The 269,840-nt window shown below is 43.4% G+C and overlaps 3 protein-coding genes, 10 long non-coding RNA genes and 1 pseudogene across 22 annotated transcripts; 9 read left to right on the forward strand and 5 right to left on the reverse strand.

Moving 5' to 3' along the window:
- The first annotated feature begins 13,641 nt into the window (after window positions 1–13,641).
- LOC120812332 (SRSF protein kinase 2-like) lies at window positions 13,642–109,733 on the forward strand. Of its 3 annotated transcripts, XM_078097392.1 has the most exons (16): window positions 13,642–14,116; window positions 58,039–58,190; window positions 59,458–59,566; window positions 64,924–65,011; window positions 65,440–65,527; window positions 65,607–65,713; window positions 78,643–78,808; window positions 80,111–80,151; window positions 81,752–82,100; window positions 85,663–86,583; window positions 88,582–88,682; window positions 95,072–95,179; window positions 100,282–100,351; window positions 103,557–103,745; window positions 104,189–104,383; window positions 104,959–105,593. In XM_078097392.1, the coding sequence occupies exons 1-16, from the start codon at window positions 14,079–14,081 to the stop codon at window positions 105,111–105,113; spliced, it is 2,877 nt and encodes a 958-aa protein (XP_077953518.1). In that variant the 5' UTR covers window positions 13,642–14,078; the 3' UTR covers window positions 105,114–105,593. The 3 variants fall into 3 exon arrangements, with proteins under 3 accessions (XP_077953518.1, XP_040024148.1, XP_040024149.1); XM_040168214.2 differs by lacking the exons at window positions 103,557–103,745; window positions 104,189–104,383; window positions 104,959–105,593 and adding exons at window positions 106,177–106,269; window positions 108,835–109,733; XM_040168215.2 differs by lacking the exons at window positions 103,557–103,745; window positions 104,189–104,383; window positions 104,959–105,593 and adding an exon at window positions 108,835–109,733.
- Window positions 21,506–22,532, forward strand: LOC120812350 (uncharacterized). Its single transcript, XR_005710598.2, has 2 exons — window positions 21,506–21,635; window positions 22,100–22,532. It is a non-coding gene; the product is annotated as an uncharacterized LOC120812350 (long non-coding RNA).
- On the reverse strand, window positions 32,422–35,391 carry LOC120812352 (uncharacterized). The gene is made up of 2 exons (XR_005710600.2): window positions 34,790–35,391; window positions 32,422–34,622 (listed from the first exon to the last, which is right to left on the reverse strand). It is a non-coding gene; the product is annotated as an uncharacterized LOC120812352 (long non-coding RNA).
- On the forward strand, window positions 38,947–50,697 carry LOC144390909 (uncharacterized). The gene is made up of 6 exons (XR_013454725.1): window positions 38,947–39,238; window positions 39,644–39,724; window positions 40,201–40,357; window positions 40,590–40,632; window positions 40,936–41,143; window positions 50,414–50,697. It is a non-coding gene; the product is annotated as an uncharacterized LOC144390909 (long non-coding RNA).
- Window positions 47,156–47,879, reverse strand: LOC144390911 (uncharacterized). Its single transcript, XR_013454728.1, has 2 exons — window positions 47,582–47,879; window positions 47,156–47,482 (listed from the first exon to the last, which is right to left on the reverse strand). It is a non-coding gene; the product is annotated as an uncharacterized LOC144390911 (long non-coding RNA).
- LOC144390910 (uncharacterized) lies at window positions 62,335–63,252 on the forward strand. Its single transcript, XR_013454726.1, has 4 exons — window positions 62,335–62,475; window positions 62,614–62,675; window positions 62,913–63,027; window positions 63,123–63,252. It is a non-coding gene; the product is annotated as an uncharacterized LOC144390910 (long non-coding RNA).
- LOC120812341 (uncharacterized) lies at window positions 66,360–69,557 on the reverse strand. The gene is made up of 2 exons (XR_013454727.1): window positions 69,410–69,557; window positions 66,360–69,138 (listed from the first exon to the last, which is right to left on the reverse strand). It is a non-coding gene; the product is annotated as an uncharacterized LOC120812341 (long non-coding RNA).
- Window positions 109,734–122,925: 13,192 nt separating the features above from the next.
- Window positions 122,926–126,041, reverse strand: LOC144390913 (uncharacterized). Its single transcript, XR_013454734.1, has 3 exons — window positions 125,249–126,041; window positions 124,384–125,172; window positions 122,926–124,118 (listed from the first exon to the last, which is right to left on the reverse strand). It is a non-coding gene; the product is annotated as an uncharacterized LOC144390913 (long non-coding RNA).
- Window positions 126,042–127,701: 1,660 nt separating this feature from the next.
- LOC120812336 (CUGBP Elav-like family member 2) lies at window positions 127,702–188,270 on the forward strand. Of its 7 annotated transcripts, none has more exons than XR_013454729.1 (14): window positions 127,702–128,103; window positions 145,586–145,782; window positions 149,724–149,806; window positions 151,080–151,128; window positions 152,332–152,466; window positions 153,275–153,354; window positions 174,737–174,898; window positions 174,973–175,036; window positions 182,012–182,149; window positions 182,356–182,466; window positions 183,058–183,234; window positions 183,377–183,523; window positions 183,746–183,931; window positions 184,769–188,270. XR_013454729.1 is itself a non-coding variant. In XM_078097393.1 (13 exons), exons 1-13 carry the CDS (start codon window positions 128,027–128,029, stop codon window positions 183,871–183,873), a joined length of 1,545 nt encoding a protein of 514 aa, XP_077953519.1. In that variant the 5' UTR covers window positions 127,702–128,026; the 3' UTR covers window positions 183,874–188,270. The 7 variants fall into 7 exon arrangements, 3 of the variants coding, with proteins under 3 accessions (XP_077953519.1, XP_077953520.1, XP_077953521.1); XR_013454730.1 differs by having other exon boundaries at window positions 183,380–183,523; XR_013454731.1 differs by having other exon boundaries at window positions 182,015–182,149.
- On the forward strand, window positions 130,102–131,967 carry LOC120812349 (uncharacterized). The gene is made up of 2 exons (XR_005710597.2): window positions 130,102–130,997; window positions 131,540–131,967. It is a non-coding gene; the product is annotated as an uncharacterized LOC120812349 (long non-coding RNA).
- Window positions 136,779–137,954, reverse strand: LOC144391333 (general transcription factor II-I repeat domain-containing protein 2A pseudogene; annotated as a pseudogene).
- A 5,744-nt stretch (window positions 188,271–194,014) lies between the features above and the next one.
- LOC144390946 (uncharacterized) lies at window positions 194,015–194,824 on the forward strand. 2 transcript variants are annotated; one of them, XR_013454781.1, is made up of 3 exons: window positions 194,015–194,210; window positions 194,283–194,356; window positions 194,448–194,824. It is a non-coding gene; the product is annotated as an uncharacterized LOC144390946 (long non-coding RNA). The 2 variants fall into 2 exon arrangements; XR_013454780.1 differs by having other exon boundaries at window positions 194,015–194,356.
- Window positions 194,825–211,726: 16,902 nt separating this feature from the next.
- LOC120812331 (Golgi apparatus protein 1-like) lies at window positions 211,727–231,879 on the forward strand. Its single transcript, XM_040168201.2, has 25 exons — window positions 211,727–212,110; window positions 220,655–220,684; window positions 220,878–220,964; window positions 221,166–221,381; window positions 221,899–222,102; window positions 222,205–222,276; window positions 222,380–222,566; window positions 222,743–222,957; window positions 223,186–223,307; window positions 223,734–223,835; window positions 224,191–224,344; window positions 225,101–225,325; window positions 225,657–225,719; window positions 225,853–225,966; window positions 226,041–226,129; window positions 226,459–226,576; window positions 226,725–226,817; window positions 227,094–227,231; window positions 227,317–227,440; window positions 227,528–227,670; window positions 227,941–228,042; window positions 228,596–228,703; window positions 228,970–229,090; window positions 229,276–229,382; window positions 229,706–231,879. The coding sequence occupies exons 1-25, from the start codon at window positions 211,778–211,780 to the stop codon at window positions 229,871–229,873; spliced, it is 3,435 nt and encodes a 1,144-aa protein (XP_040024135.1). The 5' UTR covers window positions 211,727–211,777; the 3' UTR covers window positions 229,874–231,879.
- Window positions 231,880–260,986: 29,107 nt separating this feature from the next.
- LOC144390916 (uncharacterized) lies at window positions 260,987–262,763 on the forward strand. The gene is made up of 2 exons (XR_013454736.1): window positions 260,987–261,399; window positions 261,542–262,763. It is a non-coding gene; the product is annotated as an uncharacterized LOC144390916 (long non-coding RNA).
- Window positions 262,764–269,840: the final 7,077 nt, after the last annotated feature.

The raw sequence follows: 269,840 nt of genomic DNA on the forward strand, positions 1-269,840 counted from the left end.
ATCTGGTGTACATAGAGAGAGCAGAGGACAATCTGAAACAGAAAGGAGTGGTATGCAGACAGTTTCCTGTTAGACTTGCCTTTGCCTGCACGATACACAAGGTTCAGGGTATGACAAGGACATCAGCTGTAGTGTCACTGAAACACATTTTTGAACCTGGCATGGCTTACGTAGCTATCAGTAGAGTGACCTCTCTCAGTGGACTGCACATGCTGGATCTGGATGAGAGTAAAATCTATGCCAACCCAGAAATCACTGGAGCCCTCGAGACCATGAGACAAGTCAACTTGGACGACATGATGCCTCTTCTTCGAAACACACAGACATCCAGCAGACGTGACACTCTGACCATTGTTCACCATAACACGGAAGGTTTGCCATCGCACATCAATGACATCAGGAGCCATCATGAACTGTGTCTTGCAGATGTTTTGTGTCTCACAGAAACTCACCTTCAAGGCTCCTTTGTTGTAGAGGGTCTCCATTTAGAGGGCTACAACATGTTCAAACGCAACAGACACCTGTCCTACACAAATGTTCCACAAATAGCCAACAGAGGTGGTGGTGGAGTTGCTGTTTATGTGAAAAGCCACATTCAGGTGCGTGAGAAACAGTACGTACATAATGTGACCAATCCAAGATGGCGCCGTTGATGGCCGCCTCGGTGCTTCGGTGCGCTTCGTTTTTTGTTGTTTTTGTTGTTAATTACGTTTGCTGCTGCGATTCCCGGAGCTCTTTCACCAGAGATGAGCTCTTGAACATCCGTGGAACTACTCCAACGGAGTTACTTCCAACTTTCCTGCTTTCTTCCGTGGAATTACTGGACATTCTAGTCAAAGGTGCGCTCACCTTTCGTCACGCGGTGAGACGCCGTAGGAGAGGAAAACGGGCCGGCTCGCTGGTGAGACTCCGCAGGCGTGGTTCTCGCACTCCGCTGCCAGGCATCTTTCTCTCCAACGTGCGCTGACTGTGCAACAAACTGGACGAAATTCAGCTGCTGATGAGGAGAGACAGAGACTTCTCTACATCCTCCGTCTTGTGCTTCACGGAGACGTGGCTCTGCGGATCGATACCGGACTCCGCGCTCCAGCTGGCGGGCTTCCAGCTGCTCCGAGCGGACCGCGACACGGAGCTCTCCGGCAAGACGAAGGGTGGAGGAATCTGCTTCTACAACAGCTGGTGCAACGACGTAACGGTGATCCTACAACACTGTTCTCCTGATCTGGAAACTTTTTTCATCCACTGCAAACCCTTTTATTCCCCCCGTGAGTTCGCTTCATTCATCCTGGTCGGTGTTTACATGCCGCCGGCGAGCAACGTGCACGAGGCACAGCGGACACTCGCCGACCAGATACGGCGTGTGGAGCGGACCAACCCGGACTCTTTAGTTATTGTCCTCGGGGACTTTAACAAAGGAAATCTCAGCCATGAACTTCCTAAATACAGACAGTTTATTAAATGCCCCACCAGAGAGGAGAACACGCTGGATCACTGTTACACCACAGTAAGCAGGGCTTATCACGCCGTCCCTCGTGCTGCACTGGGACACTCTGACCACGTCATGGTCCATCTGATTCCTGCATACAGGCAGAAACTAAAGCTCTGCAAACCTGTGGTGAGGGAATTCAAGAAGTGGACCAGTGAGGCGCTGGAGGATCTTCGGGCGTGCTTTGACTGCACAGACTGGGATGTTTTCAGGACTGCTACTGACAGTCTGGATGAGTTCACAGAGGCTGTAACTTCCTACATCGGCTTCTGTGAGGACAGCTGTGTACCATCATGCACCAGGGTGAGTTACAACGACGACAAACCCTGGTTCACAGCGGAACTCAGAACACTACGCCTGCAGAAGGATCAGGCATTTAGGAGTGGGGACAAAGACTTGTACACAGAGGAAAAATACAAGTTTAGCAAGGCGGTGAGAGATGCTAAACGACTGTACTCTGAGAAACTCCAACAACAGTTCTCAGCAAGTGACTCTGCTTCGGTTTGGAGAGGCCTCAAACACCTCACCAACTACAAGCCAAAAAAACCCCACTCCATGAATGACCTCCGCCTGGCAGACGAGCTGAATGAGTTCTACTGCAGATTTGAAAGACAACGTCCTGATCCCATCCCCCACAGCTCCACCAACCTGCTGCAGTCCACCTCCCCTCCCTCCCCCAGCCCATCAGGTGCTCACGCCTCTTCATCTATATCACCTTCCCCTCCCCCACCAGCAACGACCCTCTCTATTCTGGAGAGAGACGTTAACCGGCTCTTTAGAAGACTAAATCCCCGTAAGGCAGCCGGTCCGGACTCTGTCTCCCCTCACTCCCTGAAGCATTGTGCTGACCAGCTGTCTCCGGTGTTCACTGATATCTTCAACACCTCCCTGGAGACATGCCACGTACCAGCCTGCTTCAAGGCCTCCACCATCATCCCTGTCCCCAAGAAGCCCAGGATCACAGGACTCAATGACTACAGGCCCGTCGCCCTGACCTCTGTAGTCATGAAGTCTTTTGAACGGCTAGTCCTGACCCACCTGAAGTCCCTCACCGACCCCCTCCTGGACCCCCTGCAGTTCGCCTACAGAGCCAACAGGTCTGTGGACGACGCTGTCAACATGGCCCTCCACTACATCCTCCAGCATCTGGACTCCCCAGGAACCTACGCCAGGATCCTGTTTGTGGACTTCAGCTCTGCTTTCAACACTATCATCCCGTCTCTGCTGCAGGACAAACTCTCCCAGCTGCACGTGCCCGATTCCACCTGCAAGTGGATCACAGACTTCCTGTCAGACAGGAAGCAGCACGTGAAGCTGGGGAAACATGTCTCAGCCTCTCGGACCATCAGCACCGGTTCCCCCCAAGGCTGCGTTCTTTCCCCTCTGCTCTTCTCCCTGTACACCAACAGCTGCACCTCCAGTCATCAGTCCGTCAAGCTCCTGAAGTTTGCGGATGACACCACCCTCATTGGACTAATCTCTGGTGGGGACGAGTCCGCCTACAGGTGGGAGTCTGACCATCTGGTGTCGTGGTGCAGCCAGAACAACCTGGAGCTTAACGCTCTAAAGACAGTGGAGATGGTTGTGGATTTCCGGCGGAACAGAGCCCCACCCTCCCCCATCACGCTGTGTGACTCCCCCGTCACTCTTGTGGATTCCTTCCGTTTCCTGGGCTCCATCATCACCCAGGACCTCAAGTGGGAGCTGAACATCAGCTCCATCACCAAGAAGGCTCAGCAGAGGTTGTTCTTCCTGAGGCAGCTGAAGAAACTCAACCTTCCAAAGACGATGATGGTCCACTTCTACACGGCCATCATCGAGTTCATCCTCTGCTCCTCCATCACCGTCTGGTACGCTGCAGCCACAGCCAAGGACAAGGGCAGGCTGCAGCGTGTCATCCGCTCTGCGGAGAGGGTGATTGGCTGCAATCTGCCGTCCCTGCAGGACTGGTTCGCTTCCAGGTCTCTGAAGCGAGCTAAAAAGATCGCGGCCGACCCCTCCCACCCCGGACAAAAACTGTTTGTGCCCCTTCCATCTGGCAGGAGGCTGAGGTCCATCAGGACTACGACCTCCCGCCACACGAACAGTTTCTTCCCGTCGGCAGTCGGGCTCATCAACAGAGCCCGGTCCCCCACTGACTGACTATAACACTCCACCGGTCACTCCCCCTCATACTGCACATGCCACTTTAACTGCAATTCATCACTTTGTCACTTGTCACTTTGTCTCTTGTCTGTTACTTGTTCGTTAGTGCACTTTATGCTTAATATTTTTCTTTTTAACTTTTTAATATTTAAATTTTTTTAACTTTATTCCCTTGTTTTATACTAACCCATAGCCTTAGCCTTATTCTACTAACCCATTGCATTAGCATTTCATTCCACTTTATTTTAGTACTTGTGCACTGTTGTCTTGTCTGTCTACTGTCGCGCACTAACCGCCAAGACAAATTCCTTGTATGTTTGACATATTTTGGCTAATAAATGTTTCCTGATTCCTGATTCCTGATCTTGAGTTTGTGGCTCTGAAGGTAGAAGCCCCAGTGAGAGCCCTGATTGCAGCTGTGTACAGACCTCCAGACTACAGTGTGAGATCATTCCTGTCCAACCTGGGGAGCCTGCTGGACTCATTGGAGATCATGGACTGTCAGCCCATCATTGTCTGTGGTGATTTCAACGAGAATCTCTTCTCCAACACTGGTAAGCCAATCCTTGAGCTCTTCCAGTCCAGAGGATTTGCACGAGTCATCACTAATGCAACCACTGACAAGAACACACTGCTGGACCTCATTTTCATCTCTCAACCACAACGCTGTCTCCACTCTGGTGTGATGAGAACTTATTACAGTTATCACAACTCTGTCTACTGTGTCATGTCCTTTAACAGTCCATGAAGGTATCCGGTGAGTTTTAAAAGAACAATATAATGTACTTAACTTTCAATAATATTTTATACATAGTGATTTCATTCCAGTTATCCAGAGGAGGAGGATCATCTGTGCAGCCATTTAAATCTCTCCACCACAGCAGTGCCTTCATTCTGGTACAGTAAATACATTTCCCTTGTCACTATCATGTTTTCTGTCTATGTTCTTCCAACAGGTCTGAAAATAATCATGTAAGACCAGTAGCCACTGAGAATCATGTCTTTTAAAAAAAAAAAAAAATGTTGTGAGTTTGGGATTATGTAACTGTTAATGTAAAGCAGGGGTGCCCAAACCTTTTTGGCTCGCAAGCTACTTTTCAAGTACACTTTTCATTTGCAATATATGTTGCCATACCTTTAAAATTGGAACTATATACTTCTAGGCTGGACTTTCAACCATTGAGAGTCAAGCTTCCAGTGTCTCCGTTTAAGACAATAATTACAAACCTTTTCTACATTATGTAAATTACTACCTCCTTCAACCAGAAACATTTTACCTAGTTCATGACTTCCCGTCACCGGCAGCGCCAACATCTCTTAGCATCATCAGATGATGATCTCTAAATCCTGCTTCTCTGCGTAAGCACGTGATTGTCAGTGAGTGCTGCTCCTGCAGGCGCACTCGTTACCTTATGCTCACTGACATACGCAGCAACGCGCACAGGAACAACGTTTTCAAACTGCTCTAGTGCCTCAAGTTCACACAATTGTTCAAAGTAAAAAATGACTAAAAAACGTATATTGACCCGTGTGTCAGAAAACATGCGATTGCGATGCGATTAACCTGTCGGGCACACCTGATTTAAAGAAAAACCCTAATCATCTGATCAAATTCATTGTTGCACTTTATTGAGTTAGTAGAATGGCAATTTTTTATGTAATTACAAGTGTTCACTGTATTGTATCATGTTGTTTTCCAGGTAACCATGTTTTTTTCTAGCAATATTTCTAACACACTTTGGCCTGTGCATTTATCAGGGTGGGTTTGGTTCAGGGTTGATAAATGCACAGGCCAAAACTCTTTCAGCAGCTGTATACAATGTAAAATGCATTGTACACAGCTTCTGACATTTGGTGTAGCGGACGCACATCAGAAAGTATGTGTTCTAGATGTAACACATACTTTCTGATGTACCTACCAGCTGAAACCCCACACTTCCATTCCTATTAATTTAATTTTAATTATCCTGTGTTCTCTGTAGTGTTAAGTTTCCTTTCTGATGGACAGGAGACACAGTCCTCCCTTGTCCTCTGTAAAGACACCTTCCAGTCTTGGCCTCACCTCCTGCACTGTGAGGATCAGCTCACAGCATCTAAGACATGCCAAAGACTGCAGCACCAAATGAACTGTCAATCAACCGAGGACTCATCACAGTTAGACCTCATAGGGACACATTTGACTTCTGCCTGTCCCCGTCATTCTTCAAAGCAAAGGACGGGAAAACACATGCCTGCCTTACTTCCTGTCTAGCTGTGAGATTCTATATCAGCTCATACCAACCAGGACATCCTGCCACCACTGCAGCAGCATCAGTGGACACATGTTGTCCACTTCACAACAGATAATAAGGTATTGTTTTCTTATTTCATATGTGATTTCTAATATTTTGTTTTAATTTTGTTATCATTCATGTATTCATTTTGTATGAATGCAATATTCTTAATAACACTAATTGTACATCCAATATAACATTCTAATTTTATATCCACTTCTTCCTTCAGGTCTTCCTCCTCTGTGATTCCTCCACTTCACAGTGAAGACACTCAGGAGTGCAGAGAGGGCTGAACACATAAAAGAAGCTCAACATCATGCAGCGTATTCAGTTGCACTGGACGTATATGTTGATCTGCTCTGCAGCACAGTTCAAGGTATTTCATTACTGTGAATTATAAACCTTTTTAGAAAGTTTAGTTTGTCTTTAGTTTCTTCCTGTTTTATTTTTGTCAGGATCAGATGTGTGACTGCAAGGAATAGTCATCAGTCAGTCATCACTGTCCCAGTGACAGCGCCACCTTTATGCAGCTTCAACCTCCTCCCTAAACCAGCTGTAACGGTTATAACAATTGTTATTAGATCTTCTTTTAAATATATCTCTGACCACAACAAAACTATCCCCTGGTGGTCTTACTACTTGCATGTGCTATTTACATTTTTAACAACATGAATACATTTTCTCCTTTTTCTGTCTTTAAGGCCTCTCCTCCTCCATGTTGCTATAGTAACACTATCCTGACGTGATAACTGGAGCCTGCACAGGTCAAAGGTTATAATGTTACAGGTCTTTAAAGCATACACTACTAACTCATGAACAGTATTACTACAGGACACCTGTCTATTTTGTTTGTTTCATCTCTACCGTATTTGATCTAACAATATTGTTTCATTACATTTTTTTGTTATATATATAGTATTTCTTTATGTAATCCATCCGTTTTCAGTCAGTTTTCTAAAGCAGAAAATGTTTGTTTGATTGCCTTGTGTATACGAACAAATTAACCTTGAAGAAACGACATACTTGTGTCACAATGAGTCATTATGGGGTTTCAGCTGGTAGGTATATTCAAGGTTTTTCACATGTGTAAACCGATCCTTAGGATAACCTAAACTCTACTGAGACTGCACAGTGTTAAATTGTAAGACTGTGAAATCCATCAAGTGTGTCATCTTCAGATGGCTAAAACATGACTTGGTGCAAAGAGCCTTGTCCAAAGTTTTAATAGGAAAACAAATCCTACAAAACTTTCGTCCTAACCTTGAGTCGACAAGTGACTCTAACCCAATGTTCCATCAAAGAATGGAGAACCCAGTGTTCTGTGAGCCTCAGTAAACTGAGATTAACGCTGGGATAGTCTAAATGACAATGTTGACAAGACTTATCTGTCTTGAACTGAGTTTTAACCTAGGTCTGGAAACGATGTGAAAAGTCTTTGATTGTAGGAAATGAACCATATAGTTAACTATTGAAACTATAGTATATTTATTCATGAATATCAAACAAAAGAGACCAATGTTCACAAACTGTGTTGATAAATTTCTCACTCTAAGATTTTATCTTGCATGAAATACATTATGATCAATACAACAGTACTTGTGCACTTTACTGTATCATACTTTATTATATTTCAATAGAAGATAATGAGTCAAAAAAGGATGTATAGATAGGCTGTACATGCAATTCTTGAAATATAGCACACACCTCAAACTACTGGTAGTGACAAAATAACATTCTGCTTGGTCTGTGGTATACATCTATTTAAAAGGTTTTGCTTATAGGCACTATGGGTTCATCTTGTAAGATCTTTGTTTGATCTCTGTTTTTAATTCACTTGAGAGCACTTAAATTATGATGAATCAATTTAACTGTAACTTATTTCAGATTAATAAGTCATCCTTACTTGAACAATTAAATATACAAAGAGAAAACCATTTATACTCTGCCAGTTTTCATTTCCCGTGTACAGAGAATCTTTATTGACATTTTTATAATTGCTATTGTTTTTCCTCAATAAAATTGAGTGATTTATATTTTTGCATGAGCAGTATATTAGGCTGTTTTGTATGTTAGTCTTAACATGCTAATACTAATTACTGTTTTAATTATTTTTAAATTGTATTCTAAATGTAAACAAATAAAATGTTTGTATTAATGACATCACTGTCTGCTTTATACTCGATGCCACACTCAGACTACTACTGATTTTTACGACTACACCTGCTGCTGCTACAGTTACTATTGATATGCAAATGCTGCTACTACGACTGCTACTACTACAGTCCTTGATACTAATATTGCTAATATTACTCCTGAATGCTATTTCTGCTGATTCTGATGCTAGATTTCAGTTCAGTTTCACTTCTTCAAGTACTTCTACAGTTCAACACTGCAGCTTTTGGCTTCTTTTGTGTTGTATTTTAGCTCTTAGCTTTGTTAAATGCTGCAGTTCATCTTCCACACTGCCAATTTTGAAATTCAAATATTATGTTTTCCTGCTGTGCTGGTCTTGACTTTTCGGCATTGACACTTTTTCAGCAAAGCCATTGGAAATTTCAATATTTTCAAAAATGTAATTTAATTTCATCTTTGAGCTTGCTGGTACGTTCATGAGCATTTTTTAAATGAATTTCAGGTTTTCAGCTTGCTAGTACATTTTCAGATTTCTGTATTTTCAGCAATTTTCTAAAGTTCATTTCAGCTTTCAGATTTTCTTATGCCTGTATTAAGAGCAATGTTTTAATATTAATTTCTGTATTTTTTTGCAATATTTCACATTTATTTCAGCTGTTTTCATTTCTGCTTTTTCAGCAAATCTATTGAAATTCCATGCAGCCTCTCCCATATCTGTATTTTCAGCAATTTCAAATTAATTTCAGCTTTTCTAATATCTGTCATTTCAGCAAATGTAAACATATTCCCTTCAACTTTCTGTATTTTCAGCTATTTTGAAAAATTCAGTTCAGCTTTCAACTTTTTGCATTCCAATGCATTTTCAGCAGGAAATGCATTTTCTAGTTCGCCTTATTGTCTTCCTTACAAAAGTTTGGCACGCATCTCCTCCAGCACCGTTGGTCGGAATTGGCTCAAAATAGTCTCAAACTGTCGGTACAGATCGGGAATCGTGTGCTATTATCTGAATAACAGAATAGAGTAAGAAAAGTCTTCATAGTGCCTCCTAGAAAGTTGAAAAGTACCACATTAGGACAGTTGTTCCCCCCGATGCCCGATTCACTTGAAATTTGGCACACATGTGCTCTACAAAAAGGTCAATCACGGTATGCAAATGCACCCCAACTAGATTTTCTGCCATTTTTAATTTTTTGAACACGATTTTGGCATTTTTTTTGTTTTTAATGCAAGTTTAGCTGACGTTACACTGGCGACGTAGGGAGGGGGTGGGGGCGCTAGCATGACGCTAGCTAGCATTGCAATAGTAATAGCACGATCAAACTGCTGACAAGTGGCTAAAACAGCCAGAGAATATCGAGTGGGGGAACAATACAGTCAACGGTGGGGGGGGCAAGGCACGGACGTTACGTCGGTGGGGGCGTGACGCCAACATGGCTGTAGCTAACATTGCAGTAGTAACAGGACCCAACTGCTGACACGTGCCTAAAATAGCCCGAGAAAAATGGGTCATGTGCTTAGTTTGCTAGCTAGCCTTTGTGGCTACCCTTCTTTTGCCTGCTTGGCCGTTTCATGAAGAATAGGGGGCGCTGCAATTAATTGTTGATTAAAATGTACTCTCGTGCTCCATTAAAATGAATGGAGTGCAATGCGTGTAGGTGTCATATAAAACCCCCATTTACTCTCCAGGTGTAAGGCTGTGTTGTTAGACCAGTCCTCAGGCATTCCACCCTAACCGTGGGGGACCTGGGATTGATTCCAACATGTCACTATAAGCTTTTTCCCCCATTTTTAATGCACTTTTGAGGTCTTTATCAAATTCAAAAACTCTTGAATTTTGGCGTAGGCTACGAATCAGAAGTGCGCATTTGGGGATACAAAAATGGCTCTGTAAGTGCTCCCTCTCAGGAAATTTTTTCCCACTTTCACCGATTGACTTGAAATTTTGCAAACAGGTGCTCTTGGATATTCTCTACAAAAGTATGCAAATGCACCTTGCAAGATTTCCGCCTTTAGGAATTTTGTGAAAAACACGTTTTTGCGAACTTCTCCCAGACACTAGGTCCGATTTTCACGAAAATTTCAGGAAATCATTATTGGATTAATAAAAGCTTGTTGATATCTCATTGGCTTTCGAAGTTATGGACCAATGAAAGTTGTAAGGGGTGTGCCCTAAAAGTGAAAAACCTTTAACTTCAAAAGTATTTGGCTTGTCCTCACCAAATCTCTAGGATATGTTCACATTGAGTCCCCGAGCATACCCTGTTATTTGCAGAATATTTGACCTTTAGGGGGCACGGCAGTCGTTTTTTTTTTGCTGTTTTTTTTTTACAATTTCCATCGTATTTTGGACTTACAAACGAACAAACTCCTCCGAGAGTTTATACCCGATCAACTTCATGTTCGGTAAAATTGATCCTGACACCTATGAGGTCAAAAGTTATTAAAATCAAGAGTTTTCATGCAACTACCAGGGCGTGGCATGGCGTCCATTTTGGTTTCTGATGTGGAGTTATGGCTCAAAAGTGGTAAATTGCCTTCATAGTGCCCCCTGGCAGTTTTCAACAAAGTAGCCCCAGCGCCCTGTTTGACCTACATGTATGACGATTTTTGGACATATGTCAAACAGTGAGACTTAAAATAAAGTCTCTTGGGACCATGCTCTAAAATCATACAAAGTGAGTTATAATTCTTTAGGGTCAATATTCCCTCTATATCATGCACTTTCTAGACGCTGTACTTTGACGAACTCCTCTCTGGGACTTTTGTCACAGCCACTTCAAATTTTGAGGAAACACTCCCGAGGCCTTTGTGATTGAAGGTTATTTAAAACGTATTGTTTTATGTTACGGTGTCGCCAGGACAACCGTTATTCACAATGCATCTTTCCCCATTCCACCAGACAATCTTGGATGAGACTGACATACATACAATGTTGACAATGTATCATCAGATGTACCCTTGTGTCACTGAGGTTGAATGTTTTGCCACGGCATGTAAACGGGTAACATATATGAATGTAACTTACTCAATCGATAGATGCAGAGGATAAAGGTCAGCATATGTTCATGCTAAGTGGTGTGGAAACACTAACAGTTTTGAGGAACCCGTCCTTGACCCTCTAGCACAGTGGTTCTTAACCTTGTTGGAGGTACTGACCCCCACCAGTTTCATATGCGCATTCACCGAACCCTTCTTAATTGGAAAAATAAAATTCAAAACATAGGTATATATTTTACTGGTGCACAAAATGAACCGTGCATCAACATCAGTGTCAAAGAACAAAACCATTAAAACATGATTTTCACACAAAAACAAAAACATAATAATGAATATTTACTGCAAATCAGTGTGACTTCTGCTGTTGCCTTTCAGAGACCAGTTCAGAAATGCGCGGCTTCACCTTGGCAAGTGGCACTCTCATGTCATTTTCGCAACAAAGTCTGTTCCTTTTCTTCGTTTGTATGTCCAGCATCCTCGAAAAGGATTGCTCGCAAAGATATGTTGTAACAAACGGTATGAAAATCTCCAGAGCTTTCTTAGCAATAACAGGGTACGTTACCATTTGTTGACACCAAAACGTTCTGTCCTGTCTCACCCATGCTGGATATGACTCTCTTGTAGGGAAGTATCCGTCATCTAAGTGCGTGGCAATTGCTTGCTTCAGTTCCGCAGGTACAGAAATGTCTCCGATTCCAGATACATCTTCGATCTTACTTACACAGTCGTCCAGCAGGGGAAAGTTTGCAAAGTTATCGTTCTCTGTTCGTCATTTCCATAACGGTAGCTTTTTTTGAAAAGCCTTCAGGTTTTCTTCCGCTTCGATGATGTTGACTCCACCGCCCTGCATCTGTTGATTGAGATGATTGAGAGCTGCGAAGATATCAGCCATGTACGCTAAAATGAGAATGAACTCTTTTTTTTTTTTAAGCAATTTTTTAAGCAATCTGCATGACGAGGTTGGTGCTAATTCCACACGTACGGCAAGAACACGATTCAGCACCTGTCCCCGGGATAACCACCGAACGTTAGAATGGTACAGAAGTACCTCGAATTCAGAGCCTATTTCTTTACACAGCTCACTGAAGATGCGGTGACTCAGAGCACTATTTCGCACATAGTTCACGCATTCCACTACAATTTTTAATACTTCTGACAGTTTTGGAGGCAAGGTTTTTGTTGCCAACGCATGCCTGTGCAGAATACAATGAGTAACAATGATGTGTAGTGCCTCGGCTTTCACTAGCGCACCAAAACCAGACTTTCTTCCCAGCATGACTGGAGCTCCGTCCTTGTTGTCCCTAACTGCAGAAACCATATCCCACGAAAGATTGTTGTCTTTGAAGAAGTCATCCACAAGTTTCTTCACATCGGCTGCCTTAGTTGTTGTCGTAAGAGGCTTACAAAATAAAAAGTATTCCTTTATCACGTCGTCTTTCACATAGCGCACAAATACAGCAAGCTGGCTTAGATTGTAAACGTCTGTGGTCTCGTCGAGTTGAAGGCTGAATTTTGCCGGACTTGCAATCAGATCTGCAACTACTTGAGCCAAGATGTCTTTGCTCATGTCCTCTATTCTGTCGCTAATGGTGTCATTTGAAGGAGGAATTTGGGATAACTTAACTTCAGCTGCTTTTCCCAGCATGATATTCGCCATCTTCAACACAGCTGGTTTTATGAGTGTTTCACCAATGGTGTGTGGTTTGCCCTGCTTTGCGATCAGGTAAGCAACTACGTACAATGCTGTGAGGATCGGTTTGTTGATGGGTACAAAGCCGAGAACAGGCAGAGTAGCCTTTTCATCGAATCTGGCTCTCTTCACCTTGAATTCAGCGAGCGTTGTGTTCTTGTATTGTCCATCTCCATGCAGCTTAAGGAAGTGTTCTCTTAGTTTTGCCGGTGCTAGACTAGAATTGCTCAACTTGGCATTGCAAATCATGCAGTTAGGACGCTGACTCCCATCACGTTCCGTTATACATGTGAATCCATATTGTACATTTTCGTCTGACCACTTTCTTGGTCTGTGCATTTGTGCACAGAGAATTCCTCCTCTGGAAAACATGAATGTCGGTGGAAAATGGCATAGCTTAGATATTTATAGCCTGACCACTTACACTGAAAGTATTCCCCCTGGACACTCCCTGCATGACTAGTCAGTCGCATTAACCTTAAGATGTCCTTTTAAACCCCACTGTGCATTTTTACACACACATAAATGCATACAGAAGACGTGCGTGCATACATTCACATACCCACACACTAATATTGAGGTCAGATTGGTAGAGAGACAGACCCCCGTCATGGCAAACCCTCCGGCGACCTCTCTGTGAGTTGTTCACTCATTTCCAAGGAGATCTATCTGCGGAAAGAATTGATCAAGACACACACACACACATTTCCCTGAGATACAGGATGTTGTAATAAGGCAATTGTGGGGAGATAGAAGAAGAGAGAGAGAGAACAATAGAGACAGTAGAAGAGAGGGACTTATTCAAAGGGAAAGAAGGGGGAGGTCACTATGCTTCAAGGTGAAAAATACGCATCTTTCTGTTACTCAGCGAAGCCAACACCCCTCTGCCTGTAGAGTGGGGCGTTCCAGCTCGCCTCGTTTTGCAGAGCTGCAGAAGGCCTGATAGAGCCAGCTAGACAGAGAGAGAAGAGAGGGAGGGATACACAGACACACTTTGGATCTAGAGCTTGTGTTATTCCTTTCATCACCCAAGATCAACCGGCAACACCCTGAGAGGAAGGAGACAAAGGGAAAAGTGAAGGACAGGCAAGGGAAGGAAGGAAGGAAGGAAAGGAAGAGAGGAGGCTGGGGCATGAGGAGAGACATTGCTGCTCCCTTTCCTCCATCCTTTATTCTCCCCTGAGCAGAGAAGAAAGGAGGAGGAGGGGTTGGCAGAGGGGAGAGAGTTACCTTCTCCTCTCCTATACCCAGGCACACAGCAGATACAGGTGAGAAGAGAGAAAGCAGCTTTCTGTTCTATTTCACCGTCTCCTGTGGACCCTGGGCCAGCGAGCGGCTAACAGACACTCCGCTCATGTCCGTGAACTCGGGGAAATCCTCGTCCCCCGAAAGGTAACACCTCCTCCTTTCCTCTGTCCTCATCTATCATTTCAGTCCCATGTGTGTGCGGGCTTGTCTCTCTTCCTATCTGTTATTTAGCATTCTTCCGCTTGCCAACCCACCCCCTCAGCGCCTCCATGTTTTGTGTCCTCTCTTTCTGTTTCCGTCCCAGTCTGTGTATCCTGAGCTGCTTTCTTCAATTGTCCGGTTCACAGCAGTCTGATTGAATCAATGAGGGGAGGGAGGGGTGAGTAACGCAGTAGTTCATCGTTGCATGGTGCTGTGATCATCCCTACATACATGTGCAATACGCACGCTGACACGCCGCCTTTAATAGCAAATTGTTTTTTCTCAGATACACACTCGAGCTGTGGCCCCCATGTGCGGCTGCAGGCATCAATATGGCTATGGCATCAATAACAAGAACACAGACACCCTCGCATACTGTCTCTCCATTTGTGTTAAGAAACGTCAACATTAGCCCAGCCGGCAGCAGCATCAGTCGTTAAGCATTTCAGCAGCGATGCAAGACAACAGCTCGCCACATCAGCTGCAATTGTAGATTTACATTGGGAAATATTCAGTAACTGTGGTGAGGATTCATTGTAAAGTCAGAAGCCATCATTGCTCACATGGCATAGTTTGTAGCTAAATGCATACAGAACAAAGACACCCACAATTACACATTAGCATCATTATAAATAGTCTAGACAGTTCATTTCACGGCCCAGAAGCCACCTCTTCGTATGCTACCATATAGATTAATAGCCCCTTAAACCATTTAAACATATACATACAGCATAACATTGGACTTAAACATGCAGACTGACAAGGTCAAAGTGGGAACTATTTTATTTCTTAGACAGTTGTTTATATGATCATCACTTGGAAATGATTTGCTGTTCTGACCTCAAACTGTCAATTAAAGAATTCCAATTAGGAAAGTAATATTGCTGTTAGTTAGTTTCCAACTCTGTTTTGTTCACTGCATCCAAACGGGAATCGGCCAAAGTCGTGATGTGTGTCCAGACCTCTCATCTGCCAGCACTGGAAGCCATATCCATTAAGATTTAATCCGGCCATGGCCACATTCCTCTTTCGGTGTGCAAACGCGGAAAGCACTCGATTTGACAGGTGCTGGAGGGCGAGGAGCAGGCAGACTGGATGACACGGATGCTATGTCAATTACGATCAGGCCGAGCCGCTGCCTTCCACACAACGTTAGCGCCAGGCCCCAGACTGGCACACTCAAATCCAGCACAGTGGGCGCGCGGATAGGCAGAGGCAAACGTTCACTAACAGAATCCGTCATTATTACGTGGGCAGTTGGATGTGACGGGTGAAGCTCCTATCTGAGGAGCAGGCAGGGGATACAGATACAGAGTGAGTGGATAGAGAAAAATATATCTCTATTCATGCGTGCAGTCTTTGTCTTTTGCCGCAAATATGTCCGTATAATGGCACAGAAGGCACTTCAACTGATGCTGCTGTTCCGGGTCCAGACCAGCACTGCTGCGCTCCCATAAATCACGGACGGCTTCCACCGTCTCACTAGAGGAAGAGACAGCTGGTGCAATGGAGGCAGCCAAGGTGACCTGTGGATGTGCAGGATCACTGGCGACAGACGGCACGGGTGGTGGTGCGGCCCTCCCGGACTGGAGCTCCACAATTGCTGTATGCAAGGGTGATGGTTGCTCCTAACACGTTGACACAGGCACCCCAGCGAGTCAGCAGGTCCAAGCCGATGATACATGGGTCCCGAATGTCAGCAAGCCAGAACTTGTGCACCAGCTCCTGGGCCCCAGCCTCGAAGTGCATCGGCCATGGAGGGGGACTGGAGGCCGGAATGGTGCACCCCTCGCTACACCATTCCTCTGTCGTTTCCCGCTGGTGGAGTGGCTCTGGGTTTCGGAGTTGGGGCTGGGAAATTTATGGCTATGTGACCCGGTTCGTCACAACGATAGCAGCGGTCAGTAGGCTGGGGGGGACGCCGCCTGGGTGCTGGAGGCCAGGGCTGCATCCGTTGTGGTGGAGGCCTCACCTGACGGACCTCTTCTGCTTCTTCTTCCTGGTCATAATCGGTAAGCCTGACACATGGCTGTTGGTGGAGAGTTCTTTTCTGGCTGGGCCATGCGGTGAGTACTCCCTCTGCTCGTTCAGCCTCGTGGAGTGCATCACCGAGGGTCTGGGGTCTGACGAGCAACATGCTGACGCAACTGCTCAAGTCCTCTCAGGAAAGCGTGGAGAGCTAGTTCTTCTTGCGCCGCTGCGGGTAACCCAGTCGAGCGTGTAGCTGCACATCTGCTGCGAAGGTGCCCAAACTTTCTTCTCCATGGCGGCGGCTGGTTAGTTCCTCCCTGCTCTGGTCAGCAAGGAGCCGCTGTCCAAATCTCCTGTTTAACGCCATTGTTAGGGCCTGTAGGTTCCCTTGTCCTGCTGGAGCTAGGTCACAAAGCACCTGCACCGCCTTGCCTCCTAATGCTAGGGCTAGATGGGTGGCAGCCTCTTCGCTGTCCCAGCCGCTGTGTTGGGCTGTTAGATGGACTTATGACAAATATGGCTCCAGCTGTGTCGTCCCATCGTATTTGGGTAGTTTGACTGATGTCCTTGGCTTGATTGGATTTTTCCGCATCAGGCCTCTCAAGTGGCCCTGGGTCTGCTCTAGGGCCCTCTCCAGCTCTTCAATCTCCATCTCCATCTGCATTCCAGTAGCTATATCCCACTTCTGACAGCAATGTGGCGAGCTTGGCCAGATGAATGAGACAGAACTTGAATTACTTTCACTGCCTTTCCTGTGTAAGCAATGTAATTGAAATCGCAAAACTCACTTCAGGGAAGAAAATGTTCTTTGCAACTCATCAGGTAAACACAACTGGAATGTCTTTTTTATTTACAAAAAAATCTATGTGATAGAAAGGCTCTGGATTACAGCTAAAAACGCTGAAATTCAGAGCATATCTATTGCCTCCACGCGGCTCGGGGCCGCGTTATCAACTGCAACAGCCATATTAGCGCAGTGCAGAGAAGTGGCTGTTGGCTGGCCGGTGGCTCGCTCACGTGCACTGAAGTCCACGGTGGCTGGGCCAGCTATGAGCAGAAAGCACAAAGAAACTGGGATTAAAACGCTGGGGGACAGCAACACCATTCTCTGCTCAGGCTGGCATTATTCCACTATGGAGAACTTTTAAAAGTTCAAACATTGAGTTTGGTACAAGTGGTTGGAAGCTATTATAACTAATGTTAATGTTTTTTTAATATATATGAGTGACTGAAAGGTTCAAAAACATGGGTGTTAAATTAACAAAGAGGTAAATTCCTAATCTACTTTTTAGGCCAGCAGTGGAGGCTACATTAGGTGCTACTAGCATAACACGTGTATGTGTGGGTAATGTCGGCGTGGAATTAAAAAGAGAATATCTCTGGTTCTGCGGTCAGTCCAACAATGCAAGGCCCAGTGGTTCGCTAGAGAGCCATTTTGTCGAACCCAAATGCGCGACCCCTAAAATATAAAAAAATTTCGCACTTCTGATGCGCATGCAAAATTTCAACAGTTTTGGAATATAATAAAGGCCTCAAAAGTGCAATTGAATCGGTAAAATAATAAGAATAATTCTTCGAAACACAATAACTTTCAGTCAGCTAAGACCCTAATTAGATGAAGATCCACCCTCAGTCTCCACCAGCATGTAGCCTATTGCATCAAGTGTGTATTATTTGGTACAAATTTGTGTGCATTCTGACCTCATGATCATATAGGCCCACAAATTGTAGGTTATTTTGCATGTGTATATTTCTGCTGGACTATTCAGTAACTTATTTGCCGTCTTGCTTCGTCTTGTGTTGCACTTGCTTGATGTTTGACTGTGTTAGGAGTTGTTGTCAAGCTAGCCAACATAGCTACAGGGCTGTCAGCTTGCACGGTTTCCTCGTGTGACACACCCGTTTGCATGTTTTCACGTGCACTCACACCACACATCCAATTTCTTACACTAAAATAAATCCGTGCTGGTTCATCTCCAACCTCGCCGACAGTAAACGGCGCATCTGTAATGCTATTTGCTGCACTTACAACCCCTCGCCGCAGCGTTCACCCAACAACATCACATTCCAAGGTTTAGTGAAAAGTTGGCAGATGTGTAACGATCACAACATTACAAAGAAGCCGACGCAAGAGCACTTAATAATAGCATCAATGTCCATCAAAGCGTTTTATAACAAGCTCACATCGCTAACGAGATGTCTTGCTAGCGACTTTGTTTATGACAAACTAGCAATTCAACAATTTTCCAAACACAGTCAAACATCAAGAAAGCGCAACACATGACAAAGCAGACATCCTCTTTTACCCGGAAATTTCCTTTTTTGAGACATAAAAATGTGTCCGGGTAAAAGAGGACATCTAGTCACCCGAGCTAAACCAGGCTAAAGCTACTCGTGTCAGGCAGTATAGGGTGAGCTTGGGGGTGTTTATCTTTATAATAACATTTGCTAACCTGTCGTTCTTTGAACTCTCTGAAAAGTTTGGGGTGTCTGTCTGATAGGTGCTTGGCCATATTTGAAGTATACCCTCCCTTTGCCCGGGTGGATTTGAAGCAGGTTTTACAGACGGGTCTGTGTGTGTCGATGGGCTTTATATCACATATCTGCTACATGAGGGCGCGTCTCCCCTGATAACTCACTGTGAGTGACGGCTGCTGTTGCAAGCAGCCTGACAGGGAGTGGAACAGTGAGTGCGCTCTGAATGCGTGTTTATTATAAAGTACCGGTACTAAACATTTTCAATAACGTATTGTTTTCAACGTAACGGTACCGCGGTACCTTTCTAGTACTGGTACACCATGCAACACTAATTGGTATTAGTTCCTTCTTCCAATGCAGAGGCGAAGGATGGCAGATAACTATTGATATTTCATTGTTGTTTGACAAAAATAAGGATGTTGGTTGGATTGCTGCTTTGCATATCTGCTCTTTAACAACACAAGCCAAGAGTCGCGTGCACTCCTGCCAACAATTACTCACAATGAACTTGTTCGAGCACAGGGAGAAGACCCTAAGGATGAGACACGAAAAGCAGCAAATCACTCACCAGAAAGCTCTTATATGAGTGGAACAAACTGCACCTGGAAAATGGGCTCCTGTACAGACGGACTGATGAAAGACAGCAGCTCGTCTTGCAGTTAAAATACAAGCATGTGGCATTCAAACATCTTCACAACGAGATGGGGCATGTGGGAACTGGGAGGGTGTTACGCCTGGCTAGGGAACAGTTTTATTGGCCTTATATGAAGAGAGATAGAAGACTACGTCACTCGAAAGTGCCCAAAGAAACCTGGCACCCAGACGCGTGCTGCAATGGGTAGTATACCTACTAGATCCCCATTGGAGCTTGTATGTATTGACTACTTACATCTTGAGACCAGTCGAGGCGGCTACCAATACTTACTAGTGATTGATAATTTCACACGATTCACTCAAGCCTACACACAAAAAACAAATCTGGACAGACGGAGGCAGAGCGCATATATAATGACTTCATACCAAGGTTTGGCTACCCGTCAAAACTACACCACGATCAGGGCTGTGAGTTTGAAAACGAGAAGTTTTGGACACTTCAGAAGTTGTCAGGGGTTGGTCATTCCAGAACATCGCCATACCATCCACAGGGTAACCCAGCCGAGAGGATTAACCACACCTTATTACAAATGTTGCAAACGCTGACAGACAAGGAGAAAGATCGCTGGAAGGACCATCTCCCTCAAATTGTACATGCGTCCAATTGTACTGGGTACTCATCCTACTATTTGCTTTATGGACATCATCCACGCCTGTCAATTGATCTTTTATTTGGCCGGATGGGAGAGACAGACGTAGTCACACCTAAGGGATATGCAAAAAAGTGGGCAAAGAGAATGTCTCCATCCATCCATCCATTGTCAAACCGCTTATCCTGCACTCAGGGTCGCGGGGGGGCTGGAGTCCATCCCAGCCAACTTCGGACGATAGACAGGGTATGTCCTGGACTGGTCGCCAGCCAATCGCATGACTAACACAGAGACATACAACCATTCACACTCACATTCATACACCTATGGGCAATTTAGAGTCCCCAATCAACCTGATCCCCAGAGAATGTCTTTGGACTGTGGGAGGAAGCCGGAGAACCCGGAGAGAACCCACGCAGACACGGGGAGAACATGCAGACTCCACACAGAAAGGCCTCTGGACAGAGTCGAACCCAGGACCTTCTTGCTGTGAGGCGACAGTGCTGACCACCACGCCACCGTGCCGCGAGAGAATGTCTGACTATTATAATTGTAGAAAGAACCTCCATGCTAACAGCTTGGTTACAAATCGTACATTTACCTCACTGTACACATGAATGGAACAAAAAAATAGACTCATTTATATGAATGTTTTAACATAGCACTACCAGTGTTCAGCCTCGATGAATTTTCTTATGTTTGAAACGGGACGGTAAGGGATTCAGAGAGGGATTTGGTTTGTTGTGGTGTGCAACCTCACCACTAGATTCCTCCAATTCCTTCAAATGCACTTTTGAATTTGTTTTGGTTTTGTAGCTAACATCTCCATCGGGTGACTTTCTCCCATCTCCAAGGAGATGTGGAGTCCTCACCTGAAGGGAGTGTTTATGGACGCTGTTCAAATGTGGAAGATCTCAGGCCCCTTTTCCACCAAGGCAGAACTGGTGCTAGTTCGGAGCCAGAGCCTACTTTCAAATCGGTTCTTTGGTTTTCCACCACCAAAGCACCAACTCCGAACCAGTAAAATGGTTCTTAAGTAGCACCATATCATTGCTGGTCTAGAAGAACCGCTTATGTCAGCGGCTGGGGGCGGGGTTACCGTGACCAACAAGATGAGATAAACTTTGTGATCCGCCATTTTTTGATAGCAGCTAATCGAGCTTACAACAACACAATGGACGCTACTAGGCAAAAACAGCACTGGTCAGACGAGGAAACAAGCTGCTTTCTTGCACTCTGGTCCTCTTCAGAAGTCCAGAGTAAGTTAGATGGGGCTTCGCAGACGAAACCGGTTTTGCAGCAGATTCAGAGAGAGATGGCTGTAGCTGGTTTTGACCAGAACCTCGTCCAGATAACAAACAAACTAAAAAAACTAAAGAAAGACTGTGGGACCAAAAAAGGACCTCGCTCGAAGCGGCAATGGGTGCCCACGCCAAAATCCACATTTCAACGTTCTCGACTGTGTTCTCGGCGATAGGCCAGCATGCCAGGTGACCGGGGCGGTGAACTTGGCCACAATAATGCTCGAGTCAATGCTGGATGATTTGCCGCAGCAAAGTTGCACTGATCACGGTAAGTTCAGTTTTTATTTGACTTGCTCTTATCTTTGCATGTTTCTTAGCTGTTAAAGCACTGTTGTCTTGTGTTTATTTTTCTAGATCTGTCTGCCATCAACGGCCGTGAAGACAACGTTGCATTGCCGCCACCGGTGGGCTGCAGCTCTCCCGTGCCGTCGTGTAGCAGCTCTGGAGAAGCATCTTCAGAACAGGGTATGTTCAAATTATCACACTATACACTATGCAAACATTGAGATGTGTCTGTAATATATATATATAATCTTATATATTACATATATACTACACACATTGTATATTACTGTCATGCACTGAAACATTGTTTTATATTTATGTATAACAGCAATACAAAATGCTTTGTCAAAATTCAATTATATTACCTTGAACGCAAAGCAATAACTTATTTTTATAAAAGTTTAGAATAGAATATAAAGTCGATCTGATATTAACTTGCTATATACTATATAATGTTGATATACTGTTTATTACGGGACATGAGCAAAATCTGAAGTGATATTGATGTAGTATGATGCTATACATTTTGTTTTATATAATCAATACAGCAGATACATATGCGTAATTCTCTGCTGAAAACAACTATTTGCGATGCTACACCTTGACGATCTGTATTCATATTTTATTATTATTGTTCTACACAGGAAAAATGAAGAGAGATGGTACCTCGGAAATCCTTCAATATCTGGAAAGAGCAGATGAGAGGTTCCTGCAGCACATCAAGGCAATGGATAATGCCTTGTGTCAGGACATGAGAGCGGACACACAATCCTTGCTTGGACTCATGGGGCGCATGGTGGCCGTATTGGAGGCACAAGTTAAAAAATAATTTTGCCGCTTTTCATGTAATTTTTTTAATTCTTTTACAATTGTTGTTACCTATAGAACTTTATTTTTTTTATAAGATTTTTGGTTTAAATAAACCGGGCCAGTGTGAAAGGGTTGTTATTGAGGATGATTGATAAATGATTCACAAAATGCAAGTTTTAGAGATTACATGGTTCATTTAATGGATGAGAATGTAATACAATTCAAAAGTTTTGATTTCAATAAACACAAACTGCAGTGTTACAAAAATATTGCAACAAATATAGCTTTGGTGTATTCAAAGAATCACTCGTTTCCTCTGTTAAAATGCATCATTAATGCAGCTCTGATGTCAGCCCCTTCTGTGTTTGCCCGCTCAGGTATTGTCTGAGCAGTAGGCTCTATGTTTAGAGTCCTGTCTGGGTGCTCTTCACTGAAATTATCACCATGTTCCTCACAAATGTTATGGAGGACACAGCAGGTCAGTGCCATCCTCTTGCTCAGTTCCAGCTCGCAGTCGTTTCTTTTTAGGAGGCATCACCATTGTCCTTTTAATCTCCCAAAAGACATCTCCACAACCGATCGTGCACTGCTCAGCCTGTAATTGTATGTGTGCTGTTCAGGGGTCAGTCTGCCAGTGTCGCAAAAGGGCTTCATGAGCCTATTCTGCATGGGATATGCCGGATCACCGATCAGGTAATGTCCAACATCACAGCCAGAGAGACACTTTGTTTTGCCTTAGTAATTTCCCGTCACTTAAGGCCTCCCACAAATGTGACTGTCGTAGCACTCTGGCGTCATGCACACTCCCTGGATAGCCAACACAAACATCCCAGAATAGACCTTTGCCATCCACAACTGCTTGCAGAACAATAGAATGCCAGCCTTTATGATTGAAATAGTCTCGTGGATAGTCCTCTGGTGCAATTATTGGAATGTGGCTGCCATCAATTGCACCCACACACTGTGGAATTCTTCAACAATTATTAAAGAAAGTGGCCATTTCTAGCAACTGTTCAGCATCAGGAAATCTTATGTGGATGGGAAGGAACACTATGAGCACTGTGTTGCAGAATTCCTGAACACAATTAAATACAGTGCTGAGGCCTACTCTAAAAAGATAACTGTCCTGTATTCAACACCCGTGGCCAGTTTCCAGATGGCAATAGCCACATGCTTTTGGATTGGGACACACAAAGGGTAGTTTGTGTTTCTTCTCCATATGGCATGATTGACCTGACAGCAGATGTACTCAAATGATCCTGGGGATACGCAGAAATTCAGCATGAATTGTAACGCGGTGAAATCCGGAACAATTGTGTCCCACCAGTGGTCAGATTGGTCAAGAGTGGTCAAGGCAAGGCGGTGACCTCCGCCTTGCCTTGAGCTGCAAGATTGCCTGTAAAGATTTAAAAAAATACATACGTTTCATCTATGGGCAATAGGGTATACGTATATTTTCTATCAAGTGTACAGTGCTGTATAAATACTATATAAATAGTTGAGCTGTAGCTGTGAAGCGTTTATTAATTCAAAGTACCACTTAAAAGACAGGGCTACTTTATTTATAAGGTTTTTTTCTGTCTTTTTAGGTTCATGCATTGTGTTTTTCAGACAACGTACTGGTCAGGTGTTAGCAGATTTTCTAGTTTTAATACTGTGAGTGGTTTTTGCCTATGACTCAGACATACATACAAGTGTACGATGGCGTCGTTATACTTATTCAACCAATGCTTAATAAAAAATGTTTAACCGCAATGCGATCGATTATCAGCTAAGTCGATGTTAGGAGGTTAGCAACATGCTAAGGCTAAATATGAATCTCAGGCTAAAGTCGGCATCTTATTGTTAAAAATAAATGTTGTACATACCGTTACTCTCGCTTGTAATCTCCGTCTGTACAAATAAAGGCGAGCCGCGAGAATATGTTTGATCCGCCGTGTTTGGATGTCGATGTAGGTCCGCAAAGCCATGAACATCAATAGCAAATCAACGTCCGCTATTGTTGATGATGTGTTTGTGTTTGGCGCCGCTGCGCTAACATTGCTGGGAAAGATGAGACCTAACTGTGACGTAGGACTTGGCTCTGCGCTGGCTCTTCAGCCTGTGGAAAAGCAAACCGGTTCTTTGGAGGTTCGTCAGTTGAACCAACTCTGAATTGTTGGTGGTTGGTGGAAAAGGGGTATGAGAGGCATCTGCCTCATAGCCCCAGTCCTCCAGTGTGGGATACTGTCCTCTAGCATGTGCAACATGTGAGTTGGGAGCCCATGCTTCCTGGGGTGGGACACCTCTGCCCCTCCCCTGTCTTCTTTTACTAGGACACTCCTTAACCTGGTGCCCCTCCATACCACAGTGGAAACAAGCTCTTCCCCCTTTGCGGCCCCATCTTCCTCCTCCCCCTGCATATGGACCTCCTTGACACTCTCCTCCCCAGCAGTTACCTCCATAGCCTCCCCTGTAACCACCCCCTTGGTTTAAACCCCACCCTCGGGCTGTCCCATACGACGTCTTCTCCCATGGTGGGAGTGGATACAAATCAGGGGCTTTACCTCCAGCTGGGGCAGCCTGTGCAACCATCTGTCCCTCGTCTTTCCCTTTCTGCTTCTTGTTGCTCACTTCCTGCTTTATTTTAGTGAGCTGCAGCTTCAGCAGTTGAGCTTGCAGCTCCTTTACCTGTTTATCCCCTCCTGTCACTTCCTCTGTTTGTAAATGGTGTAGCAAATGTCTCTCCAACGAAGCAGAGTCACTACCTGGCAAGTCTGGGTTAGTGATCATTTTAGATCATTTACACCCTCCAGTACTGCCTGTCTAATCCATTTCCTTTGCACTCCCGCAGTGCCTGGGTGATGACCTGTGGGTTTCACCCATGTTTCGTCCAAATAAACAAGCAGTTTTTTTCCCCAAAACATAGTTGCTGTGCTGCATTTGTTTTCATGTATATTTATATTTGTTCTAATAATTTTTCATCATATTTTAAATCCTTGATTCAAGTGTTACACTTAAAAAGAAAGTAGTTCAGGGCATTTGTGGTTTGTGGTATGAACAGCTTATTTAGTCTTAGTACTTTACCCAATCTAAAATTTGCAATGTCCTATCAATCTGTTGATAAAATCCGCTCTACAATCCGCTTGTTCATGCAAAAAATTTTGACCGACCTTTGACATCCCAGTAAAGAGTTTATTCTTCTATGCTGAAAAACAAAAGCAAAATTGATCCTCTTCATTCTTTATATATCTTGGTATTCAAGAAAGATGCATAAACTTAATTATATCACTAAGAAATAATTGCACTCAGGATTAACTTTACAAACAATATGTGTGTGTGCTTCTTGAATTTGATTGAGTTACTCAAAGTGAGGAGGTATAAAACCTTTGTCCAGCCTTATTGGCCTCCACCGTTGCTCCCACACATCTTCTCACTGCTGTGACCTTGTTACTCCCATAAAACCCTTCAATGCTTTATAGATTTATTACGCTTATTCTAGCCGTTGTTGCTTTAAAGACTTTAAATCTTCTTTTTCTTTCTTCAATGCATGTCTACAATTCTACTATTTTTAGACTTTTTAAATGTAATTCAGTTCTTAGTAACTTATTGCTGACCTCTTTTAGTTAAATCAAAATTGTAGTAATAGCTCAGAGATCTTAGAAAGTGGCTCTGTCTGAATCTGTCTCTCTCTTTTTTTCACTCTCACATGGAGGTGTTTGTCCTTGTTTTTTTCTGTCCACGGCTTTACTTTTTATCCAACATGAAAACCATACGGACCTCATGTCCTCTATTTTCTCAATTTCTTTGTACAGTTTCTATTTTCCACACACTTCACCGTCTCACATTTTGACTCAAGGACTTGTTTTTGTCTCCCACTATATCTGATTCAGTGACACTCTATCTGCCAAACCAACGGCTTTCTCCTCTAACAACCTTCTCACCGCGTGTCCCGTGTGATCCACAACATCATGTTTCTTTTTCTCAGTGGTATCTCCACTCGATACCCCGGCGCTGAAGGCGCCGTCCTCCGTTTCTCGATCAAATTCACCTTCCATTTAACAGCAGTCAACCAGTTCGTATGTATTTTACCGGAGCAGACAGCTATGTTCTGAAAGTTTATACTAACCTTTCAGAGAATACGTTTGAGTCCGCAAGCTTATGTTAGTCTCGCAGAATTAATTCAAGCCGAAAGTTTATACTAACCCTCCAGAGTTAATGCATCTGTGAGTTTATTTTAACCTCTCACACTCATTTATTATAGCCGTTAAAGTTTATGTTTTAACCTTGCGGTCTGTCTGCGTTCTCAATTCCTTAGAACGTACTTCCAAAACGTATTTCTTAAAGTGCATTTGTTAACATTTTTTTTATTTACTTGATCAATCCTCTCTCTCTCTCTCTCTCTCTCTCTCTCTCTCTCTCTCTCTCCACACTCCCGAAGCATGCTGCTTAATTTACTGTTTCCCAGCACCTCTCCAAGGGCTGCACTATGTCTGAGGAAATCGAACACGGTTTTTAAGGAACTCTAACCTTTGGTCACCGACCCGCAGTATTTCAGGGGTCCTCAAATCCCCAGGGCACCAAACCTAGCAAAATCATCCCTCGTCAGGGTCTGAAGGGATTGCCAAACCAAAGACCAGGATATTGACTCCAAATAAATTCCTTTTATTCATGCCGGATTTGAGATCCCTTGATACTCGCAGGATTCCACTAGACCATAGTTAATTTATTTATTTCCAAACTTCAGCGCTCCTTCGATTCCTTTGATTTATGCCAGACACTCGATCCCTTGGTACTCGCAGGTACCCACTAAACAACAGTAATTCTTTTTTATTTTTTTAGCAGTACTTTTCCCATACTCTGCGGTACACATTCCAATACTCGGCGGTGTTCCATCAGTTTCTCATCAATGTTATTTTAGCGAATTGCTCAAGTATCAATTTATCTCTTACACCACCAATCCACAACGTACTAATTATTTTAGCTTATTCAATATGCAGAATTAGATGTAACAGGTTTCTGCTTACCTTGTTTTGAGGCTGGCCTGGAAGTACGTCGCGTTCAACAGGTGAAAGTGTTTTGGATCGAATTCGCCTATGCAGGAAAACGTCTCATCCCGGACGAGCCCCCAAATTGTCAGGATCTCCAATCACCCTGAGTTGGTTGATGAGAAGGATCGCAACATGTTGATCAATTAAAGTCAAAAAGTTAACATTTATTTAGAAGAGAAAAAGATCACATGACCAATTCTCCGCAGATATATCTGGCTGTAATTATTGCTTGCAAGCAGGAGGTCGAATACACCAGCATGTTTTACAGTGCTCTGTGTAAAGGGCGTCTCCAAGCAGTAAAAACGCTGAGTTTTTATACACCCACAAAGGCCATCCTCAGTGCCAGGTACGAGAAGCTGCAAACCAAGTTGAGATAAGAACCACGGTTAAGATGAGGGTAACACACACAGTTCCTTTGTTCGAGCATCTGTGTGAGAGCAAGTTAACTCCCTTCTTCAGACACAGCTGCATATGGAGGCCTTAATTATTTCTGCTTGTGCACATCACTTCAATACAGACAATAATCACTACTTTAGCACAAGACAATGTTATAACATATTTTACCATTACATGCATCTGACACTAGCAAGACATCTCATTGGCGATGTTAGCAAGCTTGTTATAGCAAGTTCGGACATTGATGCTTGTATTAAGTGCTCTCGCGTCACTGCTTTGTAATGTTGTGATTGCTACACAGCTGCAAACTTTTCACTAAACTTTGGAGTGTGATGTTATTTAGTGTGATGTTATGAACCAGCGCAGATTTATTTTAGCATAAAAAATTGGATGTATGGGGTGAGTGCGTCAAAAAATATGTGTCACACGGGGAAACCGTGAGAGTTGGCAGCCTGTAGCTTTGTTGCCTAGCTTGACAACAACTTTCCTAACACATTCAAACATCAAGCAAGTGCAACACAAGACAAAGCAAGACCGCAAAATAAGATAATGAATAGTCCAGCAGAAATATACACATGCAAAATAACCTACAATTTCTCTCATGTGGGTCTTTGTGACCATCAGGTCAGAATGCACACAAAATTGTACCAAATAATACACACTTGATGTAATAGGCCAGATAGCAGTCAGTTCTGAGCCGACTCTGACTGTCTTCCGCCAATGTCGGCTGACTGACGGACAGATTATCTGTGTATGTGCCAGAATTGGCGTATCATTTCAATACTTTTGTAGTAAACTGTTACTGGACCAAAGGCTGCTGCATAGGTCATGGCCCAAGACTACGCTGCAATTTGCGGTGAAGTATAAATGTCGCTGCTGGACCAGAACCAATAATGCCAACATCAACCAGCATTTCTTTATGCAAGGTGCAACAGGAAGATTACATTGTTTTTAACAACAGACCGTCCCGAATTGCTACTCCGAATTGAATTGTTGCAAATTGTCTTGTCCAAAATAGTCTATTTACCTTGTTTTCATTCCATGAGTTCTTAATAAGTCAATCACAGTCGTAAAAGAAAGTAAAGAATATTGTGTGAAATCATTCGGAGGATACCAACGGGAGACCCTTTTGATTATACCAAGTGCTCCTCAATACCCTCGACGTGGAGTCGGTGCACTTCATCGTTTTTCCGTCCACTATTGGTAAGTACAACTTTCTTAAAAATATATATTTGATTACCGACAATCAAAGGGTTGTCTGTTAGTAGAGCGCGCTGTGTTGAAATTTCATTTTTGATCCATATTCTTCCTCAGCTGAAATTGTATTAGCGGCAGCTACTTTTGCTAGCTAACGTTTTCTTTTATTTTCTTTTTTCAATCTTTATTTAACCAGGTAAAAGTCCCACTGAGATCGAGATCTCATTTTCAAGGGCGACATGGCCAAGAAGGTGGCAGCACACGTCGTTAAAAACAGCCATAAAATACAAATACATGACATGAATGAAACCACAATACAAATTAAGTTAAAAACGAAGTACAAATAAAAAATAGTCAAAAGCAAGAGGCACCGTTCAATAGGTTTTTGTTGTCTGTCCATTTGGAGACGTCGGAAAACATTAAAAGATAGATAGATAGATAGATAGATAGATAGATAGATAGATAGATAGATTTCCACAATTCAGTCCACAGTTGTGGAATGTACAAGGAGTAAATATCACTGGACCTTAAAGCGTACCGGTTTTCTGCTCCATGGAGGAGTGAACCGCAACATTAGTTAGTTTGGCTCTCCAATTAGGAGGAATACGATTATTTTATTATATTTCAACAGTGATCACTTACAGAAAATAAAATGCAGGTAGTGTAAATATGAATGTAAAATAATAGTTTACAGATAGTCAGTATTTCATTTAAAGTTGTACATGTATAGTTAGATATATGTGTAAAAGTCGCTAATTGTGCAACTCTGCAAGCAGGTTAAAAAAATCACAGTACTTCATATAAAAGTGTATTTTTGTCATACATTTTAAACAAATGTGAATGTGTATTGTCTTCACAGATCCCCTTGTCCTTTTCTGCTACTTGCACTACCGTCTTCAAGGTACTATCACGTTTAATAATAATACATTTTATTTATTTACGTTTAGCAATTTCGTAAATTTTAAGTTTTTAGTGACAGCGATTACAACTATAAAAATGGGTAGAAGACAAGTGAGAAAGCGAGCTGTAAAAAAAAATCAAAGCAATGAAGGTTTCTTTTCAGGGTGAAGGAGATGTTGAGGCTGCAGAGGTTATAGGTCAGGTTTATCAATTGGATGCAGAATCATCTTCAGATGGCCAGACCGGTGACGTGAACATAAATGCTGATGATGCTGAAATCTGATGATGGAGAATCAGATGCATATGGCCAATCATATATCTTGGATGGCAATACTGAGAGTTACTTAAATACTACTTTGTGTGACTGGGCTGTGAAATTTCATGTTTCTTTGGTTGCTATGACTGCACTCCTGACTATCTTAAAAAATGTATCATCCTTTGCTCCCCAAGGATGCTAGAACTCTTCTCACAACCAAAACTGTATATAATGTTCAAAGTTTAGGTGGTGGTAAATACTTTTTCTTTGGTGGTGGTAAATACTTTTTCTTTGGAATACTAGAATCACTCAGTAAAATCTTTGAAAGAGTTTGGTCTAAGGTTCCAGATGGACGTGGATGTGTTTAGACTGATGGATTACGACTTTTCAAAAGTTCAAAAATTCAGTTCTGGCCTATTTTGGGTTTACTTCAGGGTCATACAAAAGAATCTGTTGTTATTGCCATCTTTTGTGGGACCTCAAAGCCATCCTCACGAAGTGACTACTTCAGAGATTTATTTGTGATGCTCTGGCTCGAGCTTTTTTTAAGGGGATTAAGTCCCACACTCGATATCAAGGATGCGATTAATGCATTCAAACAGGGGTTTGGATCAACAATAGGATGACCTTCCCAGAGGTCAATTCTCCTTGCAGAACTGATTCATGCTTCATCAGTCCGCTGATGAAGGACACCACACTGCAGTTTCATCCTTGACTGGTTTAAATATTGGGATGATAACATTGTTTCACCATGATTATATGCATCTAGTTTGTCTTGGTGTCATGAGAAAACTTTTAGAGCTGTGGCACATGTCAGGACCTGTTCATTGTCAAATTTCTCCTCGTCAGAGTAAACTGATTTCAAATGCACTAATCTGCTTCCAATTCCAGTTGACTTTGCTCCAAAACCGAGACATTTATCAGAGATTCAAAGGTGGAAGGCAACAGAGCAAAGGCAGTTTTCATTGTACACTGGTCCTGTGGTCCTCCATGTGCTTGCGGTTACATTATATCAGAATGTTATGCAGCTATCTGTGTCCATTTTCATCTTGTCAAGTTCAACATTGTGTCTGGCCTTAAATGATTTTGACCATGGTAAGTGGTAATGGTAAATGGTAAATGGACTGTACTTGCATAGCGCTTTTCTAGTTTTCTAACCACTCAAAGAGCTTTAACACTACACAACATCATTCACCCATTCGCACCCATTCATACACTGATGACAGGAGAATCATACAGCACCCCCGCCTCAGGCAGGGAGGTGAAACGCAACTTACACATGACGATCTGAGTAATAACATAGCAGATAGAGGACTTTACTTAACTTTACTCCAAATGAAAGCTTAAAGATGTTTTAACATAACTTGTCATTCAAAACAAAGCCTACATTTTTGTAAAATTACAGACAGCATGAGATTAAAAAAAAAATTTAAGTCAACTTGCAGGTACCTGAAAAGCTTTAGTTCACATGACAAACATGTTGAGGATGTTACAAAATAATGTCATAAGGAAAATTAAGAATGACCATATTTTGTCAATTAAAACATAAACATAATCAAGACACGTGTTGAATAAGCACTTATATTCAAACTGTTGGAGCCACTGATTGGGACATGGAGTCTGCAAGCTGTTCCTCTACATACATACAAAGGATTTGACTTGGCGGTTGGTGCGTGACAGTAGACAGTGTAACAATAGACAACAAGACAGCAGTGCACAAGTAATAAAATAAAATAAAATGCTAATGCTATGGGTTAGTATAAAATTAGAGAATAGTTCCTCGGATGTTCAAGAGCTCATCTCTGGTGAAAGAGCCCCGGGAATCGCAACAGAAAACATAATTAAAAACAAAAACAACAAAAAATGAAGCGCACTGAAGCAACGTGGCTGCCATCATCGGCGCCATCTTGGAGGCAAGCACCTGGTACCAACTCTACCTCACTGGTCTCCAAAAGCTCGACTATCTTAAACATGCTTTTCTGCCAGAAACATACTGAATATATATAGTGAATAAAGTTTTGTAATGAAAATGACAAAAAAACAATTCAGATTCAAGTGTTTAAGAAGTGTTATATAATATTTCACGCCAATTTTACTATTCACTCCATAATCAACTTCCTTTTATCTACTTGTGTGCAAGAGAGGAATAGCTATGAATTTACCATTGTATGGTAACTTGGCATATTTAACTATTTTGTCATCAAGTTTTTTAGTTTTAACATCTTTTGACAAATTACTGACAACAAAGATCCTAAAATCAGTAGAGTTTATGGGGTAATCAAAGAAAGGGTCATGTTTCTCATATTCTCTGCAAACTACATATGTGCTGTTGTAACAGATGTGTTTAGGGCATGGAAGTAGTCGACTCAGGTACTGATCTTTTCAGCATTTATTTGGTCCTGCAGAAGACAATAAAACACAGACATTGCCTTCTGGTCTCCGCACATCAGCTCCCTACACACAGGGTCTTCAACAGTGTAACGCTACTGTGTAGTAAAAACGTGACTATCGCAAAATCTAAATTATAGCTTGTCAAAGATACAAATTGTGACAAAAAGGGGAGAACAACCCCAAGTGAACAAAATAAATAACAGTGACAACTGCAAGAATTCCAGCATTAAAACAAAGGAAAACACATTCCTGCAGAAGACAATAAAACACAGACATTGCCTTCTGGTCTCCGCACATCAGCTCCCTACACACAGGGTCTATGGAGGGGAACGTATACGTCAAGACGAGCGGATGTAGCGAGTACAAACGGCGCGAAATTAAACAAACGTATACTTTTATCACCACTCCATCGTCTAGAATAATGACGCACCACAGCTGAGAACCGTGGTCATGTTACCCACGCTAATGGTAGCTGATGTTAAGTTATATTTAAGAACATAGCGAAATAGTGCGACGTCGTTTTTCTCTCAACTTACCTTCAACAGTGTAACACTACTGTCAAGGAAAAACGGGACTACGGAAGCCTAGGAGGCGCAGGAGAGATGAATCGCAATTTCCGCAAATTTGACTCATCAAAATAAAATTCACACACACACGTTCAACAAGATTGTTGAATAATAACCAAAAAATAAAATACAATACTTTGAAAATGACAGTGTATTTATAACTCCGTTACACTGTCATCAGACAAAACAATATTCATCACTAAAGCGATGCTGTTGCCTATTTTCACACAGTTTTCTGACTGTTGAAGGCCCTATGACTAGCTTTTGAAATTGTGACACATTTTTTACAGGGTACAGGGCCATCAGTGTGCTCTCTACGTAAAGTCCCCTTTTCCTGCTTTTTGTCAATTCTGACAGTCTTTGAATAACCTGAGACAAACGGTCCCTAAGTAGTTCTCAAATGGAAAACCAGATAGTAAGTTCATGTTTCCATGTAACCATACATGCGCACAATGATGGGTTAGTCCGTGAATACACAAGAAGCGACTGTGGGTGAGTGGGGAGCACGGTTGTCCTCCAATCCGAGGGTTGTCGGTTTGATCCCAGGCCTGGCTAACCCGCATGCAGTGGTGTCAAAAGTAAACACATTTGTCACTCAAGTATAGATACTGGAGTTTAAAAAGACTCCGGTAAAAGTTGAAGTATCAACTTAACCTCTTTACTCAAGTAAAAGTAAAAAACTACAGGCTCTAAAATCTACTTAAAGTATAAAAGTAAAAAGTAACCTTAATAAAATAAAACATTTAAAGCTAGACAAGTTGGGCCTCATATAATTGACACGACTGTAAGAAATAGAAGCTTAATTAAAACCTGATTGGTGTTGCAAGGATCCCAAGACATGGTAAAAAATGTCATGCAAAAATATAATCATGCCGTCCACAAACATGTTTTTCTCAAACTTTATTGGAATTTAAATAGACCTCCAAACTGAGGTAGTAATATTCAAGACATACCCTGGCCTGAAAAACTACCAGGACATTACCAAGGAGTGTGCTTGTCAGTGTGTGTGGAGGAAATAAATAGACTGCGAAGAATATCAGTGTGTGTGAGTAAGAGAGAGAAAGAAAGAAAGGGAGGAGTGAGTGAGAGTGAGAAGTATACGTGTCAAAAATTTCCTTCAAAAACTGGGCAGTAAAACTGGACATAAACTATTACACTACCAACACCATTGGTGTCACAGGAGCTTTTTCGGTCTGGGTGTGAGAGAGAGTGTACGTCAGTATTTTGTGTAGGACAGAAAGAGTACAATGGCATACCCTAAACAATTACCAGAACCTTCTGTTTAGCCTCAAAAGAAGCTGATTTTCAAAGTTCTTGGAACCAATACGTGCCCTCTTTGGTCTGAAGATCAGTCCTGCTGCACTAAACAGTCTCTCGCAGGCTGCTGAGGCTGGGAGGGCGGTGTTAAGCCGCAATGAAAGGTTGCATACTGCCGGGAAAGACTTAAGTATATCTACTGTATCACCTCGGCATCCAAGGTAAGCCTCGAGCTGTTTGGCATTTTCTTGGGAATTGGTCTGTTTGATTGCAGAAAAGAAGTCCTCCTCCTCTGAAGAATGGGAGATATCTCCTTGATTCTCCACAGCTTGGTCTTTCAAGTGACTTTTGATATAGTCAAGGCCTATGGAATAGAAAAACAAAAATAGGACCATTTGAACTTTATATGGCCTACAAATATTGCCATTTGGTTTGCTTTTGATTTTCTCAGTAATTGTATGTTAGAGATACTTTAAATGCAGGAATTTCCTCTATTTGCTACTAGCATAAAGCAAACAGTGGAACACTTACCAAGTTTTAGGACGCATTCGTCACTTGTCCAGCATGTCTTGAATTTGGGGACTAGAATAGCTGCGGCGACCAGCTCTGGATCTGTGAGGATCTGTCCAAATCATTTTTCAAGGCCTCCTGGAAGTGCATCAATCAAAGGCCCACAGAACTTGGAGGAAATGCAGAACTGCTGAAGCTTAACCTTGAGTAGTGTTATTGTAGAGACCAACCACCCCATTTGCACATCTGTCTCTCCCTGAAGAACATCAAGGGCCTTTGCAACTGGTCTCATAGTCTTTGCATATTCTGCCAGAAATGCAAGCCCGACAGGAGTGAACTTGTTAAAACAACAAATAAAAAACTAAAACATTTCATATTTACATCTTCAATTCAATAACATGCTAATGCTAATAATCTGTGCAGAGGGTTAGTAAATATACTGTTTTATAGCTTTTCAATTCAAAGTGAAAAAATATATAGTTCAGCTTTAAGAATGAAAAGGGGCAGGTACATACATGGGTATCTTTAGTGCACTGCAAACAGCTGCAATGGCCCCTTCTCCTTGTTCCCTTGCAATCCTCACAATCCTCTCCACTGCTACAAAGAGTGAGTTCCACCTTGTTGCATTTGGCCTCAAGAGCTGGAGTTTGCAATTCTCTTCTATGATCTCAGCTGCTGTGGATCTTGCGCTTTTGTTCCAAAGACTCCAGCACTTTGAAAACGTTGAGCGTGAGACCCGCTTGTAGACTGTGCTCACATTTGCCTCCTCAGCATCAATTGTTGAAACCAAGTTGAGAAGGTGGCAAGCGCAACGATGGTGTTTTGGAAGCTGATATTCCAGGCAGTCGTCTTCATCCAATACGGCCCCAGCTTCAACAAACTCCACACTCTCAGTGCTATCCTGGTCTTCTTCATCATTCTTATCACCATCATCAACTTCACCACTCTCTTCTGTAGGTGCTGGATTGTTCTTATTTTCGTCGGTCTGACCATACACTCTAAAGCAGTGGTTCTTAACTTGGGTTCGATCGAACCCCAGGGGTTCGGTGAGTCAGTCTCAGGGGTTCGGCGGAGGTCAAGACACACACCCGACTCATATGATTTGTGATTACATGCCCCGCTTGGCCATCATTGGCTGCAGGTGATCACGCAACATCGCTTGGCCTATCTGTGCTGCAGGGAATTTGGCGCGCTCAGTAGTCAAATTGTGACTATCGTGATGGTACGTCGTGTCATTTCTTTCTTAATATATTAATCCCTTCATACTAACTATGTCGAGCAAAAAAAGAAAGTGGTCGGACGAATATGTACAATATGGATTCACATGTATAACGGAACGTGATGGGAGTCAGCGTCCTAACTGCATGATTTGCAATGCCAAGTTGAGCAATTCTAGTCTAGCACCGGCAAAACTAAGAGAACACTTCCTTAAGCTGCATGGAGATGGACAATACAAGAACACAACGCTCGCTGAATTCAAGGTGAAGAGAGCCAGATTCGATGAAAAGGCTACTCTGCCTGTTCTCGGCTTTGTACCCATCAACAAACCGATCCTCACAGCATCGTACGAAGTTGCTTACCTGATCGCAAAGCAGGGCAAACCACACACCATTGGTGAAACACTCATAAAACCAGCTGTGTTGAAGATGGCGAATATCATGCTGGAAAAAGCGGCTGAAGTTCAGTTATCCCAAATTCCTCTTTCAAATGACACCATTAGCGACAGAATAGAGGACATGAGCAAAGACATCTTGGCTCAAGTAGTTGCAGATCTGATTTCAAGCCCGGCAAAATTCAGCCTTCAACTGGACGAGACCACAGACGTTTCCAATCTAAGCCAGCTTGCTGTATTTGTGCGCTATGTGAAAGACAACGTGATAAAGGAAGATTTTTTATTTTGTAAGCCTCTTGCACGGTTCATTTTGTGCACCAGTAAAATATATACCTATGTTTTGAATTGTATTTTTCCAATTAAGAAGGGTTCGGTGAATGCGCATATGAAACTGGTGGGGGTCAGTACCTCCAACAAGGTTAAGAACCACTGCTCTAAAGGCTGTTAAGAAATTAGAGCCATTATCAGTTGTGGTGCGGGTAATCTTTTCACGGATGTTAAACTCAGTGTGGATGTCATTCAGAGCACTGGCAAGGGCAGAAAAAGAATGTGATCCTTAAGCTGTTTGCAGGCTAGGGCAGCACAACATCTCTTCATAGTCAGGGGGTCTATCCAATGTGCTGTGACACCTATGAATCCACGCCTGTACGCTGTCCAGCAGTCAGTTGTAGTGGCAATGAACTCAAGTTCAGCTAGAGCAGTTTTCAGATTGTTTTTCATTTCCAGGGAAACTCTCTCAACTCGGTTTACAACAGTGTTGCGTGACATCACATTAATATTGGGCTGGGGGTGTTGTACAAGGTCTATGAAACCCTGTTGCTCAACCACATTAGGTGGGTGCAGGCCTTGTATGATAAAATGAAAGACTTCTTTATCAACACTGGCCTGGGACACTCTTCTGGTCTCCCATAACTTAGCTCGTTTGGGTGGGTGACCTCCATCTGGTGCTCCTGGCTTTCTTTTCAGGGCGTTTGAAGTAAGGGTCTTATATCTCACCAGATGAGTAGGGTGTTTTCTCTGTGAAAATAGGCATATTTAATCATTAGATCATTTAGAAGACACATTATCAAACCGCTATACAGTTTAGTATATCTGGCTCTATTTATACTATTTATTTATTTTTATCACCTTTTCACAACACCCCCAGTTGAACACCACCTCAACTTCCTCTCCTTCCATCTCCCCCTTCACAAGCCGCCAAAAGCCCCCAAACCGGAACACCTGTGCAACAATAGCTTACACTACTAGCCGTTAGCGATTAGCAATTCCTCTTTGATGCTGCTTTAAAACAAGATGATGAATTGAAAAGAATTGGACATGTCATGAGTATCGCATTCACAACCCTTTACTAACACATTTCCTATGGGAAACACTGATACATTAACTGAATATTAAATAGCCTAATATTAGCTTACTACTGTGTAGTACATTTTAGATCATGGTAGTAAATGAGCCTACAGCTCATTTTTCAAACATCACAGAGCGCTAACTAGGCGAGCGTAACTTGCAACTGCTAGCAAGCAAACCAAGGCACGTTGGCATGTTCCTATGCTAGCCAAGCTGTAGCAAGCATTGTAAATCGACCATTATTATAATAATAATAATACAGAGCTTACCTCTATATGTTTTTTTAAATTAGACGGAGAGTTCTTGAACGCCAAGAGTACATGGTTCTTGGGTTCGCAACGTTTGCACCGCATGCTCCATGAGTCCTTTTTGCTCCCCACGAATTCAAACACTTCTTCAAGGTAGGGCCAGGGATGTGGAAGGTTCTGATGTTCTTCTGTGTCTTCAGAGCCTTCAGCCATCTCACGAGTTACCAACCGAATCTCTTTGATCGCGCTTTGTATCGTTAGTTCGCCTCTTGTTTTGCGTCGTGCACAAATAAGATAGATAGCCAATGAGTGTTATGGGCTTCTATGCTTCATCCAATTACGCTCGAAATCAGTATATCTGGATGGCGCCATTGATCTGTATTGGATAGCGCACATTTGAAAAAAAAACGGAACCGTAAACAAAGAGTAACGTACCTGTTTTAAAAATGTAAGGAGTAGAAAGTACAGATAATTGTATTAAAATGTAAGGAGTAAAAGTAAAAAGTTGGCAGAAAAATAAATACTTGAGTAAAGTAAAGATACCTAAAATTTCTACTTAAGTACAGTAACGAAGTATTTGTACTTCGTTACTTCACACCTCTGCCTGCATGTCGTTGTGTCCTTGGGCAAGACACTTAACCCAACATTGCTCCTCTAGCTTCGACTACAGTGTGTGGATGTTAGTTACTGATATGCAGGTGTCACTCTGGGGCGGACTTACCATAATGCGAAACTAGGCGGTTGCCTAGGGCCCCAAGTTCCTGAGGGGCCCAGTAAAAATCCTCATACACTTATGGTTAATAAAGTTATTACTTATTTGCACATATTAATTATATTTATGATTAAAATTCTCTCGCTAAAATGCCAGCGGAATGCGTATTGTATTATGTGTGTGTCGAGGCCCCCCCTTCAGTGTCCACTACATTGGATCAGTCCATCTTTACTGCGCATGTGCAGAACGGATCCAAGAAACCGGCAAAACGAAAACCAAACGGCTAGTGATGGGACGTTCGGATCTTTTTACCGAATCGGTTCTCTGAATCTCGTTCACTAAAATGATGATATTTTCGAGTCATTCGTTCATGTCGGACGAGTCATTTGTTGACGGGGGGGGGGAGGAAGCGAAGCTACCCCTGCGGTGCTGAAAAGGAGAGGAAGAAACCCAAACATTTACGTCAAAGTTGCAGAAAGTGACACGTTTCTTCACTGCTCCTGCGGCAGCGGCCAGCAGCAGCAACCCACAACCTGGTCAACCGACGTCGAGTGAGTAACAAAACTGTCCAAGGGTGATTTCGTCCTGAATGTGTAAAGTGCATTAAAAACATAAGAATCTATGTAAGCTATTAAAAACTATCCCTCTGCATTAAAAAATGATCCCTCAGTGTTATTACTTCATATTAATATCGTTTTATTGCGTGTTATCATTTACTGCTGTAGATATTTAAGATTGAGCAAATTTTGAATGAATTCATGTACTGAGTTTTTGCTTTAAAAGTCAACCCACAAAGGAAGACTTTCAGTTTATCACAAATATTAGCATTAAATCATAATTTGGAGGCTACATGGTTTTCACGAGGCAGGAAAGGTTTGAAATATGTAACCATCCATGTGCATTTTTTGTTGAGGTTGCTTGTGCGTGTGTGCATCTCCCTTCTATCTAATTGACAGGATTTATCCCCCCCCCCCCCTATTGGCTGAGGACCTCAGGATCGTTAGTGGCTGCACCTGGCTGGAGCTACATCACCCGCAGTGAGTCTCTGTCTAGGAACACTAGCTAGACCTGGGCAGACCACCACCTGTATTTTTGGTTAGCGTGCCAAAGCTACGGCACTATATATATAGGAACTAGCCTGTGTATTTTTGTTTGTTTCATTGCTTTGGTTCTGCCCAGCCCTTCTCCCTGCAATCCGTGTGATTAGAGACTAATAAAATAATCCATACACGGTAAAACTGTTGTGTCCTATTTGCTCCACGACCCCCACATGCCCCCTGTTAGTGATACACTTGGGTCTTGAGCAGCGGCGTGTCAACGGCCCCCTCCCTTCTAGGGAGCTGGTGCGTAACAGTACTGTAGTGGAGTTTAAAGTACAGCGTTTGCCTCTAAGATACAGCAGAGCAGACAAAATTGAAGTTGCATGAATTACACAAATGTCTACATTAGTAAATACACTGTACATTTCACCACTGGGTAAAAGCCTTATACTGTGTTTTGTATTTGTTTTCAGAATGAGACAGGGATGGGCTGTGAGAACTCTCCAGCATCATCCACTGTACTTCTAGAAAATGATCCAGCACTCTGGCCACAGCTGTCGGATAGTGCGCGCTGCTCAATAGTGGAGAGAGGACCACTTCTGTTCTCTCCATTAAGCAAGAAGTCAGGAAGTCAGTGGATATGGATCTCCTCATTGCAAGATTTGCTGAGGCCAACGCTCACAAAATAAGAATTTAAGGACAAAAGGGAGAAAATACAAAGAAAAAGGGACAGGAAGATGTGTAAAAGGGACAGAAGAGAAAAAGGGAGAGAGATGATGTGAAAAAGGGGCAGGAATTGTGTATTAGGTTTAAAATGTATCTGTATAATTGACCTGTATTGTGTGTTGTCTTCTCATGACAGCTTCTACTGGCTTGCTGCTACCCACCTTTTGAGATGTGTCAAGGTAAATCATCTCTCACATACAGTCATGAAATCTAGTGAAATCAGTGGGCAGCAGTGGCTCAGGTGGCTCAAGTGGAGTGGGTCGTCCAATAATCAATGGTTTGGCGGTTCGAATCCTGGTCTCTCCCTTCATAGTGTCTTTGGGCAAAAAAATAATAATTTGATGTATGTGATCTATTCTAAGTATTCTATCTAAGTATTCTATCAGAGAACCTGCTGGTAAAAATAATACATGTGTTTTCTGTTAAAATGTATATATCTGTATAATTGATCTGCTGCTTTGTGTGTTGTCTTCTCATTTCAGAGGGCTCCATGCCTGCCTTTGCCTTGGGCCCCAAATTTCTTAAATCCGCCACTGGGTGCTGTTATATTTTGCCTTGCTCTTTGCCTCTTTTTCTTTGCAGGTGATTGGCCGGTGGTGAATAAGAAGGATCCTGTGGGAGCCAACCGGCCATGCTGCATCGCACAGATCTTTGGGTGGTGGGGGTAGCAAGGGGTCAGCAGTGGTAGAGGTAAGAATCCCTTTTTGTTTGACCATGTTTTCTCCTGTTTCTGGGTAGGGAGATAGGTAAGATACCTGTACTTTTGTTTGTTCCTTTTTGTGGTCTACGGGAAGTAAGGTTACGTGCACCAATTGTTTTCTCTGTTGTTTTGGGCCACGCGCATCCTGAAGAGAGCTTATGACCCCATGCTCACAATAAATAACCGTTGTCGTACGATAACCTGCAGCATTGGTCCTAATTTGGTGGGGTGGGGAGACTCTTTGGTATGTCATGCTCCGGCTCCCCTAGGCCGGGCGTAACATAATTGGGGGCTCGTCCGGTCTTTCCTTTTTCGTCCTGGGTTTCGTCTGTACATTTGTTACATAGTGTGGGTGAAAAATGGATTTCTATCTGGACACGTTTGTAGCTGATCCTACACTTCAGCAGTTAAGCAAATGTGGATTTGGTGCTCATTGCAAACACTTTTGATATACAAATGCCTGTAAACATAAACAAAGAGGAACTGAGACAGCTCGTGACTGAGAAGCTAGGGGAAAGGGGGCTGTTGACTGCAGAGGGGCCAAAGAAAGTAGATATTCAAGCTACGCCGGTGATGTCGACTGAGGAGCTCCAGCTGACACTCCACGTTAACGAGCTGGATTTGAGAAATCGTGAGTTAGAGGTGGAAGCTATGCACCTTAAGGTCATTAGGGTCACCTTAGGGACCTAGAGTGTCTTGCGTGTGCCACTTCATGCAGTTACACTCTCCTCCGCCCTTGTGTCTGGCCCGGTGCGTGTGGCCGTGAGGGATCGGCTGTCCATCACAGGTATCGATCTCATTCTCGGGAATGATTTAGCTGGGATTAAGAATTGTGAGGCGTAATTGTGATATCGTATGTGATTCATCCACGTGGCCTGAGCATCTGGATACCTACGGGGGGTATTCAGTCGCTTGGGCGGTGCCTTGTTGACGTTAAATTTGGCTAAGTGTGAGTTTGGTAAGGCGGTGGTTACCTACATGGGGAAACAAGTAGGGCAGGGGCAGGTGCGCCCTTTATCCGCAAAAATCCAGGCCATTCGGGATTTTTCCTGTGCCTGGGACGCGACGGCAACTTCACTGATTCCTGGGGATGTGCAGTTACTATCGCGGTTTCTTTAAGAACTTCGCCAGTGTGGTGGTGCGTCTCACTAGTTTGTTAAGCCCCTCCTGCCAATTAGTTTGGGCTACTGTGTGTGAGGAGTCATTCGATTCTGTCAAATCTCTGCTTAGCAGCGCACCTGTTCTGTCGGCACCTGATGTCGTGCGCCCTTTTAAAATCCAGGTAGACGCCAGTGCTCATGGGGCAGGTGCTGTTCTTTAGCAGGAAAATGATCGTGGTATTGATCATTTCGTGTATTATTTTTTGAAGAAATTTAACAAACATCAACTGAATTACAGCACTATTGAAAAGAATGCTTTGGCGTTGCTGCTGGCAATGCAACACTTTGAGGTATATGTTGGTTCGAGTCCGACCCCGGTCCGGGTGTATTCCGACCACAATCCCCTTGTGTTCCTGTCTCGTATGCAAAACCACAATCAACGCCATAAGCGCTGGTCTCTACTTCTACAAGACTTTAACATCGAGGTTCATTGTTGGAATGCTTTTAAGCATACCAACAAGTATTGTTCTTCAAATAACTCCTTGTAATCTCCCATACTTATTGAGTGTGGCCAGCGAAGCTGAGCCAAATTCCTTGTAATCTCACATACTTATTGAGTGTGGCCAGCGAAGCTGAGCCAAACCCCTTGTAATCTCACATACTTAATATTATTATTATTGAGTGTGGCCAGCGAAGCTGAGCCAAACTCCTTGTAATCTCACATACTTATTGAGTGTGGCCAGCGATTGACTTGAAATTTGGCACACATGTGCTGTTGGACATGCTCTACAAAGAAGTCATGGTGTGCAAATGCGCCTAACTAGATTTTCCGCTATTTTGAATTTTGTGAAAACACGTTTTTGGCCATTTCTCCTAAACGCTATGTCCGATTCTCACGAAATGTTCTGTGGATCATTATAGGGTCAATGCCCCCCTGTCCCCCATTGGGGTCGTGTTGATATCTCATTGTTTTAAGAAGTTATGCGCTAATGAACTTCGCAAGGGGTGTGGCTTAATCTGGCAAGACTCGTAACTTCCAAATGGTTTGGCCTGCCCTCACCAAACTTGTAACACATGTGAACATTGACCCCCTGAACACACGCAAATTTTTTCAGAATATTTGAAGAATACGCTGCAATTAATTGTTGATTAAAATGTACGCTCATGCTCCATTTACTCAATGTGCCTAAGGCAGATCTGTTGGAGCGGTGGTATGGTCTCTCCTCTCCGATGTTGAGGTTGTGAGATGCATGCAAAACATCAACTGTCTTCAAGTGTATAAAAATCAGCATTTTTACTGCTCGGCGACGCCATTACACAGAAAGCTGGAATACGTGCTGGTGTGTTGGACCTCCTGTTTGCAAGCAATAGTTAGACAGATATCTGCGGGGAATTGCTCATGTAATCTTTTTCTCTTCTAAATAAATGTTAACTTTTTGACTTTAATTGATCAACGTGTGGCGATCCTTCTCATCAACCAACTCGGGGGGATCGGAGATCCTGACAGTCTGGGGGCTCGTCCGGGATAAGAGGTTTTCGTGCACAGGCGAATTCGATCTAAAACGCTTACACCTGCTGAACGCGACGTACTCCCAGGTCTCTGGTTTGGCAACCCCCTCAGACCCTGACGAGGGCTGATTTTGCTAGGTGTGGGCTCCTGGGGATCTGCGGACCCCCGAAGGTCTGCGGGCTGGTCACCCAGGGTTAGAGTTCCTTAAAAACCGTATGTTCGATTCCGAGACATGTGCAGCCCTTGGAGAGGTGCGGAGTGTGGAGGGGGAGAGAGAGGAGTGATTAAATAAATAAATAAAATGTGTTGAGAAATACACTTTAAGAAATACGTTTTGGAAGTATGTTCTAAGGAATTGAGAACGCAGACAGACCGCAAGGTTGAAACATAAACTTGTGGCTTTAATAATTGAGTCTGAGAGGTTAACATAAACTCACAGACGCATTAACTCCGGAAGGTTAGTATAAACTTTTGGCATAAATTAATTCTGCGAGACTAACATAAGCTCGCAGACACAAACATTTTCTCTGAAAGGTTAGTATAAACTTTCAGAACATAGCTGTCTGCTCCGGTAAAATACATACAAACTGGTTGACTGCTGTTAAATGGAAGGTGAATTTGATGGCGAAGCAGAGGACGGCGGCTGGGAGCCAGCGCCGGGGTATCGATGGAAAATAATAAATGACCAACTGAGGCTGTTGTTGGTGGCGGTGAGCGGAGATACCACTGAGAAAAAGAACCATGATGTTGTGTATCACACGGGACACACGGTGAGAAAGTTGTTAGAGGAGAAAGGCGTTAGTTTGGCAGACAGAGTGTCACTGACGCACATATTGTGGGACAAGGCAGAGCAGAGATTATAGACTACTGAGAGTGTCAACTGAAATTAGACTTAAACCCGTAGGAAAGATTGATTTACTGAAATGAGGGGAAACAGTCATTGAAAATTAAAAGATGAGGAATGAAGGTGATGAGAAATAAGGAGAATTGTAGTATATAGTGTCAGTTTTTTCTATTAATGTTTGTAGTTTTTTTTTTGAGTCTTCTCCTAAACTAAAGTTGAGTGCTGCTTATTGAGTGTATGGTGCACGATACACTTGATACAGTGTCTTGATGATGGAAGCAAATGTCTGATAAAAGGAACATTGATAGCACCAGTACACAAAATATGGAAACTTGTTAGACGGTCATCCTGTAATGTTCAACAAGTAATACACGCTTACGTTTGGATACGATGACCATGAGAGGTTGGTGATCTATCAGTGATGAATGAATGGATTGGATCATACTAAGCATGAGCTGAGTTTGTGTTAGCAAGTAACAGACATGTCTCCCACCCTCCGCTTTGCTTTTGGGCTGAAGAGCAGTAAAAGTGCAGATTAACACTGATGTGGGGGTCTGGAACAGATGGGTCTGATGCTAAGTTGATTTATTATCTCCTGGTACTTCTTGGGATCCAGGGACTCACAATATTCATTGTTGTTTTATGACCCACAAGTGTTTGGAGAACTTTTTGTTTATATCACTGGGGTTTGAGGTTCAAATTCTGATACATTGTTTGAAACTGTAGGTTTTAGTGACTGATACTGCGAATGCTGGTCCACTTGTGAAAGTAGTTACGAAGGTCAGCAAATTGACTGTAATGTTGGAGGCCTTCAGTGAGGCCATCGGATGGTTTATTTTGATGGGAAAGGAATAGGGAAGTAAGCAAAGAGAAAGAGAAAAGGAAGTTGAAATGTTATGTTATGAAAGAGAAAAGGAAGTTGAAATGTGGAATACATAGGGGAATACAACACCATGAGGGTGAGACCTACGAGCAAAAACTCAAATAGAACATTGAACGGGGACATGAAGGCAATATTGGTGTTAATTTTTCATGATTTGACTATGGGGGTCAATAATCAGTTATGTCGGAGATTTCAATTTTTATAAATTAATTGCTCATCAAATCGGTTGGAAACAAGGCCGTTTGAGAAAGGAAATTTTTTAAAACAATGGGTAAATACTCTAGGGGCAGATGAAGATGTGCAGAGGCATCTAAATCAATGCATTGCATTTTTCATTCGGCTGAGGCTCTAATCCGAAGTGACTTGCAGTAAGTGAATTTGAAAGGGAGGGAGAGACAGATTCCCAATCAAAAAGCCTGCAGCTGTAGAGCCATTTTTAAACTCTCCAAGCTAGTACTACACTTTTGATTTAAAAATAGTAGAATTGTAGACATGCATTGAAGACAGAAAAAGAAGATTTAATATCTTTAAAGCAACAACGGCTAAAATAAGTGTAATAAATCTCTGTTGAAGCAGTGAGGGTTTTATGGGAGTAAAAAGGTCACAGCAGTGAGAAGATGTGTGGGAGCAACGGTGGAGGCCAATAAGGCTGGACAAAGGTTTTATACCTCCTCACTTTAAGAAGCACACACACACTGTTGAATAAAGTTAATCCTGAGTGCCATCATTTCTTAGTGATATAATTAAGTTTATGAATCTTTCTTGAATACCATGATATCTAAAGAATAAAGAGGATAAGTTTTCCTTTTGCTTTTCAGTTTAAGCTCATCATTACTGGGCTGTCAAAGGTCTGCCAAAAACTTTTACATGAACAAGCGGATTGTGGGGATTTTATGAAATCAACTAACAGGTTGATACAGTTAAAGGAGCTGCAGGCTCAACTGCTGAAGCCACAGCTCACCAAAGTAAGACAGGAAGTGAGCGACAAGAAGCAGAAAGCGAAAGACGAGCGACAGATGGTTGCACAGGCTGCCCCAGCTGGAGGTAACGCCCCTGATTTGTATCCACTCCCACCATGGGAGGAGACGTCGTATGGGACAGCCCAAGCGTGGAGTTTAAACTAACACTGCATGAAAAGTGAGATTTTCGTCCCCGTAAACGCCCGTAAATATCCCTAATTTCCGACAATTTCCGACAATTTGCAACCCGCGCACGTCGCGTTTGTCTGTGCCACAAATTGTCGGAAACTAACCATGACATAGGTGGGGAGCTGGCGGAGGTGCGAATGGCCCGAATTAGCATATGAATGCAGCGAAACCGCGGGTGGCCGCGCCGAGCGGGCTTGAATATCCTTACTCCTTACTGGATGAAACCACAACTTAACAAATAAAATCACTCATGATTGGCAGCAAAACCACACCTGGGCAGACCAGGCTCGAGTTTTCTTGATCATGATTGGATGAAACCACAACTTTCCATCACTCGTGATTGGTTGGCAGATCTGTCGCTATTGGTCACCCGACTCATTTTATTTATATATATTTATATATTCATATTATGCTGTATATTCATTTCATGGTTATCCTATGTATGCTACTACACTATTATTAGGATACCAACCAGGACATCAATGAATTTATAGAGAAAATGAACATTTGCCACATGTTTATGCAAAGAAAGAGCTTTATTAACAACACACAAACAACAACTACATACAAAGTGAGGATCTGCCCACACTTGGGTAAAGGCGGTTTAAAAACTACAGCTCAGTAAACTGTCCGTTTGCCTCCTCGGGGTTGTAGACCGTCACTGGCGCCGTGTTTTCCGAGGCAGGTCTGTTGTGCAGGCGCCTCGTGTGCGGGGCGACCGTACAATCCACCCCGAGACCCCGGCAACAACGCCATCCTCTCCGTCCGACGTGAGCTCTACGGTGGCGGATTTCCAGAGTTCCACCTCGTCATCAGCCAGCACACTTTGTCTCGATTCCAGCAGCTGTAAAAAAAACAATGTATCAGTACTGTGCGATGCGATGCGTACGGACACAACACATCTATCAATGCACCTGAAAAAAGTCAGCAAGTAAACTCTGACCCTCTTTCTTCTCGCTCGACTCCGCGCTGAATCCTTCGCAGCTTCTGCCCGCAATGAGTGTTCCGGCTGGAAAACCTGAAGCTCCTGCGCACCGTCTCAAAATACGTCTCACAGGCGAATGGAAAACAATTAAATGAGTGTGGTATGAATTTAAAAAAATCAAACGCAAGTCACAGTAACATTTAACAAGGAAGAAGAAACAGTAAACAGTGTTACTTACACACAATGACGTCGTCTAAATCTGGACTTTTCCCGGAGCAAATACGAGGTTACCGTCTTATTATGAGGCGAGATTAGTCTGTGAAAACAAAATGTACAGTTTTGATCGGTATCTATACGTATATATTTCCTTATACGGCAGAATTAAAGCATATTCTTTAAATCTTACCCTTGCTCCGGTTCGTGGCGCCTGTAGTTCGTCTCGGAGTTGTGAAGACGGCGCAGCGCTTCCTGTAAACGACACGGCAAAGAAAATACACTTTAATAAAGCTGTTTCTGCTCACTTGTAAGGCTACTAGGCTACTCTTAGCTTTCGTTTGAGGCTACGCGACTTTTAGCTTAGCTTGCAGTCATCGAACGTATTCTTACCGCTATCTTGGGATTGTGCGCCCGTCTCCTCTTCTTTGAGTCAGTTCCTCTCCTCTATGGACAGAAACCCGTAGAGGGGTTGAAGGCGAGTTGAACGCGAGACGTCGTCCCGCCATTATTCACGAAGCAGCAAAAACCAAACAAAGGAACTGGAGATACAGTTCTTCTGAATATATTAACATGCTCGTCTTGCAAGTACTGCTGTATCAGTCATGCCTATGACCAGCCATTATAAAGCAGTTTATAGTTGTTAATGTTGTGTCAAAGGGTACGGCATTTAAACATGTTCTTGCACAAGTTTCCTGGCTTCATCTCTACCCGGACAGACATTTTTATGGAAAGCCAATAGAAGTTTGGGGCTTGCAGGGAACAGACACGTCATACAGCATCATTTCTGCCAGTTGAGCGCATTGCTAGAAGATGTGTGGTTAATACATCCTCTGTGCATTTAAGTAAGACCAAAGAAAGGTCACTGTAGTCCTGCCACTATGCACTGTAGTTGAGCTCTAGGAGACTGTGATCTCTGCAGACCTCTCATTCTGATTCAAATGTTGTTTGCATGGAATGCTCATTTTACCTTGATTAAAACTAATTTTTTTAAGTTATTTTGTGTATCTTTTTTACATAACATTTGCCATTGCTAATGGAGTACACAGTAATCTAGCATATTTGAATTAAATAAATCAATTCAAGCTCAAATGTAAGAGTCTATAATTAGGCTACTGAGCCTGATTTATTTGTACCAGAGATTTTCTTACCTTTTAAAAAAATGTCACCTGGGCTAAAACTGCCTCTGCGACCCTGATTTGCATTTGTATAGCTCACAGCATTTTCATTTACATGTCAAAGCCTCCCCTAGAATTAGGAGGAGGGGGGATATGGGGGGACAACTGCCAAGGGAGGCCCACATCAATTTCTGACAATTTACGGCAGTTTTCGGCGTTGCCCGCAAATTGCCGTGAACAGCCGCAAACCTGAAATTCCACGACAATTTACAGTGCCGCATACTGCCGAAAATCCCACTTTTCATGCAGTGTAAGGGGGTGGTTACATGGGAGGCTATGGAGGTAACTGCTGGGGAGGAGAGTGTCGAGGAGGTCCATATGCAGGGGGAGGAGGAAGAGGCGGACGCAGATGGGGAAGAGGTTGTTTCCACTGTGGTATGGAGGGGCACCAACTCGGGGGGATCGGAGATCCTGACACGGTCCCGGGTTCAAATACCGTACAGGACTTCTTTCTTTATTTTCTATTGTAATAAAGATCTTCCCGCAAAGACGTGATTTCCACGTATTTAATATTTCTCTTAAAACGTCATAAATATGGAACTACAGATTGTGCTGTTAACAAGTTGCTTTTAGGACATAGTAATGCGGGCAGTTTCAAACATTTCTTGTGTAGTATCTTGGATACTGTCATCTTTGATACCGTAATGTTTTGATGATGTCACCAAGGTGCGCGCACTTTAACAAGTAAACCCACAAATACTACAACTTTTAAATACGTCTGCTTACAACTGTAACGTACATGCGCCAGTAGAGACTTGCTAAAGCTGACCGGATGCAGTACGAGGCAAAGTTTGTAACGGAGGAGAGCGATATGAGCGGACTGCTACGAGCAACGCTACCGGCTCCAATACTCTGTAAGCACATGAGCGTTTGAATGAAGCACACCTGGAACTATAACCAACATGTGCTGCCCACTCGATATGGGAAAGACTGTTCTTTTTGGCAGGGTAGTCATTAGCGTCACCGCAGGTAGTTTGCTAGTTAGCATGGTAGCTTGGAGCATGCTAGCGTTCACAACAAGTAGCCTTTAAATAAGTGGGCCAAAACATCACAAGTTACTGGGTGCTTAAAGCAACATTGTAAAGTATGATACTGTTGAATGTATCTGGAAATGTTACTCCAGAAACGCCGTGTGTTGCAGATTAATTGTGATCTTGTTTATTAAAGCAATAAGGTATGAGAGGTGCATCGTGTTGTTAGGCCCGGCCGAGTACTGCCTCAAATTATAAGCTATAATATAACCAACGAAAATATAAATAGCAAGTAAATAGCTGGATTTCATCTACCCATATTATAAAATGTAAAAAGAAAGAAAGATCTATAAATGAGGCTACTAACACACCTGCCGATGTTGTTATTATTAATATTATTATTACTCACTTTACCATTACTGTCATCATAAACCCAAATTACCAACTTTGCCTCTTCCCTCAAGTCTTTGTGCTTTCCCTCCTCACAGGTTTCTGTGGATGGTGCTTACATCTGATGGTGGTTGTCCCTGCAGTGGTCCTGCCTTACCCCTGGCTTAATAATCCACAATATGAGAATCATTTCTGTCGTAGGAATTGAATGTACTGTACGTCTTTAAGTTGCTCATACTGTACACTCCTACTTCTCTGCTGTTTCCCCTCAGGGTTAAGGTTGTTTTTTATATTTTGGGGGTTTTGGATTAGGATGTTGCATGTTTACAGATTGTAAAACTGAACAAAATAACGTGATTTGAATTGAATAAACACGTTGACCAGAGGAATCTGCAACTGAGGGGTGTTCTGCGCATTCTGACTGAGGATGAGGGAGATGCAGCTGATTTCAGGTATACGCTCCCAATTCCAGTGGCTTGGCTACTGATCTTGTTAAAGAATCTGAAAATGACCTTCAATGATTCAGAAGAATGTGCTACAAACAAAGAATTCTAAACCAACTTGTCCATGGTGTTTCTGCACTTTTAATTGTTTGAATGCATTAAGCATTCCAAGTATTGTTCTTCTATTCTTTATTCCGCCATCTACTTCTTCTATTTCTTCCGTTGCACCTTTCAACACCTTCACACTTTCAGCTATTAAAACCGTTTAAATATTAAAATGTTCAGCTCATTCATGACTTTTCAGCTTTCCACCTCTTATGCTTGAATTTATATAAATCAATAATCATCAATATTTTAACATGGTTTTCCAATGGAGATTGTTTTTCAAATCCTCTTCAACTTACAGATTTTTCAGCTTCGCCAATCTTTCAGCTACATACACCATTTAAACTTTCAAATGTTGACACAAGTCTCAACTATTTTATTAAAAAAACTGCTTGTTGATATCTATTCTACTTTTTTCATAATCACTGATTATGTTTCACTAGTTCTTCGCTCCGTTGCGTTTCTTAGAGTGAGACCTGGAGATGCTAGAGTGTGGGGCAGTGTCAGAATCTGGTTAAAAAAATATGAAACTTCAGTCCTCAGAGCCAAAGTATACACTTTTGGGGCTTCATTTTTAGCTTAACGTGATGGCATGGTTGTGCTGCTTGTAGTCATGTGGCTATGGAATTCCAGAGTTCTTTAGTTTTGGCCTATGGAGACCAACAGTCACACAACCTCTGCTAAAAGCCCCATAGGCTCCAATACAAATCTGCCGACATATTTCTCAAAAAATCCAGAAGGTAGCACATTTTGTAAACTGCGACAGGAGCCGTATTTATTACCGGACAGACATAAAAAATGCATCCATGCGTTCGGTAGAGTCTTGGGTCTCGTAAAAACGTTGTATTTTTTAGATAGCTGTTATAGTTTTGCGGTGGTGGACACTTGTTTGAGGTGTGGATTCTGTGTAACTCGCTGTCCTGTGTCTGCCCTTTGCAGAAGCTCGTTAATGAGCACAGGTGCGCCGTTGCCGTGGTTACTCGCACACACGCTGCAGTATCTCTGTCTGTGACTCACAGCTGCTCCTATGACCTGATTAGTGGAGTCACATGACGCAGTTATGCTTTCTGTCAACAGACCAATATGATAAAGACACTCGCCCCCCCCCACCCTCACCTCTTCTCACTGTTAATCACTCAGTCAGTCTGTCTGTCTAATTTTCCTCCTCTCTCCCTCTCTATCTCTTCCTCACCACCCTTATTTTTTAGATAGCGGTTATAGTTTTGCGCTAGAGGACACTTGTTTTAGGTGTGGATTCTATGTAACTCGCTGTCCTGTCTCTGTCCTTGGAGCGGGTGCTCCGTTACCGTGGATACCAGCACACACGCTGCAGTTTGTCAGTTTGTGTTACACAGCTGATCCATAATAGTTGATTAGTGGAGTTCCCCCTCTCCCTTCCTCACTATTCCACCCTTCCTCCTCCTCCTTTTTCCATTCCTCCCCTCTTTCTTTCTCCCTCTCGCTCCCTTCCTCCCCCCCTCTCTTTCCCCCCGCTCCCTTCCTCCCCCTCTCTTTCCATTCCTCCCTCTCTTCCCCCTCCTTCCTCAGCCTCTTTCTTTCTCCCCCTCTTTCTCTTCCTTCCTCCTCCCCTCTTTCTTTCTTCTCTTCTCCTTCCATTCTTCCCCCTCTCCTTTTCTCACCATTCCACCCTTCCTCACCCTCTTTCATTCCTCCTCCTCCCTTCCCCTATCTTTCTTTCTCCCTTCCTTCTCCTCTCTTTCGTTCTCCTCTTCTCTTTTTTTATCCTCCTCTTTTCATTCCTGCCCTCTTTCTTCCTTCCTCCTCCTCTATTTTGTTCTCCTCTTTCCATTCTTCCCCTTCTTCCTCCTCCTCTTTCTTTCTTCTTCTCTCCTGCCATCCCCCCCTCTCCTTTTCCCACCATTCCATCCTTCCTCACCCTCTCTTTCTCACTTCCTCCCTCTATCTCCCTTCCTCCTCTTCTCTTTCCATTCCTGCCCCTCTCCCTTCCCCACTTTCTCTCCCTTTCTCTCTCTTCCTCCCTCCCTCTCTTTCACCTTTGCTCTCTGTAGTGTGCTCTCTCCTTCTACCTTCCCCAATGCCAACATTTTAAAATATAACCCCATGGAAGGAAATTTTACTGTAGTGTTTGTGATGAGGTCTATCGATTAATAGTTTGAAGGACAAACATTCTGCCCCCCCCACCCCCACAACTACTAATATCACTAGTTCAACTAGTAGTGCTACTTCAACTAATACTGCTACTACCATTACTAATACTACTACTAGTATTTCAACTGGTATTAATACTAAATGACTCTTACTACTACTACTACTAATAGTAGTTGTACTAAAAATACTATTTCTACCAGTAGCAGTGACCCAGCAACTGATATTACTACTCTTACCACTATAAGAAAACATACTACCAGTATTTATACTGCTATTAATACCACAACTACTACTCATTTTACTACAAATACTACAATGACTAACAGTTTAGTACTACAGATGATAAAGCTAGTAGTACTACTAACACTATTTTTCTACTGCTATTGATACTAAAACTACTACTTATTCTAATGCTAATATTGTTACTGCCAAAATTACAATTACTACTGATATTACTACAAAACATTTTTTTAATACTCAACTCAGCTTTTGTCATTTCAGAATTTTCAGCGATATTTCAATTTAAAAATGTCTTTATTTTTTATTCTAATATCTTCTTTCCGGCTTTCAGGCTACAACGTTTCAGTTTTCTACCTCTTAAGCTTGAATTTATATAAATCAATAATCATTAATATTTTAACATGGTTTTCCAATGGAGATCGTTTTTCAAATCCTCTTAAACTTCTTCAACTTTCAGATTTTTCAGCTTCGCCAATCTTTCAGCTACAGACACCATTTAAACTTTCAAATGTTGACACAAGTCTCAAATATTTTATGAAAAAAAATGCTTGTTGACTTTTTTCATAATCACTGATTATGTTTCACTAATCCTGCTGTGTGGATTCTGTGTAACTCGCTGTCCTGTGTCTGCCCTATTAAAATTCCCTTCAACTTTCTGTATTTTCAGCAATTTTCTGAAGTTCATTTCAGCTTTTTAGCAGGAAATGCATTTTCTAGTTCGCCTTATTCTCTTCCGTATAAAAGTTTGGCACGCATCTCCTCCCGCAACGTTGGTCGGAATTGGCTCAAAATAGTCTCATACTGTCGATACAGATTGCGAATTGTGTGCTATTATCTGAATAAGCAAAATGACTAAGAAAAGTCTCCATAGCGCCACCTAGAAAGTTGAAAAGTACCACACTAGGCCAATGTTTTCCCCCGATGCCCGATTGACTTGAAGTTTGGCACACATGTGCTCTTGGACATGCTCCACAAAAAAGTAAATCACGGTATGAAAATGCACCTACTAGATTTTCCGCCATTTTGAATTTTGTGAAAAACACGTTTTGCGCCATTTCTCCTAAACGCTATGTCCGATTGCCACAAAATTTTCTGTGGATCATTATTGGGTCAATGTCCCCCCGTCCTCTATCGGGATCGTGTTGGTATCTCATTGTTTTAAGACGATATGGGCTAATGAACTTCGTAAGGGGTGTGGCTTAATCTGGCAAGACTCGTAACTTCCAAATGGTTTGGCCTGCCATCACCAAACTTGTAACACATCTGAACATTGAACCCCTAAGCACACCTTAATCTTTTGAGAATATTTGAAGAATAGGGGGTGCTGCAATTATTCGTTGAAAGTCTGCCTTTTTGGCGTATTTTCATTCTTAGAGTTGAAAAAGACCGAACTCCTCCCAGGGATTAAACCCGATTATTTTCAAATTCGCCAGCATTTTTGAATAACCATCATTCGGCATGAAAATTGGAGTTGTTTTAACTCAACCTTACTTTATCTAATCTGCTCCATATTTCTCATATAGCATGAACTTCTCACCTTGTAGACATCATCTTTTATTATTTTATCATTTTTAACGTTAGTCATAGCGCCACCTGGGGAAAAGAGGGAGTTGAATTCTTTTTTTAATTTTGCACCCTGCTCCTCACAGGTTATGCTCCTGAAAGGTTAATCTGATCGCTCTCAAAATTTCTTAGCAGAAAGTTAAGACCTAATAATGCTTCACTGTGAATATAAGAATCCGATAATCGGTGTAGAGAGGGTCCATCGGCAAAGTTGATCCTTCACCAAGAACAACTTGCCTTGAAGAGATGGAAAGTTGAATCAATTCATAGCGCCACCTAATGCTAACAGGAAGTCAAATTTCTAGTATCTTGTGATTGTGATTGATATTGTGATGTATGACATTCTGAGATGCTTTCATTTTGATATAGTACATCAGAATGTCCTGCTTATCCCTGAGTGACACCCTGGGGATGTGTACTCTCTGCTCGAAGTGGAATTACTGTGTAACTATTGATAGTTTCCTTTTTCAATCTAATCTGAAATTGACCAGATGTAGTCTTGTGTTTGATATGTTGATCCCATCCCCCACAGCTCCATCAACCTGCTGCAGTCCCCCCCCCTCCCTCCCCCAGCCCATCAGGTGCTCACGCCTCTTCATCTATATCACCTTCCCCTCCCCCACCAACAACGACCCTCTCTATTCTGGAGAGAGACGTTAACCGGCTCTTTAGAAGACTAAATCCCCGTAAGGCAGCCGGTCCGGACTCCGTCTCCCCTCACTCCCTGAAGCATTGTGCTGACCAGCTGTCTCCGGTGTTCACTGACATCTTCAACACCTCCCTGGAGACATGCCACGTACCAGCCTGCTTCAAGGCCTCCACCATCATCCCTGTCCCCAAGAAGCCCAGGATCACAGGACTCAATGACTACAGGCCCGTCGCCCTGACCTCTGTAGTCATGAAGTCTTTTGAACGGCTAGTCCTGACCCACCTGAAGTCCCTCACCGACCCCCTCCTGGACCCCCTGGAGTTCGCCTACAGAGCCAACAGGTCTGTGGACGACGCTGTCAACATGGCCCTCCACTACATCCTCCAGCATCTGGACTCCCCAGGAACCTACGCCAGGATCCTGTTTGTGGACTTCAGCTCTGCTTTCAACACTATCATCCCGTCTCTGCTGCAGGACAAACTCTCCCAGCTGCACGTGCCCGACTCCACCTGCAAGTGGATCACAGACTTCCTGTCAGACAGGAAGCAGCACGTGAAGCTGGGGAAACATGTCTCAGCCTCTCTGACCATCAGCACCGGTTCCCCCCAAGGCTGCGTTCTTTCCCCTCTGCTCTTCTCCCTGTACACCAACAGCTGCACCTCCAGTCATCAGTCCGTCAAGCTCCTGAAGTTTGCGGATGACACCACCCTCATTGGACTAATCTCTGGTGGGGACGAGTCCGCCTACAGGTGGGAGTCTGACCATCTGGTGTCGTGGTGCAGCCAGAACAACCTGGAGCTTAACGCTCTAAAGACAGTGGAGATGGTTGTGGATTTCCGGCGGAACAGAGCCCCACCCTCCCCCATCACGCTGTGTGACTCCCCCGTCACTATTGTGGATTCCTTCCGTTTCCTGGGCTCCATCATCACCCAGGACCTCAAGTGGGAGCTGAACATCAGCTCCATCACCAAGAAGGCTCAGCAGAGGTTGTTCTTCCTGAGGCAGCTGAAGAAACTCAACCTGCCAAAGACGATGATGGTCCACTTCTACACGGCCATCATCGAGTCCATCCTCTGCTCCTCCATCACCGTCTGGTACGCTGCAGCCACAGCCAAGGACAAGGGCAGGCTGCAGCGTGTCATCCGCTCTGCGGAGAGGGTGATTGGCTGCAATCTGCCGTCCCTGCAGGACTTGTTCGCTTCCAGGTCTCTGAAGCGAGCTAAAAAGATCGCGGCCGACCCCTCCCACCCCGGACAAAAACTGTTTGTGCCCCTTCCATCTGGCCGAAGGCTGAGGTCCATCAGGACTACGACCTCCCGCCACACGAACAGTTTCTTCCCGTCGGCAGTCGGGCTCATCAACAGAGCCCGGTCCCCCACTGACTGACTATAACACTCCACCGGTCACTCCCCCTCATACTGCACATGCCACTTTAACTGCAATTCATCACTTTGTCACTTGTCACTTTGTCTCTTGTCTGTTACTTGTTCGTTAGTGCACTTTATGCTTAATATTTTTCTTTTTAACTTTTTAATATTTAAATTTTTTTAACTTTATTCCCTTGTTTTATACTAACCCATAGCCTTAGCCTTATTCTACTAACCCATTGCATTAGCATTTCATTCCACTTTATTTTATTACTTGTGCACTGTTGTCTTGTCTGTCTACTGTCGCGCACTAACCGCCAAGACAAATTCCTTGTATGTTTGACATATTTTGGCTAATAAATGTTTCCTGATTCCTGATTCCTGATGTTGGCTCATGTATGGGATTTTGAGAGGCTTTTATTTTGGAATAGTACATCAGAATGTCCTGGTTATCGCTGAGTGACACCTTGGGCATGTGTACTATCTGTGTGAAGTGAAATGATCATGTAACTTTTGATAGGTTCCTTTTAATTGTAACCTGAAATTGACCAAGAGTAGTCTCATGACGGAGAATTTGAAGGAAATTGGCTAATGTATGGTATTTCGAGAGGCTTGCATTTTGGAATAGTAGATCAGAATGTCCTGCTTTGTCGGGATGTGTACTCTCTGCCTTAAGTGGAATTATCAACTATTGATCGTTTCCTCTTTGAATAGAATCTGAAATTGATAAGAAGGCTGGTGAATGAGATTGAAGAGAAGGTTTGTTAATGTATGACATTTTGCGTCCCTCCACACGGTTAACGACGACTGACTCTCGAGCGCTTTGACCGACGGCTGCAGGAGTTCTTGGCCGCGCTTTTAGCCGTCTGGCCGGTGCCCCGACGTGCAGAGTAGCGAAGACCCGTCCAACGCTGCTCGCAGTTTTAATTTTTTTTTGTTGTATTCATTCCAAACACGGCCATTCAAAATGTCACTTCCTGTGCCTTTTCTTTCTCCCCATGAACACGTTGTATTCAAAGCAGCAGATGTAAAAGCTTCCACGACCTTCGCACCGGATGATGCCAGTAGAGCAACAATGTCTTATTTAGATAAAAGTAATCTGGACTCGGAGCTGATGGTCTATAGTCACACTCGCTGTGAGTAACAGTAGGTCAGGGCCGGGAGGTGTGTTTCTTGCAAAAGAGTGACCCGCTAGGCTAACTTTCATCCTGCCGTTGTGTTCACAGGCCTGAGACTCAGCAGAAGGCTCTGGTGAGTGTCCCTCCTCCCCCACCGCCATCTCCTTCTCCACCCGTGCCGGCGGGGCCCCCGGAGCCGGAGGAGGAGATCCTGGGCTCTGACGATGAGGAGCAGGAGGACCCCACGGACTACTGCAAAGGTCAGAGCGTCACGCAGGCAGACAAATCAAGTAATACTAATTTTTGAGTGGAAGGGTGGACAATATAAGGCCTGGAGCTTGGTTAGTAAATGTCGTACACCTGTGCCGGTCAATTAGTGGGCGGGGCACCACCGAGACCACACAACTGGAATTTTTGTTGTTGAATCATTTAATGTGTCCTTTGTACACAAGCAAAATATTAAATGATTGTTGTCTTTTGAGTAACATCACAATCCCGGTCTCTTCTGAGAAGCAACATTTTGTAGTTTTTGTAATAAAAATGTATTGTTTTGATTAATAATACTGAACCAAATTTAGTGATGCACATACACAGATGTACTTTTGTTGTCTTACTCTCAATGCAACACACAGAAAAATCGAGGCTTTGTGGTTTTGAACAATTATTGATTTGTTAAATTTGAAGTTGAGTTGAAACAGATGCCCAATAGATGAAGAAAAGATACACTCTGTGGCGTTCACCGTATAAGCATTCTATGTTCATGAGTGTGACATAGATGAGGGGCAACAGAAAAAAGCAGCGTCTAAAGGTTGCATTTCATTCTTACTTGGGGTGGGGGCTTATATTCCTGGAAGGTCTGACATGCTACAAATGTGCAGTGGTGTATTATTTATGTCTATTGAGGACGATGCATATTTGCTTAATGTTTAATGCAACAGGTCCACAACGTCTGCAACTAACCATTATTATTATTTTTTGTACCTATAAAATGGTTTTTTTTTAAAAGAAGATAGAAAAAAGATCATCATAATTTCCGAGCATTTCCCAGCATTGGCCGATCTTCAAATCTTCAAATGTTTATTCTTTTGGTCAGTCAAACCCCAAAAAATAGATAAAAGTGAAAACATTCAGAAATTCAACAAGATCTTCACATTTGCCAGCAAAGGCATCAATACATTTTAAATAATCAATAATTGGATATTCACAAACAAACATTAAATCATCTTTGTTCACAGCCATTTTTGGTTTAAATGTTCTCATCCCTCAGGTTTAAAATGGGATGTTCTGTTGGGTTATTTTTATTGTAGCGCTACCTATCACCAGACATAATTGTCCTTTTCGTTTTAACTCCTTTTTCTTTCAATTAACACACAACGCTTCTCCCCGTCTCATTTTCAGCATTGTTAGACGTCCCTGCCTCTCTGCTGCTGTTGCTCAACTTCTGACTCTGATGAATTTCATGTCATTGCCTGGTTATTACCAGCAGTTGCCTGTAACCTTCATCCTCTCCCTCTTTATCCCTCCCAGGAGGGTACCATTCAGTGAAGATTGGGGATTTGTTCAACAGGAGGTACCATGTGATTAGGAAGTTGGGGTGGGGCCACTTCTCCACTGTATGGCTGTGCTGGGACATACAGTAAGTCTCACACACACATACACACACATAAACACAGAGTGTATTAGACACTAGGATATATACACAACAAAAACATGTCATAACCCAGATCAGGACCTCAACACACCCTGTCACGCACACGCACACACACACACACACACACACACACACACACACACACACACACACACACACATACAAATACTCTATGTATTTTTTCTGTCCTTCACTTCACCTTCCTGTCTTTCTCACACATTCACACCCGTAACCCATAAGCCACACACGCAGACATCTGTTTAGCTGGCGCTAAATGTTACCGTGACGACGGTTGCAACCAACATCAATTTTGCGCTGGTATTCATTTAAACTGTAATGTTGTTGATGTGTTCTCGTGGCAACCAGGGTGTCTTGATGAAGGTTTCATCAACCCAGTGTTAACTTTCCATGACACACACACTGTCAAGTTGTCTGTCAAGTTGAGTTTTTTACATGATGTATGTTTCCCCAACTTGAAAAAGGGACTGAAATTTATCTACATGGAGATTTTAGATTCACTGGATTCCACTCAAATTGCTGAAACTGACTGACTGAGTCCAAGGCAATAGATACATTTCCACTTCTTTTTCCTTTATTTTCAGGTAAGCAGTATTTGAAGCATTTCAATAGCAATTAGCCAATCAGCAATTAGGTAAATAACCTACAAACAGAAACATAGAACATACATAAGTCCCCAGCAATAGACAACACACCGGCACTACCCGGTGAACATTTTTTGGTTGAAAAGATTCTGAAAAGACATCTATGCCCGACGTTGAAAAGACGTTGCAAAATGGTTTAAAAGTGAGCGTTTTTTCAACGTCTATTCGTAGACGTTGAAAAGAGACGTCTATGTTTAGACCAGATTTTAACGTGCTTTTTTATATGGTAATAGTTCGTCCTCTACTTTGTGCTATATCAGTTTATTAGATGTTTAAAAGGAAAGTATGTCCGCATTTGTAAGTTTACCACCGATATTATAAAACACGTTGAAAACTGGTCTATACGTGAACGTCTTTTCAACGTCTACGAATAGACGTTGAAAAAACTTTCACTTTTGAACCAACTTCATTGTTGGTTGTTGGGTATTCCTGTATTCCCAAGTCACATGACTGATAGATGGACTTACGTAAAGAAACGTGTAGACAAATCTTGATAATCAAAAACATTTCAACCCTGAGTTAGAAGTGAATAAAGACAGGATAATTGTTCATTGGATAAGACGATATGTTAAAGTAAAGTGTTAACGAAAGCTTTTTACTCTAAAAGGGGGTTCGTAGATAGATTTAGATAAATCTCCTCGTATATTGTGACCACGTAGCGATGGTGGCTGAAGCTGGATAATGAATCTTCAAATACTTGCAGTAAAATGATATACAAATAATGTACAAATTGTGATGCTATGCTGTTGGATGACTAAGACCAGCTGAGGAGAAGAGGTGATATCACAACTTATAGCTCCTAAAACTGTAACAGCAAGGATGTTATGAGTAAGCATGTGAGAGAAAGAATGATTGGTCTCAGATACTGAGATGCACATCACTGCATGAAAAGTGGGATTTTCGGCAGTATGCGGCACTGTAAATTGTCGTAGAATTTCAGGTTTGCGGCAATTTGCGGGCAACGCCGAAAACTGCCGTAAATTGTCAGAAATTGATGTGGGCCTCCCCTGGCAGTTGTCCCCCCATGACCCCCCTCCTCCTAATTCCAGGGGAGGCTTTGACATGTAAATGAAAATGCTGTGAGCTATACAAACGCAAATCAGGGTCGCAGAGGGAGTTTTAGCCCAGGTGACATTTTTTTAAAAGGTAAGAAAATCTCTGGTACAAATAAATCTGGTCTTACTTAAATGCACAGAGGATGTATTAACCACACATCTTGTAGCAATGCGCTCAACTAGCAGAAATGATGCTGGGTATGACGTGTCTGTTCCCTGCAAGCCCCAAACTTCTATTGGCTTTCCATAAAAATGTCTGTCCGGGTGGAGATGAAGCCAGGAAACTTGTGCAAGAACATGTTTAAATGCCGTACCCTTTGACACAACATTAACAACTATAAACTGCTTTATAATGGCTGGTCATAGTTCTGCTAGAGGGTCAAGGATGGGTTCCTCAAAACTGTTAGTGTTTCCACACCACTTAGCATGAACATATGCTGACCTTTCTGCTCTGCATCTATCGATTGAGTAAGTTACATTCATATATGTTACCCGTTTACATGTCATGGCAAAACATTCAACCTCAGTGACACAAGGGTACATCTGATGATACATTGTCAACATTGCATGTATGTCAGACTCATCCCAGGATTGTCTGGTGGAATGGAGAAAGAGGCACCACTGTACAGATTTCTAGGGAAAGTCGTTCTGCTGACACCAAAACACTGCTTTACATAAAGCATATCAGCTGTTTCAAAGTCCCAACCATTTGTCTTCCTAAAATACTGGTCCTTCCGTATAACAATAACCTCGTATGTGATTGGAGGATCCTTAGACGCCTCGTCCAATCACGTGTGAGGTCATAGGCATGACTGATACAGCAGTACTTGCAAGACGAGCATACAAACAGACACGTGTGTGTTACTATATTCAGAAGAACTGTATCTCCAGTTCCTTTGTTTGTTTTTTGCTGGTTCGTGAATAATGGCTGGACGACGTCTCGCGCTCAACTCGCCTTCAACTACTCTCCGCGGTCACCAACTTTCGGCCCGTCCGCAGACAGACGAGAAGAAGCTGCTGAATGCTCTCAGTGGATCGTCTCGCCATCTCCAACAACAAACTGCCGATATCAACTAGCGGTTCGCTCCACTGAAGCGTTCGGGACTCTGTGGGTTTCTGTCCATAGAGGAGAGGAACTGACTCAAAGAAGAGACAGGCGCACAATCCCAAGATAGCGGTAAGAATACGTTTGATGACTGCAGGCTAAGCTAAAATTAGCATAGCCTCAAACGAAAGCTAAGAGTAGCCTAGTAGCCTTACAAGTGAGCAGAAACAGCTTTATTAAAGTGTATTTTCTTTGCCGTGTCGTTTACAGGAAGCGGTGCGCCGTCTTCACAACTCCGAGACGAATTACAGGCGCTACGAACCGGAGCAAGGGTAAGATTTAAAGAATATGCTTTCATTCTGCCCTATAAGGGAATATATAAGTATAGATACCATATGATGGATACCGATCATAACTGTACATTTTGTTTTCACAGACTAATCTCGCCTCATAATGAGGCGGTGACCTCGTATCGCCGTTTACTGTTTCTCCTTCCTTGTTAAATGTTACTGTGACTTGCGTTTGATTTTTTTTTGTATTCATACCACACTCATTTAATTGTTTTCAAGCTCCCTGTGAGACGTATTGTGAGACGGTACGCAGGAGCTTCAGGTTCAGCCGGAACACTCATTGCGGGCGGAAGCTGCGAAGGATTCAGCGCGGAGTCGAGTGAGAAGAAAGAGGGTCAGAGTTTATTTGCTGACTTTTTTCAGGTGCATTGATCGTGTGTTGTGTCCCTACGCATCGCATCGCACAGTACTGATAAATAGTTTTTACAGCTGCTGGAATCGAGACAAAGTGTGCTGGCTGATGACGAGGTGGAACTCTGGAAATCCGCCACCGTAGAGCTCACGTCGGACGGAGAGGATGGCGTTGTTGGCGGGGTCTCGGGTGGATTGTACGGTCGCCCCGCACACGAGCCGCCTGCACAACAGACCTGCCTCAGAAAACACGGCGCCAGTGACGGTCTACAACCCCGAGGAGGCAAACGGACAGTTTACTGAGCTGTAGTTTTTAAACCGCCTTTACCCAAGTGTGGGCAGATCTTCACTTTGTATGTAGTTGTTGTTTGTGTGTTGTTAATAAAGCTCTTTCTTTGCATAAACATGTGTCAAATGTTCATTTTCTCTATAAAGTCATTGATGTCCTGGTTGGTATCCCAATAATAGTGTAGTAGCCTACATAGGATAACCATGAAATGAATATACAGCATAATATGAATATATAAATAAAATGAGGCGGGTGACCAATAGCGACAGATCTGCCAACCAATCACGAGTGATTGAAAGTTGTGGTTTCATCCAATCATGAACAAGGAAACTCAAGCCTGGTCTGCCCAGGTGTGGTTTTGCTGCCAATCACGAGTGATTTTATTTGTTAGTAAGTTGTGGTTTCATCCAATAAGGAGTAAGGATATTCAAGCCCGCTCGGCTCGGCCACCCGCGGTTTCGCTGCATTCATATGCTAATAAGGGCCATTCGCACCTCCGCCAGTTCTCCGCATATGTTACGTTTTGGGGGTGTTTGTGTTGGTTTGTGTCCTGTCTCTCCATGTACAGGAAATCTGCAGGCAAGATGGCTACCCTTCACCCAAGGTGCAGCCGATTGGATACGACCGACCTGGACTCCTCCCCTTCATTATTGGATGCAGCTGGTGCAGGTCTATAAAGACCTGTCATTGTAGATCTTTGAGGGGAGGGTTCTGCAGCTCTGATGGCAGAGCGCTTCGGGTGGCTCGCTGGTGTCCTCTCTCCTGGTTCTGTGTTTATTTCCGTCGTTGGGGTTTGTGAGTATCTTATTCAGAGAGAGAGAGAGAGAGTGAGTTTGTTTGTTAAAAGGTAGTCCCAGAGCGTGGGCTCTTTGGGTTAGTGTGTATGTTACATTTGTTTTGTATACTGTTGGTTATTTGAGTTAAACATTTTTCTTCCTGTGTTGCGGGGGGGAAAAGGGGATATTGTTAGGGAAGAGACCCATGGGTATACACCACCCGTAGCTGACTGCCTGTCTAGATACACTAGGCAAGACCTGGGCGGACCACTCCCTGTACTTTTGGTTAGCGGGCCTCATCCGTGCCCGAGGTAGAGTAAAGGGGGGGGGGGGGGGGGGGAATTAGGTCAGTTAGGGAAGTGTTCACCCTTTTTGCTTGTTTCTTTGCTTTGGTCTCGCCCAGTCCCTTTTCCCCTGAACATTTGTTTGGTTTTTCCTTTTAAGGAGAGAATAAACCTCCTATTTTGTTTACACCGTTTACGGCTGTGTCAGTAGTCGTCACTCACACCACGACCCCATACCTCTGGTCGCCGCGTTCATCAGGGCTCATGTTTGCGGGGGTTGCGCTCCCTTACACCTAGACTAAGGGAGACGTAACAGCATACGTCATGGTTCGTTTCCGACAATTTGTGGCACAGACAAACACGACGTGCGCGGGTTGCAAATTGTCGGAAATTGTCGGAAATTAGGGAGATTTCCGGGCGTTTACGGGGACGAAAATCTCACTTTTCATGCAGTGAATTAATGTGCATTACTGGCTTTAACCCTCCTATTGGTGGAAAATGACTATATGTATCTGCGCTTGTCATCACAGAGTGAAAAACTTTGTGGCGATGAAGGTGGTGAAGAGCGCGCAGCACTACACAGAGACGGCCCTGGATGAGATAAAACTGCTGCAATGTGTGAGGATCTGATTAGTTTGAATGGTTTTGTGAATGTTATTATTTGTATTTATTTTTATTTTGGGGTTTTCCTTCTTTCTGACTTTTTCTCATCATTGTTTTCTTCATCTCTTTTCACCCTCCTGATATGTCTCCTCCTGTTCTTCCCTCTTTCCTCCCTTCTCAAACCTTGCATCTCGCCTCTCTTCTTCCTCTGTTAACAAGAAGAGACAGAAATACACTTGTCATTTATCTTGCATGGTGGAGGCAGAGGACAGTCATCTTAGACTCAATCTTTCAGCATCTTTATTCCATCTGCTCTTTCTTTTCTTTTTTGTCTTTCCTGTCTTGGTGTCCTCCTTTCCTTTTTCCTTGTTTCTTGATCCTACTTTGATCTTCTATTCTCTTCAGTCATGTTAGCTTCGTCTTTCTGTCCTCCTGTGCTTTAGGTGAGGGAGAGCGACCCCGCCGACCCCAACAAGGACATGGTGGTTCAGCTGACAGATGATTTCAAGATCTCTGGAGCCAACGGCATACGTATCCCAATCGGAGGAGCGTGTGTGTGTGTGTGATTGACAGTGATGTAATAATGTGAGTCCTTGACTCTCCGTACCAGATGTGTGTATGGTGTTTGAAGTGCTAGGTCACCACCTGCTGAAGTGGATTATCAAATCCAAATACCAAGGTCTGCCTCTGGCATGTGTCAAGAGTATTATCAAACAGGTATGGAAACACACACACTCACACACACAAACCAGATCTATTTATAGAAAATATATTCTGAATTGTGTAATGGGTCAAAATCTGCACTCAGGTCCAACCATTGCACGTACAGTAATCATTTGTCTCATCAACTCATTCTGAAAATAAATATGTCCATGAGTACATGATCAAACATTTGAAAAGATTATGAGCTTTATCAATGTTTTTAATGGTACACAGGCATGTACACAGCAAAAACGTCAGTGTTAATTCAACTCCCATAGAGTCAAATTTAACACTTTCCCTGAGTTTATATAATCCTCACCAGTTCAGAGTTAAATAAACACTTTGGACGGTGTTAATATTTTAACTCCATAATAGTGTTAAAAATGTAACACTTAGAGTGTTGTTTCTTAACACATTTAAGAGTAATTTTTACACTAAACTGGGGTTATTCCTTTTCACTGAGGGTGTTAATTTCTAACATTCACAGTGTTATTTGATGACACTTTAAAGTGTATTTTTACATCTAAATCGTGTTACTCCCTTACTCTTAAAAGTGTTAATTTAAATCATTCAGTGTTATTTTACACTAAAGTGTATTCATGACAGTTGTGTCACATTTGATGTTCTGAACATGCTTTTTCACTACCAGAAAAAACAAACATTCAATGAATTAATCTTTTTTAATTACAAATATCCAAGCACCATACAACTGAACTCTATGCACACTTACAGAGAACATAATGGTACAATATAAAGGCTATCATCTCCACCATAAGCACTTTGTAAGTCAAAAGGCTTATAAATTTGAAGACTGTCTACTTTCATCACATTTTTTTCATCACTTTCAAACACATTGTAGGCATGAAGGTGCTCACTGAAATGGTCAACCATGAGCTTATTCACTATGAAGTAGATCACACTGTTGACTAAAAGTATGTTTTTTATTCTGCAAAACACAGGCATTTCTTGTTCTGTACCACTGAAAATGACTAACCCGGCTCTGTACTCTACCCCGCTGATCTTTACCCAGTTAGTAGAGAAGATGTCTTTTGATACAGCGGGCAGGGCTTGGGCAAACATTTCACCACTTTCCTCATTGTCCACATTAAATGTTTTCAAAGGTCCATACTCAATATGGTTCAAAGAAGAGGTTTCCCAATTGGCCGCTATCGACATTTAATGTTTTTTGGCAAGTGATACAGTGATGTTCTTGAAGTTTTTTAGTGTGCTTTTGAAAACCGTGTGTTTTGCCTCAAATATCCTACTCCACATATGTATTAACGGTCCAATTTTTCGAATACAAGACGGGTAATGTAACATAAAATGATGTTTAGGAATCAGGTTTCTACCTGGATACAAGTGTTTGAACAAGTCATGGTGTTCCATTATTAAATGCTTCAAATGCAGTCATGCCTAGTGTAACAGATGGAGAGAATATGATGTTAATTATCTGCAGTAAAAGCAACAGTAAAGTCCAATTCTGGTTTCCTTCTGGCACAATGTCACCAAAAATCAAAGGAATGTTTCTTACCAGACAAAGAGTCTGAATAGAGTTGAGTCCTATATTATTGCCTATACTGTCCAAGTTGACCCTTGTCGGACGATTTTTGCGCTCCAAGTAGCCATAGTCAAAAGCATAGATTCGTGACAAAGGACCAGGTTTTGACAACACATTTTCCGAGAGATATTCAAACAGTAACTTTATCTCATACTGAGCCACCCCTTCAAGTATGTCATGCATTATGTCCAAAGAAAAGTTGTAGCAAACATGAAAGTACTGTAGGCTGTTAAGAGTTGAATTCTTCTTTAGACCAAAATGTCTTTTCCACGCAAGATTATCTTTGGGTCATCCTCTTTGTAAACATTCTGAGCATCCTCTTTTTCAATCAAACACAAACGACAGAAGTGACGTCCACTGAAAGACTCTGTAAAACCCATTATTCCATGCATCCCCAAGTTGTCCCCAGTTATCTGACATATAGTGCCATAGACCTTTTCAGATGAGAAAGGCAAATCAATGCCATCACTCTCCAATATTTTGATGTCATCAATTAGAGGCTGTAAAATAGGACCAAAGCCATATTTTTTCACATCTTCTGTGTGAAACAATGCCACCAAATGAATGTTCATCAATACAGAGTTTAACTGTGGAGGCAGATTTCAGAGGACAAAATAAAGAGCACCAACTTTGTGAACACCACGTTTTGAAACTAGTGGGTTAGCAGTCTCAAAGTCATCATAGTAAAGCTGAATTAGTAAAGAACTCTGTGTTTTTGAGAACAATAGATGTGACTTAAAATAACAAAAGTCTTCATATCTGTCTTTTGATACACATGGTTTTGCAAGTAGTTCACAAATATAAGAATTGCGACAGATACATTTAATAGTTTCCAAAATTGGAATGTAAACTAAAGTGTCTTTCACTGGGACCTGATCATAAGTACCTGTACTTTTATTTCGTCTTGTATCAAATCTAACTCCTAAATTTTTTCCCAGCAGCTCCACAATTCCCCATTTTTTGTTGAAATACTTCATTCTTTTAGTTTCAGTATTAAAACTCACAAATGGGTTTTCTAAATTGTCAAAACCCTTTTCCAATGTAGATCTTACAGGGTTATCTTTTGGCACGGCAGACAGTATTTCATGCTTAACTTGGGAGTGCAGACCACCAGCAAATTCTTCCAAATCACTAACAATTGACGAAACTACACTATTTGCCATTCCACTACCATGGAGTTTGGCAATAATTGTAGCAGAGATATCTTCTGTGTTTTCTTTTATACTTTGACCTGATCCATTTTTATCAAAATACCCAGTGTCAGGGCTCTGCACGACACTTGTTGCTTCTGTTCCAACTTCTGTACTATTTTGTAAACTGTGAAAATCCGCCTGAAATGACTCTGAGGTTTCTGCATCACCACTTTGACAATCCTTATCGTGCACACTAATTAAATGCTTTTTAAAACCTGAAAATGTTGAAAACTGACGCCTACAATGATCTTGTGCACAAACTAACTTAAACCTAGTGCTTGGATAGAAACTGTGGCAGATTCTCAAATGAGTTATTAGGCACTGACTGGTAGCATGCACTGCTTGACATACAAAACATTTAAACATATTCATATGTCATTCAAAAGTTTTGCCCGCAACTCACAAACTCTTGGAGACTCATCTGTTGTGGTAACATCAATGTTGTAGACCGTTGTCTGCAGAAAAGTGTAGAAATGGACCAGGGACTCATCATAAGACAAGTTGAACACGTAGTGGGATTTAAACAGTTCATCAAAAGCACCCAACGAGCTGGTGGCTTGGCAGAGGATGAGCTGTTTGTCAACGGCGATGTAGAAGGTATCAATCGCCTTCTGGGTTCGGCCAATGGCAAGGATGTATGGTTGTTTACTCTCCCTTTCCTGCAGATATTCATTGATGGAGCAGCATGACTAAAAAGAAAAAAAAATATTATGTGTACACCTTCAGATGAATCTGGTACTTGCTGGTCCATGTAAATGTAATAGACATTTTGTAAACTGCCCCTGTGAATGAGAACATTTGCTTCACTGGAAAAACAGTCCTCAAATAATTGGGACATACTGGGCCTGCAATACCATTTATTTGGAAGGAACACAATTTAAAAGCAACAAATGGCTAGCAAGTGCATATAACAAAAAAAAAAACTGTCTGGAATTTTAACAAATGAGGCATATAATGTACCTTATGAAAGTGCACCATTTTCTCCACTGCAGCACTTGGACTTATTTTGGTCCTCTTCCCTCCCGCTGTGGGTGGCAAGAGATGGAGAAGAAGCAGCATAGAAGCGATGTCACTGTCCCAATCAGGAGGAAAAACAAGGCATTAATGTCTAATAGGAAAAGATGAAAATAGCTAACAAATTCGTAATATGAACAATGCATGCTGTGTAGTTTACCCGTTTCATCGTTCTCTGTAAGTTTCTCAGCAGCTTTTAGTGAGTCAGTTGTTTGGCCTCTTTGATGACCTTGAGCTTGAATGAACTGTCCCACTTCTCAAGCATCTTGGAGGCTGTTTCAGCACCAAACAGCAGGAGGAAATGTCTTGATTCACTTGTTGATCACACACACACAGAAGCATATATTCTGTATGAAACCCAGGACCCAGTGCATTGTTAATGGTGAGCTTAGTGATTTTTGATATCAGTGTGTGGTATATTAAACTAGTGTAAATCAGAATAAAGATTTTGGAAAAAGACAATAATTTATAATAAATAAATAAATAAATGAAGAAGAATGATTAGGTGTTTTCATGGCTAACATCCAGCAAAACACTGGATATTTAAGACTTCGGTTTAAATAAAAGAAATATACAACTCACAAGTCCTTTGACATCTAAAAAGCTTGGAAAGGTTTTGAAGACATCTGTGCTTCTTTGTGGGTCATGCACTAGGTCCTGACGATGTTGAAACGTCATCTTCATCTTCTGAAATACACTTGCTTCATCAGGGGAGTGAACAAGAAATGAAACGGCCTCCCTGCAGGCATCTCCATCAAGCTGCTGAGGCAGTGTGGTTGCTGATCTTTGGCGCTTTGGTCCTTGTGCTTGATGCACTGAGACTTCTTTGACTGGCCGTTTTGCTGAAGTCCTGGAAATGGTTTTGAGGCGCCACGCTTAATATCCAGTTCCTCTTTCCCCATCATAGAAATGCTCCTGTTACATTTAAATGAATAAACACAAATAATCACAAAACAATCTTACATAGAGTGAAAATACAGCATTGTGAAACATAAGAACAATTACTTATTTAACAGATTTTGTTTTTAATAGCCTTATAACCCAAGTAATTTCAAGTCAGAGCACCATCATGATTGTTGAATTCTGAAATATTTTCACTTTTATAAACAACAGTAGTTATTTTAGAATGAAAACTACAACGCCAAAGCCCTTTACTGTAAATCTGCTGCTGTGTTTTCTTAAGGTTGAAAAACTTACATAGCCCTTTGGAGAAAAAGGATCCTTCAGTGAGGGAAAGAGTAATAATTCCCAGGGCATACTTCTCCTTCTGCTGACGGGAAGGAATCCTGCTATGGAGAGAAGAAAGTCCATCTTTAATAATTTCTTTAGTACAAGAAACGTTAGTTATATCATTACATTAGTTATATAATTACAAGATTACAGTCTTATTATATTTCTTTGTAATTCCTTTTTAAATCTTACCCATGTCTCTCAGTCATATCACTCGCCAATATGTTGACAAGCTGTCTCCGAGTGCGGTGCATTAGTGAATTTTCTGACTTGTACTCCTCAAGAATATCTTCTCCTCCAGGCTTCTTAAGCAAGGCATTTTCTACAATCTACTCGCATAACAGGAAAAGGGAAAATAAGTTTCAGTGTTCAATTCAGTCTATTAGAAAAAACATACCACAATATGTCTATATAGACTACGGGTGAAAGTTCAGAGGAATGACAAAATACAGAAGTGTTGTGAAAGGTAAACATCTACGAAGGGAGCAAATTAATAACATTTTCTTTGATAAAAAAGTGAGTTTGGAACCAAATGCTTAAACGTGACACCTTATAATTGATAGTAAATCAAAATAAGACGTTTCCAGCTCTCAATTACCTCCTTTGCCGCCTCTGCCACGGAAGCCTTTGTTGCAGAACTGCTCATGTCTTCTTTGCTGGATCTATTTCTGCCTGTGGTCATACCCAGTTCTCTAAGGTCACTGTCACTTGAAGGAAGTGATATGGTGTCCGTGAGGGAAGATTGTGTTGAATGATCTAGAGGAGAAAAGTCTTTAAAAAGAGAGAATTTTAACTTAATGTGGCTTTATCCATTTAAGTATAAACATTTTAAGTAACCTTAAAGTATTCAGATTATATTTTTAGTAATCTGTAACAAATTTGACCCAACCTTGACCACTGCCATGTTCCTTCCATAAAGAAAGGTCAATGTTAGGTGCACCAAATAGCCCTATCCATTAACATTGGTTTTCTTAATGACACCTACCTTCATTGGAAATGCTGTCACGTACTGTCAGGCACAGGATTGGCCTCCAACAGCTCTAGTAGAATGTCTTCCTCTACTGCTGTGTCAGTATCATCAAAAATGTCAAGTACAGTCGAGCTACATCAGGAAGCCCAAACTTGTTTTTGACTGTAAAAAGGATGGAATGTAAGCAGATTAAGTCACCTGGAGCAAATTTGAAATCACCCTGCTTAACTCTGTTAAACTAAAAAGAATCATGTACAACCATGTTCTAACTAATGTTGATGATTCCACTACATTACATTACATGTCATTTAGCGGACGCTTTTATCCAAAGCGACGTACAATAAGTGCATTCAACCATAGGGTACAAACTCAGGAGAACAAGAAACAAGAAAGTGCAATTTCCTCAAATAAGCCAATTTACAATTTGCTATAGATGAGTGACGTTACAAGTACAATTTAAGTGCTACAATTTGTTAGTCTTTAGTCCAGTGGTTCTTAACCTCGTTGGAGGTACTGACCCCCACCAGTTTCATATGCGCATTCACCGAACCCTTCTTAATTGGAAAAATAAAATTCAAAACATAGGTATATATTTTACTGGTGCACAAAATGAATCGTGCATCAACATCAGTGTTCAAAGAACAAAACCATTAAAACATGATTTTCACACAAAAACATAATAATGAATATTTACTGCAAATCAGTGTGACTTCTGCTGTTGCCTTTCAGAGACCAGTTCAGAAATGCGCGGCTTCACCTTGGCAAGTGCCACTCTCATGTCATTTTCACAACAAAGTCTGTTCCTTTTCTTCGTTTTTATGTCCAGCATCCTCGAAAAGGATTGCTCGCAAAGATATGTTGTAACAAACGGTATGAAAATCTCCAGAGCTTTCTTAGCAATAACAGGGTACGTTACCATTTGTTGACACCAAAACGTTGAGAGCAATGGTGTTCTGAAGAGTTGCTGTTGAACCTGGCTCTGCTGAATTTTAATGATTTCATCGAGGAATTCATCATTGACATCTGTTGTCTCAACACTAAACCTGAACGGCTGTCTCACCCATGCTGGATATGACTCTCTTGTAGGGAAGTATCCGTCGAGAGACTTTGCAAGCTCATCTAAGTGCGTGGTAATTGCTTGCTTCAGTTCCGCGGGTACAGAAATGTCTCCGATTCCAGATACATCTTCGATCTTACTTACACAGTCGTCCAGCAGGGGAAAGTTTGCCAAGTTATCGTTCTCTGTTCGTCGTTTCCATAACGGTAGCTTTTTTTGAAAAGCCTTCAGGTTTTCTTCCGCTTCGATGATGTTGACTCCACCGCCCTGCATCTGTTGATTGAGATGATTGAGAGCTGCGAAGATATCAGCCATGTACGCTAAAATGAGAATGAACTCAGAATTTTTTAAGCAATCTGCATGACGATGTTGGTGCTAATTCCACACGTACGGCAAAAGGACGATTCAGCACCTGTCCCTGGGATAACCACCGAACGTTAGAATGGTACAGAAGTACCTCGAATTCAGAGCTCATTTCTTTACACAGCTCACTGAAGATGCGGTGCCTCAGAGCACTATTTCGCACATAGTTCACGCATTCCACTACAATTTTTAATACTTCTGCCAGTTTTGGAGGCAAGGTTTTTGTTACCAACGCATGCCTGTGCAGAATACAATGAGTAACAATGATGTGTGGTGCATCGGCTTTCACTAGCGCACCAAAACCAGACTTTCTTCCCAGCATGACTGTAGCTCCGTCCGAACAAACTGCAGATACCATATCCCACGAAAGATTGTTGTCTTTGAAGAAGTCATCCACAAGTTTCTTCACATCGGTTTTATGAGTGTTTCACCAATGGTGTGTGGTTTGCCCTGCTTTGCGATCAGGTAAGCAACTTCGTACGATGCTGTGAGGATCGGTTTGTTGATGGGTACAAAGCCGAGAACAGGCAGAGTAGCCTTTTCATCGAATCTGGCTCTCTTCACCTTGAATTCAGCGAGCGTTGTGTTCTTGTATTGTCCATCTCCATGCAGCTTAAGGAAGTGTTCTCTTAGTTTTGCCGGTGCTAGACTAGAATTGTTCAACTTGGCATTGCAAATCATGCAGTTAGGACGCTGACTCCCATCACGTTCCGTTATACATGTGAATCCATATTGTACATATTCGTCCGACCATTTTCTTTTTTTGCTCGACATAGTTAGTATGAAGGGATTAAAATATTAAGAAAGAAATCACACAACGTACCATCACGACAGTCACAAATCGACTACTGAGCGTGCCAAATTCCCTGCAGCACAGATAGGCCAAGCGATGTTGCGTGATCACCTGCAGCCAATGATGGCCAAGCGGGGCGTGTCACCACGAATCATATGAGTCGGTGTGTGTCTTGACCTCCGCCGAACCCCTGCGACTGACTCACCGAACCCCTGGGGTTCGATCGAACCTAGGTTAAGAACCACTGCTTTAGTCGAGGTAGAGTCTGAAGAGGTGTGTCTTTAGTTTGCAGCGGAAGATGTGAAGGCTCTCTGCGGTCCTGGTGTCTTCAGAGAGCTCGTTCCACCATTTTGGCGCAAGGACAGCAAAGAGTCGAGATCTAGTTGAGTGTTTTGCTCTCAGTGAGGGAGGGACGAGTAGTTTTGCAGATGCAGAGCGGAGAGTGCGGGTTGGGATGTAGGGTTTGACCATGTCCTGGATGTAAGCTGGACCCGATCCATTCACAGCATGGTACGTGAGCACCAATGTTTTGAACTGGATGCGGGCGGCCACCGGTAGCCAGTGAAGAGAGCGGAGGAGTGGAGTAGTGTGGGAGAATTTCGGAAGGTTGAAGACCAGTCGAGCTGCTGCATTCTGAATGAGCTGCAGAGGTCGAATGGCGGTGGCAGGGAGACCAGCCAGGAGGGAGTTGCAGTAGTCCAGGCGGGAGATGACAAGCGCCTGAATCAGTACCTGCGCTGCCTTCTGAGCGAGAAGGGGATGTATTCTCCTGATGTTGTAGAGCGTGTATCTACAGGATCGCGTTGTCGCGGTGATGTTGGGAGTCAGGGAGAGTTGGCTGTCGAGTGTGACGCCGAGGTTCTTAGCGGTCAAAGTGGGCGTTAGCACGGAGTTTCCAAAGTTGACTGTCAGGTCCTGGGTAAGCGAATCTTTTCTTGTCGGGGTTGATTTTCAGATGGTGGGCGGACATCCACTGAGAGATGTCAGTTAGACAGGCAGAGATCCGAGCCGCCACCTGGGTGTCCGAGTGAGGGAAGGAGAGAATTAGTTGGGTGTCATCGGCATAGCTGTGGTAAGAGAAGCCATGCGAGCGAATGACAGCGCCAAGAGAGTTGGTGTAAAGCGAGAACAGGAGGGGACCCAGCACGGAAGCCTGAGGAACTCCAGTAGTAAGAGGACAAGGTTCCGACACAGATCCTCACCAGGTTACCCGGTAGGTGCGGCCGTCGAGGTAGGACGAGAGAAGGGAGAGAGCAGAGCCTGTGACACCAAGTTCCTGAAGGGAGGAAATAAGGATCTGGTGGTTGACCGTGTCAAATGCAGCAGAGAGTTCCAGAAGGATGAGGACAGAGGAGAGAGAGGCGGCTCTAGCAGGGTGGAGTTGCTCTGAGACAACAAGGAGAGCAGTCTCTGTGGAGTTGCCTGCCTTGAAACCTGACTGGTTGGGGTCAAGGAGGTTGTTACAGTGGAGATAAGAGGAGAGTTGATTAAAGATAGCACGTTCAAGGTTTTGGACAAAAAGGGAAGAAGAGAGACCGGTCTGTAGTTGTTTTCTTCAGAAGGGTTGAGGTTAGGTTTCTTTAGGAGGGGGTTGACTCTTGCCTCCTTCAGAGAATTGGGAAAACAGCCAGATAACAGAGCGTTGTTGATGAGACAGGTGAGAAACGGAAGAAGGTCAGGCGCGATAGATTGTAGAAGATGTGATGGAATGGGGTCAAGAGGGCAGGTGGTCAGACGGGCAGAGGTTACTAGGGTAAGAATTTGGTTAGGAGAGAGGGCGGTGAAAGAGGAAAGTGAGGGCGAAAGAGGTGAGGTCGGTGGGACGCGAGAAGTAGGAGGTGGGTTTGAGAAGGAGGAGTGTATGTCAGCTATTTTCTTGGTGAAGTAGTTGACAAAGTCTCCCGGAAGAAGGGGGGAGGGGGGAGGAGGGGTAGGGGGTTCGAGGAGATTGGAGAAGATCGAGAAGAGTTTTTTGGGGTTAGAAAATGAAGATTCAATTTTGGATTGGTAGAAAGAGATGGTGGTAGAGGGTAAAGAGAAAAGCTCCATTTGGGTGAAATGAGTAGACCTGTGCCACCACCCCTACCAGTGGGCCTGGGAGTGTGGCTGAAGGAGAAGGTGGAGGAGAGAACGGCTGGGGTGGATGTGTTCTCAGGTGTGATCCAGGTCTCGGTGAGAGCGAGGAAGTCGAGTGACTGCTGGATAGCGAAGCCGGAGATGAAGTCAGCCTTGCGAGTCGCTGACTGGCAGTTCCAGAGACCTCCTGTGACGAGGTGCTGGACATGTGTGGAGCAGGTGGGATAGGCGAGAGAGGAGAGGTTACGATAGAGAGCAGATCTAGCATGAGGCCTGTAGTATCTGCGGGAAAAGATTCGAACAGGTACGGGTAAAGGGGTCAAACACATTATTAAAAATAGCAGAAGAAGGCGCCGCATTCACTACGAACTGTCATTAATGTAATACTCTGTTGAATACAAAAGTATTTAAATAGTTCTGCCACAGATCATATTGTGCTGTGATTTGTTGTTAAATTGGCTACATATTTCATTTTGCCTTCAAATGATTTACCTTCCCTGATGAATTCTGAATAGGTGAAGCCTGAGGGCAATTTGATGTACTTCTTGATAGTATTGCATTTCACCTTCAGCAACATCCTGAAACTGCAGCTAGTGAAAAAAAGGAAAAAACGGTTCAATCTCCTGCAAGGAGATAACATATGTTTCACAAACAACAGTGATGATTGTTCATCATATGCAGGAAAAAGAAAAGAAAGAAAATCAAAATATTCTGTTTGCAACATGATGCCCTGGCAACTTTTTTAGAACTTTATTTAGAAAACAAGCATTATTAAAAGTTGTTTGCTTGTCATTTTGCAGACAGACCTGATACTTTATCTTTTTAATCTGTATCACGATGTTGCTGTTTCGGCTTACTTTAGACCCATTTCACAAGTAAATAACGGCGGAATTAGTTATTTTGGGTTCACACCACTTGTATAAATCCACTATTGCCCTAAACTCTATTTAAGGAACGAACATTTTAAAAAGTTGTTTGGTTGTTGTCTTGTGGAAGGACCTGATTTTGTATGATTTCAAACGTTTAACAAATCTTCATCACAATGTTTGTATTTTAGCTTAGTTTTTATCAGTTTATTGCAATAACTAAACAGTTAAATCTGAACCGCACAGGTAAAGTTACCGTTACTTGAGAAGGCTAGTTCGTTCCACCAGATGAGGTTACTAATCCAGACATGATGCTGTTTAATTTCCCAACATATCTAGGACTTCCACAGCAGAAATAAAGCTGCAGCAGTCGGTATATCTGCTATTTTAATGGCGCAGGCCTTCATTGCTGACGAAAAACAAACGCGGGCGTACACAAATCATCTTAAACCTGACGACGACGCCACAAAGTACTAGCTAGCTAACACCACCGTTTCCCGCAGCACTTTGTAGCCTGCCGCCTTAACTACGGCGTCCCAGTCGGACGACCTAGCGAAACAGCGCCGGTAGCCTCCCCCCGTCGGACGACCTAGCGAAACAGCGCCGGTAGCCTCCCCCCGTCGGACGACCTAGCGAAACAGCGCCGGCTCATTTTACCTTAAGCACATTTTATATTAAAACACACTAACGTAATTTTACCGTTTTACAGGTGCTCGACTAACTTAGTGTTAAAGATTACATTTATACATTTTAAAATGTTTCAAAATGTTCTCTCACAGAACTTAACAATAGAAGCATAGTAAATGCAATGTTAAGCACTTGTATCACATTTAAACACGCAACGTATATTTTTACCTCGAACGTTAAGTGCAGTTGGGGAGGAGCTGGGGAAGGAAAAAATGCTAAATCACTTGTTAGCTAGCTAGCAAGTAAATTCCATTAATCCACATGTTCTTACCTTTTAAAACGAATATCCCAATCCCACACAGCTTTCTTCTGGGCGTTTAGCATAGTTCACTGCCACGGTAAGTGAAGACAAATCCTGCTCGTCAATGAATGAGCGCGAAAAAAACGGATGTGGAAAGTAACTCAAAATAAGTGTATGCTCCGAACTCCTTGGAATGACGCCCCCTTCAGAGCTTTTTCTGCACTGTAAGTGTTAAAATAACACACAAATCAACACCCATTCACTCGGAATAATTTACACTGGGAATTTAACTCCAATCAACACTACAATTTTTGCTGTGTAGGTAGTAGAACCCTGCACTTTTTTTCCCAATTCTGTGAAGCAGAGCTACTTCAAACCTCCAGTGATCCTCAGAGGAGGAGAGGAACACGTCTCATTGACGGACTGTAAAATATTGACTTGAGAGTAAAGAAAGGAAGAAATAAAATGAATGAAGAAGTCTTAATAGATATGGAGCAAAAGACTGACTCAGACTGCGAAATTCTCACCCAATTCTTAGCCCTAATAATAATACTGTGCACGCTGCTGTGCACTTCACTCTTCAGTACCACTGCCATCCAAAGACACAGTGCTGTCAGGCATTTCCACTTCAGCCCCCTATTGAGCGAGGGAAGCTTACGAGCCGTTTCAGCCGCTGCCAAGAAGCCAACCGAAGATGAGTAGAAATGACATGAGACAGTTCCCCAATTCAATCTCAAAAGCCTCCAGAACCTCTCCTCTCTGTCCTTGGAGAATGACGAGCATTAGGAAAGTGGCTGATTTGGCTCCTAGAGAGAGAATGAATCAAAGGAAGGGAGATGAAGACGAAGAGGGAGCGTAGAAATGCACAAAGTTTGAGCATGTGAGTGTGTTTGTAGGTCCTGCAGGGTCTGGACTACCTCCACACTAAATGTAAGATCATCCACACGGACATCAAGCCGGAGAACATCCTGATGTGTGTTGACGACGCCTTTGTTAGGCGTATGGCCATGGAGGCAACCGAATGGCAGAAAGCTGGAGCCTTCCCGCCATCCAGATCAGCAGGTAAGACGCACACCTTCTTCATTTTCAAGAAATGACAGAACAGCATAATTCTCCATAGAGAATGCTGCCTGAAGTAGGATTTAAGTAAATGTAAATTAATAAACTAAAATGCTACACACAGATTTTTGTTTGATCTATTAATGAAAACCTGTCCATCCTCAATATGAAAGTACCCAGTGAAGAAAGAAGGATTGCGGAGGCGCCTTTTGTGCTTCTTGCTTCTCGACATGAACCCCCGTCCTCTTGGTGAACCCCGACTTGAGCTGTTAATTGCTTGCGTCAGCGGACGGAGTCTTTTGAGTCATAGGTTAACCACTTATGCTGCTTATATTTCTACGCAAACAAAGTGAGGCCATGTCAAAACGCAAGGGATGGTGTGGATGGAAGAGGCAAAATAGATCCCATGTTTTATAGCTAGTGTCATTCTACATTTGAGATGTGTTTCAGAAAAGAGTGAAGGTGTGTAGCAGTATTGCACTCTACCCGCAGTACATCGACTACTAAAAGATCCAGTGTCCTAAAAATGAACTTCTGCACCACATTGCCTGCATATTGAGACACATCCTATGTAAAATGTGAAATATTTTCACTTGAAAATTGTGATGGAAATTTAGCCCTTGTGCGAAATCAAAAGTATCTTGAACTCGCTTTGTGATTAAGTATTTATTACTAACTAGAATGTAGAAAAATGATAAAGAATACAGAAATCATCAACACAAGCCGTAAGTACAGACAGAAGTCAAATGATTACAATTCAACTGAAAAGGGGCAGAAGGTTCTTTCTCCCTCAGAGGAGGTAGAAGATCTGAGCAAGTTTCTGGGGGAGAACAGGAGGTTTTATACACTTTAGGGGTGTGTGTGTTGTTTCAGCACAGGTAAGCCCACCTCGAAAGAGGAATGTATGGAAAAGCACCAGACGACATAGGGGAAACACCATGACCCTCCCTTAATGGGACCCAGTCAATGAATAACATTTAGAAAATTGGTCATGGCACATATGGGTTCCATCGCTTGAACCCTTATCTCACCCTGGACTGCCTTAGATCACAGACTCACTTGAAAAGTCACATTCCTGAGAGACACACTATGCATGAATTCTCCTCCAACAAAAATGACTTTGGGAATGACTTCAAAACCGCATATATTTACAGTATATATTAAATCCACCATCCATCACCATACTGCAGCTCCTTTGAATCGCATTATCCAGCTTCGGATTGGTGTCATGAGCTACGTTCTCCAGCATGAGAATAAAACAACATTTTAAAGACTGACTCTTGTTGTTTTCTTTATGTTTGTCAGTTAGCACAGCCCCCCAGCTCAAACCGGTGAGTAGAACAGATGTGAGTATGAAAGAGTATTGCACACACACACACAAACATAAACACACACACAAAATCTAAAGTGATTTATTTTTGCTATCAACACTTGACGTGATGAAGGCACAAGAACGGTCCTGAGTGGTTGACAATATTTGTTTTGAAATGATTGAATTGGGTGGGGTGGGGGGATGTAGATAGAGGGAGGGTGAGAGGGTGAGGAAGGGAGAGGTGGTGAGGAAGAGATAGAGGGAGAGAGAGAGCAGGAGGAATAGACAGACAGACTAACTGTCTATGATTAAGAGTGAGTAGAGGTCAGGGTGGAGGGGGGAGGGGGGGCGAGTGTCTTTATCATGTTGGTCTGTTGACAGAAAGCATAGCTGCGTCATGTGACTCCATTAATCAGGTAATAGGAGCAGCTGTGAGTCACAGACAGAGATACTGCAGCATGTGTGTGTGAGTATCCACGGCAACGGCGCACCTGGGCTCATTAACGAGCTGCTGAAAAGGGCAGACACAGGACAGCGAGTTACACAGAATCCACACCTCAAACAAGTGTCCTTTAGAGCAAAACTATAACAGCAATCTAAAAAATACGACGTTTTTACGAGACCCAGGACTCCACCGAACGCATGGATGCGGCTTTTATGTTTGTCCGGTAATACGGCTCCTGTCGAAGTTTACAAAACGTGTACCTTCTGGATGTTTTGAGAAATATGTCGCCAGATTTGTATTGGAGCCTATGGGGCTTTTGGCAGAGGTTAAGTCACTTTAACACTCCAGAAGCCAAAACTAAAGAACTCTGGGATTCCATGAACACATAATCCAATCAGCACAACCATGCCATCATTAATCAAGAAATGAAGCCTCAAAAGTGTATACTTTGGCTGGAAGGACAGAAGTTCCATATTTTTTTAACCAGATTCTGACGCTGCCCCACACTCTTGAGATCTCCAGGTCTCACTCTATGAAGCGCAATACACACTCATGTAAAACTCAGAAACGGCGCAAAGAACTAGTGAAACACAATCAATGATTATGAAAAAAGTAGAATAGATATCAACAAGCAGTTTTTTCATAATATAGTTGAGACTTGTGTCAACATTTGAAAGTTTAAATGGTGTCTGTAGCTGAAAGATTGGCAAAGCTGAAGAATCTGAAAGTTGAAGAAGTTTAAGAGGATTTGAAAAACGATCTCATTGGAAAACCATGTTAAAATATTAATGATTATTGATTTATATAAATTCAAACTTAAGAGGTAGAAATCTGAAAAGTCATAGCTCTATAGTCATAGAAGAAGAAGAAGATGGCAAAATAAAGAATAGAAGAACAATACTTGGAATGCTTAATGCATTCCAACAATAATAAGTATGGGCGATTACAAGGAGTTTGGCTCAGCTTCGCTGGCCACACTCAATTAATAAATTTAAACAGTTAGAGAATATTTGTTGGACAGTGATCAAAACATTTGTTATTAATGTAGAGTTGAAGGATTTTCGAACTTTACATACAAATCCCAACCCACCTTCCCAATAAATATCCACACTTTTGAATCCTTGAAGACCTTGTTTTGATCGATGTCTTTGCCTCTCTCTCCTCCCTCTCCTGTGTTTCTTTGTCGCAGGTGGGGAAGATCTCCAAGAACAAGAAGAAGAAGCTGAAGAAGAAACAGAAGCGGCAGGCAGAGCTGCTGGAGAGGCGCATGCTGGAGATCGAATCCCTGGAGAGGGAGGCGGAGAAGAAGGAGGAGAGAGCCAAATACGGGGGAGAGAAAGGGGAAAATTACATTGACCGGTCCTCACCCCTGCAGCCACCGCTGCCATCACATCTGGGCCCCAAGATGGCTGTGGGAGAGAGCGACGAGGAGGACGTTGACGACGAGGATGGGGAGGAGGACGAGGAGGAGGGAGGAGATAGAGAGAGAGGGGGGGAGAAGGAAAGGAAGAGGCCCGTCAGGATGACTAATTATACATGTGAGTCATATCAACTTTTCCCATGTTAGTTACTGTTCTTTAGTTACTGATCACTTTACCTGTTAGGTCGTAGTTAGAAACCACGAACCCTGCTGATTACACCAGAGAACAATCACAGCACGAGAAACAATGGCACTCAATCTACTAGTCTACTAAGTTTTACTTGCTGCAAGGGGAGCCCAGTCAAGAATCTTAGAGTACTAGACTCTTCACTCGATCACAGCCAACTCCGACTAGACCAGTGGTTCTTAACCTCGTTGGAGGTACTGACCCCCACCAGTTTCATATGCGCATTCACCGAACCCTTCTTAATTGGAAAAATACAATTCAAAACATAGGTATATATTTTACTGGTGCACAAAATGAACCATGCATCAACATCAGTGTTCAAAGAACAAAACCATTAAAACATGATTTTCACACAAAAACAAAAACATAATAATGAATATTTACTGCAAATCAGTGTGACTTCTGCTGTTGCCTTTCAGAGACCAGTTCAGAAATGCGCGGCTTCACCTTGGCAAGTGCCACTCTCATGTCATTTTCACAACAAAGTCTGTTCCTTTTCTTCGTTTTTATGTCCAGCATCCTCGAAAAGGATTGCTCGCAAAGATATGTTGTAACAAACGGTATGAAAATCTCCAGAGCTTTCTTAGCAATAACAGGGTACGTTACCATTTGTTGACACCAAAACATTGAGAGCAATGGTGTTCTGAAGAGTTGCTATTGAACCTGGCTCTGCTGAATTTTAATGATTTCATCGAGGAATTCATCATTGACATCTGTTGTCTCAACACTAAACCTGAACGGCTGTCTCACCCATGCTGGATATGACTCTCTTGTAGGGAAGTATCCGTCGAGAGACTTTGCAAGCTCATCTAAGTGCGTGGTAATTGCTTGCTTCAGTTCCGCGGGTACAGAAATGTCTCCGATTCCAGATACATCTTCGATCTTACTTACACAGTCGTCCAGCAGGGGAAAGTTTGCCAAGTTATCGTTCTCTGTTCGTCGTTTCCATAACGGTAGCTTTTTTTGAAAAGCCTTCAGGTTTTCTTCCGCTTCGATGATGTTGACTCCACCGCCCTGCATCTGTTGATTGAGATGATTGAGAGCTGCGAAGATATCAGCCATGTACGCTAAAATGAGAATGAACTCAGAATTTTTTAAGCAATCTGCATGACGATGTTGGTGCTAATTCCACACGTACGGCAAAAGGACGATTCAGCACCTGTCCCTGGGATTACCACCGAACGTTAGAATGGTACAGAAGTACCTCGAATTCAGAGCTCATTTCTTTACACAGCTCACTGAAGATGCGGTGCCTCAGAGCACTATTTCGCACATAGTTCACGCATTCCACTACAATTTTTAATACTTCTGCCAGTTTTGGAGGCAAGGTTTTTGTTGCCAACGCATGCCTGTGCAGAATACAATGAGTAACAATGATGTGTGGTGCATCGGCTTTCACTAGCGCACCAAAACCAGACTTTCTTCCCAGCATGACTGTAGCTCCGTCCGAACAAACTGCAGAAACCATATCCCACGAAAGATTGTTGTCTTTGAAGAAGTCATCCACAAGTTTCTTCACATCGGCTGCCTTAGTTGTTGTCGTAAGAGGCTTACAAAATAAAAAATCTTCCTTTATCACGTCGTCTTTCACATAGCGCACAAATACAGCAAGCTGGCTTAGATTGCAAACGTCTGTGGTCTCGTCCAGTTGAAGGCTGAATTTTGCCGGGCTTGAAATCAAATCTGCAACTACTTGAGCCAAGATGTCTTTGCTCATGTCCTCTATTCTGTCGCTAATGGTGTCATTTGAAGGAGGAATTTGGGATAACTTAACTTCAGCCGCTTTTCCCAGCATGATATTCGCCATCTTCAACACAGCTGGTTTTATGAGTGTTTCACCAATGGTGTGTGGTTTGCCCTGCTTTGCGATCAGGTAAGCAACTTCGTACGATACTGTGAGGATTGGTTTGTTGATGGGTACAAAGCCGAGAACAGGCAGAGTAGCCTTTTCATCGAATCTGGCTCTCTTCACCTTGAATTCAGCGAGCGTTGTGTTCTTGTAATGTCCATCTCCATGCAGCTTAAGGAAGTGTTCTCTTAGTTTTGCCGGTGCTAGACTAGAAATGCTCAACTTGGCATTGCAAATCATGCAGTTAGGACGCTGACTCCCATCACGTTCCGTTATACATGTGAATCCATATTGTACATATTCGTCCGACCACTTTCTTTTTTTGCTCGACATAGTTAGTATGACGGGATTAAAATATTAAGAAATAAATCACACGACGTACCATCACGAGAGTCACAATTCGACTACTGAGCGTGCCAAATTCCCTGCAGCACAGATAGGCCAAGCGATGTTGCGTGATCACCTGCAGCCAATGATGGCCAAGCGGGGCGTGTCATCACGAATCATATGAGTCGGGTGTGTGTCTTGACCTCCGCCGAACCCCTGCGACTGACTCACCGAACCCCTGGGGTTCGATCGAACCTAGGTTAAGAACCACTGGACTAGACTTACACCCCATGCAGTTTCCTTTTATTGAGGTAGTGTAAGCATGATGAGTCGACACTTGTTTGTTAAAACGGTCAGTAGTACAACAGTAGTAGCAAAAGGCATTGTACACCAAACTGGGTATGTCGACTCAAGGTTTAAAACAGCTTACACAGGTGAATGTATGTGTCCGTAAGATAACGTATGAGTGTCTGCAAATGTGTGTCTTGGACTTTCCTCCCATATATTGAGTTGCTTTTCAGTTTGGTGGAGAAAATACAGTTCAGTCCACCATTTCCTGTTTTAACGCAATTAAAACAGGACAATGAAACAGTTTATTGCGTAATGATAATAGCACAATAAGCAGTATTCCCTAACATTACCAAAATCTGATACCAGGAACAAATGCCATCCGTCTTTATGGTGATGAATGCAGTAAGATGCATTTGATAACTGATTAACATGTGTTTTATTATTTATGGTGACGTGAGAAGCAGATGCTATTTTTATATCTGTGTTATTTAGCTGAATAAGTGTCACCTTAAACTCAATCAAAAGTGTTCAGAGAAGTTCTTTATGTCAACACAACACAACAATGTCACATACATTATCTGATGAGAATTAAAGAGCTACACTAAATAATGAGATAGAGATGGCTTGACTGGCTATCAAGAAGCTTTTTTTAGCAGGCCAAGAACTAGGATTGTTAGTACGTGTGAGTGTGTGCATGCGTGTAAGTGTGTGTGCGTGTGTGAGTGTGCGCACATTGAGTATGTGCAGTCTACCTGTGAATGAACTGGGGGGAGTGGCTCCAAACGCTAGGCCCACGCTGCTCCTATAGTATGTGTGGCTAATTCACAAAAAAAGGCTTTCCTCGTCTCCCTCCTCCACCTTCTGTCTCTTCGCCATCTGTTTCTTTCATTCTACATTTCTCTCGTTTGCCGCCTCCTCTCTGTTTTACTCGCTGCCTACACTGCCTTTTATTGCGTTTATGTCTCTTATATATCTTCCCACTGGCTTCCTCTCTTAACCGATTCTCTTCCTCTCTCTCCATGTTAGGTGCGGTGCCTCCCCAGGAGAAGAACAAGGCGCCGAATATTTCAGATGACGACCCCGAAGAGGAGGAGGACGAAGAGGAGGAAGAGGAGGAAGAGGAGATGCCCACGCCTACCACAGACAAAGATTGCCCCAGTCATTCCATCACAGAGGAAGGAAATGTAGATCCACTACAAAAAAAGGTAGAGGACAAAGAGGGGGAGGAGAGGGAGGAAGCGAAGGAAGAGGAGGAGGAATTAAAAGGTGTAGAAGATGAGAATGAAGAAGCGGCAGGGGAGAAGGTAGAGGAGGAAGGGAAGGAAGAAGAAGAGGAGGAGGAGGATGGTGAGGACAAGAAGGAGAAAAACACTAAAAAAGAGGACAATAAGAAAGAGGAGCCAATGAGTGAAAGCAAAACAGAGGAGGCCGTGGTAGAGCAGAAGGAGTCAAAGGAGCAGGAAGGGGAAGAGGAGGACGACGAAGACGATGACGACTACACGACAACGGAACTTCTCACATACACCACCTTCCCGGTCAAACTGCAGAACAACAGAAGCAATTCGCCCAAAATCAACGGGCACATTTTTACACGTTCCGAGGGACTCAAAGCAAACCCCGGCAACCCTGCGCCTCCCCTGCCCAACCCCGAGACACTCCTCGGGCCTCTGGTGGAGTCCAAGCTCAGCTACACAGACCGGGACCACACTCTCAGCTCCGGCTATGAGATGTACAATGGCGACCTGGGTGACCCGGGGCTGACCAACGGTGGCAGCGACCGCCACAGGGCCATTCTCCCTCTCTTTACCGAATTGCCCCTAAATCCTTTGCCGGGGAACCCTGTTCCTGTCAGAACGGCAGACATTGGGGCGGGCCCGTCCCCCAACAGCCCCGCCGTTGACCGCAGTCGTACCATGTCCTCCTCGAGCACGGGAGGCACACCCAAAGGTATACCTGCAAGTGTTCCTTCAATGTCATCGGTTGACAATAACGGTCACGGTTCACACAATTTCTAATGTCTGTTCATTGAACATCTGAGGAATGTTCGGAATGTTTAAGTGGATCCAAAATGTTTGATTCTTTGTACATAATGTTTACACCCCAAAAAATGGGAAGAAACTACCGAAGCAAAAAGTCTCAGCATTTAGTCTACACACCTTCAAGTGACATCAGGGCGATCCCTTTTGTATTGATAAGTTCCATCGACGTTACCGGTTTTATTACCACTTTTTTATTTTTTTTCAAGCTGAATTAATTAAATTGGGCTGTATAAAAAAACGAGACCACCATGAATGTAGGCGGACCAGTGTTGCCAGTCTAATTCAGTTATTTGGTCTTTTAAAATACATAAAAGCTTCACTTGTAAGATATTTACAAGTATTTTATATCATTGGACAATATGTGTATTTTAGCTGGTCTTATCCACAGGCTTTAATTCACGCATCTAATCATCAGATCCTGCAGCATTGTACTGACTCCATCAAAAGTCAGTTATTTTAATACAATTTTTTCGGTTACACTTTTATCTAATATCACTTTTTTAAATGTATTCAATTCATTATTTAAATGCTTAACTACTTTTTATTGTCTGCTGTCCACATACAGTATCTTACTGTTTTTATTAATGACCCAACAACACCTTTTCTCATCCACCCACAGCGGTTATTGTTATAAAGTTTGACTCTCACTTTCCCGCTCTCGGGTCACTTGTATGATCCCATCTCTGGAACTCAAAGAGGTTGCTAAACCAAAACGTAACCAGAAAAAAGCCAGTGAAACAGCTTTAAACAGGTCATCAGCAGTTAGGAGTGGATTACTTGTTCTAGCACAGAGGTTCCCAAACTCAAGAATGCCGCGGCCCACTTTGAAATCTGAAAATCTTTTACGGCCCACCCAAAATTTCCCTCTTCGGGATCAATAAAGTATCCATCTATCTATCAAACCTTTAATCACAACTCTGATCAAAACATAAACTAGGGATGATTAAATGACCTTAAGAATTTAACCGACTAAAAATGTATTAACCGACAATGTATGTTTTGTAAACCATTTTCTCCGGAGCTCATGTGCCGTGTTTTCCGCACAATAAGGCGCACCTTCAATGAATTACCTATTTTAGAACACTTTTCATATATAGGGCGCATCGGATTATAATGCGCATAAGATACTGCAGTCAAACGTTTGACGTCGGGGCGGGTCGATGGGGGGGCGGTGGAGACTGCTTTCAGGGTCCGATCGATGCTGCGAGGTGTGTCCGCTCCCGCCGCCCCCCTCGCCATCCACGCCTTGAATCTTCGGCTACTCTCCAGCCACGCCGCCTGCCAAGGGATCCTTTTAGAATAACTTATTTTCCTCGTTAAGATGGTTCAGCTACTGTAAAGAAAAGGGCACCGTCTCTCGCTCTTTAACATCATCAAGTGCTCGGCGAGAACGACAGCTTTCTTTCTCTGACGCGCCAGGAAACAAGTTCCATATCTCACGCTTTGAGCGCCCGCTCAGCATCTCGCTGTCATAGGCCGAGCTTTAGCATGTTTGGCAGAGCGCCTTGAGCGCCGTGTACAATCAGTATGGATCAACCGATTAACCAATTGATCCATATATAAAACGCTCCGGATTATAAGGCGTACTGTTGTTTTTTGAGAAAAGGAAAGGCTTTTATGTGCGCCTTGGAGTGCGGAAAACACGGTATATTTACTTTAATATTACAAGAGGGCGCCCCATTTGACATTGTTTTGTTTGACGGCGTCTTTTGTTGAATAACGACAGGCGGACAAGAGCAGCCGTTTTATTTATATATTGTAAATGACCTCTCGCGGCCCACCTGCAGTACCTCCGCAGCCCACCACTGGGAATCTCTGTTCTAGCACATTATAGTATGTAAACTCCTGGTCCTCTTTACTTATAGAATGTTTTGACCCGGTTCTTTTCCACTTCCTCCCCTTCCAGTCAGAGCCAGAGCAGCTGATCTGCTGCTAAACCCACTCGACCAGCGAAACGCCGAGTCTATCCGGGTTAAGATCGCTGATCTTGGGAATGCCTGCTGGGTGGTAAGACACAGTAGTTGAGTGTGGCCAGCGAAGCTGAGTCAAACTCCTTGTAATCTCTCTGCCTTATTATTGAGTGTGGCCGGCGAAGCTGAGTCAAACTCCTTGTAATCTCTCAGGCTTATTATTGAGTGTGGCCGGCGAAGCTGAGCCAGACTCCTTGTAATCTCACATATTTATTATAATGCGCCTTATTCTCTTCCGTACAAAAGTTTAACACGCATCTCCTCCCGCACCGTTGATCAGAATTGTCTCAAAATAGTTTGTCGGTAGCATGATGCTAACATGGGGCTAGCTAGCATTGCACTAGTAACAACAGGACCTAACTGCTGACAAGTGGCTAAAACATCCAGAGAAAATTGAGGGGGGGACAGTACAGCCGACAGCCGGGGGGCAAGGCGCGGACGTTACGACGGGGGGGGGGAGCGATGATAACAGCTGACAAGTGGCTATAACAACTAGAGAAAATGTGTCATGTCTTTAGTTTTCTAGCTAGCCTTCACTTGCCTGCTTGCTGTTTCGTGCAAAGGCACCTACAGGCAGGCTAGGCTTTTAGAATTTTCTGAATGTGGCCAGCGAAGCTGAGCCAAACTCCTTGTAATCTCACATACTTATTAGGGTCCTTGCTACGACTAGTCGTAGAGAAACCTATTGTATTTCAAGGAATTATTATTAGGGTCCTCGCTACGACTAGTCGTAGAGGAACCTATTATATTTCATGGAAGTATTGTTAGGGTCCTTGCTACGACTAGTCGGAGAGGAACCTATTGTATTTTAAGGAATTATTTGGGGCCTCGCTACGACTAGTACTAGAGGAACCTATTGTATTTCGAAGAATTATTATTATTAGGGCCTGAGCCGACTGAAAGTTGGGCGAAAGCCCTATTGTGTTTCGAAGAATTATTAGGGCTTAAGCCGACTGCAAGCCCTATTGTCTTCCGAAGAGTTATTACACTTATTATTGTTACACTTACACTTGTTATTACGCAGTTTTGAGGCCTTTAACATATTCAAAAAAGTGCGAAAATTTCCCTGATTGAGCATGTCCAAGGTGCTCTTGGAGCTTCCGCGGCATCTTTCAACTCCTTCACACTTTCAGCTATCAAAACCCTTCAAAACTTAAAATATTCAACTCCTTTCCAGCTTTCCTTCTATGACTTTTCATCTTTCTACCTCTTATACTTAAATTTATATAAATCAATAATCAGCAATATTTTAACATGGTTTTCCAATGGAGATTGTTTTCAAATCCTCTTAAACTTCTTCAACTTTCAGACTTTTCAGCTTTGCCAATCTTTCAGCTACAGACACCATTTAAACGTTCAAATGTTGACACAAGTCTCAACTATTTTATGAAAAAAAACTGCTTGTTGATATCTATTATACATTTTTCATAATCACTGATTATAATTCACTCGTTCTTCGCTCAGTTTTACATGAGTGTGTATTGCGTTTCTTAGAGGGAGACCTCGAGGGCTAAAGTGTGGGGCAGCGTCAGAATCTGGTTAAAAAAATATGGAACTTCTGTCCTCAGAGCCAAAGTATACACTTTTGAGGCTTCATTTCTTTGGATTAATGATGGCATGGTTGTGCTGATTGGATTATGTGTTCATAGAATCCCAGAGTTCTTTAATTTTGGCCTACGGAGACCAACAGTCACACAACCTCTGCTAAAAGCCCTATAGGCTCCAATACAAATCTGGCGACATATTTCTCAAAAAATCCAGAAGGTACACCTTTTGTAAACTGCAACAGGAGCCGTATTTATTACCGGACAGACATAAAAAAAACTCCCTGCATTCGGTAGAGTCTTGGGTCTCGCACAAACGTCTTATCTTTTAGATAGGTGTTATAGTTTTGCACTAGAGGACACTTGTTTGAGGTGTGGATTATGTGTAACTCGCTGTCCTGTCTCTGTCCTTTGAGCAGGTGCGCCGTTACCGTGGATACCAGCACACACGCTGCAGTCTGTCAGTTGGTTAGTTTGTTTCCTCCTCTCTTTTCTGTTCCTCCCCTCTTTCTTCCTCCTTCTCTTTCTTTCTCCTCCACTCTTTCCATTCTTCCCCCTCTCCCTTCCTCACTATTCCACTCTTCCTCCTCCTCCTTTCCCCTCTTTCTTTCTCCCCTTTCTCACTTCCTCCTCTTTTTCCATTCCTCCCCCTCTCTCCCTTCCTCCCTCCCTCTCTTCCCCCCCCTCCCTTCCTCCCCCTCTCTTTCCATTCCTCCCTCTCTTCCCCCTCCCTTCCTCAGCCTCTTTCTTTCTCCCCTTCTTTCTCTTCCTTCCTCCTCCCCTCTTTCTTCCTCATCTTTCTTTCTTCTCTTATCCTTCCATTCTTCCCCCTCTCCTTTTCTCACCATTCCACCCTTCCTCACCCTCTCTTTCCATTCCTCCCCCTCCCTTCCCCTATCTTTCTTTCTCCCTTCCTCCTCCTCTCTTTCGTTCTCCTCTTTTCTATTCCTCCCCTATTTCTTCCTCCTCCGCTTTCTTTCTCCCCCTCTTTCTACCTTCCTCCTCCTCTATTTCGTTCTCCTCTTTTCTATTCCTCCCCTCTTTCTTCCTCCGCTTTCTTTCTCCCCCTCTCTCTCTACCTTCCTCCCTCCCTCTTTCCCCCCTCTCCCTTTCTTACCCTCTTTTTTTATCCTCCTCTTTTTCATTCCTGCCCTCTTTCTTCCTTCCTCCTCCTCTCTTTTGTTCTCCTCTTTCCATTCTTCCCCTCTTTCTTCCTCCTCCTCTTTCTTTCTTCTTCTCTCCTGCCACCCCTCTCCTTTTCTCACCATTCCACCCACACAGAAATGCAATGAGTTTGCGTTCTTTTATACTGATAAAATTGAAGGCATCCGACGCGCCATTAATGTCTCAAACAAAAATGTTGGATCACCACCCTATTTAGGCAAAAGTAACACAGCAATGATGACAAGCTTTAATGCCATAGACTCTCAAACTCTAGTGGAAACGGTGACAAATTTAAAACCATCCACCTGCTGTCTTGATGCTCTACCTACCAACTTCTTTAAGAATGTTTTTGACTGCCTAGCAACAGACGTATTGCAAATAGTTAATAACTCTATTCAGATAGGCCATTTCCCAAAAGCTTTCAAAACTGCAGTTATTAAACCTCTCCTAAAAAAGCGGAGCCTAGATGCCTCTATTATCAACAACTGCAGACCAATTTCAATTCTACCTTTCATAAGTAAAATAATTGAGAAAGTTGTCCTACAACAACTTAATCACTTTCTGGCTTTAACTGGCTGCCACGACAATTTCCAGTCAGGATTTCGACCTCTTCATAGCACCGAGACTGCCCTTATTAAAGTTGTAAATGACATCCGTCTTAACACAGACTCTGGCAAAACTTCAATTTTAATGCTATTAGACCTCAGTGCTGCATTTGATACTGTCGACCACTCAATACTTTTGGACAGGTTGGAAAACTGGGTGGGGCTCTCAGGCACAGTCTTAAGCTGGTTCAGGTCATATCTACAAGACAGGAACTATTTTGTTTCCATTGGTGACTTCGTATCAGAAACAACCAAAGTAACGTGTGGAGTCCCCCAAGGTTCGATCTTAGGGACGACTTTATTCAACATCTACATGCTCCCATTAGGACAAATCATGCAAAAAAATCAAATTTACCACCATTGCTACGCTGATGACACTCAAATCTATGTATTAGCTATCACCAAACGACTATCGCCCCATAGATCTTCTGTGCCAGTGCATTGAGCAAATCAAAGACTGGATGTGTCAAAATTTCCTACAACTAAATGAAGACAAAACTGAGATCATTGTATTTGGTGCTTAAAAAGAAAGGTTTAAAGTAACCCAACACCTTCACTCTCTGTCCCTGAAAACATCAAATAAAGCCAGAAATCTGGGGGTAATTATGGATTCAGATTTACACTTGGAGAGTCACATCAAATCAGTAACAAAATCGGCCTTCTACCACCTCAAAAATGTAGCACGACTTAGAGGGCTCATGTCAGCTCAAGACTTAGAAACACTTGTACATGCACTGTACTAGTAGGCTAAACTATTGTAATGGTCTTCCAAAAAAAACTGTCTCCAGCTCCAGCTTGTTCAGAACGCTGCTGCTAGAGTTCTAACAAAGACCAAAAAATGTGAGCACATTACACCAATTCTTAAATCCTTACATTGGCTCCCAGTATGTCAGAGAATTAATTTCAAAATCCTGCTGCTCACATATAAATCACTACATGGTTTAGGGCCAAAGTATATCACTGATATGCTTCCACTACATAAGCCTTCAAGATCACTAAGATCTTCTGACACCAATCTGTTAGTGATTCCCAGAGTAAATACAAATCATGGGAAAGCATCATTTAGTTACTACGCAACAAACAGCTGGAATAAACTTTAAGACTTGCCCCAACTCTGACCACGTTTATAACAAGACTGAAAACTTTTATGTTCAGCTTCGCCTTCTGCAAAAGTTTACCTACATTGCACTTTTAACCTCTGCCTTTAATTAAACAATTTAAATAAGATTTTAATTTATAATTGTATTTGCTGTTTTTAATTGTCTTTTAATTCCTGCATTTTATTTCACTTTATTGTATGAAATGTTATGATGTGAAGCACTTTGAGTCTGCCTTGTGTATGAAAAGCGCTATACAAATAAAATTGCCTTGCCTTGCCTACCAGTATTTATACTGCTATTAATACCACAACTACTACTCATTTTACTACAAATACTACAATGACTAACAGTTTAGTACTCCAGATGATAAAACTAGTAGTACTACTAACACTATTATTTCTAATAATTATAATCTAATTATTTCTACTGCTGTTGATACTAAAACTACTACTTATTCTAATGCTAATATTATTACTGCCAAAATTACAATTACTACTAATATTACTACAAAAAATATTTTTTTAAGACTCAACTCAGCTTTTGTCATTTCTGAATTTTTCAGAAATATTTAAATTTATAAATTTCTTTAGTATTTTTTAGTCCAGTATTTTTTTAGTCCATTTCAGATTCTTCCAGTTCTGTATTTCCACCAATTTCTTGTAATTTATTTAAGCTTTTCTCAAGTGTGTATTTTCAGCAAATCTGTTGAAGTTAATTTCAGCTTTTCTGATGTCTGTATTTCATCAATATTTTGATATTCTTTCTTCTATAGTTGTTTTATTTCTTTATTTTCAGCAAATCTATAGAAATTCCTTTCCGTTTCTTCCATTTCTGTATTTTCAGCAATTTCAAATTAATTTAAGCTTTTCTTATATCTGTAATTCCAGCAAATGTATTAAAATTCCCTTTAACCTTCTGTATTTTCATCAATTTTCTGAAGTTCATTTCAGCTTTCAGCTTTTTGCATTCCAACGCATTTTCAGCAGGAAATGCATTTTCTAGTTCGCCTTATTCCCTTCCGTACAAAGTTTGGCACGCATCTCCTCCCACACCGTTGGTAGGATTTGCCTCAAAATAGTCTTAAACTGTCGGTACAGATCGGGAATCGTGTGCTATTACCTGAATAGGAGAATAGACAAGAAAAGTCTCCACAGCGCCCCTAGAAAGTTGAAAAGTACAACACTAGGCCAGTTTTTTCCCCCGACACCCGATTGACTTGAAATTTGGCACACATGTGCTCTTGGACATGCTCTACAAAAAAGTAAATCATGGTATGCAAATGCGCCTAACTAGATTTTCCACCATTTTCACACTATGTTCGATTGTCACGAAATTTTCTGTGGATCTTTATTGGGTCAATGCCCCCCTGTCCACTATTAGGATCGTGTAGATATCGCAAAGCTTTGAGAAGCTGACATTACAGTGGCGACGGGGGCGGGGGACGGGGGGGACAATAGGCGGGAGGGCGGGGGGAGCAATAGCATGACACTAGCTAGCATTGCAGGAACGAAGGCATTTCGTTTTGGATGTAAAAAATTAGAATACCTCACGTGCCAAACTGCTTTTCTTTTGTGTTAGTTTTTAATGCAAGTCTAGCCGACATTACGACGGCGGCGGTGGGGGTCGGGTGCCACAATACAGCGGGGGTCAAGTAACGGACGGGCCACACTCTTAAAATTTCTGTGGAATTTTCCAATTGGGATTGACATTTGACATGACTTGATTTGACGGCAATATTTTAAGCTTTCAGGCTTTTGGTCAAATGGTCATCAACATAAACATTACGATCTACTACAGGTCTTGCATTGGAAAAAAAATAAACAAATAAATGAGGGCTATAAAATCATTTATTTCATTCATGTTTAATTCTGTATTTAAGTAATAAAGTGGATGCCGTAGGTTAATGAGACACTAGGATGCAATAATTCATTGTAGGCAAGTTATTTTTTCATTAATCTATCATGTTATTCTTTCCTCTGTTCTCTCCTTTCTCCTCTCCTCACATGAATACAGCACAAGCATTTTACAGAGGACATCCAGACTAGACAGTATCGTTCCATTGAAGTCCTGATAGGAGCTGGTTACAGCACCCCTGCAGACATCTGGAGTACTGCCTGCATGGTGAGGACACAACCATAACAGTACTATACACTGTTAGGCCAAACTAGTTGACTTTACTAGAAAATTGCATGGAAATCCATTGCCTCAAACCATTTAAGTTTTTACAAATGGAGGACCTGAACAAGTTAAGTTGTGTTAACATAGATGCTGTAGACATATGTCAATGTCAATTTTATTTATATAGCACTTTTAAAAGCCAATGGCCACCCAAAGTGCTTTACAGGATAAAAATAATCAGCAGCAATAAACAATACGAGCAAAAGTAAAACAACAAACAAGCAAAAACAGTAAAAGGCAAACAAATAAAAGATCCAATACAGGTGACTTAACTCAGCCAAATGCCAAGGTAAACAAGTGGGTCTTGTTTACCTTGGCGAGTTTTAAAAGTAGAAAGGCTAGTCCCAGACCGCACAGAAAACGGCAAAGTGTTCCACAGTGTGGGTATGTACAGTATGTAAGTATGTATGTATGTAAGCCCACATTAGTAATCATTACTCAAAATCATTAGTACATTAAACATTTTTTTCATTAAGTTTAATGAAATAACTATTATCAGTTCAACATACATAAGCATATACAAACAAATTACTAATATAACATTATGTATTGCTACTTAAGATCATTAGTTTTTAAGTAATGTTTACTTAAATTCATTATACTATGCATTGTCTCAAGAAAATTGTATAGAAGGAAACAAATTCAACATTACATTTTAACATTTCAATGTGTTTTATTCTTTCAAAACATTGCAAACACAAGTGGTTGAACAGTCCCATCTCCTCATTCAACATAGCCATAATTTAAAATAAGTAGGAGGAGCTATTAATGCCCACGGCTGAGCAGACCCCACGGTTGAGGTGTCTCTGCATATAAAATCTAAACGTTATGTACAAATATGTAAACAACAGAACTACAATCATAATTACAATAGACTAGCACAATAATGTAAACATTTTCCTCAGACCAGAAGAGGCACAGTGAAAACACTGTTAAATGGCAGCATCTTGTATGTGAAAACCCTGTTAAATGGTAGCACCTTATATATTTTGATTGTGTACGGACCTATATTCACCCCTGGCTGCAGCTGCGCCATGGAAAAGTTGAACGCAGACGTGACTTCTTAGAGTAGACCCGACATACAGTTTTTACATTGTAAGCTGGTTCTTCAAGGTTTATAACCTTGGTTTTAGTTCACTGTGGCCCAACGTGAGAAGAACCTGTGCTAGATGAACTGGAATCTGAGCATCATAGACTTGGGGTAGTTCAGATGCAGCACATATGCAAGTCCAAACAGAAGACACAGAGCTTGGCAGTTCTTGAATGTCCATCAGAACTTCAACGATGATCTTCAATGAGACTGGACTGAGATGTAGGAAGACACACAGCACCTTCTCTTTCAACGAGGAGGATCCCAACTCAATATTGCGGAATGAGTCATCATCATCCGAGTCCTTAACAAATAATAACAATGCAAAACCACAATTATTATATTCCTCATGAAATAACTATCAATGATGTTAATCAATGTAGCATAGTTACAGGAGAATCAGACACCCGAAGGAAGGTGTGAACTTTATTCTATAAAACTATGCTCACAGGGTTCATCAAATAATGGTAACAGTTCTAAATTATTATTATTATTATTATTATTAGAAAGTAAGGGAGCCCCCTTTTAGATTGAAATATGTCGATTAGCCGAAGACTGTGTCAATCAAGGCTTTCGGTAAATTCCTGCTGCTCCAGTATCACCTGTTCAGACTAAGAGGTACATGTTCTTCCTCAGAAGTTCCACTACCAGAGGCTATTTCTGTTTTGAACATGGCCCTGAGGGCAGTAAACTGTATTTGGTCCCTTGCAGACTTTTGCTACCTCCAATTGTTTGTTCTGTGCAGCTTACTTATATGTCTAGTAAAAGCAGAGTACACATTAGTATACAAGTTACATCCTTTATATGAACAGTGGACTCTGTGATGAACTTTTAAATGTGTACTGCGCAAGTGAGTGAAAAAAGCGGAAAATCACACAAGTGGCAGTGAAAAGTGACTTGTGCAGTTTCAGACAGTTGTGCATCCTGTGTTTTCTGGTGGTCTAAGTGAACTTAATTAATTAATATAGTTAAATGTGCACAAACAACAAGGAAACAGTACAGTTCTACTGTAGCTCCCATGTTTTAACAGGTAACCTCTTTTCCCAGTTAGGAACTCACAATATTTACACTTCCACTGCATCTTCACAAACCTGTAAAAACAAGAAGAAAACTATTAGCTCAACTTTCAGTTCAACAACCCAATTACAGTAACATTAGCTCCACTGCAAAATGTTAACCAGCCTCTATTACTAGCTGATAACCAACTAATGACCTTGTGCCTTGAGAATCTAACTAAGTTACTGCTATAAATCAAAAAAATAACTCCTGTGCAACCTAACCAAACACCATTTTGAAAAGCTAACGTAACGTTAGCTTATCGTTAGCTAGCTTAAAACACAGCACATGTACAGACTCACCATTACACTTGGTGTAAAGTTGTTTCCAAAATCCTGCAGCTTCGTCAAAAGCCGTTAACGCAGTCGGACGGCGGAATAGCGGAGCCTTTGGACTCGTCACTGCGCTGCACGCGGCTCTAACGTCAGCGTCAATTAATGACCAGCTTTTAAATTGAGTGAAATTCAAACAGACTCCTCCCCCTTACAGAAAGTTATCAAGTGAAAGTGACGTGTGCAGAATGAAAGAAAGTGACCGGTGGAATGTCAGAGTCAGTCAGTGGGGGACCGGGCTCTGTTGATGAGCCCGACTGCTAACGGGAAGAAACTGTTAGTGTGGCCTGATGGACCTCAGCCTCCTACCAGATGGAAGGGGCACAAACAGTTTTTTTCTGGGGTGAGAGGGGTTGGCTACAATCTTTTTGGCTCGCTTCAGGGTCCTAGAAGCGAACAAGTCCTGCAGTTGACGGCATAATGCAGCCGATCACCCTCTCTGCAGAGCGGATGACACGCTGCAGCCTGCCCTTGTCCTTGGCTGTGGCTGCAGCGTACCAGACGGTGATGGAGGATGGACTCGATGATGGCCTCGATGATGGCCGTGTAAAAGTGCACCATCATCGTCTTTGGCAGGTTGAATTTCTTCCGCTGCCTCAGGAAGAACAACCTCTCCTGGGCCTTCTTGGTGACGGAGCTGATGTCCTAGGTGATGATGGAGCCCATAAAACGGAAGGAATTCACAATAGTGACGGGGGAGTCGCACAGAGTGATGGGGAAAGGTGGGGCTCTCTTTCTCTGGAAATCCACAACCATCTCCACTGTCTTTAGAGCATTGAGCTCCAGGTTGTCCTGGCTACACCACGACACCAGATGGTCAGACTCCCAACTGTAGGCGGACTCATCCCCACCAGAGATCAGTCTGATGAGAGTGGTGTCATCCGCAAACTTCCGGAGCTTGACGGACTGGTGACTGGAGGAGCAGCTGTTGGTGCACAAGGAGAAGAGCAGAGGGGAAAGAACGCAGTCTTGGGGGGAACCGGTGCTGATGGTCCGAGAGGCTGAGACATGTTTCCCCAGCTTCACGTGCTGCTTCCTGTCAGACAGGAAGTCTGTGATCCACTTGCAGGTGGAGTCGGGCACGTGTAGCTGAGAGAGTTTGTCCTGCAGCAGAGACGGGATGATGGTGTTGAAGGCAGAGCTGAAGTCCACAAATAGGATCCTGGGGAGTCCAGATGCTGGAGGATGTAGTGGAGGGCCATGTTGACAGCATCGTCCACAGACCTGTTGGCTCTGTAGCCGAACTGCAGGGGGTCCAGGAGGGGTCAGTGAGGGTCTTCAGGTGGGACAGGACTTGCCGTTCAAAAGACTTCTTAACTACAGAGGTCAGGGCGACGGGCCTGTAGTCATTGAGTCCTGTGATCCTGGGCTTCTTGGGAACAGGGATGATGGTGGAGGCCTTGAAGCAGGCTGGTACGTGGCATGTCTCCGGGGAGGTGTTGAAGATGTCAGTGAAAAACGGAGACAGCTGGTCAGCACAATGCTTCAGGGTGTGAGGGGAAACGGAGTCCGGGCCTTACGGGGGTTTTGTCTTTTAAAGAGCTGGATAACGTCTCTCTCCAGAATAGAGAGGGTCGTTGTTGGTGGGCGAGAGGAAGGTGATATAGATGTAGAGGCGTGAGCCCCTGATGGGCTGGGGGAGGGAGGGGAAGGGGACTGGGGCAGGTTGGTGGAGCTGTGGGGGATGGGATAAGGACATTGTCTATAAAAGCTGCAGTAGAACTCATTCAGCTCGTCTGCCAGGCGGAGCTCATTCATGGAGTGTTTTTTTTTTGGCTTGTAGTTAGTGAGGTGTTTGAGGCCTCTCCAAACCGAAGCAGAGTCACTTGCTGAGAACTGTTGTTGGAGTTTCTCAGAGTACAGTCGTTTAGCCTCTCTCACCGTTTGCTAAACTTGTATTTTGACTCTGTACAAGTCTTTGTCCCTACTCCTAAATGCCTGATCCTTCTGCAGACGTAGTTCTCCGAGTTCCGCTGTAAACCAGGGTTTGTCGTTGTTGTAACTCACCCTGGTGCATGATGGTACACAGCTGTCCTTACAGATGCCGATGTAAGAATTTACAGCCTGTGTGAACCTATCCAGGCTGTCAGTAGCCGTCCTGAAACCATCCCAGTCTGTGCGGTCAAAGCACGCCCGAAGATCCTCCAGCGCCTCACTGGTCCAGTTCTTGAATTCCCTCACCACAGGTTTACAGAGCTTTAGTTTCTGTCTGTATGCAGGAATCAGATGGACCATGACATGGTCAGAGTGTCCCAGTGCAGCACGAGGGACGGCGCGATAAGCCCTGCTTACTGTCGTGTAACAGTGATCCAGCGTGTTCTCCTCTCTGGTGGGGCATTTAATAAACTCTGCTAAACATCATCAGTGCATTCAATACTTCAATAGCTACATTAGTGCAAAGCAACTAAATAGATTTAGTAATGACACAGTTGTTTTGCAAAACATGTAAAATAAGTAATGATCACTCAAAAAAAATTCCGGGTTTAGAGTGTACTTACACTAGTTTACGCACATAAATGTAAACACTATGGCCCTGAGGGCAGTAAACTGTATTTGGTCCTTTGCAGACTTTTGAGCTTGCTACAGGAGATTACTTGTTTGAGCCCCACTCTGGAGAGGACTACTCCCGTGATGAGGGTGAGTATTTAGATCTTTATGTCGCAAAAAAAGGAAAATTCTGAAATAATTCTACAATCTACAATATTTTCTAGATATTGACTTGAAGATAAAAATGAGCTTCTGGTGATGGAAAATGTTCAATGTAGCACAGTAATGAAAATGTAATCAGTTTAATATATTTTTATATCAACATTTGTGTCAGTGCTTTATTTAACCGCATTTGAAACATCTAAATACCTTCGTTGTTCAAATGCATTGATGCTCTCCTACGACTTGTGGTTAAGGTTGTTTCTTTATCATTAACTCAAAGGTAATTATATTAAAGCAATAAGGTACGAGAGGCTGTACTTTATCGTCTGACAATGTAACAGTTCGGGGGCGTTGGCAACCCACGAACCGTTACATTATTAAAGATAAAATACTGCCTCAAGTACCTAATTGCTTTTATAATGCGGTTACCAGCAAAATTATAAATAGTAAGTAAATAGCTGCCTTTAAGTACAAAATAGTTGTAGCCACGAAACATTGTGTATCGCATTTCAGTAGTCTAGAGAAAAAAAATGTAATGCCATACACAATGTTGATTGTACAGTAGGAGGAATTCTAGGTATGTTTAGTGAGCATGTGGTCGGTATCAAAGGGGGCCATTATTTCGATCTAAGCACCTGAGCAATGCACAACAACTGCAATAAATCAGTAACAGTTGTCTTGTAAGTAAGAGATGGCCACACTGAGAGAAGTTTAAACTATTGCCACCCCTCCTCCCAAAACCCCCAATCCACTGTCAGCTGTGAACCCTGTCCTCTCATTCTGCTGGTATGCTTCCTCTCATCTTCAGCCTACTCAAACAACTCCTGGCATCGTGCTTCATGGCTAGACATGTGCAGCATAACAGATCAGTTCAACAGTTAGTAACTAAAGCATGAGCGCATCATCACCCAGCTACTCCATATCCTGTGAGAATATGTGTATCGGCTCACATGTTACTCTATCAAGCCACACAGCTCTTTTAATTGCAACATCATCCTCACCTCTTTGTCTTCCATCTCTCTGTGATCTTTGAGCATCTAATCATGTTGCATGTGACACACAGTTAACCTCATTTAGCATGTTGCGCACAGTGCACAACATGCCATGAGCTAGTGCCACTTTTACCTCGACATGCTGATTTACACCTTTTGAACTCCGATTATTGAGGCCAAATTTAAAATCTATCGTCGGTTTCCGGTTGAGTCAATTCTGATTGTGTATGCATGCAATGGTAACACTTTACATACATATGACATAACATTGTCATAACCATGACATGACAGCTGTCATGAATATCAATGAATACTTATGACAGTTGTCGTTAAGTGTCATTTGGTAAGTTTTGTCACGTTAGATGTAAATGTGACATTGTCTGAGATGTCCTTGTTATGACAACTTGACATAAACCAAGACAACAAAACCTGTCATAAACATGTCATAGCAGACCTGTCAAACTTAAGAAAAACGTTTGGCTTCAAATCTTAGAGCGACATTAAACCGTCATATATGGATGGTTTTGACATTCGCTGTGATAAAACCATTACAATTGTGTCATGAATGTTGTCCTTTTCATTGAGATGTCGTTAAGTGTAACTACACTGTTAAATTACTTTATAACTGTCACATTTCCCTCCTACAGTGATTTAATGATTTTAACTTTTCATTAAGATGTCATTGTGTGTAATTACATAGTAAAACCAGTTTATAACAGTGTCACGACTGGTGTCTTTGAATTCAAGTAAAGTGAAACGATTTGAATGTTTCGTTAAAATGTCATTAAGTGTTATTACACTGTCAGATGATATAAATACCATAACAAAAGCCACAGACAAGTCAAGAGATAGTGTTTCCTTTATGTGTTTCAACACAAAACATTTGGTTGTGATGTTCATCCAAAGTGACAGTTTGTAAAACACAAGCAAGGATCTGCTCAGGAAAACATATAATGAGTTTGACACGACATAGATGCATAAATGCCAGCAGACATTGTAGAGATTTTTTTTTTTTACTTTACTTGTTTTTTCATGGAAAAGTCTGCCCAACACACCTTTGTAATGGCGTACACCCAACCAGTTGTGTCACTCTATCATCTTAAGATGAAGATTGAGTGATTCAGGAGTATGATTCCCTCTGTGACGCCATACTTCCAGCTTGTAGCTTTGCCATGCACGCTCAATATGCTGAGTATGAGCACCAGTCTCTCGGTCCACAAAGTTGTTTTTATGGCAGACAGAATAATGATCATACCCATACCGGGCAGGTTGCCTTTTGTAGGCACGCCATTCCTCACTGAGGATGGATGTTCTGGGTCTGACATGGCGTCTAATATGACCTATAAGTGTATTCCTTCTGAGATCCCTGACGAGTCTCAGAATGGGTCTTCTGGACTTCCTGTCGACCTCCAACATTCAACAAGACCCACTGCTGTTCACAGTGCCAAGTGTTGCCACATCGACCACGATGGTACTAAAAGTAAATAAGAGAACACAAATATTTCATAAGGTTTGGGCTGTATTACATTTTAACATGTGTCCTTCCCACATGCCCTGCCGGATAAAGTATAAAATATTACTCATCATAAAATCTTGATCTAAATATAGTACAGATGCATAGAAATATATATCCCACCTTTCGTCTTTGGGCAAATTTGCTCATCAATAACAACAAATCGATGACAACCACCAATCCTCATCCATCTTTTCCCCAGTCGCTTGACAGCAGCAATGCACACCTTCAAATGTGAAAATAAAATATCTTAAGCTATAACTATGCCTTAGTATGGAATTAGCCCTAAGCTGCTACAAGCTGTGGAAGAGGACCAGGCAAAAGAATTTGAAGAGGTCCCTATTCAGCCAAAGAAAAAAAAGATAATCAAATATTCCCCAAGGAAAACAAGTAAGTCTAGCCTATTTATGCTTTTTTTTTTACTACTTTCACCAGTAGGGCTAGAAATGTATTTATACGTATTTATACATACACATATATACACATATGTCCATTTTTGCCTATCTTATCAATAAACAATATGCACAAAAGTACTGGGAATTTTGTTGGTGTACTGCAGTGCAATGAATTTATGTATGTTAATGAATTAGATTAACATATAAGGACACAGATCAATATATTGCACTCCAGTACAGCTCCACTATTCACTGACCTCAATAATACACTTAAAGTACTTCCTCTGTTGCAGTGTCTCCAACAGGGGCATTGGAGTTTGCCAAACTGAAGGAACAAACCAAGATGGACCGACAGAAGATTGAACACCTTGAGGAGCGCATTAATTACCTGGAGGAGGCCAACAAGGACCTGAAAGCTGACAAGGACGTCCTACTTGCCCAAATTAAGGAAGCCCCCAGCACACTTGCATCTTCTGGGAAAGGTAAAAATGCACTAAAATTAACATCCATGCAGTACCAGTTATTTGAGGAACCAGAAATAGAAATAGGCTGGGCACAGAGTGTAAGGATATATTATTATATACGATTGCATTGTTGTTACAACTGAGATGTCCAATTGAGCTGAAATACTATTTTCCCAAGTTCTACCAAAATGTTTCCGATATGACCTGATAAGTCTCTGGTGATGGCATTGCTGTGTAGAAGAAATGTTATGCACTGAGATAGAGTAGAGCCATCACTCACTGTATGCTACACACACACACACACACACACACACACACACACACACACACACACATCTATAACAAAGCCTCTTCTTGCACACGTGCAGTTGTCTGCTCTCAAAAAAGTGACTCTGCATTAAAAAAAAGTATACTAGTTTTTTGCTTTGTTTACTTAAAAACATCTCTGCTTCTCCACCTAGCCCCCACTTTGCTTCCCCCAGGCAAGACTGCTCTGGAACCTTCTTCATCTTCGACTTCAACATCGACATCTCCCTCCTCAGACTCCAGCCTCTTATCATCCTCAGAAGAAGAGGAGAAGAAAAAGAAAAGGAAGAAGTCCAAGAAAAAGACCAATAAGTCAAAAACACTCCCTGAATCATACAGCCGTTCAAGAAGTAAGCAGAGATATTGATCATCTTTATAATCACCTTTATAACAATCCTAAAGTTGACTGCTGCTTAACCTTTTATGGATTACATTTGTATGAAAAGCAACTACTTCCATGGGCTTTGTTAATAATAATTACATGGGACTAAAGATAATGTTATATCGATGTCTTGCTAATGGTATATTTGAGTAATCATTCTGTATAGCTCTCTTGATCTCCTCAAGTTATTCTATGATCTCCTCCAGTTTTGTTATATATCTAACCTCTGAAAAAAATGTACTTACTGTACCATCCAAGTTCACTGTGCATCCTCTATCCAAGCTGGTTATGTTTTGTACAAGCAGGTAAGAAAGGACATTACCTCCTGGGCATCCTCCTTCTAGGCTGGTGAAGGCAGATATTGCTAGCCACAGAGTCAGATAGGGAAGTCTAATATATCCAGCCTAGAAGAAGGATGCAAAAGTAAGTAGGATCCTTTCTCATCTGCTAGTACTACAAAACCTATAAGGTGCCAAATCAACAATGCCAGTACATGCCTAAAAAACTGACCTATTTTGTTTGTTTTTCTGTTGTGTTCTTAAGTAACCACAACAGATGGAGTGATCCGTCGCTATAAGGATGTCCTTCGTATCTTCAAAAAGTGTGGATCCATGAAGAAAGCCTTTGCGAAAATGAATGTTGATCGAAACACAATTGCACGCACAGCTATAATTGCTGAGCTCGCAATTACTTTTTAGGACGCGTTCCAAGGTCTGCTGACAGGTGATGGAGATCAAATGAAGATTTGTGTGCTTGCAGAGCATTGCCGTGGGGCTATAAACGAGGAGATGGCCGAAACCAACACAGCAAAAAAAAGGAAAGCTCCTCCCAATAATGTATAAATATACTTAAGAATATTAATTTTGTTCACACTTGTTTACATTTTGTCAAACAATTGTTTAAACTTGGTGTTAAACTTTGTTAAAAAGGTTAATCTGTTTATATACACAATTCACAGAAATACATTTTACAAGTTTGTTTTTTCTGCTTCATCTTAAGATGCTAGAGTGGCACAACAACAAAATGTTTTTTGTTGAAACACATAAAGGAAACACTATCTCTTGACTTGTCTGTTGCTTTTGTTACGGTATTTATATTATCTGACAGTGTAATAACACTTAATGACATTTTAACAAAACATTCAAATCGTTTCACTTTACTTGAATTCAAAGAAAACAGTTGTGACAATGTTATAAACTGGTTTGACTATGTAATTACACACAGTGACATCTTAATGAAAAGTTAAAATCATTAAATCACTGTAGGAGAGAAATGTGACAGTTATGAAGTCATTTAACAGTGTAGTTACATTTAACGACATCTCAATGAAAAGGACAACATTCATGACACAATTGTAATGGTTTTATGACAGCGAATGTCAAAACCATCCATATATGACGGTTTAATGTCGCTCTAAGATATGATATCAAGTAAAGTGTTACCGTTGCCACTTTACTCCCACTGAATGTCGTCACCTCTGCTGTGGAGGCACAGCTCACTAACACAGATTTCTCTTCTCCACTGTCGGTGACTGTCTCTTTATATTCCTCACCGATCCTTCTACCTGTCACTTCCTGTTCCTGTTTTATTTTCCTACCAACAAAAAATCCTCTTACATTTTACTTTCATCTCTCCCTCTCTTTCATTTAAATTTGCCCTTCTTTTTCTCTACCCTGTCTCTCTTTTGCATCGCCCTCTTTTTTTCCCCCTCATTCCTTTTCCTTCTTACCGCCCTCCTCCTCCCCCCTTTCTCCTCCATAGACCATATAGCCCATATCATAGAGCTGCTGGGCTGTATTCCGAGGCACTTTGCGCTCTCCGGAAAGTATTCTCGGGAGTTCTTCAACCGAAGAGGTAGCGCTGGCCAGAGCTGGTGGGACTGGCACACACCGATGTCTGAAATGAACATACATGGACACTAGGGGACAGTCGCCCCATGAACTTGGTGATGCTTATGATGCTTTGGATTTAATTTTGGTAATAATTGGATGCATCGATAGAGATTGTGACTGCAAAGAAAAAAGAGAACAATCCTATGCAATCCTCCTCACTTCAGGGTGTCGAAGTAGCAGCGTGTCCATGTGGGGCTCCAAGGCAGCAGTGTGTGTCAGTCCCATGCAGCCAGTTATATTGATGTGTGTGTGCATGCTGTAATGATGAATCGTGCTTATTCCTTCTGTGACGTATGTCGTGGTGGGTAAACCACGTAGCTTTGATCACCTCGTGAAGGTCGCACGCAGTGTTTGCTGCCGGTTAGTAGAGCAAACACTTTTTCCCCAAGAAAGGTAAACAAACTGTTTGTAGTTTATAGCACGGATACAATATGAGGAATAAAAACAGTTCAGATAGTTTAAGCATTGATTAATTGTAGTTAATTGATTTTCATTGGTGATACTGGAATGCAGCAGGATGGTTATTTTTCTAAACATATATATAAATATTCAGAAATCCTATTACCACAAAATACCATGTGATCCATTTCGATTTCTTACTGGCAGTTGAATTTTGTGAAAACAATCAAATTAACCGTGAAGTAATTAATCACGACACACTTTATGATCAAAGGCGTAGTCTACTGTTGCATTCAAATCTCATACGGTAATATTAGAAATAGTTATGATCGTTAAGTCCTACATACAGTGAGGCTGTAGCTCCCTGTATCTCCTGTCTTGTTCTCCTGCTTCTGCTTTGAGCCCGGTGTTTGGATCTGTGTTGGTACTGCTCTCATTTATTTTAATTTTTCTCTTAAAGGACTCATCGTATGCCCATTTTTCCACAAGTTGATATGGTTCCTTGGGGTTTCAATGAAATGTTTGTAACATATTTTGGTCAAAATACCACAAGAATAATTTCAAACAGCACCCTTTTACACTGTCAAAAACACCTCCCCACAGATTGACCTGTTTTGAGTGCCTGTGAGAGCGCAAAGTGCCTACCTACGTAGACGTTGGTGGTGATCCCATTTGACGCACTCAAGCATATCGTTTCTGACACCACAACACAACACCACACCACAACAAGGCGCGTGAGTTGTTTTTTTCCAGCGTTTTTGTGTTGGGAGACATGCCAGATACCCAAATTAACGTATAGAAGCACTAAAAAAGTGGAATTTTCATAATATGGCCCCTAATATGGAACATTTAGATCTCCTTCCCTTTCTGCTCGTATACTCTTCATAATGTACCTTGAGACCTGAATATTCTGCCTTTGATGTTGTTTCTATCTGAGGTCTGAGCCTGCACTTGATGTCTCAATGTTCTCCTTTTCATCCCACGGCGCTCTGTTAATCCAGTCGGACCTGCTCGGCCTCTCCGGTCCGCCACGCAGCCTTTCTGTTTAAAACTCCGGTGTAGAAAGTAGACAAATTGATTGGAAACAAAATGATTGATAAACACAACACTGGTTTCTGACAAGCATTTATACAAAAACATGTGCTTCAACGCTGTGCTAGATCAGTACAATATGAGACAAGTCAGGATCCTTTTCCCCCAGTTCTCCAATCAGTGTACGGGGAAGAGAGGTTCCCACTGAACAACTTTAGGCCATCACTCTAACATCTGTTCTCATGATTTGCTGCCAAGAACTTTTCCCTCCGTCGTTGCAGTACCTCACTGGGTAGCACTAAACTAAGCAGTAACACACAGAGGTGCTGTTATGACATCAGATTAATGAGTTAATTCACCCAAATAACCAAATCAGTCCACTTACCTCCTTGGGAATCAAGCCATGTAAGATTGTTTTGTTTGTGTTTATTAAAATAAATTACATTTGAAAATTCAACAGCAAAATCTTACCTTAAAAATGTGATCTTGGTTCCGAAAGTATAGAGACTACTTAAGCCAAATCATTTTAGAGATGGATCTCATAAGCAAATAGCAAAAAAACTTTCTGCATGGCTTTGATGAGTAATAATAATAATAAGACTGGTGTTATTCAATATTTTTCTTCTTCCAAAGAGTCCACGAGAGAAACAAAGCCAACAAGTCCATAGCGCCTCTGAATGCATTCTGCATTTCCCGAGAGACGAAGAGTCCATTTGTCCCGACTGATGATGTAACAATGAGTTACAAACAAATGAAACAAGTGTTAATTGGATGCCTGTTATACATCTACAACATCAGACACCAAATGTGGAACTGACTTGTAAACAGCCACAGAACCTGTGTTGATCATAATGAAGGGATGTGACAGCCAGTTCCAACAACAGCTCCAACATAGCAAAAACAGAATAAGCATAATCCGACTCTGGCTACTTGCTGGATCAGATCGAAGAAAAAATAAAAAGGTCACCAGTCTTATCATGTTTTTCCCAATTTGGATGAACATACCCTCTAAACCCAGCCACTCTCCTTTCTCACTGCATTACTGCATTATACTGCAATCATTGACTCTGTTCCTTACCCCCCCTCTTCCCTGCAGGTGAACTCCGTCACATCACCAAGCTGAAGCCGTGGTCGCTGTTCGATGTGCTGGTGGAGAAGTACGGCTGGTCGCATGAAGATGCTGGCCACTTCACGGATTTCCTGCTTCCCATGCTGGAGATGGTGCCTGAGAAGAGGGCCTCGGCGGGCGAATGTCTCAACCACCTGTGGCTCAACTCGTAGCCACCATCAAAGGCCTCTTCTCCCGGTGTCCCCACCCCCTCCCTTCCCAACAATTAGCCCAAACATCAGCCCCTGGTGGCAGGCAGCCCACGGAGAAGCTGGAGACAAACAGTCAGAGAAGTTGATTGAGAAGTTATCTCCCCTGCCCAATCCCTCGCGTCCATTACACGCTTACCAAATAACCCCCAAGCCCCTCATCTTGTCCCATAAGGAATATAAAGATGAGCGGAACACGGTAGTCTTTCAAAAACATCTTCACAGAAAAAAAGACCATTTGAAGATGGATGCTGCTCCGCAGCCGTTGAGGTGTCACCCGGTCCCTTTAATCTGACAGCTGCTGATCTTTTAAACAACGTGAAGGAAAAGGCTACGAGGAGCTCCATCTGCCCGTGACCTTTACACAGCCAGGGACTCAAAGACAGAACCCTATTTGTTTATTTTTAGAGAGAGCCAGTCCTCCAGGGAGCATCACACTGACAAAAACAGACAGAAAAAGTACGAGATGAGGGACAAAAAAAACCCCGCCATGTGACTGACCCCTCCCAGAAAGGGGGGTCAGTCACATGGAGGCTGCACTTGTCTTTGTAGATGCCCTTCAGGGATTTGAAACCTTTGTACATAACACTAGGATCATGAGAATTAGAAAAGCGACCGTAGACAAAGGTTGAACATACAAGCATCATTCCAAAAAAAGAATAAAAACCAAAACCCTGAGGTGGTTGTTAGCGTGTGTTCTTGTGATACAGATGGGAGGGGGGGCAGCCATAGCTACGCTGGAGGGATGTTCAGACTGAACTGTGCCACCCGGTGGCCGAGTGAGAGTACTGCACACACTCTCAGTGCCAACGCTCCGAGACGTCCCACTAGTTCTCTCTATTTCTCTTTCTCTAATACACACACACACACACACACACACACAAATACACACTGACACACAAACACGTGCATTATCACAGTCCAGTTGCCTATTTTTTGCAATAAATGAAAAAAGATAACTATAAGTTAGGGGTGTAACGATTCATTTTAACAACTATTCGATTCAAATCGCGATTCATGGTTGCCGATTCGATTCATGGACGATCTGGGTTAATTTAGAACGATTCGATTCGATTCAATCCAGTAACTTTACTGGACAGTGCAGGCAAAGTTTCTGAGATCCCTGTTGTTTCTTGTAAGGAAATCAGGTTTCAATTAATTATGTTATTATATTATAAACAGGCAAACAACAATTAATGGCAAATGTATTAACCTTTTATTGTGCAACCATTTTCAATGTAAACATTACACAATAATTACACAATGTTTGGATCAATTCACAGAACCCCGGATTTTCAACCTCATTGTAAGGTTGCATGTCTTTACAGATAAACTTGGCAATTGTTGCTGTGATGTTGAGTTTGGTGCTGGCGAGGCCTGAGGTGTCTGCAGAGCTGGTGTTACCTGCTGCTGCTGCTGCAGCGGTAATGCTGCTAGAGGCGCCTGACTGTCGGTGTTGTTTAATCCCACGGCGCCTTAGTAGATGGCCGGAAAGATTCATCGTGTTTCCGTGTTTTTTATTTGTCTTTACATATTCCACAAACAGCGACCGACTTATTTAGAACACCTCCGTGTTTGCAAAAGCCAAAATGTTTCCACACGCTGGATCGATAGGTTGGTTTGTAAATGTCTCGCTCGCAGTCGTCTCCTCCACGCTGTGTTTTGTTGTTGTTCAGAGTTTCGCGCAGCTGCCGCTACGTACTGATGACGTCACAGACAGGCAGACTGAATCGAGTAACGTTTAACGTGTCTAAAGTGCTAAAAAACAGACAAACAAACACACATCCATACAGTTTTTGTACCTAAATCCAATGTGCAGTTTCCAAGTATCGATACAATCGATTATGTACCATTTTAATCGATTTGTAATCGATATATGTCGTCCGGAATGACGATTTGCGGAGCACAGATCAATTCAGTTGGATCGCAGGGATATAAATCGATTAATCGATTTAGTGAATGAATCGTTACACCCCTAGTATAAGTACATTTTTTTAAACTATTTAATTCATTAAAAAAAGAAAATAACTTTTCTCTGGTTGTTGTGACAGTGGCAGAATCTCGTCTTATACTGAGGTAATTGTAATTGTGTTTGACTTTTAGAGATGTTTTTATTTCTTTTGTTAAATAATGAGTCATTATTATTATTGAAATATTTTGTTTTTTACACAGTTGACACTTCTCCCCTCCCTTCTTACTTGAACAGTGTTGCTCTGTCTGGGCTCTTGATGGCGATTAAAAAAAATATATCTACAGTTTTGCAATAAAGGGTATGTGATGAGTTGTTTTGCACCCAAGCATCCTGATCTCACTCTTTCAGCCATGCTTACTGTTCTTCCTGACGACATTAACAGAATCGCGTATCTTGTCTGTGTTTTTCATTGAGAGATTTAATAAAATTGTAAATAAATGGTAATTGTTGTGAATTTTCTATTTTGAAGCTGCAACATTCAACCCGTTGTGATAACATTCACAGCCGGTCACTGACAGCATCAAGAGAAATAAATAATTGACACAGACTCTCTTTTGAAAAAATAGGTAGTGTGTTTCCACTATTTTAATGTAAGGTTTAAAGAAACGGGTCAGTTGTAAGTAGCCAAAAACTTCACAATGTTACAGCACATTGTGATTTACACGAAATGTACGGCTTAATATACTTTAAAACCCACTAGAACGCGGTGGATAAAATACATCCTAAGATCAATTAAAATTGAATTAAAAGTAAAACAACTGCTTTGGAGCATCAACTAGCGATTTTCACAGTATTTTTTTATATAGAAATGCCTGGAAGATTTTCCTGCGGTTAAAATGTTAAACCTTTAAGAAAAAAAAGAATCTATAAATAAAAACACTCAAAGGAAGCAGTGGAGAAGGTCACTGATAAAATACAGTGAGTCAGTGATCCGCTGTATTTTGTACCCTTGACAACAATCCATCCCAGCGGTAAAAGGAGAGAATTCACTATGTAAACACTATACAATTGGTATCTGCGTACTTACAGGAACCAGGCAGTTTCGCCCAGATCGAAATGTGGCAGGTTCCTTTTTCAGAATGGCGTCAACTGATCTCAGAACGGCACGTAGTGGCATGCAGCCGCTTCCTCATCCATATGTGAATCCCATGTACATGAGTATCTTTTAATGCACATGACTAATTCAGCTTCTTTCCGGGAGTTTTTTTTGTGCTTTCTCCCCTATCAGGTCTCCGTAGATTGTGGTTCCTTCGGGACCCTGGTCCTGACACCTACCGTGGCCATGCTGACGCCTGCTGCTGCCATCATCATCATCATCATCATTATTTTAGATATTAATCATATTACTTTACTCATAAACCGACATTACCCTCTCCTAAAATCTCTGTGCTCTCCCTCCCCACAGGATTCTGTGGATGGTGGTTCTATCTGATGGTGGTTGTCTCTGCAGTGGTCCTGCTGTGCGCCTGGCTTACTACTCACAATTACTTGAATCATTTCTGTCATAGGAATTGCATGTATTATATATTGTTCATTCTGTACACATGGCATCCATTGTAGTCTGTCCATCCCGGGAGTGGGATCCCTCCTCTGACGTTCTCCCTAAGGTTTCTTCCCTTTTTTCCCTCTTGTAAGGGTTTTTTCATTTTTTGGGGAGTTTTTCCTGTGCCGATGGTGGGTTTCGGGGCAGAGGATGTCGTATGTGTACAGACTGTAAAGCCCTCTGAGGCAAATTTGTAATTTGCGATTCTGGGCTATACAAAATAAAATGACTTGACTTGACTTACGACTGTGCACTTTGCCACTGATGACTCCAGCCACGTTGGAAAATGTAGTAGTATTAGCCGTATTCAAAACACATGTTTTCATCACATAAGGAGGGAAAATACACTTGCTATAAATAATATTTATGTTGGTGGAAAATGGTGAGGCATTGAGTCAAACTGAAGGAAAGAAGGAAATTGCATCCTGATGAGGAGGCAGGTCCATGCCGCTACATGCCGTTCTGAAAAAGGAACCTGCCACCTTTCGATCTCGGCGTCACTCGAGCCGGGTGTGTGTGGTTCACTGAGTTTAAGCTCTCGCTCTGTGTGTTTTATGCATGTGAGTGTCACAGCAGTGAAGCACTCTTCGTTAGCCACAGGGGATTGACCAAATCCAGGATGTCCAGGTTGGGATCCAGCGACCTGCCGAGACCCTCCAGCACCATGATGGCAAACATGAAGGAGGCAAAATTACTCTCCAGCTTTACTTGGAAAAAAAACAAACCTTTAAACATCAAGGGAAAAATAAATTGGAATTCCGCTCTATTAGTTCATTTCTTTTCATGCATACCCCATTGTTTGTTTACTTTTCTTACCCTCTAGCCTCTATGTGCCTTTAATTGATGACAAATCACAATGTAAATCGTAGACCATATGTTGGGGGGTAAGGGGTGTCTGAGTATTTCCACCTGTTTGATCATGAGCTTCTCAAACGTCTACTATCTCACACAGACTGAGCCTCTTCAGTCCGGGCAGGCATTGCAGGAGCCACCTACTCGCTTTCATCAGCAGTATGTCAATTTCCACCTGCCTGCGGATGATTGGATGGACCACACTGCTTGGTGTGTGCCCAGGAGTGCGGGCACACCTTCACGTGAAGCGCTCGAAGAACTCCCGGGAGAAGTTCTCCCGCCTGGTGCTGGCCCAGTGACAATGCTTGATGAAGGTGGGACCGGAAGTCTCGGTCACCCACAGGAGAGCATCCAGCCACCGAGCAGACACCAGAGGGAAGGGTTCCAGGAGGAGCGGGGGGGCGAACATGAGGAGCAGCATCAATGCGCGCAGGCTGAGGCGAAGGAAAAAAATCACTTTGTGCACCTGGACTTTGGCCAGAGACGTTTTATCAGCGGTTTTGCGGGGAAAAGTTGCATTCTGGCACGTGGCTGCATGCAGCGATGTGTACCCACTATACCGATACTAATTGGTGAACCAGGAAGTGGGAGGGGCTTGAACCTACGGTATCACATGAGGGACATTTCCTCACTGGCTACAGATGCATTAGCTCCACCCCAACATAGCAATGTGACCTTGGGTACCTGGGTTAGACTCCGCCCCCTTTTAACAAAGCACGCCCTGGTGCTCTGCACGAGCCTGGTTCGGGTGAAGGAGCCTAATCTCTGGATGGCGCACCTCACGTTGAGGTTATTAGGGCTTAAACCGACTGAAAGTCAAGCGAAAGCCCTATTGTCTTTCGAAGAATTATTAGGGTCCTCGCAACAACTAGTCGTAGAGGAACCTATTGTATTTTAAGGAATTATTATTATTATTATTATTATTTTTTCTCACACCCTAATTTTTTGAGAATATTTGAAGAATAGTAGGTTCTGCAAAAAGAAAATCTGCCTTTTTGGCCTATTTTTGGCCTATTTTCTTAGAGTTGCAAAAGACCGAACTCCTCCTAGCGATTAAACCCGATTCTTTTCAAATTCGCGCAGTGTGATCTTGAGGACCTAGGCTCTAAAAATTGGATTTTGCCGGAAGAAATTCCAAACTATGTGTGTATCAAAAATCTACCATCTGGCATGAAAATTGAAGTCGTTTTAACTTGACCATACTTTATCTAATCTGCTCCATATTTCTCATATAGCATGACCTTCTCATCCCATAGACATCCATGAGATCATTTTTAACCTTAGTCATAGCGCCACCTGGGAAAAACAGGAAGTTGAATGTTTTTTTTATTTTACAGCCTGCTCCTCACAGGTTATGCTCCTCAAAGGTTAATCTAATCCCTCTCATTTCTCAGCAGAGAGGTAAGACCTTGATAATGCTTCACTGTGAATATTATAAGAATCCGATAATCGGTGGCGAGAGGGTGCATCTGCAAAGTTGATCCTTTGCCAAGAACAACAACACCGTTGTAACTCTACTCCACATCATCGGATTCTTTCCAATTTACACATTTTTGATGAGACACTGGGCCTGAAGGGATGTAAAGTTGAATCAAGTCATAGCGCCACCTACTGGTAACAGGTAGTCAAATTTTCTAGTATCCAGTAAAAAACGAAGTTGGCATTTTGAGAGGCTTTAATTTCTAAAATGGTACATCTAAATGTCCTGGTTATCTCCGAACTATTGATAGTTTCCTTTTAATTCTAACCTGAAATTGACAAAAAGTAGTCTCGTGATGGAGAATTTCAATAAATTGGCTCATGTATGATGTTTTGAGATGCTTTTATTTTGGAATAGTACATCAGAATGTCCTGGTTAACACCGAGTGACACCTTGGGGATGTGTACTCTCTGCCTGAAGAGGAAATTCTGTGTAACTATTGATTTTTTCCTTTCAATTCTAACCTGACCTTAAACAAAAGTAGTCTCGTGATGGAGACTCTGATGGAAATTGGCTCATGTATGGTATTTTGAGAGGCTTTAATTTTGGAATAGTAGATCAGAATTTCCTGATTAACCCTACGTGACACCTTGGGGATGTTTACTATCCGCCTGAAGTCAAATCATATTTTTACTATTGATAGTTTCCTTTTTTAATCTAATCCGAAATTTACTAGATGTAGTCTCGTGATGGAGAATTTAAAGGAAATTGGCTCATGTTGGTGCACCAGAATGTCCTGGTTATCGTTGAGTAACACCTTGGGGATGTGTACTATCCATCTGAATTGAATTGAATTAATCTTGTAACTATTGATAGTATCCTTTTAAATCGAATCTGAAATTGACCTGAAGTAGTCTCATGAATTAGATTTTGAAGGTTGGATGTCAAAGATCAAGTTTGCAAAGCGGCATTCCTTGTGTACATCCTTATGGTGAACGACAACTGACTCTTGGAAGCTTTGTCCGACGACCGCAGGAGTTCTTGGCTGCATTGCTAGCTGTCCGGCCGGTGACCCCACTTGTGGAGTAGCGAGGACCCGTCCAACGCTGCTCGCAGCTTTAATTATTATTATATTGCTAATGAGAGAAACAGAGGCTGCTTTATGCAAGAATCCAGATTTTTTCATAACAAATCCATTGAATAGAATCCCCAGAGACCTAATTGAGTTGAAGGAAATATGTGGATGCTGCAGTTGGGAAGGCATTATTATACTGTTCCTCCATTTGAATGAATTCTGATTCTCCAGAAAGGTTAGAACAATCTTTTTATAGTTACCCCTTATTGGTAATGTGTGTTACATAGTGAGCCTGCATGTATGTATTGCAAAATAGGTAGCACGTCACATCATACATACAGACCTCTTTTAGGCACTGTTTAATCGAGCGTGCTCTGCGCTCGTACCGAGTTGCCTGAAATTGCTATGGATACAGGGATTAAATTGGATTTCATAAATGGGGGTTGTTTTTGAACGCTCCCTATGAATAATATCTTGGGATTGTGCAGTTGCTGTAGCACTCAGCGTGGTTACATGGATTCGAATAACTGGCTTAGTCGTACTGAAATCAAATTATCCATTTCATGTAAACACCTTTGACTATGTGCGGTCCGACTACGATCCGATTAACACCCCTGGATAACTCGATCCGATCCAGTTGATAGTTCGACTATTGCGGCATGTAACGGTGAATCGGATAAGGAACTGGACTTTGCGTCTTCGCGCATGCTTGAGATCCCGACATCGTCTTCTCTCCGTTATCAAATCAGCCAATAGCGCCATTCGCATTCACTGTACTCCTATTAACATCATGCAAAAATAGTAGAGGGATGTAACTTCACCTTGCTCTCAGTTCGCCATCTTTCTCGTAATGTTGATGTTGTTGTTGTTGTTGGTAGTAGTGAAGCGGTCAAGCGGAAATGGCTGTATCACAACTAGTTGTAATGAAAACAGCACCACCTATTGTATCGGATATGACATGCTTTCGGCCAATGATTCGATTTATTCACTGCCATGTATATTGGGATAATAGCACTTGCCCCGAAAGATAGCATAGTCCGACTAAGCAAAGATTCCAATTATACCATCATGTAAACACACTGAATGTTGAAAGGTTGGATAATTAGGCTGCACCCCCCACTGCCCCCGCCACCCACAGAGTAGAGGCCTCGCCCTGCAAGTCCAAAACAACAAAAGAAGATAAGCTTTCCCCTCCCCCAGGGAACGAACAGCCCAGCAAAAAGGGAACAATGACTTATGACCCTGGGGGGAAAGCATGGCAGAAGACAACAAGGAAAACTGCATTTCAACAATCTCACTTTCAATTTGGAGAGATGGTCCTATATGCAATTTAAGTCAATTAATAAAGAATGAAAATGTTGAAAAAGCTACATAATAATTATTTTTGACAATAATCCCCTCATTTTTTATGTTTAAACGGCTCTGGATCACCTCTATATAAGGACGGGCACTGAATCCTGGAATGTGCAGTTCCTTCCTGTAAACGCTGCAGAATACCAGTCTTTATGAGAACATAACAGGGATGCTATTTACTTCAACTTATCATGATGAGTTATACATTTACAACTTAATTGTTTTCAGTCCTCCAACTCAGGTTTTTAAGACAGTTAAACAAACTGTAAATTTCAAGAAGTTTAATGAACTCAATACTGTGAGTCAAACAGTCAATGCATACACCCTGCTACAAAAAAAACGGTTTACTTTTAACTGTGTATTGTGTGACTTTTTAATAATTAATTTAAACTTTATTGAGGCTTGAAGTTATGTATAATCGGACTGTACCAGGTCGCAAACTGCGCTGTCTGTCTGCTCAGCTGCATCACAAACCAATGGAAATACCCTACAGCGAACAAACCTAAAGCACGGGGCGGATTAACACTGAACAGCCAGATCACAAATGTCACCTGGCCCTCATCACGCAGTACGTCGGCTCGGCAAACCAAGTGACGAATGAATATCGTTCACCAGCGAGACGATGAACGTTGTTGAACAATAGTATATGAAGTCCTATCATTATGTTTCAGAGGACATTTAGAAACATATAATTTAATCAAGCCAACGTTCATTCCCGTCTGCCCTTTTCCGCTCTCTGTGTGCAGGTGGCTGAGAACAAGACTACCCCTGACAAGCTGCGGTAAAAGTGTAACCCTCAAACACTTGATGGTTGGCAATGGAGGCCAGTTGCACACCTGCTATAGTGTACGCAGGGCGCCTGGCTGGAAACGGGTCTGCCAGGCCGGCCGAACTTCACTAACCTCCACACCGCTGTCAAGGGACATGTACGATTAGCGGTCTTATCAGTGTTTCTCCAACATCAAATGCGTGGTCCCTGCTACAAACACGTTCTCTAGGCAAGCGGACAGCAACATTCACGTTCGTCGATGTGAGCACGACGGACCGTTTCTACTCTCCGTGATCTGAAGCAGTCACGAGGCCAGCTGGACGCAGTCCTGAAGACCTGGTCCCAAGAGCGCCAGAGGTCTACAAAGCTGCAGACACTAAAGACATTTTCAACTGCCTCAAGAAAGATGTATGAGGATGCTCATTATTTGTAAATTGAAGTGTGTTACGGGCGGTCGAACACCACCCTTAACATAAAGGCGAGACACACACAAACCAGCTCGTATCAAAAATAATATAGGGGTATTTTATTTAACAGAATGGATATTAAAGGTATTTTAACAACAAATTAAAACAAAATACAAATGCGGAACATTTTCACTGCCGGGTGGACGGCTGAACGGCGATCTTGACAGCAGCAAGCACGTTGTGCAGAGACTCTCAAGGATCTGTGTGCGGCCCTGAGAATGGTCCAGGAAGCCTTTTATAGCGCCAACACAGGCTCCGCTCAGGTGTGGCTCATCTGTAATAAAGACACACTGCATGCACTCAAACACATGTAGCAACAAACACCGGAGCTGGGGGACATAACACTCCCACCCCAAAATGGTGACTTGTCGCCATACATTGAATATGAAAACTCTTTTTTTCCTGTGTTCAGCCCACGGTTCGAACCAACCCAGGCAATAGAGTTCCAGCTATAAATAATCATTACCTCCGACCGAGGGGTACCTGCATGAAGATAAATTAGAATTACACCGAAATATTTTTTTTAACTATAACCTAGATATAGGCCGCACAGGCCAGGAAATTTTAGAAATTTCCAATCAATAAGGACAAATGCAATTCTTCATAATAAACAAAACCTTTTTTTAAGACATAATCTATCTACACCCTAGTATTAAGCATCCACCCTAGACAACGCATCAGCAATAATGTTGTCTATTTCCCGGACATGCACAATCTGGAGTTTAAACGGTTGAAGCAATAGACTCCAGCGCATTAACCTACGATTTGAGTTGTACATGCGACTGAGGAATTTGAGTGGGTCATGGTCAGTATAAACCTTAACTGGATGTAATGTAGATCCCAAATACACTTCAAAGTGTTGAATGGCTAGGACTAAGGCCATGGTCTCTTGTTCGATAGTCGAGTACTTTCCAGACTCAGCAATATTATTCTTTAACGTGTACTCAACCTCCTGTTGCAGGATAGCTCGCTTCTCTGGATTTACCCTATATGGGTGCTGTTTAATCGGGCCCTTATCACCTACATCTATGTCATGTTCCAGAACTGTAGTTATGGTTGGAACATCTCCGAATAACTCAGGGAAATCATCTATCCCAGACAATATGTCAGCTGTTTGAGTGGGAGTTAAATGTGGCAAATGATTTGCACACATTTAACTGATGATCTTGAGTCGACCTTCAATCACACATTGCGACGGAGGAGTCACCGCGTCATCATCCTCAACCAGTGAAGACAGCAACACGGAGGACTCGACTGGACCGGGTAAGTTAAGATTACACAAGTCAGTTTTAACACATTCACGCTTACAATATGGCTTGAGCATGTTAACATGACAGACGCGAGAATGCCCTCGCATTTTACATTTACTTAAGGTTTTTCTGTCTGAACTGTTTGTGAATATTCTCTTTAACTCCACTGAATATTTTTTTTGAATAGAAGTTGTTAGGTATCTGCATGTTATAATGTATAAACTATTTATTTTAATGTGAGAAATAAATATGATTTTTGCAACAAGACATGGTGTTTCTCATTACTATAAATTGCCATTTGAAACAATGCATACTTTTAAGTAAAATTAACTATGAAAGTAATTGTAACTAAAATAAGCTAGTTGAAATAATTAGTTAAACCTATTTAACACAAAGCATGATAATAAGTTAAGTTTCTTTTAAACTTACGTTTAAACCAACAGTTGCTAAGTTGAATAAACATGTACTATACAGTCATGAACTTACAGAGATCAATCCAGAGCTGAGTTAAACACAACATTTATGAGTTGTGCCAAATTGCAAATCCAATTTGATTCTACTCAATGTATGTTTGTAAGTTGAACCCTCTTGATTTCTTTTTCAGTGATGCAGATGTATTTTCATTCATCCATGTACAAAGCAATACGCTTTAAAATCGGTTCACTGTTTGACGCAATACAGTTGATAATGTACGTAATAATATAGCTGAAAATATAGTTCAATCAAAGTGGTTTATCGTTACACACTCATTGCTCTTGGATCTGATATTGATTTTCCACGTATTGTGTTGCTTGAGTGAGCGCAGATGGTCCAATGAGATGCAGTGTAAACGTCTTTGCATCTCCACCAGTTGGTGGCAGAATGTGTATTTAAAACATTGATTTAATACTATTAACTGTTTTATTTTATTTAGCTAGGTTATTACAGATGTATTTAATGCAGTTTATTTTATGTGATTTTTATGGTTAATTTGCAACCATTGTTTTATACATCTTGTTATATTTATTTCATGGAAGAGGGAACATGTGTTAAGCAATAAGTAATGACAGTTTATGAACATGTTTCTTACTAGACAAGAACAATAAAGAAATGAATTCATTCTGGTTTCTTCATTGCTACCATGTTACCTTTCATGTGACCCTCAGACAGGGTTCTTGCACCATTTCAAAAGTAAAATGTAATGCTTTTTAAGACCTTATTAAGACCTCAACAAATATAATTTAAGACCCCAAAATGTCCCAATTTCTTTGGAATACGCAATTTATTGCCTCCTACAATGGAAATTAAAACTTTTTTTCAAATTAGGAGACAGTATAATAACTGACAATAACCCTTCCAACACTGGTTGGCCAATATAGATGTAAACAATCAAAGTGATTCCTTTGTGATGCAGAACAGAGCCAACATAACATACATAAATTTGGATTACACTAAACACAATGCATTGCGAAAGACCAATGACCAAAGACGCCACGTATGTCATCATTAGATTTAAATGAATTGTGCCTCGTCACAGTATGGAGAAGCCACAGTGACTCTGCCTTTTGGGTGTCTGGTGTTGAAATTAAACTTGTTACAGCCAACTGAGAGGTGGCGTCTGAACTTGTAACGTTGTTAGGTCTTGCTGCAAACAATGCAGGGATTAACCTGGCCCTGCTATGGCTAGCTGATTAGTACCGTAAACAGCTATTAAATTGCGGAGACGAATTTCGCACAATACTAAATTAATCAACTATTAGATGTTTTACGATGCGCCACTGTGCTTTCTCGTCGTCATTAAGCGCACCGGCAAAAAAATTAATACCTACAGCAGCTTAACGTGAAATTTAAGACAATTTAAGACCTTAATTACCCAAATTTTAATTTAAGACATTTTAAGACTTTTTAAGAACCCGCGAAACCCTCCTCAGAGTGATCTCTGGAGCTGTGGATGGATCCCACTGTCAGGCTGGAATTGGGTTGGGAACCATTGCAACAGACTACCTGCTCTTTAGCATGTTGGACACACCAGCATGACACTGTTACAGAAAATGTATTTCCCGCCAAATAACATTGGTCTGCTGAAGCCTGTTGATAACTGACCGTGATCTGAGAGAACAAACATGTCCCTCAATATGTAGATAAGATTTTAGTTCAGTGACACTGGAATGTAATTTAGTAGAAGAAATTAATGCTTGGACAGGTTGTCTCCAGTGACAGAGAGACATCTCTTACTTGAAGTACAATATTGGTATCCTCTTTAGTTGTATATTATATTAATGTCCTCTATCATCACCAAAGTCAAAGGTCATGTTTATCCTGAGTACATTTTGATGTCCTTGATAAAGCAGCTTTATGGCCTCAATGCCAAACGCCATGTGGTGGACACCCCACACTGAGCACAACATGCCAACATGCCAACAGGGAAATGTGGTGTCATGGCATAATTTCACATTCTATATTTGTCCTGTTTACAAGTAGATGAAAGAGATAAATATAATATAATAATAATAAAAATAAAGTGCTGACAATGTCTTCTTATAACACCAATCAAGCATTTGAGTCTATCTTGAAAAATTGTGGCAATTTATTGACGGCACTGTCCAGCAGTACAATAACATCTGTAAAGCATATTCCATCTCTGCAGCTTCCTGATCCCAAGCACTTTGTTGGTGCCAAAGTGTCACACTTGTGTTAGTGAGTCCACTTTTTCACTCTGCAGCTACTGATGCATCCGACTTCGCTGTCCCGCTAACTGCGGATACTCTTCCTTATAATAACAATTGAATGTTTAACAATACTTTTCTCTTGGAAATAAAATGTCTCTGTGCAATTGAGAAGCTGCCTTAGAATCTGGCTTTGAGGGGGAACAAACATGGACACAATCAGTGATAACTTAAGGCTTATCTTTTTCAAAATAGTAACAAATCTGACGGCAATAAAACTGAAGTAATTTTATTTGGAACAGACCAACATTAGATACTCTCATCCTTTGACCTCTTTGGTTTACATTGAGGATTGAAGTATGACAGATAATGATTATATATAAAGAAACCAAAAGTCCAGCATTAAATACATTTGTAATAACCTTCATAAATAACAGTTAAATAGAACTAGAAAATGTATTTCCTGCTGAAAATACGTTGGAATGCAAAAAGCTGAAATCAACTTCAGAAAATTGCTGAAAATACAGAAAGTTGAAGGGAATTTTAATACATTTGCTTAAATTACAGATATTATAAAAGCTGAAAATAATTTGAAATTGCTGAAAATACAGAAATGGGAGAAGCTGAAATGAATTTCAATAGATTTGCTGAAAACAGCTGAAACAAATTTGAGAAAATGCAAAAAAATACAGAAATTAATATTAAAACATTGCTGTTAATACAGGAATAAGAAAAGCTGAAATTATTTGAAAGAACTGCTGAAAATACAGAAATGTGAAGCTAAATTTCAATAGAATTTATAAAAAATACAGAAGTTGCAGGAGCTTAAATTAATTTTAAAAAGTACAGAAATAACAAAACCTAAGATGAATAAAAAGAGGTTTTAAATTGTTTGTAGTAATATTAGTAGTAGTATCAGTTACAGTTTTAATTGTGGTATTCGTAGTACTAGCAGTAGAAGAAGTAATAGTAGGTTTAGTATCAATAGCAGTAGAAACAGCTGTAATACTATCACTATTAGCCATAGTAGTATTTGTAATAACATTAGAAGTAGTTGTAGTATTAATAGCAGTAGAAATACTACTAGTATGGTAGTAGAAGTATCAGTTGTAGTAGTACTATTAGAAGTACTAGTAATATTCGTGGTGGTTGTAGTAGTATTTGAAAGAGCAATACGTATTTCAACGAAACCGCTTCATTCTGAGCTTCATGGTTAAGGTACAGATAATCTTTGAGGCTTTTATTTTGTATTGATGGAATTGGGTGAGGGAGGGTTGGGAGACAGAATGTTTTTTATTCAAACTAAGAAGTTTTTAATTAATAGGCCTCATCACAAACATTACAGTAAGAATTCCCTCCATGGGGCTTTTATTTTGAAATTATTGGATTGGGTGGAGTGGGGGGTGTAGATACAGAGAGGGAGGGTGAGAGGGTGAGGAAGGGAGGGGTGGTGAGGAAGAGATAGAGGGAGAGAGAGGAGGAGAAATAGACAGACATACTGACTGACTGAGAGTGATTAACAGTGAGTAGAGGTCAGGGTGGAGGGGGGAGGGGGGGCGAGTGTCTTTATCATATTGGTCTGTTGACAGAAAGCATAGCTGCGTCATGTGACTCCACTAATCAGGTCATAGGAGCAGCTGTGAGTCACAGACAGAGATCCTGCAGCGTGTGAGCGAGTAACCACGACAACGACGCACCTGTGCTCATTAACGAGCTGCTGCAAAGAGCAGAGACAGGACAGCAAGTTACACAGAATCCACACCTCAAACAAATGACATTCAGCGCAAAACTATAACAGCTATCTAAAAAATACGACGTTTTTACGAGACCCAAGACTCTACCGAGTTTGCTTGGGATTCCCCAGCGGGGAATGATCTCTGAAATCAAGGCTTTAGCCACTGTGGAGGCTGTCTGCTTACTGGAGAGAAACACCTCAACCCATTTGGACCACAGGTCTACCATTACAAGACAGTGTTTCTTACCTTCCGATGGGGAGAGTTCCACAAAATCCATCATTACATGTTCAAACGGTCTTGCAGGCGGTGGATGTGCTGCATGATGTGACATCTGTACTGAACGACCTACATTGTGAGTTGCACATGTTATGCACGCTTGGCAGAACCTTTGTGCGTAAGCTGCAAAGCCTTTTGTGAACAATGTTGCATCAATGATACTTAACATTCCCCCTTTTGACACATGGTCTAACCCATGAGTCAATTTCGCATAGTGAGGGAAGAAATGTTTAGGTAAGCATGGATTACCATTCGGACCACACCAGATGCCGTCTATGAATTTGGAGTCGGAGGAGAACCAAAAACGTCTCTCATCTGAAGTAGAGAGGGACTGCACGGCTGCAAGAGAGGAGAGAAGAGAACACATGGCAGGAACTGGGCGTGATGGTTTGGGAAGAGGACGTCTAGCCGCCGCTTTTGCAGCTAAGTCTGCTCGCTCATTCCCCTTTGCGATGTCGCCTGTGCCGGATGTGTGCGCTGCACATTTACAAACGGCAATAGCTGTGGGCAACAAAATGGCATCCAATAGTTCTGCTATCAGAGTGTGGTGTAACACTGGTTTGCCATCTGATTTGAGAAAATTTCTGTGTTTCCACAGCGCGCCAAAATCATGAACCACGCCAAAAGCGTATCTGGAATCAGTGTGAATGGTTGTTGTTTTATCTTTAGCTAGTTTACAAGCTTCTGTTAGCGCGATTAATTCTGCTGCTTGGGCTGAGAGGTGACATGGAAGAGGGCCGGAGCACAGAACAGCTGAGTCTGAAACAACAGAGAAACCCACAAGATTAGAACCAGTCAGGGGATCCCGTGTAGCAGATCCGTCAACATACATTACCATGTCACTGTTGAGCAGAGGTGTGTCTGCGAGGTCTGGTCGAGGTGTGCACTGAGCTTCCAGCTCAGCCAAACAATTATGCTCCTCTCCATCCTCCGGAGTGGGGAGAAGAGATGCAGGATTGAGGACATTGCAGCGTTTTACTGTAACATTCGGCATGTCTAGGAGACATGTGTGATATCGAAGGTAACGCGCTGCAGATAAATGAGACGACTTCTGTTCGAGAAGAATTAGTGAAACCGAATGTGGAACCAATAATGTTAGCGTAGCATAGCCTACAATGTCACGAAAGGCTGTAAGAACCTTTTCAGCAGCTGCCACAGCTCGAAGGCACTGTGGTAAGCCTGCTGCTACCGAATCGAGTTTTGCGGAGAAATAGCTACTGGTCGTAGTTTATCGCCATGGGATTGTAGGAGCACTGATGTCATACATCCAGAACGTTCATCAACGGTTTGTGTGAACGGTTTGTGAGGATCAGGAAGACCCAAAGGGAGCCACTGAATTTTATCATGCGCGCTGAGATTTTTTCCATGTATCAATGCGGACAGAGGTTGCTCGAGTTGGGAGTAATTTGGAATAAATGACCTACAGTAGGAACACATGCCCAAAAATGACATCATCTGTTTCTTGGTTTGTGGTTTGGGAAGTGTTACAATTGAGGCAATGCGTTTTGGTGATAGTGTCTTCCCTTCACCGGAAATGTTATGGCCTAGGAAATGAACGTTCTGTGAAACAAACTGTAGTTTGGATAGGCTGGCCTTGTGTCCTTCCGCTGCTAAGTGTTGAAGCAATTTGAGTGTGTCCTGTTCACACTGCTTTTGTGTTGGAGCTGCAATTAAACAGTCATCAACATACTGCAAAAGAGCTGTTCCTGGAGACAAAGTGAGGCTCTCCAAACGTTCCCTGAGTGCCTCGTTGTAGATCGTAGGTGATTCTGTGTAGCCCTGACACAAGCGTGTGAAAGTGTAAGGCTTGCCATTGAAATTAAACGCAAACCAAAACTGACTGTCAATGTCCACAGGGACACTGAAAAAAGCATTTGAGAGGTCAACCACGGAAAACCATCGAGCATCAGGTGGAACCTGTGCCATAATGGAACATTTGGGGCTCGTGCGTGGACGGCTGCATTAACTGCTTTTAGGTCCTGCACGAAGCGCCACTCAGTTGGTTTGCCTGCATCTCTGATCTTTTTAACTGGAAAAATAGGTGTTCTTACCGGCGAGTCAGGACATGGAACAATGACTCCGGCCTTTAAGAGGGAGTTGAACACCGGTGTTATACCGTCAATGGCCTCTTGGCGCAGTGGGTATTGATGTTTGTGGGGACGGAAGTCTGATCGAGGAGTGATGACCACAGGTTGACATTTTTTGATGAGTCCCACGTCATATTTATGCGCTGCCCACAAGGTGTCTGGAACAGAACTGAGGGCAGGAGAAATAGAGGAGACATTAGTCAACAATGTATCAGTGTGTGTGTCAGAAAATATGTTATTTTCATCCATGACATAAACAGATCTGAGAGCAGGTGTGCAAACTGCGAATGGCTGTTTAAAGAAGCCTGTCGACGGAGAGCGCATCACAAGTGGATCTGGTGTAGCCTCCCAATCTGCCAATGCCTCGGCAACAGCGCACCTGGGCTCTTTAACGAGCTGCTGCAAAGGGCAGACACAGGACAGCGAGTTATACAGAATCCACACCTCAAACAAAAGAACTCTGGGATTCCATAGCCACATGACTACAAGCAGCACAACCATGCCATCACGTTGAGCTAAAAATGAAGCCTCAAAAGTGTATACTTTGGCTCTGAGGACCGAAGTTTTCATATATGAACAAGCAGTCTTTTCATAAAACAGTTGAGACTTCATGTCAACATTTGAAAGTTGAAATGGTGTCTGGCTGAAAGATTGGTGAAGCTGAAAAATCTGAAAGTTGAAGAAGTTTAAGAGGATTTGAACACGATCTGCATTGGAAAACCATTAGAAGTAATATTCATGATTACTGATTCATATAAATTCAAGCTTAAGAGGTAGAAAGCTGAAAAGTCATAGCTGGAAAGCCAGAAAGGAGTTGAATATTTTAATATTGGAACGGTTTTAATAGCTGAAAGTGTGAAGGAGTTGAAAGGTGCGACGGAAGAAATAGAAGAAGAAGAAGAAGAAGAAGAAGAACAAGGCGGAATAAAGATTCGAAGAACAATACTTGGAATGCTTAATGCATTCCAACAATAAAATCTATGGTTTAAATGCATGTATTCACACGTTTACTCTGCGTCTCCTTGAACTGTCTCTGCTCTGCCTTCACTGACACAATGCGCGGAGAATAAATATCTGATCCATCTGATCTGATATTTTTATCCAATAATTAACTTTTAACCGCTGGCATCGCAGACGGATTTCTAGCAGAAACGTTCCATTGCGATGACTCTTACTGTGAAAATCGACGTACTTCCAGTTTAGCGGCTCCGCTTCGTATTTTAGTTTTATGGCCAAAACTCCAAAAGGGATTAACGGAGTAAAAAGTTTTCAGTCTGTCTCGTTTTTTGGTTCTAAAGGAAAAACGAGAAAACGGCCGCGAACTTCCGTTTTACCGCTTTTTATTTAAAAAGAAAAACGAGTGTTTTCGTTTTCTGTTTTTTACGGTAAAGGGACTATCAAAACGTACACGGACCCCTACACGCACACCCTCTTCCCTCCCTGCACCTGTTCGGCTTCGTCTCGCAGGAGTTGATCCTCTTGCGGAGAGAGCGGACGTCGCTTCTCATTGTTAGATAGACGGCGTTATGAGCATGACTTCGGCGTTCAACCTGGATTACCACCCTCTAACCGAAAGTCGGTTAATGACCGCTAGCGACACGATGTAAGTGATCAAAGTATCGACTCGATACTGTGTTCCAATTTATCTGCGTTTTATTTATTTATTTGTTGTTGTTGAGAAAGACAACACGGTTCCGCGGGAGCTGGTAGTTAGCTGCCGCTAGCTTAACTGGCATGCTAACGTTGCTAATCATACGAACGGTGACGGTGCGCTCACGTGAAGTTTAAGTAGTTTGTCTAACTACGACAACTGCAGAAGCAATTTCAATGGAAGTCGCCCGAGTACATTTCATTCGACTAATGACCGCAGTACACAAGTGTTTGGGCTAACACCGTGTTACCCAAACTAAATGCAGTTTGTTAGCTCTGTGTCGGATAACAGGCGCGCGACAATAGTCCACTGACATGTGCTTCCGGAGACTACACGTTTCGGTATCAGCCGGGAGATAACGGCATATATTGGCTTTTAACAACAACGGTACAGAGAGTACGTCTGTTGGACTTTACTTGTACAAACAAAGCGCCACGTTTCGGTTGGTTTAGCTAACCTAACGTTAGTTGATGAAGTTAACGTTGACGTGCTCTCGGCCGTAAAGGTAGGTGTGAAAAATGCAATCAAAAAACGGGTTTAAAGGGACGTGTGTCGGGTAGAGTTACCGTGTTAAAGTTGGTCTAAAGTTAGCTGTCGTCAGCCAACATTAATGCGTTTTGTTGCCGACGTGATGTGTATTTGGCCGCAGCGTAAACCCGCCGGAGTGGAGCTTGTTTGTAGGCAGCACACAGGCTATTAGCAAAGCTTGCTCGGCGCACTGCCAGTCCCTCCCTGCTGGCTGTCGAGCTAACGACGTTAGCTGCTCCCCACAATCTGCCCCCTCCCCCGTCCATGTTGTAAGTAACGGCGGACAGCACGTGGTTAGCTACATTATTGAGCCATTAATGTGAATCGTGTGACAGGGCATGTACACAAGGGAGGGGAGGCTTTCGCTAACAGGTCCATAGTGGAGCCCGTCCTCTCCACATAACGCCAGCCAACCATACTCCAAAAAACACAGCATGCTCTTGCAACGCAAATGTAAGACACTTTGAGCAGCGCTGAAATTGTCTTTATTTCTTGCTCTTAAGGAAGCATCGTGATGGAACTGTTCGTTCTTTGAAACAATAGTTCCTCAAACTATCTGACGTTATCTCTGTTTGAGAAGTTCGATCATTGTCAGGGTGGTACTGCGGTCAACTCAGCCGACGCTTGAATTGTAATGCACGTCTATGCTGAGATTTACGGTATTGAACAAGTAACCGGAATAAAAGCTGTTTAATCAAATATTCTGGACAATGACTGAAGTATGTGTGTTCAGGACCATTCTGACTACTATTGTACAAAAAAAGGAATACTTCCACTGTACAAAGTTAGATTATTATCCTATATTTCAAATTCAAAAGGACCATTTTTGAAGTTGGAACTGCAATAAAAATACTTTTCTCAATTGTTCCAGTCAAAGACTAACATACATGTGTTAAGGACATATCTGACTACTATTGTAAAAAAAGTGAAATATTTTTACTGTACAGATATCAAGTATTTTTACTGTATAGATTTGGAGATTTCTCCAAAGTAAAAGCCCCATAATTGCACGTCCAAAAAGACCATATCTCCATTTTTGAAATGCAATAAAAACAGATGTATCAATAGTTCCAAGGCAAGACCAATGTACCTGTGTAAGGACCTCTCTGACTACTACCATGCTGAAGTTGAAACATTTTTACTGTACAGATTTGGAGATTTCTGCAAAGTAAAACCCCTTTTTGATATATTTTGATTTTGTAATATTCAAGATAAAAAATGTGTGTTTGTATATGAGTGTTTGACCCAGAATCAAACTGTGCGATGTGCGCTGCCAAAAAAACATCCGGTCCGGGGGCTGCGCTCACAAACTGGGTGATTCATTATTTTACTCTGGTCATTGTCTGTGTTCATTCATAATATCACGTGTTGATTACTCAACCATCATTACATAAATGTGCTTCATTTTTTCTCTTTTTTTAGATCTAGTGTGACAGCTGTTTGCGCTGGTTCCCCCCCGACTGGCACTGTCCCAGACTTCCTTCCAGAATGTTGAAGAGGCGTTTTAAATTACATTACAGGTCATTTATCCAAAGCGACTTCATTACACTTTAAACCCATGGCTTTTACATTTGGCCCAGGGAGCAATTAGGGGTTAGGTGTCTTGCTCAGGTACATTTCGACTTGAGACATGGGGCAGCCGGGACTCGAACCTCCAACCGTGCGCTTCCCAGCACACCCACTCTACCCCCTGCGCCACGACGACCCCCTTATCCAAGATAGCCCCCCAACACCCATTGCTTTTAGCATCTCTGGACGGATCTCATCAACCCTTGGGGCTTTGCCACTGCAGAGTTGTTTAACTACCTCAGTGACCTCCACCAGGCAAATTGACAATGATCCCTCCTTCGCCTCCAGCTCCGCCTCTACCAAAGAGGCCCTAGTAGTTGGATTCAGGAGTTCCTCAAATGGCGTGTTTTCCAAGCGGTACGGGTCGGGTCTGTTACCCATGATTTGGCGAGCGTTTCCACCGCCAACAGTACCCGTACTTGATAGGCGTGGTGTATTCCAGAAAGTAGTGATAACATCACTTGATAGGCGTGGTATATGACGGAAAGTAGATTGACGTCATTCGATCGCGCGAAAACTGAAAGCTAACCGCAAATAACAATGGAGGACATACAGCCGATCCTGTTCTTGCTTCTCGATATGTGGCTGTTTGTCACAAGGAGACGACAATATTTGTTTGAGCAAAGGCTACATACTGCAAGGAAAAACACAGCGGATAAATACAGGCGAATTCGGGAAGTAGGAGCTGGGACGAGATAGACAACCGCGTGAGTCAAGACAAGGCAAGACAAACACAACGGCGCAAGAGGGTAAGCTTGAGCTAAGCTATCTTTTTCATGTAATGTATTAATGTATTTCGTCTTATGTGCTAACTATATTCTTATAAATTAAATAATCCTAAACTAAAAAAATAAGTACAATAAGCCCTGTCTGTGAAACCAGATTTTAACTGTGCTAACTGTAAACTACAGTCTGTTCATTATTTACGCACTATGAAGGTTACTTATTAAGATTAGTAAACTCTCACATGAATATGTTGATTCCTATATTATTTCAAGTGCAATACTGGTTGTGGTTCATGATTGATTATTTTGAGAAAATAGTTATATCTTTAAGCTAGTTTTTCTTTGTGCTTTAATGACACCAGAGTTCCCTCTCTAGTGCAGTATATTAGATATTTTAACACATTTATATATTCTTTCGTGTCCAAGGGTAACACTTACAATGTTTATAATACTTTATGTATTTTTTCATCTGCCGTATGATAGTTGCCCTAATAATTAAATGACTTGAACACACCCACCGTCACTGTGACATTGTTTAAACCTTAACATTGCTTTGTGTTTTCTAGATAATAAATCTGTTATTGGCTCCTAAAACCATTCCCTGACAATGGCCGGCTGACAGCAGAACAACTGACCTACAACAAAAAAGTGTGCAGGGCTCGGGTGGTGGTGGAAAATGCTTTTGGGAGACTCAAAGGAAGGTGGCGGTGCCTTATGAAGAGGAACGACAGCGACATCGAATTGGTGAAGTCCATGGTGTTGACTTGTTGTGCTCTGCACAATCTTTGTGAAAGGCATGGAGAGGATTACCAGCACGAATGGAATACACCTGTTGCCGCGGAGCCTGTGGTTCCACAGGCACAGGGCGCAGAGGAGGAGGGCAGGGATGTACGCGAGGGTCCAATGCGTTATTTGAACAGTTAAATCTGTTGTACACCTGTATAAATGTTATGTTTTGATTTTATTGAAAATGAATAAATCCTTTTTACTTTTACCCTGCCTCTTCATATTTTGTAAAATACTTTTGCCGCTGCATCTTATGTAGATGGTGTTTAAACATGAGGTATAATTTATTTTGGGTAGCTATATCAAATGGACAATCTGGTAACGCTTTACATAATACTGTGCAAGTACACAATTTACAGCATACCCTTTGGTAATTTTATTGTACTTATAAATTATGTACGTTTAATTAGGAGAACAATTTATAATATGTAAACTGTAAAGAATTAAATTCAGATTTTTGTTTGCAATAGGTTACTTTAAAAATCATATGATTAGGGTAAAACCTTGGAAGATTAGCTATTGTAAATGTAAAGTAACATTACTAACTTTTGTATTTAAGGCAAGCATAATCTCCCAAATGGCCACGGTAGCAAACAATTGACAGATGACAGAAACATAAATAAAATGCCCTTATTCATAGAATGGATGAGGGAGGAATTTTGTGAGATGGCCATTGAACACAGGACACACGAGGTAATAAAAAATTACTTTAATTTGAAAAGTCAAACAAATTGCAAACAAAGTAAACAAGTGCAAACAAAGTAAACAAGTGTAAACCCGTCCAAAAAAGAAACTAGTCTAAAGTGCTGTGTGCAAAAGAGGACTAGTGGCTGGATCATGGTACAGAGTTGGGGCGATTAAACGCCTGCACCAGCTAAGAGAGCGTGCCGAGGAAGGCCTGATTAAAGTTCACAGACTGCTCCATATGTAGGCGAGTTATATCAGCCTCATGCCGCCTTGCCTCACGGGAATCCTCCATCATAAGTTAGAAGCGCCGGTCACGGCGGTCCTCCATCTTTTCCAGCCACTCCTGCTGCTTCTCATCAGCTGCCTGCATCTCAGCCAGGGCCGCAACAACAACAATATATAATAATATAATAAATATTTATTATATTTCTTTTCACTCTGGTGTTCATGTCTTACCAATTGTAATACGCCGAGGTTCACTCGCAGTTGATGGAGCAGATTCTGGTGGTGGTGGTGTCGGTGTTGAAGTCTTGGCAGGCGAACTTGCGCTTTCAAGGGTGGGAATTTCACCAAGTACCTCGGGTTCCATTTCCTCCCGACAGCTAGGATGCTCAACTGAAAAGTTACACAAGTCACGTTAATTACACAAACTGCAACAATGCGGTTGAGATAAATACAGAACATACAACGTAGTAGGTCTAGCCAAACTAGTCAAGTGCATAGCCAAACAAAGCATTTTTACTTTGTATAATGTACATAAGTATTTTTTTCAAGTATCTATGAAAAAGAAAGAACTTTTATTGCACTACATTCCAAAGCATAATATTGTACGTTTTACCCCACAACATTACTGTACTGTTTAAGCCTATTGAATGTGGACATTTTCACATATTTCATAATTATTTTCAAACTGAGTTCTTACTCTTACCTTAAGCTCTACAATTAGACACATCTCTCTAATATATATTTAGTAGAATATCTTTAGTAGTAAAATAATTGTATTTTATCAGGGTATCTGTACAAGTAACGTTACTGGACATGCACTCCGTCCACAACGTGCTAATAAACTAGCGTTTTGCTAGCTTGCAAATTATTGGTTGATAGCACGCTGGCTGACAGACAAACAACAGACTTGCACAAAAGTTGTGCATTGAAAGTACGCTTTCTCGTGATCTTACTATATTTCACAATTAAAAACTTACCGGGAGGCTCCATCGTCGACTCCAGCAACGAGGTGGCCGTATCGATGCCTCCTTCTCGTCCCAAACTCGGCGGTCTATGTCCGTAGATTGCGTCCATCATATCGTCCAACATGCTGAAAAACCTTTTCGTTTCTCACCATGCCATCGAGTTCCCTTTGCACCCTTTCTTCACCGATGATACCCAAGAAGGTCTTCACCTCTGGGGTTGACCACGGTAAAGTAATTCTGAGTCCGCGGCCTGATCCACAGCCATGGCCGCGTAGTCAAGGCCCAAGTGGACGGATCCAGTGACGGCTCGGGAGAGGCAATCGGCGACGAAATTGTCTTTGCCGGCCACGTGCTGAATGTCAGTGGTGTACTCTGAGATAGCAGAAAGCTGGCGCTGCTGTCGACCAGACCATGGCTCCGAAGACTTGGCCATGGCGAACGTCAACGGCTTGTGGTCAACGAAAGCCGTGAACCGCCGGCCCTCCAACAGGAAACGGAAATGACGGGTGGCGAGGAAAAGACCCAGGAGCTCCCTGTCGAAGGCGCTGTATTTCCTCTCGTTGTCACGGAGCTTCCTGCTGAAAAAGGCCAACGGCTGCCAGGCTCCGCCTACCCACTGTTCACACACAGCCCCCACCGCGTAATCCGAGGCGTGTGTAGTAAGAGCAACTGGGGCGGTAGGAGACGGATGTGCCAGCAGAGCAGCGTTGGCCAGCGCGGTTTTGTCAGCGTCAAAAGCAGCAGCCATCCCTGCGGACCAATCCAACACGTCCGCCGGCCTCCGACCCCGCAAGGCGTCATACAAGGGTCGCATGGGGAAGGAAACGGTTGTAGAAATTCACCATGCCCAGGAACTCCTGCAGGGACTTCATAGTGTGCGGGCGTGGGAAACCGGCGACGGCCTCCACCTTGGCCGGGAGGGGTATGGCTCCCTGCGGGGTGACGTGGTGGCCGAGAAAAGTGATGGACGACTGGCCAAACTCGCACTTGGCCGGATTGATGATGAGACCATGCTCACTTAGCCGGCCGAACAGCTGCCGGAGATGCGTCAGGTGGTCGTCTGCGGACGCGCTGGCCACAAGAATGTCGTCCAAGTACACAAACAGGAACGGCATGTCCCGTAGCACAGACTCCATGAGGCGCTGAAACGTCTGCGCCGCACCCTTGAGGCCGAAAGGCATACGCAGGAATTCGAAAAGGCCAAAGGGCGTGATGACTGCCGTCTTGGGAACATCCTGCGGGCGGACGGGCACCTGGTGGTAACCGCGCACCAGGTCCACCTTCGAAAAGATTGTGGCACCAGCTAGGTGGGCGGAGAAATCTTGTATGTGCGGCACTGGGTAACGGTCGGGGGTGGTGGCGTTGTTCAGGCGACGGAAATCACCGCAGGGACGCCAACCACCATCAGCCTTGGTCACCATGTGCAGGGGGGACGCCCACGGGCTGTTGGAGCGGCGCACGATGCCGAGGTGCTCCATGGTGGCGAATTCCTCCTTGGCAATCGCGAGCTTGGCCGAGTCGAGGCGTCGGGCCCGTGCATAGACTGGGGGGCCAATCGTGGTGATGTAGTGCTCCACGCCATGCTTAGCCACCGCTGATGAAAACGTGGGCGTGGTGATATCCGGGAATTCAGCCAGCAGGCGGTGATACAGGTCCCCTGTGGCAAACGTGTTCAACAGACAAAGCGCAAGGCTGGCGACACTGCTTGGCCTTGGCCCCAAACCTGGAATGGTAATAACACCACCCGTCCTCCCGCTGTTGGCGGGCCGTTACAGCCGCTGCAGTGTCCGGGCCGTCCTCCAGGGGTGGAAGCGAAACAGACGTGTGCTGGGCGGGTAGCAGCGCGTGGACAAACTGCTGCCGGGTTGGCGAGGAAAATCCTGTCTGCCTCCAACGCCAGCGCCCGATAGTCCATGGAGGAAGTGAGGGCGGAGCAGGCCAGCGCGGTGCGCACGGGCGCTGGAAGCTGCCGCAGGAAGATGTGGGCGAAGAGGAACGAGGGATCCGCCGCGCCGAGCACAGCCAGCATCCTCTCCATCAACTCGGACGGCTTGCCGTCACCAAGTCCATTCAGGGACAGCAGACGGTCCGCTTTCTCCAGCTCCGACAGTTGTGAAAGTACGACGACTTGAGTGCGTCGTACTTTCCGTTAGCTGGAGGAGCCTCCAACAGCGCCATACCCCTGGCCGTCGTCGAGGCATCCAAGGCCGAAACAACGTGGAAATACTTAGTAACATCCTGCGTAATTCCTCTCAGCTGGAACTGAGCCTCGATGTGCTGAAACCACGGCCGCGGGTTGCGCTGCCAAAAGTCCGGTAGCTTGATGGTGGCTGCGTAGATAGCGCCGACATTAGCCGCACCGCTAACAACGGCCAGCACCGCAGCAGCAGCATTCTCACCACCGTCGTTGTTCGACATGATCAGCCGTGTTCAAGCGTCGGGGTCACCAAAATGTGGAGGTTGTAAAGTGACGAGACAGGAGACGGAGATGCGTGTCAGCGAGTCAGCTTTACTCTCCACTTCAACACTACAGAACAACACGTGAGAACTACTGCAGACAGCACGTTAACCTCACATCAAAACACTTTCCCTTAAAGGTACAGTCCCCTGGTGAATGTCTCTCCAGCGTTACTTGTCGGTCACCACAATATGGCATTTACATACTATTTCGCAGATACTGGGAGGAGTTTTAGGATTTATCAAGATTGTGTCTGTTTTTAATAAGTTTCAATCGAAGGTGCAAAGTTAAAGAAATCAACATTTATTGAAAAATGGAATCACTTTCAACATCCAAAACATATTATTACACAACGAAATACTCAAGCTCAATAATGTCTACTTGTGTTAAACTCCGCAAAATCATGGATGGATTGTCCTGACCGCGCGCTTTAAAAACTCGCCACGGACGCCCTCGCCTTCACGCGCAAACAGTACACGTGTATCGTTGCCAAAAGCACACAGACATGGGCTGTATTAAATATACTACCTGCAGCTGAAAATTTAAATTAAGAGCGATGTGCGGCGTGTTAATTAAGCTACTGTACCGCTGCTGTGCGTAAATGCGCATTGCTCTTAATTAAAAGACGCACTTCCAAACTTTGCATATGCATTTTTTCATAACACAGCAGAAAAACTCACCATTTCAGTGGGAACAGTGTTGTTGGTCTCCCTTTTTTGCCAGTGCATCAAAGTCTGGAGTTAGTTTTGTTGTGGCAATTCTCAGGACAGATCTGAGGTGTTGGTCAGTTAACTTGGATCTGTGATGGGCTTTGTTGATTTTCATGACGCTAAATGTCTGCTCACACACGTAGGTCGAGCCAAACAACACCAGCATCTTCTGCGCCGTCCTCCGGAGGTTTGGAAACGCGGTCTCGTTAAGTGAAGCGTAAAAGTCATTCAGTTTAAGAGACTTGAACTTCTCCTTTGAGACGGAGTCAGACTGAAGATCGATCAGTTCCAATTGCAGCTCCTGCGGTGCTGATTCGGGGTCTTGTGACAGGGGACAGGACACCAGTTGAAGTGACTTGTCAATTTTTTCAAAATCACAGAACCGACGGCAAAATTCTCTGTGCAGATCGTCCAGTGATTTGCAGTATTTCTTTGCATTTCGGGCGGCCTCTTTCTGCACGGCTAGTGTGGGGAAATGTGCGAAAGATTTGTTTGACATTTGCCTGGAGAATAAAACCAGCTTGGATTTGAAGGCTCTCACATTTGTGTACATGTCGTGCGCAAACTGATCTTTCCCCTGTAGCTTCACGTTCAGCTCATTCATGTGTGAAAATATGTCCACAGCAAACGCAAAGTCACAAAGCCAGTTTGTGTCGCTCAGCTCGGGGAATTCTTCGGATTTCCCCATTAAATAAAAAAATGAGCGAATCTCGTCTTTGAGCTCCCAGACTCGTTGAAACACTTTCCCCAAACTTAACCAGCGGACGCGAGAGTGGTAAAGTAGGTCCTGGTGATCCGCATTAGTTTCTTCCAGGAACGTAATGAACTGACGATGATTAAGTCCCCTTGCTCGTATGAAGTTAACAAGTTTTACAACTGGATCCACGACGTGATTAAGCTGCAATACAGACTTACACAGAGACTCCTGATGAATGATGCAGTGAAGTAAAATAACATCCTGGTCAGGGTTTTCTTCTTTCACTTTATCCTGGATTCTTTTCAGCAGCCCGATGTTTTTTCCAGTTAAATTTGGCGATCCATCCGTGGTGACATTGGCAAGTTTACTCCAAGGTAGCTTCATTCTCTCGATGACAGCAGACACCTGTTCATATAAGTCCTCTCCTCGCGTTTTCCCTTTCAGTGATTCCATTCTCAAAAGCTACTCCGTTATCGCAAAACTGTCGTTAATCCCTCGGATAAAAATTAGGAGCTGAGCAGTGTCTTTTATGTCGTTACTTTCATCCAGTGCTAGTGAATATAACTTGAAGGACTCCGCCTTTTTGTTTAACTCGCTGACTATATCTTTGTCAATCAGTTCCACGCGGCGAGTCACTGTCCTGCGTGCTAAACTGATTTTTTCAAACTTGGCTTTGCTCTCCGGACACAAGAGACCTGCTGTCTCTACCATGCACTCTTTCAAAAACTCGCCTTCGGAGAAAGGCTTGCTAGCCATTGCTAATTTGAATGCCAGTAAATAACTTGCCTTGGTACTTGACTCTTGAATTGCAGTTTGTCGGTGAAAAAAGTTCTGTTGACTCTGTAAATTAGCTACCAACCTCTGAGCAGTAGCCGCCCGTTCTTGTGTTGACTGCTTGCTAGCATAGTTTGCATGCTTCGTGGCAAAGTGACGGCTGATATTGTACTCTTTGAAAACCGCAACAGCTTCTTGGCATATGAGACATACAGCCGTTGATCGGACTTCAGTGAAGAAGTATTTTGTTGTCCACTCCTTATTAAACACTCGGCATTCGCTGTCCACTTTCCTTCTCTTTGGTCCGCTCATTTTCACAGAAGGGCTTAATGGTGACGTGAAACGAAGTGAAAATTAAAGTGAAATAAAGAGAAATACGCGCCACTCCAACAACGGTCAATGTGTTTTGAGTGCGCCATCTATTGGGGAAACGTGGGCATTGCAGGGAAAGGGGAAAAAAGGAGGTTTTTACTATAATTTGGACAAGTTCGGCGGGCCGGATTAAAAAGCCTAACGGGCTGTATGTGGCCCGCGGGCCGTAGTTTGCCCATGTCTGGTCTAGCTCCACCCTTTAGTACCAAACAAATGTGCCAGCTACCCCAACGGAAGGGTACCCAAAAAGTGGTATGGTACGGTTCGGATTTTTGGTACTATTCTCAACTTTTGGCAGTGGAGACACAAATAAAAGGGTACCGACCCGTACCGTACCACTCGGTGGAAACGAGCCATTAGTACCAAACAACTGTGCCAGGTACCCCAACGGAAGGGTACCCAAAAAGTGGTACGGTACGGATTTTTGGTACTATTCTCAACTTTTGGCAGTGGAGACACAAATAGAAGAGTACCGACCCGTACCGCTTTGGTCCGATAACCTCACTTTGGTGCCGATCGAAAGTCCTTCTCCATAGTTACTTCGAACTCCTCCCATACTCACTGCTTTGCCTCCATCACGGCAGAGGCTGCTGCCCTCCGAGCCTGTCGGTACACTGCCTCCGTAGTCCCACCAAAAATCATAACCCGGAAGGTCTCCTCCTTTAGTCGGACGGCTTCCCTGACCACCGGTGTCCACCGGGTTACCGCCCCTTGATGCACCTAAGATCAGTGTCCCCTGTGTGTGACCCTGCTGGAGGTCTTGAGTTGAAAATCTTTTGGCCTGGGGCCTCCTCCAGACGTTCCCAGTTCACCCTCACTACACGCTTGGGTTTACCGGGTCTGTCCCGAGTCTTCCCCCATCCTCTGACCTAGCCCCTCTCTTTACCCAAGTGTCCAGAACATGCGGCTTCGGATCACGATACAATTACATTACAGGTCATTTAGCTGACGCTAATGTTTACTTTTGAGAGTCTTCAACTTGTAAATACAAAATATTCAGTAAATGTATTGTCATGAAAGTGTCGTACGGATAAATGTACGTCAAACTTTGAGAAATGGTGTTTTTGAACTTGCAAAAATAGGGCTTTAACTTTGGTGAAATCTCCAAATCTGTGCAGTAAAATTGTTTTAAATTCAGTATGGTCATAGAGGTCCTCAATACAGGTGCATTGGTCTTGGTCTGGAAGTATTGAAAGATCTGTTTTTATTGCATTTCAAAAATGGAGATACGGTCTTTTTGAACGTGGAATTAGAGGGCTTTTTCTTTATTTTACTTTACTAAATCTGTACAGTAAAAATTTTGATGTTCATCATGGTAGTAGTCAGAGAGGTCCTTAACACAGGTATATTGGTCTTGGCCTGGAACTATTGATGAATTTCTTTTTATGGCAGTTCAAACTTTGAGAAATTGTGTTTTTGAACTTGGAGAAATAGTGCTTTTACTTTGGAGAAATCTCCAAATCTGTACAGTAAAAATGTTTCAGATTCAGCATGGTAGTAGTCAGAGAGGTCCTTAACACAGGTATATTGGTCTTGGCCTGGAACTATTGATAAATCTGTTTTTATTGCAGTTCAAACTTTGAGAAATGGTGTTTTTGAACTTCCAATTACAGGGCTTTTACTTTGGAGAGATGTCCACATTTTTACTGTACAAATATTTATTTTATTATACACCAGTAGTCCTGTACACACATAGTTCTATCATTGTCTGGAATTTGCTATTTAAATAGCCTTTTTTCAGGTTACTTGTTCAATACCGTAAATGTCAACTAGGGCTGCAACTAACGATTATTTTCATAATCGATTAATCGGTCGATTATTTCTTCGATGAATCGATTTTTTAAAAAACGGCATTAAAAAGCTTTAATTCCAACCTTTTATTCTTAAACAGAACCTCAAATTCATCAGAACTAGTTCTCTATACTACACTCACAAACACACCCTCATGTTCACTTGAAGCATATTCATTAAATTATTACCATCATTGTAGTGCAAGTTAAGTAAATGCATACAACTAAAAAACAACCAAGTGCTATGAGATGAATTTAAAATGGCATTTGTAAATAAATGCATTAGAGGCTTCTTAGTTGATTTAATGGATCACCATGTGTCTCCCTTTACAGGCATAACATCAACTACCGTATAACCCACAGTATATGTGCAAGCGCACTAGACTACCATATATGACAGCATTAAAAAGTACAACACACACAAATATATTTGTCAACAATAACCGATATGGGACAAAGCACAAAATATCAGACACATTGAAAAATGAATGGTCCAAAAGAGGCGAGTAAATAAAAATGTGTCTTAGTCTTGCTAACTGCTTTACTGCTGTTATTAGCGAGCTAACTCTAGCTTGATCAGCTGGATGACGAGTAAACAGGAGGCTTGTCGTCCCTCACGTCAAAACGGGACAACGTGGACCGGGACCCCCCACGCTCGCACACCTTAGACGACTAGTCGAATAGATGTCTCTAGCGTCACAGTGATCCCTTTTGACATGGTCAGGAAGCTTTTGATCAGGTCAAAGTGAGGGTTCTTGGCACTTGGTGGAGGGGGGGGTTCCTTGGCCCAGCTGGTTGGCTCGCCACCAGGAGGGTGGTAGCAGTGGGGTGAGAGTGCCATGGGGCCAGATGTTGAAGGCTGAGAGCAGGGGTTCTCTGGTGTAGTCTGTCACCTGTTTCTCTGCTACTGCAATGCAATAATTACATGGCTGGCTGTCCTGGAGCTGTAGAGCCCTGGAACGCTCCTAGTCACGTACCCTATGTGGGGCGGCGCCATTGAAGGTTGAGCAAATTCCTCTGGAAGCTTTGCAAACAACAGATATTGTTGGACACGGTTACATAAGACCAGATGCAACCATCATGCAGGTGAAATTGTCACTGCGGTACGTTTATTTAGTTATGGACAAAGTCTACACTAGCGGCATGTCTAGTCAGAAAAATAAATAAGCTATTTGGTGTGAGTGTAAAATAAAATTAGCTTATCGTAAGGTTTACGCTTACATGTTGGAAAACGGAACCTCTCATGGAGGATGCTTGCTAACGCGACTTCAGTTATGTTACGTGCAATGTAGTGAATTATCAGAGTTGCCTGTCTTTTCGTTCGTTCTGAATAGTTAACCTCCTCCACTTAGCATTCTTCAAACTAAGTATTGTGGAAAAATAGTAATTTCATATCAACACAATTACGAGAGATCTACTCGAGCATTATACAAAACTATGATACTATAGCCTACAACGTGATAATTAAAGCTTTGTGGGAGGTTTTCTCTTTCTCTTTTAGTACTAAGAAAAGGTGTGTGGACCAGTTTGTCCTGAAGAGAGACTCATGCACCCCTCAGATGGCAGAGTCTTGACGGAGAGCATCCTCAACATGCTTGTCAATGACATGAGACCTCTATCAATGGTTAAGGATGAGGGCTTTATGCAGATGGTCAACACATTTCATCCAGGTTACACCTTACCTTCCAGAACTCATTTTACAATATGCTATATAATTTCAATATGCTCACGTTTTTACATTGCAATTTGAAATGTGTATGAATTGTGTGTTCCCCTGAAGTCATTTTGATTTACTTTTAAACCCTTACGTGCACTTTAATTGTTAATTTAATTGTTTTAGTTTTGGACTTTGAATGTTAGAGTTATTTTGCACTTGCAGAGGCTTGATAGTCATTTTGAGTTACTTTTAAAACTTTATTTGCTCTTTTATTTGTATTACTATTTTGTTTATTTATAATGATGATGTTTACACAACTTGTTACTCAAATACATTTGAATTCAAATTTCAACATTGAGTCAATATTTTTGGGGGGGAAATAATCATTAGATTAGTCGATTAATCGAAAAAATAGTTGATAGGTTAGTAGATTACTAAAATAATTGTTAGTTGCAGCCCTAACCATGAGATACATTTCCTCAGGTTCTGAGATACAATGTCAGTCCTGAAATTTCTGGTTTCAGCCCAGTGCCAAAGAGGAGAAGGAGAATGACATTCCAATTGTGATGCTTAAACCTTTTGATAAGCACTCATTGTGAACCATCGTCATTGAATCTGATTTCTGCCAAAGTAAAAACTGTCGGAAGTGTTGTTAAGCATGTCATGGCAGCTTTGTATGGGCGAAATGCCACGGCATTGACCTATCATTATACAGCCTTAACAGCTTTACGCTTCTTCTACTGTGAGATGCTACATAATGTCCGCAGGTGTCACTTGAAACTGATACCTAATTGAAGACACTGATACTTGCAGACAGCTGTTGCCTTCTGGTAGCTAATCTAGCAGATAATTGCTTGCTCAGACTGCAACTGGAAAAGCGGGATAAATACTGTCAACCACTAGCGACGTGGCCTTAGCAGACATAGCCTTCGACGTGTTCCAAAGCGACCCTCTGACTTGGCCCATTGTGCTGCAGGGGAGCGGGGAATAGTGTTCTCCAGCATGGGCAAACAATATGTGATTGTTCCCCTGCTGTGGGGAAGAAGCTGTAGGTTACTCTCTGTACCATCTTCCCTTTTGCTGTCGGAGGTAGTGGGAGGGGGGCACTCGCCCGTTTTTGGTGGAGAGGGGCTGTTGCTTAACTGGAGTGATTTTCTACTATTTTATTTATTTACGACTATATTGACGTCTCCGGAGGTGGAAAAAAAAGCAAACATTCATATGGAGGTGTGAAGTTGGATATCAGAAGAGCTGAAGTGTGATTTGTCAGCATGACATTTAGGTCCCTCAAGGAGTTTGGGGTTTCTGCGGAATGACTGGGCTCAATTTGTAAGAGACGGATGGCTCGCGTCCAAAGGTCTGTGTGTTATATTGGTTTTTAGTGTATCCTTTTTTTTGACAGTTTCCCTTTCAACAATATAAGACATTTTTGTTGTGTGCGTGTTGTACTTGTGGCCCTTCTTGATCAATTGTGGGATTACATTGGTTATTGTGAGGGATACTTTGTTCTTAACGTGATTCCTTCGCCTAGACACCGGTGGCCGATGTGGCTCCGGTCTCATTCCTGGTTTCCAGCACTTGTCAGGAAACGTTTGTGCCCTTGATTTTTGAATTTGGGGGGAGTAACCAACACGGCTCGGTCCGATTTTTTTTTTGAGTGATGAGAAATGAGTAATTTATTTAAGTTTAAACATATTTATACCTACACAAAAATAAGTAGATTAACTAATGGCCAAGGTCTTGGCCTCTCACTCGCCCGCGCACAAACATATATTCTCTCTCCCGCACCGCCATGCTGTCTGCGCGTAGTAGTTTAAATCAGTGGTCCCCAACCTTTTTTACCTCACGGACGGGTTTCATGTCAAACACTATTTCACGGACCAGTCGAGAAGGTCCGACGGGGAGGGTGTCTAGTAGTTGTTGCGGGCGGAACGACCGCCGGGGGGGTAGAATAGATATCAACAAGCAGTTTTTCCATAAAACAGTTGAGACTTGTGACAACATTTGAAAGTTGAAATGGTGTCTGTAGCTGAAAGATTGGCGAAGCTGAAAAATCTGAAAGTTGAAGAAGTTTAAGAGTATTTGAACATGATCTCAATTGGAAAACACTATTAGAAGAAATACTAATAATAATACTACTAAATACTAATTCATATAAATTCAAGCTTAAGAGGTATAAAGCTGAAAAGTCATAGCTGGAAAGCCAGAAAGGAGCTGAATATTTTAATATTTGAACGTTTTTAATAGCTGAAAGTGTGAAGGAGTTGAAAGGTGCCACGAAAGAAATAGAAGAATAAGTTAAAGATTCAAAGAACAATAGTTGGAATGCTTAATGCATGGCGGGGGGGGGGAGTTGTAGTAGTCGCGCGCTCTGTGTTCGCTGGTGGGCGAAACTGCCGTGCACAGTAAGAGGACAACGTGAAGAAAAATGCCTGGTGACGCGTGGGGATATGTCAGAGAGACGAGCGCACATAATTAGGAGAAAATCTGCTCAATTTTCAAAATAAAACATTTTTCAGAGAAAAAAAATATATAAGCTTTCTGTGGTGCGGCCTGGTACCAAACGGCCCACGGTCCGGTAACAGTCCGCGGCCCGGTGGTTGGGGACCACTGGTTTAAATGACAATAAACAAATGCTGAGTGGTGATCCAGAGTTATATACAAGCAATTTAAGGTCGCGATTCTTGTCCCAAATATGGCAGGCTTCATTCAGTGTTTGAAACAAATATTATTAACATTAATTGTTAAATGTTTTACAGTACCGACATTGAACGCTCCTAGCCAGCTGTGCTGGTAAACATGGAACTTCTCCTGGGGCATGAAACGGCAAATAATCAAACCAGTGCATGAAAGTGTTGCTTATCTATTTTATTCATGCAATATATAGTCAGTACAGTCAGGCGCGCGCCCACTCGCAAAGCGTTGCTGTTGCCCCTGTTGAGTTTTTTTTTTTAGATTCAAATATAAATTTTCACATTGGAATAGTTGTTTTTATCAACATAGTAAACAATACATTGTTTCAACATCTGCTTCAGCGTACATGTGTTAAATGATCACAATAATAATGATTCGTTCATCTATAAACCATCTGACTCCGTGATAGTAACTTTGACATTCCATAAAACTTTTTAAGAATATTAAAGGTAGTTATGAAACCCCAAAGATATTAATTCTAGTTTATCTAGTACATCACAACTGATGTTCAATTTTTGGTTTCAGTCTTCCAACACCATGACAAAGCCCAGCTATTTGGGAGTTTTAAAAAATACATTTGGTTAAGCTGATATTGTTCATTATGCTCAGATCTAAACGAGATGTCAAACTGCCTCTCTGAACAATTATGTTGATTGTTGATTTGATTAAGTTATTTCAGGAGAGCGCTACATTGTAAGCATTACTCACCAAGTTGTTAACAGTGTGCTTCTCAATAACGCTTCTCAATAACACCAACAATTCAATTAATTTGACCCTTTTCCTTCTTTCTTTCTTAGAAACGGGAATGGCAGCCAGATGAACGGTTCGCTGGAGCAGTTGGACCAGCCGGACCCCGACTCTATCAAGATGTTCGTGGGGCAGATCCCGCGGGCCTGGGCAGAAACGGAACTCAAAGAGCTTTTTGAGCCTTTCGGCGCCGTGCACCAGATCAACATCCTCCGTGATCGCACCCAGAATCCCCCTCAGAGCAAAGGTTCGCTCGGCCACTCAATCTTCTGATTGCCATTTTATAAAACAAATATTATATATTTCATGTTGAGTGATCAGTTTATTGGTTGGGTTGAAGGAACGAGCGAGCATGAGCTAGCTTTTCAAAGTACCCAACCGCCGAGAGAGGCTTTGCGGAACTACGCATTTTTATAACTACCTAATTTATTAGAACTATATTGGACCCTTTGAGTCTAATTTTCAAGGAACTCCCGAACCAGCAATTACAAAGTTAATGGAAAACAGGAAAGCCGCAATTACATAACACAACAATGACGGTACAATTTTAGATGGGAGACAATAAAAAAGAACAATTGTTACATATAGTGCAAATCTGCTTAGTCTCTTATGTGAAACATTGAGGTGACGGAGATTAGTTTTCATTAAGTGTTTTAGTCAAGGTATAGACTGAAGAGGTGTGGCTTTAGTTTGCGGCAGAAGATGTGAAGACTCTCTAGGATCCTGATGTCATCAAAGAGCTCATTCCATCATTTAGGAGCCCGGACAGCAAAGGGTTGTGATCTTGTTGAGTGTTTTGCCCTCAGTGGGGGAGGAACAAGCCATTTGGCAGATGCAGAGCGGAGTTTGCAGGTTAGGATGTAGGGTTTGACCATGTCCTGGATGTAGACTGGTACCGATCCATTCACAGCATGGTACGTGAGCACCAATGTTTTGAAGTGGATGCGGGCAACCACTGGTAGCGAGTGAAGAGAGTAGTGTGGGAGAATTTAGGCAGGTTAAAGACCAGTCGAGCTGCTGCATTCTGGATGAGCTGCAGAGGTTGTAGAGCTGTAGGAGGGAGACCTGCCAGGAGGGAGTTTATGAATAAGTGTAGGGGGCACTGTCAAGTCAAAAAGCTGTTTGGATGCATTGAAATTATATGAAGTAACTACATCTTTAACTGTAAATGTGTTTTCCAAGTTTAGTACAGAATGGGGAATATTTAGTCCCTCAAAAGCACTTCTTCTTTGACCTTGAAGATCAGGTTCCCACAGCAACAGCGTAACACAAACAGTTTTTAATACCTTGTAATCACCAAGGTCTTAGGATTGTTTTGTCAAAATTTGAAGTGGCTGTGACAAAGTCACAGAGTGGAGGTCGTCAAAGTATAGCTTCTAGAAAATGCGAAAAATAGAGGAAATATTCACGCAAAAAAAATTATAACTGACTTCCTGTTCATTTTAGAGCTTGGTCCCAAGAGACTTTTTTTTTACGTCCAAAAATTGTCTTTCATATAGGTCGAACAGGGCGCTGGGGCTACTTCATTGAAAACTGCCAGAGGGCACTATGGAGGCGATTGAGTCAAAACTCCACATCAGCTCTTTAATGTCATCACATACGACACTGACAGAAGTTCCCAAGAGTTTTTGAGTTTGCCAAGGCACCGGAGTATCTGCTTGAACTTTCATGCGAAGACAGTGTCGTCACGGCAACAAGGTTTTTCAAAAACTCCCAATATTCACTGTGAACTATTATCAAAGCCTTAAGGCTTATATTCAAGGATTTGAGGTTGATCGGATTAAATGGCTAGGAGATACACATTAAAGTGTAAAACCTTTGCATTTAGCTAAGCCAATAGGCGGCGCTATAATTTGAAGTGAGTAATCTGAAATGAAGTGGATCGGAGAAACGAAGAAACTCTTGGAGGAGTTTCTTCGTTTGTAAATCCAAAATACGATGGAAATTGCAAAAAAAAAGCAACATTTGGTGAGGACAAGCCAAATACCTTTGAAGTTATAGGTCTTTCACTTTTAGGCCACACCTCCTACAACATTCATTGGTCCATAACTTCGAAACCCAATGCGATATCAACAAGGCCCAATAATGATTTCCTAAAATTTTTGTGAAAATTGGAGCAAGCGTCTAGGAGGAGTTCGCAAAAACGTGTTTTTCAAAAAATTAAAAATGGCGGAAAATTTTGTTAGGCGCATTTGCATACCATGGTTGACTTTTTTGTAGGGCATATCCAAGAGCACCTGTGTGACAAATTTCAAGTCAATCGGGCATCGGGGGGAAAAACTGGCCTAGTGTGGTACTTTTCAACTTTCTAGGGGGCTCTATGGAGACTTTTCTTGGTCTATTCTCTTATTCAGATAATAGCACACGATTCCCGATCTGTACCGACAGTTTGAGACTATTTTCAGGCAATTCCGACCAACGGTGCGGGAGGAGATGCGTTCCAAACCTTTGTACGGAAGAGAATAAGGCGAACTAGAAAATGCATTTCCTGCTGAAAATGCGTTGGAATGCAAAAAGCTGAAATTAATATTTAAAAATAGCTGAAAATACAGAAAGTTGAAGGGAATTTGAATACATTTGCTGAAATTACAGATATTAGAAAAGCTGAAATTAATTTGAAATTGCTGAAAATACAGAAATCGGAGAAGCTGAAAGGAATTTCAGTAGATTTGCTGAAAAAGCAGAAATGAAAACAGCTGAAATAAATGTGAAATATTGCAAAAAAAATACAGAAATGACTATTAAAACATTGCTGTTAATACAGGCATAAGAAAATCTGAAATTATTTGAAAGAACTGCTGAAAATACAGGAAGAATAGATTTTCCCAAAAATACAGAAGTTGCAGGAGCTTAAATGAATACAAAAAATAAGAAATAACAAAAGCTGAGATGAATAAAAAGAGGTTTTGAGGGTGGTGAGGAAGCGATAGAGAGGAGAGGGGGGGAGAATTAGACACAGAGTGACTGAGTGAGTGATTAAGAGTGAGTAGAGGTTAGAGTGGAGGGGGGAGGAGTGGCGAGTGTCTTCATCATGTTGTCAGAGGGGGGGGTAGTAGTCACGCGCTCTGTGTTCGCTGGTGGGCGAAACTGCCGTGCACAGTGGACAACGTGAAGAAAAACCCCTGGTGACGCTTGGAGAATATGTCAGAGGGACGAGCGCATATAATTACGAGAAAATTCTAGATTATATAGAAAAAAAATATATAGGCTTTCTGTGGTGCGACCCGGTACCAAATGGCCCACGGACCGGTACCAGTCCGCGGCCCGGTAGTTGGGGACCACTGGCCTAGATGGCTTTTGTTCGCCGGAATTTTTGTAATCCCACTTCCTTTTTGTTTTTAACTTTGCCCCGGATCCTTCCAACGAGCCATCATATTTGCGTGTTTTTTAGGTCACGTCTACTGCAGGTCATGAAAGAATAATCCGATAACTATCGCACCTCTCTGGATGGTTTATTTAGCTCCAGTAAATTGAAGGTTGGGCGAAGCAGCAGAGAAAGGGAGAGCTCAGGCGGTTGTGAGAGAGGAGAGCGGCTCGATGCATATTAGAGTTCAACAGCTCTCCCCGCCTTGGAGCTCCAGTAACGGCATAATAAACACTATGTAGGTCAGAGACGCTGCAGTGCTCCACTTCCCCAGCCCAGTGAAACTGACAGGTTGGAACACCCCCGCTCTTCTTTTCTTCGTCCCCCTCCCCCACCTCCTCTCTTCTCCTGTCGTTCGTCTCCCGCACGCTCACTCCTGCTCCCTCTTGTCTCTTTGTGCCGTTTTCATGCCTCCTGTATGCAAGTTTGTGTGCGATGAGATCCTTATGTAATGTGGCACTGTGATACGTTGGTACTCTTCCCTGGCATGTCCGGGCTTTGTTGACTGAGCATCAGCGCCTCCTGACAGCGACCTCGCCTTGTGGTCATCTCTATGGCCATGTCACACAACAGCCTTCAACCATCTCATTACTCCGGTGTCCTCGCTCCGAGCGCCCACATGGGCTGACTGCCCCGTCTAACTGTGGGGCTAAGAAATTTTCTGTCACGTTTCTAACATGTGATACACAGAAAACGTACATTCATCCATTTAGCTTATTTCTCTGCTGCAGTGTGGGATTACATTAATTGTCTGTCTTTTTAATGCTGTTTTTGTCTCCTTACCCCACCCTTTGTTTGTTCCTCTTTGTTCCTCTTCTCTGCAGGATGCTGTTTTGTTACTTTTTATACAAGAAAAGCCGCACTGGAGGCCCAGAATGCACTGCACAACATAAAGACTTTAAGTGGGGTGAGTAGGCACAGTATGGGCTGCTTTTAGCTGCCCAACCCCCTCCACACTGCTGATGCAAGATGTGAGCCGTATGCTTCCCAACGAAGAGCTCCCAGCTTGCTGAACGCCCTTCTGGCTTGAATCTCAACACACTGAATTGATAAACCAGTTGAACAGTATTTACAAACGCATATACTACATATGCAGGTATCGGGTAACGCGTGCTTGACTGGGCAACAGGTCACTCACTGATGCACCGCACCCAATCACTACAAAGTGGAACAAATTATCAATGCTTGTTTGCATGAATCATTGATGCACAGCTACGTTAGTATTTCCCAAAGTTTGATGCATGAAAGTAATCACGTTGAGATATTTTTAACAATGGGGCCGGGGGAGCGGGAGCGCGGCTTCTTAATTCATTGGATGATTTTATCTAGATTAAAGCACAGTCATTTTAAACGACTCCCTTCCAATCAATTAAATCTGTAACAAACAACTCAAGTCGTCAATTAACTCAATAGCCCAGTCTATCGGGAATAGAGCAACTGTTTTTAATGGTGCGAGGTAAATATTGAACTGGGTTGATAAATGAGCATGCAGGCTTAGCACTCTTCACTGGATCAATCACGGTGACATTTGGAATAAAGTGTGGACTTGCACTCCTCAATCATGCTGCTACTGAGGGTGACTGAGTTGGGTTCGCGTAACAGTGGAAAAGCTTGTTTCTGTTCCCGGTTTTTCTCTCTCGCTGGTCAGTGATGCTAGTTTGTACCCACACTGAGCGGGCCATCTTTCTGCTTATCTTTAGCGAGTGTCAAAAAACGAACTCACTTTTCATAAGTACGACCTGCTCAGGCATCGTACACGTCACACAACGAGATAAAATGAGCTAAAAATATTTCTTGGGAAATATATTGGGAAGATTCTACTCCTCAGATTTGCCAGATCTTACTCGTTTTGTATGCGATCATAATTCATAATGATTACAAAAAAAAACGAAAAAGCTAAATCTGACTGTAGATGAAACGACTACAGAAACGGCTTCCATGTCAACCATCTCAGTAAAATGTTTATGATGACGATGAGAGATATTGAGATGAAGAATCTTAAGTCTAATACGAGATACTGTAGAATTCTATCCCTTACAGACCGCATCTCTGCTGAATCTAGCAGTTGGGAGTGATGATGGTGTTTTGAGTCAGAACACAACAGGGGAGATGAACGCTTCAAGATGGAGCAGATGAGTGTCAAGATGTATTAACTATTTGTCTTCCTTTTTAAATGCCAGATGCATCACCCTATCCAGATGAAACCCGCTGACAGTGAGAAAACAAGTGGTAGGTGGATTCATGTGAAATGTACGACTGAAAATTGACAGAAAAAATTAAGTTTGAATATTTCTTCAAAAAAAGAAACATCGGTTAAAACTATTTACATAACTATTTTTGCTCATTATAACTGTAACAGTGTCGGAACCAGCCGCGGGCCACTCAGCACTCGGACACAACGCAGCGCGCCACTTTGACTCGAATTTTGGTCGGTTTCTATTTATTCCTGTCGTTGGCTTTAAATCAAGTTATGGACGAGAAATGGCTCATTTGTGAGATTAGAAAAAGGGTCACCTATAAGATTCCAACTAATTTCTCTTAGAAATAACCTAAATATGTTTTCTTGCTCAATGTTGGCTTTATTGCATTCCACTCATTTCCAGTAAATATTACAATAAACAATGTGTGTTCACCTTTAAGTCCAAATGTAGGAAGATGACGAGAGGAACGGCCCCCTCTTTTTAGTGGTGCTGTCTCCAGTCTGATTTCATGAGGACGTGTTGTCATGGACAATGGTGATTCGTCTGTCGCCCAAGTTCTTTGCCATCAAGTTGTTGATGAATAATTCCTCGTTCAGCTTGACCTACCCGTTCATTTCATTTTTAATTAACAATAGTGAGGGTCCGTGACGCCTGTCGTGCGGCGCATAAAGACAAGACAGCTGCATATTTTAATATATCTGATATTTGTTTACCTCCCTTGTGAAATGTAGGGGGCATCAGCCATAGCAGAGCGCAGAGATGATGTTTGTTGAGGAATAATATTGTTAGAATTGAGACAAATAGTTTCAGATTTTAAAAGAAGGCGGGGGCTGGATTGTGCCTCCGTTTAATGCCAAATGATGGCCAGAGGGGGACTTAGTGCTGTAAATGTGCAGCAATACATCGTTTCTATATAGTGTCAGGGGTTAGGAGGATTAAGGGCTTTAAAAGGCACCAGGGGGAGAAGAGTAGCGCAGGTACACAGGACCTGGAGGAGAGCACGCAAGGATGCTAGTCATCTGTCTCAAGAAGTGGACGAGGAAAACAAGGCTGCGTGTTGCAGAGATTTGTACAAGAAGCTGACACCTCAAGTGAGACGCAGGAATCGTGGCAACATGACAAGGAGAGGGCTTGAAAAAGAAGTGCAAGATTTAATGCCCGATTTAACTGCAGCTGTCACAGCTTCATAATTGTCTGTCTGAATAGCTTCTCTCTTTTCATCCATCTGCAGCGGTAGAAGACAGAAAACTCTTCATCGGAATGATTTCAAAGAAATACGGCGAGAACGAGATCAGAATGCTGTTCTTGTCTTTCGGACAGATGGAAGAGTGCAGAATTCTCCGGGGACCAGATGGTCAGAGCAGAGGTAGGTCTGCTTTCATATTCTCATCAAGTATTTATTCAGGCCCCTCCCGACTTCTTTATTTAAACCCTCTCTACCTTAAGAGTCCTATTCACTTCCAATGCTGCCCGTTCCATGTCTATCGCCTATCCACCCGCCATCGCTGCACTCAGCAAAAGGGCCACTGCACTCACTGTACGGCACAATGGCCCGTCACCATGGCAACTGCTGGCTGCTGGTGTTCGTGGGCTCAGCTGGCACTCTGCTCAGCTCCTCTTTTACCGCCTCCTTCATCACACTCCACAAAGGCTGGAATTAACTTGTTTTCGCATCTCCTACGTAGCTTTCACCTGCACAAAACCTCCAATGGCGGGCGGCACGATGTAGGCAATAAAACCATGCCAGCACAGATGTTTTTTATGAATTTATTTTTCACGTAATTTTGCGCAGTGTAACCACCATCTAAAATGGATGCGCAGGTTTTATGCATAATCAGATCAGAGCCTTTCAGTGTGCATATTTTTGTGCCTTTCATGTTTTTAAAATCACGTCGACTGTCTCACCATGACACCCCAAAGTCAAGCTTCTTTGGGTGGCAATTTAATCCGTCGATCTCTACGCTCATGTGACACGTGTTACTGTTCTCCTTTTTGTGTTCTTTCTCTGTGTGCAGTGAGGGTGGTTCTGTGTGCTTTGTTGCCATTCTCTGTACTGTTATGTGTTTTTTGGGGTTCAGATCAAGTTGTCCAAACCTTTTTTGTCTTATTTCTCCTTGTCCCTCCCAATCCTTCCCCCCTCTCCTATTTCTCCCTGCCCCCCCTCGTTCCTACAGGCTGTGCGTTTGTCACATTTTCTACCAGAGCAATGGCACAGAATGCAATCAAAACCCTGCATCACTCTCAAACTATGGAGGTACTGTACCCCTTAGCACCTATTACTCATCCCTCCCTCATATTCCCCCCATACATTCTGCTGCCCCCATGTGTTGGAAAGATGGAAGAACCTGTCATCACAGAGCATGAGTCATTACCAAAACTACTCTTGCTAATTACAAAATGTCATCTGCAAAATAAGTGAATTAAACATGCCCCAATCACATAGCTGCTGAATCCAGATCCAACAAGAAAACAAACTACAAAATTCCGCAGCAATTTTAAGAGTGTGGCCTATACTGCCCACAGGTGCCTGTGCATGAAACGGCCAAGCAGGCAAAAGAAGGCTAGTCACAAGCACATGACCCATTTTTCTCTGGCTGTTTTTGGCACGTGTCAGCAGTTGGGTCCTGTTACTAGTGCAATGCTAGCTACAGCCATGTCAGCGTCACGCCCCACCACCGTCAGCCGTATTGTCGTCCCGCCCCCCGACGTAACGTCCGTGCCTTCCCCTCCCCACCGTCGGCCATATTGTCCCCACCCCCTCCCCCCCTCGATATTCTCTGGCTGTTTTAGCCATTTGTCAGCAGTTAGATCCTGCTATTACTGGTGAAATGCTAGCTAGCGCCATGTTAGTGTCATTCTAATCAACAATTAATTGTAGCGCCCCCTATTCTTCAAATATTCTGAAAAAATTAGGGTGTGTTCAGGGGTTCAATGCTCACATGTGTTACAAGTTTGGTGAGGGCAGGCCGAACCATTTGGATGTTACGAGTCTTGCCAGATTAAGCTCACAAGACTACATTTTAATCAACAATTAATTGCAGCATCCCCCATTCTTCAAATATTCTGAAAGAATTAGGGTGTGTTCAGGGGTTCAATGTTCACATGTGTTACAAGTTTGGTGAGGGCAGGCCGAACCATTTGGATGTTACGAGTCTTGCCAGATTAAGCGCACAAGACTACATTTTAATCAAAAATTAAGTGCAGCGCCCCTATTCTTCAAATATTCTGAAAAAATTTGGGTGTGTTCAGGGGTTCAATGTTCACATGTGTTACAAGTTTGGTGAGGGCAGGCCGAACCATTTGGATGTTACGAGTCTTGCCAGATTAAGCGCACAAGACTACATTTTAATCAAAAATTAAGTGCAGCGCCCCTATTCTTCAAATATTCTGAAAAAATTTGGGTGTGTTCAGGGGTTCAATGTTCCCATGTGTTACACGTTTGGTGAGGGTAGGCCAAACAATTTGGAAGTTACGAGTCTTGCCAGATTAAGCCACAACCCTTGCCAAGTTCATTAGCCCATATCTTCTCAAAACAATAAGATATCAACACGATCCTAATTGGGGACAGGGGGGGCATTGACCAAATAAGGATCAACAGAAAATTTCGTGACCATCGAAGATAGCGTTTAGGAGAAATGGCCAAAAACGTGTTTTTCACAAAATTCAAAATGGCGGAAAATCTAGATAGGCGCATTTGCATACCATGATTGACTTTTTTGTAGAGCATTTCCAAGAACACATGCGTGCCAAATTTCAAGTCAATCGGGCGTCGGGGGGAAAAACTGGAGAGAAAAAAACTGGCCTAGTGTGGTACTTTTCAACTTTCTAGGGGGCGCTATGGAGACTTTTCTTAGTCTATTCTCTTATTCAGATACTAGCACACAATTGCCGATCTGTACCGACAGTTTGAGACTATTTTCAGGATATTCCGACCAACGGTGCGGGAGGAGATGCGTGCCAAACTTTTGTATGGAAGAGAATAAGGCGAACTAGAAAATGCATTTCCTGCTGAAAGCTGAAATGAATATCTGAAAATACAGAAAGTTGAAGGGAATTTGAATACATTTGCTGAAATTACAGATATTAGAAAAACTGAAATTAATTTGAAATTGCTGAAAATACAGAAATGGGAGAAGCTGAAAGGAATTTCAATAGATTTGCTGAAAAAGCAGAAATGAAAACAGCTGAAATGGATTTGAAGAATTGCAAAAAAGACCGAAACAGAAATAATAAGCTAAAATGAATTTCAAAAACTGCTAAAAAATACAGAAATCTGAAAATGTACCAGCAAGCCGAAAAACTGAAATGAATTTAAAAAATGGTCCTGATATAGAAATGACAAGTACCAGCAAGCTCAAAGATGAAATTAAGTTAAAATTCAGAAAATTTTGAAATTGGCTCTGCTGAAAAAGTTTTAATTCAAGTGAATTAAAAACAGAAATAAAAATAAAGAAAAAGGAAACACTTTCTGCAGAAGCCGTTTTTTTCCACAAAGATCCCACAAGATGAACCCATAGTGCCTATAAGAAAAACTTTTTAAATAGATGTATAACACAGACCATTATTTTGTCACTACCAGTAGTTTGAGGTGTGTGCTATATTTAGTGAGTGCTATATACTCATTATCTTCTATTGAAATTTAATAAAATAATATAGATAAGTACAGTGCACAAGTACTGTTGTATCGATCATAATGTATTTTGTGGAAGATAAAATCTTAGAGAAAACACAGTTTTGTGAACATTGGTCCCTTTGTTTGATATTCATGAATGCATTTACTATAGTTTCAATAGTTAACAATATGGTTCATTTCCTACAATCAAAGGCTTTTCACATTGTTTCCAGACCTAGGTTAATACTCAGTTCAAGACTTCAAGGTCCAGAAGCCCAGACAAGTTTTGTCAACATTGTAATTTAGAGCAGTGGTCCCCAACCTTATTTACCTCACGGACCGTTTTCATGTCAGACAATATTTTGCGGACCGGTCGAGAAGGTCCGACGGGGGGAGGGGGGGGGGGTAAGAGTTGTGGTTGCGGGCGGAACGACCGACGGGAGGGGGGTGTGGGAGGGTAATAGTTGCGCGCTCTGTGTTCGCTGGTCGGCGAAGTTGCTGTGCAAAAAAAACCCTGGTGACGCGTGGGGAATATGTCAGAGGGACGAGCGCACATAATTAGGAGAAAATACGGTCAATTTTCTAAATAAAACATTTTTCAGAAAAAAAATACATATAAGCTTTCTGTGGTGCGGCCCGGTACCAAACGGCCCACGAACTGGTACAGGAGGACTGTGTCTCCTGTCCATTACAAAGGAAACTTAACACTACATAGGAAACATGACAATTGTGTCTGCTTTCAATACAAAGGAAACTTAACACTACAGAGAACACAGGATAATTCAAATTAAATTGTGTGGGGTTTCAGCTGGTAGGTACATCAGAAAGTATGTGTTACATCTAGAACACATACTTTCTGATGTGCGTCTGCTACACTAAATGTCAGAAGCTGTGTACAATGCATTTTACATTGTATACAGCTGCTGAAAGAGTTTTGGCCCGTGCATTTATCAACCCTGAACCAAACCCACCCTGATAAATGCACAGGCCAGAATGTGTTAGAAATATTGCTAAAAATTACATGGTTACCTGGAAAACTATATCACCCATAATATTATCCAATACTGTAAGGCCGGTGCATGCTTCTGCGTTTGCGTCGTTGCGTCGACGCACTCGTTTCAATTCATGGTTCGGTGTGTTGCAGAGCAATTCACCTCCAGAACAACAGGCGGAGTGACGTATTTTGTTGAAGACGACCTAGAGAGTCACGTCTATTTATTGATTTGTTTATTTATTTATCATAGACTTTGTTGCCCCGTGCATCGCCACTGCTGCTTTTCATCGCAGACACATTTGTCCCGTATTTTCCTCCACAACTTTGTGCACCTCTTTTGAAGTACTCAAAACGTCGTTTTGAGAACTTCAAAACTTAATGTCGTTGTGGCGCAGGGATTAGAGAGGGTGTGCTGGGATCCACAAGGTTGGTGGTTTGAACCCCAGCTGCCCAATGTCCCATGTTGAAGTGTCCCCAAGCAAGACACCTATCCCCTAATTGCTCCGCAGGAAAAATGTGAAAAAAGCCATGGGTTTTAAGTGTAATGTAAGTCGCTTTGGATAAAAGCGTCTGCTAAATGACCTGTAATGTAATGTAATACTCAGAAAGTCCAGATTCCTTTTTGGTGATGTAGCTGGTGAGGTACATGATGCATGAATATGCATTGAGAATATAACTGACATCAATATTGGCATCCCAGGCTTCCAGTAGATGTGCATTATATCCATTTACCCAGCAGTCCTTTGGCTCACTTTTCAGGATCACCGCACTGGATTTGTTGATGACATTGAGGCATCCTTCAAACATTTAAAGAGGAGCTGCTGCAAACTGATTGAGGCAGTTTCAGGTTCATTCAGCAATAGGTTCAGTGGTTGGAGCTTGGACTTTGCTATTTACAGTTGCAGTGGAGCAACGCCCTCACCAGGTCTCGATATCATTGTCTTTCTGGAAGGTGGTTTAGGAAAACCAAATCGGCGACCCGAGCTGGGGCTTCTGAAACATGTCTGTGAGTTTTTTTTGCTGTGTATTTGCACCTCTGTGACCTTCTTGTACAGTTCAGGTTGTGTGAGTTGGTCAGGTAGCTGAGCTGTGATGTATTTAGACACAAAATCCGAAACAGTCTTATCATCATCCTCCTCAAAGACAGGTGCACCTTCCACCCATGTGAGACAGTGAATGTGTGGACTTCCTCTGTGCTGAAACTCAACTCGGTAAAAGTAGTCAACGACTTTGCCAAGAGGCTGTGCAGGAGATAAGAGCACATGTCTGAATATGGCCTCAACACGCTTATCAAACATGCGCATTGTTGTCACAGGGTTGCTTCTAAGAATGTCTGTCTTTTTGCTGTCTTTTTATTCCTTCAATCACTTCAGGCCAACGCATCTCAGCTGCAGAAAATGTACAAAAGAAAGTGGGAGTTCCCAACTATCTGATCATGGCAAAAAGGTCTTGTGTGGTTTTCTCCCAGTAGGCTGGTGTTCCTCTCAGCGCCTGCACTAGTTTAGACCAGGTGACAGTCTGGAACTGCTGATGTCCTCTGTAACACAATCGTCTCTTCAGCTTTACTCTCATCACTTGAGACTCACTTCTCAGTCTGGGTAACGCTTCCACTGTTTCCTGCACCTCAGACGGGACACAAACCACGTTGCCATGTATCGCTCTCTGTCGTCCTTTGGGAAGAGGAACGATCTTTGCAAACGCTATGCACTTGGCTATGAGTCTCTCTAATATGTTGAGGTCACAGAGTTCAGGTGGAATATCAGCAAGGTCCAAGTTGTTGGCTACAGCGAGTGTCGGCATGACTCCATCTTTAAGATGATTGTGGCAGGTGTGACAGATCCACTCTTCCTTTCTCTCATCAGGCACATTGGACTGTTGTTCATCTCTGCACTCGTCATCACACACATACTTTCTTGTCAGGCATGCTGCAACCACGTCTGGATTTCGTACATAGTTTAACCCTTTACAGGGTCTCACTTGGTTTGGAAATGATGCTTTGTGACAGACGGTGCAAACATAAGTGGAACCGGACTTTATTTGTGACCTGAAAACAGATATGGCCTCTTTGATCAAACTGTTGTCACTTTCTTCTGTTGGTTTATTTATCCCTCTGTACTTCCTTTTTATTTTCATGGCACATCTGATGTTCCGCATACTCCGATATGTAGGATTGTTTTTATATCTGTCTTTCATTCGTTGTTTCATTAGTTGTTTGTGTCTGAGCCTGAATGCCTGGTCATGAGCGTAACGCTGAATAATGTGAGATCTCTTCTTTTGTCTAAAATCAATGCTGTCTTTATAAAAAGCAGTGAAGTAGAATTTTCTTTCCTTTCTAAACTCAGCATTGTCTCGGTAGCGGTTTGTAAAGTGCTGTTTTTTCTCCTCTCTAAATTCTGGATTATTTGCTGTAACGAGAGACCAAGATTTGGATTTTTTTCTGTCTGAAATCAGCATTTTCTTTGTACCGGAAGGAGATGTACTCTTTCCGTTTTTTCTTGAAGTCAACGTTGTCTCTTGTATTATTTATTTACTTTTGTCTAAATTCAGGATTGTTCTGATATTGGCTTTTTGAATGAGATTTTTTTTCTGCTTTATATGCTTTATATGAAGCGTACTTTTACGTTTCTTTACTTTTCTTAATCTCCTTTCTTTGTTGAGTTTTCACTGAGATCATCAGTCTCTCTTTTTTTTCACACTTCGTCAGTTTGCATGAGATTCCCTGTCAGCTAGATCATTGGCAACAGTATTTACTACTGAAGAAGAAATATTTGGTTCATGGAGAGAAGCATCATATGATGGGAGGAAAGTGGATTGACTTGATAGTTGTGGTTCATTGGGGGCATCAGGGAATATGACCACTTGTTGTCTCACCGATGTAAAGATGATGTCACTGGACTCTGCTGTCAATATGTTGTCAGATGGATCACTGAGAACAGGGTTTATCACGTGAGCAGTTGATTCTGATTCATTGTGAGCAGCATCATGTGATGATGTCGTCGTGGCGCAGGGGGTAGAGCGGGTCTGCTGGGAAGTGCAAGGTTGGAGGTTGGAGTCCCGGCTGCCCCATGTCTCAAGTCGAAGTGTCCCTGAGCAAAACACCTAACCCCTAATTGCTCCCTGGGCCAAATGTAAAAAGCCATGGGTTTAAAGTGTAATGTAAGTCGCTTTGGATAAAAACGTCACCTAAATGACCTGTAATGTAATGTAATGATGTAGTGATGAAGACCTCTGGTTGTTTTACAGCTGGAGTGTGAGGAGTCGTTTCAGGTGAACTGGTCTGATCAGTGGCTGTAGGTGAGTTTGATTCATCCACAGGGACAGCTGTAGGTCTGCAGTCTGTGTTTGGGAGACCATCGTTCAGGTTGACTGTGTTTATGTTGTAGAACCCCACAGGCTTCAACTCATAGTTACAGGAGGACTGTGTGTCCATCATTCTGTGGGACTTCTTGAGCCTGTCAATCATGTCACTGAGACGTGAGAATGTCACCATGACAGCAGTACTTGGTGTGCGTGAACCGGCTGGTAGGGGCAAACCTCTGGCTGTTCTGGAGTGTGGGTAAAAGAAACTGTATCTGCCCGACTTGGTTCTGAACACTGCGATACACAAGAGTCTCATCAACAGCAGAGCGTACTTCACATCTGACAACAAGCAGCTGAGTCCTGACTCCAGGTCCAGAAAGCTGTCCACAGCTCCAGGTAAAGGTTCTCCTAATGTGCCGTACCTTGAAAGCTGAGTCATGTCTGCATAGTGTGTAGCGCTGCGTGCAGGAACTTCATCAGTGAGCTCGTCGGTGGTCAGATAAATGTGATTAGTGACTTGTTTCCTGGTCTCTCTATACATTGTGTTACCTTTATCCAAAACATGGTCCAGGTCTGCTCTGGTGATGCTTTCATTCTCATGGAGGAATGCAAGAAAGGTCAGTGAGTTACAGGTGCACTGCCGATTCCTGGATCTGCCGTATCTGATAGAAGCCTGGCTGTGGGATGCACGGACATGTTGTTCAGAAGGCTGATCTCCAGGGTCTGCATTAGAAGGTCCCGCTGCACATGGTTCTTTACTGGGTTGTCCTCTCTTTACAATTTCTGATACTTGTGGTTCACATAACTCATCACTTTGACTTCTAAGGTTCACTTGCTTGATATTAGAAGGTCCTGCTGTACATGAATATTCACTGTGACGTCCTCTTTTTAATCAGGATCAGGATCAGGAAACATTTATTGCCAAAATATGTCAAACATACAAGGAATTTGTCTTCTGCATATGTCTCATCACTTTGACCTCCCTGTTTCACACTTCCAGCATGAGACTCTGCAGACATCTTTACCTCTCCACTGCTCTCAGGACCAACACATTCTGCTCCTTCAGTCGTTGTTGCTCAGGGATTGTTATTAGTCCTCTCCCAGCGCAGGCTCTGAGCTTGTGACCTCTTACTCTTTCTTAGCATTATTTCAAAACGACAAATGCTATTGTTTTACTTTAATGTACATAACAAAGATAGTTAACACAAAATGAAAGGTAAAATAGTACTATTAATAAAGCGGGACGTAAAAATGGATGAAACCTGTGTTTGACTTTAGTAATCAAGGACTCTTAGGACTAATAAATTAGCTTACAAAATAGTTCAGGGTTAACTGCTTTGGAATGATTACAATTTATATTGCTATCCCAAGAGACTTCACAGATTCCAAACAAATGTTTTTGTAGAAACTAAAGTTTAAATCTGACGCAAAACTAACGAACAATTATGCTACTTTCAATTGCAACTGGTTAATTCAAACTCTTAAGACTTCAGTTAAATTTAAAGATGCCTCACCTTATAGGTACTTACTAAGGGTTGTGGTGGAACATTTTGCACAGACAATCGTTAAGTAAGAAACAAAGGCTCTGAGTCAAGTATGTCTTTTCTCCATTTATTTCCTTGCAAGGGAAAGAGGGTCACAACAGCTACGTGGTCAGTAGACTGTCAAGAACCTTCTTCTGCCCCCAACACATCGAGGCAGTTCTTATACCTAAGTTTAGATATCGGTGGTGTCAACAGAAACCTTTGACCATCTTGTTGAGTATCTACAGCCAGCCATCTTATCCATGTAAGACACGTCAGTTCTTTGACCGTGTCCCTGCTCTCCCAACATGCTAAAACAAAGGTGGTCATAGACATAACAAACACTTTGTTCAATCTCTACAGCTATGACGCTGGAAACATCTAATCCAAGTGGGAGACATCAGTTCTTATGTCAGGGCCTTTGTGATCTAAGCACTTGCAACTAATAAACTGGTTATACAAATGAAGCATTTAAAAGGGTTACATATAATTTTCCCATTACAGGGTACAGAATGTATTACAACTTTAGGAAGATGCAGTATATTCTGTTAATTTCACAGTTTTGTGGAATATGTAAATCTAATTTAATAGTATCTACCAATCCACCAGCAGTAGTATAATATCAGATCTGTTCTGATTATTTACTGTTTGCACTTACCAGCAAGGAATATCGTATATATAATCTAATAATATTACTTTGCTCTACTATGGTTTATATTCAAATCAGGAACAGTTGTCGTGGCAGTATGACAGATGAATGCTTCTGAAGAACGTCGGGTTTGCAGACAGGAAGCAGCAACTCCAAATAAATCCTGTTCTTTGGATGACTGTTTTTTACTTTACTTTACTATGAAACAAACAACAATGCATACAGTGAATGATTGAAACAATGTCAGTTTATATGCAAAATGATAAAGTATTATAATTAATTATTTAAAATAATGAATGGAATGGAATTACTGTTACTCGTACAAAGTAAAATATCCACTACCAAAACAAACCTTTGGATACAAACCAACAGAGCTCCACAGCAACAAAGATCTCGAACAACTAAACTTCTTTTCTAATATGGCTGTTTACTCCAATTGTTTTGAAGTATATTAACTAAAGTGCAAGTTATTTGAAATATGTTAATTTAAGTGTGCACTTTATAAGAAATGAGTTTCTAATAAAATAATTCTATATATTAATTTTAGAATGATGTCTTATTAACTGGGAGTTGTACTTTTCTTAAATGTCTACTTTGTAAAAATAAGTGAATGTATGTACGTATAATATATATATATTACTGTAATTGGGAAGATCAAAGGATCTGTGAGAGCATTGAGAGACCATTCAAAAAGACAGACCAGATGACCAAAAACCTGAAGCCAAAAGATTTTTTTCAACCAAGATGTTTCACCAAAAATATTTCACCAAGAGTTTTCACCAAAACGTTTCCACAAAGGTTTTCATCAAGTACACCAAAATTCCAAATATAGTCAGAGCGGGATAGATTGATACAAGGGGTGAATATCCATAATCAAAGACAGAGCGGTAGATTCAGAGTCAGAGGAACCAGTATTTAGACAGAGTGGATACAAGGGATAGGAAAGACAGAGAGCCAATACAATAGAGGGAGAGTGGAGACAGCTGGACACCTGTAAGACAAAAAAACATTACATATGTTTGAATATAGAAAAATTCAATCACCCAAAAGCTTAAATGCTGTTAAGATGTGTCTGATTGGAATGTCTTTTGTAAAAACATCCAACAAATATCCCTATTAATTTACAGTTGCTACTAGTTTAGTTTTTTTTAATAAAACACACTCCTGTCACTAAATGTATCCACTCAGTGGGCTCTTCTCCTGGTTTTAGTGAGTAGAAGAAATATCTGTATTAACAGACCCCGTGTCTCATTTCAGACAATTCTGGGTTCAGAATCAAAGGACCTAGCCCACGTAGACTCATGAGGATGCAGCCGCAGAAATGACACAGCTAGTGTTGATTTATTTGAACAAGTCATTCCTGTTTGTGAACTTACTGTCATCTCCAACAGCTGGATACAGGGGGAGGCCAGAAGGACTGGAAGAAAGTGAGGCTGGGTAGAAGAGAGAGCGACACATTTTCAGTTTCATTGCAGAAAACAAGCACTTGACAGCCCATTCATTTTTGTGGATAACGTCAGTCTCGAACTGCAGCTACTTGTGGTTGAACTTCTGGCAACACCCAGCATGTGACGTCAAAACATGCCATTTGTAAAAGGCATCACACTTTGACAAACCCAATGAAATGGACTTAATGTTAGGTTATTATTTTGATTGGGGTGAAACATTAAGAGTAAGCGATTGACGCTCTGACCCTAACCCCAAGGGGACATTCTACACCAAACGTCACGAACAGGTGCATTGGGTCTGTGATCAGACTATGCGTAAATTATTATCCCTATTTGATAAGCCGGACGAGGGGAGCCAGATGAGAGGAAGTGAAGCACTTTTTCCAATAGACTCATCCAGCTCCACTGTTACAAGGACTGATACAGGATATCATTCCTGCATCTGTTTCAAGGACTTTATAATAAATCACACAGGCCAAATCAAACACGCCACTATCACTGTTGTTCGTTTGGCTACATCTTTGCCCTACTGTTTGGTGTGGTGTATTATTGTAAATGCATTCATTATCAGAATACATTTAACCACTTTGAACAGTTATTTATAAACTATAGACTAAATTATATCAAAGGTTAAATATTATTGTCTTAGTACCTCAACATGAGGAAATTCTCTCTAAATGGACTTCGCTGAAATGTTAATTGAATACGGTTTTAAACTGTTAACTAAGGAAATATCTGTTCTGTGTGAAGGACAAATCATAGTATATTTGGGTAGACTCACACTTCAGATTTATCAAGGAGTAACAAACGGAGATTATTATGATTACAGATCATTTAGCTGACTTACATTGCATCTTTAACCCATGGCTTTTTGCATTTTTGCCCGGGGAGCAATTAGGGGTTAGGTGCCTTGCTCAGGGACACTTCAACATGGGACATTGGGCAGCCGGGGTTCAAACCACCAACCTTGCGGATCCCAGCACACCATCTCTACCCCTGCGCCACGCGACCCTTGTTGTTAAGATGTTGGAGACGTTGTAAGACAAGAAGGAAACCAGGAGTGGAAGTAGCTGGGAGAGGGAGAGAGACATTAACTTCATAAAATGTATCAGTGCAAATGTTCAGTGGCTGGAGGAGGGTGTGTGGCAGTCAAGCCAGGGTGGAGGGGGGAAGTACAGTCACTGAGGGAGATGTGTGTGGGGGTGGGGGGCAGAGTTCAGAGTTCAGGGGGGGCAGAGTTCAGTAGAATGACAGCCGCAGGGATGAAGCTGTTCCTGAACCTGCTAGTCCGGGAAGGGAGCACCCTGTAGCGCCTCCCAGAGGGGAGGAGGGCAAACAGTCTGTGGCTGGGGTGAGAGCTGTCCTTTTCAATGCTGCGTGCCCTCCGCAGACATGGGCGGAGTGTAATGCCATGGAGATGGCATCCTCCGTACTCCTGTTCTTGCGGTAGGCGAATTGGAAGGAGTCCAGTGTGGGTGGTAAGCAGGTTTTGAGGTGAGCCAGGACCAGCCTCTCGAAGCAAATCATGATGGTTGGAGTGAGTGCAACTGGGCGGAAGTCATTTAGACTCACTGCGGTGGAGTACTTTGGCACTGGCACGATAGAGGTGGTTTTAAAGCACGTGTGGACAGTAGCTTGGGCTAGTGACAGGTTGAATATGTCAGTCAGGACCTCAGCTAGCTACCCAGCACAGGCCCTGAACACGCGTCGAGGGACGCCATCAGGGCCAGCAGCCTTACGTGCATTAGTCCTGCTCAGTGCAGCACACACGTCGGTGGAGAAGAGTGTGAGGGGCTGGTGGTCTGAAGTGAGCACAGCCTTGATGGCGGCCTCCTGGTTGTCCCTGTCGAAGCGTGCATAAAAGCTGTTACGCTCGTCAGGGAAGGAGGCATCATTGTTTTGCCCCCCAAAACAATGGTGCGTTTGTATTCTGTTATGGCCTGGATGCCTTGCCACATGTGACGGGGGTCGGAGTTGTTCTTGAAGGGCTCCTCAATCCTTAGCTTGTGGCAGTGCTTGGCCTGCTTGATGCCCCTCTTCAGGTCAGCCCTGGATGCACTGTAGGCTTGAGCATCACCTGATCTGAAAGCGGTGTCTCGTGCCTTCAGCAGTAGGCGGACCTCTTTGTTCATCCATGGCTTCTGGTTGGGGAAGGTGGTGATTCGTTTGGTGAGTGTGGTGTGGTGACACTGTCAATGTTGGTGTTGATAAAGTCCAGAACGGAAGAGGCATAGGAATCAATGTCCGTGTGGGAGTCCAGTGTGGACTGAGTGGCAAACACACTCCAGTCTGTGTGTTCGAACCGAAGCTGTAGTGCAGAGTCTGCTCCCTCTGGCCACACTTTAACTGTCCTCACTATGGGTTTCACACATTTGATGAGTGGTGTGTATTTCGGGAGAAGAAACAAAGAGAGGTGGTCAGACTGTCCTAGGTGGGGGAGGCTGCCTTGTAGGCATCAGCCATGTTGGTATAGACCTTGTCCAAAGTCTTGTCTCCTCTCGTGGGGCAGGAGACATGTTGGTGGAATTTGGGGAGTACAGTCTTCAGGTTGGAGTGGTTAAAGTCACCCGCAACAATGAAGGCTTCCTCCGGATGTAAAGTTTGTTGCTTGCTAATGGCAGTATGCAGTTCTCATTGCCAGTTTAGCATTAGCATCCGGGGGCGGATAAGCTGCAGTCACAATAGTAGATGTAAACTCCCTAGGCAGATAGAACGGTCTACACCTAACCATGAGATACTCAAGGTTAGCAGAGCAGTGTCTCTCGATGATAGCAGTGTCCGTACACCAAGCATTGTTCACATAGATGCATCGTCCACCGCCTCTGGTCTTACCGGAGTCCTCATCTGCTAAAGGTAATGTTAGCATCTGCTAGCGTTAGCATTTGTGCTGATGTTACGGCCCTTTTGTAGACTCCAGGACAGTAAAACAACAATCAAAGAAAGGTGACAGAGTCAGGGTAAAAGGTGTCTTTCTAGTTTTTATTCTTACACAAAAAGAAGGTCCCAACAAGAGGGAGGGAGATGGTGGAAGATGGGACCTACAGGTTGTGCCAAACAAATGAAATGAATATAACAAAACGAGGCCTAGCTCACCACTGGCTCTTCATCCAAAACAAGTCAAACAAAATACCTTACCTGCTTCTCTAAAAAGGACTAAAGGAAAACGTTACACAGGAGGCAACAACCACTACACCTAGTGTGTCTATACAAAGGTATACCTACGTGCAAGAATGTACAGGGTACCCCAACTTACTAAGGTCCTCAACCTCCACCTTACCAAACTCCAGTTTTGCCAGCAGCCAGCTAAAGCTCATGTACAGGAAGACTGGCCACCAGCCCGCAGCACAGAACACACCCCCTTCACTTCTCAGGAGTCTTCCTTTATGGACTGCCACCGGAACTGCTGATTGCTTTCCACCTGTGTTTGGAGTTGGCCAATCAGCATAATCACTGGGGGAGAGAAACCAATGAGCAGGAGGGAGAACGACAAGAACACATGCAGACCGTCCCCGTCTGGCATGTAACACCCCCACCCATATAAGCTCAGAAAAAAAATGAATGCCACAAAAACAATCTCCCATAAAGTTACGATCTAAATTAATAGGGGAACATAACTATACCGCACGAGACAAGGCATCAGCAAGAACATTTTCAGACCCCTTTTTATGCACGATGTTAAGATTGTAGTCCTGAACAATGAGAGACCAACGCATCAGACGTTGGTTGTAGTTATGCATCCTGGAAAGAAATACAAGAGGGTTATGATCGGTGAATACTTGAACAGGCTTTTCACTAGACCCAAGATAAACCTCAAAATGCTGTAGAGCAAACAACAGGGCCAGAGCCTCCTTCTCTATTGTTGAATACCCAAGCTGATGCCTGTTGAATTTCCGTGAGAAATAACTCACAGGGTGGTCGATGCCGTTGGCATCCTCCTGCAGAAGAACTGCACCAGCTCCAACTGCGCTGGCATCAACCTCCAACTTGAAAGGCAACATGAAATCCGGGGCCTTCAGCACAGGAGTGCAACACATTATACCTTTTAGGCTCTCAAAAGATTGTTTGCACTCATTAGACCATACAAAGGGTTTTGCTGGACTGGTTAACGAGGTCAACGGAGCCGCTACAGAGGAGAAGTTTTTGCAAAACCGTCGATAATATCCCGACATTCCAAGGAATCGACGCAGCTCTCGCCGGGTTTTTGGCTCGGGGAACGCTCTAATCGCAGAGATCTTTGCATCCGCGGGACAAACCTGTCCTCGACCAACCTGCTGACCAAGATAGAGGACAGTTCCTTTTCCAAACTCACATTTGGCAAGATTGAGCGTAAGGGATGCGTTTAGGAGACGGCCGAATACTTCTCTCAAGGTAGTCATGTGCTCACCCCACTCACTGGAATAGATGACAATATCGTCGAGATACGCTCTACAGTGTGGAACATCCCCAAGGACTGAATTTATCAGCCTTTGAAAAGTAGCAGGAGCGTTACACATACCAAATGGCATGACGGTGTACTGGAGGAAGCAGTCAGGTGTTACAAAAGCTGAAACTGCTGAAGCATGTGGGGTTAAAGGAACTTGCCAGTATCCCTTCAACATGTCAAGTTTAGTTACATATGTTGCAGGACCAATTTCATCAATGCAGTCGTCGATCAGTGGTAATGGATGTGCATCCGGGACAGTTACGGCATTTACCTTGCGAAAGTCAGTGCAGAACCGATAACTCCCATCAGACTTTGTATCCAAGAGACAGGGGGAACTCCATGGACTGGAACTTGGCACTGCAAATCCATTCTGCACAAGATAGTCAACCTCCTCTCTCATGGCCGCTCTCTTAACTGGATTTACCCGATAAGCTCGTTGTTTGATCGGCGTAGGGCTGGTTAAGACAATGTCATGCGTTATGACAGATGTTTGGGTGGGAGTGTCACGGAACAGGCACGGAAAATCACCAATAAGTGTCATAATGTCATTCCTCTGGTCAACAGGGAGATGAGACAAGTTGTGGGGCAGTTGCGACAATACCTCAGTATTAGTTAGTCTGGCCCCTATTGATGCAGCATTGCGCATCACCAACCCGTCTTCATTACCATCGACAGGAGAGCCCACCATGGAAACAGCTGCAACAGGTGACACCGTCGTTGACTCCTGGGCCTCTGATGACCCTGGGTGAACTTCTCGGAGGTGGTAGCGTTTCATCATGTTCACATGGCACACCCTATTTCTTCGCCTGCGGTCCGGGGTTTGAACCACATAATTTGTGTCACTGAGCTTCTTCTCCACTACATAAGGACCGGAGAACTTAGTGGAGAGAGCAGAACCAGATAAAGGTAAAAGAATCAAAACTTTATCAACTAAACTTGTGTTACGGCCCTTTTGTAGACTCCAGGACAGTAAAACAACAATCAAAGAAAGGTGACAGAGTCAGGGTAAAAGGTGTCTTTCTAGTTTTTATTCTTACACAAAAAGAAGGTCCCAACAAGAGGGAGGGAGATGGTGGAAGATGGGACCTACAGGTTGTGCCAAACAAATGAAATGAATATAACAAAACGAGGCCTAGCTCACCACTGGCTCTTCATCCAAAACAAGTCAAACAAAATACCTTACCTGCTTCTCTAAAAAGGACTAAAGGAAAACGTTACACAGGAGGCAACAACCACTACACCTAGTGTGTCTATACAAAGGTATACCTACGTGCAAGAATGTACAGGGTACCCCAACTTACTAAGGTCCTCAACCTCCACCTTACCAAACTCCAGTTTTGCCAGCAGCCAGCTAAAGCTCATGTACAGGAAGACTGGCCACCAGCCCGCAGCACAGAACACACCCCCTTCACTTCTCAGGAGTCTTCCTTTATGGACTGCCACCGGAACTGCTGATTGCTTTCCACCTGTGTTTGGAGTTGGCCAATCAGCATAATCACTGGGGGAGAGAAACCAATGAGCAGGAGGGAGAACGACAAGAACACATGCAGACCGTCCCCGTCTGGCATGTAACAGCTGACAATACAGGCTCACAAATGGGAAATATTTTGTCCTTGCACTCATGTTTGGATTATATTTGATTTACATATCCATTTTAATACAATTGTAAACATTACACCTGGATTTCCGCCGTTCAAAACGTTAGCAGCTATTTATAGGTGTCAGCATTGTCAGCTCCCGTGGCGGATTTAAGAAATTTGGGGCTCAAGGCAAAGGCAGGCACGGGGCCCTCTGAAATGAGAAGATTTTGGTTCATCTGATCGATAGCCGTCTGTGTCTGTACTTTCTGCGATAGGTTGCGCCAAGCATCCATATTTGCAATGTGCTTAGCAGACTTTTCATGCTGTCTCAGGTGGGCTGAAATATTTTTCCAATCTTTAAATCCATCCTCACTCGGCTGATTGCTCCTTTCTCTGTTTCCAAATAGGCGGCAGCAAAAACAAATAACAGTCCTTCTTTTCACTGTAGACAAGCCATGATCTGCATATCTGTTCTCCATTTTTCATCTGCATGTAGTTGCTGCTGGTAATTCTGTGCCCGTCTTCATTCCTCGGGAAGATCCTGTCCTTCACCTGAAGTGGTCCTCTCTCCACTATTGAGCAGCGTGCACTATCCGACAGCTGTTTTGGCCAGAGTGCTGGATCATTTTAGATGTACAGTGGATGATGCTGGAGAGCTCTCACAGCCCATCCCTGTCTCATTCTGAAAACAAATACAAAACACAGCATAAGGCTTTTACCCAGTGGTGAAATGCACTGTATATTTACTAATGTAGACATTTGAGGAATTCATGCAACTTCAATTGTGTCTGCTCTGCTGTATCTCAGAGGCAAACATTGTACTTTAAACTCCACTCAGTACATTAAATGAAATGGCTTGTTACATATTTCAAACCTGCCCTGCCTCGTGAGAACCATGTATCCTCCAAATTATGATTTAATGCTAATATTTGTCATAAACTGAAAGAGTCTTCCTTTGTGGGGTGACTTTTAAAGCAAAAACTCAGTACATGAATTCATTCAAAATTAGCTCAATCTTAAATATCTACAGCAGTAAATGATAACACGCATTAAAACGATATTAATATGAAGTTATAACACTGAGGGATCATTTTTTTAATGCAGAGTGACTCACTTGTTCATTTGCACACGATGTAGCCTCCTCAACAGGTGTCCACGTCGGTTGAGCAGGTTGTGGGTTGCTGCTGCTGGCCGCTGCCGCGGGAGCAGTGAAGAAACTTGTCACTTTCTGCAACTTTGACGTAAATGTTTGGTTTTCTTCCTTCTTCCTCCTCTTTCAGCACCGCTGGGGTAGCTTCGCTTCATCCATGTGATACTCTCCTCTTACTGTCTTTCGCCACTTCGCGCCGTTAGGTTTTCGTTTTGGCCGTTTCTTGGATCCGTTCTGCACATGCGCAGTAAAGATGGACTGATCCAATGTAGTGGACATTGAAGGGGGGGCCTCGACACACACATAATCCGATACGCATTCCGCTGGCATTTTAGCGAGAGAATTTTAATCATAAATATAATTAATATGCGCAAATAAGTAATAACCTTATCAACCATAAGTGTATGAGGATTTTTACGGGGCCCCTCAGGACCTTGGGGCCCTAGGCAACCTCCTAGTTTCGTCTAATGGTAAGTCCGCCCCTGGTCAGCTCAAAAAATTTAAGGCAACATGTATTTTTCTGTGAAAGTATTCTTGGTATTAGCAGCTTTGCTCGCATTAGCATCCTTGCTACTGCACTCGCTAACAATAAAGCCTTACTAGCGGAAATATGTCGTCCTTCCACTCATGTTTGGATTATGTTTGACTTACAATTCAATTTTAATGCGATTCGTAACATTATACCTGTATTTAATGCATTTAAAAACATTCAACGTATTTCTGTCGTTGGCAGTTGACTTACCGGACAAGACTTCAGGACAAAATGGAGTCACGGTGACGAGCAGTGAGATTTGTTTGATGCCTTCAGGGACTCTCGGAAATTCTGCCATTTCCTGGAAACCGCTAAGCAAGTGTGTTCAGGGCGTTTAGTTGCATCTCTATGATTTCAATTTCAAAACATTACAGAAATATACATAATGACATGACAAAACACCATCATGAAAAATGTTAAAAGCTAAAGTGATTAAACTGCATGAATTATTTGGTTGGCAAAAAGCTAGTTGTTGAAGTATTAATAGCAGTATGAATACTAGTAGTACTACTATAAAAAGTACTATCGGTTGCAGTGCCACTACTACTGGTAGTAATAGTATTTTTAGTACAAGTAGCATTAGTAGTAGTAATTTAGTATTAATAGTTGAAATACTAGTAGTAGTATTAGTAATTGTAGTTGCAGTATCAGTTGATGTCGTACTACTAGTTGTACTGGTGATATTAGTAGTAGTTGTAGTAGTATTTCAAAGAGCAATGAGTATTTTCACAGCTTCATTATGAGCTCCATGGTTAAGGTTCAGATAATCATTGAGGCTTTTATTTTGAAATGACGGAATTGGGTGAGGGTGTTGGGAGACAGAATGTTTGTCCTTCAAACTATTAATCGATAGACCTCATCACAAACACTACAGTAAAATTCCCTCCATTGGGGTTATATTTTAAAATGTTGGCATTGGTGAAGGTAGAAGGAGAGAGCACACTAGAGAGAGCAAAGGTGAAAGAGAGGGAGGGAGGAAGAGAGAAAGTGAGGAAGGGAGAGGGGGAGGAATGGAAAGAGAAGAGGAGGAAGGGAGATAGAGGGAGGAACTGAGAAAGAGAGGGTGAGGAAGGGTGGAATGGTGAGAAAAGGAGAGGAGGGGATGGCAGGAGAGAAAGAGGGGAAGAATGGAAAGAGGAGAACAAAAGAGAGGAGGAGGAAGGAAGAAAGAGGGCAGGAATGAGAAGAGGATAAAAAGAGGGTAAGGAAGGGAGAGGGGGGGAAAGAGAGAGGGAGGAAGGGAGAGATGGGGAGAAAGAAAGCGGAGGAGGAAGAAAGGGGAGGAATAGAAAAGAGGAGGAGAAAGAAAGATAGGGGAAGGGAGGGGGAGGAATGGAAAGAGGATGAGGAAGGGAGGAATGGTGAGAAAAGGAGAGGGGGAAGAATGGAAGGAGAAGAGAAGATAGCTGAAAGTGTGAAGGAGTAGAAAAGTGCAACGGAAGAAATAGAAGAAGAAGATGGCGGAATAAAGAATAGATAATAAAGAACAATACTTGGAATGCTTAATGCATTCCAACAATAAGGAGTTAGGCACAGCTTCGCTGGTCACACTCAACAAGAAATGCTGTCACCTCTAATTGTGTGTTGGTTTAAATGCCTCATTTATTGATCCTGATCACAATTAATATCTAGACATCCCTGTATGCCATCATGAATCTTTATATTGGACCACAGGAAAAATACCTCACACCTTTAAATAGTTTAACCAGACAAAAGCAGCTATTCCTATTAGATCTCTGGTATCTCTATGGAAGTGGAGCAGCAGCAACTTGAAAACTAGCAGGTCATAGGCTCACCAGTAAAGCACCAGGAAAAAGGTCTAATTAGAAGTCCAACCAAAACAAAACACTACCAGATTTACACTGCCACCTCAGTGTTTCCCACACATAGACTAATCTGGGGTGGTGCGCCACAGATTCAACACCGGCCGCCACACATTGCGATGACAGACGTTGCAGACTTTGCGCATGTAGAGTTCTATCTAGTGATGTGTGTTTTAGTACGATTTTTGTATAGGCTGTTTTGTATGTACTCCAATATATATATTGACAAATTATTTCAGTTCAGCAGTCGGTCGGTCAGCCCCCGCCGCCAGCCACCATACATTGACGTTGCATCTGTGGGAAAGACTGCACCTATTTGCCCCATTTCATAACCTCCCCAATTTTCAGCTGCCATGGGAGGTGAAACCAATTTTCCCCGTCCAGCCTGGTCCCTATCTGGCTCTGGACTCCCAGAATACTTTAGCACCGCATGCCTTGTGTTCAAACCGCATGAGACTGTCTGTTTGTAAGACTATATATTGTAATGCATTTTCCTTGGTAATTTGTTACCTCATATCCTCGTTTGAATGTCTTTTTTGTCTAGTGTTGTCCCATCTGGTGTCTGCTTGACTGGACTGAATTCAGCTCCTCGGAGTGCTAAAACATTTGATTGTGTGCAGCGTTTTCCTGTGCTCCTTTTTGGAATGTGGCCTGCCTCAGCTCTGCATGGCAGATGTCCTCTATGTGTTAGCGTCGATATGAATGCAACAGCCGTTAAAAAAAAATCTCTCCTGAGGCGTAGATCAGCGGTTCCCAAACTCAAGAATGCCACGGCCCACTTTGAAATCTGAAAATCTTTTGCGGCCCATCCAAACCTTTAATCACAACTCTGTGCCATTTTACCATTTTCTCCGGAGCTCATGTGCCGTGTTTTCAGCACAATAAGGTGCATAAGATGGTGGGAGGTGGAAACGGTGCTTTCAGGGTCCGATCGATACTGCAAGGTGCGTCCGCTCCCGCCGCCCCCCTCGCCATCCACGCCTTAAATCTTCGGCTGCTCTCCAGCCACGCCGCCTACAAAGGGCTCCTTTTAGAATAACTTATTTCCCCGTTAAGATGGTTCAGCTACTATAAAGAAAAGGGCACCGTCTCTCGCTCTTTAATCTCATTAAGTGCTCGGCAAGAACGACAGCTTTGTTTCTCCGACGCGCGCTGAAACAAGCTCCATATCTCACGCGCTTGAGTGCCGCTCAGCATCTCGCCGTCGTAGACGAGCTTTGGCATGTTTGGCAGAGCACCTTGCGCGCCGTGTACAACCAGTATGGATCAACCGATTAACCAATCTGTTCGTTTGTGCTTCATCAATTAATGTTTCACATAACTAATGTGCCGCATCATACATATTTTTATATTAATTTCAAACCTTTCAAAATTGAAAATTAAAAACTTTTTATTTATTTATTGTAAATGACCTCTCGCGGTCCACCTGCAGTAGCTTCGCGGCCCACCAGGGGGCCGCAGCCCACACTTTGGGAATCGCTGGCATAGATGATACCCCGCCCCTTTTGAGAAATTCCCTGCACTGCTCTTGCATTGACGAATAAACTCTGTATTCTTTAATGCGCTCCTGATCTAACAACGCTGACCACCTCACTGCTTCAGGGCTGTTCCTCACCTCTGGTGGTGAAGTTTGCCGACACGCAGCGAGATAAGGAGCAGAGGCGCCTGCAGCAGCAGCTTGTGCAGCAGATTCAGCAGCTTAATAGCGCCTCCACCTGGGGAAACCTGGTCGGCCTGGGGACCCTCTCGCCACAGTACCTGGCGGTAAGTGCCGTTCAACCCAAAAACCACACAGAACCTTATATTTTATTAAATTATTTTTTCTTTATCCTCAACAGTTGCTCCAGCAGGCCACATCTACCAGTAACCAAGGCAGTTTCAATAATATCCAGAGGCTAGGGGGTGAGTTTCCCCTCTCAGATGTTCTGATGGCTGTTCTTAAGTCATCTTCCCTAAATGAGGAAGCAGACACTTTGTTTATGATTATTAAAAATGATATGTGACGACAGATACATTTCTGAGGATTGGTAACTTGACCAGGAAGAGTCAATAGGGTCTGTGCACGTTTTGATAGTCCCTTTTACCGTAAAAAACAGAAAACGAAAACACTCGTTTCTCGTTTTAAATCAAAAACGGTAAAACGGAAGTGGACAGTCTTTTTCTTGTTTTTCCTTTGGAACCAAAAAACGAGACAGACTGACAACTTTTTACTCCATTAATATGGAATGCCGTTTTAGTCAAAATTAAATAAATTAATAAATACGTAAATACATGAAATATGCATTTGAAATACATCATGAAATAAATAAATGAGGCGATAAATACATAAAAATTAAATACATTCAATTATTTCATGGTACTTTTATTTCATAATGCAATAAATACATAAATATTAAATACATTTAATTATTTCATGTTACTTTTATTTTATAATGCCACTTTTCATTTCCAGAGTCTTTTATTTCAGAATCCCGTTTTACATTTCACGTTTTTATATGCAAATCAGGGGGCGTGGCTACATCTAACATTCAGCCGTCTTTTGCACACGGCTCTGTTGTCTGTTCTGAATGTTAGATGTAGCCACGACCCTGATTTGCATATATGAACGTGAAATGTAAAACGGCATTATGAAATAAGTCTCTGGAAATGAAAAACGGCATTATGAAATAAAAGACTCTGGAAATGAAAAGTGGCATTATGAAATAAAAGACTCTGGAAATGAAAAGTGGCATTATGAAATAAAAGTACCATGAAATGAAAAGTGGCATTATGAAATAAAAGTACCATGAAATAATTAAATGTATTTAATATTTATGTATTTATTGCCTCGTTTATTTATTTCATGATGTATTTCAAATGCATATTTCATGTATTTACGTATTTATTCATTTATTTAATTTTGACTAAAACGGCATTCCATACATTAATCCCTTTTGGAGTTTTGGCCATAAAACTAAAATACGAAGCGGAGCCGCTAAACTGGAAGTACGCAGATTTTCACAGCAAGAGTCATCGCAACGGAACGTTTCTGCTAGAAATCCATCTGCGATGCCAGCGGTTAAAAGTTAATTAATGGATATAAATAAATAATCCTGGTCCGACGGGATGTGTTAGCACCAATAGTTGACAACACGCACACTCGTTGCTCTTGGATCAGATATTTATTTTCCGCGCGTTGTGTCAGTGCAGGCAGAGCAGAGACAGTTCAAGGAGACGCAGAGTAAACGTGTGAATACATGCATTTAAACCATAGATTTAATTCTATTTAACTGTGTTTACGTTATTTATGAAGGTTATTACATTATGTATGCTGGACTTTTGGTTTCTTTATATATAATCATTATCTGTCATACTTCAATCCTTAATGTAAACCGAAGAGGTCAAAGGATGAGAGTATGTAATGTTGGTCTGTTCCAAAGAAAATTACAGTTTTATTGCCGTCAGATTTGTTACTAAGTTATCACTGATTGTGTCCATGTTTCTTCCCCCTCAAAGCCAGATTTTAAGGCAGCTTCTCAATTGCACAGAGACATTTTATTTCCAAGAGAAAAGTATTGTTAAACATTCAATTGTTATTATAAGGAAGAGTATCCGCAGTTAGCGGGACAGCGAAGTCGGATGCATCAGTAGCTGCAGAGTGAAAAAGTGGACTCACTAACACAAGTGTGACACTTTGGCACCAACAAAGTGCTCGGGATCAGGAAGCTGCAGAGATGGAATATGCTTTACAGATGTTATTGTACTGCTGGACAGTGCCGTCAATAAATTGCCACAATTTTTCAAGATAGACTCAAATGCTTGATTGGTGTTACAAGAAGACATTGTCAGCACTTTATTTTTATTATTATTATATTATATTTATCTCTTTCATCTACTTGTAAACAGGACAAATATAGAATGTGAAATTATGCCATGACACCACATTTCCCTGTTGGCATGTTGGCATGTTGTGCTCAGTGTGGGGTGTCAACCACATGGCGTTTGGCATTGAAGCCAAAAAGCTGCTTTATCAAGGACATCAAAATGTACTCAGGATAAACATGACCTTTGACTTTGGTGATGATAGAGGACATTAATATAACATACAACTAAAGAGGATACCAATATTGTACTTCAAGTAAGAGATGTCTCTCTGTCACTGGAGACAACCTGTCCAAACATTAATTTCTTCTACTAAATTACATTCCAGTGTCACTGAACTAAAATCTTATCTACATATTGAGGGACATGTTTGTTCTCTCAGATCACGGTCAGTTTTCAACAGGCTTCAGCAGACCAGAGTTATTTGGCGGGAAATACATTTTCTGTAACAGTGTCATGCTGGTGTGTCCAACATGCTAAAGAGCAGGTAGTCTGTTGCAATGGTTCCCAACCCAATTCCAGCCTGACAGTGGGATCCATCCACAGCTCCAGAGATCACTCTAAGGAGGGTTTCGCGGGTTCTTAAAAAGTCTTAAAATATCTTAAATTAAAATTCGGGTAATTAAGGTCTTAAATTGTCTTAAATTTCACGTTAAGTTGCTGTAGGTATTAATTTTTTTGCCGATGCGCTTAATGACGACGAGAAAGCACAGTGGCGCATCGTAAAACATCTAATAGTTGATTAATTTAGTATTGTGCGAAATTCGTCTCCGCAATTTAATAGCTGTTTACGGTACTAATCAGCTAGCCATAGCGGGGCCAGGTTAATCCCTGCATTGTTTGCAGCAAGACCTAACAACGTTACAAGTGCAGACGCCACCTCTCAGTCGGCTGTAACAAGTTTCATTTCAACACCAGACACCCAAAAGGCAGAGGTACTGTGGCTTCTCCATACTGTGACGAGGCACAATTCATTTAAATCTAATGATGACATATGTGGCGTCTTTGCTGCCATGTTCCCTGATTCGCAATGCATTGTGTTGTTTAGTGTAATCCAAACTTATGTATGTTATGTTGGCTCTGTTCTGCATCACAAAGGAATCACTTTGATTGTTTACATCTATATTGGCCAACCAGTGTTGGAAGGGTTATTGTCAGTTATTATACTGTCTCCTAATTTGAAAAAAAGTTTTGATTTCCATTGTAGGAGGCAATGAATTGCGTATTCCAAAGAAATTGTGACATTTTTGGGTCTTAAATTATATTTAATTTAAGTTGAGGTTGAGGTAAAAAGGTCTTTACATTTTACTTTTGAAATGGTGCAAGAACCCTGTCTGAGGGTCACATGAAAGGTAACATGGTAGCAATGAAGAAACCAGAATGAATTCATTTCTTTATAGTTCTTGTCTAGTAAGAAACATGTAAAATATTCTAGAGTCAAGATGTCTGAATGCCATAAAGCCATACAAGTAATTCTCCTTATACCGCAGCATTTGACCAACATTATTTCTTATCATCAGGGCCCTTTGACCTCTTGGGCTTAACCGTTCCATTTCAGGTGGAAGTGTGACAAATAAACCACAATTAATGAACACAAACATCTCTATTCATAAACTGTCATTACTTATTGCTTAATAAACACATGTTCCCTCTTCCATGAAATAAATATAACAAGATGTATACAACAATGGTTGCAAATGAACCATAAAAATCACAAAAAATAAACTGCATTAAATACATCTGTAATAACTTAGCTAAATAAAATAAAACAGTTTAATATAATTAAATCAATGTTTTAAATACACATATTCTGCCACCAACTGGTGGAGATGCAAAGACGTTTACACTGCATCTCATTGGACTGTCTGCGTTCACTCAAGCAACACAATACGTGGAAAATCAATATCAGATCCAAGAGCAATGAGTGTGTGACGATAAACCACTTTGATTGAACTATATTTTCAGCCATATTATTACGTACATTATCCACTGTATTGCGTCAAACAGTGAACCGATTTTAAAGCGTATTGCTTTGTACATGGATGAATGAAAATACATCTGCATCACTGAAAAAGAAATCAAGAGGGTTCAACTTACAAACATACATTGAGTAGAATCAAATTGGATTTGCAATTTGGCACAACTCATAAATGTTGTGTTTAACTCAGCTCTGGATTGATCTCTGTAAGTTCATTACATTACATTACATTACATGTCATTTAGCTGACGCTTTTATCCAAAGCGACGTACAATAAGTGCATTCAACCATAGGGTACAAGTTCATGACTGTATAGTACATGTTAATTCAACTTAGCAACTGTTGGTTTAAACGTAAGTTTAAAAGAAACTTAACTTATTATCATGCTTTGTTTTAAATAGGTTTAACTAATTATTTCAACTAGCTTATTTTAGTTACAATTACTTTCATAGTTGTTTAAAATGGCAATTCATAGTAATGTGAAACACCATGTCTTATTGCAAAAATCATATTTATTTCTCACATTAAAATAAACAGTTTATACATTATAACATGCAGATATCTAACAACTTCTATACTGTATTCAAACAAAATATTCGGTGGAGTTAAAGAGAATATTCACAAAAAGTCCAGACAGAAAAACCTTACAAGTAAATGTAAAATGCACTTAAATTTACAAATAATGAGCATCTTCATGCATCTTTCTTGAGGCAGTTCAAAATGTCTTTAGTGTCTGCAGCTTTGTAGACCTCTGGCGCTCTTGGGACCAGGTCTTTAGGACTGCGTACAGCTGGCCTCGTGACTGCTTCAGATTACGGACCAGAGAGTAGAAACGGTCCGTCGTGCTCACATCGACGAACGTGAATGTTGCTGTCCGCTTGCCTAGAGAAGAGAACGTGTTTGTAGCAGGGACCACACATTTGATGTTGGAGAAACACCGATAAGACCGCTAATCGTACATGTCCCTTGACAGCGGTCAGTAGGTCAGTGAAGTTCGGCCGGCCAGGCAGACCCGTTTCCAGCCAGGCGCCCTGCGTGCACTATAGTAGGTGTGCAACTGGCCTCCATCACCAAGTGTTTGAGGGTTACACTTTTACCGCAGCTTGTCACGGGTAGTCTTGTTCTCAGCCACCTGCACACAGAGAGCGGAAAAGGGCAGACGGGTTTTAAAAAAGCGCCAGTTGCATGGGGAATGTTTGGAGCGTACACCCACCGATACAACGGCCAGTGGCGGGGATGGTGCAAGACAAGTATCTGTAAAAGGCGTCCCTCCGATAGGCCGCATGTAGTGGGAGGAGATCCCCTAAGAGAGAGATTGTACAGATGAGACAGAGCACGTGTCCGTGTGCGCGCACCAGCGGCCAGAGAGCGGGCGTCCGCCCAAAACAACTGCAGACAGTTTAGCCACAACGTACATCACTAATTAAAGGTTTTTATTAAAGGTAATTAAAGGTGGCTTGATTCAGTTATATTTTTCTAAAAGTCCTCTGAAACATTAATAATGATAGGACTTTATGTACTATTGTACAACAACCGCTCTGTCAGCCTGTTATCGGGATTTACGCGGCTCAGTGGTGGAAAGCTAACGCTACTAACACGGTACTATTTGCCATATTGGAACAACTGCATTAAACTAACCTCTAATACAGGGGTGGGCAAACTACGGCCCGCGGGCCAGACCCGGCCCGTTGGGCGTTTTGATCCGGCCCGCCGAGTATTATGAATTATTACGACCGCTGTAACAATTCTCCGTTCCCGACTTGAGTTTCCCAAAGTACGATGACGGCAAAAGACCAGCGTCGATGTTTCTTAACTCAAGTCGGGAACGGAGAAGCGTTCCAGCGGTCTTTACGTGCCGTGCGGCAGAGGACAGCTGTGCCGCGCTTTCTGCAGGGCATCAGGCTGCGAGTCCAGCTGCTGCTGTCTGCGCTGCTTACCTCCACCCCCCCCCCCCCCCCCCCGTCCCCCACAGGCGAGCGCGCCACGGGGACATGGTCCGTTTTATACGGCATAAATGAACGCACATCAGACCCACGGGGCCGCGCCGCCCTGCGCGCTCAGTAGAACAATCGGGAAAGCTGATGGTTTTCCAGAGCTGAGCGACGCAGGTTGGCTTTGTGATTTTGCTTTTGCTGTAGACACACTGACACACATGAATGAGCTGAACATGAAGCTACAAGGGAAAGATTTTGTTTGTTCACGAAAGAGTTTGTTCATGAAAATGTACACAAATAGAGAGTGAGAGAGAGTGAGAGCCTTCAAACAACAAATCACGCCACAGATCCCAATTAACGGATGAACACCTCAGATCTGTCCTGAGACTTGCCAGAACAAAGTTGACACCAAACTATCATGCACTGGCAAAAAAGGTGGACCAACCACACTGTTCCCACTGAAATGTAATGTAAAAATGACATTTTTAACTTTTTAGTTATTGGCTTTTACTTATAATTTATATTGGTTGACATGAACACTCTCTATCCATCTGATATCGGCCGGCCCGTCTGTCAAATTTTAAGTCAATGTGGCCCCTGAGCCAGAAAGTTTGCCCACCCCTGCTCTAGTATCATGCATTTACGGACAATATATTAACATTACATTAACTTACTTTACATTTACTAACTGGGTTGAATTATATTTTTGATGGATTGGTTTTTATTTAAAACGAAAAACCAGAAAACAACCGCCACTTCCGTTTTACCGCTTTGTATTTAAAATGAAAAACAAGAAAGGAGTGTTTTCGTTTTCTGGTTTTTACGGTAAAAGGGACTATCAAAACGTACACGGACCCAATAGCACTGACAATTATTACAATACTGTCATCATGCATACAGGCAGCGTTCAATGAAGGAGGAATGGGAAAAATGTGTTATTTAGCTGATGATGGTTTCCGAAAACCGCATCCCGCTTTATAAACTTTCTCTATGCTTGGAATCCGGACGGGTTTATCCCCTCACGAGACTTTTCTTAAAGGCGTCCATGAGAGCTATAGTATACCTTTTTGAAAGACTTTCACCTCTGTGTCTTCGTTCTCGCAGCAGGTGTGAACCCCCTTCAACTTCAGAACTTGGCCACATTAGCTGCTGCTGCGGCTGCAGCCCAGAGTTCTGGGACCCCGACCTCTACCAGCGCTATGTCTGCAAACAGTGCAGCCCTGGGAGCCCTGGCCGGCCCAAGTAATTATTCTTCCACTGCTGCAGCAATGACCTCTTTGTTAAGGACAGACTGATTTTGACTGCCCTCTCGAAGATGTGGCCTCCTCATTACTGAAACAATGTGTGGCAACAATCCCCAACTTTTTGAATGACTCGTTTTGAACACGAGGTAGTCACCCGTACATCATTTTTGTTTTTTTACTGTCTCCACACTGTGGGTTCATCAGTGGCCAGCGCCGGTGCCGCTATGAACACCCTGGCATCTCTTGGAACCCTGCAGGGTCTCACCGGGACTTCTATGGGCCTCAACCGTAACGCGCTCACCAACAGTGTCGGTGGTGAGGATGTCGTCTTTTTAATAGCTGGACAGAGTTAAAAGAAGATGGAAGTACAAAGCCTCCAAACGATTGGGAATGCTGCTTAAAGACAGAACTACCACTAGAGACTAGAGAAACTTTAACGGTCACTGATTTGGTGCTTTTGCTATAAATTATAGCATTCCATGCATAATGATTTTAGATTTGCTATTTATCTATGTTTATAATTGAGGTAAACTTTGCATTTGTTTTAAACTCTTTTTTAGTTTCACCTCCAAACTCCCAGTTTCAAACATTGAGGGATGAAGAATATTAAACATGATGAAAAGCAATCCAATACAACACCACCTACAAATTCTCTAATTAATTCCTAGTTCAAATAACTCCTCTCGGCCATAATATGGGTGGAATATTTTGCAGATTTATTGTACTGCATTCTTTAAATACAACTGTACATAATGAAGTCACCAGGGAGTGTGACTTGACAAACAAAAGGCTTATTGTAAATGTTATTTTCGGTGGTCAACCCTCTCGATTCCTCAAACAAACATTTTGCAAGTTTTCCAAATGTGTTGGCTGACTATATCTGGTTCATTTGATTCCGTTTGACAGGTATGGGGTCCATGAATGGGGGACTGGGAGCCTCCATAGCCAACGGGTCAGCGGCCAGCTCCCTGGACGCTCTGACCCAGGCCTACTCAGGGATGCAGCAGTACGCCGCCTCCGCCCTGCCCTCCCTCTATGGCCAGTCTCTCCTGCAGCAGAGCATTGCTGGGGGTCAGAAGGAAGGTGAGCATCATCGCTTTTGTCTCAGGCTGGTGTCACGTCATCGTAGTAACATGGTTTTTGCATCTGTCTGCGTGCACATCGTAACACTCATTTAAAGTGAGTGTGTGTGTGTGTGATTTGATTTTTTTAATACCAAATGGAGTAGGGCCAGAGGGCGCCAACCTGTTCATCTACCACTTGCCCCAGGAGTTTGGAGACCAGGATCTTCTGCAGATGTTTATGCCTTTTGGAAATGTGGTCTCTGCCAAAGTCTTCATTGACAAACAGACCAATCTGAGCAAATGCTTTGGTAAGTGTGTTGGCACCACTAGTCTCTGAAACCTGCTTCATTATAATTGCTACACAGGCTAATACGTGAGGTTGACATATTTAAGTAAAGCGTTGTTCTGATTGTGTCAGCAGTGCAGTTCAAACCGGTGACATTATAGTTTGATATTTTAAAGACAATGGGTGGAACTTAAATCAGGGTGTTCAATTGCTCTTTTTAAACTTGTATGTAATTTGTCCTCAGGGTTCGTCAGCTATGACAATCCTGTGTCTGCGCAAGCTGCCATCCAGGCCATGAATGGTTTCCAAATCGGCATGAAGAGGCTGAAGGTTCAGCTGAAGCGCTCCAAGAACGACAGCAAACCCTACTGATCCTTGTCCTAGGGCCTTCCCCCGCCCCCTCCCCAGCTCTAATGCTAACACTGCTAGGGTAAGTTCACCCTCCAGCCAAGGTCACCACAACAGAGACTCTGTGGGGTAAGGGGCAAGGAGCCCACCGCAGGAGGGAAGCTCTCTATTCCTGTATGAAAAGAAACATGTTTGCAATGATCTTTCCTCATTTTACTGTATTTCATTCATGCGGTTTTATCATGTAATGTGATTCGGCTTAACTATTTTAATGTATATGATTATTTATGACTATCACTGGAGTCAGTGTACGCTGAAGGTATTTTGTGTCAATTAGCGAAGAGCATCGGCTGTGTTTCAATGCCATTTTATTGCCTCCAGATCAATTTAGACCGATTGACTAAGGATCAGTAGTCGCTTTGAGGGGCCTCGCAGACCCCCGAGCACAAAGCTTCAACCACCATCTGGCTTCTTACGTGTAGTCTGTCTTTTTCCTTTTTTCATTCTTACTATGAAAGTCTCTTGCACTCCAAAAACAATGTTGAGCTAGGCTACCTCTCTTTGCTCTATTAACACCCTCTTCCAGTCATTCCATTCATCCTTCTAGTTCCCCCCCCCCCTCCCCAGTGGGCCCGACTAGATGGATCTCTTTGGGTGCCAAGTATACAGTTTGTGCATGTTGGAGTCTCTGCCATACGTCCTGGTCACTTCCCTAAATCTGTATTGTTTTTGTGTGTTGGGAGAGGATGGGGTGTCGTTTACCTCGCTGTCCTTACAATATGTTGTGATTGGCATTGTTTTTGTTGTTTTTTGTGCATCATGGCTAAACGATTCTTGTACTGTGGCCCTAACTTTCTCCCCTCTTTGTCTTCTCCCTCTCTCTCTCGCTCTTCCTTTTGTGTTTTTATTCCTTTTTTAGAACAAATCTCCATGCCTGTTTGCTCATCATTGGCCTAGCATGTCTTCATGATGTTGAAAGCCAAGCCAAACTCCTGGCCTCATCATCCCACCATTGTCTGTGATGTCTCTCTAATCTCGCCTGACCAATACCTGGCCACCCACTGACCCTTGACCTTTGCTCAACCTGATTTTTCTGCATGTATATTGATTTTGTTTTGTTTTATATAGAAATGTGACAGGGGGAGAGAGGTCAAGCAAATCAATGTGAAAAGTTATCTGCATTGAATTCATTTAAGAAACTTTTTGGGGGGAATGTTTTAAAAACCTGTGGGATTTCTTATTTTTTAATTTAGCTTTGTTCTTTCTTTTTACCTCTCAGTAAAGTTGACTTAATAGTTGAATACAGGGATTGGCACACAGCTGTGCTATTTGGTGCCATTAGCAATATGTTGGCTTCTTAAAAAAAAATGCTACAGACCACTTTCCAACACTTTTGAAAGTTAAACCCCTCTCAGTGCTCTGTAATAATCTCTACATTTTGCGGGCAATGTAAAGATTTACACCAAAAAAAGTTATTTTGATTCATAAAAAATATATATCCAGTGTATTTACCTTTTTTTAACTATTGATGGCACAATACAAGGTACATTCGCTCTGTTTAGAGAAATGGCTACCTGCATGAGTCAACCTTTTTAGAACTGATTCACAAATAGACAATCTGTGGTTTAAATGCACACTTAGATTACCTATATTTTATACCATTGAATCTCTAGAAGTTTAACTAACAGAACCCAGGCAAAACTTGCGTTAGACACAAAATTAGTGTTGAACTTCCACGGTACGTCTTGTTGACTTTCTGTGAATTTGTCATTAATTAATTTAATTAATGGATGTTTCACTTTGGTTTAGTCTGGATGCCTCATGTTGAAAGATGATTTACAATGCTTGTTAACCATAAAGATGCCAGACAATGTCTCTGTTAGAATTTGCTGTTAAAGTGCCCATGTGTCAAACTTTGTTTTTTTAATTCACACATTCTTTACTTGTAATATATAAAACCTTAGTTTTCTTTAGACGCACGCACACACACAACGAGAGACAAAACACCTTTTCTGTGGCTGCAAATTTGGGAGCCCCTGAAGTAGAAATCACATGGACACAACATACAACCTGTAGCTCTTCTGCTTTATTGACACACTCACACACTCTTGCTTTTCTACTTGAGTTGGTCTTTTAATTAACGATACGAAGCACAATGACCATACAAAGTCCACCACAATGAGTGTTGGTTTACAAATACATTCCATTTTTCAGCACAAAAGTTTACATCTTTTTGTTGTAGAGACAACCCTGGTAAAAATAACAACCACTGCACCCCGAAAGAACGGTTCCCTTAAACTGTACACCTGATGGCGCTAAAGAGTTGTCAACTCAAGGGCTTTTTGTGTATGAAACTAGACTCTAGGGCTGTCAAAATTGCTCAAAAAGGACGTTTGAATACTCACATAATAAAAAAAAGATATTCGAATAACGGCCACGACCGCAGATCTCTCACTCGCATCGCTGCGCTCTCTGCGCAAAGCGGTTTAAATAAACGACAACAATAAACGAATGCTGAGTGCTGATCAAGAGTGTTGTGCGAGCAATTTAATGTGGCGATTCTTGTCCCAAAGATCGCAAGCTTCATTCAGAGATTAAAACTGAAGGATTTACAGTACCGACATTGAACGCTCCGAGCGAGCTGTGCTGTAAACACGGAACCTTTCCTTGGCATGAAACTGCAAATAATCAAACCAGTGCATGAAGCTGTTGTAGCCTATCTGGTCTATTTTATTCGTGCAATATACAGTCAGTAGTCAGGCGCGCGCCCACCCATAAAGCAGACAGTCGGGCCGCCGTTTTTCTTTTGTTTGTTATTCGAATATTAATTTTCACATTCGAATAGTTGTCATCAGTGCTCGAGGAAAGTGTTGTAAGAAAATGTCAAGCACAAATGTGGGAACTAATCACTTTTGCAGAATGTTGAGTGTGATATAATCCCCCAAATTTACAACGTACCACTGACTTCACTTCTTAATATGGGCATGTGCTTTTTTCAGTGTTTTTTCTATCCAAATGTAATACAATATTCAAAGTGCCATATATACATCTAGAAACTGCCTACACATCAGGCCTTGGTTTAGAGATTGCTGCAGTTTGCCTTTTTTTGTCTATTTATGCCCGTGTCATGAAAGCTCCTGTCACCTGCTCAAAACACCCCCTCCCCCCATTCCCACTCTGTTGAGTTATTAGTAGATGTGTGTTGTGATGTACTCGAGTTGGCTAAAAGAACCTGTAGATAAACAATAAACGTCCCTTACGTTTGAAGGTAAACCTCTTTATTAGTGAGAGTGAACAAGTGTGATATAACAAACAATTGGTGACCAGATTTTTTTTTTAAATAAATAAAGTTGAAAACAAGTTGAAAACTTGAGTTGAAACAAAGACGACTTTCTTGCCGTCGTTTAAATGAAAAGAACTGTGTGTCAGGCACTGAGATGGTTGCAGCTCTGTGGTTGGTATGCCGTGTATGGTAAAGTGTTACTGTGAATGATTTTTTTCTTTTTTTAAAAGGTCCTGAGCGCAACTTGTCTCACTTCAGGGACGTCCATCACCAATCCCGTTCAAGCTCTAACAATCACTTTCTTCGTTTAGTTTGTTGTTCATATTCTGAAGTGCGATTTTTTTGACCAGTGTGGTAACTAAGCATCTCTATAAATATTGTCTTGATCCAAATGAAAAGAGGAAGGAAAAAAAAACTTTCCCTTTGTTATTTTTTCATCTAATCAGTATGACTTTATTCACGTTCCACCAATAATTTAATAGATGTTTTAACTTGTCTCGATGAAAGCCACGGTGGGTGCATCTCCATGTGATCTGTATTAGACATACAGAAGTTCTTTTCTTTTTTCTGTTCACTCACAAATTTTTTTTTAAACTGGGTGGAATGTGAGAAAAGAAATACATACATACACAGGCGTTCCGATTTCTACAACTGGTTGTTCATGTGTATTTTGTACCAGTGAAGCTTTTATATTGGAAATTAAAGGAAAAAAAAATCTACATTGGAAAAAAAGTCTGGCCTCTCTATGTGGCCTCACCTTGACCAGGTGGTCATCTCATCTTGAGTTCGGCCTCTTGGTGGTGTCAAATATTTTTTTTGTTTCTTTCTTTCTATAAAAAAAAAATATTCCTGATTTTTATTTGACTTGGATCCATACGTATTCCTCACTTTGTTAATCGGTTTCAGTTTCTGAGGGGGGAAAGGGACGGGTCACCAGGATTTTGACAACTTGTGTGGTTAATTGTCTTAGTTGAAGAATTAATTATCTGTTTAGTTTGAGTCTTGCTTTTTACCTGTATAGAGTTTTCAGTTTTTTCCCATAGTGGAGTACAAAGCCGAAAATACTTTTTTGGTCAATCGTTGTTCTTATGTGGTGTGTTTCTTTGCCTCTGTCTCCAAATTAAACCATTTCCCCTAATATGAACTGTGTCTTTGTGTGTTGTGCTAGTCCAAATTGAACTGCAAATAATTGAACTGCAAAAAATGAAACTGCAAATAATTCAACCGCTAAAAATTCAACCGCAACATCCGGGAACCCAATGAAGAGCAATCGATTCTAGATTCAAGCTCGGGAGCGTGCGTTGCGCAGAAGGAGCGAGCGCCCCAACACAACTTCGGCTTGTCGGCTATGATGACCGGATTTCAGCCATGTCCATTAATAATGAGGCTTCGTTGAGTGTTTTAACTTCATGCCATCAGTGTGGTTTGTGTCTGTAAGATTCAGTGATAGACAGCTGACATTTGTACATTAACAGAATGTATAGTACATGAACTAAGCGGTTAAAGTTAGTTAAACGGAAGTTAAACGAGGGCGTACAGCTGGTCAGAATACGCATTTTCTTCTCGTTTTGAATTAAGTTGATGATGTTGGGATGCTTCGACAAGCTATTAGGAGTGATTGGCGGAGTTTTGAAACCAGAAACATATGAGCCGCTGCAGCGTAGGGGCATAACCCCGACAGTACTGCAGGTTATGCTGTTTACATGCACGACCATTGCATGTCCAACAGTGATGGGATTTGATAAAGTCAAACTAGTATCACAACTTCTACTCAACTGTCTTTACTTTTAAGAACTTTGTAGTGACAGATTTTCTTTAGCCACTCGGCAGGGTGCGGGAGAAGATCCTGTTCCTCACTCGCTCACACAGAGATTACAAGTCTTTTTGTTTTCTTTGGGTGAAGTTCCCGTTTATTTAATTATATATTTTATAAAACACAACTCCATCTATATTCCATTCTTGCTCTCGCTGTGCATCCTGGTAGCGGTGAAAACCTTGCGATCTCCCCGTCACCCGTGCATAATTACCTGCACTAATTGCACCTGTGCCCCCATATGTAGACTCTGTCATACTGCCACCCGTGGCCAACCTGAGATTGGCTCCCAACACCAAGTGGTACACAACATCCTGAATGACTCCTACACACCAGCCCCTAATTGGGGAAAGTATGCCCAATTTCATTAATTTAAACCCAGAGGAGTCATAAAAATAAAAAGGCCTGATTTCTTTCCTTCTTTCTTCTCAGGTGTTACCAACAATAGCAATGTTAGATCATGACCTTTACACTGCTTCTTGAAGCAGAAAAATCTTGGATATAGGCCGTTCCAATTGTCCAGTCTTAGTCTTTAACTGTACTGCAAGTACAACCCCTTTTTTTATCTTGGTATGTCTTGGTCACTCTTCCCATGATCCATGACCCACGAGGAGCAGTTGAATCCATGATGACGACAATATCACCAGCTACGGCAGGCTGTCTTGTTCCAAGTGCAGTTTCCTGGTTGTCTTGGACCGTTTTGCTTCAGGAATAGATGACAATACAGCCCAACAATTGCTTGTCCATTTGAGCAGCTGAAATCCCCCCTTGAGAATATATCAGTGAGGTCCTTTACCGACTATAGGTCACTTCCACTTTGAAGTCATCCTTATTGTCCACTGCTGTCCTTTTAAAGCGTAGTTGGCACAGCTTGGTGATGAAACTGCTCCAAAGATATGTACCCTTATCCGGTTCTGTGACGTGTCTCTCATGGGCCACCATAGAAAACAAAGAAAATCCATGTGTGTGTCTGACACCTTTACTTGATGAAGCATAGCCTTGACATCGGTCATCAGAGCAACATTCTCCTGCCTAAACCTTGTTAAGACCCCAAGGAGAGAGTTGGTAATGTCATGACCTTGCAAGAGTTGACCGTTCAAGGAGGTTCCTTTATACTTTGCCCCACAGTCAAAAACACTCAGGGTTTTCTTTTTTGAGCGATACACCCAGTGATGCGGAAGATACCACACACTGCTATCCCTACAGTCCAACTCGTCTTTAGTTTCTTTTGCGGCTTTGAATGCGCTGTTCAACTATGCCCCTGTTGTTTGGCATGGTGATGTCATCCACTTTGAAGGGTAGGTCCATGCAGTAATGACCTTCCTGCATACGAGTAGACTCCTCCAAGATCCCCATGAACCTTAGGTTCTCTACTGACATCTCCTGCTTCTCCTCCAGTAACCCTTCATTGAAATCCTGTGTGGCCAACAGCTCTTCCAGTCTGACAATGAATATCCTATTTGCATATATTGTCGATCATCCACTTTGCGCACAACCACTATTGCCCTTCAAAGGTCCATTGACAACCCACCCCAATAGTGTCCTCACGGCATAAGGTCCATCACATTGGCTGTTGATTATTTCCCAGGGCTCCATTAATTTTGATGCGTTAGTCCCGATCAAGATTTCCACGTCAGCATTCAATTCTTGGATACGGATTCCTTCCAGGTATCCCCACCTTTCAATGTCTCGTTGAACAGGGATATTCCCCTCTGAGACTGTTATCGTTTCTTGAGTAAATGTCTCTGGAAGCTCAAAGAATTTATCCTCATCCAATTTCGACACCTCCAGTCCAGTCAATATTTGGCTTTACACAACCCTTTCTTGGCCCATAGTGCGTAACATAATGTTGGTCTTTGTGCCCTTTAAATTCATCTTCTTCATGAAACGGTTGGTACAGAAAGTTGCGGTACTGCCAGGGTCCAGGAATGCGTTAGTCTGCAGCGCCTTGTCTCCTTTCTTAGACTTTAACTGCACTGGTACAATGGAAAGGGTACAGTCATGATCTCCAGCCCCTGCATAACCACGTGCCTGAAAAGACATAAGCGCACTATTTACTGGGATGTCCTGCGGTTTGTTAATTTGTTATTTTAATTTGTAAAATAGTTGTGTGTTTAAGATGACATTGTTCACAGGTTAGACAACTTTTGCACTGCTTGTTCATGTGGCCAACCTTCAAACATCCAAAGCAGATTCCTTTTCCTTTCAAGAATTCAATTTTCTCCCATTGAGAAACTTACGTAAGCTTCGAACACCTGAACAATGAGTGTGACTCTTCACAATAAAGGCAGGATTCTGAGGATGACTCCTTAGCTGTTACAGGCTGCTTTGGTGTCTCGTACAAGGTGGTGATAGTTGCAAAGCTGCTTCCTTTGAAGTTATTCCTGGGTTGCGGTTTGCTCCTATTTATAGCCGTTGTTAAGGTGTTTGGTTGTGAATCGGAAATATCACCAAAAAGTGGATGAGCCAAGATTTTGACTTGCTTTTCTAGAAAGTTCACCATGTCTGGAAACAGGGCCCTGTGTCTCCTCCGTTCTTCTACCTTGCAAGCTGTGGACCTCCATCTTTCCCTCAATTTATAAGGCCACTTCATTATGACGTGCCTCATATTTGATGGAATATTCATCTCCTCCATGTAGGTTATTTCTGTCATCGCGTTGCAGCAACCTCTTAGAAACAGCGCAAATTCCTGCAGCGTCTGAATATCTTCAGTCTTAACAACGGGCCATCCAAAAGCTTTATCCATATATGCTGTTGATATTTTGTGTTCATTGCCAAAGTGTTCTTTAAAAAGTCCTTTGTAGGACTGTGTAGTCCTTGTTGTAGTGTGATATGTAGGCAGCTTCGCACCAGCTCTCGTGGCTGCCCGCTGGTGTATTGCTCCAGAAAGTACACACAATCTTGATAACTGGTTCTTTCTTCAATACAATGTTCAAAAGTTCTAAGGAAAGAAATATACTGCAATGGATCACCGTCAAAAACAATTATTTCTCTTGGTGCTAAAGAAGCTAACATTTGCTGTTGTACAAGCATTGTGGTGATTTCATTCTGTCTTTGCATTATTGCACAATGTGCATCCTGGTCAAACGTATGTTGCACTGGGAAAATGCTCTGTGCAGATTGAAGCCTGTGTACATCTTGTTCCTGTGTAGCTACGGTCCTGAGGGCTGCAGCTGCTGAGGGTGTGTGCACGTCCTGCGGCTCCTGCGTTCGAGTGGTTGTATGAGACAATGTGGTATTTGGTTGCACCTGTAGCCTGATGTTCTTCGTTTCGGTGGTTTCATGCCATTGTACTTGGTCCTGTCAATCTGCTGGTGTATTCCCTTTTGGTTGCACAACGTGTGTAGAGGAAAAGGGTGGCGCTGTTGAGCCTTGATCCAAGCACGGGGTGTTCATTGGCACGAATGCATTTTCCTTTGGGTGAAATTCAAGTCTTTGCTCTTTAAGTCCTTAACAGCGCCACCCAACACTGAAAGTCTTGCAGCAGCAGCAGCTATCTGTGTGTCCAGCTCCAGTTGTTCCTTCATTTTCCTTAGCTTGTCCTCTTGTGCCTCTAGGTCATGTCTCTTTTGCAGAGCAGAAACTTGCTCCATCAACGCTGCTTTCTCTGCCTTAGCCATTATACATGCAGATGAAAAACTTGAAACGAATGATCTACCTTGACTCCTTCTGCTAGACACACTGTCTCCGAGACTAATTGCATCTTGGCACACGGATTTTGTATTTTCATAATCACCATTGTCAATGTCATCATTATGTACAAATTAATTTTCCTTCAGCCATGTGGATATTTCTTCGATAAGTATATCAATGACAGCTTTCTTTGGATGAAAACATTCATCCTGCCTTCTCAGCTCCTCCTCAGGTAGATGAAACTCAGTGAGCAATGTGGTATGGATTTCAGAAGCCTTTTGACATAGGCCTTCAAATATTTTGAGAATTTGTCGGACAAAAGAGGCATTTTCCTTGGAAGCCAAGAGTGTTATAATTTTTGTCTTTATTTTGGTACTCCACTGAAAATGGTACTCCCTTTCTTTTTGAAGCCTTTCCATTACCATTGAGATTCCTTTCAACGTGAACTTTGTTATTTGTTTTTCCGCGACATCAGATCTTATTTCTGCGGTTTCCTTTTCAAAAGTATCATGATGCACATCATCCATTCTCCACAAATTGTTTATTAAGAGCAGCTATGTGGAAAGCATGGCACAGCTTGTCCACCCAATCCAACTCGTTATCACGTGACATGTAGCGCAATCATTTTCCTTCAATGTACATGCAATCATAGAACGTCCACAGAATCGATATTGTCCTGAATGAAAACCAACATAATCCTCAAAGCAGTCTAATGTCGCATGTGCAATGCTGTTTTCAAACAAGCAACGTTAATCCATACCGGAGTACTAACCGGGGGAGGGGGGCGCTTCGCCCGGAGTCCGTGATTCTTTCTTCCTTTACGTGGGGATGATCGATCCACGCTCGTTTGGAAGTCCGTGCAGATCGCCTAGGCAGCGCGGTCTTCCAGGTGTGTATTCCAGATGATCTCGATTCTCCAGGTGAGATCAGGGTTTTTACTTGTGTAGTGACAGATTTTCTTGAGCCACTAGGCAGGGTGCGGGAGAAGATCCTGTTCCTTACTCGCTCACACAGAGATTACAAGTATTTTTGTTTTCTTTGGGTGAAGTTCCCGTTACTTAATTATATATTTTATAAAACACAACTCCATCTATATTCCGTTCTTGCCCTCGCTGTGCATCCTGGTAGCGGTAAAAACCTTGCGATCTCCCCGTCACCCATGCATCATTACCCGCACTAATTGCACCTGTGCCCCCATATGTAGACTGTGTCATACTGCCACCCGTGGCCAACCTGAGATTGGCTCCCAAGTGGTACACAACATCCTGAATGGCTCCCACAAACTTTTTAAAAATTCAGTGACAGATCACAATCTCTGCTTCACAACTGTAAAGTTGTATGGGACAATAAACCGTTGTCACACTATAATGTGTATATGTCTGATATGTTCGTGTTTTTTTTATTTATTTTGTATTTTTTATGATACTATACGTGAGGGGTGGGACCTTAGGACCTGGGAGCCTCAGCATAGAGCGGGAGGCTTAAACTCAAGGAGAGCCTCTCCATATAAAGGAGATCCCATGAGAGTTGAGCAACTCACGTTTGTTCTCGTTGTCCGGCATGTGCTGAAGTCTGGGTTGCTTTGTTTGTTGCTCGCCAGTACCGTGCGGGTGAGCAAACCGTACTAAGGAGGTAGGTTGTGCAATTTTAATCTACATCCTGTAGGCCATGGGGAAATTAATATAATGTTCTTTTCTATGGTAGAAGGTCAGACCTGAACCAGACCGGGTGAGCCCAGGGTCCTACCTGCTGGTGCACAGGTGCATTGGGCCAAGGAGGTAGGAAGTGGGGCTTGCAAGCACATTATGCGTTTTTTAATGAGAAGGATGATGGGTACTTGGTGATTAATGGCTGTTTTGTGCATTTCAGGCTGAACTCGTGACACGCAGTGGTCAGCAGGACAGCCACTGCTCTTTTTCTCAGACCATAGTTTTAGTTTAGATTATGCTCAAGTGCCTCCATCTTGCTCCCTCTATTTATAGAAATAACACACTGATATTGTGCCCTTTTGATGACCGTTGCTTCCCCCTTCCCCACTTCTATTGTGTTGTGTTTTTTAACCAGGATCAGTAATCGTATTTGAGTGTGTTGGTTTGTAGTGTTGCTTATTTTAGCCTTTCTTAACAGTGTGCAGTGTTTTTATTGTTGGAATTGTCATTGTGCCCCCGGTCAATCACTACTGGTATAAATTATTTGGATGTGGTTTTATAAAGTTATTGTTTAAATAAAAGTGATATTGCATTGTACACGCAGAAGCCTCTGTCTGTCTATGATCTACCTCGTATGGGGTTTTGGCCAATAAGATAATTGAATTCAGGGTCTCTCCCCTCCAAAGAGAGTGGCATTGTCACGTCTGGATACTATTCCCAAAGTATTTTAAGTGTCCATTAGGTCACATATATAATATATGGCATCTTACTGAGACGTCATCTCGTTTAACTTCTGCTTAGTTCATGTCCAATTCAGTCTGTTAATGTACAAATGTCAGCTGTCTATTACTGAATCTTACAGGCACAAACCACACTGATGTCATAAGTTAAAACACTCAAGATGGCGCTGATGATGGCTGCCACGGTGATTTGGTGTGCTTCGTTTTTTGTTGGTTTTGTTGTTAATTATGTTTCCTGCTGCGATTCCCGGAGCTCTTTCACCAGAGATGAGCTCTTGAACATCCGTGGAACAACTCCAGCGGAGTTACTTCCAACTTTCCTGCTATCTTCCGTGGAATTACTGGATATTATAGTCAAAGGTGCGCTCACCTTTCGTCACGCGGTGTGACGCCGTAGGAGAGGAAAACAGGCCGGCTCACTGGTGACACTCCGCAAGCGTGGTTCTCGCACTCCGCTGCCAGGCATCTTTCTCTCCAACGTGCGCTCACTGTTGTAAGAATACGTGTTCAAGAATTGGAGCCTGGTCTGGGTTATCAAAAATTCAGCCGAACAACTTCTCTCGTTCTGGGAGATTTATTTGTCAGATCACAGGTCAAGTATCAGTGCTGCTTTTGCAAAGGCAGGAGCAGTTCAGGCAGCACACAGGCCGGAAGAACAACTAACTAACATCAGCAAGAACATCATGTTTTATAAACCTTGAAAGACAGAGAAGGAAAGATTTCTATTGGCCCTGAACTGGCGTAGAGGAGGACCTTCCACCCCCCGCATCTAAAGATCCGGTCACATCCAATGTCCGGACTCCTGACTTAACGTAAACATCAGCAAACAGAGTGTGTATGTTCAATAGTGTTGGTGTGTCTCTAAACCCCCCTTAGGCTGGCACCTCTGCTAGTTGACCCGCAGACCTTGCATTCCTCAGCCAGGACAGAAACTGACTCCCCATCCTGTCAGACTTGTGTCTGCCTGCTCGGCACATCCTGCTTACCCCCTTACCTAACTCTTAAAACAAGACAAGACAGCGAACCCCCAACTAAGCCCATGAAAAGAACTTTTGATTATCACTTTGGAACTGTCTCACGCACTTTGTTGCTCAATCTCAGTGCTACTTCCAAACAGGGTCACCAGCTGCTCCTCGTAGTTAGCTATGTTTCTCTTCATGATGTCCATGCAAGATTATCACTGTGCAACAAACTGGACGAAATTCAGCTGCTGGTGAGGAGAGACAGAGACTTCTCTACATCCTCCGTTTTGTGCTTCACGGAGACGTGGCTCTGCGGATCGATACCGGACTCCGCGCTCTAGCTGGCGGGCTTCAAGCTGCTCCGAGCGGACCGCGACACGGAGCGCTCCGGCAAGACAAAGGGTGGAGGAATCTACTTTTACTTCAACAACAGCTGGTGCAACGACGTAATGGTGATCCTTAAACACTGTTCTCCTGATCTGGAAACTTTCTTCATCAACTGCAAACCCTTTTATCCCCCCCGTGAGTTCGCTTCATTCATCCTGGTCGGTGTTTACATGCCGCCGCCGGCCAACGTGCACGAGGCACAGCGGACACTCGCCGACCAGATACGGCGTGTGGAGCGGACCAACCCGGACTCTTTAGTTATTGTCCTCTGGGACTTTAACAAAGGAAATCTCACACACAAACTCCCTAAGTACAGACAGTTTATTAAATGCCCCACCCGAGAGGAGAACACGTTGGATCACTGTTACACCACAGTCAGCAGGGCCTATCACGCCGTCCCTCGTGCTGCACTGGGACACTCTGACCACGTCAAGGTCCATCTGATTCCTGCATACAGGCAGAAACTAAAGCTCTGCAAACCTGTGTTGAGGGAATTCAAGAAGTGGACCAGTGAGGTGCTGGAGGATCTTCGGGCGTGCTTTGACTGCACAGACTGGGATGTTTTCAGGACTGCTACTGACAGTCTGGATGAGTTCACTGAGCTGTAACTTCCTACACCGGCTTCTGTGAGGACAGCTGTGTACCATCATGCAACAGGGTGAGTTACAACAATGACAAACCCTGGTTCACAGTGGAACACTACGCCTGCAGAAGGATCAGGCATTTAGGAGTGGGGACAAAGATCGGTACACGGTCGGTTGAGTCAAAATACAAGTTTAGCAAGGCGGTGAGAGATGCTAAACGACTGTACTCTGAGAAACTCCAACAACAGTTCTCAGCAAGTGACTCTGCTTCGGTTTGGAGAGGCCTCAAACACCTCACTAACTACAAGCCAAAAAAAACCCACTCCATGAATGACCTCCGCCTGGCATACAAGCTGAATGAGTTCTACTGTAGATTCGAAAGACAATGTCCTGATCCCATCCCCCACAGGTCCACCAACCTACTGCAGTCCCCCACCCCTCCCTCCCCCAGCCTATCAGGGGCTCACGCCTCTTCATCTATATCAAAGACAAAATCCCCTTAAGGCAGCCGGTCCAGACTCCGTTTCCCCTCACACCCTGAAGCATTGTGCTGACCAGCTGTCTCCGGTGTTCACTGACATCTTCAACACCTCCCTGGAGACATGCCACGTACCAGCCTGCTTCAAGGCCTCCACTATCATCCCTGTTCCCAAGAAGCCCAGGATCACAGGACTCAATGACTACAGGCTTGTCGCCCTGACCTCTGTAGTCATGAAGTCTTTTGAACGGCTAGTCCTGACCCACCTGAAGTCCCTCACCGACCCCCTCTTGGACCCTCTGCAGTTCGCCTACAGAGCCAACAGGTCTATGGACGATGCTGTCAACATGGCCCTCCACTACATCCTCCAGCATCTGGACTCCCCAGGAACCTACGCCAGGATCCTGTTTGTGGACTTCAGCTCTGCCTTCAACACCATCATCCCGTCTCTGCTGCAGGACAAACTTTCCCAGCTGCACGTGCCTGACTCCACCTGCAAGTGGATCACAGACTTCCTGTCTGACAGGAAACAGCACGTAAAGCTGGGGAAACATGTCTCAGACTCTCGGACTATCAGCACCGGTTCCCACCAAGGCTGCGTTCTTTCCCCTCTGCTCTTGTCCCTGTACACCAACAGCTGCACCTCCAGTCACCAGTCCGTCAAGCTCCTGAAGTTTGCGGATGACACCACCCTCATTGGACTGATCTCTGGTAGGGATGAGTCCGCCTACAGGTGGTGGACTTTGCGGGAACCTTGGGCTGTTGGTGACATGTATGAATCCGTATGCAGCTGCAAACAAAGCAAATGCCCGTCCAGAAAACTGGGGTCCGTTATCTGACATCATTACCTCCGGGATGCCATGGCGAGCGAAGATCGACTTTAGATGAGTGATGATGTCGGGGGACCTAGTATGAGATAAGAGGGCAATCTCAACATATCTTGAGAAGTAGTCGACAACAAGTAAGTACGTCTTATCTAACAGCTCAAAGAGGTCCGCCCCCAACCTCTGCCATGGTCTGTCAGGTTGCTCTGAGCGCATGTGCGGCTCATTGTGATTGTGTCTCTCTTGTATGCGTGTTCTGCATTTGAGTACCATGTCGTTTATCTGCTGACCAAGTCCCGGCCACCATACGGACTGGCATGCGCGTGCTTTACATTTCACAACACCTTGGTGTCCTTCATGCAGCTTGGCCAGCACATCGTTCCTCAGCATTGCTGGTATTACCAGCCGTGAGTCTTTAAGGAGCAAACCGTCTTCCACTGTCAGCGTGGCTCGCTCCAGCCAGTAGTTTTTCAGCACTGATTCCTGTTTGACATGCGCCGGCCATCCGTCTGCGCACAGCCTCATGACCTTTGAGCAGACACTGTCAGCTTTGAGCTGCTCTTTCAGATTCTCTAAGAATGAGGGACTGGAAGGCAGATTTTCATTGATACAGTCCACATTTATGTTTGTGCTCTCGAACAGCTCGTTTTCATCTGGAGACATGCTCGCTTCCACATGCAAGCGTGACAGTGTGTCTGCTGTCCAGAGTGACTTCCCTGGGGCATGTATGATTGTATAGGAGTAGCGCATGAGCCTCATTCTGAAGCGCTGAATTCTTGGCGGCAGAAGGTCGAGTGCTTGGGCTCCCAGTAGGCTGAGGAGAGGTTTATGGTCGGTCTCCAGGATGAAATGCTTTCCAGAAGGAAATCCCGGAACCGTTCACAGGCCCTTGTGAGGCCTAGGGCCTCCTTTTCAACTTGTGCATAACGTCAGTTGGGGAGAGTGACCGCGATGCATGAGCCACCGGACACCATTCGCCGTCAACCATCTGGAGAATAACCCCTCCCAATCCATTAGAAGATGCATCGGCTGACACTTAGTGTCTCTGTTCGGGTCATACATGGCCAGCACAGGAGGAGAAGCAAGTGCCTCCTTCAGCTCCTTAAAGGCCATTACCTGGTCTGTGTCCCACACCCATCAGTTCTTTTTCAAAAGGAGGTCACGGAGTGCTTTGTCTTTTTCAGCCAACTGGGGAATGAATTTTCCCAGCTGGTTGACCATACCGAGAAAACTCCTCAACTCACTCACATTTCTGGGCATCTTCATCTCTGTGATAGCCTCCGTCTTCTTCGGATCTTCGGATCGGGCCGGATGCCCGAGGGTAAAATAATGTGGCCCAAAAAGGCCATCTCGCTCATGCTCGTTTTGATCCCGCCCGTCAGTATAGTCCACACACAGTCTCAGGCGCGAACTGTTTTCCTTTGGTACGACCACCATACCGGCACACCAGTCTGTTGGCTCCTCCGCACGGCTGATGACGCCCAGCTCTTCCATTCGCTGGAGCTCTTCCTTGACTTTCCCCATCAGCGGCAGGGGAATTCTCCTAGGGGTTTTCAGTGAGAAAGGCACAGCGTTTGATTTAAGCTTCATGTGATATGCCCGTTTCACCTCACCTAGCCCACTGCACAGCCTAGGGTACATTGATTTGAGAGTGTCTAAATCTATGCTGTCAGCACGTTTTAGCAGGCCAAGGGCTGTAATGGCTGAAAATCCAAGCAAGGCCGTACTCAGGTGTTTGACCACATAAACCCTCTGCGTAGTCTGCTTGCCTCCACTCCTCAGCTGTAGTCTGGCGAACCCTGAGACATTCAGCGGAATCCGACCCGGACCAAGCAAAGGTATCTCTGCCTCCTGGAGAACACGCTGCTGTGTACCGGAGAAGATACTATTCATATCGGCCTGTGACACAACAGTGACATCCGCTCCGGTGTCGAGTTTGAACCGGATTGTGGTGTTCCTGGGGTGGTCATGGGTTTGACCATGTCTTGGATGTAGACTTGAATCGATCCTTTCACAGCATGTTACGTGAGATCCAATGTTTTGAAGTGGATGCGGGCAACCACTGGTAGCCAGTGAAGAGAGCGGAGTAGTGTGGAAGAATTTAGGTAGGTTAAAGACCAGTCGAGCTGCTGCATTCTGGATGAGCTGCAGAGGTCGTAGAGCTGTAGGAGGGAGACCTGCCAGGAGAGAGTTTATGAATAAGTGTAAGGGGCAGTATCAAGCCAAAATGCTGTTTGGAAGCATTAGAAGTGTAATAGATGTGTTTAGGGCATGGAAGTAGTCAACTCAGGTACAGATCTTTTCAGCATTTATTTGCTCCTGCAGAAGACAATAAAACACAGACATTGCCTTCTGGTCTCCGCACATCAGCTCCCTACACACAGGGTCTTCAACAGAGTAACACTTCTGTGAAGGAAAAACGGGACTACCGCAAAATCTATCTAAATTATAGCTTGTCAAAGATCCAAATTATGACAAAAAGGGGAGAACAACAACCCCAAGTGAACAAAATAAATAACAGTGACAACTGCAAAAATTCCAGCATTAAAACAAAAGAAAACACATACCTGCAGAAGACAATAAAACACAGACATTGCCCTCTGGTCTCCACACATCAGCTCCCTACACACAGGGTCTATAGAGGGGAACGTATACGTCAGGGCGACCGGATGTAGCGAGTACAAACGGCGCGAAATTAAACCATGACCAAACGTATACTTTTATCACCACTCCATCGTCTAGAATAATGACGCGCCACAGCTGAGAACCGTGGTCATGTTACCCACGCTAATGGTAGCTGATGTTAACTGTTATATTTAAGAACATAGCGAAATAGTGCGACATTGTTTTTCTTTCAACTTACCTTCAACAGAGTAACACCTCTGTGAAGGAAAAACGGGACTACGGAAGCCTAGGAGGCGCAGGAGAGATGAATCGCAATTTCCGCAAATTTGGCTCATCAAAATAAAATTCACACGCACACGCTCAACAAGATTGTTGAATAATAACCAAAAATAAGATACAATACATTGAAAATGACAGTGTATTTCTAACTCCGTTACAGAAGCATATGAAGTAACTACATCTTTAACTGTAAAGGTGTTTTCCAAGTTTAGTAAAGATTGGAGCATATTTAGTCCCTCAAAAGGACTTCTGCTTTGACCTTGAATATCAGGTTCCCACAGCAACAACGTAACACAAAAAGGTTTTAATAACTTTTAATCACCAAGGCCTTAAGACTGTTTTGTCAAAATTTGAAGTGGCTGTGACAAAGTCGCAGAGAGAAGGTCTTCAAAAGTATAGCTTCTATTATATGCGAAAAATAGAGCGAATATTCAAACAAAAGAATTATAACTGACTTCCTGTTCATTTTAGAGCATGGTCCCAATAGACCTTTTTTTTTAGGTCTCCCTATTATACATATGTCCAAAAATTGTCTTTCATGTAGGTCAAACAGGGCGCTGGGGCTACTTCATTGAAAACTGCCAGGGGGCTCTATGGAGGCGATTGACCATTTCTGAGTCAAAACTCCACATCAGCTCTTTAATGTCATCACATAGGAAACTGACAGACGTTTTCAAGAGTTTTTGAGTTTGCCAAGGCACCAAAGTATCTGCTTGAACTTTCATGCATAGACAGTGTCGTCACGGGAACACGTTTTTTCAAAAACTCCCAATATTCACTGTGAACTATCATCAAAGCCTTAAGACTTATATGCAAGGATTTGCCAAGAAAAGCCAATAGATGGCGCTATCATTTTTTGAAAATCACTGCATGGGAATACTTTGAGGCGTACAATAGCATCATGAATTAGAAGTTTCGGCCAGAACGACAGCTAAACTAAACTAAAAAATGCATTTCCTGCTGAAAAATGCGTTGGAATGCAAAAAGCTGAAAGCTGAAATGAACTTCAGAAAATTGCTGAAAATACAGAAAGTTGAAGGGAATTTTAATACATTTGCTGAAATTACAGATATTAGAAAAGCTGACATTAATTTGAAATTGCTGAAAATACAGAAATGAGAGAAGCGGAAAGGAATTTCCATAGATTGCTGAAAATAAAGAAATGGAAAAACTATAGAAGAAAGAATATTAAAATATTGATGAAAATACAGACATCAGAAAAGCAAATAGATTTGCTGAAAATACACAGTTGAGAAAAGGTCAAATAAATTACAATAAATTGGTGGAAATACAGAAATGAAAGAATCTGAAATGGACTAAAAAAATATTGGAACAAAAAATACTAAAGAAATTTATAAATTTAAATATTGCTGAAAATTCAGAAATGACTATTATGGTTCACCTGTGTGACACAAACAGACCAACTGACAAACTGCAGCGTGTGTGCTGGTATCCACGGTGACGGAGCACCTGCTCAAAGAGCAAAGACAGGACAGCGAGTTACACAGAATCCACACCTCAAACAAGTGTCCTCTAGCGCAAAACTATAACAGCTATCTAAAAAATAAGGGTGGTGAGGAAGAAATAGAGAGGGAGAGGGGAGAAGAATTAGACAGACAGACTGACTGAGTGAGTGATTAACAGTGAGAAGAGGTCAGGGGGGAGGGGGGTCGAATGTCCTTATCATGTTAGTCTGTTGACAGAAAGCATAGCTGCGTCATGTGACTCCACTAATCAGGTAACAGGAGCAGCTGTGAGTCACAGACAGATACTGCAGCGTGTGTGCGAGTAACCACGGCAACGGCGCACCTGGGCTCATTAACGAGCTGCTGCAAAGGGCAGAGACAGGACAGCGAGTTACACAGAATCCACACCTCAAACAAGTGTTCACCAGCGCAAAACTATAACAGCTATCTAAAAAGTACAATGTTTTTACGAGACCCAAGACTCTACCGAACGCATGGATGCGTTTTTTATGTCTGTCCTGTAATAAATACGGCTCCTGTCGCAGTTTACAAAACGTGTACCTTCTGGATTTTTTGAGAAATATGTCAGCAGATTTGTATTGGAGCCTATGGGGCTTTTGGCAGAGGTTGTGTGACTGTTGGTCTCCGTAGGCCAAAACTAAAGAACTCTGGGATTCCATAGCCACATGACTACAAGCAGCACAACCATGCCATCACGTTAAGCTAAAAATGAAGCCTCAAAAGTGTATACTTTGGCTCTGAGGACCGAAGTTCCATATTTTTTTAACCAGATTCTGACGCTGCCCCACACTCTAGCATTTCCAGGTCTCACTCTAAGAAACGCAACGGAGCGAAGAACTAGTGAAACATAATCAGTGATTATGAAAAAAGTAGAAAAGATATCAACAAGAAGTTTTTTTCGTGAAATAGTTGAGACTTGTGTCAACATTTGAAAGTTTAAATGGTGTCTGTAGCTGAAAGATTGGCGGAGCTGAAAAAGCTGAAATTTGAAGAAGTTTAAGAGGATTTGAAAACCATCTCCATTGGAAATCCATGTTAAAATATTGATGATTATTGATTTATATAAATGCAAGCATAAGAGGTAGAAAGCTGAACAGTCATAGCAGGAAAGCCGGAAAGGAGTTGAATATTTTAATATTTGAACAGTTTTAATAGCTGAAAGTGTGAAGGAGTTGAAACATGTGGCGGAAGAAATAGAAGAATAAGAATAAGTCGGAATAAATATTCGAAGAACAATACTTGGAATTCCAACAATTACTTTTGAAGTTATAGGTCTTTAACTATTAAGCCAGACCCCCTACAACCTGCATTGGTCCATAACTTCAAAACCCAATGAGATTTCAATAAGCTTTTAATAACTTCTGATGGCAGTGACCCAATAATGATTTCATAAATATTTCATGAAAATTGGACCTAGCGACTAGCGGGAATTTTTACTGTAATGTTTGTGAGGAGGCCTATTATTTGGAAACTTCTTAGTTTGAATAACAAACATTCTGTCTCCCAACCACCCCTCACCCAATTCCATCATTTCAAAATAAAAGCCTCAATGATTATCTGTACCTTAACCATGAAGCGGTTTCATTGAAATACGTATTGCTCTTTCAAATACTACTACAACCACTGAGCATGTTAGTAGTACTTCTAGTAGTACTACAACTGATACTTCTAGTAGTACTACAACTGATACTTCTACTACCATACTACTAGTACTTCTACTGCTATTAATGCTAAAGTTTTACACTTTAATGTGTATCTCCTAGCCATTTAATCCGATCAACCTCAAATCCTAGTATATAAGCCTTAAGGCTTTGATGATAGTTCACAGTGAATATTGGGAGTGTTTGATAAACCGTGTTTCCGTGACGACACTGTCTTCGCATGAAAGTTCAAGCAGATGCTTCGGTGCCTTGGCAAACTTAAAAACTCTTGAAAACTTCTGTCAGTGTCCTTGTGATGACATTAAAGAGCTGATATGGTGTTTTGACTCAAAAATGCTAAATCCCCTCCATAGCGCCCCCTGGCAGTTTTCAATGAAGCAGCCCCAGCGCCCTGTTTGACCTACATGAAAGACAATTTTTGGACATATGTATAATAGGGAGACGTAAAAGAACGTCTCTTGGGATCATGCTCTAAAATGAACAGGAAGGCAGTTATAATTCTTTTGTTTGAATATTCCCTCTATTTCTCTCATTTTCTAGAAGCTATACTTTTGATGACCTCTCTGCGACTTTGTCACAGCCACTTCAAATTTTGACGAAACAGTCTTAAGGCCTTGGTGATTAAAAGTTATTAAAACCTTTTTGTTTTACACTGTTGATTAAACCCGATTCTTTTCAAATTTACGCAGTGTGATCTTGAGGACCTAGGCTCTAAGAATTGCATTTTGCCGGAAGAAATTCCAAACTATGTGTGTAGGGAGAATTTTGGAAAAACCACCATTTGGCATGAAAATTGAAGTCTTTCTAACTCGACCATACTTTATCTAATCTGCTCCATATTTCTCATATAGCATGAACTTCTCACCCTGTAGACATCCATAAGATCATTTTTAACCTTAGTCATAGCGCCACCTGGGGAAAACAGGAAGTTGAATGTTTTTTTTAGTTTACACCCTGTTCCTCACAGGTTTTGCTTCTCAAAGGTCAATCTGATCCCTCTCAAAATTTCCTAGCAGAGAGGTAAGACCTTGATAATGCTTCACTGTGAACTAAACCGTTGTAACTCTACTGGACATCATCGGATTCTTTCTAATTTACACATGTTTGATGAGACTCTGACCCTGAAGAGATGCAAAGTTGAATCATATCATAGCGCCACCTACTGGTATCAGGAAGTCAAATTTTCCAGTATCCAGTAAAAAACGAAGGTGGCATTTTGAGAGGCTTTCATTTCAAGAATGGTACATCAGAATATCCTGGTTATCACCGATTGAGACCTTGGGGATGTGTACTCTATGCCTGAAGTGGAAATACTTTGTAACTATTAACTTTTTCCTTTTAAATATAATCTGAAAATGTCCAAATGTAGTCTTGTGATTGATATTTTGGCTCATGTATGGTATTTTCAGAGGCTTTCATTTTGGAATAGTACATCAGAATGTCCTGCTTATCCCTGCGTGACACCTTAGGGATGTATACTATTAGTCTGAAGTGAAATCATCATGTAACTATTATTATTTTCTCTAAGGAATTTTCTTTTTTTGAAGCCCTTATCATATTCAAAAAGTTGTTAAATTTGGCACGCATATCAGAACTGGTGAAAAATCTGATAATTTTGGGGTCTCGCATTTGGGTACAAAGAAATGTGTCCATAGCGCCCCCTAGAAATTTGAAAAGTACCACACTAGGCATGTTTTTTCCCCCGATGTCCGATTGACTTGACATTTGGCACACATGTGCTCTTAGACATGCTCTACAAAAAAGTCAATCATGGAATGCGCCTAACTAGATTTTCCGCCATTTGGAATTTTGTCAAAAACACGTTTTGGGCCATTTCACCTAAACGCTATTTCCGATCGTCACGAGATTTTTCTGTGGATCATTGTTGGGTCAATATTCCCTTGCCCTATCAATATATTGTTGATATAACCTTGTTTTCAGAAGATATGGGCTAATGAACTTCGCAAAGGGTGTGGCTTAAGATTGCAAGAGTGATAACTTCAAAATGATTTGGCCTGACCTCACCAAACTTGTAACACTTGTGAACATTGAACCCCTGAACAAACCCTATTCTTTTCAGAATATTTGAACAATAGGGGGTGCCGCAATTAATCGTTGAAAATCTGCCTTTTTGGCCTACTTTTGGGCTATTTTCGTGAAATTGACCAAAAGTAGTCTCGTTATGGAGAATTTGAAGGAAATTGGAAATTAATTTTGGAATAATTCATCAGAATGTCCTGCTTATCCCTGGGAGAGGCCTTGGGAATGTGTACTATTAGTCTGAAGTGAAATAATCATGTAACAATTAATAGTTTCCTTTTGAATCTGACCTGAATTTGACCAAAAGTAGTCTCGTGATGGAGAATTTGAAGGAAATTGGTATCTTGAGAGCCTTTCATTTTGGAATAGTAAATCAGAATATCCTGTTTATCCCAAGGTGACACCTTGGCGATCTGTATTGTCATTCTAAAGTAAAAATGTCCTAACTATTGATAGTTTCCTTTTAATTGTAATCTTACATTGACCTAAAGTAGTCTTATGAATTAGACTTCGAAGGAAGTTGGCTCATGTAGGGTATTTTTAGAGGCTTTAATTTTGGAATGGTACATCAGAATGTCCTGCTTATCCATAGGTGACACCGTGGGGATGTGTACTATCAGTCTGAAGTGAAATTATCATTGGACCTGTCCAACGCTGCTCGCAGCTTTAATTAGTGTCCTCACAACGACTAGTCGTAGAGGAACCTATTGTATTTTATGGAATTATTATTATTAGGGTCCTCGAAACGACTAGTCGTAGAGGAACCTATTGTATTTTGAAGAATTTACCATTTACCATTTATCATTTACCGTCATTACCGGCACATGAGGAGCATTGCGTCCAGCTCTCAGACCGGTCCGTATTTGTAAAATACCGGAAAAAATCTGTGAATATCTTGCCAACTTTCAATACGGATCGACTTTTTGGAAAATCAAAATAATTATTATTATATATGGCTCGTTGGTCTAGAGGTATGATACTCGCTTCGGGTGCTAGAGATCCCGGGTTCAAAATCCCGGACGAGCCCGCATTTGTTATGCACGTACAGCACCCCGTGAGGGGAGTGGAATGTACATCGCGCTGCCAAGAACCCCAGAAGGCCAGAGACCGGGTGTGGGCTTGTGTGGGTGCAAGTAATCACACAAACGCAGATGGTTATGGTTTAAACAGGCTATTACTTGCCAGTTTAATAATAATAATAATAGAGGGAGATGGGATCCAAAACAAAGAAATAAGCAAAAACCCCACCCCTTACCTGTCCTACGTCCAACACACACTTATCTAAACTGGCGCTCGAGCAAGGCGCCCTAACCAAAAATACAGGGAGTGGATCGCTCAGATCTAACCTGGTGTGTATAACAGGAGATATCCCTACGGGTGATGTACGCCCAGGGCGTCTACACTCCCGAGTGCTTTCCGTTCTCCCTGGGAAGGACAAAAGAAATACAAATGATTAACACTTTCAATAATCCAAAACAATCCACCATGTACAACCAATTAATTCACAATAGCACCCCAAACACAACCTTACACCCTGCCTGAGAGATCTGGACTGAACAACCAGGAACACATAAATACAGCTGATGGGACGATGCGATTGGAGGATGGGAAAACAGGAACCAGCTGTAGGAGATAACGGGAGGGCGGATGAGTAATGAAGACAATTAGCTCCACCTGAGGAGGGTTAACACACAGAGCAGAGACATGTACACACACACACACGCAACACAGACAAGAAAGGGGGTCGTAACATGAGGTAAGATATGCGCAGGCTCCTCCATAGTTCGGTAAAGTTGGCAAGATATTCAGATTCAGACTGACGGACCGGTCTGCGAGCTGGACGCATCGCTCTTAATGTGCAGGTAATGATGGTAAATGATGGTAAATGATGGTTGTAGCTAGTTGTTATCTACGGTCCACTACGATTACCAAAGGGGCCGTTTGTTTTTGACAACGTTTTATCTCATAATATCGACTTTCTATGCCCTTTCTTCAGTGCGGAAATGGGCTTCTATAGTTGTGTGAATGCATCACTCCAGCCAATCCAAAGACGGGGTTTGTAACCAATCAGATGTAGAGACCATGGTGACTGGCTTCGCCCCCTTACTGTCAAAAAGAAAAACAGCGAGCGCGTAGAAAACACCTTCGAGCGCGAGCAGAGATTAACCTCGCGAGCGAGGAAGTTAACGTTTTGCGAGCAAGCATATATCCGGCGTGAGCAAAAATTTGTGACGGAGACGGAGATTTGCTTGCGGACGTTTTGATTTACGTAAAGTTACGTTGAGTAAAGTCTCCAGTCTAGTCCTTGTTTTGCTCGCACGGCAGTATCGTACGGTATTGTAGTGACTCTCGCTAATGAAGCTCCAGACAATGGACTCTTTTACGGTTTTTATTAATCGAACAGGCTACTGTGGGCCGTAGCCTACGCCGAACAACAACAAGCACCTCCGACACAACTCACGCTCCCCCTTTACCTATGGAATGCCGTTTTAGTCAAAATTAAATAAATGAATAAATACGTAAATACATGAAATATGCATTTGAAATACATCATGAAATAAATAAATGAGGCAATAATAAATAAATATTAAATACATTTAATTATTTCATGGTACCTTTATTTCATAATGCCACTTCTTATTTCCAGAGTCTTTTATTTCATAATGCCACTTTTCATTTCCAGAGTCTTTTATTTCATAATGCCGTTTTTCATTTCCAGAGACTTATTTCATAATGCCGTTTTACATTTCACGTTCTTATATGCAAATCAGGGGGCGTGGCTACTTCTAACATTCAGAACAGACAACAGAGCCGTGTGCAAAAGAAGGCTGGCTAAGGGACGTGGGATTAGCGCTGGTACTACAAGCACAGGTGCTGGACGCCCGCCTCTGGATATTCCTGGATATTGGATTTCTCTGGTTGATAGACCGGACAACACAAAGTTAGCCAGCTTGTCGCCAGGAATATCCAGAGGCGGGCGTGCAGCACCTGTGCTTGTAGTACCAGCGCTAATGTTGACTTCTGCTGCAGGACAAACTCTCCCAGCTGCACTTGCCAGACTCCACCTGCAAGTGGATCACAGACTTCCTTTCTGACAGGAAGCAGCACGTGAAGCTGGGGAAACATGTCTCAGCCTCTCGGACCATCAGCACCGGTTCCCCCCAAGGCTGCGTTCTTTCCCCTCTGCTCTTCTCCCTGTACACCAACAGCTGCACCTCCAGTCACAGAGGCAGAGGTTGTTCTTCCTGAGGCAGCTGAAGAAATTCAACCTGCCAAAGACGATGATGATCCACTTCTACACGGCCATCATCGAGTCCATCCTCTGCTTTTCCATCACCATCTGGTACGCTGCAGCCACAGCCAAGGACAAGGGCAGGCTGCAGCGTGTCATCCGCTCTGCAGAGAGGGTGATCGGCTGCAATCTGCCGTCCCTGCAGGACTTGTTCGCTTCCAGGTCTCTGAAGCGAGCTAAAAAGATCGTGGCCGACCCCTCTCACCCTGGACAAGAACTGTTTGTGCCCCTTCCATCTGGCAGGAGGCTGAGGTCCATCAGGACTAAGACCTCCCACCACACCATAAACAGTTTCTTCCCGTCGGCAGTCGGGCTCATCAACAGAGCCCGGTCCCCCATTGTCTGACTATAACATTCCACCGGTCACTCCCCTTCACACTGCACATGTCACTTTAACTGTAATTTATCACTTTGTCGTCACTCGTCACTTTGTTACTTGTTCGCTAGTGCACTTTATGCTTAATATTTTTTAACTTTTTTAATATTTTAAATTTTTTACTTTAACTTTATTCCCTTGTTTTATACTAACCCATAGCCTTATTCTACTAACCCATTGCATTAGCATTTCATTTTACTTTATTGTATTACTTGTGCACTGCTGTCTTGTTGTCTATTGTTACACTGTCTGTCATGCACCAACCGCCAAGACAAATTCCTTGTATGTTTGACATATTTTGGCAATAAATGTTTCGTGATTCCTGATTCAACTTGGACCTCTTCCACACGCACGCGGTGCTCAATCAGTCTTAAACAATTTAAAACTTCGTCGTCTATGTATATATCTTGAAGAGCACTTATCTGCCCTAGTATTTCCAAAAAAACCTCTATGTGTCAAAATCGTATCTGCAGAAAACCCATGTTGATCGATTTGATCTGCTAATGCTAGCATGCTACCTCGGAGCCCACCGATGTCTTCCATTATATCAACACTCACGTCCCTTAGCCAGCCTTCTTTTGCACACGTCTCTGTTGTCTGTTCTGAATGTTAGATTCTGGAAATGAAAAGTGGCATTATGAAATAAAAGACTCTGGAAATGAAAAGTGGCATTATGAAATAAAAGTCTCTGGAAATTGTTGAGCCTGCGTGGGGTGAGGCTCTCAGGAATGTGACCTTTGATGTGGGCCGGTGACTTAAGGCAGTCCAGGGTGAGATAAGACACAGATGAAATCATACGTGCCCTGACTGACCTTTTAGATGTTGATTGTCTGGGTCCATAAAGGGAGGGTCACGGGGTCACCCCTACATCATCTGGTACTTTTCCAACACTCCTCTTGAGGGGTGGACTCTCCTGTGCTGAGGCAGCACAAACCCCCCTGAAGAGTAAATAAGCTCCTGTTCTCCTCTTCAACTTGGTCAGATCTTCCTGCTCCTTTTGGGGGAAGGAACATCTGTCCCTTTTCAGCTGAATTGTAGTCATTTGACTTCTGTCTGTGCTTACGACTTGTGCTGATGATTTCTGTATTCTTTATCTTTTTCCTATATTCTAGTGAGTAATAAATACTTAATCACAAAGCAAGCTCAAGATACTTTTGATTTCTCACATGGGCTAAATCCACAAATTTCCACCACAGAAATGAAAAGTGGCATTATGAAATAAAAGTACCATGAAATAATTAAATGTATTTAATATTTATTGCCTCATTTATTTATTTCATGATGTATTTCAAATGCATATTTCATGTATTTACGTATTTATTCATTTATTTAATTTGGACTAAAACGGCATTCTATACCAAACATCCCCACAACATGTCCCCATAGGTGGCACTAGTATAACTGGCCTAACGTTTACTGAACTACTAAAACATAGTAAATTGGGACTTTGCTTACTGAACATGCCAGTCCGTTACAGTATAATAGTAATAGTATTTTATTGAGTGCTTTTGTGGTGCTACACTTCTTACCCACTTGGTTTTCTGATTACATTAAAAGAAATGTTGCGACTAAATGAACGTCTGATGTAGTACTCAGGTTTCTTTGGTTAAATGAAAAAAAGGAGTTTCGCATTACACTACATAGTCATATTTCATCACATTTCACCATCGTGCTTATCTTAAACCCTCATGCATTATTTATGAGCTGTCCATTGCCATCCTTGGAAGAAGGAAAAAAACGTCTGCTACTTTGCTCCTAGTGGTCATTTCTCCCACGCCCCCTGAACGCAGCAGCAGGCTGACTGACTCCGTGAAGATGGCGGACTGTATACGTGTTCCTCTTCTCCTGCTCTCGATCTGCATCTTCTCCTCTTTGCACCCAATTCGAGGACAAAATAATGTTATCACCAAACTCGCAGCTAATGCTGATCTTCCGCTGAAGCCTGCCGGAGGTCTGGGGCCGGCAGCGGGGATCCCGGGAGCCGCGGAAAGGATCCCGGGAGCCGGGGCCTCGCTGCCTCGGAAGCGCTCCACCGGCTGGAAGTTGGTCGAGGAAGGGGTGTGCAGGGAGGACCTGACCCTGCTTTGCCCCAAACACTCATGGAACAACAACCTGGCGGTGCTGGAGTGTCTGCAGGACAGGAAAGAGGTACGTTAGGGGGACGGGAAGACGTGTTTTCCGGGGGAAACGGGCAGGGTGTGCCTGCTTAACGGAAACCCAGCTAATGGTAGCACTGCTAGCCAGCCCGCTGGCAGCGAACGTCACGCCAGTCACCTGTAATAAATTGAGTAATTAATGAGCTATCGTCTTATGCTGCAAGTTGCGAACTGTAGAAAAACATTACATCTATATTCAGAGTCCTCGGGAACCACTGTTCACTTCGGCGTGATGCAATGCTTCAGACTCTACCTCGACTAAATTGTTCTTGTAACGCCGCTTATCTATAGCAAATTGTAAATTGGCTGGAAATTGCACTTTCTTGTTTCTTGTTCTTCTGAGTTTGTGCCCAATGGTTGAATGCACTTATTGAACAAGTATTGTTCTTCTATTCTTTATTGTTGGAATGCATTAAGCATTCCAAGTATTGTTCTTTGAATCTTTATTTCAACATCTTTTTTGTATTGTTGGAATGCATTAAGCATTCCAAATATTGTTCTTCTATTCTTTATTTCAACTTTTTATTCTATTTCTTCCGTGGCACCTTTCAACTCCTTCACACTTTCAGCTATTACAACCGTTCAAATATTAAAATGTTCAGCTTCTTTCCGGCTTCCCGGCTATGACTTTTCAGCTTTCTACCTCTTAAGCTTTTGAACAATTTAAAACCTCTTTTTATTCATCTTAGGTTTTGTTATTTCTGTATTTTTTAAATTCATTTAAGCTCCTGCAACTTCTGTATTTTTTAGAAATTCAATTGAAATTTAGCTTCACATTTTTGTATTTTCAGCAGTTCTTTCAAATAATTTCAGCTTTTCTTATGCCTGTGTTAACAGCAATGTTTTAATATTCATTTCTGTATTTTTTTTGCAATATTTCACATTTATTTCAGCTGTTTTCATTTCTGTCTTTTCAGCAAATCTATTGAAATTCCTCCAGCTTCTCCCATTTCTGTATTTTCAGCAATTTCAAATTAATTTCAGCTTTTCTAATATCTGTAATTTCAGCAAATGTATTCAAATTCCTTTCTGTATTTTCAGCTAAATTCAGTTCAGCTTTTTGCATTCCAACGCATTTTCAGCAGGAAATGCATTTTCTAGTTGTTGGAATGCATTAAGCATTCCAAGTATTGTTCTTCAAATCTTTATTCAACTTATTATTGTTGGAATGCATTAAGCATTCCAAGTATTGTTCTTCCAATCTTTATTCCGCCTTCTTCTTCTTCTTCTATTTCTTCCGTCGCACCTTTCAACTCCTTCACACTTTCAGCTATTAAAACCGTTCCAATATTAAAATATTGAGCTCCTTTCCGGCTTGCCAGCTATGACTTTTCAGCTTGCTACCTCTTAAGATTGAATTTATATGAATCAGTAATCATGAATATCTCTTCTAATGGTTTTCCAATGCAGATCGTATTCAAATCCTCTTAAACTTCTTCAAATTTCAGATTTTTCAGCTTTGCCAATCTTTCAGCTACAGACACCATTTAAACTTTCAAATGTTTACACAAGTCTCAACTGTTTTATGAAAACGACTGCTTGTTGATATCTATTCTACTTTTTTCATAATCACTGATTATGTTTCACTACTTCTTCGCTCCGTTTCTGAGTTTAACATGAGCTGGAGACGCTAGAGTGTGGGGCAGCGTCAGAATCTGGTTAAAAAAATATGGAACTTCGGTCCTCAGAGCCAAAGTATACACTTTTGAGGCTTCATTTTAGCTTAACGTGATGGCATGGTTGTGCTGCTTGTAGTCATGTGGCTATGGAATCCCAGAGTTCTTTAGTTTTGGCCTACGGAGACCAAAAGTCACACAACCTCTGCCAAAAGCCCCATAGGCTCCAATACAAATCTGCTGACATATTTCTCAAAAAATCCAGAAGGTACACATTTTGTAAACTGCGACAGAAGCCGTATTTATTAGCGGACAGACATAAAAAAAACTCCCTGCGTTCAGTATATTCTTGGGTCTCGCACAAACTTCTTACTTTTTAGATAGCTGTCATAGTTTTGCAATAGAGGACTCTTGTTTGAGGTGTGGTTCCTTGGTAAAATCTGTTTACTCTGCGCGGTCTGTGATCAGCCCGCGAAAACAGTAGCTGCGCCGTCTCCATTACGACCACACAGCCTCGTGCCAGCACTCACTCTCCCTCCGCTACGTAGTCTGACAGACACACAGACCTATGTGGGGAGAACATGGCGCTAGCTAACGCGACGCTAGCTAGCATAGCGCTAACATGGCGCTAGCTAGCATTTCACCACAAAATAACAGTAGCAAACGGCTGACAAGTGGCTCAAACAGTGTGCCAGCACTCACTCTCCCTCCCCTACGTAGTCTGACAAACACACAGGCCTACGTGGGAGGGAACTTGGTGCTAGCTAACATGGCGCTAGCTAACATAGCGCTAACATGGCACTATCTAGCATTGCACAAGCAATAATAGTACCAAAGTGCCAGTACCAAGTGGCTCAAACAGCCAGTGAAAATCTCTCATGTCTTTAGATAGCTAGCTAGGCTGTCTTTGATTCCCTTTGTGGCACTGACTCATGCAGACATTTCTACTGCTATTAATACTTCAACAGCTACTCATTTTACTACTACAACTAGTAGTATTATTACAAATGATACTATCACTACTACTACTAGTATTTCTACTGCTATTAAAATGACTCCTAGTAGTAGTACTAAAATACTACTTCTTCTAGTAGTGATTCTGCAACTGAAACTACTAGGAAAAGGTACTACTAGTATTTCTACTGGTATTAATACTACAATTAATACTAATGTTACTACAAAGACTACTCTGACTATTAGTATTTGTATTACAGCTGTTTCTGCTGCTATCGATACTAAAGCTATTACTACTTCTACTGCTAGTATTACTAATACTACAATTACAACTATAACTTATACTACTACTTATAACACTACAAACAATTTAAAACCTTTTAACGTTTTAATATTCATTTCATCTGTTTTCATTTCTGCTTTTTCAGCAAAGCTATTGAAATTCCTTTCAGCTTCTCACATTTCTGTATTTTCAGCAATTTCAAATTAATTCCAGCAAATGTATAAATATTCCCTTCATTTTTCTGTAATTTCAGCAATTTTCTGAAGTTCATTTCAGCTTTTTGCATTCCAACGCATTTTCAGCTGAAAATGCATTTTCTAGTTATTATTAGGGTCCTCGCAACGACTAGTCGTAGAGGAACCTATTGTATTTCATGGAATTATTATTATTTTCTCTAAGGAATTTTCCCTTTTTGAGGCCTTTATCATATTCAAAGAGTTGTTAGATTTGGCATGCATATCAGAACTAGTGAAAAATTTGATAATTTTGGGGTTTCGCATTTGAGTATCAAGAAATGTCCCTATAGCGCCCCCTATAGGGCCACACTAGGCCAGTTTTTTCCTCTAATGCCCGATCGACTTGAAATTTGGCACACATGTGCTCTTGGACATGCTCTACAAAAAAGTCAATCATGGTATGCAAATGCGCCTAACTAGATTTTCCGCCATTTTGAATTTAGTAAAAAACAACGTTTTTGGCCATTTCTCCTAAACGCTATGTCCGATTGTCACGAAATTTTCTGTGGGTCATTATTGGGTCAATGTCCCCCTGCACTATCAATATATTGTTGATATCTTCTTGTTTTAAGAGATGGGCTAATGAACTTTGCAAGGGGTGTGGCTTAATCTTGCAAGAGTCATAACTTCCAAATGATTTGGCCTGCCCTCACCAAACTTGTAAAACATGTGAACATTGAACCCCTGAACACACCCTGATTTTTTTGAGAATATTTGAAGAATAGGGGGCACTGCAATTAATCATTGAAAGTCAGCCATGTTTGCCTATTTTTGGCTTATTTTCGTGATTTTCTAGAGTTGTAAAAGACCGAACTCCTCCCAGGGATTAAACCCGATTCTTTTCAAATTCGCGCAGTGTGATCTTGAGAACCTAGGCTCTAAAAATTGCATTTTGCCGGAAGAAATTCCAAACTATGTGTGTACGGAGCATTTTTGAAAAACCACCATTTGGCATGAAAATTGAAGTCGTTTTAACTCAACCATACTTTTATCTAATCTGCTCCATATTTCTCATATAGAATGAACTTTCCACCCTGTAGACATCCATATGATCATTTTTAACCTTAGTCATAGTGCTAACTGGTGACAACAGGAAGTTGAATGTTTTTTTTATTTAAATCCTGCTCCTCACAGGTTATGCTCCACAAAGGTTAATGTGATCCCTCTCAACATTTTGTAGCAGAGTGTTAAGACCTTGCTAGTGCTTCACTGTAAATATTAGAACAACTAAACCCTTGTAACTCTACTCCACATCATCAGATTCTTTCTAATTAACACATGTTTCATGAGACTGTGGACCTGAAGAGATGTAAAGTTGAAACAAGGCATAGCACCACCTGTTGGTTACAAGACGTCAAATCTTCTAGTGTTCAATTAAAAATGAAGATGTCATTTCGAAAATTGTATATCAGAATGTCCTAGTTATCACCGAGTGAGACCTTGGGGATGTGTAGTATGAACCTGAGTTTAAATGATCATGCGACTAATGATTGTTACCTTTTTGATTTAATCTCAAATTGACCAGACATGGTCTTGTGATTTAGATTTGGGCTCATGTTTCCTATTTCGAGAGGCTTTCATTTTGAAATATTACATCAGAATGTCCTGCCTATCCCTGGGTGACACCTAGGGTATGTGTACTATCCATCTAAAGTGAAAAGATCATGTAACTATTGATAATTTCCTTTCTATTCTAACCTGAAATTGACCAAAAGTAGTCTTGTGATGGAAAATTTGAAGGAAATTAGCTCATGTATGGTAATTTGAGAGGCTTTCATTTTGGAATGGTATATCAGAATGTCCTGGATATCACCGAGTGACACCTTGGGGATGTGTACTATCTGTCTGAAGTGAAATAATCATGTAACAATTGATAGTTTCCTTTTAGTAGTGTAGACCAAAAGTAGTGTCTTAAAGGATACTGAAGGAAGTTGGCTCATGTATAGTATCTTGACAGACTTTCATTTTGGTATATAGATCAGAATGTCCTGCTTTTCCATAGGTGACACCTTGGGGATGTGTACTATCAGTCTGAAGCGGAAATACTGTTGATTTTTTTATTTTAAATCTAATCTGAAATTGACCACATGTAGTCTTGTGATTGATATTTTGGCTAATGTATGGTATTTTGAGAGGCTTTAATTTTGGAATAGTAGATCGGAATGTCTTGCTCATCCCTGCTTGACACCTTCAGGCTGAAATGAAAAAAAAAGTGATACCGGACTCCGCGCTCCAGCTGGTGGGCTTTCAGCTGCTCCGAGCGGACCGCGACACGGAGTTCTCCGGTAAGACAAAGGGTGGAGGAATCTGCTTTTACTTCATAGGCAGCTGGTGCAACGACGTAACGGTGATCCTAAAACATTGTTGTCCTGATCTGGAAACTTTCTTCATCAACTGCAAACCATTTTATTCCGCCCTTGAGTTCGCTTCATTCATCCTGGTCGGTGTTTACATGCCGCCGGCGGGCAATGTGCACGAGGCACAGCGGACACTTGCCGACCAGATATGGCGTGTGGAGCGGACCAACCCGAACTCCTTAGTTATTGTCCTCGGGGACTTTAACAAAGGAAATCTCACATACGAACTTCCTAAGTACAGACAGTTTATTGAATGCCCCACCAGAGAGGAGAACACGCTGGATCACTGTTACACCACAGTAAGCAGGGCTTATCACGCCGTCCCTCGTGCTGCACTGGGACACTCTGACCACGTCATGGTCCATCTGATTCCTGCATACATCAGAAACTAAAGCTCTGCAAACCTGTCGTGAGGGAATTCAAGAACTGGACCAGTGAGGCGCTGGAGGATCTTCGGGCGTGCTTTGACTGCACAGTCTGGGATGGTTTCAGGACTGCTACTGACAGTCTGGATGAGTTCACAGAGGCTGTAACTTCCTACACCGGCTTCTGTGAGGACAGCTGTGTACCGTCATGCACCAGGGTGAGTTACAACAACGACAAACCCTGGTTCACAGCAGAACTCAGAACACTATGACTGCAGAAGGATCAGGCATTTAGGAGTGGGGACAAAGACTTGTACACAGAGTCAAAATACAAGTTTAGCAAGGCGGTGAGAGATGCTAAACGACTGTACTCTGAGAAACTCCAACAACAGTTCTCAGCAAGTGACTCTGCTTCGGTTTGGAGAGGCCTCAAACACCTCACTAACTACAAGCCCAAAACCCCCACTCCATGAATGACCTCCGCCTGACAGACGAGCTGAATGAGTTCTACTGAAGAATCCAAAGACAATGTCCTGATCCCATCCCCCACAGCTGCACCAACCTGCCCCAGTCCCCCTCCCCTACCTCCCCCAGCGCATCTGGGGATCACGCCTCTTCATATATATCACCTTCCCCTCCCCCACCAGCAATGACCCTCTCTATTCTGGAGGATCACAGGACTCAATGACTACAGGCCCGTCGCCCTGACCTCTGTAGTCATGAAATCTTTTGAACGGCTAGTCCTGACCCACCTGAAGTCCCTCACCGACCCCCTCCTGGACCCCCTGCCTACAGAGCCAACAGGTCTGTGGACGATGCTGTCAACATGGCCCTCCCCTACATCCTCCAGCATCTGGACCCCCCAGGAACCTACGCCAGGATCCTGTTTGTGGACTTCAGCTCTGCCTTCAACACCATCATCCCGTCTCTGCTGCAGGACAAACTCTCCCAGCTGCACGTGCCCGACTCCACCTGCAAGTGGATCACAGACTTCCTGTCTGACAGGAAGCAGCACGTGAAGCTGGAGAAACATGTCTCAGCCTCTCGGACCATCAGCACCGGTTCCTCCCAAGCCTGCGTTCTTTCCCCTCTGCTCTTCTCCCTGTACACCAACAGTTGCACCTCCAGTCACCAGTCCGTCAAGCTCCTGAAGTTTGCGGATGACACCACCCTCATTGGACTGATCTCTGGTGGGGCTGAGTCCGCCTACAGGTGGGAGTCTGACCATCTGGTGTCCTGGTGCAGTCAGAACAACCTGGAGCTCAACGCTCTAAAGACAGTGGAGATGGTTGTGGATTTCCGGCGGAACAGAGCCCCACCCTCCCCCATCACCCTGTGTGACTCCCCCGTCACTATTGTGTATTCCTTCCGTTTCCTGGGCTCCATCATCACCCAGGACCTCATGTGGGAGCTGAACATCAGCTCTATCACCCAGAGGGCTCAGCAGAGGTTGTTCTTCCAAAGACGATGATGGTCCACTTCTACACGGCCATCATCAGGTCCATCCTCTGCTCCTCCATCACCGTCTGGTACGCTGCAGCCAAGGACAAGGGCAGGCTGCTGCGTGTCATCCGCTCTGCAGAGAGGGTGATCGGCTGCAATCTGCCGTCCCTGCAGGACTTGTTCGCTTCCAGGTCTCTGAAGTGAGCTAAAAGGATCGTAGCCGACCCCTCCCACCCCGGACAAAAACTGTTTGTGCCCCTTCCATCTGGCAGGAGTCTGAGGTCCATCAAGACCATGACCTCCCGCCACACGAACAGTTTTTTCCCGTCGGCAGTCGGGCTCATCAACAGAGCCCGGTCCCCCACTGACTGACTATAACATTCCACCGGTCACTCTCCTTCACACTGCACATGCCACTTTAACTGTAATTTCTCACTCGTCACTTTGTCGTCACTCGTCACTTTGTCACTTGTTCGATAGTGCACTTTGTGTTTAATATTTTTTAACTTTTTTAATATTTTAAATTTTTAACCTTAACTTTTTTCTCTTGTTTAATACTAACCCAAAGCCTTATTCTACTAACCCATTGCATTAGCATGTAACTATTGATAGTTTCCTTTTAGTTCTAACCTGAAGTTGACCAAAAGTAGTCTTGTGATGGAAATCGGCTCATGTATGCTATTTTGAGAGGCTTTAATTTTGGAATAGTGTAACCCAGGTTGAAATCTGGCAATATATTACATTGGTTTTGCCGTCCCCTGGCCCTTTAAAATGCGAACTCACGCAACCCCAGTCACGTGACTGTGCTTGGCCAATCACGCAGTAGAGCACGAGTTTTAACTAAACACTGAAGCCAGAGACTGGACTGGCCTCAATGGTCGGCTCTTCAACAGCAGGGAGAAAACCACGTGGTAAGAAAAGATCTCTGTGAAGAGTGCGTTTAGGACCGTCATGCTGCTCTGGCTTCACTGTATAGACTGGTAAGTCTCCAACTTGATCTACCACAATGTAGATGTCCTGCTCCCACTTATCACTGAGCTTTTGTTTGCCTCTCAATCGAACATTACGCACAAGCACTCGGTCTCCAGGCTCCAACCTTGAAGGAATAACTCTTTGATCAAAGCAGACCTTGTTCTTTTCAGATGCTTTGACTGGTCTCACGCGATGCGCTGGCCTCCATCTTTGCTTTTCTTGTCATTTTGAGTCCCGTTAATCGTCCTCTTAAGGAACATCTGGAGGAATTATCGCTAACGTCTTCTCTACCTCTTTTTTTTTTCTTAAGGAAACTGAGATTGCAGCCGAATGCAACAATGTAAGTGTTTTCCTTCTTCAAAGCCTCATCCCAGCATGTAACTTGTTTGCCCTAGATGCACTCTAACGTTGATATGGGAGCGATGTGAGACATCTTGGGATGGGGTTCAATCCCTATTTAAGGGTTACTTACTAGCTTCTTCTGGAGCTTTAAGCCACATGACATCCATCCTCGTGTTCTTTGTACCCTCCAGCTGCTGTGGAACTACAAGCTGAACCTGACCACCGACCCCAAGTTTGAGTCTGTCGCCGTGGAGGTCTGCAAGACCTCCATCTCTGAGGTGAGTGCTGAAACAGAAGTTGCTTTAACTCGACCATACTTTATCTTATCTGCTCCATATTTCTCATATAGCATGAACTTCTCACCCGGTAGACATCCATTTTTTCATAGCGTCACCTGGGGGGGGAACAGGAAGTTGATTGCTTTTTTATTTTACAACTCCTACCTTCTGATGTCAATGTTTTACACTCTTTTGCCTCAGATCAGAGAATGCGCGGCAGAGGAGCTGGGGAAGGGCTACCTGGTGTCCTGCCTGGTGGATCACCGTGGCAACATTAGCGACTACCAGTGTAACCAGTACATCACCAAGATGACTACCATCGTGTTCAGCGACTACCGGCTCATCTGCGGCTTCATGGAGAAGTGCCGCGAGGACATCAATACGCTACACTGCGGCAGCATCAGCACCGGGGAAAAGGTGTGGCTTCCACAAGTCACCGTGGTTACGCTGTTTGGGCCGATTGGGGTGATTGGGGTTCAGCGCAGCTCTGTTAATTAATGGAGGAAAACTGTTTTAAATTGAGCAGATTTCCTTTTTTTTGTTATGAATGAAATTAACCAGTCCTTCACTCGTCCCACAAAGGGGACTTTTAAATAAATAGTGCTCAGGGAAACCCGATTGACTTCGCTGTGAACATTTCTATCCAACACACTGTGCTGGTGTTCAATGGAGGTTTTCTCCTGCCTCGGGAGCATGTGCCTATTCTGGGATCTGTCCCGCTGGCATGAGGAGAACTCTGAGCGAATTATTTCTTCTGCGGACTCGAGCTTCCTTACCTGCAATTCTGTGACCACAGATTAGAAAGACGAGACGCACGACTGACGTGTGCCTGTGTGCGTGCGCTTCCATCAAGGGTGTTCCATATCGCGGACTGTGAGAGCCGTTGTCTCCCTCTCTGACGCCCCCCTCCCTCCCCACTTGCCCCCCCGCGCAGGACGTCCACTCTCAGGGCGAGGTCATCGCCTGTCTGGAGAAGGCTTTGGTGCGGGACGCCGAGGAGCAGCAGGGGGCGCACCCCATCAAAGACGAGTGCAAGAGGTCCATCATGAGGGTGGCCGAGCTCTCCTCGGACGACTTCCACCTGGACCGCTACCTATATTTCTCCTGCCGGGAGGACCGCGAGCGCTTCTGTGAAAAGGTGAGGAACGACCTTCAACTTCACCTTTTCGTGAGGAGGACAATGTCAGATATCGAAGCAATAAATGACTCACGTCATGAGGGATCTCTCCCCCCTCCTCAGACGCTGGCCGGAGAGGGGCGAGTTTACAAATGTCTCTTCAATCACAAGTTCGAGGAGGCGATGACGGAGAGGGTGAGTGTGAAGGTCGCCTTGGATGATAAACATTCCCCAAGGCCACTCCTACAAAAAGAATGACTCTAGATAACAAGTGTCCCCCCCCCCCTTGTGACCTCAGTGCCGCGAGGCGTTGACCACCCGGCAGAAGCTGATCGCTCAGGACTACAAGGTGAGCTACTCGCTGGCCAAGGCCTGCAAGTCGGACCTGAGGAAGTACCACTGCAGCGCCGACAGCAACATGCCGCGGGCCCGCGAGGCCCGCCTCTCCTACCTGCTACTGTGCCTGGAGTCGGCTGTGCACCGAGGTACGAGCCCCCGTGGGACCAGCTGTGGTCAAACCATATGGATAATGATTAGAATCCGTGGAGATAATTTTGTGCTGATTTTTTATAATTGATTCGGATTCAATATGGTATAAAATAAAGTTGGTGTCTAAACCATTTTGAAAAATAACCCTCACGGACGCGGTGCTTCTTCCCAGGCCGCGTGGTCATCGGCGAGTGTCAGGGCGAGATGATGGACTACAGGCGGATGCTGATGGAGGACTTCTCCCTGAGTCCGGAGATCGTGCTGCACTGCCGGGCGGAGATCGAGGGCCACTGCTCGGGCCTCCACCGCAAGGGCCGCACGCTGCACTGCCTGATGAGGGTTGGCCGGGGGGACGCCAGTGCCATCGACGCCAACTGCCAGAGGGCGGTAAGTTGGAGGCAGTTACTGTGTGTTATCAGGGAGGGGGTGAAAAGATGCTCCTCTGCTCAACTAGTGCGGAAACCTTTCCAGGCGAAAGAATAGATTCTTACGAGACCAGCTACCAGGATCCTGCTCAGTGAGGTCCTACGTCACCAGGATGCCCTTTATTTCACAGCATCACCACAGTAACCGCCTCCTCAGCTCCTCACGACTCGTTGTTGTTTGTGTCTTCAGCTCCAGACTCTGATCCAGGAGGCTGACCCCGGCTCCGACTACCGCATCGACCGGGCCCTCAATGAGGCCTGTGAGTCTGTGATCCAGACGGCCTGCAAGCACATCCGCAGCGGGGACCCGATGTGAGTGAAGGGCCTCTTCCACAGCTACACTCCTCCTCCACCACCATACACACCTCTTACAGCTACATTTCTATCCAACATCATCATATTAACATGCTTTTTATTTGAAAATATCGCCCCAACGGGAGTTTTCATATAGTTTTTTTCCTGTAATCCAACCTGTTCTTGTTCATTTATTCTTAAATGTGCTCCCCCTGTGATTCTGCGTTCTAATCTCTGATTTACACCTTTCATCCACATTATATTTAGATTTTTATTCACTGCTGCAAAGACCAGCACTAAAAACAATTTGTCCGTTTCAAAGATACGTCTCTGAGTTTAAAAGTGAAATGTCCTCTTCTCTTTGGATTTTATTTGCGAAAGATGAAAGTTTCACCATGGACCGTGATTTAAAAAAATAAAAGGACTGTATGTGTGTTGCTGCAGGATCCTGTCGTGTTTGATGGAGCACCTGTACACAGAGAAGATGGTGGAGGACTGTGAGCACCGGCTGCTGGAGCTGCAGTACTTTATCGCCCGAGACTGGAAGTAAGTTGGCCTCCTCCTCCTCCCTCTCCTCACAAGCTTTGTGGAAACATGAAAGAGAAAATCCCAAAGGAATAGTTACAGACTAAATTCCTCAGTGATCTTTAAATGTGCATTTCCCTCTGCTTCATGTATGTTCATGGATTCTTATTCATTTCACCCAGTAATGATTCCAGTTCTTCACCACTTCATCATTACGTTAAGAGGAGCAATTACTGAATTAAAGAGTAGTCATAAATATTATATATTTAACACTATGTAAATGAAAATGAAAATATGAAAATATTTTCTTATGTTCATTCTTATGTCTGATTCAATTAATCATCCACATTGCTCAACCCCATCCCCTCCCCTCCAGGCTGGATCCCGTCCTGTACAGGAAGTGTCAGAGCGACGGCGCCCGCCTCTGCCACGCCCACCGCTGGAACGAGACCAGCGAGGTGATGCCGCCCGGCGCCATCTTCTCCTGCCTTTACCGCCACGCCTACCGCTCGGTGGAGCAGGGCCGCCGGGTGAGTCTTCCTACACAGTGGGGGGGAGTGTGTTCGCTTTAGTGGGGTTTATCTCTGTTTGCTATCGGGGGTTTTAACGGACATTTTAAATGGATGTTTTAGAGAAAAAAGTCTGAATATACACATTTGTATATTTCAGTATGCAAAAGAAAAAATGACAAATTGCAGGAAATAGAGTGTCACTGACCAGAGAATGTTGTCGTAACTCCTCGGTGGGGAGTCTGAAGCAGGGAAGCAGGGTTTGATTTCAGGCTGGTTGGAATCCGTTCCATAGGAAAAAGCATCCAGATGGAACTCTGCTCTTTACCTGTAGTCCACTTTGTGTTCCATATATTAAACGTGTCCTGAAGGCGCCGAAGATGGAGGAAACTCTCGCAGCTCAACCAAATGCTCCTCTTTGACTAGCCGTGGGAGCCTGTGATCCCGTTAGCGCCCAAGCTACCTAGCACGCTAATTATTATTATTATTATTACGCAATTATTCCTAATCTTAATTGCTCGCCCGGTTCGGCCACCAGCTCAGTAGCTGAAGATAACCCAGCAAGTCATTTATTGTCTCTCTGAGAGCAAAAGGACAATTGATAAAATATTCTTTCTTTGAATGTTGTCTGTAAACATATTTTCTTTCTCGAGCAGCGAATGCAAGACGTTCCATTCCACGATGCATTTTTAGAGTGGAGTATCACGCCGAGGCCTCTGCCTACAACAGAAGGAAGCGTTAGTTTTTTCTGGTCTCTAAGCCGTCGTGCCCCCCCAGCTCTCCAGGGACTGTAAGGTGGAGGTGCAGAGGATCCTCCACCAGAGGGCGCTGGACGTGAAGCTGGACCCCGAGCTCCAGAGGCAGTGCATGACCGACCTGGGAAAGTGGTGCAGCGAAAAGACGGAGCCCGGCCAGGAGCTGGAGTGCCTGCAGGACCACCTGGAGGACCTGGTGGCCGGCTGCAGGGACGTGGTGGGCAACCTGACGGAGCTGGAGTCCGAGGTAACTGCTGCCGCTACCCACAATGCAACGCGAGAGGCCTAGTGTTCCAGTGCAGGGTTCCCCTAGTTTTAGATCACATAGAAATCGCACATTATTTATATATGTATTATTCTTCATGTCAGTTATGGTCAAAAGTAAGTAAGTTGAATGCAGAGTTTCTCTACATAACTGACCACGTTTTGTAATTGTCTGATAATCTCTTGTTGGAGGCTAGCTACGTTGTGCTAGCTTTTTTCTCTGTAAACAGATTATTTTGTGACTGTCTGTTCGGGTCCTAATGAGTTTGCTTCATTTGACGGATAGAAGTAAAATGTCTCTGGTCTGTCCTCAGGACATCCAGATTGAGACTCTGATGATGCAGGCGTGTGAACCCGTCATCCAGACCTTCTGCCACGTGAGTCTGACCCGTATAAGTGCACCAGAGCATGAAAAGAAAGCTGATCACAATGACGCACAGCATGCACGATGAAGTTAGTAAGCAAGAAGCCATGGTTATTGCCCCACCACTACCCCGGTCTGTCTCTCAGGAGGTGGCCGATAACCAGATCAACACGGGGGACCTGATGGAGTGTCTGGTGCAGAACAAACACCAGAAGGAGATGAATGAGAAGTGTTCTGTGGGAGTGACGCACTTCCAGCTGGTGAGGATCAGAACCGTTTCGCATAAGCTGTGACACAAACGGGCCGACGTGCTAACCAGCTGCTCTCCCTCCAGATCCAAATCAAAGACTTCCGTTTCTCCTACAAGTTCAAGACGGCCTGCAAGGAGGACGTCCTCAAGCTGTGTCCCAACATCAAGAAGAAGTAAGACACTTTATATCAGCGGGTCGGTCCAAACAGAAAGGTCCACTTACTGGCTCCGCCCCCCCGTCTTCTGGGAGGGGGAAGAGCCGCTCTTCTTCTTCATGTGTTTTGTAAACGTTGACTTCCCTGAAATCCAATACGCCACTTTTGTCCATAAGAAGGGTTACAGGTTGTGGTCGTCCCTGCCACACGGAGCGGACACCCCGCTTCTGAGGGGACAGTCTTTACTTACATTACTTCCACTGTCCTCATCGACTCGCTGCTTCGTCCCCGGCGGCGTTTAAAAATAACCTTGAGATGTTGTGCTGCTCCCTTCCCTCCTGCTGTAGGGTGGACGTGGTGATCTGCCTCAGCACCACCGTGAGGAACGACACGCTGCAGGACGCCAAGGAGCAGCGGGTGTCCATCAAGTGTCGCAAACAGCTGCGGGTGGAGGAGGTGGAGATGGTAGGTTCACTGAACCGGGGTCACGTCCGATTGGCCAACGGAACATATACACATCTGTAAAGGCAGCTAACACATCTGGGTTCTTCTCTGGAGATGTTTCTATGAGCTTCGTCTTCCTTCGTCTTTCTCCTTCTCTCTCTCTCTCCAGTCGGAGGACATCCGCTTAGAACCAGAGTTGTACGACCCCTGTAGGCAGGACATCAACCGGCTGTGTCAGAACGTGCCCTTCGGAAACGCACAGGTCAACACACACACACACACATAACCGTTTACTTTACACAAAATGCAATTCTGATCTTTAATGAAATCCATCATTTGACAGCATGGAAAAGTCCTTTCTAGAGTACTCAGTTGATTAAAAACAGGAAGTGACCTTTGAGCATGTAGGCGGTCACTCGGGTCATCGGGTAGTTGAGTGTGCTCTTTAGGTCCCTGTAATAATTCTGATGTAGTTATTCACTGTGAGAAGGACTCTGTGCTCCAGATGGTTCTGACCCGTGGCTCTGTGTCCCTGTAGGTCATCGAGTGTCTGAAGGAGAACAAACGGCAGCTGACTCAGCGCTGCCACCAGCGCATCTTCAAGCTGCAGGAGGTGGAGATGGTGGATCCCGAGCTGGACTACCAGCTGATGAGGGTCTGCAAGCACATGATCAGGGTAGGCCAGTAGAACCAGCACCACAGGGTCACTGTAGACAGCAGACAGCACCACGGGTTCCTGTCTGAAGTCTGTGTGTTTTCAGCGGTTCTGTTCGGAGTCGGAGGGGAAGAACGTTCTTCAATGTCTGAAGCAGAACAAGAACAGCGAGTTGATGGATCCTAAATGCAAGCAGATGATCACCAAGAGACAGATCACCCAGAACACGGGTACGCGCACGCACGCGCACATACATACACACACACACATATGCACACCGTCCTCTACCTCACCATTTTTTTGTGTTGCTCCTACAGACTACAGGCTGAACCCGGTGCTGAGGAAGGCCTGCAAAGCCGACATCCCCAAGTTCTGCCAGCCCATCCTGAACAAGGCCATGGCGGACAGCGAGCTGGAGGGGCAGGTCATCGCCTGCCTCAAGCTGAAATACGCCGGCCAGGTTAGACACCTTTTTAAAGAGTGAACCTCAGTTGGAGAGAAAATGTTTTAGGTTTTGTTTGTTTTTCTTTTTTAGGGCCAAAATGGCATAACAGAATATAAAAAAACAGTTGTGATATGTAAAAGTCAGTTTATATGTTATTGGTAAAGAAATCAATATAGCACACAAAACAACATTTTGTGACACCTGCAATAAAACCACTAACAGCCCTCTAAATCCTATAAAACATGAAGAAACAAAGCTAAGCTGTGTTTTTGTGTGTTGTGTCAGCGTTTGTCTCCAGACTGCGAGGCTCAGATCCAGGTCATCCTGCAGGAGTCAGCGCTGGACTACAGGCTGGACCCTCAGCTGCAGATCCAATGCACAACGGAGGTTCACACATTTCTGCTTTGTCTCTTTATCACACACACACATTCATTGGGTTCAGACGGTCCCTGAACACACATACATTGTTTTACTTCCAATACAATAAGCTCTCTCCATCTTCAGCATCCGTCTTGCTCTCTTGTGTGCAGTTAACAGCGGTTAGCACAGTTACTACGTTCAAATATTTTGTGTATGTAAGTCGCTTTGGATAAAAGCGTCAGCTAAATGGCTTTTAATGTAATGTAATGTAATATATGATATGATATGGGCTGTAATGTGCCCATTTGGTCATTAGAGGGCGATGATGTGGCATTAATAAAGACGTATATACTTATTGGGGTCAAACCGGCTGCGGTGATTGGCTGAAAGGAAACACTCTTTCTAAATTACAAGAACACTCATGTCTCATCTGTCCGTCTAACCTATAGTCTAACCTCAAATGATGTTAAACGTCAAGATGTTGCGTAAATCTGGCTGCTGCGCATGTTAAGACTATAACCCCTCAGTGCCTTGCTCACTGTAGGGCAGCAGCTAACAGCTACTTGTGATGTATCTTCAGATTTCCCAGCTGTGTTCAGAGGAGGCGGCGGCTCAGGAGCAGACGGGTCAGGTGGAGGAGTGTCTTAAGGTCAACCTGTTGAAGATTAAACAGGACGGATGTAAGAAGGTAAACGGCGCGTGTGCTGCCTTCACTGACCCTCGTGGAGGGCCGGAAACTGCAGTGCCAGCACACAACCCTTTTCCCAACTGTCATTAACAGAATTTGTGATATTAAAAGTAACTTTTAATAAATAATAAATGTGGATACGTGATCCGTTTCTGTAGAAAAGGAGAATGGAGAATGTCCAGCATCAATTATGTGATAATTTCCTTTCCTCTTCCTCATCTACCTCATCTCCTCCCTCTCCATGTTGCCTCCTCCTCCTCCTGCAGGAGGTTCTGAACATGCTGAAGGAGAGTAAGGCGGACATCTTCGTGGACCCTGTCCTCCACACGGCCTGCGCTCTAGACATCAAACATCAATGTGCAGCCATCCCACCTGGAAGGGGGCGACGTGAGTCCAAAACAAATAAACATATGTTGAGGAACTGCTTTTATTTGCTTTTTTAAAATTTGTATTAATCTGTATTAAATGGAATTAAAGTGATATTTTTGCTTCTGATGAATTAAAATTCAGTTTGAATATTATGTCTTCTGGACAGAAACGGATTGAAACAGCTCTTTACGTTGCTTCCTCAGAGATGTCGTGTCTGATGGAGGCACTTCAGGACAAACGAGTACGTTTGCAGCCGGAGTGCAAGAAGAGACTTCAGGATCGCATCGACATGTGGAGCTATGCCGCAAAGGTGAGAGAGAGACTTTCTCTGAAAAGATGAGCATGTTTAAATTACACACGATTTTTCATTTTAATTATTATTATTAAATTACAAATTTACTGAATGAGTTGTATAACATCAATTTTGAGGGGTCCTTTATTTTGAAAAGCACTTTATACGCTGCAGAATGTAGGTTGTTTTATTTTGGAAATGTGGACTTTTATTTGAAACAGATTTAGTGAGCAGTAGAAAATATATTTGAGTGAACTTATACTCACTTTTTATTTGAAACCCAAGGTGTGGGGCTTTTATTTTGATGTGAACACATCTGTCCTCTCCTCACTTCTTGTCAGGTGGCTCCTGCCGAGGGCTTTTCTGACCTGGCCATGCAGGTGATCACGTCTCCATCCAAGAACTACATTCTGATGGTGATTGGTGGAGGCGTTGCTGTGCTCTTTGTAATGGGGCTGCTCTGCGGCCGATTCACCAGGCGCGTCACTCAGCAGCTGAAAGACAGGTAGACCCCACCCCCTTTGGGTTCAGGACACACCCACCGGAGAACAACCACCTCTGATCATCAACCCCCCTTCTCCCCTTTCCTCTCTGAGTCACCACTTAATATACAGAAAGAAATTGGCATCTTTGGCCATCTCTGCAATATCAAAGAGGAATTACCCACAACCCTGCAGGACAAAGTCTGCTTAATCAGTGACCTCAGTGATCTGTTCTTCCGTCCTCTACTCGCCAGGAGGCCACGCCGCCTGCCACCTTTTCTTCTTCTCTTCCCAAGCATCGATAACGAGCGTGGCCTCCTCCTGTGGTTTTACCCCACCCTCACCTGATGTAGATGCATTGTTACTTCTCAGTTTTTCTTTCTCCCATGTTGGCAGTGAGACAAAGATGGGGTTGGGAGGGGCTGGTAAGAATATGGGGTCAGAGGTTAAGATTGACAAAGGAGGTAAAATCATGGTCTAATCAACTGTAAATGTGTAGAAAGTGGGTTTGGAAATGCTCAAATATAGAGCAGTTTAACGATTCAATGACGTGTGTGTGTGTGTGTATGCCAGAGAGAGATTGTGTGTATATGTAAAAGTGTGTGTGTGATTGAAACTGTCCTACCACCTTATTGTTCTCATTTGTTGTCCCACTAAAGTTTTTTTTGTGGGTGGTTTGATATATCTTCGTTTTTTTTGCCGATGTGTTAGTTAGATTTTACCGCCATGGGACTGCCAGGCGGGTGGTGACTAGCAGTCAGCACTCCACTCTGGACACATCAAAGGCTCCCAACCAGCTCGCTCACAATCTCTCCTCACAGCTGGAATACCTGGGGATATTTTTATTTTAGCTTTCTAAAGCGGCGGACTTGACGACTTCAGTCAAGTATTTTTTTCGCTCCATTCATTATTTATTTTCCCAGCCCAATCCGCGCCTTAAACACACCGCCCTCGTCCAGCTGCATCTCCCGCTTTGACCGGGTTCTTTTTTACATTTCCGGCAGCCGGTTGGAACGCTTGCTTTGAGTGAGGGGTCCCCGCGGTCCCACCGGGTGGGAATTTAACACGATGGCTGCTGACACAGGAAAAAACCCCAAAATAAAATAAAAAGATTATAGATTATTATAGAGATGTGAATATTTTTGATGAGACTGGAATCACTGCACATTTGTTGTCATATATCTAGATCTATCTAGATTTATATATATACAGTTTTGTCATAGCCTTATTTATTTGTTTACTAATGGTCAGTTGTTGTTTTTTCTTGTCTTTTTGTTAATATGGTTTGAATGTTCTCCGGTTGCCTTTTCTCCAGCGAGCAATCGCCCCTCCTTCCCCGAGAGGGAGGGAGGTTGGTCCCCTCCGGGCATTGACCTGCTCTGTCAGTGTGACAGTGGACGCCTCTCTGGTGGGCAGAGGGAGTCTTTCAGAGGGATCAAAGTGTTCATCTTTAATGTGACGATACTTTGGGGATGTACACTGGTGCCGATCAGCGATGCGGATACAAGGGGGGGGGGGGTTAGCTCTCTGCTACATATGTAGGTCAACACCCAAACTACAGGTGTGAAACCAAACTTCGGACAACTAGCAAAAGAAAAAAGTAAAACTGATTTAAGATCAAAGGTCTAGTTAGTAGTCTTATTTTCTTTGTGGAAAGGGGGCAGGACTTGGACCTTAATCTCGGGCGGAGCTGTGGATCCAGTTTAGTCTGTTTTGGTGTTCCGCGGTTCCGGGCGGGGGAGTGCACGTGCATATGTGTGCGTGTGTTTATTTCCCACTGATTTTGGACCGTTCCAGTTCGTTCTCTCTGTCCTCGCTGCGCTTGTCCCAAACGATGGCAACTTGGACTTTTTTAGATTTTAAGTTTGTGTTTGTACGTTTTTTTTTCCATCAGATTACTTGTTTCCCCCTTGTCCACTTTTCTTTCCTCTTTTTTTTCGGGGGGAGGCGGGGGGGGGGGGGGGGTTGTTTTGTACAGTTGAAAATTGGACATTTTGTCAATAATAATAAAGTCTGCATGGTTTCCATTCTTATAGTCTGGTGAGTTGATTTGAATTCCGTCTTTAGAATATTTGTTTGTTGTCAAACAGTCAATGAGTCGTCAATTTTGTGTCATTGGCGTTTGGCTAATAGTTCAGCTTTATACCAACAATCATCTTCAACTCAAATAGTTTAGCCCGATAGCAACATTTCAAACTCCTAATCACGCTCAGCATGTGGATACATTTTTGGGCACTCATTCACACATTCCTCCATGGACGTCAACCTTAAATGTTTCTATTTAATAGCTGGTTTTGACAGCTGACCTACAGTTGTATTGACTGACACCAAGTGCGAAAAGTGGTCGGTGGTAGTTTGCGGTGGTCAGATCCTTTTTCAGAAAGGCATTAGCCGATCTCAGTTGGGTATTTAGCGACATGCAAATACTATGTAACGTTAAATGAGTATCTTCGTGACCGTGGGTTTGCGTACATGTTTTTTTCTAACGTTATTGACAATCTAGCAGATCACAGCGACTTGCAAGTAGCTCAGTGTCTTAAATAAAGTGATGTATGTCTTAATGCGAGGTTCTAGGTTTACGACTTCCATCATGCATGAACACAAAGGGATTATATATTGCTTGAGTCTGAAATGGGTCATTTGAGCAATGTTTTGATTGCCTACCGAAGGCAGTGGACAGAGAGCCCCCGCGGACTGACTACTACCCCGCCGCACCCTGTCCGGCCAAACCGTTCGCCCCGACCACCAGCCGTCACTGGGTTCTCGTTGTATTTATTTATTTCGATACATATGTCCCACTATTGTTTCAGCATGGCCATGCCTCTCTGATTATCGCCATGTTCCTATAATATCATAGGACGGTGGCGATGTCGTCCTCCTAGGCACGTGGAACACAATCCAGTTCAGTGTGATTAATCTGTATATATATTTGGCTATATATTCTTTTGTATTTGTTTTCAGCGAAGAGACAGTTTTGGTTATGTTTCAGTTTTAGTTCAATCAATATAATTTCACTATAAGATCATCATCCATCGGTTTGGAGAGGCCTCAAACATGTCACTAACTGCAAAAAAAACCCACTCCATGAATGACCTCCGCCTGGCAGACGAGCTCAATGAGTTCTACTGCAGATTTGAAAGACAATGTCCTGATCCCATCCCACACAGCTCCACCAACCTGCTGCAGTCCCCCTCCCCTCCCTCCCCCAGCCCATCAGGTGCTCACGCCTCTTCATCTATATCACCTTCCCCTCCCCCACCAGCAACGACCCTCTCTATTCTGGAGAGAGACGTTAACCGGCTCTTAAGAAGACAAAATCCCCGTAAGGCAGCCGGTCCGGACTCCGTCTCCCCTCACTCCCTGAAGCATTGTGCTGACCAGCTGTCTCCGGTGTTCACTGACATCTTCAACACCTCCCTGGAGACATGCCACGTACCAGCCTGCTTCAAGGCCTCCACCATCATCCCTGTTCCCAAGAAGCCCAGGATCACAGGACTCAATGACTACAGGCCCGTCGCCCTGACCTCTGTAGTCATTACGTTTTTTGAACAGCTAGTCCTGACCCACCTGAAGTCCCTCACCGACCCCCTCCTGGACCCCCTGCAGTTCGCCTACAGAGCCAACGGGTCTGTGGACGATGCTGTCAACATGGCCCTCCACTACATCCTCCAGCATCTGGACTCCCCAGGAACCTACGCCAGGATCCTGTTTGTGGACTTCAGCTCTGCCTTCAACACCATCATCCCGTCTCTGCTGCAGGACAAACTCTCCCAGCTGCACGTGCCCGACTCCACCTGCAAGTGGATCACAGACTTCCTGTCTGACAGGAAGCAGCACGTGAAGCTGGGGAAACATGTCTCAGCCTCTCGGACCATCAGTACCGATTCCCCCCAAGGCTGCGTTCTTTCCCCTCTGCTCTTCTCCCTGTACACCAACAGCTGCACCTCCAGTCACCAGTCCGTCAAGCTCCTGAAGTTTGCGGATGACACCACCCTCATTGGACTGATCTCTGGTGGGGATGAGTCCGCCTACAGGTGGGAGTCCGACCATCTGGTGTCCTGGTGCAGTCAGAACAACCTGGAGCTCAACGCTCTAAAGACAGTGGAGATGGTTGTGGATTTCCGGCGGAACAGAGCCCCACCCTCCCCCATCACCCTGTGTGACTCCCCCGTCACTATTGTGGATTCCTTCCGTTTCCTGGGCTCCATCATCACCCAGGACCTCAAGTGGGAGCTGAACATCAGCTCCATCACAAAGAAGGCTCAGCAGAGGTTGTTCTTCTTGAGGCAGCTGGAGAAATTCAACCTGCCAAAGATGATGATGATCCACTTCTACACGGCCATCATCGAGTCCATCCTCTGCTCCTTCATCACCGTCTGGTACGCTGCAGCCACAGCCAAGGACAAGGGCAGGCTGCAGCGTGTCATCCGCTCTGCAGAGAGGGTTATCGTCTGCAATCTGCCGTCCCTGCAGGACTTGTTCGCTTCCAGGTCTCTGAAGCGAGCTAAAAAGATCGTGGCCGACCCCTCTCACCCCGGACAAAAACTGTTTGTACCCCTTCCATCTGGCAGGAGGCTGAGGTCCATCAGGACTAAGACCTCCCGCCACACAAACAGTTTCTTCCCGTCGGCAGTCGGGCTCATCAACAGAGCCGGTCCCCCACTGACTGACTATAACATTCCACCGGTCACTCCCCCTCATACTGCACATGCCACTTTAACTGCAATTCATCACTTTGTCACTTGTCACTTTGTCTCTTACTTGTTCGTTAGTGCACTTTGTGCTTAATATTTTTCTTTTTAACTTTTTTAATATTTAAAATGTTTAACTTTATTCCCTTGTTTTATACTCCGATCCCCCCGAGTTGGTTGATGAGAAGAATCGCAGCACGTTGATCAATTAAAGTCAAAAGTTAACATGTATTTAGAAGAGAAAAAGATTACATGAGCAATTCTCCGCAGATATCTGGCTCTAACTATTGCTTGCAAGCAGGAGGTCCAACACACCAGCATGTATCTCAGCGCTCGGTGTAATGACGTCTCCGAGCAGTAAAAACGCTGAGGGTTTATACACATGTGAAGGACATTCTCCGTGCCAGCTACGAGAAGCTGCAAAGCAGGTTGAGATAAGAACCCAGGTGAAGATGAGGGTAGCACACACACACACAAGATCCTCCTCAGTGGCCGGTGCAAATCATAATTAATTGACATAAAGTAAAAACGTGGATACGGAACTTTCGTACCGAATAAGATATGAACCAAGGCCATGGACAGAAGTCCTTTGTTTTGAAGCGTCTATGAGATCGAGTTAACCGCCCTCCCTTCTCAGGGCACAGCTGCAAACTAACATTGTGTATCATGCTGCTCGTTGCACATCAGGGTCAAATACAGGACACTTGAGACACGGCTTTAGCACAAAACAATGTTATAATATATTTTACCATTACACTGAGAAACCCACCCCACGTGCGCCTGCGTGTCTGTGTCAGACTGCGGGAGAGTGAGGCAGGCACTAGTGTGTGGTCGTCATGGAGACGGCGCCAATGCTGGTTTTCCCGGCTGATCACAGACCGGGGAGAGCAAATGGATTTTACCAAGAATCAAGTAGAAATATCCACGAGGGAAAAAAAATAAATTAAAACGACCGAAAATAGTATTGGTAGTGGCAGTATTATCAGCTGTAATAATATTAGTCATAGTAGTGTTTGTAGTACCATTAGTACTAATTGTAGTATTAATACCAGTAGAAACTAGTAGTACTTTTTCCTAGTAGCGTCAGTTGCAGACTCACTGCTAGAAGAAGTAGTATTGGTCTGTTGACAGAAAGCATAGCTGCGTCATGTGACTCCACTAATCAGGTAATAGGAGCAGCTGTGAGTCACAGACAGAGATACTGCAGCTTGTGTGAGTATCCACGGTAACGGTGCACCTGGGTTCATTAACGAGCTGCTGAACAGGGCAGAGACCGGACAGCGAGTTACACAGAATCCACACCTCAAACAAGTGTCCACTAGCGCAGGGGTTCTTAACCTTTTCGACCTTGAGGCCCAATTTTTATAGTACAAAGTGGCCCGGGGCCCATTAAATATTAACACTGTATAGGTTTAATTGACTTCACTCTCGGTTTGATTTGTATTCAATAATAAACCAAATCCACTTATTGTTTAACAAGCAAAAAAAATTGTCAAATAAAATGACATGATAAAATGGGATCATCACAAAGACTTTTATTAAACGTTTACATAAACCTGCACACATACATCAAGACACCGAACAGGCTGATAATTCATGGACCAAATCAAGCTGTGATAAGAAAAAATTTCAAGGATCAATTCAGGCTTTTTAATCATAATAAAAAAAAGACCAATAGTAGGATTTTTACTTTAAATTAATAAAAAATAAATTATATATATATAAATAAATCATGAAATCAATAAAAAGGGGGTGATAAAATAAATGCATTCAAATAATATAAATCTATAAATATAAATAAACTGTAAATGAAATTAAAGTGCAAAACTTTGTCTTCTGGGTGGGGGTATCGGCAGGACGTTCGTCTTCATTTTTTCTTTTTAAAAACGTATCCATTTTTGCTGCGAAGTAGACAGTCTTCTTCTCTGTGTATTGGCGCTTTTTAAACAACCGAGTGATGCATTACCGCCACCACATGGTCGAAAGCTGCACGCAGTCCCGCGGCCCTTGCGGCCCACAGGTGAAAAACTGAAAGTTTTTTGCGGCCCTCCAGGGGGCGCTGGTGGCCCAAGTTTGGGCCGCGGCCCTATGGTTAAGAATCACTGCACTAGCGCAAAACTATAACAGCTATCTAAAAAATAATCAGGAATCAGGAATCAGGAATCAGGAAATCAGGAATCAGGAAACATTTATTTGCCAAAATATGTCAAACATACAAGGAATTTGTCTTGGCGGTTAGTGCGCGACAGTAGACAGACAAGACAACAGTGCACAAGTAATAAAATAAAGTGGAATGAAATGCTAATGCAATGGGTTAGTAGAATAAGGCTAAGGCTATGGGTTAGTATAAAAGGGAATAAAGTTAAAAAATGTTAAATATTAAAAAGTTAAAAAGAAAAATATTAAGCATAAAGTGCAACGAACAAGTAACAGACAAGAGACAAAGTGACAAGTGACAAAGTGATGAATTGCAGTTAAAGTGGCATGTGCAGTATGAGGGGGAGTGACCGGTGGAATGTTATAGTCAGGCAGTGGGGGACCGGGCTCTGTTGATGAGCCCGACTGCCGACGGGAAGAAACTGTTCGTGTGGCGGGAGGTCTTAGTCCTGATGGACCTCAGCCTCCTCCCAGATGGAAGGGGCACAAACAGTTTTTGTCCGGGGTGGGAGGGGTCGGCCGCGATCTTTTTAGCTTGCTTCAGAAAAAAAAAGACGTTTGTGCGAGACCCAAGACTCTACCGAACGCAAGCCGGTCCGGTAATAAATATGGCTCCTATGGCAGTTTACAAAACGTGTACCTTCTGGATGTTTTGAGAAATATGTTGCCACATTTGTATTGTAGCATATGGGGCTTTTGGCAGAGGTTGTGTCACTTTAACACTGAAGCCAAAACTAAAGAACTCTGGGATTGCATGGACACATTAATCCAATCAGCACAACCATGGCATCATTAATCATAATTAATCCAAAATCTCAAAAGTGTATACTTTGGCTCTGAGGACAGAAGTTCCATATTTTTTTAACCAGATTCTGACGCTGCCCCACACTCTACCCCTTCAGCTCTCACTCTAAGAAATGCAATACACACTCATGTAAAACTCAGAAACGGAGCGATGAACTAGTAAAACATAATCAGTGATTATGAAAAAAGTAGAATAGATATCAACAAGCAGATTGAGACTTGAGTCAACATTTGAAAGTTGAAATGGTGTCTGTAGCTGAAAGCTGAAAAATCTGAAAGTTGAAGAAGTTTAAGAGGATTTGAAAAACAATCTCCATTGGAAAACCATGTTAAAATATTAATGCTTATTGATTTATATAAATTCAAGCTTAAGAGCTAGAAAGCTGAAAAGTCATAGCCCCCCTTCCATGAAAGAGATGATTATTTTAATATTTGAATAGTTTTAACATCTGAAAGTGTGAAGGAGTTGAAAGATGCCGCGGAAGAAACAGGTGCCTGTGCATGAAACGGCCAAGCAGGCAAAAGAAGGCTAGCCACAAAGGCTAGCTAGCAAACTAAGCACATGACCCATTTTTCTCTGGCTGTTTTAGGCACGTGTCAGCAGTTGGGTCCTGTTACTAGTGCAATGCTAGCTACAGCCATGTTAGCTTCACGCCCCCCCTGCCATCGGCCGTACCGTTGCCCCGTCCCCTCAACGTAACGTCCGTGCCTTGCACCCCACCACTGTCGGCCGTATTGTACCCCCCCCCCCTCGATATTCTCTGGCTGTTTTAGCCACTTGTCAGCAGTTAGATCCTGCTATTACTAGTGAAATGCTAGCTAGCGCCATGTTAGCGTCAAGCTAGCGCCCACCCCGCCATTGGCCTTTTCTTTACCACGCGCCCCGCCGTAGCCGCGCCCACTGCCGTAACGTTCGTGCCTTGCCCCCTTCCCTGCCGTTGACCTAATTGTCCCCCCCACTCGATTTTCTCTGGCTGTTTTAGCCACTTGTCAGCAGCTAGCTAGCGTCATGCTAGCGCCCTCCTGCCTATTGTCCCCGCCCTCCCCTGCCGACGTCGCCACTGTAACGTCAGCTAGACTTGCATTAAAAACGAAGAAAAAAAAAGTGACATGTGGGAATTGAACCCAGGTCTCCGACGTATAGAGTGGACTGCCTAAGCACTCGTCTAACAACAACAGCCTTACAACAGAGGAGTAAACGGGGCTTTTACATAACACCCACACACATTTCACTCCATTTATTCTAATGGAGCATAAGACTACATTTTAATCAAAAATGAATTGCAGCGCCCCCTATTTTTCAAATATTCTGAACAAATTAGGTGTGTTCAGGGGTTCAATGTTCACATGTGTTACAAGTTTGGTGAGGGCAGGCTAAACTTTGGAAGTTATCACATTTTTCACCAGTTCTGATAAGCGTGCCAAATTTAACAACTTTTTGAACATGATAAAGTCCTCAAAAAGGGGAAATTCCTTAGAGAGAAAAAAAATAAATAATAATTCCTTGAAATACAATAGGTTTCTCTACGACTTGTCATTGCGAGGACCCTAATTTAGTTTGACATGAACTGCAATTTGAGTCACTCTGTGCACCAACATCTCTCTCTCTCTCTTTTTTTCTCTCTCTCTCTCTCTCTATATATATATATATATATATATATATATATATATATATATATATATATATATATTGTAGCGACTCTCGCTAATGAAGCTCCAGACAATGGACTCTTTTATGGTTTTTATTAATCGAACAGGCTACTGTGGGCCGTAGCCTACGCCGAACAACAACAATCACCTCCCACACAACTCACGCTCCCGCATTACCTACTCCGCCCGCCCCCAAACATCCCCACAACACATCCCCATAGGTGGCACTAGGATGATTGGCGTAACCTTTACTGAACTTCTAAAACATAGTAAATTGGGACTTCGCTTACAGAACATGCCAGTCCGTTACACTATATATAGACATTCTTCTCATTTAGACCGTGTAATTATAATTTGCCTACAACATGCTTGTATCAGTCGTTATATATTAGTAATGAATTATGACCCGGTATCCTTTTAGCTATGTAATATATATATATACAACATGTCAACAGTACAACAATACAACAGTATTTTCATCATGTATCACAGCTGCTGGTCAGACGTCTTAAACAGAGCGTTGTCACGGACTGACACAGTGTTTCTATAACAGTCACTGAACTGCCGTTCGGATAACGTTACCTGTCAATATTTGGACATTTGCGTGTTTTCAATACAGAAACCCGGATGTTGATTTTTCAGGATAGCTAGCACTCGTGAGTGTGTTGCTAGCGTTAGCTCGCTATGCGAATGTACACATGACAATAAATAACTTTATGTTCCTCCTAGCAGCTCGATTGTTTGTCTCCCTGCTTTGGGGCAGCCTCTGAGCCGGGCTGTGACATCAATACAATGTTTATGACATTAGAATGGAGAATAGCAACGTGCAATGTAACGCTCGAGCGGTCGGGTTAGCCGAGGCCGGCTGTCTGTCATACATATAACGTGATGTCGCTTGTAGGGGTAGTTGCTTGCATTCAATTGTTGCGCCAAATGCATCTGCCGTGTAACCTAATGTGAAAGAGATAACAAAAAGACACGCACATATATATAACTGAATTAAGGATAACTTACCGTAGTTATCTCTGTGTACAATCGCATGGACGTCATCTGTACGTGAATTTGTACGTGAACAAACGCGCACCAACCTGCGCAAGACTTGGAGAGCGTGATCGCGCTTGCGTTGGATTCGCCCAGTCGTGGCGTCGCAGCGCCATGACGATGAATATTTACATACTTCACCATTTCTGGCAGGTAATTCAAAATTATTTATCAGAAGTCGGCGGATATGCATTGATGTAATAAGTCTTTCGGACTAAATCTTTTACTGGATTCTTTGGCCCCAGCGGCCCTGCTGACTGGAGTCACCTCTGCTGCTGGTAGAGCCGGTAGAACTAAACACGCCCACTCGTTACGGTATAAATACAGTCGTTTCCCAGCGATCGCCAGGGCTGTAGTGGAGGGTAAACGCCGTTTACGCACCACGAGAATTTTTGAAATAGCGTTTACGCACCTATAAATAGCTTTACGCACCTCTAAGTGGCAGGACCTGACATGGAGGACAAGGAGGCCCTCTGGGCACTACTGTTAAAAGGAGACTCCGTATGTAGATAGTTCTTAATCTGCAATTGTGTTGTTGTATTGTGTTGACATACTTTTCTTTACTGTTTTCTTAAATTTAATAAACTACAAATTACTAACACATGTATTCATTGTCATTGATTGTATATGACTTTTACTGATAACATAATGCAATATAGCCAGGACAGCCTTACAAGAGTCGCAACGCTTTGTGTTGCGTTGCTTCGCATCGCGTCGAGGTCTGTATGATCACAAAATTCAGAGTTTACCCACCTCTAATTTTACCACTACAGCACTGGCGATCGCGGCCTAGTTTACCTGTAAACTGGCTACTGCTATTTCTAGTAGAGCACTGAAACACACAGTTAAAGAGCCAAAAGGATTCTACAAAGTTTGTGTTTTGGAAAGTAGGATTATTCTTTGCGAAGGTGAGTTGTATGATTAGCAAATAATGTAATGTACTGCTGGCGGTGTAACGTGTGTTTATCTGTTTATCAACGCCGTGTTCTTACGCCATGCCTGCTATGCTGCCCGTGCTCAATAAGCATCATGTACCACACTGTTATGAGATACGGTCTCGTGTTACTCTACTATTAAAGTTAAGGCAATAGTCCAAGTAAGCACTGTGTGGGCTTTTTGGCTTTTTGGCTTTGGATAAATGGAATGAGGTGAAGAACGTGCACGTTCGGCCATTTTGTTATAGGCCGCTGTGAACATGATTCATACATGATCATCAAAACAGGTAATTTAATGTTTGCAAACAGGAGACAGAGTTGACACACATACAAGTCATACGCCAAGCCTGCTCAAAGGTTTTCATCTTTGGAGCAGGAATATATACTGCAGGTATGGCATCAAAACATGGGGATGGTTACGCACGTACAGAGGATTGTTTACCCTCACGGGACAGAATGTCCCTCCCGAGGCCAGCGCCCCTAATCTCGGCAGACAAGATGTCTGCCAGCTGAGGGTAGCAAAACCCTTGTGTAGTACAGCCTTATTGATATCATAACACACATTATTTGCAGTTTTTTCAACATTTCCCACCTGTTTATACAAAGTATAACTGATTAAAAGAAAAGAGGAAAAAACTATGGCAGTTAACCTTATCAAATGATTAAACACAAAGAAAAGAAAGATTTGTTTAACAGATCGATCAAAAGTTCATAAACCGTGATTCTAAAATGATTGTTCTTTTTATTATTAATCAATGGGTTAACATATTTATTTCATTATTATTATTATTTTTAAAACAACAAAGTCAATCAAAGTAAAAAAAATTGTATTATTTGGATTAGCATGGAAGCCATTAGCATGGCAGCCCTTCCCCCCTTTGAGCGACAAGTCACTCATGTGAGAAACGGGTGACAAAAGGCAAATCAATCATACAAATAATAACCCAAAAAGAAGGAAAAAGGAGAGGAGAAAAGAAAAAAAATGTCGTTGTCCTTCAGGCTCAGGTACTTTGCGCAACGTAGAGCCCCCCGCCCCCCCCCCCCCCCCCCCCAGCCTGAGGTTACTAGCACCTGTGGCAGGAGGCATGGGGGGATGTTCTCGTTGTTGTTGTTTTCCTTTCGAAAGAATCCAACTCATTGGATTGTTCTTAATTTTGTCCAGTAGGGCAACTCAATATGTTTCAGTAAATCAACTTCATTAGAATAACAGTCTGGTTTTACAAACATGGCACACACTGTCTTTATTAGCTGCAGTCACTACTGTGATCATCATACTGTCACTTCTTTCTATTTTCGACATATAAATCATCATTGCCTCCCAGTCCAGTGGTCTCATTTTGTTCAAACAGGGCCCCGATATCCTCCTCATTGCCAAGTGGGAAAAGATGAGGATTTCCCGCAATGTTACAGCTCTCAACATCCTCATCAACTGTTTGAGAGATCAGTTGGTACTCAATGCAGCATCTATCCACTTCTGCAGTGGACAACATCCGCAAACTCCGAAGAGAGCGATCGCCAGAGAGATGGGGGTAAACATTGGGATTGCCAAATCTTTCCACCTGCCAAACCCATTTTCCAGCATTTTACTGAACGGGTTCTGGATTCCAGCACTTTCTGCTAATTCCTCAGATAGTGAAGTTTTTCCCTTAGCGCCCTGGTTACTGACCGGTCTGGGGCAGTGTTGTTGGGGATGAAAGTACAGCACGTTGATCCAAACATTTTACAGACTCCCCCCTTTTCTGCCAGTAACATGTTGAGTGCCATTCGATTTAGCCAAGCCATTTAACTAGTTTTGTCTAGCTGCCCGTGCAACCCATCTATCGCTCTGGTCTGGTTGATGAATCGTTGCTGGTTATTGTAACGTTTCGTGTCAATAAAGAGCCAGGTTCTTATCACTCGGGTTTATTGTTGCCTGTTGTTGGCCACAGCCACGCCATTCCGCACACCCGGTCATCAACTTAGTCAGAACTCAACTTCCCCTCCCTGTGCTCCCCGAAAACTACACATATTCCCCGGAAGGGGCGGTACCCCAACCCTGGCCTACGTAACAGTAACATTAATCAGAGCCATATACATGTACATTTATGAACTTAAGGCACGCTACATTACCCCCCCCCCCTTCTTAAGTTCTCGTCCCCGAGGACAAAGTCTTTAAGCCTCAGTGGCGTCCGGCGCTTCCTCCTCGGTTGGCCCGCGGGTGTTGACTGTTCCCGTTGCTCCCCTGTGTGTCCCAGGTCAGGTGGCTCCAAAGCCGCAGGTGGCAAACTGCATGCACTTGCGATGTCCCCCGGGCTACCTGCGACGACTTCCCGGTTAGGTGATGCCACGACAGGCACCCCAGGCGTTTCTCCCTCTCCTCCAGCTGTCTGAGGGGAGGCGATGCCCCGGTATGGTGCCAGCCTGTCCCGGTGTAACGCCACCCGGCGCCCTCTGCCAGGCATCTGCACCCGGTAGACGACCTCTCCCAGCCGCTCCAGGACCAGACACGGTCCCACCCAGTGGCTATCCAGCTTAGGGCACCTGCCTTTCTTCCGTTTAGGAGTGTAGGTCCACAACAGCTCCCCAGCCGCAAAGTGTCGGCCTTTCGCCCGGACGTCATAATTCCTCTTTTGTCGCACGCCCGCACTACGCATTTGCCTGCGGGCATACGCATGTGCAGAGTCCAAGCGGTCCTGCAGCCGCCTGGCGTAGTCCGGGCCTGCAGGGACCCGCGGCGCATCCGGGGGTCGTCCAAAGGTCAGTTCCGCTGGTGTTCTCAACTCTCTGCCCAACATGAGGAGGGACGGTGTACATGAAGTGGAGTCATGGACCGCAGTGCGACACGCCATCAGAACCAGGGCCAAATGCATATCCCAATCGCGCTGATGGTCGGCAGGCAGGATAGATAGCTGTTCGCCCAGAGTTCGGTTAAATCTTTCCACTAACCCATCACTCTGGGGGTGGAGTGGTGTTGTACGGGTCTTTGTGATGCCCAGACGTGTACACATCGTGGCAAAAACTTTAGATTCGAAATTTCTCCCCTGATCGCTATGGATTGACTCTGGCACCCCCAGCTTACTGATTATCCCCTCCACGAGGGCATCAACAATGGTCTCGGCCTCCTGGTCCTTAATGGCATAGGCCTCAGGCCATTTAGTGAAATAATCCACAGTAGCGAGTATGTAGCGATTACCTCTGTCTGTGAGTGGGAGAGGGCCCAGAACGTCTACACCCAGCCGCTGCATGGGCTCCCCCACCGGAAACTGCTGTAGCTGAGCCCTGGACTGGCCCGGTGGTCCTTTGCGGGCAGTGCAGAGATCACAGCACAGACAAAAGTCTTCAACGTCTCTCCTCAGCCGCCCCCAATAGAAGGCCTGACGGACCCGCCGGAGTGTTTTGGTCACCCCAAAGTGACCGGAGCCTGCAGAGCCATGCATGGCTTCGAGAACAGCCCCCTGCATCCCTCTGGGTACCACCGTCTGCCACTTTTTCTCTCCCAACGCTGGTTCTAACCATGCCCGCTGAAGGGCCCCATCAGCCAGCTGCAAAGAATTAAATTTAGCCCACAGCCCTTTTGTCCATGGGGAGAGAGCGGCCACCTCCTCCCAGGGCGGCCGCTGCCGCGCCTCCACCCACACACACACAGCATCACCAGCAGCTCTCTATAAGCCCTGACAGTCTCTTCACACTCCTCTCTGTCCCGCTTGTTTGGCCCCAGAACCAGCTGCTGTCCTCTGACCTCTCTGCGGTCACAATACCGGCAGTCGTCTTCACTGCAGGGTCGACGGGACAGTGCGTCAGCGTTGCCATGCCATTCTCCAGTACGGTGAACCACGCTGAACTCGTAGCCTTGCAGCTCCTCCAGCCAACGAGCCAGCTGTCCCTCAGGCTCTCGGAATGTCATCAGCCACTGCAGTGAGGCATGATCAGTGCGTACAGTGAAGGGGCGGCCACATAAGTAGTACTTAAAATGCCGTGCGGCAAAGACGACAGCAAGCAGCTCCCTACGTGTGACGCAATACCGCCGCTCAGCTTTATTCAGGGCTTTGCTGTAGTAGGCCACAACCCTCTCTCCTTCCGGCCATGCCTGTGATAAGACTGCCCCCACTCCATCGCCGCTAGTGTCTGTGTCCACAACAAAAGGCACTTCGGGGTCAGGGGCTGCCAGGATGGGTGCGCTTGACAGAGCCTCTTGGAGGGTGTTGAATGCGCTTTCACAGTCCTCCGCCCACACAAAGGGCTGGTCCTTCTGCAGGAGCCTGTGCAGGGGGGCCGCAATGCCTGAAAATCCCCGCACGAATTTCCTGTAATAGGAAGCTAAACCCAAAAAAACTTTTAGTCTCCTCTGGTCTGTCGGGCTGGGCCACTCACGTATGACACGCACCTTCTCCTCCACTGTGCCGATACCCTCGCTGCCTATTCGGTGCCCCAGAAAGGTCAGCTCCCTGCACAGCAGCCTGCATTTGTCCGGTTGTAACTTCAGTCCAGCCCCTTTGATCCTCTCCATAACTGGGCGCAGTGCTGCCATAGCTGAATCAAATGAGCTGCCATGGGCCAGAATGTCATGTCATTCGTGTGTGGAACTCCAGCTAACACCCTCTCCATCAAGCGTTCGAATGTGGCAGGCGCATTACACAGTCCAAAACAGAGCACCTTAAACTGCCACAGCCCCTTTTCCTGTGCAGAATGCGGTCTTGGGCCGGGCCTCTTCGGCCAGGGGGACCTGCCAATAGCCGCTCCTCAAGTCCAAGGACGAGAACCAGGAAGAGCCAGCTACTAGGTCCAGACATTCATCCACGCGTGGAAGGGGGTAGGAGTCCTTCTTAGTGACGTCATTAAGCCTCCTATAATCCACACGCAAGCGCCACTCACCTCCTTTTTTCGGCACCATCACGACTGGTGATGCCCAGGGGCTCTCAGAGGGCTCTATTATGCCGGCTCGCTGCATTTTCTCCAAAGCCTGCTCCGCCGCGTCTTGTCGGCCCAGGGGGAGGCGACGTGGGCGCTGCCGTATAGGCGTCGCATCACCCGTGTCAATTGTGTGCTGTACGAGAGAGGTCTGTCCCAGCTCCTCCTCGTCGCATGAAAAGCAGTCGCGGAACTCTATCTGCAGCTGCCATAGTCGCTCCTGCTGTTCAGAATCCAAGTCCCCGGCACTTCTCTGCCAGACCTCGCGCAGAGCTGTCATCCTTTTCGCTTCGCTCTCCTGCAGACTCTCACAGCCCTCCACCGCAGACGGGGTCAGCCTGACCGGCGAGTCCAGGCTACGGGTGGCTGGCTCAGGGCCTAGCCGAGGCTCCGACAGGTACGACATGGCAGCCCTTGTCTGCTTTCCTTCCCCCACACAGCACCCGTGAGGTCCGGCTGTGTGTGTAGCTGCGCGCTGGGAATCCAGCGGTCTCATATGCACCACCTGCCCATCAATAAAGCTCAGTGTGGCTTTCCCCAGGTCTAACTGACAGCCCTGCTCCCGCAAAAAGTCCAAGCCTAAAATACAGGCATCTTGTACTTCCGCTACCCACACAGTGTGTCTCTATTTCCGTTCCCCCACAGTCAATATTAGCTGCCCTCTCCCTTTCATTGGTGCTAGCTCACCAGTTACTGTGCAGAGCTGAACTGCTGTGTCCTCCAGCTGTGTACCCACTGGCACCACCTCCGGCTGGACCAGTGTGACCGTTGACCCGGTGTCCACTAGGGCGGTGCATGAAACCCCCTCAATGCAAATGGGAATATGGCAGAAGTCCGATATGGAAGTCCTTCCCACCACAGCCACATTCTGCCCCTGGCCCATGCTGTACTGAGAGGCGCTGCTGGCCACAACCAGTGACGAACGGGACTTAAGGGTGGGGGCACGCAGCGTCCCGTCTACTGCGTCCCCTTGCCGTTTCCCAGAGCTTTAGCCGAGGCTGGGCAATCCCTCACCAGGTGTCCAGCTTGGCCACACCCCCAGCAGAGGTGCGGCTGTTGTTGTGGCCGCACCGGGGCCTGTGTTTGTTGACGCCTGGCAGGGGGCATAGCCAACCCCCTGATCATCTCGGTCACCTCGTCCACCCACAGCGGCCGCTCCGACATTGTCTCTCCTACCGCCCTGACCATTGGAGAAGCATCGTGCTGTGCAGCACCCATGACCATCTCCCTCTCCAGCGCGTACTCCAGTGCGTCAGTCAGTCAGTGTGAGCCCGCAGATCAGATGGAGAGAGAGCCCTGACGAACTGATCACGTGCAAGCTCCGTTTGCACTGGCGTAGGCATATGCGCGTATGCTCGTCGTGTCAGTCCTTCGATGTCGTTTGCCAACGTGCGCAGGGATTCCCCAGTTCGCCTCTGACGTCCATGCAGCTCCGAGTGCAGCAGCTCCGAACGAAAACATTGTCCAAACCGGCGCCCTAGAGCACCAGCCAGTGCTCCATAATTACCCCTCTCACTCGGGTCCAAAAGCAGCAGGCAAGACAGTGCATCATCCGTCAAACAAAGGGCGAGCTGGAGGGCTTTCTGTTCATCTGACCAGCTGTTTGCACGAGCTAAAAGCTCGAACTGAGCATGAAAAGCCTCCCAGTCAGACTTCCCCGCATATTTCGGCGTTTTTATGCTCACCGGCACTCGCTGTCCCTGGGCGCCGCCATCTTTGTTTACGTTTTGTCCATGCACGTTCCCGGGCGGCAATTTTCCGCGCGCCGTGTAGCTAGTTTCAGCGCTAGCCGTCGCTAAGCCAGGACCCCCAGCGGATGTTGGTGGCTGTAACTCGCGTATCATCCCCCTTCCTAGACCGTCGGAACCTGGAAAAACGCTGTCCTTCCAGCACTTGAACAGGACGAGGATATCCGTACTCGTTGTCCTCCTCCTCCTTCTTGACACAAAAACCTCTTCCAAAAGAACGCTCCATCTCCACCAGAAAAAGCGCCCACCAAACAGTAGTCCGCCCACGCCTGAGCGGTCGACTACGTTAACAGAATCAGACTTAAGTTTTCTTCTGACACCAGTTGTAACGTTTCGTGTCAATAAAGAGCCAGGTTCTTATCACTCGGGTTTATTGTTGCCTGTTGTCGGCCACAGCCACGCCATTCCACACACCCGGTCATCAACTTAGTCAGAACTCAACTTCCCCTTCCTGTGCTCCCCAAAAACTACACACATTCCCCGGAAGGGGCGGTACCCCAACCCTGGCCTACGTAACAGTAACATTAATCAGAGCTATATACATTTATGAACTTAAGGCACGCTACATTATAATAGATGTAGTTTATCCAGTCGACATTTTTGTTTTTCGTTACCCACCAAAAGTACATTGACTCAAACCCTGCAGATATTGAATTTCTGGCCTTGTAGTCGTCTGGTACCCCCGAGGGACCCCGATGGTATCAATATATATGGATGGGTTAAAGCAGGGGTGCCCAACCTTTTTTGAACCAAGATCTACTTTTAAAGTTGATAGTATATTGTGATCTACCAAGCCATTTCGAAAGCCGTAGCGTAGCCACAATGTATTGTGCACCTATATAGGACAATGTTTTCTGACACATAGATACAGTTTTAACAATCATAATACATTTATTGAAGTAAATGTGCAAAGAATAAGCACAAGTAGGCCTAGGACTGGCCCATAACAACACAACAGACAAACAACCCAAATAATACAACGCCTAATTCTTTGAACTTATATAAGAACTAATTCAAGTTGGTAAAGTGGTATTTCTCTACTTTAGTGGTATTTCTGGCACTGAGAGGAGGAAGCTAGTCTCTCATAGTCCGGACAGTAAGAGCTGAGTGCTACCCGTAAGCAGACTGCAAGGTGGTCATCAGTCATGGTGGATCTGTATTTTGACTTGATGATTTTCATATGTGAAAAGGCAGACTCACACAAATATGTTGATCCAAAAAGTGCAGTCAAATTCTCTGCAGTTTGTCTGAGGTTGGGGTACTTTCTGCATTAGATTCCAGAATTGGAATTCATGTCAGGTGTTGCTCTGGATTTGAGCTCAATGTCATTCTCCAGTGTGAGGATCTCATTCTCAATAGCACAGCTATCCAAGTTGAAGAGTGATGCCACTTTGGACGTTATACAATCCACATCTACATTTTCCCCAAATGGAAAACAGAGATAGCTGACAAAAGGCTCAATGGATGCAAAGTCAGTGAAGCGCCTGTCAAATTCTGACAAGATGCTCTGCACTTGCTCATCATAACGTGCACTCTCAAGCTCCGCCCAGTCTTTGCCCATAGCCTGGACTGCCAACTCTCACGCATTGGCCGTGAGACTCACGCATTTGATTGGTTTCACACGCTCTCACGCCACACCTCCGATTTCTCACGCCAAAAAAATTGGGACACTACCATTGAAAAAGAGGGGCGCCAGAACACAACAGGAATGTAAGGTTCCCTTTCCTGTCCATGGTCACGTTTACAACGCGGATACGTTCGCACGCTTCCATCAGCGGGGCAGAACCCCGTCGGCCGGTCTCACGCCAAGGTTTTTGGAAAAGTTGGCAGCTTTGTTTCCCTGTTTCTAAATAGATCTATTAAAATCATGTTGATGTCTCGAGTTCCATTATCGAGAGTCGCTACAGTATTGTAGCGATCGGAGCGGCAGATTGCGTTAGGCTGCGCTGGTAGGCGCATTGCATTATGTTCATGTTCTAGTGTTTAAGTTTATGTATGTTTTTCTAGGTTCTGTTGTGTTGTGCTCAAATGTTACTGTTTAATGTTGTGTTGTGCTCAAATGTTACTGTTTAATGTGTAAGAGTGTGGGCACCATGACCCAACTTAGTATGGCTGTGGGTCAACTTCTGTGTTCAACGCATTAACAAAGCGTCTATCTCCTGGGGTCTTGCCGAAACACAGGAAAGACAGTGAAACGACTTCTAGTCTCCTGTCTCATTCATCTGGCCAATCTCGCCACAGTATTTTACACAACAGTAGGAGTAGGCTATACACAACACATGAGCGACACAACATTTCTTGCAATCGACTGGTTGGGCACAACTGCGTTAAAGCTATTGGTCGTTGAGGTTAGTGACCTCTTTGACCTGTGGAGGTCCGTCTTCTGAACAGTGCTCAGGGACTCGGTCCCCCTCGGTAACGCATAGAACGGCATCACCAGCTGTACAATGGCGCAAGTGCCACTCTACTGCTTAGAAAGTGTGGTTAAAAGCCTCTTACCCCCACAGAACCACCAGGTGTCATCCCTGGGCGTTGTGAACCAAGTTGCCCTGTAGCCATTAACCGTGCCAGTTATGTTGTAAGTTGTATTACACCACCTCAGGGTCCCCACTGGTACTCCATTGTCAAGATATCTGGTGAAACAGGTGTAATTAGCTGCATAGGGTGAGAAGTATGGCGGTCTCGAGTCAGACTTGATTGGTGGCAGCAGATAATGTAAAGTAGCCCATTTCTTTTCCTTTGGCCTATCGGGGGAGGAAAAGAGTTTTATGACACACCTCAAACCGGCTGGATCAGCGAACGGAGAGAGACGGAATGGAACCGTCCCCAGTTTTGGCCTATATGGAGCACAAGCCACACAGTGGGTTAAATTAATTTGGTCCGCTGAGTACATCATCCACTCCAGCCATACATTCCCATTGGTGTAACCTGTCTCTATTGTTAGAATCTCCTTGAATGTTGTTACTTTGAGGTATTAGACCATTTCAGGATAGTTCCGGCTGAAAACAGTAGCCACCCTGGTAGCACCTGCAACAGGCTTCACTGGGGCTTCCTTCGGGCAGTTATGTACAGTGACTACCATTCACGTCTGCATGTCCCGCCCGTAGTTGTCTGCAGCCAATGTGTAGGTGCCGGTGTCCTTACGGGCACCGGGATCTCTTATTGTGATGTAAACTCCGTTGCACTCCTCCTCAAAACATTAACTTGTAGCCATTTGTTTTACCGTACTCCACCGGTGCACAGATTGATACATTGACATAGACAGATTGAGCCAGATTGAGGAGTTACCTCATAAATTTCCTTTAGCTCTTATGTAACTGATTTATTACCTCTTATAGTTAAACCAAAATTGTAGTAACAGCTTGTTGAGTTAAACTCTTTCACATCAGTCACTCATGCTTCATTAGAAATAAGCTTTCATTCATTTTGACGAAAGAGGTTAACCAAACAATTCTTTGATAATACCAATCGTTCTCTCTCTCGTTTGTAAACCTGTTTTTGGATCTATGATCATTAATTGTACCGACAGATATTCCGTGCGCTGGTTTTTGTTTGTAGTCTCATCCTAATAGTGACGGTTTATCAATTAATTAACACATTTATTAACTTATTTTATTTATTCATTCATTTTGAGGTTAAAATAACAGATCTGCGTGTTTCTAGAATCACACAAAAATATTACCTCACATCCTCTACCGTTAAAGTTAATTTACTTCCCATTCAATAGATAATCGTGCTCTGGTTTTAGTCCTACTGCCCCACGGCCCGGAGCCCACCGATCTCCAATTTTAGAAGGCTTACTCCCGCGAACCTGAATAACGGACACAACCGATTCTCATTTTTAGCCTTAGTGACACGGATCCCTGAAACAACCAATTCTCGTTTTTATGCCTTACTGACAATGGAACTCCGGAACAACCAATTTCTGTTTTTAGTACTTACTGTCACGCTTTCAGAAACAACCCGATTCCTGTTTTTAGACCGTCAAGGTTATCAGAAACAACCCCAGTCTCCAGGCCCCCGCACCAATTCGTGCCGGGCTAAAGGTAAAAACACTATAGAAGATTCCAAGAAAACCCCCTGAAGATTGCACCACAGTATCTTGTCCTGCGCCAACCTGCGCCAAGTTAAGGGAAATTATATCACCATAGAACATTTCCAAAAGAACCCCCTGTATAGACAAAACAACTCCTCCTCCCAAATGCCCAAAGAGAGTCCTAAAGAAAACCTTCCCCCAAACACCAGATACTGAAATCCGAAATCAAAAGAGTTTCCTCTTAAAAAACCATCCCCGAAACCCAGAGACTGTTTAAAAGCTTTCTTACCTGTAATGAAGAAAAAAACACCGTTTGCTAGTTAACGGATCTCGTCACTCCCATCCACCTCAAGTAGAACCTCTCAACTATCCACACCAATCCTGTGACGGACTTGGGGCGGAGGACTCATTGGAAAAGAGTGAGACCTGGCGAGACAACCTAAAACTTCCTGACAGGTGGCCATTGATCTTTATTCAAGCTGTTGGATCTCTATAAAAGGATTGTATGCACCTAATAAATTGATAAACCCAGCCTTTCTAGCACTCTGTATCGAAATGACCAGCTGACTCTGTTAAATGCCTTTTCGCCATTGAGGCTGAGCAGAGCTGCACTTGTTGTTCTATAATATGTCGGGTTCTTCTAATGTTATCCTGTGTTTGTCGACCTTTTATAAATCCGGTCTGGTCTTCATTTATTAGGTCGGCGAGAAAGTGTTCCATACTTTTTGAAATTATAGATGTAAACAGTTTGTAAACTACATTCCACATAGAGATTAGTCTGTAGGATTCACAACATTCATTATTATCTTATTACCTTCTTTTGGGATGAATGATATCACAGCCTCTTTCCATGCTGTGATTATCATTCAACATCAGCCAGTGATCGGCTGTGATATCATTCATCATCAGCCAGTGTCCAATTTAGGGATTCTAGCAATAAAGGGGGTAGCCATCACTATCTGGGCATTTATTTTCATTTTTTTTACTTTTCAATTTACTGATCGCCTAATCTAACTCTGTTTTTGTGATGGGGGCGGCTAATTTGTATTTTTCCAACGGAAGGAAGATCTAATGATGACGACTATTGTTTAATGTTCTTTTCATTTACAGTCTTAGGCTGTGAGTATACGGTTTTGTAGTAGTCTTTAAAAGCTTTAGGAATTTCTTGTGGTTTGTGGGTTATTTTATTCGTTAGATGGTCTCTGATCTTGCGTATTGAATTGATACTTTGTTCTTTCCTGAGACGTGCTGCTAACATTTTAGTTGCTTTTGGTCCTGATTTATGAAAAGGTTTGCTTTGTGATTCCCAGTTGCTTTTCTATTTCATCATTCAGGGTGTTCTCTATTTGTTTCGTTTATCTGGTTTGACATTCCTAAATCCCCATCTTTTTGTTGTTGTTTCTCTAGTTCTCTCAGTGCTTTCTGTGATCCATCGTGTTTTGTTCTCTTCAATTTATTTAAGTATGCAGTTCTAGAGATTAGTCTCCCTCTCATTATTGCTTTAATACAATGGTTGGGCTTGCTGTGTCATTCTTGTTATCATTTAAGCAGTCATTCATTTCCTCTTTTATTTCAATTACATCTGTCTGGCTATTTAGAGTTCTGTTATTTAGTCTCCACAGTGTGCTCTCGGTTAGTTATTTAGGTGAATAGTTAAGTAGATTGCATTGTGATCTGAGACGTCTGCTCATCCTATTGGGCACTTCACCCTGTTTCTGTCTTTAGTGTTCATTAGGTAATAATCTAATCTGGAGTGCACTTGATGTGTAGCTGAGTAGAGAGTAAAGTCTGATTCATATGCGGGGAGGTTCCTCCAGACGTCAAACAGACCTGTCTCGTTAATCAGAATATTGAGATCTTTTGATCGATTGGATTTATGTATTCTTTTACTTGTTGTATTGTTAGAATAGTTTTGAATCGTGTTCCAGTCTCCTGCGCAGATTACAATTCCTTCACTTTCAGAGAATATTTTATCAAATAGTAATATAACGAATTGTCTGTGGGGGAGCGTATATATTAACAAAAGTGAGTGTTCTCTATCTTTTCTTTGATAATTATATATCTGCCCTCTTTGTTGCCCTGCTATCAGTTCAAAGTTGAGAGCTGGAAAGCAGGATAGCTAGGAGTGTCTCTTGTAAAAATATGACTTGTGTTATTTGACACTTTGTTCCTCTGTAATGGGTTACTCAGGCTGTTCACATTTAAGGAGATCATTTTCATGATATATGACCCTATACGTATTCCAAATAGTGCAGGAGCTTATTGCCCCCCAAAACATAATTTGAACAATAACTAAGAAACACAAACGTAAATAGACCTCCAAGTGTAAAGGAGGCTCCTGCTCCTGCTCCTCCTCGACCGAGACCTCGTTGGTGGGTCGAGGCTGTTGCCTCTCACTGGGAGAGGGCCCTGCATTGAGCAGCACTCTGGCATCCTGTAAGTCCAATGTTTCCCATGGAAAAGTGAAACAGAGTGCGCAATATAAAGCCCAAAAAACGAATCTCTCCTACCAACGTCCTACCGGGTCGTGCGGCTTGAGTCCCTGTTCATGTTTGCTCGGTGCGTCTTCTCTGGAACTGCTGGAGTTTATCCCTCACTCTCTGTACCACCAGCGTTGCCAATCTTTCAGCTACAGACACCATTCCAACTTTCAAATGTTGACACAAGTCTCAACTGTTTTATGGAAAAAACTGCTTGTTGTTATCTATTCTACTTTTTTCATAATCACTGATTATGTTTAACTAGTTCTTCGCTCCGATTTGTTAGAGTAAGACCTGGAGAGCTAGAGTTTGGGGCAGCATCAGAATCTGGTTAAAAAAATATGGAACTTCTGTCCTCAGAGCCAAAGTATACACTTTTGAGGCTTCATTTATTTGAACCGTATTTATTACCGGACAGACATGAAAACAACATATTTGTGTTTGGTAGAGTCTTGATTCTCGCACAAACTTCTTATTTTTTAGATAGCAGTTATCAGGAATCAGGAATCAGGAAACATTTATTGGCCAAAATATGTCAAACATACAAGGAATTTGTCTTGGCGGTTAGTGCGCGACAGTAGACAGACAAGACAACAGTGCACAGGTAATAAAATAAAGTGGAATGAAATGCTAATGCAATGGGTTAGTAAGAATAAGGCTAAGGCTATGGGTTAGTAAAAAAAACAAGGGAATAAAGTTAAACAAATTTTAAATATTAAAAAGTTAAAAAGAAAAGTTAAGCATAAAGTGCACTAACAAACAAAAAGTGACAAGTGACAAAGTGATGAATTGCAGTTAAAGTGACATGTGCAGTATGAGGGGGAGTGACCGGTGGAGTGTTATAGTCAGGCAGTGGGGGACCGGGCTCTGTTGATGAGCCCGACTGCCGACGGGAAGAAACTGTTCGTGTGGCGGGAGGTCGTAGTCCTGATGGACCTCAGCCTCCTGCCAGATGGAAGGGGCACAAACAGTTTATGTCCGGGGTGGGAGGGGTCGGCCGCGATCTTTTTAGCTCGCTTCAGAGACCTGGAAGCGAACAAGTCCTCCAGGGACGGCAGATTGCAGCCGATCACCCTCTCTGCAGAGCGGATGACACGCTGCAGCCTGCCCTTGTCCTTGGCTGTGGCTGCAGCGTACCAGACGGTGATGGAGGAGCAGAGGATGGACTCGATGATGGCCGTGTAGAAGTGGACCATCATCGTCTTTGGCAGGTTGAGTTTCTTCAGCTGCCTCAGGAAGAACAACCTCTGCTGAGCCTTCTTGGTGATGGAGCTGATGTTCAGCTCCCACTTGAGGTCCTGGGTGATGATGGAGCCCAGGAAACGGAAGGAATCCACAATAGTGACGGGGGAGTCACACAGGGTGATGGGGGAGGTTGGGGCTCTGTTCCGCCGGAAATCCACAACCATCTCCACTGTCTTTAGAGCATTGAGCTCCAGGTTGTTCTGGCTGCACCACGACACCAGATGGTCAGACTCCCACCTGTAGGCGGACTCGTCCCCACCAGAGATTAGTCCAATGAGGGTGGTGTCATCCGCAAACTTCAGGAGCTTGACGGACTGGTGGCTGGAGGTGCAGCTGTTGGTGTACAGGGAGAAGAGCAGAGGGGAAAGAACGCAGCCTTGGGGGGAACCGTAGCTGATGGTCCGAGAGGCTGAGACATGTTTCCCCAGCTTCACGTGCTGCTTCCTGTCAGACAGGAAGTCTGTGATCCACTTGCAGGTGGAGTCGGGCACGTGCAGCTGGGAGAGTTTGTCCTGCAGCAGAGACGGGATGATAGTGTTAAAAGCAGAGCTGAAGTCCACAAACAGGATCCTGGCGTAGGTTCCTGGGGAGTCCAGATGCTGGAGGATGTAGTGGAGGGCCATGTTGACAGCATCGTCCACAGACCTGTTGGCTCTGTAGGCGAACTGCAGGGGGTCCAGGAGGGGGTCGGTAAGGGACTTCAGGTGGGACAGGACTAGCCGTTCAAAAGACTTCATGACTACAGAGGTCAGGGCGACGGGCCTGTAGTCATTGAGTCCTGTGATCCTGGGCTTCTTGGGGACAGGGATGATGGTGGAGGCCTTGAAGCAGGCTGGTACGTGGCATGTCTCCAGGGAGGTGTTGAAGATGTCAGTGAACACCGGAGACAGCTGGTCAGCACAATGCTTCAGGGAGTGAGGGGAAACGGAGTCCGGACCGGCTGCCTTACGGGGATTTAGTCTTCTAAAGAGCCAGTTAACGTCTCTCTCCAGAATAGAGAGGGTCGTTGCTGGTGGGGGAGGGGAAGGTGATAATGATGAAGAGGCGTGAGCACCTGATGGGCTGGGGGAGGGAGGGGGGGGGGGGGGGACTGCAGCAGGTTGGTGGAGCTGTGGGGGATGGGATCAGGACATTGTCTTTCAAATCTGCAGTAGAACTCATTGAGCTTGTCTGCCAGGCGGAGGTCATTCATGGAGTGGGGGGTTTTTGGCTTGTAGTTGGTGAGGTGTTTGAGGCCTCTCCAAACCGAAGCAGAGTCACTTGCTGAGAACTGTTGTTGGAGTTTCTCAGAGTACAGTCGTTTAGCGTCTCTCACCGCCTTGCTAAACTTGTATTTTGCCTCTGTGTACAAGTCTTTGTCCCCGCTCCTAAATGCCTGATCCTTCTGCAGGCGTAGTGTTCTGAGTTCCGCTGTGAACCAGGGTTTGTCGTTGTTGTAACTCACCCTGGTGCATGATGGTACACAGCTGTCCTCACAGAAGCCGATGTAGGATATACATCTATATACGATATAGTTTTGCACTGGAGGACACTTGTTTGAGGTATGGTTTCTTGGTAAAATCCGTTTACTCTGCGCGGTCTGTGATCAGCCCGCGAAAACAGCAGCTGCGCCGTCTCCATGACGACCACACAGCCTTGTGCCAGCACTCACTCTCCCTCCCCTACGTAGTCTGACAGACACACAGACCTGGGGATAACATGGCGCTAGCTAGCATAGCGCTACCATGACGCTATGCTAGTGTAGCGACACGAGGCGTGATGGATGGGTGAGGGCAATTCAAATGTTATAATGTCGCCAGACAACGCCACCATGGGAATTTCACCCAGGGAAATGTTTCAATTCTTCCACCAAACAAAACTAAGGGGAGGCACTCCGGTTCGTCGCAAATTAGGCAGAGACGTAATTTACAGTACAAAATGTAATTTCATTACATTCACAGTTTAAAACAACGGTAAAAACCTCTGCACTCTTGGACAAGCAACAGGGGAACCAATCAGGGCTCAGACTTACGATGATGGACTGTCCAAATAAAAGGGGACCCAAGGAGCACCGCATGTGAAACAACTAAAAGTGAAGCAAACTCAAACAACATGCAAAAACATAACATAAGAGGGACACCACCACCTGGGACACCAATCCACCACCACAGACTCAGGAAGACAAGAGCAACAGGTTTAAAATAAAAGAAACTAAACCAAAACAGAAAGCAAGGAAAGAAAATAATAAACTAATAATACACCGACAAACGACTTAACCAAAGCTTAACCAAATCACAAAATAAAAAACAAAACAAATTGACAGACAAACAACAAATAGCAAAGGATCCAAACAAATAAGTAAGGCCTGTCTGTCATACAGTTAAAATGTGTCTTGACCCAGTTAGGAGGCCAAAACAAAGCAAACCCAAAAAGGGTAAATACAGCAAAAAGCACGGCAGACCCAAACAGGGTTACTTTAACCAACACGAGGCAAAGCAGTTTAGCCAACAGGCAAAGAAACAGGGTTACTTTAACCAAGACAAGGCAAGCAACATGGCCAAAAGGCAAAGCAAAGCAAACCCAAACAGGGTTAATTTAACCAAGATAAAGCAAAGCAGTTTGGTCAAAAGGAAAAGCAGCAGTGGTCTCTGACAGGTTAGCGGGTGTAGAGCTGATGCTCAATGATCCTTTCCCTGCAGAGGAATACAGACATTATAGCCTTACTATGGCTGGAGGAGGGAGCTAAAGCCATTGCGCTACATAACGGTCAGGACGCTTCAGACAATCAACGTCGGTCGGAGGGATTGACGCTACCACGAGAATTACCAGCGTGGACATTGAGTGCATCAGATGGAGATTAGTAAGCAGCCATACCAGTGAGCTTCTGGGACACAAAAGGCACTTAAATGAGCACTGGACGGACAACGTGGGAGCGAATACAGTTGCTGACGACAGCCTATCTGTCACCACAAGGAGCAGCGTGAAAGACGCCAGGTGTCGTAACCTCAGCCTCTGGCAAGTGAAATGCAGACAGGTGCTCTGAAGCCACCTTTATGCCGTATTGTCATGCAGCGATTGGCTGTGATCCAGACCCAGCTGAAAGTTATTAAGACCAATCACTGCATACTGCCACACTTGCTAACATGGCGCTAGCTAGCATTTCACCAGTAATAACAGATCCAAACGGCTGACAAGTGGCTAGAACAGCGTGCCAGCACTCACTCTCCCTCCCCTACGTAGTCTGACAGACACACAGACCTTGGGAAAACATGGCGCTAGCGAGCATAGCGCTAACATGGCGCTAGCTAGCATTGCACCATCAATAACAGTACCAAACGGCTGACAAGTGGCCAGAGAAAATCTCTCATGTCTTTAGATAGCTAGCTAGGCTGTCTTTGATTGCCTTTGTGGCACTGACTGTGGCAGTTTCTCTCATTTCTGTATTTCCAGTTCTTTAAAATAATTTCAACTTTTCTTATGCCTGTATTAACAGCAATGTTTTAATATTCATTTCTGTATTTTTGCAATTTTTCAAATTCATTTCAGCTGTTTTTATTTCTGCATATACAGACTGGAATTGAAATTCCTTTCAGATTCTCCCATTTCTGTATTTTCAGCAATTTCAAATTAATTCAACTTTTCTAATATCTGTAATTTCAGCAAATGTATTAAAATTACCTTCAACTTTCTGTAATTTCAGCAATTTTCTGAAGTCCATTTCAGCTTTCAGCTTTTTGCATTCCAATGCATTTTCAGCAGGAAATGCATTTTCTAGTTCAACTTATTGTTGGAATGCATTCACTGATTATGTTTCAGTAGTTCTTCGCTCAGTTTCTGAGTTTTACATGAGTGTGTATTGCATTTCTTAGAGTGAGCCTTGAAGGGGCTAGAGTGCGGGGCAGCATCAGAATCTGGTTAAAAAAATATGGAACGTCTGTCCTCAGAGCCAAAGTATACACTTTTGAGGCTTAATTTCTCTGGATTAATGATGACATGGTTGTGTTAATTGGATTATGTGTTCATGGAATCCCAGAGTTCTTTAGTTTTTGCTTAAGGAGTGTTAGAGTGACACAACCTCTGCCAGAAGCCCCATAGGCTCCAATACAAATCTGCCGACATATTTCTCAAAAAATCCAGAAGGTACACGTTGTGTAAACTGCGATAGGAGCCGTATTTATTACCGGACAGAAATACAAACTTTTTTGGATAGTTGTTATAGTTTTGCGCTAGAGGACACTTGTTTGAGGTGTGATTTCTTGGTAAAATCCGTTTACTCTGCGATCTGTGATCAGCCCGTGAAAACAGCAGCTGCGCCGTCTCCACGACGACCACACAGGCTCGTGCCAGCACTCACTCTCCCTCTCCTACGTAGTGTGACAGACACACAGACCTACGTGGTGTGAACATGGCGCTAGCTAACACGGCGCTAGCTAGTAGTGATGTGTCGGTCGCGAACGAAACGGCTCTGAGAGCCGGCTCTTTGACGTGAACGACGAGAGCCGACTCCTGATTGGGGAGCCGCTTTGTTTTTGTTTTTTATTTCTCTCTCGCTCTCTCTCTCTCTCTCTCTCTCTCTCTCTCTCTCTCTCTCTCTCTCTCTCTCTCTCTCAATCCGCATTTTACACAAACAGGGAGGCGAGTCACAAGAGAGAAAGAGAGCAACGGAGTGGAAAGGTAAAAAAGAGAAAGTTAAGAACATGAGTGTCAACAGGAAACGCAGCAAAATCTGGACACATTTCAATAGGCCCTTTTCACAATGACGTCAGATAACTTCCGCTTTTCCGTAAAGCCGGGTATACGCACTTCCGGTTTAACTTATGCGCGCTGGTTAACGTTACTTCAGGAAAACATAAAAAGGTGATCACCGACAACATGAAAGGTAAAATTAAAATAGTATTACTGTTTACGTATGTAGCGTTATTGTATCGTATATGTAGGTTATTTTGATGACGTTAATGATAATTTCCAGTCACTTATTGCATTCTTTAACGTGTGACTGTCGTGGAGGAGACAGAGAACGTTAGCTAGCACCAAGATTACCTGTTAAATCGCGGTCAGCCCGTGTTTTTCCACAAGCTTACTAACAAGTGTTACATTTTTTATCAAAGCTAAATGTCAAAACATTTCCATATGCTGATGTGCTTTCATTCATTTTATTCCTGTGTCCATTTTTCAACAGTTTTCCATCAATAAGCATGGCAGAGTCATCTTGTAGATGCTACTGTAGTGTTCCTTGTTGTTCAAACAACAAATTTCCTTGTTTAAGTTTCCACGATTTTCCAGTGGACGCTGAAATACGTGCACGTTGGGTTAGGGCAATCAAACGAGACGAGGGACCGAGTTTTAAAATCCTCCGTGGGAGCACGTACGTCTGTAGTAAGCACTTTACCCCAGAAGACCTATGTACATCAGCCAGTGGACGAACCCGGATTAAAAAAGGAGCAACGCCATCTAGATTCCCCTGGAATGACTGGGGTAAAGGTAGGACACTATAAAGCCTGGCAGTACATATAAATAACAATAAATCATAATTCATTGCATTGTTTACAATTGTGCTTATATGAATTTTATACAGCTTATTAGTCCATATAAAAAAGTATAATAAATCACCCTGTTGCCATTTGTTATTATTGCATTTGTGGTAGTATTAAAATTTTTTTGAGACCTCTGAGAAATGATTGCTAAATATCCAAAATGACATTTATGTGTATCTATTTCACATCTCACAGGAAGAGCCTCACAAGCTTGACAGTCAGTTTACCAGAGAACAAGGAAGCATTTTAGGGCTGCAGTCCTAGATGAACCTCAGGAGCTGCCTGTCCCAGGAGATATCACAGAGGAAGCACTGCCTGCGTGTGGAGTAGCAGAAGATCATGACTATGCCTACCATCCTTCTCCTGGTAATCTTGGTAGTTGTAGTCTCTTTATTTTAGAAGAGCCTAGAATTACTGCCACGCTGACTAACAAATAACATCCAATAATGAAGACAAAGAAAAAACTAGTAGATGACTTAAAGGGTGTATGTTTTTTCTTGCTTTTAAGGTAAACTGGATGCTGCTGCGATGACAATTCAGGAGTTGGAGTTTCAAGTTGTGTCACTTGAACTTGAAATCCAGCAGCTGACAGTTAAGCAGCAGCAGCAGCCTCTGATTTTCAAGTTCTGTGTCACAGATGAGGACTTTCGTTACTACAATAAGTTTAGCTCAAAGGAGGTCTTCACTGTGTTTTGGGAGTCAGTTTACCCTTCTGCTTCAAGGCTTTCGTACTGGTCCAAGACACAGCAAACAGCATAAGAGACACCTAGCCCTCAGCGAAAACCTCCGCTCATTGATGAACGGTTCATGTTTCTCTGTCGTGTTGCAGCTGGGCTTCAGGAGAAAACCTTGTCAACCATCTTCGAGGTCAGCTTGTCTACCGTTAGTCGCATCATCCTCACATGGACAAGCTACCTTTACCAGGTTCCTGGCTCGCTACCGTTGTGGATGACGAGAGAGCAAGTGCAGGCCACAATGCCTGACAAGTTCAAGCTCTATTGCCCTCGGGTGAGAGTGATAATAGACTGCACCGAGATCCGTTGTGAAACAGCATCTTCTCTCTTACTACAGTCGGAAACGTTTTCCAACTATAAAAACGATACCACCTTTAAAGGTCTAATTGGCATTCCCCCATGTGGGGTTATCACATTTGTTTCGAAATTGTACACAGGCTCCATCTCTGATATAGAAATAACTCGGCAATCGCAGATCTTGCAGTTACTTCAACTAGAAGATGGAGTAATGGCTGACAAAGGGTTCCAAATTGAGAAGATGCTGTCACAGGTGGGGGCAACCCTCATCATCCCTCCACTGAAAAAATCGAATCAGCTCAGCACAGCAGACACACTGAAGACCCAGGCTATTGCCCGCTTGAGAATTTTAGTTGAGAGGGCGATACGCAGGGTGACGGAGTACCACATTTGGGATGGGCTTGTTCCTCTTTCTATGGTAGGTTGCGGGCCATCTGTTGCCTACTCTCAAACTATCAGGGACCTCTTGATATCAAAGGGGACAAACCTGTCTGAAGTATTTCCTTTCTTGGGTGAGATTAATTCTTCAGTACTTTTAGGTGTTTGACACTATGTTTTCAATGAACACAGGTTTTAGTATATTTTCATGGTTATTAATAAACAATGTTGTGAAGCATTCTGTAAAAAGTTTTTGCTGAGTAAAATGCATTTACATGTGAGATAAAGGAAACTAATAAAAAACTTTCATAGCAGCTCAAATCTACAAACAAGGTTGGAAGCAGTTCCTTGCAACTGTAAGACTGTAAAAACTAGAGTGATCACTGCTTGATAAGACAAAGGATATTTACATATATTACATATAAGGATATTTACACATTTACATATTTACAATGCACTCTGACTTAAGTTGTAAATGGAAAAAGTATTTACAACAGGAATAACATGCGTTAGATGTACATGGAACTATTTACATTTGAAAATTCTGTCTCAACGTAATAACACATCTATGTAGATGTTGTGATAAAAATAATCCATCTTCTGTCGCATTGAGTTGATGATCTCATCCCTAAATATTCTTTCAACTTTGAAGTCAGTGTGAGTATCTGTTATAAAATCACACCACTGAAGTCCGCTTATGGCCAGCTGGCCTTGAACCTGATGGTAAAATTTGTGGCTTTTCTTAAGGCAGGCCTGGCCTCGAACTATGATCAGGTGTTTAATTTGAGAAACATCTTCAACATCACAACTCTTTACCTCTGCCAACCCAAATGGTGGTGTTTCTCTGGGGTTGAAGACTTTAGCATCAGGGCTGGCTGCAAGGTGAGGTGCATCAGGGTGGATGAGGACCCCACACTGCGTCACAGTGACATCACATGAATCAGAATATTGCCTCAGTATGTCAGGATCCAGTTCCAGCCCTCTTTTCATAGGTGCTGTCAGAGGAGTTCCTCTCAGAATGCGAACAGCTAAGGATTTTGCAGTTGACTCTCCAGGGACATGACAAATCTCACCAAATCTGCTGGCTTTAAGTCGGGGTTTTAAGGACTCTGCCCCCTGTCTCTCCCTCCCGACCTCCTTTTAAGCCACGGCATCCTGCAGTTGATTGGCTGTGGATGAGGGTGATTAGTGGCTGAAGGTGGGAGCGGGCAGTGGAGGTTACTGCATGGTGGGTGTGTCAGAACACCTGTGGGAACACAAATCAAAACACACACACACACACACACACCCTCCCCCCAAGCAGGCCGAGGCACGTAACACGCCCACCCCAAAAAACACAAACCCTTAGTTTGTGTAACAAAACAAACACATACCACCTAACACCATGCGCGGGACAGAGCATCTGCCACAACATTATTGGAGCCCTTTACATGACAGATCTGCAAATTATATCCCTGGGCCATTATGGCCCACCGCATCAGACGGCGGTTCTGGTTATACATCCTGTTTAGGAAAACCGAGGGGTTGTGGTCAGTAAAGACCAGAACAGGCAATACGCTCGAACCAACATATACTTCAAAAAATTGTAAGGCTAACAACAGGGCCAGAGCCTCCTGCTCAATGGTAGAGTACCTGGATTGGCAGGGGTTGAATTTCCTCGAGAAGAAGCTGACAAGATGGTCCACTCCGTCGTCATCTTCTTGCAAGAGCACTGCACCTGCCCCAACAGCACTAGCATCTACCTCTAACTTGAAAGGTTTCTCAAAGTTAGGGGCTACAAGAACTGGAGCCCTACAAAGCAACGTTTTAGCTGAATCCAAAACAGTTTGACACTTTGGAGACCACTGAAAAGCTATTTTGGGGCTAAGCAAATTGGTTAGAGGAGCGACCACAGTTGAAAAATTCTTACAAAAGGTACGGTAGTACCCAATCATCCCCAAAAACCTGCGTAATTGGCGGCGGGTAGGGACAGGAAAGCTAGCGATAGCCTCCACTTTGGCAGCCACAGGCCGCACCTTTCCACGTCCAACTTTTTTGCCTAGGTAGGTGACTGTAGCCTTTCCAAAGTCACATTTAGCCAAATTGAGGGTCAATGATGCTTTCTCCAACCTCTGAAACACATCTGTTAAAGTGGAGATATGGTCAGACCACGTGGCGGAATGAATGACTAAATCATCCAAGTAGGCAGTACAGTTAGGGACCTCACCTAGCACAATATTCAGCAGCCTCTGGAACGTGGCCGGGGCGTTGCGCATCCCAAACGCCATTACATTATACTGTAAGAAGTTGTCTGGAATGACAAAAGCCGAAATATCAGAAGCACGAGAGGTTAGAGGCACCTGCCAATAACCCTTCAGTAAGTCAAGCTTAGTCACATACGCCGCAGCACCTATGGTGTCGACGCAGTCATCAATATGTGGTATTGAGTCAAAATGAGTCAGGCACAGTGACAGAATTCACTTGTCGATAATCAGTACAGAACCGAAAAGTACCATCAGGTCTAGGTATCAAAATACAAGGGGAGCTCCACGGACTAATACTGGGTTTGGCCATTTGATGTCGTAGCAGATAACTCACTTCTTGTTTCATTGCTTCCCTCTTCACAGCGCTCACACGATAGGGATGCTGCTTGATCGGAGCGGCATCTCTTACATTCACATCATGTTCCAAGATGGATGTACAACTTGGAACATCCCTGAAAAGGCTTGGAGAATCATTGATTAAGGCAACAATATCCCTTCTTTCTTTTTCATCCAAATGTTCCAACTGGGAATGAAGAGTTTTTAACAGTTGTGAGTTACACAACCGTTCACATTGCTGGAGAGTGTTACGTACCACCAAATCATCCTCCTGGTTTTCTTCTGCTATAGACTCTGAATGCAGTCCCACAAAAGCCATAGGCACCACAGTAGGCTGTACCGCTTTATGTGAGGAGTTGGGATGGGTCTCTCGAAAATGGTACGTTTTTAACATGTTAACATGGCAAACCCAGGATGAGCGTCTCCGGTCTGGCGTCTTAACCACATAGTCTGTTTTCCTTTCAATTAAGTATGGACCAGAAAAACGTGCTGACAAGGCGGAACCTGGAATTGGCAACAGAACTAAAACCTGATCCCCTGGTTTCCAGTCACGGCTAACTGCTTTCCGGTCATATTGGAATTTCATTCTTTCTTGCGAGTTAGACATGGTCTCTTGGGCTACTGCACATGCGTGATGCAATCTTTCCCGCATCTGGCTCACATAGTCCAACACGTTTTTATCAGCAGAGCCACCTGAGTTAGAAGCCAGTATCTGCTCCTTTAAAACTTTTAATGGTCCACGAACAGTGTGGCCAAACACAAGCTCAGCAGGACTGAACCCCAAGGACTCCTGCACAGTCTCCCGTATGGCAAACAGCACAAGTGGCACACCCTCATCCCAGTCTTTCTGGGTGTCCATACAGTACTTGCGCAGCATTGACTTAAGTGTTTGGTGCCAGCGTTCCAAGGCACCTTGGCTCTCCGGATGATACGCACTGGATACATTGTGGGATATCGACAATGTCTGTAACACCTTGGCAAACAGCTTAGATAGGAAATTGGTTCCCTGATCTGTTTGCAACACTTTAGGAAGTCCGAATGTCGAAAAGAACTTGACCAATGCTTTGATCACAGTCCTAGCAGTTATCTTTCGAAGAGGAATAGCCTCTGGATACCTAGTGGCACAACACATTACAGTTAATAAAAACTGATTACCAGTCCTGGTTTTGGGCAATGGCCCAACACAGTCCACTATCACTCTCTCAAACGGTTCTCCTATCACAGGTATAGGGTAGAGAGGAGCTCGAGGTATCGTCTGGTTTGGCTTTCCTGTTAATTGACATACATGACATGTCTTACAATACCAAGCTACATCGGACTTCAATCCTGGCCAAAATAAATGTCTCAGAACACGGTCAAATGTTTTAGTTATCCCCAAGTGGCCCGACCAATTGTTATCATGGGCAAGAGAGAGCACCTGCTGCCGAAGCGGGGTAGGCTGCCTTATGGCCGGTCCACTTTCTCATTAATACTCCTTTGTCTAAGAAGTATGCAGTGTCCTTATTTTTCACCTCTTCCGGCAACACCACAGAGGCAAAACATGTATGAAGACTGTGATCCTCTTTTTGCTGTTCAATCACTGTTTCAGGGGTGATTGCTACAAAAAGGTCACCTCATTGGGGCCCGTTACCCACAACGTCCCCTTGAGGGTGAACCTCGTTCAAACGCGCAGGCTCATGAGGAATACACGGAACCTCACTCTCCCCAGCCACTGGGTCAAACAGAGACTCAGACAAACTTACAACATCATCCAGTCGTTGGGACTGCGCTCAGGTAACCCCACTGGCCGAAAACACATTAGGAAAATTCTTTGACAGATCCTCATCTTCTGAATTAAGTTTAGGTTTATCTAACACTTCTAACAAGGGCGTCACCTTTCCACCTGCAATGTCATTGCCTAACAGCAAAGTCACACCTTTCACAGGCAGCGTGTCCATGACACCAACACGGAAATGCCCTGAAACCAAGTCAGACGTCAAATGGACCCAATGGAAGGGCACGGGCAGTATCCCCATCTCAATACCCTGCAGCAAGACTTGGGAACCACAAGACGTCTCTGAAGACCAAGGCAGCGCATCTGTAAGAATAACAGATTGCGCAGCTCCAGTGTCAAAATTTGGATGGGCCTTTGATCAGTTTCCATCCCCGATAAGGAAACCAAACCTGTTAACAAAAATGGGCAAAAAAAGTCTGTCTGGTTTGCTTCGTGCAGAACATGCACCGCTTTTCACCGGGTGCCTCCTGGAACAGACCAGACCAACACCTTTTGGTTTGCTACCGGAAGTCATCGGTCGCCTGTCTCTGTTGCTTAACACAGGACAGGTGACAATCAGATGCCCCTTTTGATGACAATAAAAACACTCCCGCGCATCCTTGGGACTGGGTGAACTGTTTGGTGAAGGACGAGCAGGACTTGGTACAGATGGCACAAATGTTCTGTCCCCAAAACGAGGTGGCGTGAACGCACTCTTATGTGTCAAGGTACATTCATCTACCAACACTGCGGCCTGAGCCAACGTTGCCACCTTTTGCTCATACAAATGAACCACCTGACGCTCAGGTAGAGTGTTTTTAAAATCTTCCAACAAAATTAACTCTCGAATACCAGCAAAATCTATAACTTTGCTGGCTTTGCTCTGGCAAACTCTACAAAAGTTTGATTCAAGGCCTTTTTGTGGTTCCTAAATCTCTGCCTATATGCTTCGGGAACCAGTTCATACGCGCGAAGAACGGTAGCTTTTACAACGTTGTATTTTAAACTCTCTTCCAGGGAGAGAGCAGCAACAACTTCTTGGGCCTTCCCGGACAGTTTACACTGTAAGAGAAGTGACCAAGAGAGAAGAGAGAGGATACCGTAACACGCCGTCACAGGTGAGCTGGCCACAAGGTGGGTGAGGTAAAAAAAGTGTGTGGGCGCACAAGCAGGACCAACAAAACACAGTACCGTTTAAACAAGGTTTATTCCACCTATAATACGGTAGTGGGGGAAAAGGGGCTGAGCGGAACCAAAGCAAAGAAATTAACCAATAAAAAAGACCCCTAACCTCGAAAAGGACAGCTCTCACCCCAGCCACGACTGTTTGCCCTCCTCCCCTCTGGGAGGCGCTACAGGGTGCTCCGTGCTCCGTTACAGGGCTCCGCTACAGGGTGCTCCGTTCCCGGACCAGCAGGTTCAGGAACAGCTTCATCCCCGCGGCTGTCATTCTACTGAACTCTGCCCCCCCCTGAACTCTGAACTCTGCTCCCCACCCCCACACACACATCTCCCTCAGTGACTGTACTTCCCCCCTCCACCCTGGCTTGACTGCCACACACCCTCCTCCAGCCACTGAACATTTTCACTGTTATTGTATATCCATTTCTTACTGTTCATATTGCACAACTATTTCTTACTGTACATATGTATTTATTCACTTATTACACTTTACATATGCACATACCCTGCACTTTTTTCTATTTTGCACCCTGGTTGGATGTTAAACTGCATTTCGTTGCTCAGTACCCTGTGCAATGACAATAAAGTTGAATCTAATCTAACCTATCTAGTCTAAACACAATCTGCTAAACTCTCTATGATAAATAGAGGGGGTGCCCAGGTCTTACCTAGTGTATATAGACAGAGGTTTATCTACGGGTAGTATGTAAACCCCAGGGTCTCTTACCTACACACTCCCATTGTGCGGTCCCCCTGAAGAAACAAAGAATGAATAGTACAAACAACATGATAACAACAGACAGAATAACAACAATAACTTAACCTTCACCAGTTCAAATGATCAAATATATCCGTAAACTAAACAAAAGAACTGTCACTTGAACACAGCTCCGCTCAAAACAATAGTTTCTTCTGTAGGATATTAGAAACAAATATACGACCCGGTTCATAAAATTAATAAAAATGCATATAGTGTACACCAGAAAACAGCCATGATTCTGAAACTGTAATTAATAAAGTAATGACAATATTGTAAAACCACTGTAATTCTGCAACTGTAATAGAATAATACCAATGCAGTTATGATTGTATTTAATGTAATGTAATCAACTGGAATGCTTGCATGTACTAATACTTGAACAACAACTGATATTGACTAAGGGTCATTCGAAATCCGAGTTACATTGAACTCACCAGAAGACCACTCCCAGAGGTGTGGACACTGACTTTCACACCTTTAAGCATTGTTATAAATACCTGTAGGAACCATTGTTCTCGAGTTCGCCGGTGGAGGCGACAGACGGGCACTAGGGATGGTCAAAGGACTGACCTGGGGCCTGTTGGTTGCTGAGACCAGTGGCTCCTCAGCTGAGATCTTCTTTTTTCCACAACACCATCTCTTTTATTAAATACATTTGATTTTAACTTTTTGATCAGCGATGACCTCTGTCCGTCCGGCGTTTCTTCATTTTTGAACACAACACTTCCAAAAGTTATTTTTCACAACAGTCCTTCCGCTCTCTCCACCAGCTCTGCCCCCTGTCTCTCCCTCCCCACCTCCTTTCAAGCCACGGCATCCTGCAGTTTATTGGCTGTGGGTGAGGGTGATTAGTGGCTGCAGGTGGGAGCGGGCAGTGGAGGTTACTGCATGGTGGGTGTGTCAGAACACCTGTGGGAACACAAATCAAAACACACACACACACGCACACACCCTCCCCCAAGCAGGCTGAGGCACGTAACAAACGTGTTGTGAGTGAAAGTTTGTCTGCCAGCCGCTGTACATCATCTAGATGTATTTTTGGCAGGTTTTGAAGGGACTGTGTAAATTCCATAGCGTTCCGCTATGCTGGCAGAAGTAAACATACCCGGCTTTGAGTAAAAACG

The sequence above is a fragment of the Gasterosteus aculeatus genome, chromosome Y, assembly GCF_964276395.1.
Source record: "Gasterosteus aculeatus chromosome Y, fGasAcu3.hap1.1, whole genome shotgun sequence".
NCBI classification, from domain to species: Eukaryota; Metazoa; Chordata; class Actinopteri; order Perciformes; family Gasterosteidae; genus Gasterosteus; species Gasterosteus aculeatus.

Bases quoted from the DNA above. Each gene is read 5' to 3' on its own strand.
- LOC120812332 (XM_078097392.1), top strand. From the start codon at position 14,079: ATGTCCGTGAACTCGGGGAAATCCTCGTCCCCCGAAAG. The intron at 65,714-78,642 runs GTATGGAAACAC...GTGTGTTTGTAG, and splicing joins TCAAGAGTATTATCAAACAG to GTCCTGCAGGGTCTGGACTA. The intron at 86,584-88,581 runs GTATACCTGCAA...CTCCCCTTCCAG, and splicing joins CACGGGAGGCACACCCAAAG to TCAGAGCCAGAGCAGCTGAT.
- LOC120812336 (XM_078097393.1), top strand. From the start codon at position 128,027: ATGAGCATGACTTCGGCGTTCAACCTGGATTACCACCCTCTAACCGAA. The intron at 128,104-145,585 runs GTAAGTGATCAA...TTTCTTTCTTAG, and splicing joins ATGACCGCTAGCGACACGAT to AAACGGGAATGGCAGCCAGA. The intron at 183,235-183,379 runs GTGAGCATCATC...CAAATGGAGTAG, and splicing joins TGCTGGGGGTCAGAAGGAAG to GGCCAGAGGGCGCCAACCTG.
- LOC120812331 (XM_040168201.2), top strand. From the start codon at position 211,778: ATGGCGGACTGTATACGTGTTCCTCTTCTCCTGCTCTCGATCTGCATC. The intron at 226,818-227,093 runs GTCAACACACAC...GTGTCCCTGTAG, and splicing joins TGCCCTTCGGAAACGCACAG to GTCATCGAGTGTCTGAAGGA. The intron at 228,043-228,595 runs GTTCACACATTT...ATGTATCTTCAG, and splicing joins AGATCCAATGCACAACGGAG to ATTTCCCAGCTGTGTTCAGA.